General features: G+C 41.3%; 2 protein-coding genes across 4 annotated transcripts in view; both read right to left on the bottom strand.

Moving 5' to 3' along the window:
- The window catches only part of COX18 (cytochrome c oxidase assembly factor COX18), a 16901-nt gene extending 8496 nt beyond the window's left edge, over positions 1-8405 (bottom strand). Inside the window, exons 1-2 of the mRNA XM_067470119.1 lie at positions 8027-8405; positions 2970-3070 (exon numbers count right to left, since the gene is read on the bottom strand). Of these exons, the coding sequence (XP_067326220.1) occupies positions 2970-3070; positions 8027-8401 (476 nt within the window). The 5' untranslated portion in view covers positions 8402-8405. The remainder of the gene's footprint in view (positions 1-2969; positions 3071-8026) is intronic.
- Positions 8406-15575: 7170 nt separating this feature from the next.
- On the bottom strand, positions 15576-158760 carry ANKRD17 (ankyrin repeat domain 17). 3 transcript variants are annotated; one of them, XM_060781341.2, is made up of 34 exons: positions 158104-158760; positions 91985-92138; positions 91200-91356; positions 88956-89103; positions 86049-86196; positions 79492-79725; positions 77751-77845; positions 75464-75701; positions 73417-73608; positions 73006-73115; positions 68749-68836; positions 65427-65554; positions 63717-63860; positions 62843-62945; positions 57260-58018; positions 54273-54421; positions 52091-52202; positions 51409-51554; positions 49409-49551; positions 48337-48550; positions 47880-48055; positions 47432-47594; positions 45832-45927; positions 41503-41619; positions 37484-37655; positions 35096-35543; positions 30954-31109; positions 29605-29754; positions 26717-28386; positions 25004-25201; positions 23291-23542; positions 22734-22912; positions 19191-19355; positions 15576-17959 (listed from the first exon to the last, which is right to left on the bottom strand). In XM_060781341.2, the coding sequence occupies exons 1-34, from the start codon at positions 158743-158745 to the stop codon at positions 17900-17902; spliced, it is 8106 nt and encodes a 2701-aa protein (XP_060637324.2). In that variant the 5' UTR covers positions 158746-158760; the 3' UTR covers positions 15576-17899. The 3 variants fall into 3 exon arrangements, with proteins under 3 accessions (XP_060637324.2, XP_060637325.2, XP_060637326.2); XM_060781342.2 differs by having other exon boundaries at positions 54273-54418; XM_060781343.2 differs by lacking the exon at positions 158104-158760 and adding an exon at positions 122102-122245.
- Between the last annotated feature and the right edge of the window lie 97923 nt (positions 158761-256683).

The following is a 256683-nucleotide window of genomic DNA, read 5'->3' as shown; positions in this document are numbered from 1 at the left end:
ATGATGATGCACTGTGTTGTTTTTGTATATTATTGTATATGAACACATGTTGTGAACTGGCCTGAGTCCCTCCTTGGAGGTGAGAAGACCGGTATATAAAACTTCTAAATAAATAAATAAATAAAATCGTCTGGAGGCACTTCCTTGGGCCTAGGCGAGCCCAGTGGCCTTCGGAGGAGGTGAGCTGTGAGGGTGGAAGAGGTCCTTGTAAGGAGAGCGGCGGGGGCCGCGGGGGCATAATATTGGAAGAGCGGTAGTCTTAAACGGCGAGTATATCCCTAATTCTGTATTTTATTTTTAAAACTTGGGGGTCATCTTATACCCCCAGTCACCCTGTATGCTGGAAAATACAGTATTAGTCATACTGAAGACTGAAGTGCAAATTTCACCTAGTTTCCTTTATTTAAGTCAAGGGACATCACATCAAATTTAAATCAGAAAACTGTAAGCAAAAGTGTTTTTCGTTTATTGTGCAACAAAGCCTATGAACTTCATGTTTCAAATATTTTTCTTTCATACAGAATAAGCATCTCTTTTCTGGAATTCTAAAATCTCAAATGCTTCAAAATTATCCACATGGGTGGCTGACATAGTGACATTGCTTTCTGATGGTTCAATGTTCACAAACTTTGTCTCATGATTTTTTAAAATTATATAAAACTATGTTCAGGCAATGTGGATAATGTGAATATGAAACATAGGTGTATTTCACGTCTAAATTTGGATCCCATTTCCAAACTATCTTGTTATGAACATATTTCAAAATCTGAAAAGATCAAAAATACTTCCAGTCCCAAGCAGTTTGAATAAACTGGATTGTTGTAGGTTTTTTCGGGCTATATGGCCATGTTCTAAAGGCATTTTGTCGTGACATTTCGCCTGAATCTATGGCAAGCATCTTCAGAGGTAGTGAGGTCTGTTGAAACTAGGAAAAAGGGCTTATATATCTGTGGAATGACCAGGGTGGGACAAAGGACTCTTGTCTGTTGGAGCTAGGTGTGAATGTTTCAGCTGATGACCTTGATTAGCATTTGATTGCCTGGCAGTGCCTGGAGCAATCTTTTGTTGAGAGGTGATTAGATGTCCTTGTTTGTTTTCTCTCTGTTGTTGTGCTGTTCTAATTTTAGAGTTTTTTGTAATACTGGTAGCCAGATTTTGTTCATTTTCATGGTTTCCTCCTTTCTGTTGAAATTGTCCACATGCTTGCAGGCGAAATGTCAGGAGAAAATACCTTTAGAACATGGCCATATAGCCCGAAAAAACCTACAACAACCCAGTGATTCCGGCCATGAAAGCCTTCGACAATACATAGTTTGAATAAAGGCTACTCAGCTTGTAATATCCCTATATTTAACTTCCAAATCACCACACGGTAAAATGATTTCAGATATATTAATTCACTGAAATTAAATTTTGTTTGTTTATTTATTTATTTATTTATTTGTGGTATTTCTATCCCATCTCTTCTCTACCCCTGAAGGACAGCTTACATTTGGCAACAACTTGATGCTGCTACATATAAACAATTACAATAATACAACAATAATTAAAATACATAAAGCATTAATTAAAACAATAATACAGTATCATCAGCTGTGTCACCATTCCAGTCAATGCTGACATTCTTAATTCCATTCTATGTATTGATATACATAGAATGGAATTGGCTACTTAACGTAAGTAGCTAAGAAAGTGTGTTCCTTGGTTTTACTTCTTTAAAATTTAGTATCAAAGAAATAAAATGGAAATAATAGGGATAGGTTCCTACAGCAGAAAAATATTCCAGCAAACGTTTTATCAAAAACTAACAATATGTACATTTGAAATGAAACAACTAGGTCAGGTAAGCCTTGTATATGTGAATAAAAACCACTAGAAAATGTCTTCCAAAATGCATCCAAGGATTGCTTAAAATAGACATTATTTAAAAAGCAGAAGAAAAATGTGAACTTACAAAGATATGATCATAGTGCATACAAAGATTTCACAGAAAACACATAAAGATGGATCCTAGAAATATATCACTAGAGAAGGGGAATCCCAGTTGTATCACCGGGATTGTGGCGCAGCTGGCTGAGTGTCAGTTGCATTAAGATCACTCTGACCAAAAAGGTCATGAGTTCAAAGCCAGCCTGGGTTGGAGTGGGTTTCCAACCAATTGTGTTTAGCCTGTTGTCGACCTTTGCAACCCGAAAGACAGTTGCATCTGTCAAGTAGGAAAATAAGGTATCACCTTAAAGTGTGGGGAGGCTAAATTAACTGATTTATGAGGCTATAAAGAAGACTCCAGCAAAGCATTCCAGCGGGGAAGCATGCGGGGAATGCGGAAGTGATTCATCAGCGTCGCAGATGGACAATGAAAGCGACAGCTCCCCTGGCGGCCAGAAAAAAAGTTAAAAAGCCTCTGTGTATGTCTGTATATGTTCGTATGTCAAAAACCGGCATTGAATGTTTGCCATATATGTGTACACTGTAATCCGCCCTGAGTCCCCTGCGGGGTGAGAAGGGCGGAATATAAAAGCTGTAAATAAATAAATAAATAAATATCAGTATATAGCTATAACTAATCTAAATATTGGGTGCCCCTGGTGACGCAGTGGGTTAAAGTGCTGAGCTGATGAGCTTGTTGACCGAAAGATTGCAGATTCGATTCCAGGGAGCGGCGTGAGCTTCCGCTGTCAGCCCTAGCTTCTGCCAACCTAGCAGTTCGAAAACATGTAAATGTGAGTAGATCAATAGGTACTGCTCCGGCGGGAAGGTATCGATGCTCCATGCAGTCATAACCTTGGAGGTGTCTACGGACAACGCCGGCTCTTTGGCTTAGAAATGGAGATGAGCACCACACTCCAGAGTCAGACATGACTGGACTTAATGTCAGGGGACAACCTTTTTTTAATCTAAATATTAAATACTAAAGAACATTCATAGCGTCTTAGGCTTGATTAGTCATGCTGCTCTAATGCTCTTACCTGGCTAGTTTTTCAGACCAACCTTGTTGCTTTGCACACACTGAAACCTCATAGCGAAGATGCTTGGCTAGGCTTTGAATTTCAGGCTGCAGGTTTTCCAACTAGCTGAAAAGATACAGAAATTGTAGTCAGAAACCTTCTTTCTTCATGTACAGGCAGTCCCTGAATTACAGGCAAGATAGGTTCTGCAGATTTGTTCTTGAGTTGAATTTGTATGTTAAGTTGGAACAGATACATATTTAAAGTTCATATGTATCTGGGTAGCACAAGGAATGTTTAACACCCCTGTGGCATTTGTTTTGCTGTCTATGCCCCTGTTTAGAAGATTTCTTCTCACTTTGAATTAGATTTTGAAAAAAAATGGCTTGTTGTGGAAACAAGGACTGGTGGTAAAGCTTCAGCTGAAACAGCTTTCTTCCATAATAATAATAATAATAATAATACTTTTTTATTATATATTAAAGGCCCTGCTTTCCGTCCCACCATTGTCACAGGTGCGATTGGTGGGGACGAGGGACAGGGCCTTCTCAGTGATTGCTCCCCAGCTATGGAACTCCCTTCCTTGTGAGAACAGGTTGGCCCCCTCCCCCCTGTCCTTTAGAAGGATGGTAAAAACTTGGCTGTGGGACCAAGCTTTCGGGACAGGGCAATGAAGCGACAATGGGAAAGATGACCAGGCCAATTAGATTTGACGCTGATGACTAGGACGGTTTTAAATGGCGTATTTTAATATTTTGATAATTTTTTTTTAATGTTTATGTATTGTACCCAGGCATTGAATGTTTGCTATGTATATGTCGTGCTCCGCTCTGAGTCCCCTTTGGAGTGAGAAGGGCGGAATATAATATAATTGTTTAAAATAATAATAATAATAATAATAATAATAATAAATTATTAGCATAGTACAATATCAGTATTATATATTACTGAAAGTGTTGTAACTCAGCGTGTGTCTTCAGTACCTACTAGTGCTAGTAGGAGGAAACGAGGCTTGGAAGAGCAAGACGCTCAGCAACAGCTGAAGCGCATTAGGGACATTGTTTAACTCTTAAGCAGCCGTTTGCCTCGTTGCTCTGCCTGGGTCTTGACAATATTGCACTATACCATTATATTGTAATATTATTCATATTACATGTAATGTAAATATATAATTATAATATTGTATAATTATTACTAGTATTATATTGTATTACATTACAATATTATAAATATTATATGTATATACAATATAGTATATTATATTATTAGTAAAGACAAGATGGAAATCTCTTCTGCTCCCCTCTGTCCATGGGATCCCATTGAAAGTAATGGTTTTAACTTGCATCACTGTCGCTTGCATCCAGGGCCGTAGCCAGAAAAAATTTTCAGGAGGGGTTGAAATTTTCGGGGGGGGGTTTGAAAATTTGGGGGGGGGGGGTTGAAACCTGCCTTCTAGCTCACGCTGAAGCAAAGAGCACAGCAGGGGGCAGAGCAGCCTTCAATAGCCTGCAGCTCCGCCCCTGTCAACCACCTCCACCAAGTCTGGCCTCCTTAATGAGAGCATTCAATACACACACCCCCAACTTGGTTGCTTCGCTACATCGGATATTGCTGCAAGTAATGATAGTGTGAATAAATTGTCAATATTTAAGGCCTTGCATGGTCTGGGGCCGATGTACCTGAGGGACCGCCTCACCCCCTACCAACCCCAGAGATCCCTCCGTTCTGAGGACCAAGATCTATTGGAAATTCCCAGTGTCAAGACCTTGCGTCTAACAGCAACCAGACGCAGAGCCTTTACAGCAGTGGCACCATCACTCTGGAATACTCTGCCACCTGAAGTCCGTGCCTTGCGGGACTTATCAGCTTTCCGTAGGGCATGTAAGACATATCTGTTTCGACGGGCCTTTGATCTCTGATATTGCTGTTTTTAAATTGTTTTAAATTGTTTTTAAATTGTGTTCGATTTTAGCCTGTTCTTGTAAGCCGCTCCGAGCCCCAGGGGAGTGGCGGCATATAAGTTCGAATAATAAATAAATAAATAAATATTTGCTTGAGATAGTGCTTGTAGTTCTGGAGGGACTCTTAATTTTTTGCATCTCATAGACTTAGCATGGGGATTTGGTTAACCAGTTAAAATTCATGAGTAAACTGGGTTTTTTTTAAAAAAAATCTGAAACATTTCGGGGGGGGGGTTGAACCCCTAAACACCCCCCCCCTCGCTACAGGCCTGCATCCTATGGGCTTTGATGCAGAACCATGGGATCCCATATTAGCAGATGCCAGGGAATGCTCGAGTTCTGCCAAGAAAAGAAAGCCAGTAAAAAGACTGAAATATATATTACTAGCGGTCCCCTGCCACGCATTGCTGTGGCCCAGTTTTGTGATCTGGAAAATAAAGCAATGAGAAAATGTTGGTTTCTAATATATGTAATGTCTTTCTGCTTGTGGGTAAACAGTATTTCTTGCTGTTTCTTTATCAGTGTTGATGTGGAGATTGTCTGGTTTGCCTATTCTGGAACATACAACATATCATTGTCCTTCATCAGGGGTCCCTTACAAATCTTTGATACTGCATCTGTCATATACATATGTGTGTGTGTGCGTGAATGGCTGATTAGTCCTTTGTCAAGAGAGCTTTGATTATGTTTTCTTGCCCTGGTGAAAGGAGTTGGACTGGATGGCCTTAAGACAGCATTTCTCAACCTGGGAAATCAAGACCTCGGGGGCGGGGGGGTCATTGGGGGGGGGGGGGTTTGGAAGGGTCACCAAAGACCACCAGAAAACACAGTATTTTCTGTTGGTCATGAGGGTTCTGTGTGGGATGTCAAGGTCTATTTCCCCCAAACTCCATCTGTGTTTATACAGTATTTGGGCATATTGAGTATTCCTACCAAGTTTGGTCCAGATCCATCATTGCGTGAGTCCACAGTGCTCTCTAGATGTAGATGAACTACAACTCCCAAACTCAAGGTCAATGCCCACCAAACCCTTCTAGTGTTTTCTATTGGCCAGGGGTGTCCTGTGTGCCAAGTCTGGTTCAATTCCATCGTTGGTGGAGTTCAGAATGCTCTTTGATTATAGGTGAACAATAAATCCCAGCAACTACAACTCCCAAATGACAAAATCATAATGTTTTTTTTGAGTGATGGTAACTCCTTGTGTTGTGAGATGTTTTGTTGCCAAATTTGGTGTGATTTCGTTCATTGGTTCTTTTGTTTTTAAGGTACTCATTACGCACAGAGCATTTTTATATATATAGATTACATTACAATATTATAAATATTATATGTATATACAATATACTATATTATATTATATGATTAGTAAAGACAAGATCTCCAGCAACAAGAATGACTGACAACTGGAAAATAGAGGGAGAAAATGTGGAGGCCGCGACAGACTGTATTTCTAGGTGCAAAGATTGCTGCAGATGCAGACTGTGGCCAGGAAATCAGAAGACGCTTACTTCTTGGGAGGAGAGCAATGTCCAGTCTCGATAAAATCGTAAAGAGTAGAGACATCAGACTGGCAACAAAGATTCGCATAGTCAAAGCCATGGTATTCCCTGTAGTCACCTACGGATGTGAAAGCTGGACCTTAGGGAAGGCTGAGCGAAGGAAGATCGATGCTTTTGAACTGTGGTGCTGGAGGAAAGTTCTGAGAGTGCCTTGGACTGCGAGAAGATCCAACCATTCCATCCTCCAGGAAATAAAGCCCGACTGCTCACTGGAGGGAAGGATACTAGAAACAAAGTTGAAGTACTTTGGCCACATCATGAGGAGACAGGAAAGCCTAGAGAAGACAATGTTGCTGGGGAAAGTGGAAGGGAAAAAGAAGAGGGGCCGACCAAGGGCAAGATGGATGGATGGCATCCTTGAAGTGACTGGACTGACCTTGAGGGAGCTGGGGGTGGTGACAGCTGACAGGGAGCTCTGGCGTGGGCTGGTCCATGAGGTCACGAAGAGTCGGAGACAACTGAACGAATGAACAAAAACATGTAATGTAAATATATAATTAGAATTATAATATTGTATTATTATTACTAGTATAAATTGTGGCAAGTTCTTGGAGGGATGGGCATACCAAGCCACCTTGTCTCTCTCCTGAGGAATCTGTACAAGGACCAAGTAGCAACAGTCAGAACTGACCACGGAACAACAGACTGGTTCAAGATTGGGAAAGGCGTACGGCAAGGCTGCATACTCTCACCCAACCTTTTTAACTTGTATGCAGAACACATCATGCGATGTGCGGGGCTTGATGAATGCAAAGCTGGGGTGAAAATTGCTGGAAGAAACATTAACAACCTCAGATATGCAGATGACACCACTCTGATGGCCGAAAGTGAGGAGGAGCTGACAATTATGCTGGGGAAAGTGGAAGGTAAAAGGAAGAGGGGCCGACCAAGGGCAAGATGGATGGATGGCATCCTTGAAGTGACTGGACTGACCTTGAAGGAGCTGGGGGTGGTGACGGCTGACAAGGAGCTCTGGCGTGGTCTGGTCCATGAGGTCACGAAGAGTCGGAGACGACTGAACGAATGAACAACATTATATTGTAATATTATTGGTAATATTACATGTAATGTAAATATATAATTAGAATTATAATATTGTATTATGATTACTAGTATTATATTGTATTACATTACAATATTATAAATATTATATGTATATACAATATACTATATTATATTATATTATTAGTAAAGACAAGATGGAAATGTCTTCTGCTCCCCTCTGTCCATGGGATCCCATTGAAAGTAATGGTTTTAACTTGCATCACTGTCCCTTGCATCCTATGGGCTTTGATGCAGACACCCATGTTAGAAGATGGCAGGGAGTTCTGCCAAGAAAAGAAAGCCAGTAAAAAGACTGAAATATATATTGTTTCGAGGAGTGTGCCCCCCTTAGAGAAAATAACTAGTGTCAAACAGCAGTGTAGAGAGGCACACCGAGTCTCCAATCGCCATCAACATCTACTCCCCCCCCCCCCCCCTCCACAATGTCCCACCAGGTTCCAAGGAGGAAGCACACTGCGCATGCTCAGAGACCCCCGAGGGAGGTTTTGCCCACCTTGGCGAGGACGCGGCTCTGTAAGGCGGCGAGAGGGAGCGTGAGGCCCGTGCGGAGGAGGGCGCTGGCAACCACCACGGTGGCCCACCAGGGGAGCTCCGAGGCGGCCTGCAGCGCAGCCAAGCCGGACTCGGCACAGACGACGGGCGCCGAGGAAGCCAAGGCCTCGTAATACCATCCCCAGGAAGGGGCTTCGAGGCCCCTCTCGCCGCTGCCACCTTCGGGCGCATGCGTACTGAGGGCGCGCGCTCCCAAGCCGAGAGACTGGAAGCCAAGGAGGCGCGAGGGGCCCGGCGTTAGTCCTCGCGACGCCCAAGAAATCGCCCACAACCGCGGTGCAGCGCGAGCCGCCATGTTACTCGTTGCAATGCGCATGCGCCCCGGCCACACTCTGGGGCGGAGTTCTCTTTCTAGTGCAAGCTGCTGCCCATTGTGGACAATTTTAGAGTGCTTAGAGCAGTGTTTCTCAACTTGGGGGGTCGGGTCACCAAACATAGTATTTTCTGTTGATCATGGGCATTCTGTGTGGGAAGTTTGGCCCAATTCTATTGTTGGTGGGGTTCAGAATGCTTTTTGATTGTAAAGGTAAAGGTAGTCCCCTGACATTAAGTCCAGTCATGTCTGACTCTGGGGTGTGGTGCTCATCTCCATTTCTAAGCCGAAGAGCCAGCGTTGTCCGTAGACACCTCCAAGGTCATGTTGGCCGGCATGACTGCATGGAGCGCCGTTACCTTCCCGCCAGATCTACTCACATTTGATCTACTCACATTTGCATGTTTTCGAACTGCTAGGTTGGCAGAAGCTAGGGCTGACAGCGGAAGCTCACGCCGCTCCCCGGAATCGAACCTGCAACCTTTCGATCAACAAGCTCAGCAGCTCAGTGCTTTAACCCACTGCGCCACTGGGGGCTCCTTTTTGATTGTAGGTGAACTATAAATCCCAGCAAGCACAACTCCTAAATGTCAAGGTCTATTTCCCCTAAATCCACCCGTGTTCACATTTGGGCATATTGAGTATTCATGCCAAGTTTGGTCCAGATCCATCATTGAGTCCACAGTGCTCTCTGGATGTAGGTAAACTACAACTCCAAAACTCAAAGTCCATGCCCACCAAACCTTTCCAGTATTTTCTGTTGGTCATGTGAGTTCTGTGTACCAAGTTTGGTTCAATTCAATCATTGGTGGATTCAGAATGCTCTTTGATTGTAGGTGAACTATAAATCCCAGCGAGCACAACTCCTAAATGTCAACGTCTATTTCCCCTAAATCCACCCGTGTTCACATTTGGGCATATTGAGTATTCATGCCAAGTTTGGTCCAGATCCATCATTGTTTGAGTCCACAGTGCTCTCTGGATGTAGGTGAACTACAACTCCAAAACCAAAGGACACTGCCCACCAAACCTTTCCAGTATTTTCTGTTGGTCATGGGAGTCCTGTGTACTAAGTTTGGTTCAATTCAATCATTGGTGAAGTTCAGAATGCTCTTTGATTGTAGATGAACTATAAATCTCAGCAACTACAACTTCCAAATGACAAAATCAATCCTCCCCAACCCCACCAGTATTCAAATTTGGGCATATGGGGTATTTGTGCCAAATTTGGTCCAGTGAATGGAAAATACAGCCTGCATATTAGATATTTACATTATGAGTCATAACTAGCAAAATCACAGTTATGAAGTAACAATGCAAATAATATTATGGTTGGGGGTCAACACAATATGAAGAACTGTATTAAGGGGTCGTCGCATTAGGAAGGTTGAGAAGCACTGGCTTAGAGGTTGTGTATTATTTTATTGCATTTTGGGAGGCATCACATTGCAAAGTTGTAGAGGTGAAAGGGACTGTGGCCTCTTCCACACAGCAGAATAAAAATCCCACATTAATCTGCTTTGAACTGGAATATATGGCAGTGTGGGTTCAGATAACCCAGTTCAGAGCTGATATTGTGGAATTTTCTGCCTTGATATTCTGGGACAGGGGTCATCAAACTTTTTAAATAGAGGGCCAGGTCATAGTCCCTCAAACTGTTGGAGGGCCGAATTATAATTTGAAAAAAAATGAGTGAATTCCTATGCACACTGCACATATTTTATTTGTAGTGCAAAAAACATTTAAAAACAATACAATAATTAAAATGAAGAACAATTTTAACAAATATAAACTTATTAGTATTTCAATGGGAAGCGTGGGCCTGGTTTTGGCTGATGAGATAGGGTTGTTGTTGCGTGCTTTCAAGTCATTTCAGACTTAGGATCCAGCCCTCCAAGGTCATTTACCTGGCCCTCAGGGCCAGGTAAATGACCTTGGAAGGCCGGATCCAGCCCCCGGGCCTTAGTTTGAGGACCCCTGTTCTGGGATATAGGGCTGCGTGGAAGGGTCCTGTGGTGGCCATCTAGTCCAACTCACTTCATCTCCTGAGAGATGGAATGAAAACTGGCAATGGTGCGTGTACTTTGTAAAGCATAGAATCAATGAGTTGGAAGAGACCACGTGGGCCATTTAGCCCAACCCCTGCCATGAGGGGAACAATGGCTTCAAACTACAAGAAAGGAGATTTCATCTGAACATGAGGAAGAACTTCCTGACTGCGAGAGCCGTTCAGCAGTGAAACTCTTCCCCTGGAGTGTGGTGGAGGCTCCTTCTTTGGAAGCTTTTAAACAGAGGCTGAATGGCCATCTGTCAGGGGTGATTTGAATGCAATATTCCTGCTTCTTGGCAGGGGGTTGGACTGGGTGGCCCATGAGGTTTCTTCCAAGTCTATGATTCTATAATGATTCTATGATTTTAGGAGTATCATTCAAGCAGTTGGTGACAAAACGTTCATTCTTTTCCCTGCTGCATGAGGAAGAATCTCTGCCGTCATTATTATTATTATTATTATTATTATTATTATTATTATTAACTTTATTTGTACCCCGCTAGCATCTCCCGAAGGACTCGATGCGGCTTACACAGGCCGAAGCCTCAAAACACAATACAATAGAGAACATAACACAACAATAGCAAAGCAAATCAAAACAATAAGCAAAATAACGACAATGGCAGTACATCAAGACATTATTAAAACTGGTTCGGCCGGCGCACTGGGGTACAAGGGTTAAAAGTGCTGAAATGGCAGGAGGCACGTAGGATTAAAAGTGCGGTGTGCAGCGACAATTAGTTATGCTAAGGTGCTACTAGGACTTGGGGTGGGGATTCCTAGTCTGAGAAGGCACAACGGAACAGCCAGGTTTTTAAATTCCTTCTGAAAACGGCTAGAGTAGGGGCCTGTCTGAGATCTTTTGGGAGGGCGTTCCAAAGTCGGGGGGCCGCCACAGAAAAGGCCCTGTCCCGTGTCCCCACCAAGCGCGCTTGCGACGTGGGTGGGATCACGAGCAGGGCCTCTCCAGATGACCGAAGCGAGCGTGTGGGTTCGTAGATGGTGATGCGGTCACGCAGGTAGGGTGGTCCCAAAGGAGTATAGCCAGCTAAGGAGTATAGTATACTAAGGAGTATAGCCAGCTGCCCCTGTGGCCCAGAGTGGCACTTGGTGTTGGTGGGAGGGGTCCCCAACTGATGACATATGCAGGAGACAAGATGGAACTGTCCCCTGCCCCCCCTTCTTTTCACTCTGGCCCACAGCAGCAGTTGATGTTAGAGGGAGGGGTCCCCAACTGATGACATATACAGGAGACAAGATGGAACTGTCCACTGGCCCCTTCTCTCTTCACTCTGGCTCAGAGCGGGACTTGGTGTTGGGGGGAGGAGTCCCCAACTGATGACATATGCAGGAGACAAGATGGAACTGTCCCCTGTCCCCCCCCTCTTTTCACTCTGGCCCACAGCAGCAGTTGATGTTAGGGGGAGGGGTCCCCAACTGATGACATATGCAGGAGACAAGATGGAACTTTCCCCTGCCCCCCCCCCTCTTTTCACTCTGGCCCACAGCAGCAGTTGATGTTAGGGGGAGGGGTCCCCAACTGATGACATATGCAGGAGACAAGATGGAACTGTCCCCTGCCCCCCCCCCCTTTTCACTCTGGCCCACAGCAGCAGTTGATGTTAGGGGGAGGGGTCCCCAACTGATGATATATGCAGGAGACAAGATGGAACTGTCCCCTGCCCCCCCCTCTTTTCACTCTGGCCCACAGCAGCAGTTGATGTTAGGGGGAGGGGTCCCCAACTGATGACATATGCAGGAGACAAGATGGAACTGTCCCCTGCCCCCCCCCCCTCTTTTCACTCTGGCCCACAGCAGCAGTTGATGTTAGGGGGAGGGGTCCCCAACTGATGACATATGCAGGAGACAAGATGGAACTGTCCACTGGCCCCTTCTCTCTTCACTCTAGCTCAGAGCGGGACTTGGTGTTGGGGGGAGGAGTCCCCAACTGATGACATATGCAGGAGACAAGATGGAACTGTCCCCTGCCCCCCCCCCCTCTTATCACTCTGCCCCAGAGCAGCAGTTGGGGAGAGGGGTCCCCAGCTGATGACATATGCACTACAATTCACTTCTGGTATGGTGTAATAGGAACAGGCCAAGGATGCTACTAATTTTCCTCATGTGATTTTCCCAGGGCAAATCACCTATTCATCTCCATATTAAGTATAGAAAACACTTAAAATGCAGAACACAGTGCATTTCCTGTTTATCATTTGTAGTTAGCAACTCTCTTCTTACAGTTTAGACCAGATCGTACTAAAATCTTTAATCTTGTAATGCAGCAGCAAAGAGATTCCTTTCTCTGTTGAACTTCCAGCCACCAAGCAATGACATTTTTCAAAAGTTTTAAGTCATTTCTGACTTATGATAACTCTATCATGGGTGTTCGTTAGTAAATATTTCTTGAGGTATCTTTTTCTCTGAAGCTAAATGTCACTTACTCAAGATGGGTTTCCATGGCTGAGTGGGGATTCAAGCCCCGGTCTCCAGCATTGTAGTCCTATGCTCAAACCATTCCAAATTAAGAGCCCTTATCTGGAAATCTAAAACGCTCCAAAATTCAAAAAAGAATCCACATTGTTGATAGTGAGTGGTTGGATTAGTGCAGTTTCTGACGGATCTGTGTACCCAAACTTTGTTTCATCAACAAAATTATAGGAAAAATGTTGTCTATACACTCAGACTATGTATATAAGGTGCATATAAAACAATGAATTTTGTCTTTAGACTTGGGTGGCATCTCAAAAGTTATCTCATCATGTACATGCAAGGATTCTAAAATCTGAAAAAAAATCCAAATCAATTCTGGCCCCACGCATTTCAGATGGTCACTCAGCTGCTGCTACACTGGCTCTAAAAACCATTTTTCAAAATTAGTTTCAAGTGAAACATATGAAATATTGATTGAATCCAAGCCTTCATATACTATGCATTTGAGAATAAAACTTTTTCGAAGATTAATTTTTCAGGAAAAATATTTTTAGTCTGGTTTGGTAACAAAATATGAATTAGAGCATTTCATGAAAAATTAACTTTGCCTGGCAATTCAAAAAGCTGTGTTTGCTAGGTTCTTGTGGGTTTTTTCAGGCTATAGGGCCATGTTTTAGAGGCATTTTCTCCTGACATTTCGCCTGCATCTATGGCAAGCATCCTCAGAGGTAGTGAGGTCTGTTGGAATTAGGACAATGGGTTTATATATCTGTGGAATAGCTGGGGTGGGGCAAAGAGCTCTTCTCTGCTGGAGCTAGGTGTGAATGTTTCAACTGACCACCTTCATTAGCATTTGAAGCCCTGGCTGACCCTGGGAAAATCTTTTGTTGAGAGGTGTTAAGATGTGCCTGATTGTTTCCTCTCTGCTGTTTTGCTGTTGTAATTTTAGAGTTTTTTAATACTGGTAGCCAGCTCACACCCAATTAGATGGTTGTACCCTTTGCTCCGAGGATCCCCATCTTGGCAGAAGAAGGATCAGTCTGGATCTAATCTAGCCATACTATAGGGCAGGCATGGATAAACTTCAGTCCTCCAGGAAATGTGGGAATTGACGTCTAAAACACCTGGAGGACTGAACCTTGCTAGAGGGCAACATGTAGCCCGTCTCTTCCCTGCTTTGGCCAGGAACAATCCTCTCTGAAGATGGCCATGTAGCCTTCTTGTATTCTTGAATATTATAACCTGCATTCTCATCTTTAGGCCAACTTTCCTAGGGAGATCAAACTGGCTCCCCGCCTTCTGGCAGAACAACATTCATAAGTTGTTCTGCTTTTGTTCTTGCCCTAATGCAGTGTTTCTCAACCCTCCTAGTGCTGCGACCCCTTAATACAGTTCCTCATGTTGTGGTGACCCCCAACCATAACATTATTTTGCTACTTCATAACTAATTTTGCTCCTGCTATGAATGGTAATGCAATTATCTGATAAGCAGGATGTATTTTCGCTGGATCAAATTTGGCACAAATACCCGATATGCCCAAATTTGAATAGTGGTGGGATTGGGAGGAGGGAGGATTGATCGACCCCCAGGTTGAGAACCACTGCCCTAATGGATATCAGAACAAAACCAGAACAGTTTTACAGTAGTTTGTGTGTGCGTGCGTGCGTGCGTGCATGTGTGTGTGTGTGTGTGTATATATATATATATATATATAGAGAGAGAGAGAGAGAGAGAGAGAGAGAGAGAGAGAGAGTCTTCTAAATCTTTTAAGATAAATTACTGTTTTGAGTTTTTATCATCTTGAGTCCCAGTCCTCAAAAATGGCAGGATAGAAATGAATAAAACATGCCTGGAAGATATTTGACTGAAAATGAGGAACATTTTTTTGAGTCAGGTTTCATGTCCTGGTGTTTTAAAAACCTAATACTGTCTTTATCCCTTTTCAGTTTTGGTAGAAACATATTTTACATTATCAGGGAGTTAATTCCTTGATCTAATTTGTCTTTGTGGACCTTTGTTCAGATAATACTTATTTGAACTCTTAAATTAAGCTACAGAAATTATTGTTTTATATGCTACTTTGCTGGTACAATTTACTTTATGGAAAGTCCTTAATTGTCATTAATTGTTTTTATTATATTATGTAGTGATGTGTTTTAATTCTGTTAAATGTTTATACTGTTTTATATATGCTGTATATTTTGACAGGCATCGAATTTGTGCCTTTGTTTGTAAGCCGCCCTGAGTCCCCCCTCGGGGGTGAGAAGGGCGGGGTATAAGTAACTGCAATAAATAAAATAAATAAATAATTGTCCAAATGAAGACATTGGTCTGAAATGTAATTCTATACATTACTGACTGAGTGGGACATTAAATAAAACAAATCACCACCATTCAGATTTTGTGTCAAATTATCAAAATTAGAATATTGTTATTACATTTATTTATATCCCACTTTACCTCTCCCGCAGGAGACCCAAAGCGGCTTATCATAAAAATAGGCTTGTTATTAATTTTTACTACAGGTAGGATCCTTGTTACAATGAACAGCAACACCTCAGAAGTGAACTCAGTCAAGCATCATTTCCCAGTTATCTTATTTTCTAAATAAATTTTTAAAAAATGATTTGTCTATAAAGATTGCAAGTAGGTAGAAAATAAAAAATTTAAAAATAGAGAAGACCCCAAAGGTCTCAAAAAGAACACGTTCCTTGTTTTTATTGGTCATGTATGCATTACATTTGAAATATAAAAAAGTGTTCCAAAAGTTTCCTAATACAGATTCTCTTATCACCCTCCACCCTGATATTTAGTTTAACAAGCCTTATTCCATAAACAAGACACGGGGCATTCCAACCTGTTCTCCTATCAACAGTTTTGCTTCCAAGTCACCAAAATACACATAAGCTTTAATAAGAAACCACATCCTAAGAAACTTAGCTCAGCTGAACCTACTTGTTGTAATAAATACTAAGCAGCATCTACTCCACCAAAGGATTATTTTAAGGAAGCAAAAAATAATCCTCATTAGCTGTGGAGGGATATAAACTAAGGGGAGTGGTAAATGTTATACAAAATATTTGAACAGCATTATTCTCCACTCATTAAAGTGCTGATAATTGGGTTTTTCTCCTTTCTAACAACTCTTGTTTTGGTTACGCATTCCTTTTTTTACTTCAATTTTTTTCAGTAGGAATAGTGACAACTGAAATGCTATTTTTTAAGGACACCAATAGACAATGGCATGTACACAGACCTTCTGGTATAATTCATAAGCCTTCCAAAATCTTTAAAAGACTGCAGAGTTCTTTGGGAAAATCACTTTTCTTGCTAGTTTTACATGTGACAACAATTCTAGAGCTTCAGTGTTGCAATTGAGGAAAGGAGCTGCTCTAGGAGATCACAGAGGTTTCTTTCCACTAAGTCTCATTTTCAGGCAAATGAGGCTGCGATCCTATCATCAAATACCTGTAAGTCCAAAATGCAAATGGATTTACTATTGGGTTTGATGTATACAAGATTATAATGTAACTCCCTATGGGAAAGGGGTGATTCAAGTGATACTGTAACATTAAACAAATTTTCAGTTCACTTTCTGCCAACTAGCAAAGAAAAGAGACCATGGGCTGTTTGTATCCTAACATGCAATACTAAACATGAGTAATAGATCAGTTTATAAAATTTAAAAATACATATCACACATTCACAGACATATCAGTTATAAGTAGGGCCTTGCGTAAAGATAATGAAGCGCCATTGGCTGGCACGGATGCCTGCAAAATCTGCTCTAGAGCTAGACAGCTTCATTCCTAGGTAGGATTGTTATGTTTCGAGGTGATGAAAATGACCAAATATGTGTTTACACATCTTAAATTGGAATTTTGTAAATCAAAACAACTATGCAGTTTCTTTTTTTGGAACAGATTACTTCCTGGCTTGATTCCCCAGTATCTTCTGAATAATGCTTGGTTTTGGGACACTTCTGTTAGCAAAGTTCTTAGCAGATGCTGCTGCTGGACATGCTCAGTTCATTGTCATGGATACAAAATAACATATGGCAACAATTATGTGACATCAGACCGAAAGCCAAAATAGGCTATGCTTAATTTCACCGTTTCATTCAGAGTTTTATTAACCCACCTTTGCAGAATCTCATTTAGCAAGATCCCCCCAGAGCTGCAAAATCCATTAAAGAACAATGAAATGTACTAATAGCGAGGCAGGAGTGGGGTGGGAGATTAGATTTTGATAGTGCATGAAAGTTGCAGAAATTAGGTTTGTGTTTGTCTTTTGACTTGTTTATAAAATTTGTAAAGGAGCAGCATATCTACTTCTTTAGCTTCATTTTTGTGTTAGGAAATCAAATCAAATACATGAATAGATGTTGAATTCTCTAGTATAAAGCGGTGGGGAAAATCCACAAATAATGCCCATTTTATGTTGTATGTAAAATTACACAAGTAGAAAAAAAGTTATGCTTATTAATAGTTTAATGTATGAAGGAAACATCCAGACTGCTGTATATGAAGGTACATCTGTCACATTAAAGTCTACATAAAGTAGAGCCTCTATACTGACATACTGAAAAGATTTACTTTCTGCTTAGCCATTTCTGTTATGTAAACAATTGTACATTTATCTGCCATTCTAAAACTTCAGGATCAAGTTTACATAATTTTGCTAAATTTCTGTGTATGCCCAGAAGCAGCTTACAGTACTAAAAACCAACCAGCCAAAGAACAGCTTTAACAGAAAGTTTTGTCCAAAATTAAGAATAATCATAAGGGAAAGGAAATGAAACTAAGAGAGGCTAAGTTGAACCATATGATGGTAGGGAACGGGCAGTCACAATGTTCACAGAAAAGGGTCAGTTAGTACGTTCTTCTGCGAAAGCCTACACACTTCAGTCCAGAACAACCGAAGAATGATCAGAGAGCTGAGGAAAAACTGGTTCTTTCGTTTATATTTTTCCTCTAAGCCAGAAGAAAACCTCCTGGCTATGAGAAGTGATCCCTGTTCAGCCAAGCTGGTTCATATGCACACTGTTCATGTGAGGTGTCCACGTTCCAGTCCATACCTAAAGGAAAAGGGAAAAAAAGGGTTTAAGCTCTGCTGTTTCAAACGCACATAACATCTCACTGCAACAAACTCCTATTCTGCTTGGTTCCACATTTAAAAATATGCAGTATGCCTCCATGTAAAGCATCTTGGATGTGCAAATTATTCTGACATTTCCCCATCCCACTCTTGAGACTGCATTATGTACATACACTGCCATCAGCAATGGGCTCAGATAATTTTCAGGGGTAAGCAAACAGAATTTTGATGCCCCCCCAACCAATCATTGAAAAATTATACACACACACACACACACACACACACACACACATATACAGACACACACACTCCTTTGAGGTTCGAAGAGGGCATCGGCGGCGGCAGCTTCCCCCTCTGCTGCTCTGTGCTCCTTCCTCGCCAGGCTGGGCGCCAGGCTTGGGAGCCCAACCTGGCGAGGAAGGCATGGAGCAACGAAGGGGCAAGGAGGAGGGCCTTGGCACCTTCCCCCTCGCCCCTCCGCTGCTCTGTGCTCCTTCCTCACCAGGCCGGGCGCCAGACTTGGGAGCCCAGCCTGGCGAGGAAGGCATGGAGCAACGGAGGGGCAAGGAGGAGGGCCTCGGCAGCTTCCCCCTTGCTCCTCCGCTGCTCTGTGCTCCTTCCTTGCCAGGCTGGGTGCCAGGCTTGGGAGCCCAGCCTGGCGAGGAAGACATGCTCCCTGCATGAGGCCTCTTTTCCTGAGCGCCCGGCAATGCCAGTGCGTGTCCCTCTCCTGGCATTAGGAAGTGTGCGCCCTGCATCGCTCCTCATTCCCCACATACTTCCTAACGCCGGGAGAGGGATGCACGCCGGCATTGTCTCCCTTGGCCTGCGAGGAGAAGAGGAGAGGAAGACAACGTGCATGCACATGTGCACTTGTGAGGGAAGGAGAGAGAGAGAGCTGCCTCTGGGTGTTTTTCAGAGCAGGGGCAACTCAAGAGCGCCCCCCGAGATGCGCTCTCTACGCAAAAGCGTAATTTGCGTACCGCCTTGAGCTGCCCCTGACTGCCATGACAAAAAATCAAAAACTTTTAACAACCTAGGAATAGTACTTCTGTTTTATGAGTCCAAAACATCTGGAGAGCACCAGGCTGCATGCCCTTGCCTTAACGTATCCCCAACATTCTGGCTCCAGGAACTATACAGTAAAGTTCAAGTGTTCACATTCATCAGTCCATCCAATTTGTCTAAAGCAGTAAGATTCTAAGACTTACTGTTTGAGGGCCATTATTCTCTGTAGAATTTGAAACCATCTTTATCAGCGAGTTCCAGGATGGGTCAGCAGCATGAGGTCCATTAAATACAGGACCTCCAGCACCATCTGCAATGGGTGCAACAGGGGGAATCATTGCATTCCCATACACGGAGAAAGGCATGCCCTGACAGAGAAAAAAAAAACAACAAGTAATTCAATATGTATTTTATACAAATATTTATGTCATAGTAACAGAAATTCACTCTGCCTCTATATTAGGAAAATGCAAATTTCCATTCAAGAATTCTAAAACCAGCTTACTCTGGATGGTACAGGGTGCAGCAGCATAACTTCCTTTTTTCAGAACTTAATAAAACCCATTGTATGAATCAGAATTTTTTTTTAAAATGTAGGCGCATACCTAAAGTTTTGAAGATCAAATTAGGTAGGTGACGTCCCCCATTCTCCATACACTGAGTAAACCGATTTCTGGCGTTTGTCATGACTCTTGCCAGCATAGCAGGCGTTATGTTGGCAATTACTTCCTGGATGTTGGTCTTCACATCTTGTAGGGTCCTTGGACGGTTCACATAAACACAGGATTTCAAAAACCCCATAGAAAAAAATCACAAGGGGTCAAATCTCAAGAGCGGGCCAGCCACTCCAAATCCTCCCTAATTGAGATGAGGTGCTCTGGGAAGTGTTCCCTCAAAATAGCCATTGATGCTCTTGAAGTGTGTGCAGTTGCACCATCTTGTTGGAACCAAATGTCCTCTAAGTCCAACCCATCTAGCCGTGGGAAAAAAATTTCCTGTAACATGTTTACATACCGGTCCGAATTCACTGTCACTGCGACTTCATTTTCCTCAAAGAACCAGGGACCAATAATTCCAGCTGAGGAAATTGCACACCACACTGTGATTTTAGGTGAATGCAAAGGCCTTTGATGCAATTTTCGAGGATTGTTGTCAGTCCAGTAGCACATGTTTTGTTTGTTGACGGATCCACACAAATGAAAATGGGCTTCATCACTAAAAAAAAAAAAAAAAAAAAAAAAAAAAAAAAAGCCGTCCCCTGGAACAACTTCAAGAAGAACCTCACACGCGTTCCTCCGAGAATTGAAGTCACGTTCAGAAAGTTCCTGCACAATCACCATCTTGTAAGGATGGAAATGTAGATCATCATGAAGAATTCTCCTAACAGAACGATCGGAAAGTCCAAGGGCAGATGCATGTTTGCGCACAGAATGCCGTGGTGATCTTAACATTGAAACTCTCGCTGCCTCAATGTTCTCAGGTGATCTAATGGGACTCCAGTTCTTCGTCTTGTCGCACTTGCAGTTTGTCTGAATGTAGTGACCCACATCACAATTGATTTCTGGTCCGGGACAGGGGACAATGGGGCTAAATTAATGTGATTCTGAAAGGCGCGCTGGGTTGCAATCACAGAACATTCACTCGAAAAGTAGGCCTCAACGGCAAAAGCACGCTCCTCACTGTTCCAACGCATGATGGCGACTGAATTGTGTCAGGACAAAACTTTATACTCCCGCCTCTTGAACGAGACCACTAGCGCTCCGTTACCTCTTCAACCGACTGAATGGCACGCATTTCAAAAAAGGAAGTTATGCTGCCGCACCCTGTAGATAATTTTTGTTACAATTTCCCTGAGAAATGTTGTTATTGAAGTATACCTGGCAGATATCTGAGTTATTCTAAATCCGGGTAGGCAACTGCACAGGTACAAAGGGCACTTTTATGCCCTGGGACCCTACAGAGCCTGCAAGGACTACCAAAAATTAAAAAAAAACTGTGTAGTTTGTTGTTAAATAGTACATGCAGGTCTTGAAATCTACTGAAAAGGTAGGCTTCTAGGAATAGGAATACACCCTGTTTGGGGATCCGGGAAGTATCAGGGAATGCACACCTTGGGGGCCTACATACACCAAATGCACACTTTTCCAACCCTGTTTTAAATGATCTAATTGTTCACATCACACTTTCCTTTTACCATGCTGCTCTTTAGATTTGCTAGTGGGCAGTTTATGGTATGACTAACACAGACTGTAGTCAGCTATGGAACTTTGCCAGAACAGCCTCCTCCCTGCTGTCTTTCCAGTGGCAGCTAAAACCTTTACTCAGGCAGGCTTATAGAGAAGAAAGTTTGTAAGAATGAGTTGGAAGGGGTGATGTAGGGTACTTGATTTTTTAACTTTTTAATGGATTTTAATTAACCGATTTAATATTATTTTCATCTTTGAATATTGTGGATTTTAAACTGCACTATTTTTTAATGTTAGCTGTTTTGTGTTTCAATCAAGATAAAAGGGTCATATTATTATTTATAATAAGTACTGCAAATGCAAGTGTTGCTTGATTATTTTAGCACTCTTTCCAGATATCTTGGCTTCTACAGAGATGAAGACAAAATGAGGATTGCAACAAGGCCAGCTGGAATATGTATATTTATCTGTTTGAGAGCTGGGTCAGAGAGAGAAAAAACAATATGGCCCACCTAGAAAAGTGGAAAGACTCCAGCAAATGCTCAGGAGGAAAAAAGTGTGGGTTCTTGTGTGGATTAACTGGAACAATATTATGTTTTGTGGCCTGGACTTATACTTACATTAGTTAGTATAAGCGCGATTGGTGGGGACGAGGGATAGGGCTTTCTCGGTAGTGGCCCCTCGACTCTGGAACTCTCTCCCTAAGGACATCAAGCAGGCCCCGTCGCTAGCAATCTTTAGGAGGAGCTTGAAAACATGGATGATCCAGTGTGCCTTTCCAGAATAAGGAAACTCCTAGCATTATGTCCCAATGCACTTTATCAGAGATTTAGTATATCTGCATGCCCACCATCCTCCAAACACCCCACCTGTCATGCCCAGCACTTTTTAATTTTAATTTTAATTATTACATTTGGCCTGGCCATTGTTTTTAACTGCGTTACTGCGTGTTGTTAATGTTATTGCTTGTTTTGTTTTATTTTGCTGTATTGTTGTTGTTGTTGTTTATTGTTGAATTTTGGGCTCGGCCTCGTGTAAGCTGCACCGAGTCCTTCAGGAGATGGTAGCGGGGTACAAATAAAGGTATTATTATTATTATTATTATTATTATTATTATTATTTCCTTCTGCTATTCCATCTTTAAAAGCAAGCCTTGACTTTTTCATTTTTTGAAATGAACAAAATGTTATACAACTGAAAGTTTATCAAAAGAATTAAGAAATATAAATTGACATTCTGAGGCTGAAAAATAAAAAAGTTGGAAAGAAAAAGGGCCACTCCCATTTCAAATGCTTGTCAAAAGGGTAATCTAATCAAGGAATTAGGTCAAATGCCCCTTCTGTTTGTACCAAAACCTGCGCAGAGCAACAATATGCTGCTCATATGAATCAGAATCTGACTCGTATATGACCTTGGTATAAACACAAAATATGCATAGTTATCTACATCAAACAGCCAGAAAGAAATCACGATGTTGCACATGTCCTTCCCCAATGACAGTATATGAAAGAGTTTTTAAAGAAGCGTATTTAAAGATTGTTTTCAGCAAAGCATCATTACCCCAACTTTAGGGAAGTCCATATATCCTGCGGGAACGTGTTGATGGAATGTACCAGAAGGAGTTACAATTCCTGTGCTGTCTCTCTCCATTGCTTGATGTTGTGAAAATACACCTGGATCAGACATTGGCCTGTGAATCATATGATTTCCCATTCCACTGTGACACCAATCTACTTTATCTAGCAAGAAAGAAGTGGGTATATACATTAGTAGCTCATTTTTACCTAAATTATTCAGATGTGGCAGGGAAAAGTTATTGCTCGACAGATAATACCAATGTTTGGCACAACGATCTGGGATGTAAACAAGTGAGACCCAAATTGGTTTTGCTTCAGTTGTTTGTAATGCACCGCAATGTAATATTAGTTGTTAAAATAATAATTCAAATATTTAACTTTTAATAAATTAACAACGAACAATGATGGTGCTACAGAACAAATACAAGTCTTGCCATTCCTATGCCTTAGCTGGCCTCTTGCCATTCCAATCATGGGCTTAACTGCCCTCTAACAAAGCAGCAGAGGATGATATATAAATGTGTACAAGGCAATACCTACCACCTTGATTTCCCCCTATTCCTTCGAAAGACCATATACCACTGTGACCGACTGGAGTGGCTAAGTTGCTCCCTATAACAGAGGGTGTTGTTGTTCCAGTTTGCCTGATACGTGCAGAACGCTCAGTTCCAATGGGGACAGGGACCTTTCTGTCCTGAGACACGCTGTTGGGCTTTTCTGACCCGAGCGAAACAGCCGAAGGTGTTGGAGATGGTGCTCTAACTCCTGCAGATACTGGCTGAGCAGGGGGCTCTAGAGAAAAAGAAATATTCAAACACATTAGAGAAGTTCAACAGTTCTAACATTTCAAGAAAGCAGGCTTCCACCGCAATCTTAGAACTTAGAACAGGAGACTGAACCTCATTGGCTGCTTTTTTTTTTTTTGTCGTGTCAGGAGCGACTTGAGAAACTGCAAGTCGCTTCTGGTGTGAGAGAATTGGCTGTCTGCAAGGACGTTGCCCAGGGGACGCCCAGATGATTTGATGTTTTTATCATCCTTGTGGGAAGCTTCTCTCATGTCCCCGCATGAGGAGCTGGAGCTGATAGAGGGAGCTCATTCACCTCTCCCCGGATTTGAACCTGCGACCTGTCCTGCCGGCACAGGGGTTTAACCCACTGCACCACCAGGGGCTGCTATGTCATAACTAACATCCACCTAACCATATTCTACCCACCAATCTAAATGCTGGGCCAGTTATTTCAGGTATTCACAATTGACTTTCTAAATGTACAATGGAAATAACGATTGGAAGGATCTTTTTGGCAGAGTGCATCACAAGCACAGTTGTCAGGATTCTCATTCCTAAGGAAAAAAAATGAGAGTAATCTGCCACCAAACCAAACTGTATTTTCTATGCAGATTAAATTAAATCGTTTTAATAGTGCAGTATCAGACAGGCTACATCAGGGGTCCACAAACTTTTTAAACAGAGGGCCAGGTCACAGTCCCTCAAACTGTTGGAGGGCCGGATTATAATTTGAAAAAAAAAACATGAATTCCTATGCACAGTATACGTATCTTATTTGTAGTGCAAAATACTCTTATAAACAATACAATCATTAAAATGAAGAACCATTTTAACAAATATAAGCTTATTAGTATTTAAATGGGGAAGTGTGGGCCTGCTTTTGGCTGATGAGATAGGATTGTTGTTGTTGTTGTTGTTGTGTGCTTTCAAGTAGTTTCATATGACTTGGCATATGACTGGATTGACGATTTGGCATATTGTAATGATGTAATGATGATGTTTTTATTGTACTAAGTTGTACTATTTTAATATGTTTTGACCTGTAATTGCTGTTTTATATGATTGTATTTGATATGCACTGTAAACCGACCTGAGTCCCTCGCCGAGGTTGAGAAGGCCGGTATAGAAATCCTCTAAATAAATAAATAATAAATTTCAGACTTAGGTTGACCGTGAGCGTGGGCCGGGTAAACGACCTTGGAGAGCCGTATCCGGCCCCCAGGCCTTAGTTTGAGGACCCCTGGGCTATACTATTAAGCTCTAGTGGATATATTGGAGGCATGACTTGTAACCATTTCAGGATAAAAAAATATTCCAATCAAAGCAAAGTAGAGGCAATGAGAAAGAAGTCGTTCTCCCCTTCTGTATGGCAACACATCCGGAGATTTAATATAATATTGGACTACCCAGAGTTACAATACTTCAACAAAACCAGGTTTTGTTTTGTTTTTGACTAACAACTCACCATTTGATGCAGAGGAACATGGAGGCAATAGGTTGAGTGGGGAGAAATGCTGTCTGTTAAAATTAGCAGCTGCCGGTGCTCCTCCAAGAGGTGCTCCTGGTGCATACACTTGACCACTTGAAATATTTGAGGCAAAATTGCCCAAATGCGTAGAAGAAGGTGTTACAGAACCATATGGCGAATCCATGCTGACAATACCTATCAAATGATTTGCAAAATATTAGTCCTACCAATAATGATATAAGTCTACCTTCTAGTTCCATTCAAATTAAACTCATCAGACCAATGGGTCTGCCAGAAGTGTTGGCTTGCCAGCTTTCAAATTATGTGTCAATTCATTAATAATAATAATAATAATAATAATAATAATAATAATAATAATAATTTATTTATACCCCGCCACCATCTCCCCAAGGGGACTTGGGGCGGCTTACATGAGGCCAAGCCCAACAACACATCAGTAAAAACAAAACAGCAAGCAAATAAAACAGTATAATTAATATAACTCATATATAAACAATAACACACAGAATTTAAAACTTTATGGTCGGGCCAGATGTAATAAATTAATTTTTTTAAAATAAACACTGGGCATGAACAAAGGTAGGATGTATCTAAGCAGGAGGGTTTTAAAAGATAATGTAGGGAGACCAACCCAACAGGTAGTAAAGTGCTTCTGAGGACAATTGCAGAGAATTAATCAGAGCAGGGCATTGTTTCCTTATTCAGGGAAGGCACACTGGAACAGCCACGTTTTCAGGCTCCTCCTAAAGACTGCCAATGTGTTTATTCTAGCTGGTGCTAACAACTGCACTTAGGCCCTAGTTGCAAGTACATCAAAACAGGATACCTATCCAAAATTATATTGTGGGTTCCTTTATGTCTTCACAATCTCAAGATCAACTAGAAGTGGTTGAGAATACCGTGAGTATTTAGCAATCAGTTTCTGCGTCAACTAAAAAAAGCTTTTCTTTGTGTACTTTTCTGACTTGGCATAAATTGTACAAAAATCGACAAAACAGATCCAATGAAAGCAAGGATCTTGTCATTTTACTAATCCAAACATGCAAAATAATGAGATAATTTGTCATCCTTCCATTTTTTTTTTTTGTCGTGTCAGGAGCGACTTGAGAAACTGCAAGTCACTTCTGGTGTGAGAGAATTGGCCGTCTGCAAGGACGTTGCCCAGGGGACGCCCGGATGATTGGATGTTTTTATCATCCTTGTGGGAGGCTTCTCTCATGTCCCCGCACGAGGAGCTGGAGCTGATAGAGGGAGCTCATCCGCCTCTCCCCGGATTCAAACCTGTGACCTGTCGGTCTTCAGTCCTGCCGGCACAGGGGTTTAACCCACTGCGCCACTGGGCTCAATGACACTGAGTTATAATTTCTGTATTGATATTCAACTAGTTTACATTTGTACAGAGCAGATCCAGTTGTTGTTGAGGAGACATATGAACTGTGAGAAGGAAATATGAAATATCTTGATATTCCGTGCTCCAGCTAAACCTTTCTTCCATGAAAAAGGTTCCTACTGCACAGAGAGAATATTTTTATTCCACCCCAAAGGTTTCCAATAATTGGGAAACAATATTCAGGAAGATTAGGGGGTGTTATACTAACCTGATTGCTTGGTGTCAAGTACGCATAAAGATACATATATTGAATTGTGTGATAATATTGTAAAATAAGAAAAGAAAATGCAAATATTCACCTGAGGAATTTGGAGCTGGTCTCTGCAGCGGGGGCCTAAAACCTGGAGCTTTGGAAGTATCTAATTGGTGTATTGTATCTGGGTTTGGCAGAAATGAAGACTTTCCAGGTATAATGGACTCTGGAGCTGTCTGAGATGACAAGACAGACCCACCCCAGAAGGCATGAGCAGAAGCAGGGTTGTTTTCAAACAGTGTGCTGAAGGGTCCAAATGGTAAAGCAGCACTGAAGTTGGTGGCCATAGACTTGTTTGGTGGGTGGACTGAATTTTGAGAAGCACTTTGTGTACTTAAGGTAGAAGGAAGTTGCACTGATGAAGGAACACTATGGGGTCTTTTTATGTGATTGACATTAAGGACAGCAACGGAAGAATTCTGGACAGGAGTGGAATTCTTGTGCACGGGATTTGTTCCATGGGAAGGCAGCCGGATAGCGGGGCTTTCCATTTTAACTGGAGGAGGTTGCTGAGGAGCTCCCACTGACGCCTGAGGCAAAATATAGTTTGCTGGGGAATTCGCGGGTGCATTAGCGGGAGCAACTGCTGGGGCAGAAGAACTCACTGCTACTAAGTTTGGAGGCACAACCATTCGAGGATCTTGTGATGGAACCTGAGGCTGCTGTAGAGGTGGCCTTGCTTCTTGAGAAACAGACCTGAGAGGCTGCGGCTGAGGAGGATGCTCCGAAGAAACACTAACAGAGCCACTGCTTGATTGCCTGTTGCTGGCCAAATTTGCTGCTTCAGCTGCTGGAGGGCTCCTCACTTCCTGATCAGAGGAAGGCACCCCTTTACTTGGAGAACCTGTCACACATTCTGAAGGACTGCTTCTAGAAGCTCTCACTGGCTGGGCTGGTGGAGAAGGGGAGGAAGTGGACGACACGGGATAGTGCTCTTTGGCAGTAGGAAAGGGATATGTGGCATTGGTAGGTGTTGTGCTATTGTTGCTTGCTGTGGTTGCTATTGTGGTCGTGGTGGTGCTGGATGTCTTAACCACAGTGACAAACAGCTGCCTTCGAACTGAAGGTGAGCTGGGGCTGCCACTTGCAGAAGAAACAGGCACAGTAGACACAGCTGAACTTGTGGTAGCTGTTGGACTGGAAGTTGAAGAACCCACTGAATTCACCTGAGAACCACTGCTGTTCTGATTGTTATGGCGAGGCACCGTGTGAGGCTTAGGTGAGTTGGTTGCTCTTGCAGGGCTCAGAGGTCGAACAGGGAAGGGGCCCCAAGTGGACTGGGCTGGTGGGAAAGTTCCTCCAAAATGAGTCATAGGCAATCTTGGAGGACGGATCTGTTGGAAAGTCTGAGCAGCAAGCAAAGCATGTGCAAACTGGGGAGGAGGATATGCTAATGGCAGAGAGACTGGAAACCCAGGCCGCACATTATTCACAGGGTTCTTGACTGTTTTGTGAGTAGATGCGGAAGAAACAGCAGGCACAGAAAGTGCTGTGGAAATCTGAGGCGATGACGAGATTGCTACCGTGGTTGCCTTGCTTCCAGCTACAGAATTGTGAGCAACTGCAGTGGCGGTATGTACCGGCATCCCCGTCTTGGGGTAGGCTGCAGAATTTTTCAAACGATTCTTTGGAATGAGCTCATCAATTTCCTTATCGGGATCCTTAATCAAAGCATTTATGAGCTGTGTTGCTTGTCTTGTTGATTCAGTGCCTCCCCTATTAACAAAATTGAATAAACACATGAGGACCTGACCACTGTTTGCCCATTTACAGATATATTGGCATTTTTTCATATAATAAGAAAATGTACAAAATGGATAAACTTTGAAGATATGAAATTTGACAGCTTTACAGGATTGTATTTGTAGAATAATAGCTTTTTCCAACAGCAATAATCCACAAGTCTGGAATCAAAACAGGGCCAGTGTGAAACAAGCAAAGAAATATCAGCATACTCAGGTGAATCTTGAAATATCCAGAAGTACAAACTGAAATAATAATAATAAACTTTATTTATACCCCGCCACCATCTCCCCAATGGGGACTCGGAGTGGCTTACATGAGGCCAAGCCCAAACAACAAAATTACAATAAAATAAGACTGAAAACGCAAACTGAAAATGCAAACAAAGCACATTATCATAATAACACAAAACATATGAATAAATAACGATATAAAATTACAATAAAACAATCACAATTACAGTGGGCAGGCTACATGTAATGATTAAAAGAAAGACTCATTAAAATTGGTTAAAAACTCAGGCGAGATAAAAGAGAAACACATTGTTTGCAGAGGAGGACTCATTATAGCGGGGATTGTGGGATCAAACTTTCCCACGGGGGGGGGGGGGGGAGGGATGTGTACTCCAATGACAGAAACGTTGAGGCTAAACAATAGTGCGGGATTGAATACCTACTCGCCAAAGGCACAGTGGAAGAGCCAAGTTTTGAGGTTCTTTTTAAAGGTTTCTAGGGTAGGGGCTTTCCTAATTTCTCCCGGTAATGAGTTCCAGAGTCGGGGAGCCACAGAGGAAAAGGCTCTCTCCCTTGTACTTACCAGGCGGGCTTGTGAAAGAAGGAAAAAAAGGAGGAAAAAAGCACGGAGAACTGAGAATGCCCAGTAGCTTTCAAGAACTGCAAAATGTTATTGTCAACTGGAAAAGCAGGCAACTCAGAGAGACATTATTGGTCTGTGTGGGTCTCATATAGTGTCCCGGAAGAATACAAGATCAGTTAGTTAATCCACTAGTAGGAGCTCCTTGATACATCTATTCTGCTAGCTAAAGACCAATAATATACTACATTTAATTGCAGCTATTGCGCATAGCTATAAAAAAAACATTCTGAAATCTGTCTCATATGATGTTTGTTTAGTAACAGTTCCAAGTTAGTTCATATTACTAAAATAAAAAAACCCCTGAATTTGTATTACCTTATTGTTATGATTCTGTCCCCTGTTTTGTCCTTTTGCTTATCAATGTCTATGTGCGCTCCAGTGAATTCTCTGATAGCATTAATATTACAACCACCTCTTCCAATTACTCTGGAAATAACAGTCGATGGAACAGAGACCTTCTTTGATCTAAAAAAAGATATGCATACCAAGTAAAATTGTTTCAGTAAACTTGAAGTTTGGCAGAAGTTAGTAAAGAGTGAGGCTAGGTACATAAATCATGTTGAACAGCAGACTCCCATATCAAGAAGCTTTTTACAGGTAAGTAAACTCACAGAATCACAAAGGTTGGCCATATTTACAAGGGGTATTTTTTAAGTAAGGTCTGTTTTGTTGTAGACACTAGCAGTTCGCGCACATACCGCAACGAGCGTGTGTGTCATGTACTGGCATGCCTCGGGAACAACTGTGCTCAGTTTCCGCTCTGTAGCTAACCTGTACGGTTCTGTTCTGTGCTTTAAAAATGTTTAAGACTATTAACTCACCCGCCGTATGTGAGGTTCTCTCAGTGATACGGTTTTTGTCAGCAAGGAACCTGCCTGCTGCAGAAATTCATCAACAGATTTGTGAAGTGTACGGTGATACTGTTATGAGTGAAAGCAAAGTGCGTAAGTGGGTACGACAATTCAAAGATGGCCGTGACAACATCCATGATGAGGACCGCTCCGGTCACCTTTCTTTGATTACAGACGATTTGGTGGCTTCAGTTGAAGCGAGGATTTGTGAAGAGGGTATTTTAAAATTGGTTCAGAGGTATGATAAGTGTTTGAACAAACTTGGCAACTATGTCGAAAAATAGAGTGAAGTATGTACTTTCCGAAAATAAATAAATTTTTTTGAAATAAACTTTCTTTGTGTACTTATGTTCCAACGGGCCTTACTTAAAAAATACCCCTCGTATTTAGTGGGCCAAAAAGCTACATTCTTGTACATTCTAAGAGATTGTCCTTTTCAGCTAGTTTGTAAGTGAAAAGAAAGGCTGCAGCTATACATGAGACTAGGAATTGAGATGTCAGGGTCAGACTTAGAAAGCCATGGATGAAACTAAGTAATGAAGCACTTTAAAAATGGAAAAAGCTGACAAGACAGAGTAAAAACACAAGCATGGGAAGGACATTCGCCTTCCGCTTGTCTGGTGCTGCCCTAGAAAAAGCTTTGATAGTAATCCATGGCTTATAAGCATAGATATCTGTACATAAAACAATGCAAACAATTACCAGATAAATATGACTTTTGGCAGCAAGATAAAACAACACTAATGTAAAACATTTGAAATGGACTGCCATTGAGGAAAATGAAATTTATCATAGTCACAGAATTTCACTTGCCTTCTTACAACCTCCTTCCACCCTTCTTCCCTCTTCTGACCACGTTTAGGGCTGGCTAAAGTGATTTTTCCATTAGGAGAGGAGAGTGGCGATGGACAAGATTTTGTGCAAGTAGATAAGGAATTATTAGTGACTTCTGTAATAACGTCTGACAACCTTTCACAAGGAAGGGAGTGGGTGGGGGGAAAAAGAAAGAATTGCATGTTAACACAGTGCTTATAAGATCAAAATGCAAGACAAAAGCAGGCACTTCCCCACAGTCTATTAAGTGGCAGTTAAACATCAGAACACTGGAATGGATTCAGTGGACCAAACTCTGCTCAAGCAGGGAGCTTTGAGATGGTAGAACAGAAGCTTTCTGAAGCTCTAGGTGCTCTTACTGCCTATTACAGGGAAAACCAGCTGATCCCCAACCCTTCTAAAACACAGACATGTGCCTTTCATCTCAAGAACAGAGAAGCATCCCGAGCTCTGAGGATCACCTAGGAAGGAATCCCACTGGAGCATTGTAGCGCACCCAAATACCTGGGAGTCACTCTGGACCGTGCTCTTACCTACCAGAAGCACTGCCTGAACATCAAGCAAAAAGTGGTCGCTAGAAACAATATCATACGAAAGCTGACTGGCACAACCTGGGGTTCACAACCAGATACAGTGAAGACATCTGCCCTTGCGCTGTGCTACTCTGCTGCTGAGTATGCATGCCCAGTGTGGAATACATCTCACCACACTAAAATAGTGGATGTGGCTCTTAATGAGACATGCCGCATTATCACGGGGTGCCTGCACCCTACACCACTGGAGAAATTACACTGCTTAGCCGGTATTGCACCACCTGACATCCGCCGGGAAGTAGCAGCCAATAGTGAAAGGATCAAGGCAGAGACATCTCCAGCTCATCCCCTATTTGGGTATCAGCCAGCACGTCAACGACTTAAATCTAGACATAGTTTTCTAGGATCTACAGAGACACTCGCTGGAACACCTCAGCAAGCAAGAGTCCAAAAGTGGCAGGCTCAAACCCAGAACCTCAACCAATGGCTGATACCCAATGAGAGACTTCCCCCTGGGCACACAGAGGACTGGGCGACTTGGAAGGCGCTGAACAAACTGCGCTCTGGCACCACAAGATGCAGAGCCAACCTTCAGAAATGGGGCTACAAAGTGGAATCCTTGACATGTGAGTGTGGAGAGGAGCAAACCACTGACCACCTGCTGCAATGCAACCTGAGCCCTGCCACATGCACAATGGAGGACCTTCTTGCAGCAACACCAGAAGCACTCCAAGTGGCCAGATACTGGTCAAAGGACATTTAATCAACTACCAAACTCTCAAATTTTGTATTTGTCTGTTTGTTTGCTTTGTTCTGTTAGAAATGTAATATAATTGTCTGGTTGCCCTGACACGACAAATAAACAAATAAATAAGTGGACCAAATCCAACAGGAATACCTGGAGTTGACCCCATAAAATAAATTAGAGTTTATAGTAATAAATAGCTTCACTCCCAATGATTGTATCGTGTCTGTCGAGGGAAGACTAATGATAGATTTAGCCGTATGCTTTTTAGAATGCAGCTACGGAAATGAATAGGTGTAGCTTAAGTCTGATTGATTTCACCAACTATTATCACTAACCCTGAATCCAAGCAATTACATTTCCCTCAGGCTCAAAAGTTAAATAAACTATTAACATGAAAGATACAATTTAATATTACTTGTTTAGAGAGAAAAAATCAAGTGTGCCATGTTTACACTTAATTAATCTTAATTTAGTGTGATTAATTGACTTAATTTGACATTAAGTTCTGAAAAAATGCACTAAATGATTACTGAAATTGCCAAACTAACCTAAATTGACAGCTTATTGGGGGGAAACCCATATTTTCCTTTAAATTTTCTTGCAAATTATTCACATATCTCACTACCTCTGAAGATGCTTGCCATAGATGCAGGCGAAACGTCAGGAGAGAATGCCTCTAGACCATGGCCATATAGCCCGAAAAAACCTACAACAATCCAGTATTCACATATCTACCATATTTCACCATGTAATAGTCACACTCCCCACTCTGGCCTCCAAAATTGTATTTTGAAGCTCCCTTTATCCAGGGAAGGGGGCGTATCTGCTCCTTTTCTAGCTACAGGGCTTCACTTGTCTGCTGGTCAAGTGAAGTCTTGTAGTTGGATTTTTTTTTCACCACATAATAGTCACACCCTTGTTCTTTGGCAAAAAAGGATAAAAAATATTACTATTATGCAATGAAATACAGTAATCAATAAAAAGCAATACATGATAAAGAGGATAAAAGCCTTAAGGGTTTCCTAAGAGATCAGAATGTCTTTTGAACTCTTTCAGACAGATTGGTTTACAATTCCCATCATCCTCAGTCAGCATGGCCAATGGCATCTTATGTATACAAGAAACACACAGAGACATCACAATGAGAAGACCAAAAATCTTTGGAATGCAACTGGAAGTGGAATGACCTCCCAGACAATATGACAGTGGTATTTTTGTACGATCTGGTGTAGCAATCTCTGCAACCTCTCTCACAGAAGTGAACAACATTGAAATTCTATCTGCAGAACTCGACAGCTGCGGTGTATCATCACTCTATAACAACCTGGGGATGATTTCTATTTTATGTCCCCAACCAATTGCCACAATCATCAAGCTCATTTTATTGTGGGAGGTTTCAATAGCCATAGCTGCGTCTGGGGCTACGATGAAGATGATAGGAATGGTGAAGCAGTTCTAATATGGGTCGACAACAGTAAAATGAGCCTTCTCCATGAAAGTAAATTACCACCATCATTTAATAGTGGCCGATGGAAGCATGGTTATAACCCTGACCTGATTTTTGTAAATGACAGCATAGTCCACCAATGCATTAAAAGGGTATTAAACCCAATACCGGGATTGTGGCGCAGCTGGCTGAGTGTCAGCTGCATTAAGATCACTCTGACCAAAAGGTCATGAGTTCGAAGCCAGCCTGGGTTGGAGTGGGTTTCCAACCAATTGTGTGTAGCCTGTTGTCAACCTTTGCAACCCAAAAGACAGTTGCATCTGTCAAGTAGGAAAAATAGGTACCACCTTAAAGTGTGAGGAGGCTAAATTAACTAATTTACGAGGCCATAAAGAAGACTCCAGCAGAGCATTCCAGCGGGGAAGCATGCGGGGAATGCGGAACTACTTCATCAGCGTCGCAGATGGACGATGAAAGCGACAGCTCTCCTGGCGGCCAGAAAAAGTTAAATAGCCTCTGTGTATGTCTGTATATGTTTGTATGTCAAAATTGGCATTGAATGTTTGCCATATACGTGTACACTGTAATCCACCCTGAGTCCCCTGCGGGGTGAGAAGAGCAGAATATAAAAGCTGTAAATAAATGAATAAATAAATACCTAATACTCAACACAGACCAATATGCTGCCAAGCAAATGCAGCTGTAAGACCACAAAATATTCCTTTCCGCAGAAGATATAATTTCAATAAAACTAACTGGACGAAGTTTACAGAGAACTTGGAAGCAGCTATTTCTGATATAGAACCGTCTATAGAAGGCTATGACCTTTTTGTAGAAGCTGTGGAAAGATCCTCGAGGCTCTCAATCCCTAGAGGCACAAGCTATCTACCAGGCCTAAATGAAGAATCGTAAAACCAACTACAAGAATATCTCAGACTATTTCAAGAGAATCCATACAGCAACGAGACTACAGACGCAGACCAAAAATTATCTACAGCTATAGCTAATGCTAAAAAAGGCCACTGGATAGAACTGCTTGAGAATCTTGATATGTCTAAGAGTAGCCAAAGAGCCTGGCAATTGCTGAGATGCGTGGATAGTGACCTTCTGCTCAACTGTGGACATGCAAATGTAACACCAGACCAGTTAATTCGGAATGGGAAAACCAACTGCAGCAAAGTAAAGGTGACAATCAACAGGGTGTTGATTTTCTATTGCCCGTTTTTGGTCAAAAGATATTTAGATGCTTGTGCTCCTTCTATTTTTATCAGTTTTATACTAATGTATGCAATGCTTTTGATATGAAATAAACAAATAATGGCCCATGGGGCTTATAGATCACGTTATTGTGAAGGCTGTGTTAAATGAGGAAAGGAAAGCCTTAGACCCTTACTTGACTGACGATTTGCCAGAAACAGCTTTCCGCTCTTCTTTCGGGAAGGTGACTAGTACTGAGGGCTGCTTCTTGTTGCTCTGAGCATTGGGGGCCATTGTAGAAGATTGGCTGTCACTTTTGTGGCTGCTGTTACTGTTGCTGCTTTCATCACTACAGCTGGAAATCCTCATGTTGTCGCTATCACCACTCTCACTGGTACTGCTGCTTTTTGATTCACCATTCATTTTCTCGGGTTGAGGGTAGGAGATTGGGAGTTGCTCATCAAAAATAATCTGAACAGAATCTTGGTTGATTTTGTTTTTCCGGCTTTTCCTCTTGGAGCTGCTAGTGGTGACAGTATTGATTCTTTTCCCATGGGAACCTGCCAAAGTTGTCCATGTCGCAGATATACCTATGGTGGTGATGGTGGTAGCACTGGGTGGTTCTGTGAGGACCTCTGCTTCATCTATTTGAGAAAAATATTTCTATTATATTACTGGTCCACACAAACCTACAGGAGTCACTTAAGGAGTAGTGGCATCCCATAAACTTAAATCATATGTCAATATCTATTTGTAGGATACACAGGGCATAAAAGCATGCAGTTCTGTTCCACCTCTAACAGCAGTGTATTTTAACAGGAACATGATACACAAACATCAAAACAAACAGTACACTTGGCTTCAGAGACTGATAGTGAAGGCCTAATTTACCAGGCTTTGCAAACAACTCACATTATATAAAAAACCCTCATCTGGGGAAAAGGGATTATTTGCAAAAGGGTGATGACAGACTTCTTTGAGCAGGTATGTTACCATGTATTCACATTATGAAATCTGGCGAGCTAGAGACTGAGACGAATTATATATCTCCTATGTAAATTCTCAAGTTGATCTCAGAAGTGGTGATTAGTATATTTTCTAGGACAAAAAGTGTAACATAAGTGGCAGTAAAAATAATTTCTCTGCTGCCAAAATAAATTAGATGATGACTTACACACATATATAATAACTGGATTTGTGTTATGGCCAAATTATTATTATTTAGGTTATTTTAAGTTTTCTATTATCGTTTTTCAGATAACATGATAATAAGGAAGTGGGATATTAGAAATTATATGTATCTTGTAGTGAAATGGCAACAATATTTAATCTATATAAATAAAAATGTAATGTTCGTTTCTGGTATTCAAGCTGGGAAAATTGACACCAAATTTGGACACAAGACACCTAACAACCCAATGTATGTCCTTCACTAAAAAAAATGATTTTGTCATTTGGGAGTTGTAGTTGCTGGGATTTATAGTTCACCTACAATCAAAGAGCATTCTGAACCCCACCAACGATGGAACTGAACCAAACTTGGCACATAGTTCTCCCATGACCAACAGAAAATGCTAAAAGGGTTTGGTGGGCAGTGTCCTTTGGTTTTGGAGTTGTAGTTCACCTACATCCAGAGATCACTATGGACTCAAACAATGATGGATCTGGACCAAACTCTACACGAATACTCAATATGCCCAAATGTGAACACTGGTGGAGTTTGGGGAAAATAGAATCTTGACATTTGGGAGTTGTAGTTGCTGGGATTTATAGTTCACCTACAATCACAGAGCATTCCGAACCCCACCAATGATAGAATTGGGCCAAACCACACAGAACCCCCATGTGGGCCACAGCAACACGTGGCAGGGGACGGCTAGTTTTGTAATAATGGCTGTTGTTCCTTCTGGAAATCTCAATAACTATTTGGAACTGAGAAAGGCAAATTGCTAATTTCATTAGTTATGACATTTACTTTGCAAGAATACCTCAGTTAACAAAGCCTCTATGAAAGAAGCTTATTTTTACAATGTTTTTAATGTCTACCTAGTCTTCCATTTCCTCTTTGTACTCTGTCTAGCTAAGATTTTTAGCAGTATCAGCCCTGGGAGAATAGTGAAAAAGATCTAAAAATACGCCAAGTTTTAGTGTTGGGTTGCAGAAACAATGTTCATAGTAAACAATCCTTTGAAGCCTGAGAGGAGAAAGAGCAGATTCTGTTCTAGCCAATGCAAAACTGTATGCCTCCTGACAACAGGAAAGGTAAACTGAACCTTTTTTTGGAATGTCTTAGTCGGCATCCATGAACAGCAGAACAGGCATAAAAGGTGATTAATGACCAGTTTAAAGATAATTTTGTTTAAGAGCAAAACACAGTTGCTGAGGATGGAAGACTAGAAATGTTTGTGCCCTGCAACTCACTCTGAGTCTGGGTTGTTGTAGGTTTTTCAGGTTGTATGGCCATGTTCTAGAAGCATTCTCTCCTATGGCCATACAACCCAAAAAACCTACAACAACCCAGTGATTCCGGCCATGAAAGCCTTCGACAATACATTAGTCTACAGCATACAAGCCTAATTCTTACCTTCAGCTTTCAGTTTTTCCTTTTCTTGAGCAGCTTGTAGTTCAAAATTTTCTTTATTTTTTGCCTCTATTTCTTCCAGCTTCCTCCTCTGTTCTTCCTTTTTCTTTCTTCTCTTCTCCTTTCTTTTCTCTCTTTTTGCAGCAAGAGCCAGCCTTCTACTTTCTTCCCGTAGCTGCAAGTTAAGATCAATAAAAGACAATCAAAAGTGGCTACGAAACAGCAACTTTTATAGGTAAGTCCGTTCCTGACTGGGCCTTTCATTAAACTAAGAATAATCAATCCAAGTTACTGATTATATGAACATTCAGTGTTTTTGTTGTGTGATTTATATGATTTGTATTTTATTGATTGTTTATTGATGTTGTGTTATTGATGTTTATTTGATGTACTTTGGCCTCGGCATCATGTAAGCCGCACCGAGTCCCTTGGGGAGATGGTAGCGGGGTACAAATAAAGTTTATTATTATAATATTATTATCATGTTATTGCTGTTGGTTTTGACGCCAGTTTTATATTTCATTTAATGTTGTTTATGTTGTTTTAAATTGCTGTTGATGCACTTTGATGTGCTATGCTTTAACTTTGTTATTGGGCTTGGCCTCATGTAAGCCGTCCCGAGTTCCTTTGGGGAGATGGGAGTCGGGATATGAAAATAAAGTTATTATTATTATTATTATTTTCTAAGACTATTTAGATTAATATATTTTAGGCAACACTGCCTACCAGAAAAGAGGTGTGATCTATTGGCTCACATATCTTATGTGATTTGCTAAATATTTTCTTATTCAGTAGGACTACAGGAGGGGGAAGTTCAGAATTGGGTTTCTTTGCAGATCTCTCTGCATATGTGTTGCCTTTGGCAACTTGAAAAACAAGTGATTTAAAACAGAAATGACAAATTATTATGCATTCCCTTTCTTAGTAATTTCAGGGGCATTTCCTCTTGGTAGGAAGCACAATCCTTTTTTAAACATTTCCAAAGGGCTTGGTGTCTAATAGCTTCTAGATGAAGCCTAGGAAAGTTCCTTTCCCAAGATAAATACAGTCATGGGAACATCAATGATGGAAAATATCCAACTATGAAACAAAAGTACAGAAGCAAATTGGAAAGGAAAATTGGTCTTAAAATGTCTAAGCCTGAAATTGGAAATTTGCAGACGTTCTCATAATGCAAAATGCTGACTGGTTTTGTCCTGCTCTAATAGGTATGTATTTTCATCAGGGTGCAAAGAATGCGCCACTCTAAAATTAGTGATAACAGAAAATCAATGTTCACATTATCCAGTTATTTGGAGTCGGACAGTTCTTAAAAAGCAGTTCATCTCAAATGGAGGCAGAATAAGTGTCCTAATTTAACAGCTACAGAAAACAAGTATGACAAAAAGCAATATCAGTCTAAGAGAAAACTACACTTGAAATTATGTTCTGAAATGTTCCATATTTGGATGTCTGGTTAAATATAACAATTTGGGTAGCTGCTTCATCTCAAAGTATACTAAGCCCCTTGGTCACAAAATAAACAGAGCTTACTGGAAATTAGTTGTTCTCCTTCATGCTCACCAATGCTTTGTCTGGGTTTTTGTTTGTTTCCATTTGTATGAGATTCAGTGCTTATCCAAACTGTTTGGAGTTACTGAAACAAACCCTGGCTAGACAGAATTAGCAATACAAACCAATTTCCTGGTAGCACAACCAAGTATTTTTCCATGCTGCTGCCTAGGCCATAACACTGGTCCTAAGGAAAGAACTTGGCCCTAAACCAGAGAGGCAGCAGCAGCTAGCTTAGTCACAACTTTACTGAGAGTCCAGGGTTTTAACAACTACTCAGAACAAGAAGTGGCTTCTGATCTATCAAAAAAAAAAATAGAACATTCATTGGGTAAGAATTTTGTTTCTGTTTCAAACAAGAAGCCATCCATGGAAATGTCATATTAAAAAAACAGTATACTCCTAAGAAGAGCATAAATCCTCCTTTCTGAAATACCTTGGTAGCCAGTGAGTGCTAATTCTAAAAGATTGTGGAGGAAATCCTTTGGTCAAAAGCAGATTCTTCTAAGATGAAGATGTTAGCTGTGAATTGGATCCTGTTTCAGGAAACAATTTTTTCACTCAATACCAACACTGGCACTCCAATTATGGTTATGCCTATGCTATTCACCAGAAGGTCCTTTGAAGAAGAAGAAGAAGAACAACTTTATTTTTCTACCCCGCCTCCATCTCCCCGAAGGGACTTGGGGCGGCTGACATAGGGCCAACAAGCCCAAGGCAACATACAATAAAAAACAGAACAATAACATGTTGAAGTAGCATAAAAACAGCATAAACAATAATAAACAGGCATCAAAAGCAACAACAGACTCATTTTTGGAGGGGAGGGAGGGGGCCAATATAGGAATCTCATTAAAGGATAGGGTGGTCAATAAAGTGGATAGAAACGTATAGCGACATAGGAATAATAGCATAGAAATAGAGCAACTAAACAGGATCAGTTCAGCTTAACTTAAAAATGTAGTAATGAAATACAGGAATTTGGATTCAGGTCATGATTCATGTCGTGATTCAGATCATCTGTCGCAGGAGTCATCAATCGAATGCACAACGAAACATCCATGTCTTTAATTCCTTATGGAATGTGGGTAAGGAGGGTGCTAGCCTAATCTCCCTGGGGAGGGGGTTCCAGAGATGAGGGGCCACCACTGAGAATGCCCTTTCTCTCGTCCTCACCAGCCGTGCCTGAGACTGGGGCGGGAGCGAGAGAAGAGCATTCCCGGAAGATCTTAAGGAGTGCGTGGGCTCATAGGGGAGGATGCAGTCACAAAGATAGGCAGGTCCTGAACCATTTAGAGCTTTATAAGTTATAACCTGCACCTTGAATTGGAACTGGAAACTTATCGGTAGCCAGTGGAGCTGTTTAAACAGGGGGGTTGACCACTCCCTGTAACTTGCTCCAATTAACAATTTGGCTGCCAACCTTTGCACCAGATGTAGTTTCTGAACCTTCTTCAAGGGCAGTCCTACGTAGAGTGCATTACAGTAGTCCAATCTTGAGGTAACTAAGGCGTGGACCACCATGGTCAAGTCAGACTTCTCGAGGTACGGTCGCAGCTGGCGCACAAGTTTTTAACTGTGCAAAGGCACTCCCGGTCACCGCCAACACCTGAGCATCAAGCGTCAGCGCCGAGTCCAGGAGGACCCCCAAACTGCAGATCTGTGTCTTCAAGGGGCGTGTAACCCTGTCAAATACAGAACGACTGACCTGGAGGTCCTCTGTCTTGTCAGGATTCAATTTCAACCTGTTGGCCCTCATCCAGCCCATCACAGCAGTCAGGCACTGGTCCAGGACCCGAGAGGCTTCCTTGGATTTTGGTAGAGTTGTGTGTCATCTGCGTAGAGATGACAATGGATGGCCTCGCCCAGTGGTTTCATGTAGATATTAAAATCCATGGGGGAAATAATAGAACCTTGCAGAACCCCACAGGTCAAAGACCAGGGGTCCGAGCAGGTATCCCCCAACTTCACCAACTGGGTGAGGCCCTCCAGAAAGGAATGGAGCCACTGCAATGAAGTACCCCCAAGACCCATTCCGGAGAGCCATCCCAGAAGGATACCATGATCGTTGGTATCGAAAGCCACTGAGATGTCAAAAAGAACCAACAAGGTCACACTCCCTCTGTCAAGTTCTCTGCGGAGGTCATCCACTAAGGTAACCAAAGTCATCTCGGTGCCATGACCAGGCCTGAAACCAGACTGAGATGGGTCCAGAAAATCGGTTTCATACAGGAATCCCTGGAGCTGAGAAGCAACCACTTGCTCCAGAACCTTGCCCAAAAAGGGGAGATTTGAGATTGGCCAATAGTTGTTCAATATTGATGAACCAAGAGACACCTTTGTTAAAAGCAAAAGGGCCATGCCATAGGAGATACTTTTCGGATAATGATTACATGATTTCTTAACCCAAGGCTTCTATAATTTTCATTTTTAACCCAGACATAATTTTTTATCAAAAAGTTATTTCTTACCTTCTCTAAATCCAACTCCTCTAAAAGAATGCTTGCATTTTTATTTGCTTCAGCAGCCTGTCTGTCTTTGGCTTGAACAATTGATTCTATACAAAGATGGCACTTCTTCAACATTTCCTAAAATAACAAAATGTTTTAGAAATCATATTTTTGAATGAACATGACTATAATCAAAGATTTAAATGTATCACTTGGCTCTTTTGACATTGAGAGAAAGACAGTTTTACTATAAGGTTTTGTGGACTCCAGTCCACTTCATTGAGTGATGCCTCTGTGTGTTATGATGGAGTCACAAGTTCAATCTCAACGATGAAGGTACTTTTAATAGCTATGATGACAAATAGTGTTTCAACATGTGTGATGGGCTAAGAACCCATTTCTGAGCATACTGCACATATGAAAATTCTAGTTAACATTGGAGCTACAAAGTAAGATTCACATGTGTGCTTTATTACAACACTTTTAGTGGACTTCAACCTGTACTGATGCATGAGACACAGAACTTTTTTCTCTGTTCATATGTTCAACCATCACTGAGATAGAACTATTGTTACTCCGGGTTGTTGTAGTTTTTTTCGGGCTATATGGCCATGTTCTAGAGGCATTCTCTCCTGACGTTTCGCCTGCATCTATGGCAAGCATCCTCAGAGGTAGTGAGGTCTGTTGGAACTACAAAAAATTGGGTTTATATATCTGTGGAATGACCAGGGTGGGACAAACAATCAAACAAGGTGGTCAGTTGAAACATTCACACCTAGCTCCAGCAGACAAGAGTTCTTTGTCCCACCCTGGTCATTCCACAGATACATAAACCCAGTTTTTCCTAGTTCCAACTGACCTCACTACCTCTGAGGATGCTTGCCATAGATGCAGGCGAAACGTCTGGAGAGAATGCCTCTAGAACATGGCCACATAGCTCAAAAAACCCTACAACAACCCAGTGATTCCGGCCATGAAAGCCTTTGACAATATATTGTTACTCCATCACCACACCCACATATCTTGCATTTCTATTACAGTACTCCTCATCTGGATGTGTGTATATACATATGTGTGTGTGTCCTCAAAGAAGCTTGACTCTATACACCTGATTAAGTGACATGGTGTCCATGAAACATTATATTGCAAATTTTGCTTTCTCCATTAATTTGAAATGTATCATGTATCCTTTAATGCTGAAACAGATTAATATGGCTTTGAATAGTACATTAACACAACCAATTGAACAAGTAACAGACTTAAGCACCCTTCAATGAAATTATATAGAACTAGCTGTGCCCTGCCACGCGTTGCTGTGGCCTATAGTAAAACTTATCAAAGTTGAGGTAGATATCTGGACTATTATGAAAGAGAGGTCCCTACCTATTCCTTCCCCCTTTTCCTCCCCCTTTCTCTCTTTTCTTCCTTCTCTACCTCTTTCTTTCTTTCCTTCTTTCACTACTTGGTTTCATCCTTCTCTCTTTCCTTCATTCCCTCCCCCTTTCTTCCTTTGCCTTTCTTCCCTCCCTGTTTGCTTTCTTCTTTCACTTTTTATTTCCTTTTATTTCACCACCATCATAACAATAACAATAATGCAATGCATTGCCTCCGGGACCTGACACCTCTCCCATTCCCCCTAAAAGGGTCTCAGAGGAACAATAGCATAATAATAATAATAGAAATAACAACCTTTACCCGCCACGTGTTGCTGTGGCCAATCTTCCCTCTTTCTCTCCTTCTTTCCCTCCCTCCCTCCCTCCCTCCCTCCCTCCTTCCTTCCTTCCTTCCTTCCTTCCTTCCTTCCCATCTTATCTTCTCCTCTTCTTTCTCTATCTCTTTCCTTCCTTCCCCCTTTTTCTTTCTCTTCTGCTGTCTCTCTTTTCTTTCCTTCCATCTTTCCTTTTCTTTCCTTTTCTTCTTCCTCTAACTTTCCTTCCTTCCCCCTTTTTCTTTACCTCCCTTTCTCTTTCTTCCTTCTTTCCTTCCTTCCTGTCTTTCCTAGATTTTGACAGGGCGGGAAGGGGCAGGGTGGGGTTTGGAGGTGGCGTGAAGTAAAAGGAGGTAAGATTGGGGCAGGGGAGTGATGGAGCGTGGGGTTGCATGTGTGTGTGCGGCAGCGGGGGGAGTAATGGAGCGTGGGGTTGCGTGTGTGTGTGCGGCGGCGGGGGGAGTGGGGTTGCGTGTGTGTTTGCGGCGGCGGGGGGAGTGATGGAGCGTGGGGTTGCGTGTGTGTGTGCGGCAGGGGATGTGTGTGCGGGAAGTGGCGTGGCGGGGCCTGGAGTGGGCATGGTTTCCGCAGAGGGAACGTTGGCCGGAAGGCCATGTGTGCGCGCCAGGGAACTTGCAGCTGGGCGCCAATGCGCATGCTCAGTTGTTTTGCCGTTTTGTGAGTGTGTTGTTGTGTTGTTTTTCATTTTGAGTAGATATGTTTGTACCTTGTGGGTTGTGTTATGGGCACGGGGATTTTAGTTAAGTTTCGTTGGGGGATTTTTGAGTTTTGTTGTTTTGCCGTTTTGTGAGTGTGTTGTTGTGTTGTTTTTCATTTTGAGTAGATATGTTTGTACCTTGTGGGTTGTGTTATGGGCACGGGGATTTTGGTTAAGTTTCATTGGGGTTTTTTTTAGTTTTGTTGTTTTGTCATTTTGTGAGTGTGTTGTTGTGTTGTTTTTCATTTTGAGTAGATATGTTTGTACCTTGTGGGTTGTGTTATGGGCATGGGAATTTTGGTTGAGTTTCGTTGGGGGGTTTTTGAGTTTTGTTTCCTCGTTGGATGCCCCTAACAAATTTATATATATAGATGATGTGAGCTCTTTATGATTCCAAATGTAGCAGGTAGGAGTTCAAACATCCATAAACTGGATTCCAAGACATCTGGTATTAGTAGATGATAAACTGCTAATAATTGTAGGTTCATTGTGTAAGGGGAAATGTGTGTGTGGCAACGGGAAAAACAAACAAGACAGCACATAAGGCGAAGTTTCTACATTAGAGTGTTGAGGGGGGTTATACTTTTAGGAGGGGTTATACTGGACTTGGGAAGGAGGTGGGAAAGTATTGTGATCAAAGGCTTCAAGATATAACACAGAGGTCCTCAAACTAAGGCCTGGGGGCCGGATACAGTCCTCCAAGGTCATTTACCCGGCCTTCGCTCAGGGTCAACCTGTCTGAAACAACTTGAAAGCACATAACAACAACAGCAATCCTATCTCATCATCCAAAAGCAGGCCCACACTTCCCATTAAAATACTAATAAGTGTATATTTGAAAAATGTTCTTCATACACCTCACTGCCCCCTCCCTCCAACAGCCAGCAAGGAGGTGAAAAGGAGGCCAGGAGACTTCAGATCCTCCAGAGTGCACCAACTCTACACACCAACTCTCCCCATGGGCAGCTGCACTTCGTTACCCTTCCCCATCCTCAGTCTACTGGCAAGTGATAGCTCGCACCTAACTTATGACATCACAACTGATAAACTTTATGTTCCTCCGGACTTCTACGAAACTGATCAGTAGCCTACTACCATCAACAGATAAGACGCTCCCAGCACCCGCCCCAAGGACCTCATATCACATTTACCCCAAGAAGGCCCAGGATTTTTTTTACCCTCCCCATTTTGTACTCAATCTGTACCTAAATAAGTTTGTGTCTGTTGGGATGTGGGGGGAGCAGGGAGGGTATAAAAAGAAGGGCTGAAACGCTATGGAGAGAGAGTTGGGGAGGGAGGGGGGAGAGACATTGTTAATTGCAGCAATAATATGTTTCATGCTTATGTTTATGTTTGATGTTTTTATAGTTTTAACAGTTTTTATCTGCAGTTATATGCTATTGATTTAGATATGTGATATTTTTATATATATGTGAGGCATTGAATTTGCTATGTTGTAAACTGCTTTGAGTCCCACCCAGGGGTGAGAAAAGAGGTATAAAAATGTAGTTAATAAATAATAAATAAATAATTTTTTTGCACTACAAATGTGCAGTGTGCATAGGAATTCATTTTTTCTTCTTCTTCAAATTATAATCCGGCCCTCCAACAGTTTGAGGGACTGTGACCTGGCCTTCTGTTTAAAAAGTTTGAGGACCCCTGATATAACTCAACAGGATTTAAGATGTGTTTTTTAAAAAAGGTTTTAATTGGTTTAAAAATAATGATGAGCTGCAAATGCAACTCAACTGTTCTGTTTTTGATATTCATTTGAAGCCACTGTCAATGAACTAGTAACACCTAACCTATTTAAAGTTGAGAACTGCAGGATTTTAATAAACAGCTATAGAGATTTCATAAATGTACAATAAAACATGGGTTCTCTGAACCTTTACTAAAGAATGAGGAACCAAATGATTCTTACCTTGTCAGTAACTGTTGCTATATATCTCATACATTCTGAATCTGATGGGAATTGATTTACCTCTTTTACAAGATAGCGTACAACCTTCACATGACCCTAAGAATTAAGTTTCCAGCATTAGTCCCTTTCAAATGAAGACAGATTGCACATTTATATTCATCCATGATAAGTACCAGACCTATAAGTAAATTGACCAAAAGGACCTCCTAGTCAATCAGCTGCAATGCTGATTTCCCCAAAGATCCCCAATTAGTACAGAAGCATGTCAATAAAGCAGATCTGTACATCTGGGGAAGATCCACTGTTATCCTTTTTGGGTAAGTCATTCTGTGGGAAACTGAGTGAGCCCAAAGATTTTCACTCGATTTGGTGATTTCATAACTCAATGCAGAATTAACTGTTAGTAGTGAAGCCAGTTTCCACACTTACACTGTCTTACACTGATAGTCCATTTGCTGAGTGCTTGTGAAAGCATTTTTTTGCAGTCCAAAAAGTATGTCTAGGATTGCACTTGGAATTTCCTGTCTGTAAAGCAGGTGTTTTACTACAAAAAACACTGGTCCCTAGAATCTGAACTGTCCAATCATTATATTATCATTATGTTGCCTCTAGAAGACAAGTATCTATGAATATAACGATATTTTACATTATTTAAATCTGTAACATAACATTCTTACATGGGCTTCATGTGGGGAACAATATCACAAAGTTAGAATAAAATCATATAAAATAATAATAATAATAATAATAATAATAATAATAATACTTTATTTATACCCCGCTCCATCTCCCCCAGGGGGACTCGGTGTGACTTACATGAAGCCATGCCCATCAGTACTGTACACACAATATAACACAAAAGCATAACAAAATCAGAAAGTAAAATACATAAAATGCACAACCAATATAATAAGCAACACAATATAAAATCAAACATTAAAACACGAAAGATTTCACTGGGCAGGGCAAAATTCAAAGATAAAATTTTAAAACACTGGGAGATAGGACAATGTAAACTATCGGGGAGGAGGATCCGAGGATGAGGAATGATTTAATTGCATATCTGCTCAATTAGTCTCACTGGTCTCATGAGTTATTAACATGGAAGCCTAGGAAATGGCAAACATTCTTTGTTCTGTTTGTTTGAAGCATAATTTTGTTGCAATACATCAAAACCATGTACTTCTTCAGGACTGTAATTCTATAATTAGTTACATGCCATTAAGCCCTACTAAACCTCATGGAATTTATTTCTGAATAGTCTGGAATGAAAATACATAGTAAGTCTACTTGGAATTTAAAATGTCTTTATTTATGATGATTCTTCTGATTTTATAGACAAAGATTTTAATATGAAGACATAAACAGATCAAAGTAGTCAATTATTGCAAAACAGAATTGGATCTGATTAAGAAAACAACTACTGATTTCATTTAGCGACCTTCCTCCATTTTTCTTATCCTGTATACTTTTAAAATTTTGAATCAAACAAGTTCCGCCACACGACACTAGCAAAAGATCAACAAATTAGTTCTCTGTAACTCAAGCAACCATGAATTTTCAGAAATAAGAAAAGAGATGAACCAAGTTTCCATTCTACCTTTCTAAAGGCTGCCATGAGTGGTGTTATTTTTCTGTTATCGGCCGCGTCGACATCTGCTCCTGCTTGTACCAGCAACTGGACAACATCTAAATGACCGCCATTTGCAGCAAGCCATAATGGAGTATTTCCTTTTTTATTACGAACATCAATGTGAGCTCCTCTACAAAAGGAAACAAGCTTGATCAAAGAAATGGACACATACGTTAAGATGCTATCGATTCTCAGAAGCTAAAAATCTGTCAAAATCCATTCTCCAGAGAAGGGTGGGTTATAAATTAAATAAATAAATATTCTAGATGTAAGGAATGATTTTAATTGAAGGACAAAAGGATGACATTAGCAGCTTTCCTTCTCTCTTAGCAGTTTATTCTGCTAAGAAATGTGTAACCCAAACCCTTTGCAGAAATATGAAACTGTATTTTGTAAAGAAGCACATATATGTTACCTGCTAATAAGAAGCTCACAGAATTTGTAGTGGCCTTTGTCTGCTGCAATGGTTAAAGCTGTGTCTCTTGACGAAGGAACTGGAGGGGCATTCACATCAGCACCTTTGTCTAGAAGAACCCTGCCTACTTCAGCATATCCACCAGAGGCAGCTTCCATTAATGGTGTCAGGCCAGTCTAGAAAAAGAACAACATTAAAGACGCTTTCTCAGTTGAAATATGAGGTTCAGTGTATTGCTGTCCCATCAGCTCAGAAAACAGTCCCATTGTAAACATAAAAAGGAAAGAAAAGAAAAGAACAAATAAGTATCTCTGACTCCATTCCAAACATCCCAAAAGATACATCACACCCCAAATCTGAACTCATCAAATTCTTAAGACCAGTTGTGTTCAAAAGCACTCTGGGGAATTTCAAAAGTGTAAAAAGTACAAATAAAGGTAAGAGGAAGATTCCTCACCTTAGCTCTGTGCTCAACATTCGCCTTTCTATCAAGAAGAAGGCTAACCACTTCCGTTCTTCCTTGGAAGCAGGCCAGCGTCAAGGCAGTATTCCTATTAGTCTCTATTTGTGCATTAATATCCGAACCCATATCCAAGAGCAGCTTGACAGCAGCTGTATGGCCATTCATGGCCGCCAACATTAATGGAGAAATACCCAGCTTGCTCCCAGTTCTGAAAACAAATAAACATGCACTACATATTAATTTTGTAATTAATTACCCCCACTTTTTGTTGTGTGCCTCCAAATAGTTTTCAATTTATGGCAACCTTAAGGCAACTCTATCAAGTTTTTCTTGGCAAGATTTGCTCAAAGTGTGTTTGCTTTGCCTTCTTAGGCGGCCCGGGGGGGGGGGGGGGGGAGTGAATGTCAAATATGAGCCTATGAGTGCAACCATCTTATCTACCAACAGACCAAATGATGGTGGATTCAGAGACTATATGCCTGCACTGGCAATTATACAAAGGGAGAATTTGAAAAGTAACAAACAACAGTATTAAAAAAATAAAGTTAAATTTCTGAAGGATCAAATAGAATAAAATCCAAGAAATTAGTAAATGTCAATATCTGTCATGCATTCAATTTTAAGCAACTGATCATTTAAGAATCTTACGTTATGCATTCCTAAGAAAACTGGGACACAAACTCATTGGCCATATAGAAAGCAGACAGTGACCAACCTCTTACCAAAGAATGTTTTTTAATTAGGCAAAAGGTGAATGTGTTTATTAGGGTAAGAGATTATTTGGCATATTCATTGTTAACCCCCCACCTTCCCCCAACAACCACATGTTTAGAACTGAGGTATTATGTCAAGGGAGGAATAAATGTAAATTTCAGAGAAAGGACTTGAGCCTGAAACAACTGGCTCATACATTCTAACGCCAAAACAATCACAAACTATAAGGGGGAAAGTTGGTTGGCAATAGCAAGAAAAGATACATCACACCCCAACTATTTTAGCTGAATGAACAAGCAGCTTTCTTTAGGATATAGAAATAATACAGCAGAAGTATAAAAACAGAACTTGCCGTGAATTGATTTCTGCACCAGCATTCAGCAGTATTTTGATGATGTTCACATAACCACCAGAAGCAGCTAAACTTAGAGGTGTGTAGTCAGAAACATTTCTATGCTCTTTGTTTGCACCTCGAGCTAGGAGAAGCTCCACAACCTGAATTATATATATATAAAGTTACTACAAGAAATGCCTGTCTTCTAGTCCTAAATACATCATGTGCACCTCCAATGCTAACCCCAAGTTAGTTAGACTAGAAAGGAATGCTTATTTCCATTTCATATAGTTGTTCCCACATCTACATAGGTAACACAGACCATTTTGTATATGTTATATTATCTGTAACATAGTTACAGATAATGCTATGAAGTGCAAGTTTTATCATGATAACAATATAACATCCATAACATACAGAGAGATGTCTCACAATATTGCAAAATCTAAAAAAAACCCTCAATATGATTTGGCCTGGAGACTGAAAAACAGGTATCTTTAAAAAATAAAATAAAACTTTATTTATATACTGCTTCATTTTCCCGAGTGATGTTTTATTATTATATTATTATTATTATTATTATTATTATTATTATTGGAAGCAGTTATGACTAATAATAATAATAATAATAATAATAATAATAAAGTAATAACATAAATATTGGGTTGTTGTAGTTTTTTTCGGGCTGTATGGCCATGGTTTGGAGGCATTCTCTCCTGACGTTTCGCCTGCATCTATGGCAAGCATTCTCAGAGGTAGTGAGGTCTGTTGGAACTAGGAAAAAGGGTTTATATATCTGTGGAATGACCAGGGTGAGACAAAGGACTCTTGTCTGCTGGAGCTAGGTGTGAATGTTTCAACTGACCACCTCGATTAGCATACAATGGGCTGACTGTGCCTGGGGCAAACTTTTGTTGAGAGGAAGCAGGCAGGGACATCTAATTACCTCTCAACCAAAGTTTGCTCCAGGCACAGTCAGCCCATTGTATGCTAATCAAGGTGGTCAGTTGAAACATTCACACCTAGCTCCAGCAGACAAGAGTCCTTTGTCTCACCCTGTTCATTCCACAGATATATAAACCCCTTTTCCTAGTTCCAACAGACCTCCTCTATGGAGGATGCTTGCCATAGATGCAGGCAAAACATCAGGAGAGAATGCCTCTAGACCATGGCCATACAGCCCGAAAAAACCTACAACAGCCCAGTGATTCCGGCCATGAAAGCCTTCAACAAAACATAAATATTACTTAAACATCTTCAGCCATCTGTAATAAATGATACTGAATTCCATTTGTTCAAATGGAGTTCAGTAGACTTTTCCCTTAGTCTGCAGACTTTTCCCTTAATCTCCTAAAATATGCCTTGACAAGCAACCACAGATTGCAACACATTAGTTTTTAGCTGTTAAACATCATCTTTCTTCATCTTGAGCCATGTCTCTGCATTCTCATGGGTTTTGTTGGGACTCTTTTTAGTCCTACCGTCCATGCTATATAATAGTACAAGTCTATTTTTATGGTTATAAAATACCACCAGAACCAACATCAGCAGCACTATGCATGTCAATATTAGCTGATGGAGTAGGGAAGACGGATGCACACACCTACAGTAGTCATGTCCAACTGTGGGTTTCCCATAGTCATCTTATTGGTCACTGCTGAAACAGGTCTTTGTTTTGATCTAACACAGCTCATGATCTTAAATTAAGTTAACAAACCATTGCTAAGCATTAGAAGTCTACTGGTGATGTATCATTTTAGCATCCTGTTCCAACTGGTCCTATATATACAAAAAGGACTATCCTAAATTCTCAAATCCTAAATGTGGAGCTTACTTTATTGAACTAAGATACCACACAGTTCTATCATCGACTGTATCCACAGAAAGACTTTTCCTTGAAATAGACTGATCAAACTCTCAAGTATCTTCTTTAGAATGAAGGATCAAAGCAGTAAATCGACTTTTATGATGAAGGTTTTATTTTCAGCTACTATGCCAAAGTCATACTTATTCCTTACCTCCTGTCTACCCCCAGAACAAGCTAAAGATAATGGTGTGTCCTTAGTTCTCTCAGACTGAGCTTCAATATCTGCACCGTTGTCCAATAAGATTTCAACAACACCAACATGACCAGCGGTTGCAGCCAAAATAAGAGGAGTAAACCCTGGAAAAAAGGCAATATTAAATGTTTATTTATTTATTTGTTTACTTTATTTGTATACCGCAGTTTCTCAGCCCTAAGGCGACTCAACGCGGTTAACAACAGGAGCAAAAATTCAATGCTAGCATCATACAAACCATTTAAAAACAATTAACACAATAATATACTAAGTAATTACACATCAGTAAACAACTCATTAGCATCTCATAACTAGAATCATGAAAACAATGTTTGTTTTTTGGGTTTTTTTAAAAATAACAACTCTGTCTCAAAAATTACTATCAACAGAAAAGATAAGAAATCTAATTACAGCACCCAGGATATGAAGTTATATAATAACTTGTGTACATAGTTAACAGCTCAGGAAACATGGAAAGTTTTCACAGAACAGATTTACTTACTGGTTAAAAATTTTTGCTTGCTTTTTTTTTTTAAACAGCCATGGGAGACACCCTTAAATTTACTGCTCAGAGAGTACATAAATATACAACTCACAGAAAACTGGAATGAGTACTCATACTTAACCAGCAGGCACACACCTTTTTTGTCCCTGTGTTCTATATTTGCGCCTCTTTCCAGAAGTGTTTGTACCAGCTCTTCATGTCCACCAGCACAAGCGAGAGTCAATGCAGTGTCATGGTTACTTTCAGTCTAGAAAATATATCATTAATATTCTCAATTACAAATCAAGATTGCTTGTAGCCTATAAGAAAATATATGTCATATATATAACTACAAACTTCATTATACTTGAGATTCAAATTGTTTATAATGAATGGCATGACCAATTAGTGGAACCAACACGGTCTCCACTGGAAAATCTTATTCTCTGCTGCTTTCTTCTGCCCCCAAAGCCACCAGAAATGCCCAGGAGTACATAAGAATAGATAGTTCAAAACTGTTCATTTCTATTTTCAACCGGTTTTCCTTTCCATATACACATGAAAAGCCGTGGTTTATTCTTAGAGTGAATAAATACATCAGGAACTGAAGAAGCTGTATGGTCGCAGTTTCCTGTTCTAACCTTGTTTTGGTTCAAATCATATAATGGGAGACAATGTTTTGTTGAAAATAGGAATTAAGAGTCATGTGAAGAAATCGAAAGAACGCAAGGTCTTGGGCCACAACTGTTCACAGCACAAAATGATTACTAGTTTTTCACCTCGACTTGCCCACTGTCTTCAAGATTACTAACAGCAGAAAAAAATGCCAAATCCTTCTTTGGTTTACTTTAGCACTGTGGCATCCAGAAATTACTTTGCTTAGAACTTGCTGTTCTTTATCAACAGCAAAGTCTTTAAAAACTGATTTCTTTAACAAGACACACATTCCATTTTTGTGGAATTAAAAAATGTTCTGAATTGATTTATGTTTTCTCCCTCATTCATCAAAGATCATAAGGAAATTAGGACATGTATAAAAGTGTAAACAGAAGTTGTTGGAAATGTCAGGACCAGGAGAGCAGTTTTTTCCACATGTGGAGGACTTGTAAAGAAGCCCAAAAATACTGGAAAGTGATACACGAGGAGTCCCAAAAACTACTTGGAATTACATTTGGAAGAAAACCAGAATACTATCTCCTAGGCATTACAGACTCTGACATAAATTTAGTTCATAACAAAGATATTCTATTCACATACATCTCCAGGGCGGCAATAATTTTGTATGTGAAGTCTTGGAAACTAAATAAAACTCCAGATAGGGAAGATTGGATAAGCAAATTAAGAGAAATCAGAGACATGGACAAATTAACTTTCTTTTGAAGTCGAATTCGGGAAGCCCAATAAGGAGGACGGACTGGACACTGTTTGATGTGTATGAAAAAGAAAAGAACTAGAAAGATAACTTTTAGAGGTGCTCTGAACCATCTATCTATCTATCTATCTATCTATCTATCTATCTATCTATCTATCTATCTATCTATCTATTCCTCTGTTTAGATCTTTAATAAAACTAGGAAGGTATAGATAAAATATAATAGCCAAAGCACAGAATGGAAGTCAATGGACAGATTATTGTTGTTGTTGTTATATTTCTTTCTCCTTCTTCTTGAACGTTTGTCAACATCACTCTCGATTTATGCAGGCCCGTAGCCAGGATTTTGTTTCGGGGGGGGGGGGGGGAGCTGAGTCTGAGTGAAAGAGGGTCTTCCCTAGCAAACCTTTTGTATTGTTACCCCAATACCCCCATGCATATGGGATATATTGAGCATGGTGATCACATCATGATATGAATAAACATAACAGTTTAAATAATGTACCAGTAAGGCCTTCTCGTGGACCACCATAAGAATTTCGGGGGGGGGGGTGGGGCTGAAGCCCCCCAAGCCCCCCCCCCCCCCCCAGCTACATGCCTGGATTTATGACAATTTCATTTTCTCACTACTTTCTGACTTTTCTATAAAACGAATGTTCTCCTACTTTCCATATAACCCCCTCCTCCCTTTTTTTCTTTCTTTTTCTCTTTTACTATTGTTGATATACTAATAAAACATATTTTTAAAAGATCATATATAGAGAGAGAAAAAGAGAGAGAGAGAGCGCTACATGTATTTTACAAACCAACATACATCTAGTAATAAGCCAAAGACATATCACATAAAATCAAAGGAATTATGTGTTCGAGTTCAAAGATAAACAGAAACTTAGTGTTTTTGTTCTGCAGCTTTAAAAAAATTCCAAACATCTTCCACAGAAGTTAGAAGTTTGACTTTGGGCTCACCTGTGCATCAATATCTATGGCAGGGTATACTGGAAGCATGGCTGAAGGAGAAATGATGGGACTTGGTGCTGGCGTCTGAGGCTGAGAAACTGATGTTGCAATGTTGTGGGTGGGGGGGTTCGACACTGCAGATGCTCTTCCACTCACTGCTATTGAAGAAAATAACTGTGCTTATTAAAAGTAGAGTTAGCTGCAGTTTAGGAAAGTCCTCACATTTTTGTAAAATATTGTACTAAAAAACATCTGAAACAGTTTGTTAGGATACAAACTATATCCAAGATGAGGTATCCATTCTCCTTCCTTCTGGGGTTAAAAATGAAGCTAAAATGATTCAACTGCATGGGAAGATGGCTACATTACACCCAGATGAAAACAATTTGCAATTCAGTTTATATGAATTTGATTGCTGTTGGAATTTACTGCCACATTTAATATGATATATTGATAAACGGAAATTCTGAAATAAAATAGAGACAGGAATCATCATAAGACTATTGGGATCCTTTAAGTAGCAAAAAAAATTGTTCAGGATGGTCAGAACAAAAAAGCTATCCAGACTTTCACAAAGATTGCTACTGTCACCAAACAATAAGACAAAAAAAAATCTCCATGCTCTGCCTGGGTATGTACATCAGGATATGCAACTCATAGGAATTCCTTAATTTGGGAAGGTGTATTCAAAAAATCTAAGCCAATATCCAGATAATGATATATTGATATAACTTTGTTAAATTTTATACTGGAGCTCCAATATACTTCTCTACCACAAAAAGTTATGGGGAAGGAGGAGAGGGTGGAGAGCAAATTCTAGGAATTTATCTAGATCCACCATCACCTCAGGAAAGAAAAAAAGCTCTCATTATAAGTACCTTATTTAAGAGCCCTGAACTTAATTGCCTTTCGCAGGCTGAATAAAAAATGTTGCATTAGCAAGCTGTGGTCTGCAATGCCTTGTATACTTTAATGATGGCCAAGTAGTTTTTACAGTACGTTATATTGCATATAATGAGTAGATAGAGCAGCTAAAATGAGGTGGAGAAGTAGTAGAGCATCCATGTAGGAAGGGTTTGCCAAACTTCTACTGAAACCAACAAATTTGCTCTGCAAACATCTGGGCTAAAAAAATGGGGTATAAGACATGCTCCACAAATGAACGAAACTAATTTTAGTGGGGGGGAAATCAACCACTTTTCTCTGCTTGTTACGACAAACAGAAAGTATCAATCAAATCTGTATGATGAAAAGTTATTTTTAAAAAATAAACAAACAAAGGGTTGTTGTAGGTTTTCCGGGCTATATGGCCATGTTCTAGAGGCATTTTCTCCTGACGTTTCGCCTGCATCTATGGCAAGCATCCTCAGAGGTAGTGAGGATGCTTGCCATAGATGCAGGCGAAACGCCAGGAGAAAATGCCTCTAGAACATGGCCATATAGCCCAGAAAACCTACAACAACCCAGTGATTCCGGCCATGAAAGCCTTCGACAATACATTAAATAAACAAAGTCGTAAATAGTCCAATATATCCTAGTGGACACTTGCCGGAGATTGAACAATCCTATGTATGCTGTGACAAGTTTGTGGCCTATTCCTTCAAGCAAAATAAAAGAAAAATCCCTTGATTTTGGGATTTTATGAGGCATTCCAATTTAAATATCGATTCCACATCAAGCCTATCTATGCCAAAAGCGCACTGGATGGAAAGCAACCCCCCTTCTCTCAGAGTGCAAGATATGTGCACTGGAATTAGTGAATCAGTTATGATAGTTTCAGACTCATTCCGTTGAGGTGCATTGGTTTTTTTATTTAGTTTTTTTTTCAAAAAGAAGAAATTTATATTTCTTGCGCAAATTCTCTTCCCAGTTTTTTGTAGCATAATTCAGATGTATTTGATCAATACATTATTCCTCATGTATTTAGAAACTTGAAAAAGTGCTCCAACCAAAAATACTAACAAAATAATTTAAAAAAAAAATAAATTCATGGAGCTCAATCCAAAGTAAAGGATAGGTAAAGGTTTTCCCCTGACATTAAGTCCAGTCGTGTCTGACTCTGGGGGTTGGTGCTCATCTCCATTTCTAAGCCGAAGAGCCGGAGTTGTCCATAGACACCTCCTAGGTCATGTGGTCGGCATGATTGCATTGAGCACCGTTAAGTAAAGGACGTAATACTATTATCCATGCAAAAACATCTCCCTTGGGGCAAAATAATCACCACCTATATTTTCATGTCATGACTGCCAACCTCTTCCTTTGCCTATCTGCTGGAGACACCAATATTCTGTCCCAGTTCTATTAAAGTGCTGTTCTATTTCACACTATTATTCAGGCGAAGCAGAATGCCATTTCCCAAAATACTAGCCTGTTTTAATAACCTTGTAGGCAATACTGCAATGCAAATGAGAATTTCAGCTTCTGTTCTATTGCTGATGTTTGTTAATTTAAAACGGGAAAACATGTCAAAATAACCCAGCATCTGTGCAGTGAAACAACAGTAAAGATGTATTGTCAAAGGCTTTCATGGCCGGAATCACTGGGTTGTTGTAAGTTTTTTCGGGCTATATGGCCATGGTCTAGAGCAGTGGTTCTCAACCTGGGGTCCCCAGATGTTTTTGGCCTACAACTCCCAGAAATCCCAGCCAGTTTACCAGCTGTTAGGATCTCTGGGAGTTGAAGGCCAAAAACATCCGAGGACCCCAGATTGAGAACCACCGGTCTAGAGGCATTCTCTCCTGATGTTTCGCCTGCATCTATGGCAAGCACCCAGGTCATTCCACAGATATATAAACCCCTTTTCCTAGTTCCAACAGACCTCACTACCTCTGAGGATGCTTGCCATAGAAGAAGGTGAAACATCAGGAGAGAATGCCTCTAGACCATAGCCATACAGCCCGAAAAAACCTACAACAACCCAACAGTAAAGATACTGGCATACTCAAGCTGCCTTCCAGCATTAGACATAGTACCTGTACAAAATGAATTATACACACCTGCCATGATGTCATCCAAAGTGTCATTGAGGGTCTGGGCAGGGCTGGCTACCATTAATCCTTGCTGTGCGTCTGTCAAAATTCCTTGTCCCAGCCCTGTAAGTTGTGCTTGGCCCAGTACTGGTTGTCCAACTATAACACCTTGTAGTTCAGTAAGATTTGCAATAGACCCTGGCGGTAAGGAGCTTGCGGACAGAGGCAAGGCCTGGGGCATTGTAAGAGGCTGAATTGGAGCAAAGCCCATCTGGGCAGCAGTTTGCTGGGGATCGTCTTTGAGTAAGTATGGGTCCACCTGTTGCAAGCGTGCATAGTCTCCCTCAGTAAGCTGCTCCCCCACACCAACAGGAGTTAGTAGTCCCAAATGCTGACAAGACTGTTGCTGTTGCTGCTGCTGCTGCAGTTGAATTCGCTGTGCTTTCACCTCCAGGTATTGCTTTTTTAGCTGCTGCTGGGTTTTCAGCTGTAACTCCCGCTCTACTTTCTGCAGCTCCTCCAGAATTTTTTGCTTCTTCTGAATTTGTTCCTCTCTAGTTTTGTTCAGTTCCTCGATCTTCTCCTTGGTGAGCTGGTCAGCATGTGCCAATTCCAAAGACTGCAGCTGGGCATTCTTTTCTATGGCTTCCTTTATTCTTTGCTCCAGCTCTGTCAGCTTGCCCTGAGCCTCCTCAACAATGCTTTCTGGAGACTGGTTGGCAATGTAACCTTGTACGTCTGGGCTGGCTGGTTGCAAATGGCTGCTGGACTTTTGTTTGGAAGTGGCTGTGCGAAAGAGAAACACCCTCAGAACCAAATGGAAGTGAACATGAACAATATCCTCATTAAAGAACTACTGGTCAATCTATATAAATAAAAATGTAATGGTAGTTTGTGGGATTAACAGAACTCAAAAACCACTGGACGAATTGACACCAAATTTGGACACAAGACACCTAACAACCCAATCTATGTCCTTCACTAAAAAAAAATTGATTTTGTCATTTGGGAGTAGTAGTTGCTGGGATTTATAGTTCACCTACAATCAAAGAGCATTCTGAACTCAACCAATGATGGAATTGAATCAAACTTGGCACACAGGACTCCCATAACCAACAGAAAACACTAGAAAGGTTTGGTGGGCATTGATGTTGAGTTTGGCAGTTGTCGTTCACCTACATCCAGAGAACACTGTGGACACAAACAATGATGGATCTGGACCAAACTCTACACAAATACTCAATATGCCCAAATGTGAACGCTGGTGGAGTTTGGGGAAAATAGATTCTTGACATTTGGGAATTGCAGTTCCTAGGATTTATAGTTCACCTAGAATCACAGAGCATTCTGAACCCCACCAACAATGGAATTGGGCCAAACCTCCCACACAGAACCCCCATGACCACCAAAGTGGGCCACAGCAACGCGTGGCAGGGGACGGCTAGTAAAGCATAAAGGCACTGAGGCACCCATAGTAAAGAGGTCTATGGTGAAGAGTCAAACCTATTTTTCTGTTTGTACATTATTGATGAATTAGATCATAAATCTAAACAGCTTAGTCAGCACATATTTACTATATAGAGTACTGATGCTGTTGGCTATGCATAATGACTACATATACTACAAGATGTTTTTTATAAATAACTTCACTTGGAAAGTAACTCACAGCAAAGTTCAGACATGTTTACCTAAAAGGAAGTTGAACTGTGTGTAATAAATCTTACTTCTAGGTAAGAAAGCTTCAGCCTAAACATCTTAAGTTGAAAATAGAGTTGCAGAGATCTCAGAGACTTCATTATATCACCAAGCAAACGGAGAGGACAGTACAGGTTGCAACCAGAGGTGGGAGGTCACTTTCTTATCCTGACATTGTCCTTAAAAATATTTATTGATGGGTACAGAAACAAATTTAGGAAATTCAGATAATATTTTAAAATTTTAACTATTACATCTGGCCCGACCATAGGTTTTTAAATCTCTCTGTGTTACTGTCTATATGTGAGTTATATTAATTGTATTGTTTTATTGCTTATTGTTTGTTGTTCTTATTGATGTGTTGTTGGGCTTGGCCTCATGTAAGCCGCTCCGAGTCCCCTCGGGGAGATGGTGGTGGGGTATAAATAAAGTTGTTATTCAGTTCTTGTGGGTTTTTTCGGGCTATATGGCCATGTTCTAGAGGCATTTCTCCTGACGTTTCGCCTGCATCTATGGCAGGCTTCCTCAGAGGTCTGCTGGAGCTGGGAAAAAAGGGGTTTATATATCTGTGGACTGACCAGGGTGAGACAAAAAGCTTTTGTAAGTTGGGCTAGGTGTGAATCTTTTCAACTGACCACCTTGATTAGCATACAATGGGCTGACTGTGCCTGGAGCAAACTCTTAATGAAAGGTGCTTAGATGTCCCTGTCTGTTTTTCTCTCTGCTGTTTTAATTTTAGAATTTTTTAATACTGGTAGCCAGATTTTGTTCATTTTCATGGTTTCTTCCTTTCTGTTGAAATTGTCCACATGTTTGTGGATTTCAATGGCTTCTCTGTGTAGTCTGACATGGTGGTTGTGAGAGTGGTCCAGCATTTTTGTGTTCTCAAATAAAATGCTGTGTCCAGGTTGGTTCATCAGGTGCTCTGCTATGGCTGATTTCTCTGGTTGGAGTAGTCTGCAGTGCCTTTCATGTTCCTGGATTCTTGTTTGGGCGCTGCGTTTGGTGGTCCCTATGTAGACTTGTCCACAGCTGCATGGTATACGGTAGACTCCTGCAGAGGTGAGAGGATCCCTCTTGTCCTTTGCTGAACGTAGCATTTGTTGGATTTTCTTGGTGGGTTTGTAGATTGTTTGTATGTTGTGTTTCCTCATCAGCTTTCCTATGCGATCAGTGGTTCCCTTGATGTATGGCAGGAACACTTTTCCTCTGGGTGGATCTTCATCTTTACTCTTGTGGCTTGTTCTTGGTCTTTCAGCTCTTCTGATGTCTGAGGTGGAATATCCATTGGCCTGTAGAGCCCAGTTGAGGTGGTTCAGTTCATCTTGGAGGAGGTGGGGTTCACAGATTCTTTTTGCATGGTCTGCCAAGGCTTTAATGGTGCTTCTTTTTTGACTTGGGTGATGGTTGGAGTTTTTATGTAGAGATCTATCTGTATGTGTGGGTTTTCTGTAAACGGTGTGACCCAATTGTTGATCTGGTTTACGGATGACTAGGACATCTAGAAAAGGCAATCTTCCTTCCTTTTCTTTTTCCATGGTGAACTGGATGTTTGGGTGGATGCTGTTAAGATGTTCCAGGAACCTGTTGAGTTCTTCTTCTCCATGGCTCCAAATGGTGAAAGTGTCATCCACATATCTGAACCATATAGTGGGCTTTTTGGTTGCTGTTTCAAGTTGTTATTGTTGTTATTATTATTATTATTATTATTATTATTATTATTATTATTATATTTGTGCAAAACTATTTAGTTATAACAATAACATACCATACTGTGGATGCTTATGTCCCTATGAGGCTGAGGCAGTAGAAATTGTGGGGCACATTTTACTGTATTGCTTTTTCAAACAAGACCTTCAATGACGTTTTCATTAATCCAATTTTACAAAAAAATTACCTGGGAGACTTGAAAGTTTATATTGATTATCCTTTGGCTGACCAATCTTCTGACATTACTGCCAAGGTTGCTAACTTCTGTGGAGTAGCAATAACTTGCTTGTGCAATGATATTGACACAGTTTTAAAAGGTTTTATTACACTATGTAACAAAAATTGGAAAAAATCTGTTGCTGATTTGAAAGTGTTATTTCCTGTTTAACTGTGTTGTGCTTACTTTGAAAGTAGTTGGTAGTTGGTATACTCTATAAACAGCCTCAGCCCAATTTACCTGTCCGAACGCATCTCCTCCTATGAACAATTACGGAGATTAAGCTCCTCCGGGGAGGCCCTGCTCTCCGTTCCGCCATTGTGACAGGCAATCGTGGTGGGAATGAGAGAGAGGGCCTTCTCGGTGATTGCCCCCCGGCTATGGAACTCCCTTCCTGGTGGGATCAGGTTGGTCCCCTCTCTCCTGTCCTTTAGAAGGATGGTAAAAACTTGGCTGTGGGACCAAGCTTTCGGGACAGGATAATAAAGCAGCAATAGGAAAGATGACCAGGCCAATTAGATTTGACACTGATGACTAGGATGGTTTTAAAAGGTGTCTTTTAATATTGAGATAAATGCCTTTAAATGTTATGTATGTGTGTATGAAATTTTTGTCCCAGCATTGAATATTTGCCGTAGATATGCTGTGCTCCGCCCTGAGTCCCTTCGGGGTGAGAAGGGCGGAATATAAATGTTTTTAATAAATAATAAATATAAACTTTGTTTTGTGGCTGCCACAAACTATGTTGAATTGGTTGAGACTCGGTGAGATTTTCATTAAAAATATAGCAAAATGTGTTGCAAGATACTGCTCAAAAACAAAGTTTTTGCAATTTAATAAACCTTTTCCATGTTTTGATGATCGAACCAATTATGAAATGACATTTATAAGGAACAAAAACTGTGTTCCGGAGTGTTACTTTATTTTAGCTTTTTAAATTGTTCTTTAAACATACAAATATGCAATACTGTTTTAACTCTCATACTTAATGCTGTCTCTCATCTCTGCTTTTAAAAGCTGTATTTTAATGTCTGAATGTTTGTTTTATGTACATTTTACGGTTTGTCTTAATGCTGGTCACTGACCGAACTAAAAATATTTACTTCACTTCTTCACTTCACTTCACTTTATTTCTTAATTAGTCATTCTCCACCAAGGTGCTCCGAGCGACTTACAACTGAAAATAGCATTTCACAATATAAAAACATTCAACATAAAAACATTCAACATAAAAACATTCAACAGTGACTATTTGGCAAATTAGATCTGATTACTTAAATATTAATTCATTCCTTTCAAAATAAGCCAATTAACTTCCTCATCTTTCATACTGAAGTAGTTAAAACCCCTATCTTATTGTATTTATAAAAACTATGATTTAATAATAAGTTATTTTGGAAAGTGACATTCAGTACTCAATACTGAAGGGGAAAAAATCTGGGAAAAAGGGCTCTCAGCGACCACAAGTATTTTGTATATAAGATCTGGTTGTGATCTTGTTCACTTGACTTTACTAACAAATAGGCAAAGTTTTCAGTCTTTACTTAAAGCCAAATATTTGCTAATAAATATTACTTTCTGCCCAAGAAAAAAACCCAAGTGATCCTTAACAAAAATGTAATGATTTCACTGTAGGTATTTCTACATACAATGTTTGTAAACATGTGTGTGTGTGTGTGTGTGTGTATATATATATCTTCTGTCTTGATCAGCAGGTTGTGTAGATGGCACCTTCTGTCCTTCTGAGAACGTTCTACTCACTAAACAAGTTTTAAAAATGACTTTTCAATGTATGAAATAGTTTTTTCACAGCCTTCAATTTCTTCTACCATGACACAGCTACGAGTTTAACAAAAAATCTATAATGATGCAATCTAGAAAGGCCTACACAATAGCCAAACCCTGCAAAAAAAAAATCCAGGATAAAAAATTATTTGTTGAACAGAAATATTCTGTACCGATGCAATAATCTACGTGTTATAACTGACCTTTATTTCTGATGGGAAGGGTTGTGGCGACATTAGCTGGGGGCTTATCAGGCTCTTGGGGTGGGACAACCATGGGAAGTGCCTGAACGGGAACGCGAGGAGCCTAAAAATGGGATATTACAATTAAAATACATGAAGCAAACAAACTGATATGAACTGTATAAATATGTATGCAATTCATAAGACAAAATCATTAGCTGTAATTACAATTTTAGATGATAGAGAATTTCAGCCCTAGGGTTTTCAGCAGTGACAGAAGCATTTTAATATCGTAATGGAAACTATAAAACGGTAAGAAGACATACATTGTCCCAGTTAACAAACTAGACAAAAATTCTGTCCTAGTCAAGACTTCCCTAGAATAGTTTTTCTGCAGAACCAGGTAGCAAGACTTTCAAATATGAAGACTCTCTGGATGCGTGTCCCAGTCGAGCTAAATTCCACAGTGAAATCACTTTAAAATCATCCAAATAAACCACGATATATTTTATGAATTTAACATGTGGCTTTTTATATACTACAGCATTTTATTAACAGCGGCATGTCATGACCCTTTTTGAAGTGGACTGTGGCATGACATTCTGCAATAATTGCTGAATTGAACACTATTTGTGTCTTAATATTTGCACTAAAATGTGCGATGTAAGGCCAGAAAGTTATTTTTGTTCTTTACAATATGTTCTGTCTACTTGATCTTTATGAAACAAAATGCATTTAAATTCAATTTTAACAGTTTTGGATTTAAGATGTGGTCTACAACACCGCTTACTACAAAGTCAGTTTCCAGATTAAAGTCAGTTATTTTACAAAAAAAAAACCAGTAATGAAATGGAATATATAACACAATCCAAAATGCTTTCTATTTAAATCTTACCCGATTTAAATCATGAGAGGGAGGAGTCAGCTGGGTAGACTCAGGTGGAGGAGCAGAAAGTAAGTTGTTTGGGTAGTCCAACAGGTAACAAACCACACTTGTATGACCACCTTTAGCAGCTTCTATTAGCATGGTGGAGCCATCCTATTGGGAAACAGGTATCATTAAGAATATTTATTCATTTATATTGTGCCCTCTAAAGATTTCAAGGTTCAGTTCTTGTGGGTTTTTTCAGGCTATATGGCCATGTTCTAGAGGCCTTTCTCCTGACGTTTCGCCTGCATCTATGGCAAGCATCCTCACCTCTGAGGATGCTTGCCATAGATGCAGGCGAAACGTCAGGAGAAATGCCTCTAGAACATGGCCATATAGCCCGAAAAAACCCACAAGAACTGAGTGATTCCAGCCATGAAAGCCTTCGACGATTTCAAGGTTGTATACAATAAAGGCAATGTAACTAATTTAAAACAATAAAAATAATAATATTTAAAGTAACACTAAGAGATTTACTATCATTTTCTATTTTGGAATATTCCATCAAAACACAAACACACAAAATTAGTATGTTCTTTGATACCCAGTGTTTTATAAAATATTTTAAAAGATTACTAATTTTAAAAAGTTATTATCCAGTATTAAAATGACTTTTAATGCTTCATTACTCCACTGATGTTTGTTCCTCCCCTCACCACTTCATATGACTTGCAGCCTGTTACAAGTTCCCTTGGCTGCAGGCAACTAACAGAATGGTAGCAGGCACATTAAATCTAAAACTATATTATTGGATGAGATTAGATTTATATGAGCAAGGTCCTTTACACAACAGTAGCATACAAAATTTATGTCTGAAAAAGTACTATCATATACAGGGTGAGGCAGAATAACTTCCTTTTTTAAAATGTGCGCCATTCAGACAGTTGAAGATGTAGCGGAGCACTAGTTGTCTCGTTCGAGAGGCGGGAGGATAAAGTTTTGTCCTGACACAGTTCAGTCGCCATCATGCGTTGGAACAGTGAGGAGCATCCTTTTGCCGCTGAGGCCTACTTTTTGAGCGGATTTGGAGTGGCCGGCCCGGTCTCCAGATTTGGCCCCTTGTGATTTTTTTCTATGGGGTTTTTTGAAATCCCGTGTTTATGTGAACCGTCCAAGGACCCTACAAGATTTGAAGACCAACATCCAGGAAAAAATTGCCAACATAACTCCTGCTATGCTGGCAAGAGTCATGAGAAACGCCAGAAATCGGTTTACTCAGTGTATGGAGAATGGGGGACATCACCTACCTAATTTGATCTTCAAAACAACGTAAAACAAAACTTTAGGTATGCGCCTACATTATAAAAAAATTCTGATTCATACAATGGGTTTTACTAAGTTTTGAAAAAAGGAAGTTATGCTGCCTCACCCTGAATATGAGGCATGGGCAAACTTCGGCCTTGCAGATGTTTTGGACTTCGACAATTTCTAACCATTGGTAAGCTACTCTCCTGGTACTTCTTTGAGGGAAAGCTACCATCTCCATTTTCTCATCCAGGCATTCAAAAAGTCCAGTGGAAAGAACAGGGTATTGGTGCTTACATTGACCCATGGAGAAACTGAGCTAAACTTCTTGAATGTACACAGTAAATAATATAATGCTTTGTGCTCTGTTTCTCAATGCCCAACAATAGCTACTCAATACAGAATAAGATTAGAGAAAACACTACTACATACTTTCAGTCTGTGAGTAGGATCAGCGCCATGTGCCAACAACAATTCCACTACTGCCAAGTGCCCTCCAGCACAAGCAAGCGATAGAACTGTATGATCATTATTAGCTGTTGTCCTGTTCACATTTGCTCCTGTTAAAGAATAAAAAAGATGAGAATTAATTCTTATTCTTAATTGAACTATTGCCACTGGCCTTCTCCTATTAATGAGAGAACTACCGGGATTGTGGTGCAGCTGGCTGAGTGTCAGCTGCATTAAGGCCCGTCGCAAACTAGGTTCCTGCTGGAGAAAACCTTGCTAGCAAGTCCCTGACGTCATGAGCCTGCGCCTCTCTCCCCGCCCCTTTCTCCGCCCCTTTCTCTTTGCGAGCGTGGTTTTTCCTTTGCTAGGGCAGCATTGCCCGCATTTTCTCTCAGTTGAATTCTGCCAACTGAGAGAAAATGCGGGCAATGCTGCCTGAGCAAAGGAAAAACCACGCTCGCATGGAGAAAGGGGCAGAGAAAGGGGCGGGGAGAGAGGCGGAGTCTCGTGACGTCAGGGACATGCTAGCAAGGTTTTCTCTCGCAGGAACAGAGTTTGCGACGGGTCTTAGATCACTCTGACCAAAAGGTCATGAGTTCGAAGCCAGCCCAGGTTGGAGTGGGTTTCCAACCAATTGTGTAGCCTGTTGTCAACCTTTGCAACCCGAAAAACAGTTGCATCTGTCAAGTAGGAAAATTAGGTACCACCTTAAAGTGTGGGGAGGCTAAATTAACTAATTTATGAGGCCATAAAGAAGACTCCAGCAAAGCATTCCAGCGGGGAAGCATGTGGGGAATGCGGAAGTGCTTCATCAACGTTGCAGATGGACGATGAAAGCGACAGCTCCCCTGGCAGCCAGAAAAAGTTAAATAGCCTCTGTGTATGTCTGTATATTTTTGTATGTCAAAAATTGGCATTGAATGCCATATATGTGTACACTGTAATCCGCCCTGAGTCCCCTGCAGGGTGAGAAGGGCGGAATATAAAAGCTGTAAATAATAAATAATAATAATACAAGCCTCTGTCTGTCTCTGAGATGAGACAATCCCTTCTACTACAGAGGTAATGACTGACAGTGGAGAGAGGCCTTCAACTATCCTACTACCTGAATAATGATCAGGGAAAGGAGAACTAAGAAAATTCACAAAGACTGTGAGAAAAATGCACAGATCACAATATGATAACTCTGCTCTTTTGCACAAGGCAGGTCAGAAACCACAGGTGGGGAATTCCTCCAAAAGAAAGAATGGCTCAAATCTGCATAGGTTTTCTCTTTCTCTAGAACTGACCACAGAAATCATGTCTATTACAAAAGGAAACTATTTCCTTTATTCTTAAGTACATCTCAGGTATTCATAGGTCGTGAAGTTGTTCTTTTATCTCCCCTCTACTTGAACATATAACCCTGAGCCCAATTAAGGATACAGTGATAAACACAGTACTAAAAACCTGTGCTGGATGGGGTTACACTCCCCTTGAAGGCCCAGGTTCGCAGCTTGGGGGTCCTCCTGGACTCATCACTGAGCCTGGAATCCCAGGTTGCAGCGGTGGCCAGGGGAGCGTTTGCACAATTAAAACTTGTGCGCCAGCTGCGCCCGTACCTTGGGAAGTCAGACTTGGCCACGGTGGTCCACGCTCTCGTTACTGCAACACACTCTATGTGGGGTTGCCTTTGAAGACTGCTCCGAAGCTTCAAATAGTCCAACGAGAGGCAGCCAGGTTAATAACTGGGGTGGCATACAGGGAGCATACAACTCCCATATTACGCCAGCTCCACTGGCTGCCAGTTTGCTACCGGGCACAATTCAAAGTGCTGGCTTTGGCTTATAAAGCCCTAAACAGCCTCGGCCCAAATGACCTGTCCGAACGCATCTCTCCCTATGAACCATCGCGGAGATTAAGATCCTCCGGGGATGCCCTGCTTTCCGTCTCGCCATTGTCACAGGCATGATTGGTGGGGATGAGAGACAGGGCCTTCTCGGTGATTGCTCCTGGCGAGATCAGGTCAACCCCTTGTGGGACCAAGCTTTCGGGACAGGGCAAAAAAGCACCAATAGGAAAGATTACCAGGCTAATTAGACTTGACGTGAATGACTAGGACAGTTTTAAATGGTGTATTTTAGTATTTTGATAAATGTTTTTAATGTTTATGTATATATATAAGAATTTGTGTCCTGGCATTGAATGTTTGCCGTATATATGCTGTGCTTCGCCCTGAGTCCCCTTCGAGGTGAGAAGGGCGGAATATAAATGTTTTAAATAAAACAAACAAACAAATAACAGTTCAAGTCCAGCAAAATTAGCTGAATCAAGCAAGCAAAATAAGGCATATTTCATAAACAAATAAATAAATAAATAAATAAATAAATACCCACAGTATTCTACTCATTTAGCTGTATTCAAGGCCTTAACATTCTGAATAGAATCCAAAATCATACATTCAGGATGATTGCAACAATCATATACATAGCTAAAATGGTTGACTTGTTTTTTTTTTAAGCAGTAAACCTCAATTCTCTACCAGCCACACATAAATTCCCTTCAGTTTTGAGAATGGATTGGTGAATACTGGGCATGGAGAAGGGAAAGCTAATTGTTTCCTATGGCTAGTTCATGGCTATTTCTGATTTAAACCTCATGGTTTAAATACTTGTGAACCTCATGGGTTCACAAGCACTAGCTGATCTGCCCTCTGGACTTTGGTTGTTGAAAGAGTGTATGTTTCCTTCTATAACAATGGTTTTCAATTTAATATATTTTCACATCTGGATTCCTGATGTACTATGAAGAGCATACATAGAATCACCCATACTCCATGAATGTACCTACGTGTAAGCATCAAGATTGACGATAAGAGTTCAAATGCAATCTATTTCATAGTCATTCTATGTGTTGTTCTACATTGGTTTACATACTCCATAAAGAAGAGTATCAGTGTGACAGCAAGAACTGCTTCATCGTAAGCCTAAACTAAACACGGCAGCATTTGCAAATGATCTGAGAAAAAGTATTTTCTGTGCTATATAAATTGAACCCATTTCTGGAAACCTTGTGTTTCTCTGTATTATAATATGCTAACTAACATGCAATTTGACATGTCAGTCCCTTCTTAATTTTAAGAGATGTCAATCCTGTATAGCCCCCAAACTGCTTCATTTTCCGACAAAAGGGTGCTTCAATAAATGTGTTTGATTCAATTCAGAAACAAACATATGAAGATCAATCAAAACATATTTTGATACAAACAAACCTTAAACAAACATAAAAACTGTAAGAAAAGTAAACATTCTTTACAAAAACCTACCTTTACTAATTAAGAACTGAACAGTGCAGACATGACCTGCTCTAGCAGCTTTCATAAGAGGCGTTCTTCCTCCTTCAGATTCATGTTCCTAGAAAAGATATGAGAGGTGGAGGGAAGGAAGAGACCAAAAACATCTTTAAATAAGGAAGCCTTAATTATTATTAAAGTAGTTTTTATCCAAGCAATATTGTAAAGGTTTGATGCATGCACACATCATGCCCTCCCTTCAATAATGTCATCGCAGCATAAATGGCTCTTCCCCTCCCCACTTTATATTCAGAAATCTGTGAGGTAGGTCAGGCTGGAAGTGGGTGACTGGTCCAAGCAATCCTAGAGAATTTCATCACTCGGAGTTGACCTAAGGTATATTTCTTTGTTGTAGAATAAATGCAATTTGACACCACTTTTAACTGCCATAGCTCACTGCAATGGAATCGTGGGAGTTGTACTTTTAAAGGTTTTTAGCTTTCTCTTCCAAAGAGTACAAATCCTAGAATTCCACAGGATTGAGACATGGCACTTACAGTGGTGTCAAACTGCATCAATTCCACAGTGTAGATGCAAACTGAAATGTGGATCTCCCAAGTCTTCAGGCCAAGACTCCAAACAGTGTTTTTCAAATTATTATTATCATTATCATTATTATTATCATCATCATCAGAAACGCAACAAGATGAGTCCACAGCAGGCACTCTGCTGGCTGTTGTATTGGATCTCACGTCGGACACTTCCCAAGTGTCTAGGACTATGTGATGTATCGGCGAATAATACGTGCAGATCCCAGTAAGGTGGCCTTCTGCAGCTGGCAGATAGTAATTTTGTCAGCGCCGATTGTGTTTAAGTGCATGCCAAGGTCTTTAGGCACTGCACCCAGTGTGCTGATCACCACTGGGACCACCTTGACTGGCTTGTGCCACAGTCTTTGCAGTTAGATCTTTAAATCCACATATCGTGTCAGCTTTTCCAGTTGTTTCTCTTCAATCCTGATGTCACCTGGGATTGCAATATCGACAATCCATGCTTTGTTTTTTAACACGATTGTGAGGTCAGGAGTATTGTGCTCCAAAACTCTGTCTGTCTGAATTCAGAAGTCCCAGAGGAGTTTGATGTGCTCATTTTCTGTAACTTTTTCCAGCTTGTGATCCCACCAGTTCTTTGTCACAGGCAGATGGTATTTGTGGCACAAGTTCCAATGAATCATCTGAGCAACAGTGTTATGCCTCTGCTTGTAGTCTGTGCGATCTTCTTGCATCAGCTGAGGATGTGATCTATTGTTTCATCTGCTTCCTTGCAGAGTCTACACTTGGGATCTGTCGTTGACTTTTCAATTCTGGCTTTGATGGCATTTGTTCTAATGGCTTAATATTATTATTGTTGTTGTTGTTGTTGTTGTTGTTGAATTCAATTGACTGTGCATTGTGATCTTGCGTTAATGATTCCCAGACAATCACAAGTGAACAATTCTATGCATTCAAAAAGAAATCCACCAACTGTACAACAGAATAATCAAAAATATATAGCCCAAACGAGGAAATTTAACATGGATGAGAAACTGGGTGGAGGACGGGAGGACTTCCCAAGGCAATTTAACTAACAGGAAATCATCTCTTAACTAACATTCTGAGGATGTAGGATGGCAGTTAAATGAAGTGTTGCAACAATAAATGACTACCCACTAGAAAAATGCAAAGATCAGGGGTCCTCAAACTAAGGTCCGGGGGCCGGATGCGGCCCTCCAAGGTCATTTACCCAGCCCTCAATCAGGGTCAACTTAAGTCTGAAATGACTTGAAAACACACAATAACAACAATCCTATCTCATCAGCCAAAAGCAGGCCCACACTTCCCATTGAAATAATAAATTCATATTTGTTTAAATTGTTCTTCATTTTAATTATTGTATTGTTTTGAAGTGCTTTTTGCAATACAAATAAGATGTGTGCAGTGTGCATAGGAATTCATTCATATTTTTTTTCAAATTATAATCTGGCCCTCCAACAGTTTGCAGGCCTGTGACCTAGCCCTCTGTTTAAAACGTTTGAGGACCCCTGGCATAGATGATTATTATTATAGTGAAGATTTTCTTTATTTATATCCTGGGACTCAAGGTGGATAACAATCCCACATTTAGTCAAGTTTAAAAAGTACAATACAAAAGTTAAAACTGTGTGGTAAAATCAGATTGAAATACAATAAATATGCTTGAAATAGCATTTAAAACTCATTTCTCCCCCTCTTCAAATCCCATCCACAGCCTCTCCAAAGCATGCCCCTTATCCTTCCTCAAATACCTGCTGGCAGAAGGTCTTGAGCTTGACCTTCTAGATTACGACAGAAACAAAATTTTAGATACAGTGCCAGACTTGGGAGTTTCTTAGTTATTGCTGGCCAAAATACTTGGAATAATTCAGCTGTACAATGGCTAAGCCAAGAAGAGGAGGGATAAATGAACATTTAAAGCCAGCAGAATCTTGTGGACGCTTGTAAATTGAACAGTCAGTCATAATACTGCTCAGAAGGGAGGAAAACTTGTTCCTTGATGGTGCTCTGCACCTGATATATGACAAGAACACTTTTCAACACAGAACAGGTGAGCCAAAGCTTATGTAGAGAATATATTCTAATCTGCACAGCAATTCAGGAGCTGAAGATCAAATCTGTTAATATCTGTTAAAATCTGTTAAAATCACAAAGATATCTATTTATTTAAGCTTCTGCTGAGGAAGCCCAGTCGTGTGGCTGCAAGGAACACTCAAATACGGTTACAACAGCTCCATTGGCTGCCAGGCTGTTCCCAGGCAAATTTCAAAAATGCTGGTCATGACCTATATGGCTCAGGTTCAGGCTTTTAGGCAGATTATATCTCCCAGTATGAAAGGGCCTAAAATCCTCAGGAGAGGCCCTGCTCTTTGTCCCACCATCATAGCAAATATAAGGGGTGGGATGTAAGGAAGGGCCTTCTTGGTGGCTGCCCCTAGGCTTGGGAACCCTCTGCCTATAGAGGCTGGAATGGTACATCAGAAATAACTCTTCCTGAAATACCTTCTTCAAAAACCTTTTTATTCAGGCAGGCTTTTGAAGAAGTAAGTTGTTAAGAGCAAGCCAGGGGATTGTTTGTGGCATTTTAATTATTTTAACTGTTTTACGTATTTTAATGTTTTTAATAAAGTATTTTAAGTGATTTTAATTGTGTTGCTGTGAGTTTTCTGAGCTGTATGGCCATGTTCCAAAAGCATTCTCTTCTGATATTTGGCCCACACCTATGGCAGGCATTCTCAGAGGATGTGATGTCTGTTGGAAACTAGGCAAGGGAGGTTTATATATCTGAATTTTTTTTCTGTTGTGTCAGGAGCGACTTGCGAAACTGCAAGTCGCTTCTGGTATGAGAGAATTGGCCATCTGCAAGGACATTGCCCAGGGGATGATTTGATGTTTTTATCATCATCCTTGTGGGAAGCTTCTCTCATGTCCCCGCATGAAGAGCTGGAGCTGATAGAGGGAGCTCATCTGGCTCTCCCCGGATTCGAATGTCCAGGGTGGGAAAAAGAACTCTTGTCTGTTGGAGGCAGATGTGAATGTTGCAACTGGCCAGCTTGATTAGCATTTAATACCCTTGCAGCTTTAAAGCCTGGCAGGTTCTTGACTGGAGGGATCCTTTGTTGGAAGGTATTAGCTGGCCCTGATTGTTTCCTGTCTGGAATTCCCCTGTTTTCTGAGTGTTGTACTTTATTTGCTGTCCTGATTTTAGATTGTAACTAATTTGTATGTTTAATCCTATTTTAATATTTATATGTCGTTGATTTTAAATTACGAACATTTTTAATGTTGTAAGCTGCTATGTGTCTCAATTGAAGAGATAAAGGTGGGATGTTATTATCATTATCATTATATCATTTTCTTTATCTCAGATCATGACAATGATGTGGAAAGGTCTGGATCTTTTCTCAGTGGAGAAATTCACCCTCAAACCCCTTTTATTTAGGACAGCTTGCCTAACTGGTTTTCTTCCAGTCAGCTAAAAGCTTCCCAAACCTTTCCTTTTTTGTTTTTTAAATTTATGCTAATGCTCTGTTCTAAAACTCTATTTTCTGCTATTAGCTACAATTACTGGTCCACGTTGTTTAGTGAATTTAATTTGATTTTACAATTAGGATATTTTGTAAGTTGTGAATACATAACCCATATTGAAATACATCAAGGTAAAATGGTTACTTCTTAAATGGATGGCAAACAGATACGGGAAAGTGAGCTAGCTTACCAGATCAGCATCTGCTTGAAGCAACACATCTGCTACATCTGTATGGCCATTCTCACAGGCATATGTCAGTGCTGTGTCTCCTGTAGCTGTTGTTGCATGCACATTTGCTCCTGAAACAGAATGAAATATAGTAAGTTTAGAAAATATGCAAGACTCCAATGCTGTTTTGCAAGATTGAACTGCATTTCAAAATATTTTAAGTATTAAAATACTGAATTACAGTTTGTTGTTACTACTTCACACATATTTACAATGATGCAAATTCCATGATACTATATATAAGGGCACGTCTAATAGATTAATTATTTCAGTAAGCCAGTATAGAATATAACCTCATGACATTGAAACTTCAGTAGTTTTATGGGGTGTGTAACCACAAACAACACATGCATACAGAGGGCAATTCCGTACCTGCAGCTAATAAATATTTCACTAGCTCCAGATGACCCTCCTGAGCAGCTTCCATTAAGGGTGTAGAACAACCAAGTTCTATATCAGCTCCTGCTTTAATGAGGAAATCAGCAACCTCCAAAAAGCCCCCACAGCATGCTAAAGTTAAGGCAGTTTCTTGCGTCTCTTCTGTCTGCGCATTGATGTTGGCTCCTTCAAGAAAGAAATATATCAAGACGAATTAAATTTTGATATAGCATTATGAGATATTTCAACATTACTTGTATACAATTTCTCAAACCAATAGAGCCAGCCCAGTTATTTACTAGTTCTATTTACAAGGTAGCACTATACAAGCCTAACAGCCCAAGAGTCTGTCAAACATACCTCTTAAAAGAAGAAAAAGTTAGTACCCTTCTGATTGACAAGAGATTTTCTAATCAGTGTATTTTTCTTTACAAGAAGAATAGTTGTGTTAATCTGTTGAAGCATAAAAATAAAAAACTGGGGACTACTGTGGTATCACAGAAATTGACTGGACAGATACATTTCAGCAGAATAAAAGATTGTGCTGAAATGTATCTGTTGGTCTCAAAGGTGCACCTAAATCCATTCTTCCTCTTCCTCTTTTAATTTTTGTGATAATTAATTAAAATTTTGAATATTAAGAATGTAATCATATTCAGCACATAATCCATAACAGTGCTTTTTACATGTGGAACAGTGGGGGTTTTTTTAATACACCAACTACCATATACTATAAATAACATAATATGTATAAGCAAAAAAATCTACCATGAAAATATTATTATTATTATTATTATTATTATTATTATTATTATTATTATTAAAGGAATTTACATCTCGCCTTTCCCCACTTAAGGAAAGGTGGCTTACTGTAGGTAAAAACATGCATAATAAAAGTTAGCTCCAAAATTTTGGAAAGATATACACGAGGAAACCCAATGAATTTTTAATAAAAAATTCCCAAGGAAACTGGAATATTACCTATTGGGAATTACAGATAAAGACATAAATCTGAACTCAAATGAGGTTATTTTGTTTACTTATGTAATGATGGCCACCAGGATTGTATATGCAAAATTATGGAAGCAAAATGCAATACCAGAGAAGATTAATTGGTTAAAAAAGATAATTGAAATTAAAAACATGGATATATTAACTTTTTTATTAAGAAAGAATACAGGAAACCCGGCTAAGCAAACAAGTTGGACATCAATTGAAGTTTATATAGAAAAGAAATATAAGGAGTTGTAAGTCATAAAGGGGGAGCATATATACAAAATCGACAATGTGAGCAGAATTAGAAGGAAGCCCCTTTTTATCTCTTTTTAAACTTTTTTTCCCTTTTTCTTTTCTCTCATTTTTTCCTTTTCTCCATTTTTTTCTGAGAGGTGGCAATTTTTGGTTTTTTGGATTTTCACATTTTATTGTACTCTTTTTATCTTATTTTCCTACTTTTCTATCTTCTTCCAATATATTCCTCCATTTTCCATGTAATTATATAAACGGTTAATAAAAATGTATGTATATATATATATATAAAAAGTTAAAACATTTAAAACCACATATTACTAGTTGCTGCCACACGTCCTAAAACATCCATTAAACTATAATAAAACATTAAAACCACCTCTAAATACACCATACAGGCCAGGGTCTTCCTTTTTTTGTATTTTTTATTGTATAATACATAGAAACATACCATCTCTGAAATTAACATTCAAAATACCAGTATTTTCCCCAATCCCACCCCCACCCCCCACCCCCACCTCCAACAGAGAGGGCACTGCTCCAATTTCCCCTTGGAGGGCATTCCAAAGGAGGGGTGCCACTTCCAAAAATGACGCCGCTATGGAGATTTTAACCTGAGTGAATTACGGAACTTAGTCAACACCAGCCTTTCTCCACTAGATCTAAGAGTTCTCGCTGGAGTGTATCGTGGGAACCGCTGTGACAAGGAGTCTGGGCTGATGCTGTGAAGGGCAAATACCTTCAACACTGTTAGTAGCATAGATGATGAAAGCATGAATACTTTTGTAGTTACCTTGACCTAGAAGTAATGCTACCATCTCCTCATGACCTTCCCGGGCTGCCTCCATCAGTGGAGTATAGCCTTCATCATTTACTTCTTCCAGATTAGCCCCTCGCTCAATCAATAAGGCGGCCAGCTCCACATGCCCACCACAGGCCGCCAAAGTTAATGGAGATTCAAAAGAGTCAGCAGGCATGTTCACTTGAGCACCACTATCAAGAAGTAACCTGGCAACTTCCACATGGCCATCCTAAAAAGCAAAGATAATACATTAAAAACTACACCGATGCAGGATAAAGCCCCTTCACACTTTTATTTAGTATCACGAAGGGAAGTGCTATACAAAACATGTCACAGCACTCTAGGCAGAAAGTATTTATTTATTTATTTACGACATTTATATGCCGCCCTTCTCACCCTGAAGGGGACTCAGAGTGGCTTACAAGGTATATATTACATACAATATACAATATCAGCATTAAACATTGCTATATTGCACCATACCACTATATCATAATATTATTAGTAATATTACATGTAATATAAATATATACTTATAATATCATATTATTATTATATTGCATTACATTATAATATTATAAATATTATATGTATATACAATATTATATTATATTACATTACATTACATTATATTATATTACTAGCTGTACCCGCCACGCATTGCTGTGGCCAACCTTCCCTCTTTCTCTCCTTCTTTCCCTCCTTCCTTCACTCCCTCTTTCCTTCCTGTCTTTTCTTTTCTTCTTCCTTCTCTCTTTCCTTTCTTCCCCCTTTTCTTTCTCTTCTGCTGTCTCTCTTTTCTTCCTTCTCTTTACTTCTTTCCTTCCCCCCCTCTTTCTCTACATCTTCCCCCTTCCTTCACTCCCTCCTTCCTTCCTTCTTTCCCTTTTTTCTCCCCTTCTCTCCTTCCTTCCTTCTCGAACTTTCCTTCCTTCCCCCTTTTTCTTTCTCTCCTTTCTTCCTTCTCTATCTCTTTCCTTCCTTCCTTCTCCCTTTCCTTCTTTCTTTCCCTCCCTCTTGCTTTCTTTTCTTTCTTTTTTTCTCCCCTTCCCTCCCTTTTTCTTCCCTTTTTTCTGTATTGTCATTTAGCTTTTCGTCATTTAGCTTTTTGGGGCTTTTTAAGTCCCTTCTGCTGTGTTTTTCAGTGTTTTTTTTTTTTTTGAGTGAAGGACATACATTGGTCTGATAGGTGTCTTGTGTCCAAATTTGGTGTCAATTCCCCCAGTGCTTTCTGAGTTCTGTTAATCCCACAAACGAACATTACACTTTTATTTATATAGATTAGAATAGCACAGGAGGCAAGGTGGAACTGTCCCCTGCCCCCCTCTCTCTTCACTCCGGCTCAGGGCGACAGTTGGTGCTGGGGAGAAGGGTTTTTTGCCAATTTAAATTAAGTAGTAGTTTTTTGCCAATTTAAATTGCCCAAACTTGCAGAAAGCTATCAAAAATGTGAAAAACCCACTTTTAAATCATCACTTATAGTTCAGCAAGGAAACAGAACTCACAATGCATATATCCCCCCGCCTTATACTGTATGTACTCAAATGCTCACTTTTTTTTGGCTGAATTACCTCGCCAAAATGAGGGTGCACATTAGATTCACACAGTACAATAATCATAGTGCTTAGTCAAACCAAAAGAGTAGACTGCTTCAAAGACACCTGGAGCTCCTATTTGAAGGGTGTCACCTCAAATGTAATGGCCACAGCTCAATGTTATGCAACACTGGGCTTTGTAGTTTGGTGAGACACTCGCATTCTTTGGCAGAGAAAGCTCAAGACCATGTAAAACTACATGATTTCATAACAGTGAGTCAGGACAGTTAAAGTGGAATCATTTAATAGCATAGATGCACACCAAGGTTTCCCTTTTTATTACTAGAAGCTTTGGTATTCCAACACTTTTGTTTTTTAAGAAGGAATTATAAACACGCAGAAACTGTAATGTACATCTTTTTTGGCCAAATTGCCAAGAGTGTACTTTTGCCACTGAGCATTCAGGGTTTTGAAAACTGAGGTGTGTAGTAGATTCAATGGCGCATTAGACTCGAGTAAATATATGATCTGTTTGGTTATGTACGCTCAGAAAAGTTTTCTACTCAGTGGGCAAAACTGATAATTGTGTTTTGAAGGTATTTTACAATATTAGTTCCATATCACAGTTTCATTTCCTTTTTACAGGTCTTTATCATTTAAAAGTTATTCATTCATAACATGAATCTGTTGTGAAACAGAGAGTCACACTAATTCTTGAACCCCAAACAATTGATGCCTCTTACCATGCATGCCTCCATTAATGCAGTATGCATTTCATCTGTTTTATGCTCCTGGTCCGCACCTGCTTCCAACAAAAATCTCACCATTTCTAAATGCCCTAAAATAACAATAAAAACAATAACAATAGACTATATTAGAAACTAGGTTCATAATCTCTTCAATGTATTAATGTGCATAAGATTACCAAAACCAGGGGTCTTAAAACTTTTTAAACAGAGGGCCGGGTCACAGTCCCTCAAACTGTTGGAGGGCCGGATTATAATTTGAAAAAAAAAAAAAAACATGAATGAATTCCTATGCATACTGCACATATCTTATTTGTAGTGCAAAAAACACTTTAAAAGAATACAATAATTAAAATGAAGAACAATTTTATCAAATATAAACTTATTAGTATTTCAGTGGGAAGTGTGGACCTGCTTTTGTCTTTTTTTTTTTTTTTTTGTCGTGTCAGGAGTGACTCCTGGTTTGAGAGAATTGGCCGTCTGCAAGGACGTTGCCCAGGGGATGCCTGGATGATTTGATGCTTTTATCATCCTTGTGGGAGGCTTCTCTCATGTCCCCGCATGAGGAGCTGGAGCTGATAGAGGGAGCTCATCCGCCTCTCCCCGGATTCGAACCTGCGACCCGTCGGTCTTCAGTCCTGCCAGAACAGGGGTTTAACCCACTGTGCCACTGGCTGATAAGATAGAATTGCTGTTGTTGTTGTGTGCTTTCAAGCCATTTCAGACTTAGGTTGACCCTGAGTGAGGGCTGGGTAAATGACCTTGTAGGGCCGCATCCAGCTCCGGGGTCTTAGTTTGAGGACCCCTGACCTAAACAGTAGGAAAATCCTCCTGATGATAATAACTGTTTCCTGAAATTTTTAAACAGAATCTGAACCGCTCATCAGGAATGCTTTGGTAGAAGGTTGGACTAGATGGGCTTTGCAGTCTCTTCCAACTTTACAAGTCTGTGAACAAACTCCTAAAAGGATTCCCAAAATTTATAGGATCCTTTTAGTTACTTGGTTAGTATCAAGAATTAAGTCTTTTTCTATTTAAACAGAAAAGTTGAGTAGAATTGCTGATGTTAATTCAAACTCTACATATAGCATTAGAGCATTCTTTAAAGATTAGAAAAGAAAATGTTTGGGATTTCAAATCTAAAGCACAAAACCTCTACCATGAAAATAGGCAAACATTCTCAGGAAAAACAAAGGAAAACAATATGGTGTTGACCCTTTAAAGTTGCTACATCTTTAAAACAAGACAGCAGAAGAAAAAGTCCTATAAAATCATAAGCTATTTTCTTTTCACATCATTCAATATAGGGTGTTGTTGTAATAGGCAATTTGTTCTAAACTTTCTCACTGCTTCAATCTGTTTCCATCTTTTGCAAATGCCAAATTCCATTCCCCAGCAGAAAGGAACTGAACTATAGTACAAACACTGAACACCAACTGTGCCCTAATAAAAATATTTGCATACAATACAATATTCCTTGCACTTTATCTTTCAGCCTGTTCCAGCACTGAATGGTTATACTCAGCTATTCTCCACAGAGAATAAGAATCTTGACGAAAATCAAATACAGATAGGGCTGCACTTCAATGCACTCAAATTACATAGGATAGAAATAAAACAATATCTTCGTTTCTTTCTAAATAAAATAAGAAGTCCTAATAATTGCAATGTGCATGGAACAGTACTGATTTTTTTTTTGGTAAAACACTATAGTGGAAAGATTTCAATATTGTTTTACCTTTGTAGCAAGCCAGCGTAAGTGCACTCTCCTTAAATTCATTGGAATGTGTATTGATCCCAGCTCCATTTTCTAGCAGGACTCTGGCAACTTCCACATGTCCAGCACTCCCTGCCTCCATAAGGGGAGTGTGGCCATTTTCATTGTGGTCCTCAATACTAGCACCAGATTCCAACAGGGCCTTCACAACATCAACATAGCCTCCAGCACAAGCATACGTGAGTGCTGTGTTGCCTAGTTCCAGGAAAGAAAAAGAGCAAGTTTTACTTGGAGATCTAAACATCAATCATTTAGAGTATTTCAGTGGTCAAAACACTGTTGCCTTCCATGTTATTTTGGACTTCAACTCCCAGAATTCCTGACCAACAAGCTGACTGCAGCTTCTGGGACTTGGAGTTTCAAATATCTGGAGGGCCAAAAGTTTGACAGCCATGTACCATCAGATCCTCATTAGAACTCACTGATTGGCCTAAGAAAATTCACTAACTGGAAATCTTCATCTACAATATCCCATGATATAGAGCAGGATAGAAGTTTAATAACCACCACTACCATCATTTGTAGGTTTTAATATGTTAGTTTTTTCTCCCAGAAAGAATAACAACATTCTGTGGAGATAAAATACTTTCAAAGCAATTCCAAATTGACATCTGAATCAAGTTGCCATAAAAAAGCACTTTATTTGTCGTGTCAGGACAACCAGTCAATCGTATTACATTTCTAACAAAACAAAACAAACAGACAAAACACAAAATTTGCAAGCTTGGTAGTTGATTAAATGTCCTTTGACCACTATCTGGCCACTTGGAGTGCTTCTGGTGTTGCTGCAAGAAGGTCCTCCATTGTGCATGTGGCAGGGCTCAGGTTGCATTGCAGCAGGTGGTCAGTGGTCTGCTCTTCTCCGCACTCGCATGTTGTAGATTGCACTTTGTGGCCCCATTTCTTGAGGTTGGCTCTGCATCTCGTGGTGCCAGAGCGCAGTCTGTTCAGCGCCTTCCAAGTCGCCCAGTCTTCTGTGTGCCCAGGGGGGAGTCTCTCATTTGGTATCAGCCATTGATTCAGGTTCTGGGTTTGAGTCTGCCACTTTTGGACTCTCACTTGCTGAGGTGTTCCAGCGAGTGTCTCTGTAGATCTTAGAAAGCTATTTCTAGATTTAAGTCGTTGACGTGCTGGTTGGTACCCAAAAGGTGGGTGGCTGTACCTTCTCTCCATTCAAGAGGAGTATCATATTCTTGCTGTCAGAGCCAAAATTATTAGACAAGCTACAAACTTTACAAATGGAAGGATGTCTTCAATATGTAAAAAGGACTTTAACAGTATTTATGAACACATATATATTGTATTCATGTTGTATTCAACACACATGCATTTCCTCGTTCAAGTAAAAATGAACAATTAAAATAAAGAGTAGTGTAGTTTTCTTATTTTTCTTCAATGTTTGTCCTGTTTGATGGCGGGGTCCGCTTTACTGGTTTGTTGGCGCCATTTCACCCGGTTGTGCACCTGGTCAGGGTATATGCCAGCAAGCTTCAGACCCTTGTGCATTGTGTCCAGCCAGTCTATGGTTTCTTGCCAGGCACTTCTAAATCAAGAGCAATCGTGCAAATGAACTCGTCTTCACCTCGGAGAGTATGAACATACAATCCGAGTCATAGAATCATAGAATCAAAGAGTTGGAAGAGACCTCATGGGCCATCCAGTCCAACCCCCTGCCAAGAAGCAGGAATATTGCATTCAAATCACCCCTGACAGATGGCCATCAAGCCTCTGCTTAAAAGCTTCCAAAGAAGGAGCCTCCACCACACTCCGGGGCAGAGAGTTCCACTGCTGAACGGCTCTCACAGTCAGGAAGTTCTTCCTAATGTTCAGATGGAATCTCTTCTCTTGTAGTTTGAAGCCATTGTTCCGCGTCCTAGTCTCCAAGGAAGCAGAAAACAAGCTTGCTCCCTCCTCCCTGTGGCTTCCTCTCACATATTTATACATGGCTATCATATCTCCTCTCAGCCTTCTCTTCTTCAGGCTAAACATGCCCAGTTCCCTAAGCCGCTCCTCATAGGGCTTGTTCTCCAGACCCTTGATCATTTTAGTCACCCTCCTCTGGACACATTCCAGCTTGTCAATATCTCTCTTGAATTGTGGTGCCCAGAATTGGACACAATATTCCAGATGTGGTCTAACCAAAGCAGAATAGAGGGGTAGCATTACTTCCTTAGATCTAGATACTATGCTCCTATTGATGCAGGCCAAAATCCCATTGGCTTTTTTTGCCGCCACATCACATTGTTGGCTCATGTTTAACTTGTTGTCCACGAGGACTCCAAGATCTTTTTCACACGTACTGCTCTCGAGCCAGGCATTGTCCCCCATTCTGTATCTTTGCATTTCATTTTTTCTGCCAAAGTGGAGTATCTTGCATTTGTCACTGTTGAACTTCATTTTGTTAGTTTTGGCCCATCTCTCTAATCTGTCAAGATCGTTTTGAGTTCTGCTCCTGTCCTCTGGACTATTGGCTATCCCTCCCAATTTGGTGTTGTCTGCAAACTTGATGATCATGCCTTCTAGCCCTTCATCTAAGTCATTAATAAAGATGTTGAACAGGACCGGGCCCAGGACAGAACCCTGCGGCACTCCGCTCGTCACTTCTTTCCAAGATGAAGAGGAAGCATTAGTGAGCACTCTCTGTGTTCGTCCACTTAACCAATTACAGATCCACCTCACTGTAGTTTTGCCTAGCCCACATTGGACTAGTTTCCTTGCCAGAAGGTCATGGGGGACCTTGTCGAAGGCCTTACTGAAATCCAAGTACGCTACATCCACGGCATTCCCCGCATCTACCCAGCTTGTAGCTCTATCGAAGAAAGAGATCAGATTAGTCTGGCATGACTTGTTTTTGATAAATCCATGTTGACTATTAGCGATGACTGCATTTGTTTCTAAGTGTTTGCAGACCGCTTCCTTAACAATCTTTTCCAAAATCTTGCCCGGTATCGACGTGAGGCTGACTGGACGGTAGTTGTTTGGGTCATCCTTTTTTCCCTTCTTGAAGATTGGGACCACATTGGCCCTCCTCCAATCTGCTGGAACTTCTCCCGTTCTCCAAGAACTCTCAAAGATGGTTGCCAATGGTTCCGAAATGACTTCCGCTAGTTCCTTCAATACTCTGGGGTGTAGTTGATCTGGCCCTGGGGACTTGAACTCATTAAGAGCGGCCAGGTATTCCTGGACGACTTCTTTCCCAATTTGGGGTTGGATGTCCTCCAAACCCTCATCCACTCCATCTTGCTGAGGTTGAAGACTCTCTTTTTGTGAGAAGACCGAGGCAAAGAAGGCATTAAGTAGTTCTGCCTTTTCCCTATCCCCTGTCAGCATTGCCCCATCTTCTCCACGAAGAGGTCCTATCGCCTCCTTATTTTTCCTTTTTCTACTGACATAAGAATAGAAGCCCTTTTTATTGTTTTTAATGTCCCTGGCAAGTCTGAGCTCGTTTTTTGCTTTAGCCTTGCGGACCTTTTCCCTACAGGTGTTGGCTATTTGTTTGAATTCTTCTTTGGTGATTTCTCCCTTTTTCCACTTCTTGTGCATGTCTCTTTTGTGTCTTAGCACAGTTAGAAGTTCTTTGGACATCCATTCTGGTTTCTTTGCACTTGTCCTATTTTTTCTCTTTGTTGGCACGGTTTGGAATTGCGCCTTGAGTATTTCACTCTTGAGAAATTCCCATCTATCCGTAACTCCCTTGTCTTTTAGTATCTGTGTCCACTGAATGCTGCTCAGCGTTTCCTTCATTTTTTGGAAATCAGCTCTCCTAAAGTCCAAAATGCGGGTTTGACTTGTCTTAGTTTTGGCCTTCCTTTGTACCTCAAATTGCAGGAGCACATGGTCACTTGCCCCTAAGGATCCTACCACTTCGACCGCATCGATCAGGTCCTCCGCATTTGTTAGGATGAGATCAAGAGTAGCCAATCCCCTTGTTGCCTCTTCTACCTTCTGGACCATGAAATTGTCTGCAAGGCAAGCAAGGAATTTGTTGGACCTTGTACTCTTGGCTGAGTTTGTTTTCCAGCAAATATCGGGATAGTTGAAATTGCCCATGACTACTACATCTCTTTTCTGTGCCTGTTTGGTCAACTGTTGGCAGAAGACTTCATCAAGTTCTTCCTCCTGGCTTGGGGGTCTGTAGTAGACGCCTACAACGACATCTTTTTGAGTCCCAGTTCCCTTGATTCTTATCCAGATGATTTCAAGCTGGTTTCCCAGAGTCATGATTCTTGTAGTTCATCTGCAACTGGAGCAATGCCAAAACATTGCTGGATGCCATCGTTGCAGATGTGGTCAAGGTGTGTTTCACAAGCTGTAAATTGTAGCATCCTCATCTCCATAACACCGAGGCAGCATTCTATTTCCTTTATTGCCAGCCAAAATTCGACTCCATATATTGCAGCAGGCCTTATGACAGTTTGATAGATTTTTGATTTTAGATGACCAGACATATTCTTGTCGCAGAGTACACTTGCTACCGAGTGCCATTTCATCCAAGCCACATTAATCTGTGTAGTTATTTTGTCAACGTTGGGTCTTGCGAAGCCTCTGAGGATGTTGTTGTTGTTGTTGTTGTTATTAGGACAACGATTTTCTGGTTGAGTCTGGTGGTTTCGTTGGAGGGTGGGGGGGGGGGGGGTAAAGTGTTTTTTAAGACAATGGGAATGTTTCGAATAGATCTGTTGTTGGGGAAACAGGCAGCAATTCTCAGGAGAATCAGTCAGGAAAGGAATGTGGAGGAGACAGGAGGGTTACATATAACTCAGATTTACAGATCAAAAGAGATAATGCGAAACAGAAACAAATCCAGCAGTTCCCAGAAACTGAAAGATAAACAAAGGGAACACAGGTGTGATGCCATGGGCAAGCTGGAATATACTTAAAGAATTGGAGTCAATGTTCGGTGGGGAAATCAACGTTGGATTTTCATGTGTCAAGTTGTCTTATCTTGGGAGCTCCGAGTTAGGAGTTCTCTTCTGTTTCCCTGTTTAATTTCCATGCCTCCTGTGTTTTAAGTTTCAAGCTTTGGGGATTATAGTCAAATTCAAGTATATCAAGCCTTTGGATTATGGTCATGTTCATGCTTGCAAGCTTTTGGATATAATTTTAATTTAAGTGCAACAAACCTTGGATTACAGTTTCTTGCTTTTGCCTTAAGTGATTTTTGGAATTCCTGTTCAGAGTTGGTCATTGCTTTTGGTAAGCTTCTGGAAATTTAACTCATGGATATATTTTGAAACTGTTTTTATATTATACACCCTTTTATTAATAAACTTACTATTCTTGCTCATTGCTGTGGTGTTTGGGTGAAAAAGGGATCAAGTCTGTGGCTGGGCTGCAAGAGTCAAAAAGGTTGTCATCTGAAGTTATTGTCAATCCGAGATACTTAAAAGGTGATGACTTTTGGGAAATCCACCCATTTGCCTAGATGGTACCTCGTTGGTCATCAGGTACTCCGTCTTTTTGGCATTGAGGTGAAGACCATGCTTGCACTTGACATTCAAGTTCTTCCCTGTCCTCAGAAGCAAGCATTACATTGTCAGCATACAGCAAAACCCAAGGTGTCGGTTTCTGCAAGTCTCTAGTAACTGCATTCATTATAACAACAAAAAGGAGGGGAGAGAGAGCTGAGCTCTGATGCACACCGACAGTGATGGGGAACTCTGATGATGTGCCAGCACCAGTTCTTTGGGAACGACTTGTTGTCGTAATGTGTACCAAATAACTTCATGAGGGACGCGATCAAATACTTTCTCCAAACCAAGGAATGAAACCTGAAGTGGCTTTCGTTTCTCACTGTGTGTGTGTGTTTTTTTTACAAAGAGTCAAGTGGCATGAATTGCATCAATGGTAAAGAAATTGGAGATGAAACCACATCGGTTGATAGTTAAATGGGACATTTCACGAATTCTGTGCTCATAGTACGGGATAGCAGTCAGATCGGCCGGTCAGTTATACAGTCCGCATGGCTGCCTTTGTTCTTCCAGACTGGTATAGTTGTGCTTTGCTGCCAATCCACAGGTGTCTTTTTCTCGGCAACAATCTGAACAATTGTGCCAACAAGCCAGAAGATGCCAGCATTTCGATTTCTACATACTATAGTACTATATATATATTTTTACTGCTTTGGTGATGGATATCCATGTCACTATTTGCACGTTACATAGTTTTATTAACGCAGAGTAACAACTAGTAGCCCTGCAAATTGTTCTATGCCTGCTATACCTTACTACGCACACATCCAAATCAGGGAGATTTGTATATTCGATTCTCTTACTGTTTTGTTGTTCTCATTTCCTTTTGTGATACACCACCCAGTTGTCTCTTCCACTCTAATGTCCACTAACCTCTGCCAATATTTTAAAGATCAGACATAAAGTTTACATTGATGTTTCCAGTTGGTTTAAGATCACATTTGTTTGCAAACATGAATCTCCCCGATGAGAAATATGGAATTTGTGGTACTGAATCCAAAGGTTGCTCTGAATTCTTACTACGTTTAATCGGAGCACATTTATTACCTGTTGAAGACTGTGCATTGACATCAGCACCATGAGCTAGCAGCAACTTGACAATTTTCACATGCCCTCCATTAGCAGCAGCCATTAAAGGTGTTATATCTCCTTTGACACCTCTGTCTTCAACGTTTGCATGCATTGCCAAGAGAACCTGTGGACAAAGAGAACAAATAACTGGTAATTAAGCTGAGCCATGACCAAGTTACTCATTAGGAGGTCCCAATTTTTCACCATAGGATTGAATGAGGAGAATATCTTTTTCTCATAATGCATGTGCTAATTGGATTACTTAGTACCAAGATTGTTATCAGTAAACACTTTAGGGCAGTGGTTCTCAACCTGTGGGTCCCCAGGTGTTTTGGCCTACAACTCCCAGAAATCCCAGTCACTTTACCAGTTGAAGGCCAAAACATCTGGGGACCCACAGGTTGAGAACCACTGCTTTAGGGGTATCTAGTGTTACCTATCTCATACCTGCAACTTTCTCGATTTAATTTACCTAAAGTTTATACTGCAATAAATTAGGTAATCATACAGTTTTTTGTTGTTTCAGATCAATTGTATAATTATGCAGATGTAATCCTGGCACACTTCCTACGTACTGTAAAACAAACACAAACACATTTTGCGAATAACTGCAGTTACCATTAGTAAATGTATCACATAGTTTTTCAAGCAACATTATTCAACACCAATAGTGTACATATAAGTTCCATAATTTCTAGCGAGAAGAAGGGCCCCATAGTACAGCTTCCTGCTGACTGCGTCGAATCCCTTTCCCTTCCGGTCAGACGAGGTCGACGATTGTCGGCCTGAAGACTGTGCCGCCTTAACAACGACAGAATATGGATCTGGATGATACTTCAGCCACTCCAGGCCTTTGTCATCTGTGCAATACCAGGCCTCGATTCTTTTAGAGGTAGGAGGTATCGACGATGGTGTCTTCCAGGAAGCTTGAATCACATCAAGCAAGTAAGGAAGAAATGGAAGAAGAGAGCCCAGCGGAGCTTCTGACTGGACCCTTTTGAACACCGGGTTGGTAACCGCCTTTGACATCTGCTTGATTTCAAGTCCCAGGGTGTCTGCCATGCGAACCATCTGGTCTGCAAATGCCCGAACATTATCAGTCGGTGAAGGAGGGTCGACGTTGTAGGCACTGTGGGTTGGAGACCAGTCGAGTCCGAGCAACAAGACCGAACCAGAGTGGACCGACTCTGGTGCCTCTGGAGCATCTTTGTCCTGGTCTTCATCCTCAGACTAAAAAGGTGAAGAAGAGGACAGTCTTAGTAGAGGCTGAGGAGGAGGAGGATGTCGAGGAGAAGATGGTGGCGGCTACTTCGACGCCAAGGCCTGAGCTGCTTGAGCCAAACAGCCGGCCTGCCTTTCTTTTTCTGGCGTGGAAGTGACCAGAAAGAGCTCCTGTCTAACAGAGGTCTAAGCAGGGGGAGGCTGCTGGGCGACCTGAACTACAGTATCGACCGACTGTACTGAGATTCCGGGAGCTCCTGAAGAGCAGGCTCGGCAGGGTCCTCCGCTGGAGAAGGTTGCGACGGGCACAACGGTTGAGCTGGGGGAACCAGAGAAGAACGGCCTGAGGAGGTGGCCGAGGAGGCAGTCGTGGTCCTCTTCAAGGGTGTTGAAGAAGTGGACCGAGGAAGAGCTTTTTACTTTGCTGGCGGTTGAGGCGAAGATGGCCCCAAGAACGACTTCCCAGGAGTAGGCGGGACCGGAGCGGAGGTAGGCGCCGTTTCTGCTCAGTGAGATTCCTCATACACCCTCTTAAAGGCAATCCTCACTGCTGTGGAAGATTGTGGGGTTGCAACCGTCGACCAAGTGGAGTGAGCCAACGCTACTGAACTTGTGGTTGAGGATTGTTGGGTTTACATCATCTCCCTTGTGAGAGCGCACAGCTGCTTAGATTGCCTCATCTGCCTAGAGGATTTTGACATTCCCGAAGTCGTTGACCGAGGCTTTGCTGGCTGTTTTGCTGCCGCTGAAGTTGGGGGCTCAGAAGATGAAGGTCCCACCGAAGTCAAAGGAGCCAAAGTTTGCTGGTAGAGAAGATACCGAAGGCGAGCAGCCCTATTCTACCTAGTTTGAGCCGTCAACGATTGACAATGGCAGAAGGAAGAGGTGATGTGGGTTCCGCTGAGACAAAGAAGGCACTTCGAGTGTTTATCAGTAAGGAATCTTCTTATAACACTGAGATCAGTGTTTGAACCGCGTTGTCGACATAGTGAGGAAGTTCCGATGAGAGCTTTACAGTGGAAAAAGAGTAATTGCAGAGCTTGCGCGCGGGCGCCTTTTATGCCTTACGAGGGGACTGGACAGGGTTACTGCCAAAGCTTGCAGTTTTAAACTTGGGAAGTTTCCATGGGGCAGGCGCAGACACTTCACATGTGTGCATTCATGTAAGCTGCCCCGAGTCCCCTTGGGGAGATGGTGGTGGGGTATAAATAAAGTTTATTATTATCATTATCATCATCATCATCATCATCATCACTATTATTCACAGAGTCCACGAAGAAAAATTGTTGTTGTGTAATGTTGAAATGTGTAGCCAGAAACAACATACCTAATAGTTATAACACAAATTACCAATTGCAGAAACTACAAATAGTTGACCTCATGAGGCTTTATTTTAAAATCTGTTTTAAATTTGATTTTTAAGATTTTTTGTGGAACCTCTACAACACTTTTGTGGAACCCTAGGGCTCTGGGGAGCCCAGCTTGGGAAATGCTGCTCTAATAAATTCCATTAATTCAATGAGTCAACTCTATGAGACTAGCATCTGGATTTAGGACATAATCATTTAGAGATGAAATCAAATTAAAATGGACTTCAACTGAAAAAAAGGTTGTAAATCTGGAATAGTCAAAGGTTCAGTGTAAGAAAATAACGAGACAAACCTGGGCAAGTTCATAGTACCCAGCAGAGCAGGCTAAACAAAGAAGACTTTCTCCTTCTTCAGTGTGCTCATTCACACTTCGCCCTTCAATAAGCAACTTTCGCACAGCATTCACATCTCCCTCTGAGCAAGCTTCTGCTAGGCTGCGGCTATGGACAGAAAGAGGAAATTATGGTTAGAACTCATGCATCCATTGTCAAATAAGGCCATTAGGCTCTCATCATATTTAGGCACTTGGATCTAGAGCAGGGGTCCTCAAACTACGACCCGGGGGCCAAATACGGCCCTCCAAGGTTATTTATCCAGCTCTTGCTCAGAGTCAACCTACGTCTGAAATGACTTGAAAGCACACAACAACAACAATCCTATCTTATCAGCCAAAAGCAGGCCCACACTTCCCAATAAAATACTAATAAGTTTATATTTGTTAAAATTGTTCTAAAGTATTTTTTGCACTACAAATAAGATACGTGCACTGTGCATAGGACTTCATTTTTTTTTCAAATTATATTCTGGCCCTCCAACAGTTTGAGGGACTATGACCTGGCCCTCTGTTTAAAAGGTTTGTGGACCCCTGATCTAGAGCAATACAACAGTCAGGTGCTTAAAATATACACACACATGAAAATTACTGCATCATTTTGTGGCCTTTGAAAAGTACTTTATTCATGTGATTATAAAATAAAGGTTGTAAAAGGATCATCATAATTCCTAACTGTCTTTCAAAATGGCAATGCAACCAGAGTCTTAGAAAGGAAAAACTCAGTGCCAAGTATGGATGTATGTTATAGCTCTTATGGGGCTATACCAGGCATGGGTAAACTTTGACTCTCCGGGTGCTTTGGACTTCAACTCCCACAATTGCTAACAGCCTAACAGCTGTCAGGAATTGTGAAAATTGAAGTCAAAAACACCCGGAGGGCCAAAGTTTGCCCATGCCTGGGCTATACAATCCATCATTTAATTGTGGTTGCAGGTAAACAGTTATGAAACTGCACTACTGTGGGAGACCCATGTTCTAATCCCACTGATTACTATAATAAGGTGAATTCTACTACTGCCTCTGCATGTTCTAGCTGAATATATTATTCACTCAATGTCAATATCCATAAAAGCACATTCTGAGTTATACAAAATGAGTCAGTTGTGCTCTACTTGAAGCCGAGGAGAAGGAGTAATAGCATCCATCAGGAAAATCTGGATTCACGTTTGGCATCTCATAGAACACTCTTAACCATTAAGTTGCCATTACAGACATGCTACATCTTCAATCCTATGGTCTATATCTAGTGCTAATGTCTCAATTCCGATGTCTCCAGACATTGCTTAGTTATAAAACACTTATCCCAATAGGCTTACTGTCAGTGAGGGCATGTTTAAATCATATCCTAAATGCATATCAAATAGGTTTGTTAAATCAGCAAGGAGATTTACTAGGAGGAAGGTCTGAGGTGCCACTTTGTAATGTCATACCAATGCTACTAATTTAATACTTCAGAGCTGCCAGAGTAAACAGTACAAAAGTGATTCCCTATCCTTGTGACATTCTCTGGACATGATTTAAAAGAGGAGGAAGGGAAGAACTGGGTGAAAAGCTAACAGCCACATAATTCTGAGAATGCTGCATACTGACTAATGTTTTCTTTCTGTAGTTACTATAGGAATAATCTTGAAGGTGGGATTGTTGTGTAATTCTTTATACATTTAGTGGGGGCTGAATGTTATTGTTGCTTTGTTTATTCTTTTAATATGGTGAGTGTTGTGTTGCTGCTGAATGAATCTGAAATAGAGCACTGGTTTAGGACCCTGAAAGCAGTGGCACCTTAATTTGAAGAATCTGCCTTGTCAGTACATAAAAATACAATACAACATATTCAGCCTGCCTAGGACAAGGTAAAATGCAGCCTTGAAATCATATTTGAGACCCAAGAATGTTTTTTAACACTCCACTTCCCCCATATGCAAGACACAAGAGGATAAGATATTGCGCAGTTTGTGACATCAAACAATACTTGACTACCAAGTTATGGCAAGACTTCTAACTTCTTCTGAGATATAAGCTCATTCCAATGTGCACTAATTTCCCACTTTGGGATCCATACATACCAAATAATTTAAATAAGAAATGCCGTATTTTAAAATCTGAATTGATGATAGTTTAGTATAAAATGGCTTTAGTGCAGCAAAATCATAAATAGCATCTATCAACACTTCCAAAACTTGCTTTCAAAAAATAAACACTCACTTGTCCATCTGCCCTGCACTTGCTGTGCTTTCAGCTCTCATCCGGGTAAGTGCAGCAGCAGCTTCATCCAACGCACAGCTGACCGAAGAAGTCAGTCTGCGAAGCACCTCAGGATCTGCAAAGGCTTTCCCATCGGCTGTGGATAATTTACCTATTCCTTTTTGGATGAGGGGATAAAGAATATTGCAAAGGGAAAGAAGAAGAAAAAAAACTTAAAACTGTACAATATACTAAAAAACACACCTAGCATATGTCTTGATTATGTAATTTCCAATCATAACATCAGTTTAAATTGTAATATAACCTTTTGAATTATGAGAAAAAGCATCAGAGATATTAGCAGGGGAAAATGTCTTAGATAAAAGTCAGTAATCTTTGTATGGAACAATATAAACCTGTTTGAAGATGTTCTTTACAAGTTAAAATAGGCTCCCTTTATTAAAACCTGAATAATCTAAAAAACTTTTCAAAAATGAACTCTTAACAGGTGCCTAAAGCTTTGCAAAGACAGCACTAAATAAATGGGGCACCATCAAGACCATCTATCTCATACCTTATTTGTAAGGGCTACCTAAAACACACCATCCTCCTCATGTGATAAAATGTTCCCTCTGGGGCAGGGTAGGGAGGGTAAATTTTAGCCAATTTTTGAAGTTTCAAATTGTTTTACAGCACAGGAGTGAGTTGGATCTTAGGACATTTATGGTTGAAGATTTCGCCAACAGATGCCACTTTCTCAAAAAAAATTGCTCTTCAAAATCAGAGTATGAATTCGTAATCTTTACCTGCAGCTTCCAGTAAAGCTTCTAACCTAGCTTGGGTTTCTGGGTCTACTGTTCTTAAATCAGCACCATCAGCAGTACTTGACAGCAGTAATTTTGAAGCCGTCTCTAGCATTGGATTTTCCAGGTCATCCTGATCCAAAATAAAGGATTCCACCTAGAAGAAGAGAATGTTTTTTAAATAAAGACTCACACTGTGATAATGTCATAAGAAGTTCATGTTGTATAAATATTTTACTTTATAAATATTTACAAATGCATCATATATGATCTGTATTATAATCCATGTCAGCCGACTTCCAAAACAACCACATGAAAACCATGAAATACAGGGTGAGGGAGCATAACTTCCTTTTTTAAAATGTGCACCATTCCGTCAGTTGAAGACATAGTGGAGTGCTAGTGGTCTCGTTCAAGAGGCAGGACACAGTTCAGTCACCATCATAAGTTGGAACAGTGAGGAGCGTGCTTTTGCCGTTGAGGCCTACTTTTCAAGCGGATTTGGAGTGGCCGGACCGCTCTCCAGATTTGGCCCCTTGTGATTTTTTTCCTATGGGTTTTTTTGAAATCCTGTGTTTATGTGAACCGTCCAAGGACCCGACAAGATTGGAAGACCAACATCCAGGAAGAAATTGCCAACATAACGCTTGCTATGCTGGCAAGAGTTATGACAAACGCCAGAAATCGGTTTATTCAGTGTATGGAGAATGGGGGCGGAAGCAGAGAGAGGCGACCTTGCTGCCATCAACAAAACTCAAACTTAAAAACTTAATATGGACACGCCACTCGTTTTACCTACCCATGCCCCCCACCCTAAACCTATTTTAAGGAATTAATCAATTTTTAATCTTTTAACTTCTTTATCTTGTAGTTGCTCAATTATTTAGGAGTGGGTCGACAGGCCAGTAGGCCATGATGCCTTGTATTCATATATGATTTTACTGTATGTGTATGTTTTGTATGTTTTTCATGTTTTGATATGGTCAAAATTGACTAAACTAATCAATAAAGAAATGTTGTTGTTGAGAATGGGGGACCGTCACCTACCTAATCTGATCTTCAAAACTACGTAAAACAAAACTTTAGGTATGCGCCTACATTATACATTTTTTTTTCTGATTCATACAATGGGTTTTATTAAGTTTTGAAAAAAGGAAGTTATGCTGCCTCGCCTTGTATAAGGATTAAAGCTTATTTCTCACTTCTAAAGTTGCTCCATTTCTTCTTTTTGTTTCAATTTAGAAACAATGTTATCCATTACTTCTCCTATGGCATAATTCTCTCTCCTCTCTAGCACACCTCTAGAGATTTATATGTTTTATAATGTTTTAATGTATTTAATTTTGATTTTAATTTTAATGTAGTTTAACTGTATATTGTTGTGAAGGCACTGAATTATTGCTTATCTGTAAGACACCTTAAGTTCCCTCCGGGGTAGAGAAAGGCGGGATATAATTGTAGTAAATAAATGTATAAAGTAATCAAGAACCCTGATCAAACTTTTTACAAAGTTGTACTGAGGCCACTAAGTCATGACTGTTTTATAAAACTGTTATCAAATACATATCCAAAGTTGATTGCTTCTCCTTCACTATGCATGCCTTTGACAATGGTGCATAAGCCTGCTTTCTGTAGGCCGAAAGCAGTATAAACATTGCACAAATTCCTCAGAGCTATTCAGGCAGTACTTGAGCAATCAATTAAAAGGGCAAAGGAAATTATAGAGTATTTTTTAGCTGCAGTTGAACAAATGTGACACAGAAGTGGTTCATATTAAGACTCATTGGATAGAAACTGTGTTCATTTTGACTTCACACATAAATCATCAGTTTATTTAAAGAATAAGACAAAGAGAAGCTCAGAAATCTTTCCTACACAAGACTTCCACATTGCTTGAAAGACAAGGATATGTAGAGAAAACAGACTCAGAAGCACAATTTAGACTCAATCAGCTGAGAGAGCTAAGGGACTATCCAAAGGGCATGCCTTATTTCTCATTTAAGAAAAAAATTAACAGACTACTCAGGCCCGTAGCCAGGATTTCGTTTCGGGGGGGGGGGGGGGGGGCTGAATTTTTTTCGGGGGGGTTTGGGGCGGGGCTGAGTTTCGGGGGGGGGGGCTGAGTCTGAGTGAAAGAGGGTCTAGCCTAGCAAACCTTTTGTATCATTACCCCAATACCCCCATGCATATGGGATATATTGAGTATGGTGATCAGATCATGATATGAATAAACATAACAGTTTAAATAATGCACCAATAAGGCCTTTTCGCGAACCACCATGAAAATTTCCGGGGGGGGGGGGGCTGAAGCCCCCCCCCCCCCCGGCTACATGCCTGAGACTACTACAATCTCCAGAATTTGCTTGAACACAAAGCACAAGCTCCCTATAAACCTTTTTCTGAAACTAAAAGGCAGCATTTTTCTCGCATGGCTGGCAGTTATGGTTTATTTTCCATTTCCCTGACTATCCTTGTCAAAATACTCTCCAGTTTCTAAACAAGTGTTCAAAAATAACCACAAGTTTTTTTTTTTAAAAAAAATCAACAATGACATTCCATTAAACAAAGGTTTTATAAAATTGTTTTAAAGTACACAAATAATGAAATGTATTTTTAAAAGATATAAGCTTTAGCAAACACTGCTGGTTAACAAAAAAGAGAGTTCTGTTTTAAAACAGCACTAAAAATTACATCGAAATGGAAATGCCAGAATAATTGCTTCTGCTAGGACAGAAATACTTGTCTGCAGCATTCATAATAGAGAGGGCAACTCTTGTATAAGCAAGACGCACAATAGCGACAATCAGCTTATTCCAGATCTCTAGCTGACCAAAGCCTAGAATGCCGATAGTTTGTGCCATTTATTTATTTCCTTCCTTTGCAAGTAATTAAGGAAAATTAGTTTCAGAAGTTTGTTTCAAGTCTGCACAGTGAGAAGGGTCCTCTCATGAGACAAACATTTTAACAAACCAACATAATAATCCATACCATTATCGGTCAGGCCTCCTCTTAGATACTCACTTACACACATACAACACACTACTCTCTCCCATATAGAGACAAGTTTTCAAAGAAAATTAAGAGATTACATAAGACACTAGGTCATCCAGAAAATTTTTATTCAAGTCTAAAAACAAAAAGTTGGACTTCTGCTTATTTAATTCTGCATAAGCACTGCTGAGCTTGTTGACTGAAAGGTCGCAGGTTCGAATCCGGGGAGCGGCGTGAGCTTCCGCTGTCAGCCCCAGCTTCTGCTAACCTAGCAGAAAACATGCAAATGTGAGTAGATCAATAGGTACCACTCCAACAGGAAGGTAATAGCGCTCCATGCAGTCATGCCAGTCTCATGACCTTGAAGATGTCTACGGACAATGCTGGCTCTTCGGCTTAGAAATGGAGATGAGCACCACACCCCAGAGTCGGACACGACTGGACTTAATGTCGGGGAAAACCTTTAAGGACTACTAATCAGAGCGTTCAAGGGTCAGGGCTTCCCAGTTCTCGGTGTCCATGCCAGAGTTTTTGAGGTGGCTTTAAGCCCATCTTTAAATCTCTTTTCCTGTCCACAAACATTCTGTTTTCCATTCTTGAGTTCAGAGTAGAGTAACTGTTTTGGGAGATGGTGATCGGGCATTTGGCCAACGTGGCCAGTCCAGTGGAGTTGGTGGCAGAAGAGCACTGCTTCAATCCCAGTGGTCTTTGCTTCTTCCAGCACGCTGACATTTGTCCGCCTGTCTTCCCAAGAGATTTGCTGAATTTTTCAAAAGCAGTGCTGATGGAATCGCTCCAGGAGTTGCGTATGATGTCTGTAGACACTCCACATTTCAGACGTATAGCAGGTTCGGAGGACAATGGCTTTATAAACAACACCTTGGTGTCCCTATGAAAGTCCCAGTCCTCAAACACTTTCTGCTTAATTTGGAAGAATGCTGCGCTCGCAGAGCTCAGGCGGTGTTGCATTTCAGTGTCAATGTTGACTTTTGTGGAGAGGTGGCTGCCAAGATAGCAGAAATGTTCAACATATTCTAATGTTACACCATTAGGTTGTATTTCTGGCATTGCAGGCGGATTGGCTGGTGACTGCTGGAAGAGCACTTTGGTTTTCTCAAGGTTCAATGACAGGCTGAGCTTCTTGTATGCTTCTGCCAAGGTGTTTAGTGGCTTGTAGGTCTTCTTCTGAATATGCACAGACGACATTATCATCAGCCTATTGAAGTACTGTAACAGATGTTGTTGTGACCTTGGTTTTGGCTTTCAGTTTGCTGAGGTTAAATAGCTTGCCACCTGTCCAATAGATGATTTCCACTCCTGTGGATAACTTCCAGTCAACAAGATGAAGTATCATAGCGATGAAGATAGAAAATAAGGCTAGGGCAATAACACATCCCTGTTTGACAACTGATTCCACCTTAAATGGGTCACTTTGACTGTTGCCATCATGTCATCGTAGAGGAGCCACAGGATGTTCATAAATTTGTCAGGGCACCCAATTTTTTGGAGGATGGTCCAGAGAGCACTGGTCTCTATATATCATATCCGACCATATGTGTTAGCAAGAACACTGAACAAGGTCTTGGAATCAGTGTTCTTGTTCATATTATGTTCTGTATCTAGAACATCCATTTAAGTGTAGTATATCAGATACTTCCCCTTCTTTCTCCACAATATTCTCTCTTCCTTGAACTTTATCTTGCCTATACTTCCACTGTTTTTTGCAGTTTCTCAAGTCGCTCCAGACATAACAGAAAACAAACTAACTGTTTTTAAAAACTTTTCTCATCTAGTTCTCTTGAGATTTCAATGCCTTGATATTGTAACAGCTATTATTACTGCCACGAAGAATCCAAATACTCTGATATTATGAACTACTATATCACATCAACACTTCCAAGATAAGATGCATCCTTGCCTGCCCAAACCAGAAACGTAAACACAGGACTGCCACCCAATTCATCAACTGCAAAAACGCAGCAGAAAAAAAGAGGATTATCTGTATGTGTGTGTGTGTGTGAAAAACTATGTGGTAAAACAGAAGGAAGAAAGCAAAGACAGATGGAACATTCAGGAGTTTCTCTCTCACATCTATGACAAGGCAAAAGCTTGAAAACATCAAACATGCATACAGTATAGTTCTTTAGGAAACAAAACTAAACCAAGAGTCACAAAGAATACAGGACTACATGGCTTAATATCCTATGGGGTTCTCAACATCCTTTGTGAGGCAAAATAATCTCAAAATGGGAATGCAACATACATTTTTTCTATTACCTTCTAACCAATGGATGTACACAGTAGACGGGGTTTAATGAGCCATTATAGCATTGTTAACGTTTGGACTGGGACTTGGTGGACTAACATTTGGGTCACTTTGTCATGAAACTTACTGAATCTCTCTCTCACAGTGATCTCTCTCAGCATGACCTTACCAATGAGAATAAAGCAGAAAAGAGAAGAACCACATATCATTTTGAGCTGACTGAAGGAAATGAGTGTTACATGTGCAAAAAAGCAGAGAGTAGAAGTAGTGTTGGATATAAGTGATCTAGATCAGGGGTCCTCAAACTAAGGCCCGGGGACCGGATATGGCCCTCCAAGGTCATTTACCCGGCCCTCGCTCAAGGTCAACCTAAGTCTGAAATGACTTGAAAGCACACAACAACAACAACAACAACAGCAACAACAACCCTATCTCAGACAAAAACAGGCCCACACTTCCCATTGAAATACTAATAAGTTTATATTTGTTAATGTTCTTCATTTTAATTATTGTATTGTTTATAAGATATGTGCAGTTTGCATAGGAATTTATTCTTTTTTTTTCAAATTATAATCCGGCTCTCCAACAGTTTGAGGGACTGTGACCTGGCCCTCTGTTTAAAAAGTTTGTGAACCCCTGATCTAGATAAACAAGACAATAGTGAAAGGTTTGGTATCACTGGGTTGTTGTAGGTTTTTTCGGACTATATGCCCATGTTCTAGAGGCATTCTCTCCTGACGTTTCGCCTGCATCTATGGCAAGCATCCTCAGAGGTTGTGAGGTCCTCACAACCTCTGAGGATGTTGCCATAAATGCAGGTGAAACATCAGGAAAGAATGCCTCTAGAATATGGTCATATAGCCCCAAAAAACCTACAACAACCCAGTGATTCCGGCCATGAAAGCCTTCGACACCATAAGTCACAAGACACAAAACAACAATCCCACTGTTGGTGGTTACTGTGCTCTCATGCACTACCGAGTGATACAAGTTATCCTCAATACAGTTTTAGTCTTGCTACCATGAGCTTAGTTGCCTGACCTCATGCTAGCTAGAAAGTAATTGATCACATAATGGTCTCTCCTGGGGTGTTTCCCCTAGTTTACTTTCTACGGAAGGTTCAAATGAGACAGAGATGCTGGGATGCACAGGGAAAAGAAGAGCAGCTCTACTTCACTTCTACCAGTGAATAGTTATTTTTCTGTGTTTTTTCCATGTTTTTTCTTCCCTTTGTGGCAAATTTTCCATTATAGAGGCAATGCCAATGACTGCATTTACTTTCTTACTTGTAACAAAAACTCACAAATAACCGCTGAAGTATCTTTAATACAGTGGTTCTCAACCTGTGGGTCCCCAGATGTTTCGGCCTTCAACTCCGAGAAATCCTAAAAGCTGGTAAACTGGCTTGGATTTCTGGGTGTTGTAGGCCAAACACCTGGGGACACACAGGTTGAGAACCACTGCTTTAATAGCACTTTCACACTAATAGGATGCATACATGCACATTCCAAGGGCATGGTGGGATAATTCATGTTTACAAATGAGATGCCAAGCATCAAAGAATGATTCAGATATGCCAACAGAACAGACGCACATCTAAAACTGTGCCTACGAACAACAGCTGACATTACACATATTCTAGGCTACACATTTATAGCCAATATGTGACTGTGTTACACATATACAGCTAACACCAATGGAAAATTTAAATTTGTATTCACAAACATTCGCTCGGTGACATTACATCATCTAATCTAATGGCTTGGAGGGATTTTAGACAGGCATAATCATAGAGGTATCGAGTGTCTCATATTTGGCCCTCCAGAAAAAAAATTAAGAGAAACTACTACATTTTGACTTGCACTATCTTTTTATGGAACAAGCATCACTGCATGATTATGGCAAATCATAACTGGACTTCCCAAAAACCTCTTACCAATTTCCATCATTAAAAATCCCAAGCCTATTTAACAGTCATGGGGGAAGATAAATTCTTTTATAGATTAGTTATTAGCTGAGCAACGGGTGGGGGGGGGGGACTGTAAGAACAAAGAGGTTGTTCTCACTTTTTGTGTGTGTCAGGAGCAACTTGAGAAATTCTCTGGTGTGAGAGAACTGGCCGTCTAGAACAGTGGTTCTCAACCTGGGGTCCCCAGATGTTTTTTGCCTTCAACTCCCAGAAATCCTAACAGCTGGTAAACTGGCTGAGATTTCTGGGAGTCGCAGGCCAAAAACATCTGGGGACCCCAGGTTGAGAACCACTGGTCTAGAAGGACGTTGCCCAAGAGACGCCCTGATGTTTCTGATGTTTTATTTATTTTATTTACTTATTTCTTATATTCATACTTTTTATATATATACGTTTTACCATCCTTGTGGGAGGCTTTTCTCATGTACATGAATGGAGAGCTGGAGCTGACAGAGGGAACTCATCCACGCTCTGCCCGGATTTGAACCTGTGACCTGTCGGTCTTCAGCCCTGCCGGCACTGCGCCACCGGGAGCTCCTGTTCTCACAATGAAAAGAAGATGTAGCGTGCATCCCAAAAAATACAGATTATTATAAATCTCTGGATCCTTCAACACAACTCTAAGTTGGCCATGCTTGAGAACCTAAAGATTCCTAGAGAAAAAATATAATTTGAATAAAATCCACAAAAACGAAGGACACAAATATGGAGGGCTGACTGCACAGCCATATGCCAAGAAGGACTTTCATGCACACCTATTTTCAATACACACTCATAAAGTCTGATTCAATAGTGACTAATCAGAAAGTCGCTCTTGAGGTCACGGAATCTAAATCTTGGGTGGGCCTTTGCAGGAAAACTGAAAGAAGATAAAGATTCTTTCTCCTAAATAATATTTTTCTAGAAAAAAATCAGCATATAAGAAGATTTCCATATCAAAATATAAGAAAAACTTTACTTCAAAATTCTTCTTAAATAAATATGCTTTTAACTTCTACTTATATATCCAATCTAAGCATGCATACCAAAAGTAATAGGTTAGCTGCCTCTAGACCAGTTATACAAATGTTATGTCAGTGAAGGATCTTGTTCTGCTTACATTCACTAACAAGAGAGGGTAACATATTACCTCTGAACCATGATTTAAATAGAAAGAATATGTGCTGTATATAGCTTGAGAAACACAACTATCATTTAAAAAGTTAATAGCATTTTAGTCTGCAGAAATCTGAAGATATTACAGTAAATACAATACGAATGTGGTTTACTAAGAAAGATATACCTTTATGAATTATGTATGCCTTAAGTATTTAAATTAACTAGAAGCTACCTGCTCATGATTCATCTCAGACTGAGAAGCAATTGACTATACAGTCTAAAAACAATTTGAGAAAACATCATTTCAGATTTGTTAAACTAGTGCAATTACATGTAGCTTTTGTCCTACTAATACACCTCTTTCATATTCAACTTCAATATTCTTTTCAAACTTTCTCAACTCAAAAATTATTTCCCTGAATGTGCAACCTAATAAATGTCCATATACTAAAATACAAATCTGAAATGGGCATGTTAATAAAAAGCTAATAGAAGTCAAAACTAGAACTTGCAGGTACACACCACTTAGGCAAAAACACAGAATACAATGATCTATTTTTCTGTATTTAGGCCATAACATGACGCCCATTTTCCTGTATATAATGCAAAGCATGATGTCCATAAAAGGTTAAAGCATTCTTGTGTAATGATATCACCTGTACTTGAACAATATTGTATCTCTTGACTGTTAACTATTTTTGTACGATTTCCAAAACTGGAGTTTCACAATAAAGAACTTGTCTTTGGATCATAAACATGATGTTTTTCCCCTGGTGATCAGGGGGCATTTTTTAAATAAATCTGCTAAATTTTATTGTATCTGCAATTTAAAATGCATATTGGACTCTGCATTTTTAAAAGGAATGTTCATGGTTTTTGCACATTACCAATTTTTATTGCAAAGATATGCTATAAAAATCCACATATGGTGAAGTGGATTAGAAAAAGCCAAATGGATATTGTTATGAAGATGTCTGGCTTAATCCTACAATTGACAGCTGTTAGGAGTGTTAAAGATGCAGTATAATTTACAGCCAAAACAGATAACCCATAAGCAACGGGCTCAGACATGGGAAAATTACTTTTTCAACCTAATAGGAAAAAAATAAAAATCTTGAGGTAATACACTCTTCATCATCCCCGCTACCAACAAAACAACACCCAGTCCTGGTGATGTTTTTAAGTGTAAAATGCAATTGACAATAGTATCAACACTCTAGAAAATATTGTATTGATCTGTCACAGGATGATTTCACTATACAGGTCTCTGTCCTAATTACATCTAAGGGGACAATCTAGTTGAAACATGTATTCCAGAAAAGAGATTTATTTCTAGCAGAAATTGATTTTATACATTCACTAGCTGTCCCCTGCCACGCGTTGCTGTGGCCCGGTCTGGTGATCTGGAAAATAAGGTAATGAGAAAGTGTTGGTTTCTAATATATATAATTCCTTTATGCTTGTGAGTAAACAGAATTTCTTGTTGTTTCTTTGTCAGTGTTGATGTGGAGAGTGTCTGGTTTGCCTACTCTGGAATATGCAACATATCAGAGTCCTTCTTTAAGGGTCTCTTTCAAATCTATGATACTATATCTTTGTGTGTGTGTGAGAATCATATCTATCTATCTATATTTATGACTGGATGGCTCTTTGTCAGGAGGGCTCTGATTACATTTTCTTGCCCTGGTGAAGAGAGTTGGACTGGATGGCCTTAAGTATTTTCTGTTGGTCATGTGGGTTCTGTGTGGGAAGTTTGCCCCATTTCTGTCATTTGTGGGTTTCAGAATGCTCTTTAATTGTAGTGAACTATAAATCCCAGTAACTACAAATCCCAAATGTTAAGGTCTATTTCCTCCAAACTCCATCTGTGTTCATATTTGGGCATATGGAATATTTGTGTCAAGTTTGGTCCAAATCCATCATTGCTTGAGTCCACAGTGCTCTCTTGATGTAGGTGAACTACAACTCCCAAACTTAAGGTCAATGCCCACCAAACCCTTCCAGTGTGTTCTGTTGGTCATGGAAGTCCTGTATGCCATGTTTGGTTGAATTCCATCATTGGTGGAGTTCAGAATGCTCTTTGATTGTAGGTGAACTATAAATCCCAGCAACTATAACTCCCAAATGTCAAGGTCTATTTCCCTTAAAGTGCATCTGTGTTCATATTTGGGCATTGGAATATTCGTGCCAAGTTTGGTCCAGATCCATCATTGTTTGAGTCCACAGTGATCTCTGGATCTCTGGTGAACTACAACTGCAAAATAAAAGGACACTGCCCACCAAACCCTTCCAGTTTTTTCTGTTGGTCATGGGAGCCCTGTGTGCTAAGTTTGGCCCAATTCCATCATTGGTGGAGTTCAGAATGCTCTTTGATTGTAGGTAAACTATAAATCCCAGCAACGACAATTCCCAAATGACAAAATTAATTTTTTTGAGTGGAGGACATAAATTGGACTGTTAGGTGTCTTGTGTCCAAATTTGGTGTCAATTCCCCTTTTGGTTTTTGAGTTCTGATGGTAGCACGAACTAACATTACATTTTTATTTATATAGATTTTTGCTACTTCTTGAATCTCAGCTATGTTCAAGAATATTTTGCATACAATATCCACCACAGAAGTTGAGGAATATGTGGCTTTCCAGATGTTTCTGCACCGCACACAATCGCATCATTTATACAGCATAGTCAATGGTGAGAGATGATAAATAACATCTGGCAAGCAATACATTCTCTTACCAATTCATCATGCAAGTCCAGGAAGAAGGGAAATGCGAATTTGAGGTGAGATGCTATTAATATGTTTATAAGCACTACGTTCTCCAATAAATGTAAACTTCAATAAGGTCAATACACTGAGAGTCAAAACACCATGAGATGAAGATTCTGTGGGTTTGCCTGTTCAGGTAGATGCTGGGTAAGGCCATTTAAAATGTGTGCTTGCCTTTGTTAAAGGATCAAGGTTACATTTTGGGGTTACTTTTAATCTAGCTTTGTGAGAAGGCCTTTCATCAAATTAGGCTGATATTCTGGTTGTAATATGACTTCTTCAGGACAGAGATAACTAGGCCACAGTTGCATGCTTTTGGTGCCTGTGAGGAATAGAATGTAAAATTTTCAGCTTTTTTGAAGTCACAGAGGAATAATGTTTCCCCTTCTTTTTCTCCAAGAAAAAAATAAACCTTTTTTTAAAAAAACAACTATTGTGACCACTCATTACACTGGCCTACACAATTTTGATGCCACAAATGTTAGCCCTGTTTCTAAGTATATTTGATCTGCTTATTCCAAAAAATGGCATCTTTTCCTTTATTTATCTGCTCACCCATAGAAAACTATGATAACCAAATTTTAAAAACTAGGGCTGATGCTGTCTATCCAATTCACTTTTCTGAATCAGTGCTTCAAATAGGAATAGGCCTAAAACAAAGACACAAATAATTTTTTTGTTGGATTGTGTTATACAACGAAAATCTGTTACTTTCAGAACATAAGTACAGTTTCTACAGAAAATAATTACCAACCAAATGGCTTGGGAGGGGGACGGGAGGATAAATTGAGTTATGTGAAATCATAAAATGTAAACTGGAACACATTAACTGTAAGAATGAAATGATAAAACCCAAAATAACTATATTTAGTCCTTCCAAAATCATGAATTTTCTAACTGGCTAAAGAGTGCCTATCATTTGTATTGAGTATCCCACACTGCAAGTATGAATCAGAAAGAGTCCTGTTATATATGTTTATTTTATTAATGTATAAAATATTTACTAGTCTGAAAAAGAAATTTTTTGGAGATTGAATTGTTTATATTGCCTTTTACATAAAAGCTTTTCACCTATGGCAAGATAACTCTGACATCTACTTATTTATAACTTCATTTTCTGGATTTTATCCATATCCAGATTCTCTTGTATTATTATTATACACACAATATTTTAAGCGTATCTTTATTTTAAATTACTCACTGATCTGAAAAAGAAGTATTTTTTTTACTTGATCTGTCATGATTGACCTGGGGTAGTGGTAAGAGAATGAGAATGAATGTGTTAAAGGACAGGGGTGTTGTACCTCCTCCTCATTAGAAAAGAAATTACCATGGTCAGGAAAGAAGAAGCAGTAACTTCTAAATTAATGTTTCTGCATTTCACCCCATACAGTATAGATAAAAATATTTTATTTATTTGACATAGAATCACAGAATCATAGAGTTGGAGGAGATCTTGTGGACCATCCAGTCGAACCCCCTGCCAAGAAGCAGGAAAAACATATTCAAAGCACCTCTGACAGATAGCCATCCAGCCTTTGTTTCAAAGCCTCCAAAGAAGGAGCCTCCACCACACTCTGGGGCAGAGAGTTTCACTGTTGAACAGCTCTTGCAGTCAGGAAGTTCTTCCTAATGTTCAGGTGGAATCTCATTTCCTGGAGTTTGAAGCTGTTGTTCTGCATCCTAGTCTCCAGGGCAGCAGAAAACAAGCCTGTTTGCTCCTCCCTATTACTTTCCCTCACATATTTATACATTGCTATCATGTCTCCTCTCAGTCTTATCTTCTGCAGGCTAAACATGCACAGCTCTTTAAGCCACTCCTCATAGGGCTTGTTCTCCAGACCCTTGATCATTTTAGTTGTCCTCCTCTGGACACATTCCAGCTTGTCAACATCTTCCTAAAATTGTTGTGCCCAGAATTGGACACAGTATTCCAAGATTCTGGCAACCAGACTGATTGACAACTGGGAAATAGAGGCAGAAAACGTGGAGGAAGTGACAGACTTTGTATTTCTAGGTGCAATACAGATGCAGACTGCAGCCAGGAAATCAGAAGACGCTAACTTCTTGGGAGGAGAGCAATGACCAATCTCAATAAAATTGTGAAGAGTAGACACATCACACTGGCAACAAAGATCCGCATAGTTAAACCAATGGCATTCCCCGTGGTAACCTATGGATGCGAGAGCTGGACCATAAGGAAGGCTGAGTGAAGGAAGATAGATGCTTTTGAACTGTGGTGTAGGAGGAAAATTTTGAGAGTGCCTTGGACCACGAGAAGATAAAACCAGTCCATACTCCAGGAAATAAATCCTGACCGCTCACAGGAGGGAAGGATATTAGAGGCAAAGATGAAGTACTTTGGCCATATAATGAGAAGACAGGAAAGCTTGGAGAAGACAATGATGCTGGGGAAAATGGAAGGAAAAAGGAAGAGGTGCCAACCAAGGGCAAGATGGATGGATGGTATTCTTGAAGTGATTGGCTTGACTTTTAAGGAACTGGGATGGTCATGGCCTACAGGGAGCTCTGGAATGGGCCTGGAAGTGATTGAATTAATAAACAACAATTCCAAGTGTGGTCCAACTGAGGCAGAATAGAGGAGTGTTTATTTATTTATTATTGATTTAAAAAACTTTTATATTGTGCCCTTCTCACCTTGAAGAGGACTCAGAGCAGAGCACAAAATATATGCAGCAAGATTCAATGTTGGAACATAAAATAAACTATAAATATACATAAACACTAAAATCAATTATCTCCACTTTAAAATCAATTATTTAAAACCATATCTGTAGGGGTAGCATGAACAATGAACGGTTTTTATTGATTAGCCAGTTGGCGTTATCAAAAACAGACAATGCAAACACAACATACAGCATACATCTAGTCCTCTTAAAATAAAATACAAGTATTTGTCAGTTTGAAACCATTGTAGCTTAGCCATAGATATATGCATCAACTAACCTCATCTCCCCAAGACTGCACCCCAATTTGATCTACGAACTCCAATAGGGGTAGCATGAATTCCCTGCATCTAGACACTACACTCCTATTTATGCAGGCCAAAATCTCATTTAGAGGGAGACAGATAGCAGAGAAATCTTAAATGCAGATAAGCCCAGTATTAGATTAGATCAGGTATTTCTTTTTTCTAACAAAATCATGCAGAAGACTTTGCCCTTCTGTATAATTGGCTGAAAATATATCATCTAACCAAAGAGCTTGCTCATTCCAAGTAAGCATATATTCAAGAAGAGATCACTGACAATTTTTTACATCAAGAGAGCAAACTCAAGGAAAAAGTTGTAGTATGCCACAGATATTAGAAATGCTAAAATGCAAAGCATCACACCAGCACCTGTGTGTTGAGTATTACAAGTACAGCTGGTTTGCTAGCTTCTTCCTAAAGAGCCAAAGTGCTTCAGGGCCACGTCATGCAACACCTCCCATATAAACCTCCTTATGTATTAAGATCCAAGGAGGTCTTCCTTCTCATTCTAGCTGTAAATATACTATTCCTCTACAAAACACAAGGTCTTATCTGAAGTAGCATTCCAACTTTGGAAGACTATCACACCAAGGGTACATATTATGTCATCATTGTACTTTTTTGGTACCAAGTTAAAATCTTTTCTGATTTTGATCTACATCTTTTAAAAAATAAAATAGATAAAATGATAGTTATAGTTCTGATAAAAAGGATAGCATCTGAACAGCTGGAATTTTTTACAGCTTTCTTTGCAAAACAGTATGTCCTTTGGGATTGCAGATGGGCCCAACTGCCTCATTCTCTCCCAGAATACATCAAAAAAAGAGACACCACAACTGCCAATCTCAAGAAAATCGGTTTTATCCTTTAAATCCTTCACAACATATTCTAGAAAGTACCGGGATATCAAGATATGGGTTCTAATGGTCCTGATTTAGTCACATATCAAATGCTCATGGATTTTTTTTTGGGGGGGGGGGGGAGATTTTACAATATTTCTGGCCTTTTTAAAATGAACCCCAGTTTAAATAAAACACATGTCTCTACACTGGTTTTGCAAGCAAGAACAGACATCTATCTTCAATAGGATGATTCCTGTACAGGAAAGGAAGCCCAGATACAAAATTAAAATTGTGTTATTATGTTATTAGTAAGCTATTACAAACAGGAGATTTTCTCAAAGAATCAAGACAGCTTGGAAAACAGATAGGAAGATTGAAAAGTTATTCAAATGAAAACCAAGCTGAAAAATAAAATTGCTTTGCAACAATGATAGAAAGTGCAACTACCTTCCTACTCCAAAAAGATAAATCATATAAACTGTCAAATAGAAAGCAGAAATTCGAAGACAGCGAGTGTTTAATGAAAATTTTCTTTTATCAACCCAAAAATAAACTGATAAAATATAAGGTAGACTGCAAGATCTGTATATTTAGTAGGTCAGGCAAGTTCTGCTGACCCTTTATTCATACCATCCCGTACTGTTGCTGACTATTCTTTTTCATCTCCCCGCAGCAATGGCAGCTTCTATACACATATCATGTTAAAGAAAGCAAAGTGATACCCTCTATTGTAGCTTTGCTGCTAGCTCTTAAGAATAGAAGGAAAAATGAGCAGACTATGTGTCTTTTTCTCTCAACACTGTTCATTTAACATGAAGTAAGAGAATGCTATAGAGGTTGTACAGCAACTAATTTGTTCCTAAGAGATAGGAAGGAAAATAAAAAAAGCATAACGTGAATGATTGTAGTGTATATCCTGATTAAGAGACTACTGAGATGACATGTGGAATTTGTCTCTCTGCTAAACTAAAACTGATAGAGACATTGTAAAGGCAATGCTGAAAGGGGAGTCTGTTGTCCGTGATCTTCAATTCCATACACAAACACATTATAGCATCTCTATCCCGACACCTCAGTAGGCAACCACTCCTCTAGATGGCAGAAGCAAACTAAAATAGGGCCCATCTACACTGTAAAATTAATGCCATAACTCAAAGCTATAAAATCATTAGGATTGTAGTTTGGTGTGGCATTGTCAGTCTTTGGCAGAAACCTTGTAAAACTACAAATCCCATGATTCCATAGCACTGAATCACGGCAGTTAAAGTAGTGTCAAACAGCATTACTTCCGTAGATGCACCCAAAGGCATATTCTCAGACTACCATGCAAATGAAAAAAGCTTAAATGAGGAGACTGGCAAATGAAACAGGTTCATGGTGGGCACTTCCCTTTATTGATGGGTGCTATTTCACAGACAAGTTGTCATGCAATTTTACTCCACTTCTGTATGGTAACTCCTAATCAAGGCTAGAATAAATATCAGAAAGTAGAACTGTTCAACATGGATTTTTTTTTCTGAAGAGAGATAAGGTGAATCAAAAGCACAATACTATGTTCTAAACCAGGGGTCCTCAAACTAAGGCCCAAGGGCCAGATATGGCCCTCAAAGGTCATTTACCCGGCCCTCACTCAGGGTCAACCTAAGTCTGAAACAACTTGAAAGCACACAACAACAACAATCTTATCTCATCAGCCAAAAGCAGGCCCACACTTCCCACTGAAATACTAATAAGTTTATATTTGTTAAAATTGTTCTTCATTTTAATTATTGTATTCTTTTAAAGTGTTTTTTGCACTACAAACAAGATATGTGCAGTGTGCATTGGAATTCATTCATATTTTTTTCAAATTATAATCCGGCCCTCCAACAGTTTGAGGGACTGTGACCTGGCCCTCTGTTTAAATAGTTTGAGGACACCTGTTCTAAACAATAGTGTAAAAACACTTGTTTAGGAGAAAAATATAGTTACACTTTTTTCCCTAAAGGAGGATTGTAAGAATTTTTCACAAAAGCCATGAAAACTCAAGCTGCAAATATGTTATGTAACATTGAAACATTAAACAAATACAGAAGTGTGTGTGTGTGTGTGTGTGTGTATACATGTGTGTGTGTGAATGTTTTAACTGTTGATATTTTTGAACAAAGCAAATCACGCAAAACACATCTCTAGGAATGAAGCTTCCTTTTACAAAGGGGTTTTAGCCCATGTTGCTATAAATTTATACCTTTCCCTTCTTCCAATTCAGTGGAAGTGAAAAGTTTCCTAGGGGCACCAGCTTACCCACTAGGTGGAAACTATAGTGATGAATCAACTCCCTATCAGTAGAAATGAAAGGAACAATAGACTTTAGGGCTGATAAAAGGGGTAGAGTTGTTGTCTACATTCAAGTCATTTCCAATTTATGGCAACCTTAGGAGAGCCTATCATGAGGTTTTCTTGACAAGATTTGATCAGAGGCATTTTGTCTTTGTTTTCTTCTGTGTGTCACATACCCAAAGTCATACAGTGGGGTTTATGGATGATTTGGGATTCCAGCCATGGTCACTAGTCATAGTGCAAACTACTATACCACTGGGGAGGGGGGGGGGGGAATTAATGATTTTATTGTATTTGTTTAATTTCATTTTAGTTTTTATATGTTGTGAATTTTCAACAATATGTTTTTTAACATGGTGAAATGCTTTGAGTCCTGAAATAGGAGAAAGTCATGATAGAAATTTGGAAGGAGGACAATCACACCTCAACTTCTGCAAGTATGAGGCCTGCAGATGCAATTCTCAAGTTTGCAAGTGGAATCTATAGTCTGATAAATAGCCTGGAGGAGCTGAATGCAGCATGTAAATCACTAGCCCTTTAATAATACGCAAACTTGGTTCTCATGACAAACTCCACATTGACACTAAAGAAACAAAGGATTCTCTATATATTGTATGAATAAATGTAGCAGGAGCAGCAGCCCTCACACTTTCACAATAGTGAGCCTTGAATTGTAATGTCAAGAGAGAAGTGTTTTGTCCAACTCAGATGGCACCACATTTCCTCATTGAAAAGGTCAATGGGGACTTAAACTATAGGAGGATCACTTTTCATTAGTAAATGCTTCCCTTGCCATCCCATCTTCCTAATAACACTTCATTGCAAAGATTTCATATTTTAAAAAGGTATGCAGACTTCAAGTTGTATTGATTTTGCACTGGTACTCCTCTAGGCCTAAAATGATTCATTCCTACATGTTTAAATCACTGGTCTTCTAAAGAGCAGCTCATTAGGGTCACAAAGATCAAAATTATAGACTTATTAAGTTTAGAAAATAGGAAAAACATGTTATAGAAAAAAAGAATGTGCTCTTTTTAGAAGGCTTGGGATGAAGGAAAGTTGTCCCCCTAAAATTAATGGTCTGGATCACATGCACTTCTCTTTTCATAGTTTAAAAGCTAATAAATTACATATATTTGAAAAAAATAATAAAGAAGGAGCCTAATAAATGCACTTGCAAGAATTATGAGAGCAAATCTGTTCTGGTAAATGATTCTCCTTTTCAAATGGAGTGACTAAAGTGGTGACTATTGACTGTGAAGATGAGTGGAAATTAGGAAAGTCTAGAGACAGAAAACCATGCCAGTCTCTATAGAGGGGAATGTCTATTTGGTTATTCTATTTATCCTTAAAAGAACAAATAGATACCAGATTTTAAAAGGAAGGTTGGGTGAAGGAAGTTCAAATTTCTCTTTTGGATTGGAAAATGTTGCAGTCACTGAAAGAAAACCCTCCTCCAGTTTCAACCAGCAATCTGAAGTCCAAAGGAATAAATATGACAGCCCCTGAAGCAGATGAGGGATAGGATCAGAACAAGAGTACAGTTTCACTTTCTTTGATGGACCTCGTAGGCCAATTTGGAATATAGAAGAAAAAGCATTCAAATCAACATTTCTCTCCAAATGTTTAGCTTTTAATTTCAAATGCTGTGTGAAATAGACATTAAACAATTTTTGGTGTTTATTATAGGTTTCTTGTAGAAATGGAAGACAGGACATGAAAAAATTTAAATTGCCAACAGTGCTAACATCCAAATACTCATCCCACAAAAATAGGTTTAACATGGAGCAGATTGCTTTTTTAGCTATAGTGTATTTAGAAAGTAGCATACTTTTATCTTGTAAAATACAGACTGTTTTAATACATTTCTGGAATTACTCATCCTTACCTAATTAATGTCAGGGCAAATATTTTGCCCATAAACCTGAGGCAGAAAAGATTTCCCAGAACACTGAGAAAAGATCACAAAGATTGTCATTTTTTTATATTGTAAATATATATAGTTAGCATTTTTACTTTATGAGATGTCCCATTTGGAAGCAATACTCCAACTTGTCAAGGATTAATGGGATTACAATGGTTCAACACTTGAGATAATACCATTGATTCAGTGGGTTTACTTTAAATGGGAACAATTGATTTAGACCTTTAAGTATTTTATGGGGCTAGTTATAGGGAACAATCGCCTGCCATGTTTAAGGAGTTCCACCGGCTGCCGTTTATTTTCCAGCCCCAAATCAAGGTACAAGTAATCACCTACAAAGCCCTAAACCAGCGTTTCTCAACCTGGGGGTCGGGACCCCTGGAGGGGTCATGAAGTGGTGTCAGAGGGGTCGCCAAAGACGCAGTATTTTCTGTTGTTCATGGGGGTTCTGTGTGGGAAGTTTGTCCCAATTTTAACTTTGGTGGGGTTCAGAATGCTCTTTGATTCTAGGTGAACTATAAATCCCAGTAACTACAACTCAAGGTCTATTTTCCCCAAACTCCAGCAGAGTTCACATTTGGGCATACTGATTGTCATGCCAAATTTGGTCCAGATCCATTATTGTTTGAGTCCACAGTGCTCTCGGGATGTAGGTGAACTACAACTCCAAAACTCAAGGTCAATGCCCACCAAACCCTTCCAGTATTTTCTGTTGGTCATGGGAATTCTGTGTGCCAAGTTTGGTTCAATTCCATCATTGGTGGAGTTCGGAATGCTCTTTGATTGTAGGTGAACTATAAATCCCAGCAACTACAACTCCCAAATGACAAAATTGATCCCCCACCCAACGCCACCAGTGTTCAAATTTGGGCCTATTGGGTATTTGTGCCAAATTTGGTCCAGTGAATGAAAATACATCCTGCATATCAGATATTTACATTATGCTTCATAACAGTAGCAAAATTACAGTTGTGCGGTTGTCATGAAAATAATTTGCTGATTGGGGGTCACCACAACATGAGGAACTGTATTAAGGGGTCACGGCATTAGGGAGGTTGAGAACCACTGCCCTAAACGGTTTGGAACCCGCCTACCTTCGTGACCATATCTCTCTCCACGTACCAATCTGGGCCCTTAGATCTTCAGGAGAGGCCCTCCTTTCACCCCTACCAATTTCACAAGCTTGTCTCGTGGTCACAAGGGAGAGACCCTTTTCCTCTGTGGCTCCCCGAATTTGGAACTCATTACCTGGAGAGATCAGGAAAGCCCCTTCTCTAGAAACATTCAAAAAGAACCTTAAAACCTGGCTCTTCCGCTGCGCCTTTGGTGAGTAGGTGCACAATATGACACCATTGCACCCCTCAACGCTCTTCCCACTGGAACACACGCCCTCCAAACGGGAAGTTTAGCTTTACAACTATGTATGTTTTTACTAGTTCCCTGCAGATAACTTGCTCCTATTTTTATCTCATTAAAGTTTTGAATTGTTTTTATCCTGTACATGTGGCCAGCCCATTGTTATTGTAGTTGTGCTTATTGGAATGTTATTTTATGACTGTTCTTTTTTTTTCCTTTTTGATGTAATTTGATTATGTTTATTGTTTATGCTCTGGTTTTATTTTGTTGCATTATGTTGTCTGGGCTTGGCCCCATGTAAGCCGCTCCGAGTGCCCATTGGGGAGATGGTGACGGGGTATAAATAAAGATGACGATGATGATAATTATTATTATTATTGTTATGACTTTGTGATGTTAAGATATACTAAGCTGCCATGAGCCATATATAAGCACTAAATTGTAGGATAGAATTCCTACAGACAAAACTAAATAAATCACATGATTAACAAATTAAATTCTCACACCATTGACACATACAGTATTGATAGAAAAGAACAGGTTTATAATGTATTCACTTTTGTAACTCCAAAGTTTTGCATTTTTATTCTTTCAAAACATCACGTAGCACAAATAAAAAGGATATGATGGTAAAAAATATTGTAGGCCTATTAAATGGACATTTGCATAGTTACATTGGTATTCCTGTCCCACATTAATGTATTTCAAATGCCAGCTAAAACATTCATAAAACAGCATACATCAATGTGAAAGGGAAGTATGGTAGAGGCTCCTTCTTTGGAGGCTTTTAAACAGAGGCTGGGTGGCCATCTGTTGGGAGTGCTTTGAATGTGATTTTCCTGCTTCTTGGCAAGGGGTTGGGCTAGATGGCCTAAGAGGTCTCTTCCAACTCTGATTCTAAGTCCCTCATAGCAGACCTCAAATTGCATTTTTGGTACAGTATAAAAGGCACTGCATACAGTTTTCAGCAGGACTTCCTACAACTCTTAAGGCTAGCCCCACTCAAGAAAGCCAACAACCCAGTTACCTTAAGTAGGGAACTGGTGAATATGGAAGTCTTTTACTGTCTGTGGCAATGACCAAAATGCTGTATATTACTTTTTAAAGAGAACCAATAACATTGTTCATTATTCTGATCATCCAAGAGATCTAGTTTGAGAATTCAGAAAGTAAATAGCTGGAAAAAAAAAACATGTGACTACTGGGCCACATGAAAATGTTCTCTGGTTCTTTCCACCTGTGAGCTTCATAATTCTGAATGCCTTCTACTTGTAGCCAAAGCTACCCAACCATTCATATAGGCATAAAAGACTATTCAAGCTGTCACATGCACTACACAGATAGTTTGGATGGGCAAAAAGAAAGAGCACCCCCTCAATCCCCTTCTGTCTTAAATTGCTTTAAGTCTCATGCCCGAGCCTGCTTTAGGCATGCAGAGAAACACATCCCACTCCTATAAATGTTTTTCACATTAGCCATGTCACTCCATGTGCACACTAAGTCCCACTGTTTGGAGCAGCCACCCTGGCAAGGCAGCTCCCCTTTCTCCCATGTACTCACTGATTGTGTCAGTTTCATTGTGACAGCACCAGAAGTAACGTTTTGAGAAATTATTTCGGCTTTAAAAAAAATCCTAACTTGGATTTCTAGTACATAAAGAGTCAACACCCGTGGTATTTGTTTTGCTGTCTGTGTCCCTGTTCACAAGATTTCCCCTTACTTTCTGTTCCTGTGATAATTGAAATCTGAAAAATTTTGGCTTGCTGAAGAAACAAGGATTGGTGATAAAGCTTCAATGGAGATGCCTTTCCCAATTATAACTCTTTCAGGAGAGCATTTCCCTTCCTAAGGGTAGATTTCTCTTACTTCCTGTTATCCCACCCTGTTCTAAACTATGTTGTACGTAAGTCAGATGTTTGTAACTCGAGACTGTCTGTACTTCTCACATTTGCAATGTGTTTCACTCTCCCTCTTTTCCCCCTTATTGCTGGCTCCTCTGTTACTTGCTAGTTGCAGAATGCTCAACGAAGAAGGGTGACATGGGTACTCATCCATGTGACCCTTCCCCTCCCACTGCTAAGAATGAATCACAATAATGAGTAACAGGCAGGAAACCTGTCATATCGCTCTGGAGAGAAGTAAATTATAGTTCTGGTTGTTACAAGCAAAACAAAAAACACCATTCAGCTCCTTATGTGAAAAGTACCGTACATTCTGGGCTATTAGACGACTTTTTAAACCTTGAAAAGTTGGGTTTGTCTTATCTTCCGGATATACCAGAAGACGAATGGCAACGGTAGCGGGGCCAACGCAGCGGAGGCAGCGGAGAACCTCCGCTCACTGCGGCCTGCTTGCCTGACTTCCAGGGCTGCGCAGGCCAGCACTGGCTGCGAAGGCCTGCGCTGACCTCTGCAGCTGGTGAGGGCGCCTGCCCCTGCTGCTTCCGGTGAGGCTTCCAGCCTCTGTATACAGCCTCCAGGAGTAGCGCGGCATGCGCCAGATGCCCCAATTGGGCCCAGGAAGGGAGGCAGTGTGAAATAGGCTACCCTCTGGCCTCCTTCCTCACGCTGCCTCTTTCCTCACTGGGACCAGCTGGGGCCCAATGGAGCGTCTGGCCCGTGCCTCACTGCTCCTGGAGGCTGTACACAGAGGCTCGAAGCCGCGACGGAAACAGCAGGATCAGGCGCACTCACCAGGTCAGTGCAGGCCTCTGCAGGTGTGTACCTTTCCCTCCTCCTCCCTCGCCCCGCAGATGCCTTCCTCGGCGGTAGAGGCAGAAAAGGCGCGAGAGGAAGGAGGGAAAGGTGTGTACTCTCTCCCCAAGGACATCAGACAAGCCCCAACGTTGGCAGTCTTTAGGAAGAGCTTGAAGACCTGGCTGTTCCAGTGTGCCTTTCCAGAATAGGACTCTCCCAGCATCATGTCCCAAACGCACTTTACCAGAGATTTAAGATTGCCTGCACATTGCACCTACCCTAAAACCCTTACATTTTACCTGCCATGTCCAGCACTTTTATTTTATTCATTACATTTGGCCCGGCCCTAGTTTTAAATGTGTCATGATGTATTGTTTTGATGTTTACTGTTATTGCTTTAATGTATTTTGGTTTGTTTTATGAGTTTTATTGTTGTATTTGTTATGCTGTTGTTTAACTGAGGGCCTTGGCCTTTGTAAGCCGCACCGAGTCCTTCGGGAGATGTTAGCGGGGTACAAATAAAGTTAATAATAATAATAATTTCCCTCCTCTCTCGGCCCATGCATGCCTTTACACCAAGGAATGCGCGGACAGGGTGAAAGAGGAGGGGGAGAGGTGCATGCCTTCCTTCTTTTGCCCCATGTGCGGCTTTTCTGCCTCCTCACACCACTGCCACCCATGGCCGCGCAAGGGCCGAGGGAGGAGGAGAGCAAGGCCATGGAAAACCCTGCCACTGGGGCTCCCTCCTCCTCTGTCGTCGCTGCTGCCACCGAGGAAGGCAAGGGGGGAGCACAGAAAGACAGAAGGGGGTTGGACTAGATGGCCTTTGTGGTCTCTTCCAACTCTTTATCAGCATCAATCTCATTATTGTTTTTTATTATTATTGAGAATGGGTGGCTGTCTGTCAGGGGTACTTTGATTGTGCTTCTGCTGCATGAAGGCAGAAGGGGGTTGGACTAGATGGCCTAAGGGGTATCTTCCAACTCTTTATTAGTATTAATGTTGTTGTTGTTGAGGTTGTTGTTATTGAGGCTGGGTGGCCATCTGTCAGGGGTGCTTTGATTGTGCTTTCCCTGTATGAAGGCAGAATGAAGGGGGTTGGACTAGATGGCCTTTAGAGCTCCCTTCCAGCGTTATTATTATTATTATTATTATTCATGTTAACATTAAGGCTGGATGGCCATCTGTCGGGGTGTTTTGATTGTGCTTTCCCTACATGACGGCAGAATGAAGGGGGTTGAACTAGATGGCCTTTAGAGCTCCCTTCCAACTCTATTAATATTAATATTAAGGCTGGATAGCCATTTGTCGAGAATGCTTTGATTGTGCTTCCCCTGCAAGAAGGCAGAATGAAGGGGGTTGGACTAAATGGCCTTTAGAGGTCCCTCCCAACTTTAGGATTCTATGAAAGGAATCTTTGTCGACCACGAGCCAATAGTGGGATGCTGCAGCTGGAAAGGCCAATGCAGTTTTAGGCTGCATCAATAGGAGAAGCTTGAGAGAAGGCAAAAGGAAACTGATATGACACTTTACCTCGGCTGGTTTTTTAATTGCTTTAAATGAGAATTATTTAATGCAACTGTTTATTTTAACTTATTGCCAGCATGATGTAAAGGACCCAGAGTGTAAATAAAATTCAAAGGAGAAAGAGCAACTGTAATGTACAATGTAAGGTACAATGTCCCTCTCATAGGAAGCTGCATGTCATAAGCATTTTAATTAAAATTACCATATTGAATTCAAATCTGATTTTTATTTTTTTTTATTTAGTGTGCACTGGAAGAGGGGTGGTCTTATACAGCGAGTATATCCCAAACTCTATATTTTAACTGGAAAAGTTGAGGGTCGTCTTATACGCCCAGTCGTCTTATATCCCGGAATATATGGCAATTAGTTACCAAAATACTGTGTCAGAAGAAATACATTACCTTCACATTGTAGCAATGACACAGAAGAGAAATACCTGGCCTGTAGGCTTGCAAAGCCAACCAGATCCAATGTCTTGCTCTATGGATTCTGCAGTGGAAGCATATGCAGACTTCCAGAGCACTCTGCCCATAATCCCTAGCCCCCAGGAAAACCACTGAGAGCCACGTACTTAGGTCTGGCAAGCTCTTTGGAAAGCATAGGGTAAAAGGAAAAGGACCAAGCCATCACTTATTTTTTTGCATACATTTTGTCAGTGTACCACAAGTGAGGGAAACCTGATGTCCTTCAGAAGATATCTTTATATTAAAAAACTTATCTGCTTATGTTTGTGCTTGCAAACCTCAAAAAGTGGTCAGTCGATTGACTTAACATTTCAACACAACGTTGCATTCCAATACACATGTGTTTTAATAGTAAAATGAAATTCTGACACAACGTTGCATTTGTACACACGCATGTATTTGGAGTAAAGCTAGCAGTCCTGGAGTGGAATCTGTGATGCCCAAAGTAACTACTCATAGCAAAGTTTTTATTTTACCTCAGCAATATAAGAAATGAAAACTGAGCTCAAGCAACTAATCGTTGTGCAGCTTTCCTTTTACCTCAGCAGTAAATGAAATAACCCATCAAAAAGCAGCTTTCATTTTACCTCAGCAACAGAAGAAATAATAACCAATCAAGTTAGGTTTTTGACTTCAGTACAGTCACAGAAAGGAACCAGCAAACTGCCTTTCAATATTCCTTGTGTAAGGAAACCCTGACTTGCCTTCAAGGTGACTTGAAGATACATATAGAGAGAAAGAGCCAGCATAATGCACTGGTTTGGAGACCAGGATTTAAATTCCTTCTTGGCCATGTCCAAGGCATACTCTTCTGCATCAACGGAAGGTGATGGCAAACAACTTCTGAACAAATTTTGTCAAGAAACCCCTGTGATAGGGTTGCCTTAGGGTCAGCATAAGATGGAAGAGACTTGAAGGCACACAATAATAACAGTCCTGACATATTGGAGAAACAGACTGAAAAGCACTGGTGTAAATTATTGTTTTTATTACCATCATCCATTATAGATCTCTTGATTGAAATTCGAGCAGTCAAAACATTAAATAAATGTAAATAATAAAACCCCAAACAAGATACCAACCACGTAGCCCAGTGGCCACAAACTAAAGTGTTATTCTCATAGATTCCACCTTCTGATATTTATCCTCCAGGAAGAACTTAAACCAGAAAGTCTTCCAAGCTCAACCAGGTCAGAAAGCCCAATGATACTAAAAACTACAAAGAGGCCCAGGAAAGCAAAGAACATTTCACCTCTCTACCATCAATGTCCTGAAAAGTATTTATAAAGACATTACTAGATGATATATCTACTTCTATCAGCTTCAGCAAGAAGGCTGCTAGGAAATGAAGAATTCATCAATGAAGTCTCAGTCTTGTCTCAGGTTTCTAGCACAAGGTATGCAACTCAAATCTGACTGGTTGACTACTGGAAATTATACCCTATTCAAAATATAGAATATATTTTGTTATGGATCCAGTACGGAGACACATTTTTTGATATCTTCAAAAGTTGCTTAGGTTTTCACCATCCTAAATAATTTCCACAACTGTCAACTTCACTGTTCCGTCTTACCTCCAGACTCCTGGAAAACCTTGTTTCTTATTCATGGCATAAGTAGGACATCCCCATTTATCCTCACGTTCTATTAACTGACACCTAATCAACTACTAATTCAAAAGATGCCCCATTCTCTTGTATCTAAATTGCCAAATTCACCCAGGAGCTACTGTTGAACGTACTTAGCAAAAGCTTATCAGTTTTCCTGTCCACCTTAGCAATTCATGTTTCATGTTTTTTGACACTCTTCAAAGGTCCTCAAAATTTACTGAAGCAGGGCCTATTTTAAAGAAACTAGGCTTTATTTGCAAGGCTACACATGTGCACCTGATAGTATGAGTGAACTTTACCACACTCTGCACTTTTTTGTCCAATGCTCCAGCCACCTTCTTGAATCTAGGGCAGGGGTCCTCAAACTTTTTAAACAGAGGGCCAGGTCACAGTCTGTCAAACTGTTGGAGGGCCGGATTATAATTTGGAAAAAAAATGGATTAATTCCTATGCATACTGCACATATCTTATTTGTAGTGCAAAAAACACTTAAAACAATACAATAATTAAAATGAAGAACAATGTTAACAAATATAAACTTATAAGTGTTTCAATGGCAAGTGTGGGCCTGCTTTTGGCTGATGAGAAAGGATTGTTGTTGTTGTGTGCTTTCAAGTCAATCCAGACTTAGGTTGACCCTGAGCGAGGGCCGGGTAAATGACCTTGGAGGGCCGCATCCGGCCCCCGGGCCTTAGTTTGAGGACCCCTGATCTAGGGTATACGTCAAAGTATTCAAATTATTTACAGGGCAACACAATAAGTAGAAGTGCCTTTTGATAATTACACTTAATATATGTGATGCTGCAAAGGCTAACTAGCAACACAGACTCATTTAGGAAAAAGGTTATTAGTCAGAAAAGTTGGCTTTCCATTAACTACTAATATATTAAATGAACTACAGTAAAGCGACTCTTGTCATAATTGTTTTGTCACCTGTGCTTTCTCAACAAGGCATCTTGTATAGGCACTGATATTTCGTACCTAAACAAAATAATAATAATAATATAAAATTTTATTTGTTACCCGTCTCTCCCTATAGCTCGAGGTAGGGTACAACATGGTTAAAACAGACAAATACATACGACAAAATTGAGATGCATTAATCAAAATACACACAACAAAGATCAACACCAATCCAAATAAAATGCAGGTTAAAATTCACAGTTTAAAATTAACTAGGCAGGCCTGCCAGAAGAGATAGGTCTTCAGTTGCATCTTGAATTCAGATAGCTGATTTAGCTGTCAAAGCTCTTCCAGCAGGCCATTCCAGAGTCTTAGGGAGGCCAATGAAAAGGTACTCTGGGTGATGGTTGAAAGTTGGAGTTTGCCTGGATTATACTGGAAATGGCAATCCTGTATGTATCCTGGACCCAAACCATTAGGATTTCTGGGAATTGTTGGCCAAAACAAAGAACAAAAACCAACATTTGTACTTTGCTTGAAAAATAACTGGCAACCAGTGGATTTACTTTAGTATGGGTGCAATATACTCATTCCTAGATGTTCTTGTAACCAGTCCGACTTCCATATTTTGACCTAATTGGAGTTTCCGAACTTGGTACAAATGTAGCCCAATGTATTTTGCACTAGGTCCACAAGAAAGAAGACTTAAACCAGTAGTTCTCAACCTGGGGTCCCCAGATGTTTTTGGCCAACAATTCCCAGAAATCCTAATAGCTGGTAAACTGGCTGGGATTTCTGGGAGTTGTAGGCCAAAAACATCTGGGGACCCAAGGTTGAGAACCACTGACTTAAACTATCTTGATTGATTGCCAGGTTGCCCTGTGCTTTTTTGCTGGTTATTTCATTTTACCCTTTAATACTAAAATTCACATACAATCATTTTACTGTATCAAGATTGTTAACTACTTCAGAATTCCTGTAATTTAAAAATGTGAAATTTAAACTTTATAAATAGGTTACAGTGCTCTACCAAAAACAAGTGTCTCAGTCTCCCCTATGTATGTATGTGGAGGGAGGGGGGCAGGTCTGATTTGATATGCTACTTTAATTACCGATGTATACTTTTTCTATTGTAGGCTAAGAAAAAGTTTCATAAAGTAGCTGCTTCAAGCTATCTTAATGAAAGGAATTTAATGACCATGCCTACCAACTTTTTTGTAAGCAGTGTGCAAAAATCAACTGTAAAATGTAGATTCAATATCTGAAGAATAAACTGCATAATAAAAAAATCTTTCTTATTTTCCTGTTCCACTGCAGGTATTGCTAAAGACCATTCACTAACATAATAAAGATGCACCCATAAGTAAACTTGGAAGAAGTATCACTTCAATTGAAAAGGCAACTGAGCCATTCATATTTTATGACTGGAAATGGAATGGGCTGTTTCTCAGATTCAGTATAAGAAAAGGCTAATAAAAGGCAGGGATTTAAGTAACACAAATTACAGCAGAAGCAGTTTTCATTCTCCAGATCAGAGAAAAGCATAAACTGCTACTGCAGTGTCATCCCCAACCACCACACGCACGCACGCTCTCGCTATCCCCCCCTCATTCCAAGAAAATGTTCATTGATCATGCAGCACTTTATAATGCGCAGGCCTTTATCTCATCCACTGTCTCTTCTCCTCCCAGCTCAGCATTCTTATTACCAGGAATTCAAATAGCTTGAATGCTATACATCTTTTTCTTTTTAAAATTGTGATCTGACCTCCCTCTCCTCAGCTGTCAAATAACCTACAAATCTACAAAAACACAGCAGTGCATATGATGATGGGCCACAACATATTAGCCAAGGCTGGTATATTTATTTTTATGTGTGAATAGTAAACAGGATGAGGCTATGTATTTTTGTGTCTCAGAGCCTTCAAGGCACTTTGCAATTAATTTTTCTCTTAGAGCTGTCTTTTATTTGAATCAATGTCAGTGAGATCATTAAACAATACTGCTCCCTCTAAATTGAAGTACAAAACATGATCTTTCTGGGAAGAATTTACTGTGTAAGAACTAAAATCCAACATGATTACCTGCTGATTTGCAGTCTCACCTTCTAATGAGTTAATCTAAAGGTCACAAGCAGGCTAGCACACTGTGAAATCCTAGGCTGCGCTCTCTCCCCCCGCTTTCCCCCTGCTGCATATTTCACATTCACAATTTATAAACACCGAACTGGAACAACGTTAAATTCTTGACTGTTCTAGCTGCACTGCGAGTCAATCTTGGCACATCACACACGTAACAAGGACTCTCTGACTCGCCTCAATTCACAGCTTCCCTTTTCATGGACTTATTTACTGGCTCTAGCTTCCACTCTGCAATATGTAAAAATACAAACCCTACCTCAAGAATGTCTTCTAAAACATAGGCTTCCATTTCAGCTGCTGTCTCCACCATGTTTTATCAAACTGCCATGATTCTTACTGCACTATGATTAGATCACTGCCAGTAGGAACACTCCTCTGTGTCAGCAAGGGAACAGGAAATGGAATGTTCTATTATAGCCCTCAAGCAGCTTTACTGCTGGAAAAGGAGGACTCTACCAACAGAGCAGGGGTGACTCCCTGATTATACACTCATTAAAGTCACAGCTGTTTCTTTCTGGAACATGCACATAAAAATACAAGCATGTAGAGCTGAACCATTTTCGATGTTCTTTCTGAGAATCTGAACTTTAAATAAAAACTCGTATCAAAAGAACCACGGATTAGTGATTTCTAACTAAATATCAATTTACCAGGCTCAAAGCTTTGGACATGGCACATTGCCTTGAAGAACTTCAACTGACCGGACAAAAGCATACTATTTTACACTAAGTACAATCTGCATTTAGTTAGGTATGTGTGGCAAACCTAGTACCTTGCTCAGTCATAATTGCTAGTGATAGGTATGCTCATGATACTTAAAATGCAAATATGTAAATAATACATTTTTTTTGCAATTTTATTAATGTTCAGATATTTCCACATGTTTAAAGCAAGAACAATCTGACAGATGTATGCAGGAAATACCCAAGTTACAAACACCCAATTTACAAACAACTCATAGTTTACAAACAATTTACAAACAACTCATGAAGACGCAGGTTCGCAGCTTGGGTGTGACCCTGGACTCATTGCTGAGCCTGGAACCCCAGGTTTCGGTGGTGACCAGGGGAGCATTTGCACATCTAAAGCTTGTGCGCCACGGTAGTCCACGCTCTGGTTACATCCCGTTTAGACTACTGCAACGCTCTCTACGTGGGGTTGCCTTTGAAGACAGCGTGGAAGCTCCAACTAGTCCAACGCTCGGCAGCCATGATTTTAACAGGAGCGGAGCGCAGGGAGCATACAACCCCCCTGTTGCGCCAACTCCACTGGCTACCGATCTGCTACCGGGCTGAATTCAAAGTGCTGGCGTTGGCCTTTAAAGCCCTAAACGGTTCCGGCCCAAGCTACCTATCCGACCGCATCTCTGCCTATGAACCCACCAGGACTTTGAGATCTTCCGGGGAGACCCTGCTCTCGATCCCGCCTGCTTCTCAAGCTTGGCTGGCGGGGACGAGATAGGGCCTTCTCGGTGGTGGCTCCTCGGCTGTGGAACGCCCTTCCTACGGACATTAGACTAGCACCATCTCTAATGGTATTCCGCAAAAAAGTGAAGACCTGGCTGTTTGAGCAGGCGTTCCAATAATTAGTGCAATGATTGGTTAATGAACACTGGAATGGAACAATGGATGACGAATCTGGAACATGTTTTTGATGACGAGACGACAGTGAATGGGTATTGTAGTAACTGTTTATTAATTGTGTAATGTGTTAGGTTGTTAACTGTTTCTATACTGTAGCACTGAATTTTTGCTGTTCGTATTTGTTGTGAACCGCTGTGAGTCGCCTTCGGGTTGAGAACAGCGGTATATAAGTAAGGTAAATAAATAAATAAGAATGGGACAACAGGAAGAGAGGGAAATCTACCCCTCTGAAGATATAGAATGGAGGACAATGCCTGGCTCGAGAGCAGTACGTGTGAAAAAGATCTTGGAGTCCTCGTGGACAACAAGTTAAACATGAGCCAACAATGTGATGTGGCGGCAAAAAAAGCCAATGGGATTTTGGCCTTCATCAATAGGAGCATAGTGTCTAGATCTAGGGAAGTCATGCTACCCCTCTATTCCGCTTTGGTTAGACCACACCTGGAATATTGTGTCCAATTCTGGGCACCACAATTGAAAAGAGATATTGACAAGCTGGAATATGTCCAGAGGAGGGCGACTAAAATGATCAAGGGTCTGGAGAACAAGTCCTATGAGGAGCGGCTTAAGGAGCTGGGCATGTTTAGCCTGAAGAAGAGAAGGCTGAGAGGAGATATGATAGCCATGTATAAATATGTGAGAGGAAGCCAGAGGGAGGAGGGAGCAAGCTTGTTTTCTGCTTCCTTGGAGACTAGGACATGGAACAATGGCTTCAAACTACAAGAGAGAAGATTCCATCTGAACATGAGGAAGAACTTCCTGACTGTGAGAGCCCTGGAGTGTGGTGGAGGCTCCTTCTTTGGAAGCCTTTAAACAGAGGCTAGATGGTCATCTGTCAGGGGTGATTTGAATGCAATATTCCTGGCTTCTTGGCAGGGGGATGGACTGGATGGCCCAGGAGTTTTCTTCCAACTCTTTGAGATTCAATGATTCTATGAAGGGAAATTCACTCCTGGAAAAATTATCATGGAAGAAAGGGCCATCCACTGAAGCTTTTTTACCTATTTACATGTTTTTCAATATTCAATTGTCACAGGGATAGAAAGTAAAGTGAAATCTTCTGAACAGGGGCACAGACAGCCAAACAACACCACAGGGATGTTAGTCCTTCCCCATGCTGTCCAAAGCTAGCTAGCTAGCTAGCGATATATATATATATATATATACATACATATATACACACACACACACACACATATATACATACACACACCTCTACACACACACACACACACACACACACACACACACACAAGAGTCACACTTAAAAATGTACCTGTTCCAACTTAAATACAAATTCAGCATAAGAACAAACTTACAGTACCTAACTTGTTAATAACTTGGGGACTGCCTATATTATAAAAGTGCCAGGATGCAACTTACCTAACCTAGCAATAAAGCTACTGATAGAAAAAACACAGCCCCTCAAGGATAAAAGGACTAAGGAACACCCATCTTTCCGAAAAATAACTATGTGAAAGACAAGGAAAAGCAAAGGAATATGAACTCAAGTAATAGAAGAAACAACAATATATGCAACATAAATGTTATACGGAACACAAAGAAAACTTTCTTCTTTTCCTTACATTTTTTTAAAACCAGAGCTTATGTTTGCTAGAGCCGGTGTGGTGGCGAGCCAGCTATGCTTCTGGGTGTGGAGTTGTTGTTGGGCCACTATTTGTGGTAATTTCTTAGCTATTCCCAAAAATCTTACAGTCACAAACACACAGAGTATCCTAGATTTTATAGTTCATCCACACATTAGGCATGAGTAAAACGGGATTAGAAACTGGTAAAACTACCATAAATTTCATAGAAAAGTACTTTCCAAATAACTTCCAAATAATGATTCAGGGTGCATAACAACCTATCAGGAGACACAGTTTTGCCAAATAGTATGTGTAATACATAAAATAGACCCCAGAACAACAAAAACAAGAGCCAGTTCAATTTCTGTATGCTCGCCACAGGTTTAAAAGGACAAACCGAAGACTTAGAAGAGTGCATTAATACAGTACTTCACTGCGCTACAATGGGCATGCAGAAAGAACAGATCTATCAAAGGCAATGTCCCGATAGACTCTAGAGTCAAGCCTATAGAGGGAAACAAAAGTCATGGGTTTTGACCAAATCACTGCCCTGCAGATGGAATCCAAAGGGATCCCCCTAAGGAAGGCTGTAGAAACTGCGAGGGCCCTTGTAGCTCTCGGATGGACCAAGGGAGAGAGTGATGGGCCAGCTGGTAGGAAAGTTCAATAACTGCAACAATCCAATGGGACAACTGCTGCAAAGAAACTGGTGCACCCAGTTTGTCAGAAGCATAGGAGACAGAGAGTCTTGGGGTTTTTCTTGTTGGGTGAGTCCTGTCCCTATAGAACAGGAAGGCCCTTCTAATGCCAAGGAGACATAGACGTTTCTCCAGTGGAGAGCTCGGGTTCTAGAAAAAGGCAGGAAGAATGATGTCCTGGTTGATGTGAAATGACAACATTGCAAGGAAGGTGATATCGGTGTAGGACAGCTCAGTACCGATGGTAAAGCAGGTAAAGTTCATTGATTCAAGGTGCCACCAGTTCAGAGGGGCGGCGGGCCGAGATGATTGCCACAAAGAAGGCCACTTTCCATGAAAGAAGGTGAAGGTCTGTCATGGAAAGAGACTCAAAGGGTGGGCCGAAGATATGTGAGAGGACGGGCTTGAGACTCCATCCCAGGGTGGGCGGCTGGACCAGTGGGTACAGGTTTGCATATCCCTTCAAAAAGGTTTTAATGAGGTGATTTGCAAACAAGGAAGGTTGTCCCTGCTGTTGCATGGACCAAGAGATTGCCGCCAGGAATGACTTTATGGAAGCAAAGACACGGTTTCGCTCTGCTAAGGTAAGTAGGAATTCCAGCACCATTTGTACTCCCAGAAGGTGCAGTGCTGTGATGGTCAATCACAGGCTTAGGACTGGGTTGTTGATCGCGAAATCGGACTCGGATATGGCAATATGGTTTTAAATAATGTTTTAAATGGATTTTAACCTAATGTTTTTATCTACTCTGTTATGTCATGTTGTATTGTGTTTTTGTATGTGTTGGCATTCAATTGTTGCCATTGTAAGCCACCCTGAGTCCCTCTTTGGGGGTTGAGAAGGACGGGGTACAAATGTCTGAAATGAATAAATAAACACACCATTGCCAGAAACGGAGAGACAGTTTCAGGAACCTTCTCGAGCCCATGCTGCCTTGCTTGTTCATATAGTACATCGCAACTGTGTTGTCCATGAGGATTTGAACAGTCTTGTGGGCGACAAGGCAAGCGACTGCTTTGACGGCTCTGAAGATCACCATGAGCTCCAAGTAAACAATGTGGTGAAGCTTCTCATCCTCAGACCAGAGTTCTTGGTTGGTGAGATCATTGGTGTGGGCTGATGGTTGATGAGTTGGTTGTTACTGTGACTGACGGACGTTGCGCACTGGCCTGAGATGTCCACAAGTTCAGAGATCCGAGAATCAGCCTCGGGATCGTCAGGAGTCTTGAGATGTGGTGTCAAGATGGGTTTAAGTGGTCTATGAACCATCTTTGCAATGGCCTGTGCCGCAGCCTGGCAAATGACATGACAAAGACTGTGGACACCATATGCCCGAGCAGAATCTGGACTGATCAAGCCTGTACTCTGCGATGAGAGCAGCAGTTAGCAATCTCTTTCTGGAGAGCCACAAACCTCTCTCCGGACAGCGACACTGTCTGTGAGATGGAGTTGAAAAGGGCTCCAATGAACTTTGTCTTCATGTTGGAGCAAGATGGGTCTTCTCGGCGTTGAGTTGGAGGCTGAGGGAGTCGAGGAGCTGGAGGGTGCAACCCTTGTGAGCCTCTAGGGTTGCTGGGCAGTGGATCACTATCAGCCAGTCATATAAATATGGGAACAGGGTAATGCCTTGCTTCTTGAGGTGGGCCGCCACAACTGCTATGCACTTGGTGAACACCCTCGGAGTGGTGATGAGGCCAAAGGGGAGGATGGTAAACTGGTAAGTCTGTTGTAGGATCCTGAAGGAGAGGAAACATCTGTGACAGCTCTGATAGCTAAATGGAAGTAGGCATCCCGGAGGTCAATGGATGCAAGCCAGTCCCTTCGATGCAGAAGAGGGAGGATTGACAATATTGTGACCATTCTGAACTTTGTCAGTCGTACGTACAAGTTCAGGATTCTGAGGCTGATGATTTAGCAAAGGCCGCCTTCACTTTTTGGGATGGTGAAGTATCTCAAGAAGAAGGCTTGTATGTCCAACTCTAAGGGGTTAGGTTATATGGCCCCTTTTGAGAGTAAAGTGTTGGCCTTCTTGAGGATCTCTGGAGAAGGTTCAGTGTCGAGAACATGACCTGTTGGTGGTAGGTCTTTGAATTCTAAGGCATAACCTTCTTTCACAATGTTCAGCACCCATGTATTGGAGATGACAGATTTCCAGACAGGAGTGAAATGAGAGAGGCAGTAGCCAAACTGGGTCCTGCTGGCGAGAGGGGTGGGAAGCAGGGTGTAAAGGGATCGATGACCTGAAGTGGAGACGATAGTGGAGATGGAAGCAGTATTGTCTGGTATACCATCAAACATGGCATCATGACTGATTGTTGGGAGTTCCTGGAGTGGCCCTGATAACTCTGTGCCCACTGCGTGGCGTGGTTGTTGCACATGGGCAGTAGCGGTGGGCCTGTAGCTTTGTCGGTAGACTTAGTGCCCAAAGGATTGGTGGCTATATCGAAGAAAGCAGTGCTGGTACCAGCAGGTCTTTTTGGCATGCAATTGATGCTGCATGCCACATTTTTCTGAAAGAAAAATGTGTTATCGGTATCTGAATTGAAGAGGCCGAGAGTGTCAAACGGTAAGTCCTCGATAACCTGTCTGGATGAAGTAGAGAGGCCAGAGGAGCGGAGCCAGGCACGGCGGTGGATTGCTGTGGCATGGATGATCATTTTGCCCGCTGTGTCTCCTGTATGCTTGGCCATCTGTATTTGGTGATGCGCAAGATAATTTGCTTATTGCTGAGGTGTTATGAGAATTGCTTGATCCTTGTCGGAGAGCTTGGTGTGGAAGGGCTGAGCTTTCTCCCAAAGTATGTGTTGGTAGGCACCCATGCATGCACCATAGTGAGCAATTCTGAGGAGGGGGAAGGATCCAGAGTACAGCTTCCAGCCCACAGCATTGAAACACATGGCTTCTTGGTCCGAAGGGTGTTTGACTGTTTCCCTGATGACTGAGCAGATTTTACTACAACAGAGTTCGGTTCGGGGGTAGACTCGAGTGTTTCAACCACTCGAGTCCATCATCATCCTTGTGGTACCACGCTTCTATACATTTGGAAGTAGGTGGTATGGATGATGGAGTCTTCCACAAGGCCTGTATGATGTCAAGAATGTAAAACAGAAAAGGCAGGAGGGTCGCTGGAGGAGCCTTGACCTGGACTCTTTTGAAGACTGTGTAGGTCATTGCCTTTGACATTCGTTTAATCTTGAGGCCCGAAGTGTTTTCCATTTGGTCAGTGAAACCCCTGATGTTGTCAGTCGAGGAAGGGGGCCTCTGAGTTTGGTGAGAGGTCTATACCAAGCAACAAGACTCAATTGGAGTGTACCAACTCAGGTATGTCATTGTCCTGGTCAAAGAGGGGATCAAAGGGGTATGTCTAGTGGTGGTGCCACCGATATTTGTGATGGCTGTTGGGGAAACTTGGAAGCCAGTGGATGCTTGGACATGGATACTTGGGTCGTTCTAGCCAGGTGTGCAGTCTGCCTATCCCTCTCTGGCATGGTAGTAGTCAGAGGGAAGAGTTGTTGGAGAGCCTGCGGTTAGTCGATCTGTGGTTGCTGGACTGGAACTCTGACGACTGTGTGTGTTGAGTGGGATGGCAAGTCCTGGATCTCTCCCTCCGATAGCTGTCGCATCTGTGACTCGGGAGAAAATCTGGCAGGCTGAGTCGGTTGGATGGGCGAAGACTTCCTCGACGAGGTGGCTGAGGAGGATGGTTGTTCCCTTGGTGGCATATTGTTGCCATTTTCTATGAAGTTTCCAAAGCAAGCTGTGCAGCGGAAAAAAAAGGTACTGGGGAGTGTGCAACCAGGGCTCCCTTTTATGCCCTGGGAGGAGTGGGAAGGCTTACCGCCAAAATGTGAAAGATTCAGTTAGAAGAAGTTTTCCATTGGAGTCTGCGCAGGTGCAGATACTCCATATGTGTGCATTCACAGAGTCCTTGAAGAAAAAATAATTATAAATTGAATCTTTTTTACATTGTATTTCTTCTTATAGAGTTAAACATTTCAGGTTCCTGAACTTTAAAGAACAAGTGACTATAAGAGATGACTTTGGCTTCACCAGTTTATGAGAAGCAAGCTAAAACAATTCCCAAGGAAAACTGAAGAAACCACCACCGTTAGTAAAACACAGAAATAGGTTTTCTCTTCTAGGCCTCCACAATATCAAAAATTATGAGAATAAAGAACTTATTGTCATAAAGGGGATGGAGAAATCAACCAGGATCAGAAATAAAAATAACACAAGTTCATATACATAATTTTACATAACGGTCTACTTGCTACATAGTTTTTAGAAATAATGTAGGGAGGTAACCTTAGGAACACAATGTCTTAATTTTTTTCATCATCATTCTAAAACAAAATATTCTGCAATCTATTTTTTAATCAAAATTATTCTAGGGGGAGGGGGGGAAGCTTCAGGAAAAAAAGGAAGTCTTTCTTCACCACACCTCATAATGAAAGGCACACTGCTCCTGAACCTTGAGGAGTGTCACCGAAATATCAGGCCAACTGCCGCTGATGGTCTTACCCACCTCTGAGGTGCCTAACAAGGAAATAATGCAAAATTTACAAAAGAACTATACCTTTGTTGGGCAACCAAAATGCACAAAAGGAAAAGGCTAAAAATGTGGATGTTCAACCAAGCATTCCATGAGTAATCTATCAGTGCAATAAGAAAAGATGAAATAGTGCAATGACAAATTGGAATGACTGCGAACTATGATATTGGATTGCGTGGTTTTAAGGTTTTATATGTTTTAATGACAGTCACCCACAAACTATGATTCTAACCATATCTACTACTCAAATCAGCAGAACTCACTTTCCAGTCAAATGTACAGGATGTGTTTTAGTGAGTTGAATGTCATAGCAGAGAGCTAATGATTGTGCACTATATTTCTGTCAAAAGATACAAAAATGTGATCCACATGGCAAATGACTTGTTCAAGTGCCAAATCATTTTTCTGCATTGAATGATCCAGATTGAAAAGCCTAGAATCTATTTTCCTTTCTCTTATTACAGAGAAGATAGTGAAAAGATCTTGATTTCCTATAGCCTCCAATTTTGCCAGGACAAAATTAGATGTCATGTTTTCACATATGTCTCTGGGGAAAAATAACTTCTGGGAGTCACACAAAACTGAGGAATAGAAGTTAAGAGCGGCTGCTAAGCATGAAAACAAGAGCACATATGTGCAAGTATAATCTACAGGTTTGGTACAGTTTTATTTCTGCAAGAAACTACACGGCCTGTAATGCTTCAGAACTGGGCATCCTCAAATGAGAAGTCTTCTCCTCAGTGTCCCTAATGATCAGTGCAAAATTAAAACCAGGAAATGGTTCCTTCCTCTTTTTTCTATTTTTATTAAGCTGGCCTATATTTAGGGGCCTACATGAAAGGTTTACCCCCTCCCCCCGCCACATCTCTTAACTGCAACCTCTAGCAGACTGAACCCAGAGCACAGCTGTGATTTTTTTCTATTATATGCCACCATTCAGTCTTCAAAACAATTTGAAATGGGAAAGCTAAGGGACATCATGTCTGAACTCTATGTCATACTTTATTGTGGGAGTAAACAGGAAGACTACTGCACAGAACATTATATGTAAAATTTGTATATAATATCCTCCCTAGATATAGACCACTATCACTAGAGTCCCACGATTCAGAGCTCCATATTTAAAGCCCTAAATTATACCAAGCAAGAAAATTATCCTTATTTCTCATGTCTCAGGATGAAAGCCTGCCCAGTCATGCTACTCGGCAGAAAACCAATGGAAATTAAAACTAAGGACTTACATATGCAAGGGACAATATTTGCTTTACAGTTACTTGTATTTTGATTTTTATGTTGGGGTTCCCACATTTATCAGTCTTCTGGGTGGCTACTCCCAGACTTTAAAACTTTTTTCCTAAGGAGGCCAGCATGGCCCCACTCTTACTATTCTTTTGTCGGCAAACTATTTTTTTTATGACATCAGGTTTTTAGAAATTGACTGGATTTGACTTTTAATGCTTTGTGGTGTTCCTTTAAAGGCCATTGTGTAGTCTTTTAATCTAGGTTGATATTTTAGTTTATAAATTGCTTTTAAAATAATGTTTATATTTATACTTTTATTGAACAGTCTGTATGGTTTAAACCTGTATTATTTTAAATATGCTGTTAGCATCCTTGAGTTGCATTATTGAGATAAAGAATATAAATGATGATCAATATATACAAATCATTTTTTCTATAGTGCTACTATCGTCAAAGATAAAAGCATCTATGTGTGGAATGTAAGGGACAGAAAAAGTCTGACCACTCACTCTAACAGGAATACTACTAAATGTGTGTGTATGCATTTATAGAAGACAATTATGCTGGGGAAAGTGGAAGGTAAAAGGAAGAGGGGCCGACCAAGGGCAAGATGGATGGATGGCATCCTTGAAGTGACTGGACTGACCTTGAAGGAGCTGGGGATGGTGACGGCCGACAGGGAGCTCTGGCGTGGGCTGGTTCATAAGGTCACGAAGAGTCAGAGACGACTGAACGAATGAACAACAAAATGCATTTATAAGGAAAATGATGGCTGCCCCTCAATTCCCAGGGTCTTTTTGTCATACCACTCACAGTCCGAATTGTCAGAAAAGACAACGGTATTTACCCTTGTCTTAGAAGTAAGCAGGAAAAGAGCACTGTTCTGCAGTTGTGCTTTACTTGAACTCTGCTTCTAGTTGTACAGAACTTCCTTCTCAGGGATGGACCCCTTAGTGTGGAAAAATTCACAGTGCCACCAACATCACAATAGCGTTGAAAGAGTAGCAAAGAGTATGCATCCCATCCAAAATCCTACAGCTGCCTCCTGCAGAATTCTAGGGCTCATAGTTTAGAGGAGGGGTATTTCAAATGCTCAGCCAAAGAGGTCATGGGTGTCACTAAGCTACAAGCTCCAGAATTCTGCAGGAAGTAGTCATAGGATTTCAGCTGGGATGCAAACTTTTGCCTACACTTTCAGCTCTAGTAGTGCAAGTAGCAGTTCAACTTTTCCTACCAGCTCTGGAGATGAAGGTAGTGGCTGCTCACTTTGCAATGGACTCTGGAGGAGACGGATACAAAATAGATGCAATAGGCATCACACCATAATGTGGTAGTATAGGCAAATCCAGACAGCATGATGTAAGCAATGGGCCTTAGGCACAGCTTGCAAGACCATACAAGCCCATTCTAACAAGGTTGCATAGATATGAAGAGAGAGGAGGGCTGTTAGATAATAAGCCCAACCTTTCCTTGCTATGTCCCCACTGTGTTTAAAAGCACACAAAGAGCTTTCACAGCATAAGCAACCACTTATGTGCCAAATCAATGCAACAGAAAAGATATACAAGCAAAATGGAGCAGCTAATTTGTCACAGAAATTAACAGAAAAAAGATATGTATACACATTCCTATTCCTAGGTAAGACCTATACATTCAGGTTCCAAATAAAAATGCTAAAATCAAACTGGCACCTGTAGGTTTCATATTCTATAATACTAATAACAATACATGTACATTCCATCTTTGGTATGACATCAATTTGTGACTGCATATAAAATAATACATTGTCGCATACACAAAAATTCTCACATCACTGCAAATATCAATCCCTGTCCCCATATTAATAGCACCCTTCCTTTATTTTTGTACTGTATGGTCATCCAAGATTAATGGAATGAGACAGGTTCTCTTGCTTCTTGATCAAAGGGAAATCAAGATCATACATGCTCCTATTTAAAATAAAAGATCATGTATGCTCCTTTTCTTTTCAGAGCAGAGACCCCTGGCCAGCAGTTCTCTACAGAGGTCTCCCTAAAGGCCATATGCGGTTCTTGTTTACATCTCTAAGTGAGATTGGTCAGAGTATAATTCAGGAGAAAGCGAAAAAACAAACACATACAAGCTCCCCACCACCATCATAATGGCACAGGACATATTGATGCTAAGTAGCCAGGAAAACCACCAAGTTCACTGCACTGACAGTGATGAAAGGCACATTAATTATCCAGCATGGTTTCCTTAAAGCCTTTGGAAGACAGTTCCGTTTTTTAAAAGACAACAGTTTGGAGAATTAGCCCAATTATTTGTGTTCGTTGAGTTTTCTAACAAAACAATTGTTTAGTGGCTTGACAATATATGTTATCTATCAGCTGAACAAGACCTGCTTTTGTTCACAGATCAAATGCCAAAGTAGAATCCCAAATCAACACACCCAAGGCAGAATGAAACTGTATAGCTATATATCAAAAATTCTCTTACCTCTACAATGACATAAGATCAATTATTTTAACTGTTTAAACTCACTTTACACAGACAGACAACTTTAGTAATATTTGGTTTAGAAAATGAAAACTTGTGGCATATGTTTCCACAGTTTTGGTGCTGTGATTTCTATTTTTTAATATATATATATATATTTGATGCTAATTGCCACCTACTCAACTTTAGCTTATAGCAACCCTATGAATCAGAGTCTTTCAAGAGCCCTAATCTTGCAAAGTCAAGGACTGCATATATAATACAGTAAAATGTATCTTTTAAACTAAGGCTTTCCATGAAGTGTCTTGAAATACTTCCTGGCTGGTTCCACATCTGGCACTTCGAAGGTTATAGTCTTGAAAATAACAGAGTTTTAAAAAGTCAAGTAAATTGCTAGCAACAATGAAAAACATACTATCACAGATTGCAGGATTTTCCCAAGAGGATTTTCAGAGTAACAGCCTAGGGATATTCTGCCTCATCTGCCAGGCCCTTGGCCAGACTTCTTGGCAACAACTGGGGAGGAATGTGGCTGAACAACACTACCAAGCTCAGCTATAATGGTTCAGTAGTTGATCAGACAGTGATTATTATTCCCCCCCTCAACCTTTTTGAGTGAGTGATGCCATGTGACAATCCTGCTTTATTAAAATAAAATAGAAGATATAATGCATTGCTGCTTGCTGTAATCATACACAATCATACACCATGAAGTACCAGACTCAGAAACTGCTTTTAGGATTCAGAGATTGTTGGTACAAAAAGTTAAAAGCTACTTACAGGCTTGATTAAGCAATCATAAACAACAAAAACACACCTTTCAGAATGATGAGCTACGATAACTATATTTTTTATTGTGCATTTGTTTTAAAAAAATAATCAATTTCTCCTTGGACAAGACCAATTGTTTGGTTGTATTGAATTAAAACAAGGCACAACTAAAAAGTATTTGTACAAAAGTTAAAGAAAAAACAATTAAGCAAACAACTCTATTCAAAACAGTTAAAACAGTGTAAAAGCAATGGTTCCCGAACTTTGAACCACTAGATGTTTCGAACTTAGCTTCCAGAATTCCTCACTGTTGGCCAAGCTAGCTAGGACTTGGAGAAGCTGAAGTTCAAAACACCTGCAGCAATGATCAGTTTTTAAAATAAATTTAACACAAAATAAAAAAAAAAGATAAAGGCAAAGCCCTATGAAAGCCCACTCTGGCACATTCCATATATACACATGTATTAGTTGAGAATGGGCTTAGGTGTCAAAATTATGGATATAATATGACCCACAGATAACTGTGGAGAGGGGGATGAAGCAATACTCCCTCAGGGGGTAGCCGTACTTGGCTGAAATCCTTTCCCCATCCAGCCATTCAAAAAGGCCAGAAGTAGTGATAGGGTGGAGAGAGCAGAGGGTCAGTGTTTCTTTTAGGTTCTCCTGCAGCACTCCGCTCGTCACTTCTTTCCAGGATGAAGAGGAAGAATTGGTGAGCACCCTCTGGGTTCATCCATTTAACCAATTACAGATCCACCTAACCGTAGTTTTGCCTAGCCCACATGGGACTAGTTTGTTTGCCAAAAGGTCAAGGGGAACCTTGTTGAAGGCCTTACTGAAATCCAGGTATGCTACATCCACGGCATTCCCCGTATCTACCCAGCTTGTAACTCTATCGAAAAAAGAGATCAGATTAGTCTGGCATGACTTGTTTTCAATAAATCCACGTTGACTATTAGTGATGAACGCATTTGTTTCTAAGTGTTTGCAGACCACTTCCTTAACAATCTTTTCCAGAATCTTGCCTGGTATGCTGCAGTAATCTTCCCAAACACACCTGGGTGTTGACTATAACAAGACTTTGACAAAGACAACACCAATATAAAAGGATAGTTAGTACTACTCCTTATAAAAAAACTGCACAGATCAAGCAAGGGGAACTTTACTCTCCAAGTGAGGTTGGATTGCCATTCTCATCATTCCTGAACAAACACCCTACTGGTTGATGCTAACTATAGGGAGAATTCTACAATATCCAGAGGGCTACAAGTTCCCATCCCTGACACAGAATAACCCAATTCAAATACTTTCTAAGCAGTAGAATGAAACTAAGTATTGTTTTGATTCATGCAAATTAACTAACATCACAAAACTGTCTATGATGGGAACAAGAAAAGGGGAGAGAGGAGAATCAGCTTAACAAATGACTAGAAACTTGCATGGCAGTTTTCTATCACTTTTCTGTTTGAGGAATTTTAAATGTTGCATAGGAAGATACATTACATCCCATGATAGAACAAGAGATCTAAATGAAAGCCAAAAATAATAAGAATTATCAAATGATTTTCCAAAATGTTAAGAAGTGCAACATAAACTCAAAAAAAGTATTATAGAAATAGAGGGGGAAATTATCCAAATGCTTTATGCAATGATCATCATAATGGAAATAATACAAAGACAAGGTTTTTTTGGAAACTTGTCAATAATATAAATACAAGACTTATCAGAATGTCCCAACAGATATCAAAATAAAACACATTGCTAGTTACAACATCTTATGTCATTTCTAAGAACCTGGGAGTGGCATAAAATCATAGAGTTGGAGGACACCAAAGGGGCCGTTCAGTCCAACCCCTGTCATGCAATACAATCAAAACACTCCTGATAGATGGGTATCCAAACTATTAATATTATTTTTGTCGTGTCAGGAGCAACCACTCCTGTTGTGAGAGAATTGGCCGTCTGCAAGGACGTTGCCCAGGGGACACCTGGATGATTTTTTGATGTTTTATCATCCTTGTGGGAGGCTTCTCTCATGTCCCCGCATGAGGAGCTGGAGCTAATAGAGAGAGCTCATCCGCCTCTCCCCGGATTCGAACCTGCGACCTGTCGGTCTTCAGTCCTGCCGGCACAGTGCTTTAACCCAATGCGCCACCGGGGGCTCCAACTCTATTTTAAAACCTCCAAAGAGGAGACTCTACTGTACCTGAAGGTACTGTATTTCTCTGTAAAACAGCTCTTACCATCAATAAGTTCTTCCTGATATTTAGGTGGAATTCTCTTTTCCTGTAATTTGAATCCATTGTTCCATGTCTGTGGAGCAGCAAAAAACAAGGCAGCTCCATCTTTCATATGACATCCTTTCAAATATTTGAAACAGCTATCATTTCACCACATAACCTTCTCTTCTTCAGGCTAAACATACCCAGTTCCTTAAGCTTCTCATCATATGGCATAGTTTCTGTAAGAAAAATGGGAATCATATAGCCCTTCAATATTGTTGACATGAAACTCAGAGAATGGTTTGCTAGTTGCAAAGCTGGCATGGGCGGCTGAATTCTCCAGTCCAGCAACTTCTGAAGAGCAATATAATTCCCTTCCCATTCTATTAACATTACATTCACTCAGAAATACAATCTAATGTAAACTTTACATGGAAGGCTGAGAGGAGATATGATAGCCATGTATAAATATGTGAGAAGAAGCCACAGGGAGGAGGGAGCAAGTTTGTTTTCTGCTTCCCTGGAGACTAGGACGTGAAACAATGGCTTCAAACTACAAGAAAGGAGATTCCATCTGAACATGAGGAAGAACTTCCTGACTGTGAGAGCCGTTCAGCAGTGGAACTCTCTGCCCCAGAGTGTGGTGGAGGCTCCTTCTTTGGAAGCTTTTAAACAGAGGCTGGATGGTCATCTGTCAGGGGTGATTTGAATGCAATATTCCTGCTTCTTGGCAGGGGGTTGGACTGGATGGCCCATGAGGTCTCTTCCAACTCTTTGATTCTATGATCCTATGAATTATAAAACTGTAACCGTCCAAGGAATCAACATTCCAGGAATAGTCTCAGTAATCAACATCCAGCAAAAAATGGAAAATTCAATAGTCTGGGTGACAAATACTAAAAAGAAAGGATCGACTGAATCTGGCCTCTAGAAGTTTTTACCAAATAATCACATTTTTCTGCCCATTCGATGATAAACATCTTACGCAGCTGCTCAATTGGAATCAAGAAAACACATGGCACAGTAAGTGAATAACAACTTGAAAGGCATGCTTATGTAGACAGCCGAAGCAGAAATTAGTTTTCTAATAGCACGTTTGTATGGACAAAAGCAAAGAATAAGAATTGTCTCGACTGGATTACTAGAAAGAAATGAAATACAATATTGTCACTATTTGTGTTCTATTGCACTGCTTTCTTTTGAGTCTGACATGATCATAAAACATATTGTAGTTGTGAAAACCAAGTGAGCCATTTGCGGTCCTCCAGCTGCAACTCTTATTACCCTTAGCTAGCACACTTACTAAAAATACCTGGAGAGTTACACATTAGCAGCTTAGATCATTAGCCAAAAACAAAGCAAAATTTTGTAATATTGCCTGATCAGAAAATATGGCTTTTAGAAGACACTTTATATTTAAGCTAACTGAAATTTCACATGGAAGACAAGGATGAAAATTCTATACTGAAAATGCATAGATAAAAGCAAAGTTGCTTTGGCAGCAAAAATAGCTGAAACGTTGAGGAACTGTGGGCTGACTCATCCTGAATGCCATACTGAATCCATTCTTGGTCCCACTCCTACTATAGACACAACTTTATACCAGCTCCAGTGCAAATACCATATTTCAGTTCAAGATAAAGCTAATTAAAATATCTTCACCTCCATGTTAATGGCCAAACCATTCAGGTTGTGGAAACAAAGTATTGGGGGGGGGGGGGGGGCAACTCAATATATAAATTACAAGAGAGAAAGAGAGACCACAGAAAGAGAGACTTCAGGCATAAACACCAGAATTCAGCCTCCATTCGATCAACAAAGGATCTCAGGGCAGAGTATAATACATATTGCATGTAACTTCTGGGCTTGTCTTTCAAATAATGTATTACTGCAACATTCTCTACTCCATCCTCCCCCATTACACACACACACACACAAACAAATGACACACGCCAATGAACAGCATTTCCAACACACAACAGAGGTGTCCTCCATCCAAGTAACGTGTCACTTCAAAAAGGCCAGGCACTCCACTCTAACCTTTGCAACTTCTAGTCAAATATTAATGAGTGCTTCTGCTGTATATGATCACAAACAAGATGCATGTACTGTAATCCCCAAGGTAGAAACAAGAAGTATGGTCACTACTCTTCTATCATCAGAGGGGTGGGAGTCTGAGGTATGACTGCTAGCTGACCACACAAGTGGCTCCATGCCCTTTCTCTCTTCTTTGTCTGTCTGTGCTCTTCATAAGTCACTGTCACACAGGAGGGGATCTATCCCATTTTCAGCAGATCACAAAGAAGATCCAGTTGCAGGAGAACCATCAGCAGCCATTCTACCTAAGACTCGTGGGCATACTTGATCTAAGGGGGCTTCAGTGTTCTTGGATGTTCTTGAAGATGTAGGTATGCAGCAGATGTAGGTCTTCCTAACATGGTATTATTAGGGCATCACACCTACTATCCTTTTAAGTAGCAAGCCCTTCAAGCTGGACAAGTGAAATGTGCTCTTACAAAGGTAATTATGAAGTCAAGAGGGAAAGGGGTGATTGAGTCCTGCTGGGATGCTACTTATCATGCAAAATGGAAAGAAGGGAAAACAAACTGATGACATGGTCAGTCTGCAGAAGGTTGGAGCCCAGGCAGCTATACAAGGGGGATGTTCCTTTCTGAACCTATCAAAGGATTGTGGCCCAAATTCAAACTTGAACCTTATTCTCTTGTTACATCTTGTTATATCCCGTATAGATTACTGCAACGTACTCTACGTGGGGTTGCCTTTGAAGACTGTTCGGAAACTTCAATGAGTCCAACGGGCGGCAGCTAGATTACTCACCGGAGCATCATACAGGGAGCATACCACCCCCCTGCTATGTCAGCTCCACTGGCTGCCGATCCAGTTCCGAGCACAATTCAAAGTGCTGGTTTTGACCTACAAAACCCTATACGGCTCCAGCCCAGCGTACCTGTCCGAACGTATTTCCTTCTACGTCCCACCTCAGAGTTTAAGATCTTCTGGGGAGGCCCTGCTCTTGGCCCCACCTTTATCACAAGTGAGACTGGTGGGGACAAGGGACAGGGCCTTCTCGGTGGTGGCCCCTTGCCTGTGGAATTCACTCCCCGGGGAAATTAGGTCATCAACATCCCTCCTCTCCTTCAGAAGGAAGTTAAAAACCTGGATATGGGACCAGGCCTTTGGGTAAGTTGGCAGATGGATAAAAGACAATAACGACCAGAGTAGGAAAGGACAATGACAATGCTGGATGGATGATGGATTTATGAATTGGCGAACGTTGACCACAAAATGATTTTATTGCTGCTATTGTATTAATTTGACTGTTTTAACTAGTTATAACTATTGTTGTTATATTATATTTTGTATATTGTATTTTGTGAACTGTTGGGCATCGAATTGTGCCTTTTGTAAGCCGCCCTGAGTCCCCCCTGGGGGTTGAGAAGGGCAGGGTAGAAGCACTCCAAATAAATAAATAAATAAATAAATAAATAAATAAATATTCCTATGGAATTCTGTAGGTACACACAGAATATTGCTGCTAAACATGTAATGGTCCATTATAAGATTGTACTTTCTCCAGATTCATGGTAACTGGGAGAGGGCAGTAAGGCGGAAGCAGGAGAGAAGGCTGCTTATTTCTGTAATGCATGGCTTCCAGGAGAAAGAAAATCACCACAAAAAAGGGCCTGAGTTGCAGCAGCTTGGGCAATCACTTCTGTAATGCCTTCCAGAGCACTTTTACTGTAAAGACACAGTCTATGCCCAAAATCATGTATTTGGGAAATTAGCTGGAAACCAACAACCTACGATCCCATTTGCTTTCGCTCTTTCATATTGATGTTACCACAGGATCCAAACACTAAATAGGATCTGAGCCATTATAAGATATAAAACACAACATATCTAAAGGAAGCTAACTACAGTAAGAAACATGTGTGGGATCCTTTCAATCCAGGTGCACTCGTAGATTCAGCCTTGAGCCTGAAGATCTAGTGCATTTGCTCAACTGAAGCTATTGTGTCAACTGCACCTTTTCCTGGAAAGGTCTGATCAGACCATGGTAACATCCTGTTTGGATTATTGCCATACACTTCTGAGCACCTTTGAAAAGTCTCAGAAACATCAGTTGGCCCAAGCAGCTGTGGCCAGAATATTAAATGAGACTGGCGATTGGGAATATGCAATTCTCTTTTGCAACAGGACTGCTGGTGGCCAATCTATTTTAAAGTTCTGGTGATGATAAAAAGAGCCCTACACAAGTTCAGCCCCAACAATTTGAAGGACAGCACTGTCATATCAACAACTGGTTAGAGTTCCGGATTGTCAAGAAAAACCATTCTCTTTATGCTACTATTTTCTCAGACTTGTCAGTTAGGAACAAAAAAATACCTTCTTGGTGGTCACTCCCAGACTTCAGAACTCTCTTTGGAACTAGAATGGCTTTCTCTTTGCTCTCCTTCCAGCAGCATGTAAATTTACTCTTCTTCCATTCTTGAAGAAACTGACTGTGATGGTATTTTATGCTGTTTTATTTTTTAATATGTTTTAATAAACTGTACATGGTCTTATCTCTGTAGATGGTTATCTTTTATTTACTTATTATTTATTTACTGCATTTTCACCCTGCTCTACCTCAACCCTGAAGGGGACACAGAGCAGCTTCCAGATAAACATATAAACATACAAATACAAATCACAATTGGAGTCCCAGCGACGGAGTGGGTTAAAGTGCTGAGCTGCTGAACTTGTTGACTGAAAGGTCGCAGGTTCGAGCCCAGGGAGTGGAGTAAGCTCCCGCTGTTAGCCCCAACCTAGCAGTTCGAAACCATGCAAATGTGAGTAGATCAATAGGTACTGCTCCAATGGGAAGGTAACGGCGCTTCATGCAGTCATGCCAGCCACATAACCTTGGAGGTGTTTATGGACAATGTCGGCTCTTCGGCTTAGAAATGTAGATCAGCACCAACCCCCAGAGTTGGACAGAACTTGACTTAATGTCAGGGGAAAACCTTTAGCTTTCTTTTTTACCTATTACAATATACATTGAAATAATAAAAAGTCATAAAAACAATGACATATAAATATATTACGTATACTGTTAAACATTGCATGTAGAGCTGAAATCTTAGTCCAGAAGCCATTCCAAATTTTCAATAACTTTTACACATATATTTTAATTGATGTTTTTGTATAACCGTTGTAGTATACATTCTCAGTGCTTCTTATGCTATCTGATGTCAGAGGCCAACAAGGTTCATTCAGAAGTTTCAGATGATCTGAAGTGCTGTGTCCAAATTATTAAACAGAACCAGATATTGGCAAGAAAAGCTTCTTTCTTACAAGGATTACTGCAACCCCAAGTCCATTCCCAGCAACAATCAAAATGTCATACTACTTGGCAAGTTCTACATAGTTAGAGACCAAGTGTTCTGAAGGCTCATTTTTATAACCAAAATCATGTAACCTTCTAGATGTTGCATCTCCCAGCACTTTTCGTTTCTTTAATAACAGAACAAATTTGTTTGAAATATTTATGTAAGCAATTTTCTTGTCTTCATAAGAGGCTAACACAACCTGTGGCCCTTCAGGTGTTTTGGACTTCTGCTTCCATAAGTCCTGACAAGCTAGTTAAAATGGCTAGAGCTTCTGGGAGTTGGAGTACCAAACACCTGGAGGACTACAGGGTTTTCTAACACATCATGCTTCCAACAACTAAGGCTCTGGTTATTTTAAAGTTCCCATACTAATACGTAAGCTGTTCACTGTGGATCTAATGTGGAATATGTGGAATTCCATATGAAAGCAACATAGAAACAAGCCTTCTGTACCTTTTAGAACACTGCTTCTCAAATTGTGGGTCCCAACCCCAAATGGGGGCCCCTTTGCTCAATGTATGGTCCCAAAAAATTGAAAACAGCAAAAGTTTTCTGATTGTCACTTAATGGCTGTTTTAGAGATTTACGCAGAACTGTTGTGCAGTGTTTAAAGTCTGCAGAAAATGGCTCATCTGTGCTTCATAAAAAGGGAAAGCAAACTATTTAGCAAGCTTTGCAAATGCTGATTTGTTATCAGTAAATGTTTGGTTTTTATAACTATTTTATATATCTACATATTCAGGGTCACATAAAAATTCTTCAGACCAAAAGGAGTCATGGGTGGAAAAAATGTTAAAGCCTTGTTCTAGAACACACTTATCATTGTTGTAGACATAAAAACTCACATCTATTATTGAAAATATCTATAAGCTCAAATATTTCTGGACCATTAGCACTTATATTACAATCCTAGATTTTATTTTTATTTTTGTATTAAAATTTGGTTTCAACATAACTTTGAGGATTGTGTAGCATCTTGATATTTTGTTAGGGGTAAGTGGCACACAACCATTCTAAAGAAATCAATGTTTGAATATGATTGGTGATAGCAAATCTTAAAAATACATTGCAACTATGTAAACATATTTTTGAACCTGGCTGTAGAAGGCTGCAGAACAGTGTTTCTCAAGCTTCCTAATGCCGAGACCCCTTATTACAGTTCCTCATGTTGTGGTGGCCCCCAACCATAAAATTATTTTCGATGCTACTTCAGAACTATAATTTTGTTACTGGTATGAACCGTAAAGTAAATATCTGATATGAAGGATGTATTTTCATTCACTGGACACAATTTGGCAAAAATACCCGATATGCTCAAATTTGAATACTGGTGGGGTTGAGGGGGGGGGGGATTGATTTTGTCATTTGGGAGTTGTAGTTGCTGGGATTTAGAGTTAACCTACAATCAAAGAGCATTCTGAACTCCACCAACAAAACAAGGGTTTGGTGGGCACTGACCTTGAGTTTCGTCACTCACCTACATCTAGAGAGCACTGTGGACTCAAACAATGTTGGATCTGGACCGAACCTGGCACGAATACTCAATATGCCCAAATGTGGACACTGTTGCAGTTTGTGGAAAATAGATCTTGACATTTTGGAGTTGAAGTTGCTGGGATTTATAGTTCGCCTACAATCAAAGAGCATTCTAAACTTCATCAGCAATGGAACTAATATTGGCATATAGAACTCCCATGACCAACAGAAAATACTGGAAGGGTTTGGTGGGAATTGACCTTGAGTTCACCTACATCCAGAAAGCAGGAGGAGGGCTTTTGGTGGGAGGATTTGGTGTCTGTTTCCATCAAGGAAGAGGACAGGCGGAGAGATCTTCAGCCTTCTCTGCCAAAGAGATTCCTAACACCATCAGAAATATGTGTTTTCTGATGTCTTTGGTGACCCTCTGAAACTCCCTTCATGACCACTCCCAGGGTCCTGACCCCTAAGTTGAGAAACACTGATGTAGAAGGTTCTTCACAAGTAATAAAATGCTAGACAAAATACCTTGCTCAACCAGACATAAACACTCTGACCAGTCTGTCCTTTGATTTGTACTTTTGATTTACATTTTTAGGGGAATAAATACTTGGATACAATAAAAATGATAGAATGGTCTAAATTTGAGTTTAAGGTAAGCCATTTAACATCACAGTGACCTAAATATACGCCCCAACCACTGCTGCTGAAGAAAGCAGAAGTAGATCAGTTCTATGAGGATCTGTAGGAACTACTGGATAAAACACCAAAAAGAGACATTATTTTCATTACAGGAGAGTGGAATGCTAAGGTGGGTAGTCAAATGACAACTGGGCTCACAAGCAAGCATGGTCTGGGAAAACAAAAGGAAGTGGGGCATAGGCTGATAGAATTTTTCTAGGAAAACTCACTGTGCATAACAAACAGTCTTCCAACAACCTAAAAGATGACTTTATACATGGACTTCATCAGATGGTCAACACTGAAATCAGACTGACTACACCCTTTGCAGCCAATGGGGGTGGACATCCATCCAGCTGGAGAAAACAAGACCGGGAGCTGACTGTAGTTCAGATCACGAACTTCTTATTGCGCAATCAGACTAAAGAGATTAGGGAAAACACACAGATCAGTTAGATATGATCTCACTAATATTCCTAGCGAATATGCAGTGGAGGTGAACAATAGATTTAAGGGACTAGGTTTAACAAATAGAGTCCCAGAAGAACTATGGACAAAAGTCCGCAACATTGTTCAGGAGGCGGCAATGAAGTACGTCCCAAAGAAAAGGAAACAAAGAAGGCAAGATGGTTGTCTGCTGAGACACTGGAAGTAGCCCAAGAAAGAAGGAAAGCAAAAGGAAACAGTGATAAGGGAAGATATGCCCAATTAAATGCACAATTCCAGAGGTTAGCCAGAAGACATAAGGAACTATTTTTCAACAAGAAATGCATGGAAATGGAAGAAGACAATAGAATAAAAAGGACAAAAGACCTTTTCCAGGAAATTAGAAACATTGGAAGTAAATTTCAGGCAAAAATGGGCATGATCAGAAACAAAGATACCAAGGACCTAACAGAAGCTGATCAAGAGAAGGTGGCGGATAATATGGGAAGGATAATAATATTGAGGATAGATCTGACAGTGTGGTAAGTGAATTAGAGCCAGAAATCCTGAGGAGTGAGGTTGAATGGGACTTAGGAAGCATTGCTAATAACAAAGCAGCAGGAGACAACGGGATCCTAGCTGAAATATTTAAAATCTCGAAAGTGGATGCTGTCAAGGTGATGAATGCCATATGCCAGCAAATATGAAAAACACAAGAATGGCCACCAGACTGCAAAAAAAATAAAAAAAAATCAACCTATAATCCCATACCAAAAACGGGAAATGCTAAAAAATGCTCAAACTTTTGTACAGTGGCATTTATTTCACATGCCAGTAAGGTAATGCTCAAAATCCTGAAAGGTAGACTCCAGCAATACATAGAGAGAGAGAGTTGCCAGATGTACAAGCTGGGTTTAGAAAAGGCAGAGGAATGAGAGACCAAATTGCCAATATCTGCTGGATAATGGAGGAAGGTAGGGAGTTTCAGAAAAAGATCTATTTCTGTTTTATTGACTATTCTAAAAGCCTTTAAGTGTGTAGATCATCATAAATTCTGGCAAGTTCTTGGTGGTATGGGGGTACCAAGTCACCTTGTCTGTCTCCTGAGGAATCTGTATAACGACCAAGTAGCAGCAGTCAGAAAAGACCATGGAACAACAGACTGGTTCAAGATTGGGAAAGGAGTACAGCAGGGCTGTATATTCTCACCCTACCTAATCAACTTGTATGCAGAACACATCATGCAATGTGCGGGGCTTGATGAATCCAAGGCTGGGGTTATAATTTCTGGGAAAAACATTAATAACCTTAGATATGCAAATGATACCACTTTGATGGCTGAAAGTGAGGAGGAGCTGAGGAGCCTCCTTGGTAAAAGAAGAAAGTGCAAAAGATGGGTTTCAGTTAAACATAAAAAAATCCAAGATTATGTCAACCAGACTGACTGAAAACTGGCAAATAGAGGGAGAAAATGTGGAGGCAGTGACAGACTTTGTATTTCTATGCACGAAAATTACTGTAGACGCAGACTGCAGGCAGGAAATCAGAAGACGCTTACTTCTTGGGAGGAGAGCAATGACCAATCTCGATAAAATAGTGAAGAGTAGAGACATCACACTGGCAATGAAGATTCACATAGTTAAAGCAATAGTATTTTCCGTAGTAACCTATGGATGTGAGAGCTACACCATAAGGAAGGCTGAAGCGAAGGAAAATAAGGCACTTTTAAACTCTGGTGTTGGAGGAAATTTTTGAGAGTACCTTGGACCATGAGAAGATCAAACCAGTCCATACTCCAGGAAATAAAGCCCGACCACTGACTGGAGGGAAGGATATTAGAGGCAAAGATGAAGTACTTTGTCACCTAACAAGAAGACATGAAAGCTTGGAGATGATAATGATGTTGGGGAAAATGGAGGGAAAAAGGAACAGAGGTCGACCAAGGATGGGTATTATCCTTGAAGTGACTGGCTTGACCTTGATGGAGTTGGGGGTGACCACAGCCGACAGGGAGCTCTGGCGGGGGCAGGTCCATGAGGTCATGAAGAGTCAGAGGCGAGTGAATAAATAAACAACAAAGGGGAATAAATGCACTATAGCTGCACAGAACTACATAGAGCACAAAGCTTCTGCATACAAGATATGGAATGGGAAGGGAAACTGGCTTGTGTTTTGGTATGGGTATTTGGTATTGCAGACTTTCCTTAGGAAAGTCTGCAATAGAAACTGATTTCTAAGAGAGAGATGGTGCTGGAAAGCTGCCAGTTTTCCTTCAGCAAGGAAAGATTAACTGTTTTCTACGCAGGCTGTTGTAAAATGAGATCTGTCATATACCCCTGTCTGCATGAAACTAAACTACCACCAACAGTCAACAGGCACTGCTAAAAGAAATGTGCAGACCCAATTTCCTCCCTTCACCACGAGAGTAAGGATTCTGCCTACTCATTCCACTTGTAGTAAGCTTTCCTCAGTCGGACATCCCTTCCCCAACACTGTCAGCTCAGCTTCGGTTTCAGCATATCTCTAATTTCATTATAATAAACAAGAAAAAGGTGGAGACAATTTCGGTTAGTTTTCTTCTTTGAAAGACATTTAAAATAGCCACTTCAAAGTATTAATAAAGGTTCTGCTGGAAAAAAAAAAGAAATATATAGGGCTAATTTCTTTGTAAATGGGAATATTTCTCTCTTAACTTTTCTTAACTAGTTTTTCTGTGCTCTCAGATTCAGTCCTATCAGATTTTTTTAGAGCTGGCACCACACACGCCTCTATAATTAGTAAAAAAAATGTACCCCTATAACAGGGGTCCTCAAACTAAGGCCCGAGGGCTGAATACGGCCCTCCAAGGTCATTTGCCCGGCCCTTGCTCAGGGTCAATCTAAGTTTGAAATGACTTGAAAGCAAAGAACAACAACAACAACAGCCCTATCTCATCAGCCAAAAGCAGGCCCACACTTCCCATTGAAATATTAATAAGTATATATTTGTTAAGATTGTTCTTCATTTTAATTATTGTATTATTTTTAAGTGTTTCTTGCACTACAAATAAGATGTGTGCAGTGTGCTTTTCTCCAATTATAATCCATCCCTCCAACAGTTTGAGGGACTGTGACCTAGCCCTCTGTTTAAAAAGTTTGTGGACCCCTGCTTTAAGCAATCTAAAGACTCTGTGTTTTAAGGAAATCCAAGGGCCTTTAATCTGAGGCAGCCCCGGCGTCCTGCTGGGCACACAGAATTACCATGCCCTATAGCATGGTAAAAATGGTATGATATTCAGGAAGGCTTTTAAAGAAGAATGTTTTTAAGACCAACACAGGGTATAGTGTTTTAAGGTATACTGATATGTTTCTAATTGTTTTAATGGTTTGAACTGCTTATTTTAATAGCTTACTGTTTAGTTCTATTTTAGTGTTTCTATGTTTCTTATGTTTAAATTGTGTATCACATGATTTTTGGTGTTAGCTTCTTTGGTTCTCTTTTTAGAAAGAAAAAGCAAGATTGAAATGTTTATGATGATAACAATAAGAAGAACAGACTACAGCTCCCACAAGCCCTAGTATAGATAACGAATACCCAAGCTGTGATCCAACATGTACAGGATAATTCAATTTCCATTCCTGCCTACATCAAGAATTTATTGACAATTCATATGCCATGTCTTGCAAACTTCATCCTCACTGAAGGTACATGTAGATCTGCTGGTAGATTTCCACAGTGATCAACAGCAGATCAAAAAGGCTTTGAACTCCCAGCTGTTGCAACAAAATAATCACTAGCTCTAAATTCTTCTGCTCAAATAAAGAAAGCAAAGACTGTCAGCACACCCTACCAGAATGCCTAACACATTTAAATGGCACAAGTCTGAGGGAAGCTGACATAACATAATGAAAGGAAAAGATACTTAGATTACTTTGAAATGTCAAACACTTAAAAGGAAAAGTGTATCATGATGGTGTACTTGCTAATATTGTACTCAGCAGAAGGCACTGCTCTGCAAGAGCAGAAAAAAAAAGAATAAATAAGAGCAATTTTGATTGCTTTGGATTGGAACACTTGCTAGAGGTGTTTTATTTGATGATGTTATACACATTGTTTTTCTTTGCTTTTAGAAAACTGCACTGACAAACTAATCAGAATAACAGTTTAATACAACCTTACCAAATTTCATCTACAGAACTAAAATCAATCCTTCTAAATTCCTTAATCTTGACTGCCTTTATCAACAGAAAAGTTTTATTTTTAAAGATGTGGACAAATTATGTGATTATTCAATGACTCTATGATTAGAGCTCAGATTTATTATAGGATGCTTCTGCCTGATCAGCTTACGTAAAAACCCAAAAATATGACGTATCTGTTAAAAATATAACAAAAACATCTTAAAATATTCTTCAGTTTGATGTTATAACAAAATGTCAGCACAATAGGAAAAAAAGATTTTGAGAACTAAAATGCAAGCAGAATCAATACAAAAACTTCACCTAGAATAGGCAGCCTATCGAATTCTTTCTTAAGGAGAGGTTTGACAATGTTGATGCCAGAATCATAAAGGGCTTGAAAGAAGCTCTCATTCATTTAGGATTATATTTTTCAATCTTTAGCCTCCAGCTTTTGTTGAACTATAATTTCCGGACTCTTACCATTGTCCATGCTGGCCGGAGTTTCTGGCTGACATTGATAAATACCTAGAGATCCAAGTTTGGGAGAAAACTGAAGCATGACATTTTAAGAACCAGCAGTAGCACAACTAAGAACTACCATTATACCCAGAAATAAAGCCTGTGTAAATTAAATAAAATTGATCAAAAAAGGTGGCAGCTAAAGTTGTTGTATGTCTTTCAAAAGCAGGTTCATGCAGGTAGTGTGGTATAAAATAAAACTAGATGTGATATGCCAGTGAGATCTACTTTATTGAGGAACAAGAGCAATTAGTACATCAGCCAATTCTGTATAAAAGCACCACAGGTCAAAGCCACAATTTGGGAGAGGCAGGATGTAGAAATGCTACCAATATACAAGCTAGTCTTTTCAGAATAAAAAGAGAGAAGGCAGCACATTTAAGATTCACTGGCTTATTTCAGCGTGAGCTAGATTTCAACCCAGTACTACAGGCATCTAAAGTAGTGGATTGAAATCCACAAAAGCTCAACCTAAAAGACACCATTCAGTCTTAAAGGTGCTATTAGATTTCTTCCTCCCAACCCTGCATTTTTTTCCTTTTAATCATTTGACTAAAAGCCTTATCACACCACATTATTATAGCGCTATTATTCCACTTAAACTGTCATTGTAGCACAATTTATAAAACTGAAATTTACAGTTTAGGGAGAAATAATTAAAATTTCGGTAAGAGAATTCTTGGGCATCCCTAAATTACAAATCTCTGGATTCCGCAGAATGCTGCCATGACAGTTAAATAGAATAATAGCACTATAACGGTGTAGAATGATAAGGACCTAGCAAAGCTGTCTCTTTGAAAACTGGTCTTTTAATGAGGATAATCTTATCAAAAGCATGAGACTAATCAACAGCACTTTGCCTTGTCTAGGTCAATACTCAAGCTTATTACCATACATTCAAACCATTACTGCCTGGCAAAGCTTCATGACTTTCCCTGCTACCCAACATTAGAGAAAAAAGTTTTCATCCGGATATTGATGATCCCTAACCTTAGTGACATCTTTTCTGTTACTATTGGGAAAGGGCTGTTTTCTGCTTAATGCAGTGTGTAGCACTAAACCTATGAAGACTATTCTCCTGACTCCTCATAAAAGCACTTAATTGTATTAACTAATCATATCTAGAACTCTCCAACTAATTATACGTAGCCTGTCATCATACCTTGATTTAAAAATGCTAATGGTGTTTAGTGCACATATTTCCTTGCTGCCACAACATGTTTATACATGTATAATTCAAGAACACTATATACACTTTTTTGATATGACCCAAAAGTTGATACCCTAATCAAAAAATGGGTCGAGGACCTATTTCTTCCAAGAATAACAATGATGTTTCTTCTAGGACAAATGGAAATGTGCTCAGTTTGGCTAGAACAGAGCCAGGTGAATAAACTTAACTTTAAATTAGGATTAGAAAAAAAGTTTTCAATTAAAGATGCATCAACTTACCTGGATGAAATGGAAACTCAAACCAAGAAGCCTGATTTCAGAGTAAATACGGTTACAATCAGAGTGTAAGATCACAGCTACATGCGTTCTTGTTAGGAACTCAACATACCGAAGATTTTGGAAAACAGATGCTGAGCAGCCAATACCTGGAGTCTATGTTACAGGAATCTACACACTTACCCTACAATGCATTTTCAAACTGCATAACTGCATTGTAGGGTAAGTGTGTAGACTCCTGAAACATAGTCCAATGCAGTTAGACTGAATTATAGGGATCTACACGGTTTTATCTCTCTGTTTTAACAATGCTATTCCCTGCCTCCAGCCACAAGGAGAAGCGGGTTATTATTAGAATCATCGAATACTAGAGTTGGAAGAGACTACATGGGCCATCTAGTTCCTGTCATGCAGGAAAAGCACAACCGATAGTCATCCAGCCTCTGTTTAAAAGCCTCCAAGGAAGGAGCTTCCACCACACTCCGAGGCAGAGTTCCACTGCTGAACAGCTCTTACAGTCAGGAAGTTCTTCATAATGTTCAAGTGGAATCTCCTTTCCTGTAATTTGAACCCATTGCTCTGAGTCCTGCTTCCTCTTCCTTATGACACCCTTTCACATATTTATATATGGCTATCATCTCTCCTCTCAACCTTCTCTTCTGCAGCTAAACATCCCCGCTATTTCAGAGGCTCCTCATAGGGATTCATGGTCTCCAGACCTTTGATCATTTTAGTTGCCCTCCTCTGGAAATCTTCTAGCTTATCAATATCTCTTTTAAATTTTGGTTCCCAGAATTAGACACAAGTGTTCCAGTTGAGGTTTAACCAAGGCAGAATAGAGAGGCGCAATCAGGCCTGTAGCGAGGGGGTGGTTTTAGGGGTTCAACCCCCCCCCGAAATGTTTCAGATTTTTTTAAAAAACCTGGTTTACTCATGAATTTTAACTGGTTAACCAAATCCCCATGCTAAGTCTATGAGACGCAAAAAATTAAGAGTCCCTCCAGAACTGCAAGCACTTTGTTGTTCATTCGTTCAGTCGTCTCCGACTCTACTATCTCAAGCAAATATTGACAATTTATTCACATTGTCATTACTTGCAGCAATAGCCGATGTAGTGAAGCAACCAAGTGGGGTGTGTGTGTGTTGAATGCTCTCATTAAGGAGGCCAGACTTGGTGGAGGTGGTTGACAGGGGTGGAGCTGCAGGCTATTGAAGGTTGCTCCACCCTCTGCTGTGCTCTTTGCTTCAGCGTGAGCTAGGAGGCAGGTTTCAACCCCTCCCCCCCCCCGAAATTTTCAACCCTCCCCAAAATTTTCAACCCCCCCCCCCCGAAATTGTCAGCCCTCCCCCAAAAGTTTTCTGGCTATGGCCCTGGGCGCAATGACTTCCCTTGATCCAGACCAGGAGTCCTCAAACTAAGGCCCAGGGGCCAGATATGGCCCTCCAAGTTCATTTACCCGGCCCTCGCTCAGGGTCAACCTAAGTCTGAAATGACTTGAAAGCACGCAATAACAAGCAGGCCCACACGTCCCATTGAAATACTAGTAAGTTTATATTTGTTAAAATTGTTCTTCATGTTAATTATTGTATTGTTTTTAAGTGTTTTGCACTACAAATAAGATATGTGCAGTGTGAATAGGAATTCATTCATTTTTTTTCCAAATTATAATCTGGCCCTCCAACAGTTTGAGGGACTGTGACCTGGCCCTCTGTTTAAAAAGTTTGAGGACCCCTGACCTAGACACTATACTCCTTTCGATGCAGCCCAAAATCACATTGCTTTTTTAGCTGTTGCTTCACACTATAGGCTCATGTTAAACTTGTTGACCACTAAGACTCAAAGATCTTTTTCTCATGGACTGTTGTCAAGCCAGGCATCACCCATTCCGTATTTTTGCATTTCATTTTTTCTGCCTAAGTGGAGTATCTTACATTTGTCCTTATTCGAATTCATTTTGTTAATTTTGGCCCAGCTCTCTAATCTGTTAAGATCATTTTGAATTCTGATCCTGTCCTCTGGAGTATTACCTATCACTCCTAATTTGGTGTCATCTGCAAACTTGATAAGCCTTACCTAAATCATTAATAAAGATGTTGAACAGTACTGGGCCCTGGACCAAACCCTGCGGCACTCTACTAGACACTTCTTTCCAGGGTGAAGTGGAACTGTTGGTCAGCACCCTTTAGATTCAGTTGCTTGACTAATTACAGATACACCTAACTGTAGCATTGCCTAGCCCACATTTGACTAGTATTAGCTATTCCTTCTAATTTGGTGTCATCTGCAAAACTGATAAGCACACCCTCTTTAATCCACGTTCAATGTTATGCCTGCCTCCTGCATTGCATAGTTTAGGGAGGAGCCTTTAAATGGCTAATCCAGAAAAGCCCTGGCCATTCCAAAACTACAAACCCCAGAATTCTGCAGGAGGCAGTCACAGCATTTAAAGCAGATACTTGTGTGATGAGGCCTCTAGACCAGGCATGGGCAAACTTTGTCCCGCCAGCTGTTTTGGATTTCAACTCCCACAATCCTCAACATGCCTGATCCAGACACTATAGTCCAGGGAACCACAAACCTTTTAAACAGAGGGCCAGATCTCAATCTCTCAAACTGTTTGAGGGCCGGATTATAATTTGAAAAAAACATGAATTCCTATGCTCACAGCACATATCTTATTTGTAATGCAAAAAACACTTAAAAATACAATAATTAAAATGAAGAACAATTTTAACAAATATATTTCAATGGGAAGTGTGGGCCTGTTTTTGGCTGATGAGATAGGATTGTTGTTGTTGTTGTTGTTGTTGTGTGCTTTCAAGTCCTTTCAGATTTAGGTTGACCCTGAGTGAGGGCCGGGTAAATGACCTTGGAGGGCTGTATCTGGCTCCTGGGCCTTAGTTTGAGGACCCCTGCTATAGTCCTTTCGATACAGCCCAAAATCCCACTGGGTTTTTTAGCTGCTGCATAACACTCTTGGCTCAGCTCTGTAAGCACACTCACTTCCATCTACTTTAAATGCCGTGACTGCCTCCTGCAGAATTCTGGCATGTGTAGTTTAGGGAGGGGCCTTTCAACTGCTCATCCAGAGAAGCTCTAAACCACAAACTCCAGAATTCTGCAGGAGGTAGTCACAACATTTAAAGTGGATGAGAGTGGATAAATGCTCAAACATGACCAGGCATGGGCAAACGTCATCCCCTCAGGTGCCCCCAGTGGCACAGTGGGTTAAACCCGTGTGCTAGCAGGACAGGTCGCAGGTTCAAACCCGGGGAGAGCGCGGATGAGCTCCCTCTATCAGCTCCAGCTCCTCATGCGGGGACATGAGAGAAGCCTCCCACAAGGATGATAAAACATCAAAACATCCGGGCGTCCCCTGGGCAAGGTCCTTGCAGACGGCCGATTTTCTCACACCAGAAATGACTTGCAGTTTCTCAAGTTGCTCCTGACATGACAAAAAAAATTCCATCAGGTGTTCAGGACTTCAACTCCCACAATCCCGAGAAACAGCCTAACAGAGCTGAGGTCCCAAATACCTAGTGGTAGGAAGTTTACCCATGCCTGATCTAGACACTAGATTCCTTTTGATGCAGCCCAGAATCCCATTGGCTTTTTTAGCTGCTGCATCACACTGCTGGCTCGAGTTCAACTTGTTGTCCTCGAAGACTCCAAGATAATAATAACAATAATAATGGCAAAGGACCTTTATATCTTAGGGACTGCCTCATTCCTTTTTTCCATCAGTGGTTACCTCAATCCACCCAGGAAAATCTCCTATACATACCGGGCCCTAGGGAGGTACACCTGGAAGCTACAAGGCGTAGAGCCTTTTCGACCTATGCTCCAATTCTGTGGAACTCATTGCCTCCAAATGTTAGAGCAATGTCAGAGTTGCGGCCTTTTGTAAAAGTGCTCAAGACTTGGCTGTTTGGTTGTGCATTTAAGTAATCAGATCTAATTTGCCAAATAGTCGCTATTGAATGTTTTGAATTTTTTTTATATATTGTGAAATGCTATCTTAAATTGTAAGTCGCTCGGAGCACCTTGATGGAGAGTGACTAATCTATACACATAATAAAAGTGAAAATATGTGTATGTGTGCATGTGGCACAGGTGTCCACTTACACAGCCTCCTGCCTCCACAAACAGCTATAACCCACAGTGCTGAAGAGCCACCAAAGCACTCCCTACAAGGACATTGCAGGTTATAGTGAGAACCGTGAACATTTCTCCCAAACCCTGCCAATGTGCTCCCCAAATACCACACTGCCCACCACCCAAGTGAAGGCTTTCATTCAGGGACAATGTTATTCTAGATCAGTGGTTCTCAACCTGGGGTCCCCAGATGTTTTTGGCCTAACAGCTGGTAAACTAAGGCTGGGATTTCTGGGAGTTGTAGGCCAAAAACATCTGGGGACCCCAGGTTGAGAACCACTGTTCTAGATGTTCTGCTTTTCCTCCAGAATGGACATCCCAGAGTTCCTTTCTCTCTCGGTGTGCAATTTGCATGACTCCTCCCACTGCCTTTCCTATGGCACACAACAAACAGGAATTGATCACCAACAGAGCAAGAGTTTGGGGGGAAGTGACCTTGATTTCTTGGAGTTGTAGTTCACCTACATCCAGACAGCACTCTGAACCCAACCAATGGATCTGGATCACACTTGCCACAGATGATGGGATTTGCAGGACCTTCACTCACTTCCTGGGATAAGTGTGACCCCCTCGAATGATGGACCTGGACCACACATGACACAAAGACCCACGACCTACTTTATGTTTTGGGGAAGGATGGACCTTTGATCTCTAATATTGTTGTTTTTAAATTGTGTTAGATTTTAGCCTGTTCTTGTAAGCCGCTCCGAGAGGGAGTAGAGGGCATATAAGTTTGAATTATAAATAAATAAATAAAATGTATTGTTGAAGGCTTTCATGGCCGGAATCACTGGGTTGTTGTAGGTTTTTTTGGGCTGTATGGCCATGGTCCAGAGGCATTCTCTCCTGACGTTTCGCATGCATCTATGGCAAGCATCCTCTGAGGATGCTTGCCATAGATGCAGGCGAAACGTCAGGAGAGAATGCCTCTGGACCATGGCCATATAGCCTGAAAAAACCTACAACAACCCAATAAATAAAATGATGGGATTTGCGGTACCTTCATCCACATCCTGAGGCAACTGAGACCCCCACGAATGACGGACCAAACTTACCACAGAGATTCTCCATGGCATACTTTTTATCCTGGGGAGTTTTGGGAGAGGATGGACAGGGGACAATATCAAAAATTGGCTTTTTTCCTACTAAATCGTGTTACTAAATGGTATTACCTAACACCCCAAAACAAACAATGCCTTTCTCAAATAACGGCTGGCCCCCTTCCTGTCCAGGGACGACCTAGCTACGGTGATCCAGGCTACGGTCATCTCAAGACTGGACTACTGTAATGTCTTCTACATTGGCCTTCCTCTGACGGTGATCCGGAAGCTCAAGTTGGTACAAAATGCAGCTGCTCGGCTTCTTGTGGGAATTCCGATGAGATGCCACCTAACACCAATCTTACTAGAGCTGCATTGGTTACCAATTGAGCAGCTTTCAAAGTGATGGTACTCACCTTTAAGGCCTTGCATGGTCTGGGGCCGATGTATCTGAGGGACCGCCTCACCCCCTACCAACCCCAGAGATCCCTCCATTCTGAGGACTAAGATATGTTGGAAATTCCCAGTGTCAAGACCTTGCATCTAACAGCAACCAGATACAGAGCCTTTACAGCAGTGGCACTATCACTCTGGAATACTCTGCCACCTGAAGTCCCCCTGTTGCGGGACATATCAGCTTTCCGCAGGGCATGTAAGACATGCGTGACCGCATCTCCATCTACGAACCCACACGCTCACTTAGGTCATCTGGAGAGGCCCTGCTCGTGATCCCGCCCGCGTCGCAAGCGCGCTTGGTGGGGACGCGAGACAGGGCCTTTTCTGTGGTGCCCCCCCGACTTTGGAACGCCTTCCCAAAAGATCTTAGACAGGCCCCTACATTGGCAGTCTTCAGGAAGAACTTGAAAACCTGGCTGTTCCGATGTGCCTTTTCAGATTAGGAACCTCAATACCAAGTCCCAGATGCACTTTAATAGAACCACGATCATTGTACACCGCACACTGCACTTATTTTATAACCCTATATTCCTCCCGCAATATCAGCACTTTTAATCCTGTACCCACTACTCTGGCCGGCCCAGTTTTAATAATTGTTTCGATGTATTGTTACTGTTATTGTTTACTCTGCTTAACTGTTTTTAATTTGCTTTATGTATTGTATTGTTGTATTGTGTTCTGAGGCCTCGGCCTATGTAAGCCGCATCGAGTCCCTTGGGAGATGCTAGCGGGGTACAAATAAAGTAATAATAATAATAATAATTGAAGGCCTTGCATGGTCTGGGGCCGATGTACCTGAGGGACTGCCTCACCCCCTACAAACCCCAGAGATCCCTCCCTTCTGAGGACCAAGATTTGTTGGAAATTCCCAGTGTCAAGACCTTGCGTCTAACAGCAACCAGACGCAGAGCCTTTACAACAGTGGCACCATCACTCTGGAATACTCTGCCACCTGAAGTCCCCCTGTTGCGGGACTTATCAGCTTTCCGCAGGGCATGTAAGACATACCTGTTTCGACAGGACTTTGATTTTTGATATTGCTGGTTATAAATTGTGTTAGATTTTAGCCATTCTTGTTAACCGCTCCGAGCTCCTGGGGAGTGGCAACATATAAGTTTGAATAATAACTAAATAAATAAAATAACCTGGACATCACCAGGTACCCAAGCTAGTTATGAAACAAAGTGAAGTGATATAATGCAGTTTCCAAACTCTGTTACATGCCAATGGAGATGTGCGTAGGTTAGGTAACCAGGCCAGGCTCCTCTTCCAGAAAGCAAGAAGCTAACCCTGAAGAGTGGATTACCTCAGACACTTCCTCGTCCTCCTCTTCTTCCTCCTCCTCTTCCTCGTCCTCTTCCTCCTCCTCCTCGTCGTCCTCGTCCTCGTCTTCCTCGTCGTCCTCCTCCTCCTCTTCTTCCTCCTCCTCTTCCTCCTCCTCGCTGCTTTCGCTGCTGCTGCTACTGCTGTTGCCCCCGCCGCCTTCCACTCCGGGAGGCCTGTCTTGCTGCTGCTGCTGGTGCTGCCGTCGGCGTCGAGTCCAGGTCCGCTTCGGCGGCGGCTGAGGGAGAAGAGGCGACAGCGGGCTTGGCTGCTCCTGCTGAGGCGGCTCCTCTCCCTGGACGCGGAGGTCGCAGACGCGTGCCAGCCCCTCCGCGGTGGCCGGGGAGGCGGGCTTCCCTTCCTCCTCCTGCTCAGCCCCGCTGCCCTTCTCCTCCGGGGCCGGGGGAGGGGGAAGCGGCGGGAGCTCCATCGTCACGTCTGCCTCTTTCTCTCTCTCTCTCTTTCCCTCACCGCCGGTCACCTCCAGAGCCGTCGCGCGAGGAAGGCAGGAAGGAGGGAAGTGAGGCTGCGTGACGAAACTCTCGCGAGATTTCCGGGACCCCACGCGACCCGGTTCTCTTTTTTCCCCTCTCTGGCTCTTTCCGTCAGTCCCCTTTCGGCGCATGCGCGGCTGCCGGAAAGGCTCGTGGCCTACCCTGTTGCGCAGGCTCCGCGGATGAAGCTTCCGGGTAGCCGCCCAACGTCATCTTCCCGCGCCGTTATAAGGGGTGTACAAAGGTGAGAGTCCTTCTCGCTGCAGGCTTTCCCTTTCTGCCTGTTTTGTTTTTTTGTTTCCCCTCCATAGGCGGAGGTTTTCTGTTTTTTAAAAGTAAAGAAAGACATTCTCTTCAATGCTGGACTTCTAAATATATATATCTATTGGACTGGATGGCCCATGAGGTCTCTTCCAACCCTTTGATTCTATGATTCACAGAGCATATATATATATATATATATATATATATATATATACATACAAAGGTAAAGGTAGTCCCCTGACATTAAGTCCAGTCATGTTTGACTCTGGGGTGTGGTGCTCATCTCCATTTCTAAGCCGAAGAGCCAGCGTTGTCCATAGACACCTCCAAGGTCACGTGGCCGGCATGACTGCATGGAGCACCGTTACCTTCCCGCCGGAGCGGTACCTATTGATCTACTCACATTTGCATGTTTCAAACTGCTAGGTTGGCAGAAGGTAGGGCTGACAGCGGAAGCTCACGCCGCTCCCCGGAATCGAACCTGCGACCTTTCAATCAACAAGCTCAGCAGCTCAGCACGTTAACCCACTGCGCCACCGGGGGCTCCATATATATCAGGGGTCCTCAAACTTTTTAAACAAAGGGCCGGGTCACAGTTCCTCAAACTGTTGGAGGGCCAGATTATAATTTTAAAAAACATGAATTAATTCTTATGCACACATATCTTATTGGTAGTGCAAAAAACACTTAAAAACAATGCAATAATTAAAATGAAGAACAATTTTAACAAATATAAACTTATTAGTATTTCAGTGGGAAGTGTGGGCCTGCTTTTAGCTGATGAGATAGCATTCTTGTTGTTCTGTGCTTTCAAGTCGTTTCAGAGTTGGGTTGACCCTGAGCGAGGACCGGATAAATGACCTTGGAGGGCCGTATCTGGCCCCCGGGCCTTAGTTTGAGGACCCCTGATATATATACATATACATACATACATATATATATATTGATGTTTTGTTGCCAAATTTGGTGTGATTTCGTTCATTGGTTCTTTTGTTTTTAAGGTACTCATTATGCACAGAGCAGATAGATAGATAGATAGATTATATTGCATATATTCAGAAGTCCAGCATAGAAAAGAATGTCTTTCTTTACTTTAAAAAAAATAGAAAACCTCCGCCTATGCAGGGGAAACAAAACAAAACAAAAAAACAAAGCAGGCAGAAATGGAAAGCCTGCAGCTAGAAGGATTCTCACCTCCAGAGGACAGCAGGAGAATTCAAAACGATCTTGACAGATTAGAGAGATGGGCCAAAACTAATTATAATATATATATATATATATATATATATATATATGTTGTTGTTGTTGTTGTTCATTCGTTCAGTCGTCTCCGACTCTTCGTGACTTCATGGACCAGTCCACGCCAGAGCTCCCTGTCAGCCGTCACCACCCCCAGCTCCTTCAAGGTCAGTCCAGTCACTTCAAGGATGCCATCCATCCATCTTGCCCTTGGTCGGCCCCTCTTCCTTTTACCTTCCACTTTCCCCAGCATAATTGTCTTCTCTAGGCTTTGCTGTCTCCTCATGATGTGGCCAAAGTACTTCAACTTTGTCTCTAGTATCCTTCCCTCCAGTGAGCAGCCGGGCTTTATTTCCTGGAGGATGGACTGGTTGGATCTTCTTGCAGTCCAAGGCACTCTCAGAACTTTCCTCCAGCACCACAGCTCAAAAGCATCGATCTTCCTTCACTTAGCCTTCCCTAAGGTCCAGCTGTCACATCCGTAGGTTACTACAGGGAATACCATGGCTTTGACTAGGCGGATCTTTGTTGCCAGTCTGATGTCTCTACTCTTTATTATTTTATCGAGACTGGACATTGCTCTCCTCCCAAGAAGTAAGCGTCTTCTGATTTCCTGGCCACAGTCTGCATCTGCAGTAATCTTTGCGCCTAGAAATACAAAGTCTGTCACGGCCTCCACGTTTTCTCCCTCTATTTCCCAGTTGTCAATCATTCTTGTTGCCATAATCTTGGTTTTTTTGATGTGTGTATATATATGCTCTGTGATTCCTAGAATCATAGAGTTGGAAGAGACCTCATGGGCCATCCAGTCCATCCCCCTGCCAAGAAGCAGGAATATTGCATTCAAATCACCCCTGACAGATGGCCATCCAGCCTCTGTTTAAAAGCTTCCAAAGAAGGAGCCTCCACCACACTCCGGGGCAAAGAGTTCCACTGCTGAACGGCTCTCACAGTCAGGAAGTTATTCCTCATGTTCAGATGGAATCTCCTCTCTTGTAGTTTGAAGCCATTGTTCCGCGTCCTCGTCTCCAAGGAAGCAGAAAACAAGCTTGCTCCCTCCTCCCTGTGGCTTCCTCTCACATATTTATACATGGCTATCATCTCTCAGCCTTCTCTTCTTCAGGCTAAACATGCCCGGCTCCTTAAGCCGCTCCTCATAGGGCTTGTTCTCCAGACCCTTGATCATTTTAGTCGCCCTCCTCTGGACACATTCCAGCTTGTCAATATCTTGAATTATGGTGCCCAGAATTGGACACAATATTCCAGGTGTGGTCTAACCAAAGCGGAATAGAGGGGTAGCATTACTTCCCTAGATCTAGACACTATGCTCCTATTGATGCAGGCCAAAATCCCATTGGCTTTTTTTTGCTGCCACATCACATTGTTGGCTCATGTTTAACTTGTTGTCCATGAGGACTCCAAGATCTTTTTTACACGTACTGCTCTCGAGCCAGGCATTGTCCCTCATTCTGTATCTTTGCATTTCGTTTTTCCTGCCTTATTTATTTATTTATTTGGAGTGCTTTTACCCCGCCCTTCTCAACCCCCTAGGGGGGACTCAGGGCGGCTTACAAAAGGCACAATTCGATGCCTAACAATTACAACATACAATACACTATACAATACACAAATTTACCATATAATATCACAGTTATAACTAATTAAAACCATCAAACAGTATACTAGCAGCAATAAAACATCTTGTGGTCAGTGTTCACCAAATCCAAGTCCGTAAACCATTTAGCATCGTCATTGTCCTTTCCTACTTTGGTCATTATTGGTTGTCTTTGTCCATCTGCCAGCTTACCCGAACGCTTGGTCCCACATCCAGGTTTTTAGCTTCTTCCTGAAGGAGAGGAGGGATGTTGATGTCCTAATTTCCCCGGGGAGTGAATTCCACAGTGGAGTATCTTGCATTTGTCACTGTTGAACTTCATTTTGTTAGTTTTGGCCCATCTCTCTAATCTGTCAAGATCGTTTTGAATTCTGCTCCGGTCCTCTGGAGGTGAGAATCCTTCTTGCTTCAGGCTTTCCATTTCTGCCTGTTTTGTTTTTGTTTTGTTTTTTGTTTTTTTTGTTTCCCCTGCATAGGCGGAGGTTTTCTCTTTTTTAAAAAAGTAAAGAAAGACATTCTCTTCTATGCTGGACTTCTAAATATATGCAGTATAATCAATCTATCTATATATAAATGCTCTGTGAATAATGAGTACCTTAAAAACAAAAGAACCAATGAACGAAATCACACCAAATTTGGCAACAAAACATCTCACAACACAAGGAGTGACCATCACTCAAAAAACTATGATTTTGTCATTTGGGAGTTGTAGTTGAGTTGCTGGGATTCACAGTTCACCTACAATCAAAGAGCGTTCTGAACTCCAGCAATGGTAGAATTGAACCAAACTTGGCACACAGAACTCCTATGACCATCAGAAAATACTGGAAGGGTTTGGTGGGCATTGACCTTGAGTTTGGGAGTTGTAGTTCACCTAAATGCAGAGAGCACTGTGGACTCAAACAGTGATGGATCTGGACCAAACTGGCCATGAATATTCCATATGCCCAAATATGGACACAGAAGAAGTTTGGGGGAGATAGAGCTTGACATTTGGGGGTTGTAATTGCTGGGATTTATAGTTCACCTACAATCAAAGAGCATTCTGAACCCCACCAAGGACAGAATTGGGGCACACTTCCACACAGAACTCACATGACCAACAGAAAATACTTAAGACCATCCAGTCCAACTCCCTTCACCAGGGCAAGAAAACGTTATCAAAGCCCTCCTGACAAAGAGCCATCCAGCCATAGATATAGATAGATATGTATGATTAACACAGAGAGAGATATAGTATCATAGATTTGAAAGGGACTCCTAAAGAAGGACAATTATATGTTGTGTGTTCCAAAGTAGGCAAACCAGACAATCTCCACATCAACACTGACAAAGAAACAGCAAGAAATACTATTGGGGAAAAAATAGATAAAATTAGTCTGGCATGTCTTGTTTTTGAGAAATCCATGTTGAGTTTTCATAATCACCGCATTCCTTTCTAAGTGATTGTAGACTGCCTCCTTAATGATTTGCTCCAGAATCTTTCCTGATATTGATGCTAGGCTAACTGAATGGTAATTGTTTGGGTCTTTTTTCCCTTCTTGAAGATGGGGACAACATTTCCCCTCCTCCAGTCTGCTGGGACTTCTCCTGTTCTCCAAGAATTCTCAAAAAATATTGGCAGTGGTTCTGAAACAACTTCTATTAATTCCTTCAATTCTCTTGGATGTAGTTCATCTGCCCCTGGAGACTTGAATTTATTTAGAACAGCCAGGTATTCCTGGACTACTTCTTTACCTATTTTAGGTTACATTTTCCCTAGGAAATTCTAGGCTGTATGATTTGGTTTCTGGATGCCCAAGTCCAATTATATACATCCATTGTTGTAATAAAATGTCGTTCCTTATATAAAACTGCAAAATCAAGGTTTATTTTGGGCAGGCATACTCAAACTGTGACCCTCCAGCTGTTTGGGCCTCCCAACTCCCAGAATTTTTGTCCATTGAACAAGCAAGCTAGAACTTCAAGGAGTTGGAGACCCAAACAGCTGGGGGGGGGGGGGGTGCATTTTGAGGATGTCTGCCCAAAATAAGCCTTGATTTTGAAGTTTTGTATAAGGAACAACATTTTATTACACCAATGTATGTATCAAATGGGACGAGCATCCAGAGATTTTGGTCTTCACAAAAGACGTCCTAGAACCAAACAGCAGATAGCAAGGGCTCACTGTATTTATTTGGTGATTATAAAGCAATACTGTTAGCACTTTGTTGTTGTGTTGTTGTCTGTGTTGCTTTATAATCACCGGTGCTAACAGATGATAAGCTGCCAGTGAAGGTCAGAGCAGATACCTTCAACACTACAATTTTACTGATGGGCAACAACGAGTTAGAGGAGGAAAAACTGGCGGTGACTCAGGCCCCTTCCACACAGCTGTATAAAATCCACATTGAGCTTGATTATATGGCAGTGTGGACTCTGATAACCTAGTTCAAATTTATTTATTTATTTACGGCTTTTATATTCCGCCCTTCTCACCCTGCAGGGGACTCAGGGCGGATTTCAGTGTACACATATATGGCAAACATTCAATGCCAATTTTTGACATACAAACATATACAGACATACACAGAGGCTATTTAACTTTTTCTGGCCGCCAGGGGAGCTGTCGCTTTCATCGTCCATCTGCGACGCTGATGAAGTACTTCCACATTCCCCGCATGCTTCCCTGCTGGAATGCTTTTGCTGGAATCTTCTTTATGGCCTCATAAATCAGTTAATTTAGCCTCCCCACACTTTAAGGTGGTACCTAATTTTCCTACTTGACAGATGCAACTGTATTTCAGGTTGCAAAGGTCAACAACAGGCTACACACAATTGGTTGGAAACCCACTCCAACCCGGGCTGGCTTTGAACTCATAACCTTTTGGTCAGAGTGATCTTAATGCAGCTGACACTCAGCCAGCTGCGCCACAATCCCAGTGTGATTATCTGCCTTGATATTCTGGGTTATATGGCTGTGTGGAAGGGTCCTAAGAGAACAATGGAAAGAAGGGTGTGTGGCGTGACAATAAAGAGATAAAGTCAGCAATAAGGAGCTGTGTCAAAGAACTGGGGCACATGATGTGGTCAATGAAATCTATGAGGCAAAAAGAAGATGGGCAAGGTATATAGCACAAACAAAAGACAACCGATGGACATGTCGACTAATGAACTGAATACCAAGAGACCACAAGCGGCCCTTGGGCAGACTCATACTCAATGGTTAAGCTATTTGGCCTGAAATGGAAAAGAAAAGCACAGGATTAAATATTTTGGCAAATGGTAGATTTGCATGAAGTCCAAAGTACTGGATTGATGACAAATCATATAGGATAGGATATAAAGCAGGGGTCCACAAACTTTTCAAACAGAGGGACAGATCTCAGGCTCTCAAACTGTTGGAAGGCTGTATTATAATTTGGAAAAAAAACATAAATGAATTCCTATGCTCACTGCACATATCTGTAGTGCAAAAAACACTTGAAAACAATACAATAATTAAAATGAACAATTTTAATAAACATATTTCAGTGGGAAGTGTGAGCCTGCTGTTGGCTGATGATAGGATTTTTGTTGTTGTTGTGTGCTTTCAAGTTCTTTCAGACTTAGGTTGACCCTGAGCAAGGGCCAGGTAAATGACTTTGGAGGGCCGTATATGGCCTCCGGGCCTTAGTTTGAGGGCCGCTGATATAAAGCAACAGAAGATCTCAGCCTGGCACCAGGAACCCAATGCTTAGAATTGGGACATGCTTGGCAAAGAGGATGTACTGGTTATTTAGGACTGGTGTTTGCCCCATCACCTCACCCATTTTAGGTACCATTCAGGTTGGGTTGGGATGAGGTGGGAGTGCTTACCCCAGTATTAAACTCCACAGATCTCCCTGGGAAATGAGAGAGATAAGTGAGGATGAAGGAAACCAACTGGTTAAGTCAGTATCTTAGCTGCTCCACCCTGAGCTGCTCATGAGCGTGCTGTGGTAAGCTTGTCTATGGCTCAGAGCTGAAGTGAATGCACTGCGATGTTTGTAGGTAAAGAGCAAATTGAGGCATTTCATTTACATTTTTGTCAAGTAAATAACAGTGGCAGGCTGAATCATGGCTTGAAATGTATCTTTCTCCTCATTCTACAGTCCTGGAAAAATCCTGCTTCAGAAGAGAAGAAAGATAAATGCTAGTTACTCTGGGTGAGTCAGTGGCAGATTATAGTAGGGAAGAACAAAACAACCTCCCCAGCTATGACCTCCTGTGTGCCCAGAGCAGTTGCATTTAATTAAAAACACCTGGATCGTTTCAGGTATCAGTCTAATCCAGCATTCATTTTGCAATAGTACCCACATGTGCCATGAAAGCTTATGGGCAGGGTATTTAGAGAGCCAATAATCCATTGGAAGCTGGTATTTAGGACTGTGCTGCCTCTATTGAAATACCATTTAGTCTGGAGGTAACAGACTGTACTCTTATTAAATTATAATTAATCCCTCTTATAAACTTGAAGGACAGAGCAGATATCTTCAACGCTATAGTTTTACTGGCAATGTTATACACATCTGAAACATAGGCAACAACTGAGTTATAGGAGGAAAAACTAGTGGTAACTCAGCAATGGAAAGAAGGATGTGTGGCATGACAATAAGAGATAAAGTCAGCAATAAAGTGCTACATCAAAGAACCGGGGTATGTGGCATGGTCAATGAAATGTGTGAACAAAAAAAGAAGATGGACAGGGCATATAGCATGAACAAAAGACAGCTGATGGACATGTTGACTCATGGACTGGGTACCAAGAGACCACAAGTGGCAGACCTCGTATTCAATGGGACAAACCAGTGGTTAAGCTATGTTGAGATTAACTTCACAATTCAGCAGCATATCAGTTGCACAACTTCAGCGCTTTCCAGTAGCTTCTTCCTGCACAGTATTTTCAGTCAACTGCTTCCACAGCCTGCAGTCACTCTGGAACCTTTTACAGACACTTGAGCACATGCCCGGCCATTGTCAGTTTTACCATTGTCTTCCCCCCAGTCTAGATGATATTACAAACTTACCACAGCATACAGTTATATCTTGTCTTAGCAGATAGGTTCTTTTAATTACATAGAGCCTTCGACGAACAGCATCACAGCACAAGGAGAGATATACACTGTACATGACTTCCTTATATACAATTCTATACAATTACACATAGCAATCTCTGATTGGTTCCCAACTCATTAACCTAACTCAGACCCAGGATTACATCATTCACAATCACCTGGACTAGGCCAGAACACATTCCCCAAATGAAGTTCTATATACAGTTAATGCATGACTCAGCATTTCCAATAGAAGCCCATTAGCAGTGCATGACTCAGCTATATTACATTACAATACATTGTAAAACCTGACAAGCTATTTGGCCAGAAATGGAAAAGAAAAGCACAGGGTTGTATATTTTGGCAAGTGGTAGATTTGCGTGAAGCCCAAAGGAGTGGATCGACGACAAATAGGATAGAATAGGATAAACCTGAATAGGATTTATTTATTGATGTATCTAATCCCTTTTAAAATATATCGATGTTCAGTTTCCAGAGACCCCTGTGCAAGAGGCCATGGTTGCTGCTTCTAAAAAGAGCATCAGCGCCTTTTCTCCATTGCTAATCTGTAATGTTAAGAGTTCCTACACTAGCACTTAGGAAATGTAATGTTTTGTTGCAAAGTCTCCTAAAGCTGAGACTTTTGTTGCAAAGTCTCCCAAAGCTGAGGCTGACTTTGGGAGACTCCCAAAGTCTCCCAAAGCTAATGTATCAATATTTGATATTCACCCGTCTTTACATTCATGTAAAGTTGAAAAGCTAATGTTGAAAAGCATGGACTCTGCTATACTTTTTAAAGATTGTGTAGTGTGTAATGTCAGAATCCGTTAGAAATAATCGTGGGGGAATTATTTTTTGTAATAAGTTTAAAATTGATAAGCTTTCCTTTGGTATTGTAACATATAATTTGAGAACAAAGACAATCCCAAAAGTTACAGTGAACTCTGGTAAAACTACAACATAAACTACAACCAGATATAAATCCTGCTGAAATACCCAGACCAGTTGTCACATGTCAGTGAAAAAGACAACCAGCAAGTTCCCCTGCGAGAATATTTTAAGTTTAGCCTGCCATGATAGAGAAGGTCTATCTCTCTGCTTGCAACGTTCATTATTATTTTATTTATTTGCCTAACTTTCAGTGGTGGGAAGGCGAGTCTGTGAAAAAGGAAGATTTCAGAGATGGTAATATTACAAAAACTTTATCAGGATCAGTAAAACAGTCTCTCCAGGCAAAGACAACATAGGCATAATTCAAGAGTGGAGCACAAAAGGAATTCTATCTCTGGAAATGTGGTATGAGCACATGAACTTCAGCACTGAATTTCAGAAAATATCTCAGGTTCCAAGCTATTTAGCTTACATGGTACACTATAGCATAAATGTCCCTTGAAGTTCTAGTGGTCAATCTGAGTATCGTAAGTGTTTTGGATTTATTTAAATTATATTCTACTTAAATTCAGTACTATTACTTAATATCTGATAAAACTGAATATTAGAATCTTCTGTTCAGAAAGACGGCATGGAATCACAGTTGCTTCTGTATACGTCATGCCTAACAGCCACCGAGCTTCCAATTAGTAATCCCCTTCTGCGCACAGAGTCTTGAATTGCATAATTTGTCATGAGAGTGAGTTCTGAGTGGTACAGTTTATTTGTCCTACATTTGCTTCGGAAATAACGTGAAGGAAAATGCTTAGTTGGAAAAGACTACAATGCTTGGTATAGTGAAATGTGAGGAGTAGTTGAGGAGCCTTCTAATCAAGGTGAAAGAAGAAAGCGCAAAAGCTGGGTTGCAGTTAAACATAAAAAAAACCCCGAGATTATGGCAACAAGAATTACTGACAACTGGGAAATAGAGGGAGAAAACGTGGAGGCCGTGACGGACTTTGTATTTCTAGGTGCAAAGATTACTGCAGGCGCAGACTGCAGCCAGGAAATCAGGAGACACATACTTCTTGGGAGGAGAGCAATGACCAATCTTGATAAAATAGTGAAGAGTAGGGACATCACACTGGCAACAAAAACCTGCATAGTTAAAGCAATGGTATTCCCCATAGTCACCTACGGATGTGAAAGCTGGACCATAGGGAAGGCTGAGCAAAGGAAGATAGATGCTTTTGAACTGTGGTGCTGGAGGAAAGTTTTGAGAGTGCCTTGGACAGCGAGAAGATCCAACCATTCCATACTTCAAGAAATAAAGCCTGACTGCTCATTGGAGGGGAGAATAGTAGAGGCCAAGATGAAGTACTTTGGCCACATCATGAGAAGAAAGGAAAGCTTAGAGAAAACAGTGATGCTGGGGAAAATGGAAGGAAAAAGGAAGAGGGGCCGACCAAGGGCAAGATGGATGGATGGCATCCTTGAAGTGACTGGATTGACCTTGAAGGAGCTGGGGGTGGTGATGACCGACAGGGAGCTCTGGCGTGGACTGGTCCACGAAGTCACGAAGAGTCGGAAACAACTGAACAAATGAACAACAACAATAGTGAAATGCACTTGGAAAAGAGGAAGCTCAGTAGATTCAATGAAGAAAGATACAGCCATGAGTTTGCAATACCTTAATATACCTGTTACTAACAGAATATCTTGGAAGTATCATGGTTACTGTAAGACTATGGTTATTTGCCAGCAATTAAGACCAAATACTGTTAATGTCTCATTATCAGTGATCCCTTGTGGGCGTGTATGATTGTCTTCCAAGTGTAGGATCTTGGTGGTTGGTCCGTAGGTGACTGTAGAGACCTATTCTCGATTTGCATGTTCTTTCACAGAGAGGACATAGGTTTCTAGATGGAAGGTAGTCTAGGTCAGGGTTGACTTGACGTGTCTTCCTCTTGATACGTTTCTCCCTTTCACCTTCCATTCATGCCTCTTTGAATTCCAGAGCACTGTTGATAACAAGTGACCTCCAGTAAGAACACTCAAGGGCCAGGGCTTCCCAGTTCTCGATGTCTATGCCACAGTTTTTAAGGTTGACTTTAAGCCCATCTTTAAATCTCTTTTTCTGACCACCAACATTCTGTTTTCCATTCTTGAGTTGGGAGTATAGTCACTGCTTTGTGAGACAGTGATCGGGCATTTGGACAACATGGATAGTCCAGCGAAATTGATGGCAGAGGATCATCACTTCAATGCTTTTGGGATTTGCTTCTTCCAGAATGCTGACATTTTTCCACCTGTCTTCCCAAAAGATTTGCAGAATTTTTCGGAGGCAACACTAATGAAATCATTCCAAAATTTGAGTGAGACGTCTGTAGACAGTTCACGTTTTACAGGCATATAACAGGATCGGGGGAACAATAGCCTTATAAACAAGCATCTTAGTATCCCTACAAATATCCCAATCCTCAAACACTTTTTGCTTCATTCAGAAAAATTCTGCACTTGCAGGGCTCAGACAATGTCATATTTCAGTGTCAATTTTTGGATTTTGTGGAGAGGTGGCTGCCAAGGTAGAGGAAATGGTCCACATTTTCTAACATTACACCATTAAGCTGTATTTCTGGCATTGCAGAGGAATTGGCTGGTGCCTTCTGAAAGAGCTCTTTGGTTTTCTCAATGTTCAGTGAGAGCCCAAGCTTTTCTTATGCTTCTGCAAAGATGTTTAGAGTGGCTTGTAGGTCTTCTGAATGAGCACAGACTGCATTTTCATCAGCATGTTGGAGTTCTATAACAGATGTTGTGACCTTGGTTTTGGCTTTCATACTGCTGAGGTTAAATAGCTTGCCATCTGTCTGGTAGATGTTAACTTCTAATGCCCAAATCAAATACTGGGTGAGGCAGCATAACTTTTTAAAATGTGTGCCATTCAGTCAGTTGAAGACATAGCAGAGCGCTAGTGGTCTCGTTCAGGAGGTGGGAGTATAAAGTTTTGTCCTGACACAGTTCAGTCGCCATCATGCGTTGGAACAGTGAGGAGTGTGCTTTTGCCGTTGAGGCCTACTTTTCAAGCGGATTTGGAGTGGCCGGCCCGCTCTCCAGATTTGGCCCCTTGGGATTTTTTTCTATAATAATAATAATAATAATAATAATAATAATAATAATAATAACAACAACAACAACAACAACAACAACAGTTTATTTGTACCCCACTACCATTTCCCCAAGGGACTCAGTGCGGTTTACATGAGGCCGAGGCCGAATACAACAATACAAGCAAAACAACAACAGTACAAGCAATTAAATAAAACATGGACAATAAAATATACAACATTATCAATAAGACAACACACAATTAAAAACAGTGGGAAGGCCAAATGTAAAGTTAAAATGGAAATAATGCTGGGACATGGACAAAAGGTGATAGTGGCGTTTGTGGAAGGGCATACGAGCAGATCTAAAAAGTGTAAAGTGCTTTGAAGGACAAAGTACTATGGAATCATTATTCCGGGAAGGCACACTGGAACAACCACGTCTTCAAGCTCCTCCTAAAGACTGCCAAGGTTGGGGCCTGTCTGATGTCTTTAGGGTGTGAGTTCCAGAGTCGAGGGGCCACCACCGAAAAGGCCCTCTCTCTCGTCCCCACCAACCGCGCCTCCGATGCTGGTGGGATCGAGAGCAGGGCCTCCCCGGATGATCGAAGGGATTGTGTGGGTTCATATATAGAGATGCAGTCACGCAGGTAGGCGGGTCCCAAACCGTTCAGGGCTTTGTAGGTAAGAACCTGCACCTTGAATTGGGTCTATGGGGTTTTTTGATATCCCGTGTTTATGTGAACCATCCTAGGACCCTACAAGATTTGGAGACCAACATCCAGGAAGAAATTGCCAACATAACGCCTGCTATGCTGGTAAGAGTCATGACAAACTCCAGAAATCGGTTTACTCAGTGTATGGAGAATGGGGGATGTCACCTACCTAATTTGATCTTCAAAACTACTTAAAAGAAAACTTTAGGTATGCGCCTACATTATATATAAAAAAATCTGATTCATACAATGGGTTTTATTAAGTTTTGAAAAAAGGAAGCTATGCTGCCTCATCCTGTAGATTTATGATGCATGTTCTAGGTATGGCACTTTTACATGGACCAAATGAGTTGGGATGAATGGACTCCATGGGATCCACATGGTGCTCAGGGTCCGTTTGCGACTTAACAAGAACTTCCCTAGCATTTAAAGAAGTTTCTGGAGTTTCCCAGAAGTTGCTGTAGTTGCTCGCATGGCCATCTCGCTTTATCCAGGCTTGGGCAGCCTGGGAATATAAAATGGCACTTAGTGTCCACCTCTTGTCCCCAGCTAAGCAGTGACTGCCGGGCACAAAATTGCTGGTGGTTGTCACTCGTTGCATCCCCTAACGCTGGCCAGAGCAATAACCTGAAATTACTCTTCAGTAATTTCCAAAACCACCTGCTTTATTCTTTGTGGAACTTCTTTACACTTTGTGGAACTTCCTGAGAGTGAGCTGAGCCCACTCACTCAGCTCACTCTCAGAAAAACAACTATTATGTAGTCTTTTTCATGTCACTCCCAGTTTTATGTAACAGCTCCAACCAAAGTGATGTTTAATTGTGTGTATTACCTATAAGACTTTCATGATGCTGTCACATGGCAAGTGAGAAGAAAGTCAGCATGCTACAGAAAGCCTCTCCCTTGTAAACTGGCTACATGCAACTAAGGAGCTTTGAAGCTGGCACTGCATGTTTAGACATGGGACACATTCTGGCTCAGCAAGTGGTTTGTGCCAAAGTGTTTCCTTTAAAGGTTGATGATATCTGTATTAGAAAAAAACATACTAGGTGCTAGCGGGCAACACACCTCTCCAGAATGTGAGACATGCTATCTTCTATTATATTAGAAACTGTGAATTGCACATAGTCCTTCCAATCACTTGCTAAGAGTGCTGGGCTATTTGGTAGATGAGAATCCTTGTATGATACTGGAGAGAACGTCTGAATCCTGGAAAAACTTGATTCACCTTGCCTGATCTTATGGAAATAGCCACACGTCCAACTTTCCAAGGTCAAAAAGGAGGGTGGTTGTGGATATGGAATAGACTTTGTAACTATTATTAGCAATTCTAGACATTATTCTCGTCAAAAGACCAATCTAGAAGACACTAATAACTGCTGGTGACTTTCATCTGATCTGAACCCAGCTCTCCACTGTCCAATCCAATCCTTCATTTTATCCAATACATTTTATCCAATATTATATTTAGTAGTAAAATCTCTATATGTCTAATAGCCCTTCCTATTCTGGGAATAATGGTGTTCAGCAGATAAATAAATGCCATTGGCAACATTGCTGCAATTTTATAAGGAGAAATATGTTAAAATCCATTTTTCTCAGGAGGTCCAGTCCTACTATTAGGTAGAGTGAGGAATCTGTTTCAAGCAGCAGAAATTTGGTATTAAGAAAGTGGTATTAAGAATGGTTATTTACTTACTGTAATTTATTATTGCAAATTTACTGCTAGTGATAATAAGGCCCCATCTACATTGCCATGTAATGCAGGTTCTGAATGTAGTTTAACTGCATCGAACTGCATGAGTCTCTGTGCTGTCGCGCCTGGGGTTATTATTCTCAATAAAGGAGGGATGGACGTGGCATCTTTCCCCCAGGGGATTGCTTCTTGCCCTCCTATAGGAAACTGGAACTCCCAAAAACCCAAAACGCTGTAAATAGCTCAAAATAAGTTTTATTTATCACAAAGTCATTTCTTAAAAGCAATGAGCTGGAAAACTTTAGAGGGGTGAAGGAAAACATACATTACAGTCTCAATTAGGATCTTCCTCTGGTGCCAAAAGAACCGGCTTGAAGACGCTTGGGATCTCCTCAATGTTATCCAGGATGATCTGGACATAAAGCATGAGTCCCAAGGGTAAAAAACCTCAGAACTGGTGCTAAGAGGTAACTTAAATCAGGGTCCTTTAGAATCAAGTCTTTTACTCACGTCCATGTGGTATGAACTCTGATGGCAGAATGAAAAGAAAAAAGGAAGCTCTCCTCTCCTGCAGGAAGAGGTGGAACCAAACAGTACTGATTGACAGCTACAAGCAACCAATCCATACAACTATACATAAGCAGGGTAAAAAGGGGCAGGATTAAGCATGAAACAACAGTTTAAATCTTACAACTAACAGTTCTATACATAGGTGGTGCCACTCGCGCCGTCACAGTCTCCACTACCATATAATGCAGTTCAATGCAGTTAAACCGCATTCTGAAACTGCATTATATGGGGCCTAAGAGGTACTTAAGAATTGTTCTTCATTCTCTGTTAGACTAACATGGTTGTCTTTATGTAGCATGAATCTTAACCTTGGGAATAACTCAGTGTTTACCAGATTGCCAGTTCACTATAATATCTGAAAACTACAGAAATACCTCAAAATCCAAAATTACCTGCATAGGTTGCTTTCTGATGGTTTCATGTATACAAACATTCCCAACAATACTAAAAATGTTGAGTATAAAATTATATTCACACTTTTTGGTATAACGTATCTATGAAACATAACTCTGTTTATAAACCTGATTCCCATCTCCAGAATATCTTAATATATGTGTAAGTATTCCATAATCAGAACAACTCCATTATATGGAGGATTCCTTATCACCAGGCATTTCAGATAAGGGATACTCAACCTATACTAGCTTAAAATTCTCCAATGCCCTTTTTCTTGAGAAGGTCTCCAATACCTTGCTTCGTTTTCCTTAGAGGCTTGAGAAACATTAATCCATTACATCAAAATATTCCTATCTAAAATAGTTTTTAGTTCAGCAGAAATCTCCAGTAAAAGATATTCTGAAATTGCTTGTATTTTCTATATGTTTTGAATTTGTTGGGTGGAGAAACACATCTGTGCCCATGCAAGCACTATAATTCAATCTCATTCTGATTGCTGATGCAAGATAGTAGGGAAAAGACAGTGGGTGCAGTAAAGCAAACAGGAAGTCTGCAAGCTACAATTACTAGGTAAAGACATGCAAGGGTAGTTGCTACCTCTAACATAATTGGAATGGGTTAAAGGGCAACTGAGGATTTACACCACCTGCCTCCTAAGAGGAATATTATGAGCAAAAAGAGAGCTAGACTGACATATTGACAGTCAGAAAATATGTAGTGTCAGAGGCTAACCTTAAGAAATGAGAGACTATTAAAATTTATTTATTTATCGTGTCATCAGCAACCATTGTATTACAATTCTAACAGAGCAAAACAAACACAGAGATTAAAAAGAAAAAGAAAAAAAAGAAGAAGAAAAAGAAGAAGAAAAAACCACACAGATTTTGTAAATTTGGTATTTGGTTAAATGTCCTTTGACCAGTATCTGGCCACTTGGAGTGCCTCTGGGGTTGCCGCAAGAAGGTCCTCCATCGTGCATGTGGCAGGGCTCAGGGTGCATTGCAGCAGGTGGTCAGTGGTTTGTTCTTCTCCACACTCGCATGCCGAGGATTCCACCCTGTAGCCCCATTTCTTAAGATTGGCTCTGCATCTCGTGGTGCCAGAGCGCAATCTGTTCAGCGCCTTCCAAGTCGCCCAGTCTTCTGAGTGCCCAGGGGGGAGTCTCTCATCTGGTATCACCCATGAATTGAGGTTCTGGGTTTGGGCCTGCCACTTTTGGACTCTCGCTTGCTGGGGTGTTCCAGCGAGTGTCTCTGTAGATCTAAGAAAACTATGTCTTGATTTAAGTCGTTGATGTGCTGGCTGATACCCAAACAGGGGATGAGCTGGAGATGTCTCTGCCTTGGTCCTTTCACTATTGGCTGCTACTTCCCGGCGGATGTCAGGTGGTGCAATACCGGCTAAGCAGTGTAATTTTTCCAGTGGTGTGGGGCGCAGACACCCCGTGATAATGCGGCATGTCTCATTAAGAGCCACATCCACTGTTTTAGTGTGATGAGATGTGTTCCACACTGGGCATGCATACTCAGCAGCAGAGTAGCATAGCGCAAGGGCAGATGTCTTCACTGTGTCTGGTTGTGATCCCCAGGTTGTGCCAGTCAGCTTTCGTATGATGTTGTTTCTAGCGCCCACTTTTTGTTTGATGTTCAGGCAGTGCTTCTTGTAGGTCAGAGCACGGTCCAAAGTGACTCCCAGGTATTTGGGTGCACTGCAATGCTCCAGTGGGATTCCTTCCCAGGTAATCCTCAGAGCTCGGGATGCTTGTCTGTTCTTAAGGTGAAAGGCGCATGTCTGGCTTTGAAAGGCAGCAGATCACAGGAGCTGTCTTCATAGACTTGTCAGCAGCCTATGATACTGTGAACCACCGCCTCCTCCTGAGAAAAATGTATAATATCACAAAGGACTACCACCTCACCCGCCTCATAGGAAACCTGCTACAAAACAGGAGCTTTTTTGTTGAGTCCCAGGGCCAGAGAAGCAGATGGCGGAAACAGAAGAACGGCCTGCCTCAGGGGAGCGTGCTTGCTCCATCCATGTTCAACATTTACACAAATGACCAGCCACTGCCAGAAGGGACAGAGAGTGTCATCTATGCTGATGATCGTGCCATTAGTGCTCAAGCAGGGAGCTTTGAGATGGTAGAACAGAAGCTCTCCGAAGCTCTAGGTGCTCTTACTGCCTATTACAGGGAAAACCAGCTGATCCCTAATCCATCTAAAACACAGACTATTAAAATTAGAAGGTCATGATTTATGTTTTGGATGCCATGCCTATATAGGATATCAAAAAGCAAAAGTACACGCAGACTTTAATCACCATTTTATAAGACAAGCCATACTAAGGATTTGGAACAAGTACAAAATTAAATTATGTCCAAAAACCCCGTTATCAGTTTCAATGGAAGAAGCTTTTTACAAGTTTGTTGTTGTTTATTGTTGAGATTAATTTCACAATTCAGCAGCAGATCAGTTGCACAACTTCAGCGCTTTCCAGTAGCTTCTGCACAGTATTTTCAGTCAACTGCTCCCACAAACTGCACTCGAACTCTTTTACAGGCACTTGAGCACATGCCCGGCCATTGTCAGTTTTACTATTGTTTTTCCCCCAGTCTAGATGACACTACAAACTTACCACAGCACACAGTTATATCTTGTCTTAGCAGACAGGTTCTTTTAATCAATTACATAGAGCCTTCGACGAACAGCATCACAGCACAAGGAGGAGAATATACACTCTACATGACTTCCTTATATACAATTCTATACAATTACACATAGCAATCTCTGATTGGTTCCCAACTCATTAACTTAACTCAGACCCAGGATTACATCATTCATAATCACCTGGACTAGGCCAGAACACATTCCCCAAATGATTCCCTATATCAGTATTTCTCAACCTTCCTAATGCCACGACCCCTTAATACAGTTCCTCACAGTGACCCCCAACCATAACATTATTTTCGTTGCTACTTCATAACTAATTTTGCTGCTGTTATGAATTCTAATGTAAATATCTGATATGCAGGATGTATTTTCATTCACTGGACCAAATTTGGCACAAAGACCCAATACACTCAAATTTGAATACTGGTGGGATTGAGGGAGATTGATGTTATCATTTGGGAGTTCTAGTTGCTGGGATATATTAGGGTTCACCTACAATCAAAGAGCATTCTGAACTCCGCCAATGATGGAATTGGACCCAACGTGGCACACAGAACTCCCATGACCAACAGAAAATACTGGAAGGGTTTTGGAGTTGTTCACCTAGATCCAGAGAGCACTGTGGACTCAAACAATGATGGATCTGGACCAAACTTAGCATGAATACTCAATATGCCCAAATGTGAACAGTGGTGGAGATTGGGGGAAATAGACCTTGACATTTGATAGTTGTAGTTTCTCGGATTTATAGTTCACCTACAATCAAAGAGCATTCTGAACCTCACCGACAATAGAATTGGCCCAAACATTCCACACAGAACCCCCATGACCAAAAGAAAATACTGATGGTCTTTCGTGACCCCTCTGACACTCCCTCGTGACCCCTCCAGGGGTCCCGACTCCGAGGTTGAGAACCACTACCCTATATACAGTTAATGCATGACTCAGCATTTCCAATAGAAGCCTATTAGCAGTGCATGACTCAGCTATATTACATTGCAATACATTGTAAAACCTGACACAGCTGCTTCCAACTCTTCGTGACCTCGTGGACCAGCCCACGCCAGAGCTCCCTGTTGGCCGTGGCCACCCCCAGCTCCTTCAGAGTCAAGCCAGTTACTTCAAGGATAGCATCCATCCATCTTGCCCTTGGTCGGCCCCTCTTCCTTTTTCCTTCCATTTTCCCCAGCATAATTGTCTTCTCTAAGCTTTCCTGTCTTCTCAGATTCTAAAATACACACATTTTATTTGAGCCTTGCTTTAAAAAAAATAGTTAATACTCACACACAATTTTACTTCTTTGTATCATTGCCCTGCTATCCTGGCAAGACCCTAGAAAGTTTCCCCAGTGCCACCAGTGTAGTCAATGCGCTTGACTTGTCTGTTCCAGGTTGCTGGCCTTTGTTGCTGTCCTTGTCTTAGTGTTGCCGGGTTTGTTTTGAAAGGAGAGCATTCCTGTCTTCTCATTATGTGGCCAAAGTACTTCATCTTTGCCTCTAATATCCTTCCCTCCAATGAGCAGTCGGGCTTTATTTCCTGAAGTATGGACTGGTTGGATCTTCTCGCAGTCCAAGGTACTCTCAGAATTTTACAAGTTAAATAAGAAGAAAGGAGAACACTGGATTACATACAGAGATTGAATAATACATGAAGATGAAAAATACAGATTTAAAACTCAAGAAGGACTGAAGGATTCAGCACTTCACCTACAGTGGTACAGATATAGGCAACTGAAAGAAAGCTTTGTACTAGACAATTAAAATATAGAATCATAGAATCATAGAATCAAAGAGTTGGAAGAGACCTCATGGGCCATCCAGTCCAACCCCCTGCCAAGAAGCAGGAACATTGCACTCAAATCACCCTTGACAGATGGCCATCCCCTGTTTAAAAGCTTCCAAAGAAGGAGCCTCCACCACACTCCGGGGCAGAGAGTTCCACTGCTGAACGGCTCTCTGTTGTGGTGGACCACTCTCACAACCACCATGTCAGACTACACAGAGAAGCCATTGAAATCCACAAGCATGTAGACAATTTCAACAGAAAGGAAGAAACCATGAAAATGAACAAAATCTGGCTACCAGTATTAAAAAACTCAAAAATTACAACAGCAAAACAACAGAGGGGAAACAAACAGGCACATAAAACCACTCTCAACAAAAGATTCCCCCAGGCACTTCCAAGCCATTGAATGATAATCAAGGTGATCAGCTGAAACATTCACAGCTAGCCCCAGCAGACATAAGTCCTTTGTCTCACCCTGGTCATTCCACAGATATATAAACCCATTTTTCCTACTTCCAACAGACCTCACTACCTCTGAGGATGCTTGCTATAGATGCAGGCGAAACATCAGGAGAAAAATTGCCTCCAGAACATGGCCATATAGCCCGGAAAAACCTACAACAACCCAGTATTGTATTGGTTCATGCATATATACATGTATATGGATTTGTTTCACTGTTTTTATGAATATGTAAACTGAAAATTAAAAAAAAACATATTAATCAGGAAAAAAACCAAGCCACTTTTGAATCTATGTGGCTATTTTGTTGTTTAGTTATCAACATTTCTATTTATTTATGTTCCTGTCTACTTAGATTGTGTGTTGTTTGAATCAGGGATACTGTTTTAGGTACATTTTAAGTACCAGTATTTCTTCTTTGAACAATGCTTATTCTTTGGTCTTTGAATGTACTGATCAAGCTTCAACATTGACTGTTAATCTAGTTTTCATGTTCAAGAATTGAGGTTGCTAAGTATTATACAGTTGGAGTCCCACCAAGTGAAAAATATATGTCAGGCTCCAAAAAAAAAAAAAAAAAGAAAGAAAGAAAGAAAGAAAGAAAAGAAAGAAAATATGTAGTACCAGAGATCTTTCAGTTTATTACCAGAATGGACATTTGGATCCAGGTATCACTTTCATTCAGACTACAACAGTGCGTAGGAAACATACTTTGCCAACAGCAAAGGAGAAACGTGCTATGTTGACAGCAGTACCTCTATGAAAGGAAGACCTAAGGATGGAACTACAATTAGAAAGAGGAACATGGCCTTCTCAAGTAGTAGAGCTTGATGGGAACAGATGTTAGAAGACAGAGCTGTGGGTGCAATGTAGTCTTCCCTCTTGCCCTTCAGCTTGCCATTCTCAGATGCAGTGGAAAACTGTTCCTCTCAATATGGTCAACTCTCCTCATTTGCTGGGGATAGGGGTACAGGATACCTGTGAAGGTTGATTGAGAATACAAGCAGTGATATAGCCATATGTACTTGGACATCTCCATTAGAAAAAAAAACCGTGTTGGAAACCATAAGCAGCTAGAAGGTGGCCCTGCCCATTTTGGGTTGTAGGCGTGCCCACTGCTGGCATGCTGCTTACAACTCCATTGTCTCAAATCCAGTGGCACCTTGTGGCCTCTATGTTGATCAGGTTTTGATCTGGCTTTAAAATCCTTTTCATGTGGTGCAGCCCTATTTTGGGCCTCTGTTTCAAGGGTTGGAGGTCCAATCCTTGAATTGTTTTTTTAAAGTTCAGTTCAATACCCAGAGTGAGTTCACCTCCCTGTTGAGACAGAAGCCACTATTTTGTCTCAATCAGTAATACGACAGATTGGGCATACTGGCACCCCAAATTGGGACAACACCAACACAAAATTCAGGCCAAAATATATTCCTTACATCAATTTAAAGGAATATACACTTCCTCCCAAGTGAAAAGAGCCCTGGGTCATGTCACTGCCAGGGCGTCCAGCCGACATAGCAACCACCAAATGCCCATAGAATTATCCACCTTTTCTGTATTGCACCACCTGACATCTACCGGGAAGTAGCAGCCAATAGTGAAAGGACCAAGGCAGAGACATCCCCAGCTCATCCCCTGTTTGGGTATCAGCCAGCACGTCAACGACTTAAATCTAGAAATAGTTTTCTAAGATCTACAGAGACACTCGCTGGAACACCTCAGCAAGCAAGAGTCCAAAAGTGGCAGGCTCAAACCCAGAACCTCAACCAATGGCTGATACCAAATGAGAGACTCCCACCTGGGCACACAGAGGACTGGGCGACTTGGAAGGCGCTGAACAGACTGCGCTCTGGCACCACGAGATGCAGAGCCAACCTTCAAAAATGGGGCTACAAAGTGGAATCCTCGACATGCGAGTGTGGAGAAGAGCAAACCACTGACCACCTGCTACAATGCAACCTGAGCCCTGCCACATGCACAATAGAGGACCTTCTTGCGGCAACACCAGAAGCACTCCAAGTGGCCAGCTACTGGTCAAAAGACATTTAATCAACTACCAAACGCAAAAATTTTGTATTTTGTCTGTTTGTTTTGTTCTGTAAAAATGTAATATAATTGACTGGTTGCCCTGACACGACAAATAAAAATAAACTTCTCTGTTTTCAGTTTTCTCATTTCCCACATGTTCTGGGAGTAGACCTAGGGCAATGAGTGAATCCCTTGTCCGTGGGAATCCCTTGTCAGTGAATCCCTTGTCAATGAATCATCCCCATAAACTTGCCCACAGTTTACATGTGGTATTGAATTTGCTTCAGAGATAGAGGCCCAAACTTTCAATAGTTCACTTATAGTTCAGGTTAAAACTCAGAGCAGATTCCAAATCACCAGTGAGATTTGGTCATTTCTCTAGAGTGGTAGCCAATGTGTTTACAACCCCCAAATATATTAAATGGTCAATGTATTGTCGAAGGCTTTCATGGCCGGAATCACTGGGTTGTTGTAGGTTTTTTTGGGCTATACGCCCATCTTCTAGAGGCATTTCTCCTGATGTTTCACCTGCATCTATGGCAAGCATCCTCAGAGGCTACCTCTGAGGATGCTTGCCATAGATGCAGGCGAAACGTCAGGAGAAATGCCTCTAGAACAGTGGTTCTCAACCTTGCTAATGCCGTGACCCCTTAATGCAGTTCCCTATGTTGTGGTGACCCCCAACCATAATATTGTTTTCGTTGCTACTTGATATCTGTCATTTTACTACTGTTATAAATCGTAATGTAAATATCTGATATGCAGGATGTATTTTCATTCACTGGACCAAATTGAGCACAAATACCCAATATGCCCAAATGTGAATGCTAGTGGGATTGGGGGGAGGATTGATTTTGTAATGTGGGAGGTGTAGTTGCTGGGATTTATAGTTCACTTACAATCAAAGAGCATTCTGAACTCCACCAGCGATGGATTTAAACCGAACTTGGCACACAGAACTCCCATGACCAACAGAAAATACTGGAAGGGTTTTGTGAGCATTGACATTGAGATTGGGAGTTGTAGTTCACCTATACCCACAGGAGTGCTTTGGATTCATGCAATGATGGATCTGGACCAAACTTGGCACGAATACTGAATATGCCCAAATGTGAACACTGGTGGAGCCTGGGGAAAATAGACCTTGGCATTTGGGAGTTGTAGTTGTTGGGATTTATAGTTCACCTACAATCAAAGAGCATTCCGAACTTGACCAAGAATAGAATTGGGTCAGACTTCCCACACAGAATCCCAATGACCAACAGAAAATAATATGGTTTTCTGATGGTCGTTGGCGACCCCTTTGACAACCCCTCACGGCCCCCTCAGGGGTCCCGACCCCCAGGTTGAGAAACACTGCTCTAGAACATGGCCATATAGCCCGAAAAAACCGACAACAACCTATTAAATGGTCATTGTGAACCTTTTCTGCTGAATGCCTTTCCAGTATCACAGAGGATGGTGACTCTATATAGAATGAGTTCTTGATTTTTGTGCACCAGGTTGATAACAAACTTAGAGCATGGGGTATAAGTCTACATAAATAAATAAAATAATTAATAAAGCATAGAAGGAAATCAGTATCCAGATGAAGGATAGTTCTTAGCACCTGTCAGATGGGCGAAGTTAAGGTGGTGAATCTATTTATGCTATTCATCAAGATCCAGCAGGTGGCAATATTCTACTAGGATGAAACACAAGCAATGCAAACATGGCAGAAGAAATCCAAAAGCTCTATTTAGAAGTCTGAAATCTTTATTATGCCCTTTGGTTTGTCTCACCAAATTGTATACCCCAGAATTCCATAAGATGCAACCATGGCAGTCAAAGTGAAATCATAATGCTTTAGCTATGGGGTGCGAAAGGGCCCTAAATCAGCACAGGTTGATTGCCATATTAGAACCCTTGTCCCTACTGCACTCCTGGCATTGCCCAGGTTACTAGTTGAATATCTATTGTGGGCTAAAATTTATCTACTATGGGCGTAGGTACAAATCAAGTCATTACAGACTGGATTACTGCAATGCACTCTACGTGGGGCTGCCCTTGAAAATGGCCCGGAAATTTCAAATGATCCAACGTGCGGCAGCCAGGTTGTTAACTGGGGCTCCTTACAGGGAGCGGTCAACCCTCCTGTTCAAGGAGCTCCACTGGCTGCCATTCATCTACCTGTCCCAATTCAAGGTGCAGGTGCTTACCTACAAAGCCCTAAATGGTTTGGGACCCGCCTACCTGCGTGACTGCATTTCTGTATATGAACTCACATGATCTCTTCGATCTTCTGGAGAGGCCCTGCTCACGATCCCACCTGCCTTGCAAGTGCGATTGGTGGGGACGAGGGACAGGGCCTTCTCGGTGGTGGCCCCTCGACTTGAACTCACTCCCCAAGGACATCAGGCAAGCCCCAACACTGGCAGTCTTTAGGAGGAGCTTGAAAACATGGTTCTTCCAGTGTGCCTTCCCAGAATAAGGAAACTCCAAGCAATTTGTCCCAAATGCACTTTATTAGAGATCTAGGATGGTCTGCACGCCCCACCTATCTTCAGAATACCTATCCTATTTCACCTGGTCATGCCCAGCATTTTTTAACCATTTTAATTATTACACTTGGCCCTGCCATAGGTTCTTTTAATGCGTCGTGGTGTTATTGTTGATGTTTACTGCTTGTTTATGAGTTTATTTATTGTTGTATTGTTGTTGTTTTACTAATGTATTTGGGCTCGGCCTCTTGTAAGCTGCACTGAGTCCTTCGGGAGATGTTAGTGGGGTACAAATAAAGGATTATTATTATTATTATTATTATTATTATTATTATTATTATGGGGTGCGAAAGGGCCCTAAATCAGCACAGGTTGATAGTCATATTTTTTTTTATTTATTTATTTAGAAGTTTTCTATACCGGCCTTCTCACCTCGACGAGGGACTCAGGTCGGTTTACAGCATGTATAAAATACAATCATATAAAGAACAACAAGTACAAATTCATTGCATATTAGAACCCTTGTCCCTACTGCACTCCTGGCATTGCCTAGGTTGTTGTTGTTGTTGTTCATTCATTCAGTCGTCTCCGACTCTTCGTGACCTCATGGACCAGCCTACGCCAGAGCTCCCTGTTGGCCGTTACCACCCCCAGCTCCCTCAAGGTCAGTCCAGTCACTTCAAGGATGCCATCCATCCATCTTGCCCTTGGTCGGCCCCTCTTCCTTTTGCCTTCCACTTTCCCCAGCATAATTGTCTTCTCTAGGCTTTCCTGTCTCCTCATGATGTGACCAAAGTACTTCAGCTTTGTCTCTAGTATCTTTCCCTCCAGTGAGCAGTCGGGGTTTATTTCCTGGAGGATGGACTGGTTGGATCTTCTCGCAGTCCAAGGCACTCTCAGCACTTTCCTCCAGCACCACAGCTCAAAAGCATCGATCTTCCTTCGCTCAGCCTTCCCTAAGGTCCAGCTCTCACATCCGTAGGTGACTATGGGGAATACCATGGCTTTGACTATGCGGATCTTTGCCTAGGTTACTAGTTGAATATCTATTGTGGGTTAAAATTTATCTACTATGGGCGTAGGTACAAATCAAGTCATTACATTTCTTAAAACACAGAAGCTGTTTTGAACATTGGAGATTATGTGGTAAAAATACTGTAGGATAACCTGACCTGCTATCATATTGACACTTTACTTCGAAAACATGTATTGTATGTGAACATTTAATGAGCGCTATAGATATATTTTTGATGAGTAGGAAAAATAAAATATATAAAGTGTAGAGATGGTAGATTTTGAGGATTCTGATCAAAATGAACGAGTCTGAAAACTGCTTTGTGGAAGGAAGGTGACATCAATGAGAAAATTAAATAGTGTTTCCAATTTATCTAGTTTGTGGAATTTTTAATTCCAATCCCTATATGTTCCCATTGCTCCTTTTAATCCATCTCTTTCTTTTCTTGTATGTATTTAAGTTAGGAGGAAAAAAATGTCATTAATACTTGTATTGTACAACTTTACTCACTTGCAGGGAAGTTTTTTTTTAAGTCCTTTTAACACTTTAACTTCTGAGCAAAACACTCTCTATAATTCAAGTACATGCAGTCATCACTATAGTCCACTTGGTGGTGCCAGACTCTAGTACTCCACTTGAAACCTATGAATCAGGATAGATGGGTTAGATGAGAATTTCATCTGGTCTATGGATTTAGTTAAGAATTTTCCAAAAGTCATAAACTGGATAGAGGGAAAATTGAGATGCAAACAAGAGACAACAAAATGGATATATTTCTGGGTTGTTTTTGGTTTTTTTCAGGCTATATGGCCATGGGTCTAGAGGCATTCTCTCCTGACCTTTCGCCTGCATCTATGGCAAGCATCCTCAGAGGTAGTGAGGTCTATGGAACTAGGAAAAAGGGTTTATATATCTGTGGAATAACCAGGGTGGGACAAAGGACTCTTGTCTGCTGGAGCTAGGTGTGAATGTTTCAACTGACCACCTTGATTAGCATATAATGGCCTGACTATACCAGGGGCAAACTTTTGTTGAGAGGTGATTAGATGTCCCTGCCTGCTTCCTCTCTGTTGTTGTGCTGTTGCAATTTTAGAGGTTTTTTTAAATACTGGTAGCCAGATTTTGTTCATTTTCAATTTTTTATGGTTTCCTCCTTTCTGTTGAAATTGTCCACATGCTTGTATATTTCAGTGGCTTCTATGTGTAGTCTGACATGGTGGTTTCCTCTGGGTGGAAAGTGTTCTTGCCATACATCAAGGGAACCACTGACCACATAGGGAAGCTGATGAGGAAACACAACATACAAACTATCTACCCACCAAGAAAATCCAACAAATGCTACGTTCAGCAAAGGACAAGAGGGATCCTTTCACTTCTGCAGGAGTCTACCGTGTACCATGCAGCTGTGGACAAGTCTACATAGGGACCACCAAATGCAGGATTGCCCAAACACAAATCAAGGAACATGAAAGGCACTGCAGACTACTTCAACCTGAGAAATCAGCCGTAGCAGAGCACCTGATGAACCAACCTGGACACAGCATTTTATTTGAGAACACAGAAATGCTGGACCACTCTCACAACCACCATGTCAGACTACACAGAGAAGCCATTGAAATCCACAAGCATGTGGACAATTTCAACAGAAAGGAGGAAACAATGAAAATGAACAAAATCTGGCTACCAGTATTAAAAAACTCTAAAATTGCAACAGCACAACAACAGAGAGGAAGCAGGCAGGGACATCTAATTACCTCTCAACAAAGGTTTGCTCCAGGGACAGTCAGGCCATTGTATGCTAACCAAGGTGGTCAGTTGAAACATTCACACCTAGCTCCAGCAGACAAGAGTCCTTTGTCTCGCCCTGGTCATTCCACAGATATATAAACCCTTTTTCCTAGTTCTAACAGACCTCACTACCTCTGAGGATGCTGGCCATAGATGCAGGCGAAACGTCAGGAGAGAATGCCTCTAGACCATGGCCATATAGCCCGAAAAAAACTACAACAACCCACTGAAATCAAATAGATATTTAGTACTGCCTTTTCATGGCGTTCTATTCGCATTTTAGCATCCTCACTAAACTGTGGTTCCACTGCATTCTTGGTTATTCTCTTGCCACAACTGTATCTTTTTATGCCCCTTACCTGCCAAGCAATGGGTTATGGGGAGAGGTTTCTGCACTTAGTCATGCAATTATTTTCCCCTTAGTCATGCAATTGAGTTACAAAATTCATATTCAGTGTGCTGGTTGTAAAGCTGTGGGTAGCCAGAGCCTGGCTTATAGTAAGCTTCAGGGAAGAAGAAAGGCAGAATAAATTAGAAGGGAATGGAGCATGTCCCACACGTGTAGTAATAAAATATGAGAACACGTGAGTTATAGCAGGAGTTACATGAATTTTGTTTTGTTTTGTTTTCTAAAACCACTTCGGAGATGGAAAAATAACACTATGTAACAAAATTTGAAAAAAAAATCTGATCCTGATTTGAAAGTGTTATTTTCTGTTTGATCGTGTGGTAGTTGGTCTTGGCCTATAAAACCCTATACGGCTCCGGCCCAGCTTACTTATACGAACATATCTCTCTCTACGTTCCACCTTGCAATTTAAGATCTACTGGGGAGGCCCTGCTCTCGGTCCCACCGGTGTCACAAACGCGTCTGGTGGGGACGAGGGACAGGGCCTTCTCAGTGGTGCCCCCCCTTGTGGAATTCGCTCCCCAGTGAGATTAGATCAGCGTCCTCCCTCCTCATTTTAGGAAAAAACTAAAGTTGTGGTTTTGGAGCCAGGCTTTCGGTGAGTGGACATAGCAGCACTTAGACACTGAACCAAACCACAGGATTATGACAATTGGAAACGGATATGTGATTCTGATTAGGCGACTATGTTAGTATATGAGTATGTGATTTTAATTAATGTTATTGTTAATTTTCTGTGTATTTGATTTTATGTTGTTGTATTGATATTTTGGCATTGAATTGTTGCCCATGTAAGCCGCCCTGAGTCTCCCCTCACGGGTGAGAAGGGCGGAGTAGAAACGATGTAAATAAATAATAGTTACTTTGAAAGTAGTTGTTGTACTCCTGAAACTTCATTTTGTGGCTGCCACAAACTATGTTGAATTGTTTGAGACTCGATGAGATTTTCATTGAAAAACTATAGCAAAATATGCTGCAGGATGTCCTGCAAATACACTTTTTTTTTTGGAGTTTAATAAACCTTTTCTGTATTTTTATGATAGAACCAATTAGAAAAAATGACATTTATAACCCAAGAACAAAAAAATCATGTTTCAAGGAAAACTCTCTGCAAAATAAAAGATAACATGGGAATAGAGTTCTCTAGGTTGGTCTCTCTCTTTTCTGCTTTCTCCAAGTTTATGAAAATTGAAAATACTCTCAGAAAAATAAAACAAACTTCCAAGCCTTGATTTGAGTAATGGTGACTGGTGCTATCCCATCTTCTCTTCTTCTGTCCCTGCCAGCCAGAGATACGCCAGCAATGGGTGACTGTTCCTTTACTTTCATCAGTCTCAAACTCAGCAACACAGGACGTTGCATAACTGGGTGCAGAAATATTACAACATTGACATTTTATTTTAGATTCATAGTCCTCATTCTGAAAGAAAAAAAAAGGTGAAAGAGCCATCACATGTGGAAATGGTGAATCACACATTTGAACACATTATATATCATAGTGAATATTTTGATGCTATCATCATATGCAATGAATGTTCGGAAGTGGTGGCAGATGGTCACAACAGGAAGATCATTTTAAAAATGCGAATGAATAATTGTTAGACCATTGCCACGTCATCCTTTCACAAAGAGAAGCAAGAAATTATTTATTTTTATTAAAAAATAAAAATTATTGAAAGCAGAAGTGATTACATTGCAAAACCCAAATGTACCTGTCTGCGTCTGTTGCAACCCAGAAGCAGGAAACGAGACCATTAGATAACCATCCGCCACACTTGACTGTGGGAAAAACAATCCCTTTTGATTGATGAAAAATGGTTACAAAATAGAAGAAAATGCAAAGTCAAAAAGCCACAGTAAAATTCAGCAGTCAAGAATATAAATGAACTAGATCAAAATTCCAAAAGCCACACTGTGAAAACCTGGAACCTGTTAGCAATTCACTAACCGTACTTGGAATACTAGAAGCTTCTTGGGATGTAGACCACAAGATACGGGTAATCTGCCAAGGTAATGCCTCAGTCTAAACGATGCCTGATCTAATGAGACAACCCGGCGAGAGGCACTTAAAACTGAAGAAACTGTTTCGTGACACACCTCCAGGCTTTGAAGCTTGTGTTTCCCTTTCCCTTAATCTGCTTGACCTTCACAGACTCTGCGATTCACTCCTGTTTTTCCAAATTTGTCTTTTTCTATCCTCATTAAGGAAGCCAGGTGTTAACTCCACTGGAGAGCTATCACTGCTTGGCTCTGCAACATTTTCATCAGAATGTGTAGTTTCACTTTCCAAGCCACTGACCTCAGTATCAACATCTTCCTTACCATCAGGGGAAAATACACGTTCAGTAGCATCAGGAAATACAATCAGAGAATCAGGTTCAGGTTCAGCAATCAGAGAATCAGGTTCAGGTTCACACGCAGGCTGAACCCCAACAGCGTCTATAATTATAACAATAACAGCAACTATTATTATGAATATTATCATTATCATCATTATGTCCACTTAAAAGTCTGAATCAAGTCCACAAAAATCACAAAAATTTACTATTTTTAAAAAGATTTTATTTACATACAATAACAACTTACAGTGTAAACAAAACACAAAAGAGTGAACATTTTACAAACACATAACCCCACCACCAAGGCCTGAACAAGTATCCTTTCCTTCACCCTGTATTTATAAATCAACCATTAATCAAATGTCATATCCAAAATTCCTGACCAACTATTATTATTATTATTATTATTATTATTATTATTATTATTATTATTTATTGTGTGATTTATGCGAGGCTGGTCCAGGCCTCCAAATAGACTTTTACCTTTAGAATGAAATAAAGCATCAATTGTTTATATATCCTTCTTTTAGTAAAAGGTAAAGGTTGTCCCCTGACATTAAGTCCAGTCGTGTCCGACTCTTGGGGTTGGTGCTCATCTCCATTTCTAAGCCAAAGAGCCGGCGTTGTCCATAGACACCTCCAAGGTCATGTGACTGGCATGACTGCATGGAGCGCCGTAACCTTCCAGTCGGAGCGGTACCTATTGATCTATTCACATTTGCATGTTTTCAGTGGAAGCTCACGCAACTCCCTGGATTCAAACCTGCAACCTTTCGGTCAACAAGCTCAGCAGCCAGAGGCGGCTCAACCCATATGCAAAGTAAGCATTTGCGGTATAGTTGATTTTGCCCCAGGGCGCTCTTGAGGCACTCTTGGGAGAAAATAGACCTTGACATGCGAGTTGGAGTTACTGGGATGTATAATTCACCTACAATCAAAGAGCATTCTGAACTCCACCAGTGATGGAACTGGCACACAGAACTCCCACGACGAACAGAAAATATATATCAGTGATTGGTTGGGGGGGGGGGGGGGGCGCCAAAATACTGTTTGCTTACTGTTGAAAATTACCTAGGGCTGCCTCTGTCAGCAGCTCAGTGGTTTAACCCACTGCGCCACCGGAGGCTCGATCCTTCTTTTATATACAATTTTTTTTGTTGTATACATATTATCTAGTTCATTGTGTACAATATAGTACAATAGATTAACATTCTAAATGTGAAATCCCCATGTTGGAATTTTCTTTTCTTCCAAGAAGTTTTTGACAGGTTTCCAATCTTTCTTGAATATTGAAGGGTCTTTCATCTGTAGATATCTTGTTAAAATGTCAATTTCCAGTATCTTATCTACTTTTAGTATCCATTCCTCCATTTTTTGTTTTTCTTCTAGTTTCCATGTCCGCACATACACAATTCTTGCTGTAGTTGTCATCAGAATGTAAAGTCTATCATATGTCTTCAAAAATGACCTATGTGCAGGCATGTAGCCGGGGGGGGGGGGGGGGGGGGGGCCTCGGGGGGCTTCAGCCCCCCCCCCCCCCGAAATTTTCATGGTGGTTCGTGAAAAGGCCTTATTGGTGCATTATTTAAACTGTTATGTTTATTCATATCATGATCTGATCACCATACTCAATATATCCCATATGCATGGGGGTATTGGGGTAATGATACAAAAGGTTTGCTAGGCTAGACCCTTTTTCACTCAGACTCAGCCCCCCCCCCCGAAATCCCCCCTGAAAAAAATTCAGCCCCCCCCCCCCCCCCGAAACGAAATCCTGGCTACGGGCCTGCCTATGTGTTATTCCTAGTGAGAATCCAGAGGCATTCTTACTAGGCATAACAGATAAAATTTGTGGACTTTGAAATTAAAATGTCAAATCATCATTTAAATTAACATAGTGAATTATCAAGATTATCTAATTGGAATGTCTATTGGTGACACTAGTAAGAGGATCAATCTTTTGTCAGTACTGAGTAAACAAAACAAGAAAGGAAATTCCCATTCAGATAATTTGAGATTTCAGTCTTCATAGATTTTCCCTTATTTGGAAAGGATGACTGCACAAAGCCTGTCTTACCGAGAGAATCCACCTGGCTGATACCTTTCCCTTGCAATCTGTAATTACAGTGAGAAATAAATTATGTTCTATTTCCACAATATTATATAAATCTGCTAGCTTAAGGAGGGCATAAACTGTCACAGGGAAGACATTTATATCCTGTACCTAGTTTTTTAAAAAAAATCACCTTCTAAATTTCCATATTTGTTCCAGTAAAAATGCTCTAATCAATCATTTGATTTGAGTTTCTGGTGGATGGAGTAATGTGTCTTGTGCTGGTACAGCTGTACCAGAAGCTAACACTTTATTTGCTTTGTGTTAAGTGTTTGCTTGCAGCCCAAGGCTTGGGATTCTGCAGAAGGGTAGCTTCCTGTTAAAGTTTGCAGTTATAGGGCAGGCCCCCTGTTCATCATCATTAAGTTTGGTTCTGCCCCCTGTTCAGGACAATTGAGAAGGGAAGGGAGCCATTTTCAGTCAGTCTCAGCAAGGAAAGTCAATGTACAGGACGTGTACAGACTTTCTCCTGTACAAAGGCTTCAAACCTTAAGACTTCCTGGAGGAGAACAGTTTTAAGAGCAAAAGGATTCCCAAAGATTCCCAGGGAAACAGCCCTAAAGCTCTGCGGAATTTCATAGGGAAAAACAGTTTTGAACATCTAAGAATTCCAGCCAAAGTGACTACAGGCCTACTGGTAGGTCCACTTGGTGCTTTGAGATGCAGTTCAACCCGGTAATGGATCCCACATCAGTTAAGTTTAGGTTCACAGTTAGCCTGGGAGAAGTTTGGAAAGGGATTTTCCTTTAGAGTAAAGTAACAGTTAGAAGCCACCAGTTGCACAAAAGCCTGGAAGCATTTGTTTAACTTTTTGAGGACAAAGGAAGTTCCTGTTGATTGTTCACCAATAAAGACTTTGTTATATTTCACAAGCCCTCCAAAGACTGTTTATGGTGAAAATCCTTAAGAATTTCTCTTCGGGCCCCCTGGCTTCCCTCTGGGCTAAAGTTGCATGTCCTGTTTTAAAAGCAATTTATTTCAAGCCCAGCGCACGACAGAACATGTCTAATTAATATAACATTGAAGTCATTCAGTAAATGCACACAGTGGTGCTATTTATTTGTCGTGTCAGGAGCGACTTGAGAAACTGCAAGTCGCTTCTGGTGTGACAGAATTGGCCGCCTGCAAGGACGTTGCCCAGGAGATGCCCAGATGATTTGATGTTTTTATCATCCTTGTGGGAGGCTTCTCTCATGTCCCCGCATGAGGAGCTGGAGCTGATAGAGGGAGCTCATCCGCCTCTCCCCGGATTCGAACCTGCGACCTGTCGGTCTTCAGTTCTGCTGGCACAAGGGTTTAACCCACTGTGCCACCGGGGGCTCCATGCATAGGAGTATAAACCATTAATGAATTATCTTTCATTTGGGAGTAATTTAGCTAAGAGTTGCCACACTTCTAGCCAAGGTCTTAGGGAACTACTGTGCTTCTTCGGCTATACAGGTAGGGAGACAAATCTCAGGGGATGAGAATAAGGAAGAAGTTCAGTTTTTGAATATGAGGTTGCTTTAATTCACAGACACTCACCTCCACCCATTCCCAGCAGCCACAAAAGCTCTCTGACTCATTACAAAGATTGATGCACCAAAAAGCCAAGAGTGGTAAGAAGAGAACAAGGAGTAAAAGAATGAGAACCTTATGAAATGCAGGGAAGGAGCGTCTTCTCGTGCTCCTCTCCATTGCCAGCTCTGAGTTCCATGGAGCTCATCACATTTTATTTATTTATTTATTTACTTACCTTATTTATATACCGCTTTTCTCAGCCCTCAGGCGACTCAAAGCGGTGAACAACACCAATACAAAACATCACAAGACAAGTATAGGGCAATTAAAGACAATTGTAACATAAATCATTAAACATCAGTATAACAATCATTAGCGCCTCAACAGTAAAATCAGAATCCAGTCTCATAATCCATTATTCCGTATTCCTATGTTCAATTACACTGTTTAATCAAATGCTTGTTCGAACAGCCAGGTCTTCACTTTCCTCCGAAACGCCAGCAGGGAGGGGGCCGATCTGATATCTGCAGGCAGGGCGTTCCACAGCCAAGGGGCCACCACTGAGAAGGCCCTGTCTCTCGTCCCCGCCAAGCGCGCCTGTGATGCAGGCGGGACAGAGAGCAGGGCTTCCCCAGATGATCTTAGTGTCCTAGTTGATTCATAGGAGGAGATGCGTTCGGAGAGGTAAGTAGGGCCAGAACCGTTTAGGGCTTTATAGGCTAACGCCAGCACTTTGAATTGTGCCCGGTAGCAAACTGGCAGCCAGTGGAGCTGGTGCAACAGAGGAGTAGTATGCTCCCTGAGTGCCGCTCCTGTTAGCAACCTGGCTGCCGAACGCTGGACCATTTGAAACTTCCGAGCAGTCTTCAAAGGCAACCCCACGTAGAGAGCATTGCAGTAGTCTATACGGGATGTAACCAGAGCGTGGACTATCGTGGCACATGACTTTGTGAGGCTCCATTGTGGCAGCATTGCAACAGTGTTGTGTACATCTGACTCCTCGTTGAAGAAGGGAAGAGGAGCTCAAGAGGAATCAGGGACATATGGGGAAACTATGTGGAAAGAAAGACCATGGACCCTGACGGCAGGGAATAGAGTCTAACTGCTACCTCCACCTCCCTACGATTTCCTCTTTGACCCTCACTTTACCCCTACCTGTCTGATAAGGTCCTAAGTCCTTGAAAACTAGAATCGTCACAGCCAACTGCCTTCTTTGAAAGGAACAAATTTCAAATTAAACCACTATATGCACGTGTTCCAAAGAGAACTTGGAAAGGATTTTTAAAGGAGAAAATACAGTTCTTAGACTCTGCAGGCAGCAACCTCTCCAAGCACTTCTTCACATGACCCCAGGGCTGTGCCATTTTGCTGGCAGAGAATCACGGCACCCCGCCACCCTCCCTCCTTTTCCCATCATATGGTGGGGACAGGACATTTCCCCGAGGAGCTATCCAAAAAACACTTTTCTCCCCGTGATGGAGGAGGAAGCCTCTTACGATGCTTCCACTTTGGAAGGAATATGGGCAGGGGCGTTTCAACCCATAATAATAATAATAATAATAATAATAATAATAATAATAACAACAACAACAACAACAACACTTTATTTCTACCCCACTACCATCTCTCCAAGGGACTCGGTGCGGCTTACATGAGGCCGAGCCCAAACACAACAATACAAGCAATAATAACAACAATACAAGCAATTAAAACACATAGACAATAAGATAAACAACATTATCAATCACACAACACATAATTAAAAACAGTGGGAAGACCAAATGTTAAGTTAAAATTGGAAATAATGCTGGGACATGAACGGAAGGTGATGCTGGTGTTTGTGGAAGGGCATACGAGCAGACTTAAAGAAATGTGAAGTGCTTTGGAGGACAAAGTGCTATGGGGTCATTATTCAGGGAAGGCACACTGGAACAGCCACGTCTTCAAGTTCCTCCTGAAGACTGCCAAAGTTGAAGCCTGTCTGATGTCTTTAGGGAGTGAGTTCCAGAGTCGAGGGGCCACCACCGAAAAGGCCCTCTCTCTCGTCCCCACCAATCGCGCCTGCGATGCTGGTGGGATCAAGAGCAGGGCCTCCCCGGATGATGCAAAGTAAGCATTCGCAGTATAGTTGATTTTGCCCAGGGGTGCTTTTAAGGCGCTGTTGGGGAAAAATAGACCTTGACATATGCGAGTTGTAGTTACTGGGATGTATAGTTCACCTAAAATCAAAGAGCATTCTGAACTCCACCAATGATGGAATTGAACCAAATATGGCACACAGAACTCCCATGACGAACAGAAAATATATATCAGTGATTGGTTGGGGGGGAGGGGGGACCGCGCCAAAATACTTTTTGCTTACCATTGAAAATTACCTAGGGCCGCCTCTGTGGGTGAGACCTGCCAAGCATCATCTGATAATATTCAGCAGGCCCCGTCCAGGCATGGACAAAACTGCAAAAATAAGGCTGAAATAGTCCCATGTGAAGAGGTCCATAGAAATAGTAGTGTCAGGATGTTATTGTGACCTATGTACCAGGATATGTTACTTGCCTTCCGAGATCCCATGTACAAGAGCATTCTCGGAAAGTATGTAAGTTCAATGTGTGTGGGAACTTGGGAACAAAGCATTCACTCAGAAGTAACTTTATATGCTCAATGTTCTAACATCTTTATTTACCTGTCAAAAGAGGATCAAGCTAATTGGTACATGAGGTTACAAATCTGTCAGGATGAAATGATATGTAAATAAATGTAAGATAGTTGTCAGGCTTCGATTTTGTCAGCATCAGAATGTTCACGTTACCACCAAGTTCATATATCAGTAAGCCCGGGACTTTCTGGGCTCCTTTCAAAGCCAAACCAAACTCAGAAAATAGAATTTTCTTTCAGGTGTTACACAAAGGGATATTCGTGTGATCAGCGAGCAGGAGAGTTGCACAAGTGGCCACAGCCCTGAGGTTATGTGGCTTCCGTTGAACCTGGCCCTGACGTACATCCTTCAGGTATAGACTTCTGAACTGTCTCCATGAACTCATATGTCTACCTGGAACATCCTTGAATTGTAATAACTCAAGCTTATACTGGAAGCGAGAAAGCCCGAACTGTATTAATAATAGCATCTAGGAATGGAAGTAAATTACGTTGTCCACTCACAAAATGCTGAACAGATAACTCACATTAGATTTTTAAGGGTTCAATATAGGGCTCACATAATTGTTTTTAAGATTGGGAGGTCAACATTAGCAACAAGGCCATTCTTAATTTCACTCCCTTCTAAACCAATTTTAATAAAATAATTAAAACATTATATTAAAATCATTAGCAGCAGCATCCCATCATCCAGCAATGAGTAGAAATCTGTCTACTATGAAAGTGTGTGAAAGGATAAATGAAGTATAGTCAGCCTTCCACATATCCAGGTTTGATTATTCAAAGATTTCATGAATATGTTCCCCATATTCCCTCCACCGTGCCTCTATGGCAGTGATTCTCAACCTTCCTAATACCACAACCCCTTAATACAGTTCATCACGTTGTGGTGACCCCCAACCATAAAATTATTTTTGTTGCTACTTCATAATTGTAATTTTGCAACTGTTATGAATCGTAATGTAAATATTTGATATGTAGGATATATTTTCATTCACTGGACCAAATTTGGCACAAATACCCGATACACCCAAATTTAAATACTGGTGAGGTTGCGGGAGGGGGGTGGGAGGGTGGGTTGATTTTTGTCATTTGAGAGTGGTAGTTGCTGGTATTTATAGTTAACCTACAATCAAAGAGCATTCTGAACTCCACCAGTGAACTGATTGAGCCCTGCATCTAGAGAACCCTGTGACCCCCACCAATGATAGATCTGAACCAAACTGGGCACGAAGACCCAACATGGCCAACTGTGAACACAGGTGGGGTTTGGGGGTGATTGACATTGGCTCTGGGAGTTGTAATTCACCCATATCCAAAGAGCACTGAACCCAGCTGACAACGGATGTGGACTAAACATGGCACACAGACCCGACATGGCCAAGTGGGATTTTTTTGGGGGGGGGGGGTCACCCATGATTTTTGAAGTTGTAGTTCACCCACATCCTTCTGCATTTTCTAATGGTAGCATTAATAAAAATCAAAAGGAAAGACTGACTTTTTTCTAATAAATAGCATTACAAATTACCTAAGCTGCTTCTGTTGCTGTCCTCCTCATGATGCTGCTGGGCCACTAATAGATGCTCTTCTGCCTGCCTTGAATTTGTGTGCCACAAACTCAATCCAGCCTGCCACACTCTCCCTCACCCACACATGCACACTACGGTCATGCGCCAAGCACGCCTGCTCTCCCTTCCCCACTTGGAGTCTCACAAACAGCCCTCCCCTTGGCTTAGAGGCCAGCTGAAAGGCCGGCCAATCACAGCAGGACGGCCAATCACATACAAGAGTATGTTAATTAGTATGCTAATCAAGGTGGTCAGTTGAAACATTCACACCCAGCTCCAGCAGACAAGAGTCCTTTGTCTCACCCTGGTCATTCCACAGATATATAAACCCTTTTTCCTAGTTCCAACAGACCTCACTACCTCTGAGGATGCTTGCCATAGATGCAGGCGAAACGTCAGGAGAGAATGCCTCTAGACCATGGCCATACAGCCCAAAAAAAACCTACAACAACCCATGGTGGAGTTGTGTAGAATCTCAAAAATATTGGAAAGGTATTCATGAAGAAATGCAAATAATATTTAATAAAAAAAAATCCCAAGAAAAGCAGAATACTATCTATTGGGAATTGTAGATACTGACATTAAATTAGACTCTAATGAGGACATCCTGTTTATGTATTTGACAACGGCCGCTAGAATTGTCTTTGCGAAACTCTGGAAGCAGAAAGAAATACCAGAGAAACTCCACTGGATAAAGAAGATGAATGAAATTAAGGACATGGACACGTTAACTTTTTTTTTATTAAAAAAGAACACAGGCAATCCAGCCAAACAGACAAATTCATAGAATCATAGCATCAAAGAGTTGGAAGAGACCTTATGGGCCATCCAGTCCAACCCCCTGCCAAGAAGCAGGAATATTGCATTCAAATCACCCCTGACAGATGGCCATCCAGCCTCTGTTTAAAAGCTTCCAAAGAAGGAGCCTCCACCACACTCCGGGGCAGAGAGTTCCACTGCTGAACGGCTCTCACAGTCAGGAAGTTCTTCCTCATGTTCAGATGGAATCTCCTCTCTTGTAGTTTGAAGCCATTGTTCCGCATCCTAGTCTCCAAGGAAGCAGAAAACAAGCTTGCTCCCTCCTCCCTGTGGCTTCCTCTCACATATTTATACATGGCTATCGTATCCCCTCTCAGCCTTCTCTTCTTCAGGCTAAACATGCCCAGCTCCTTAAGCCGCTCCTCATAGGGCTTGTTCTCCAGACCTTTTATCATTTTAGTCGCTCTCCTCTGGACACATTCCAGCTTGTCAATATCTCTCTTGAATTGTGGTGCCCAGAATTGGACACAATATTCCAGATGTGGTCTAACCAAAGCAGAATAGAGGGGTAGCATTACTTCCCTAGATCTAGACACTATGCTCCTATTGATGCAGGCCAAAATCCCATTGGCTCTTTTTGCCGCCACATCACATTGTTGGCTCATGTTTAACTTGTTGTCCACGAGGACTCCAAGATCTTTTTCACACGTACTGGTCAATAATTGATGATTATATTGAAACAAGATACAAAGACGTATAACTGTACTGAGGACATATTGAAAGCATAAATTGAAACATACATACAAAAGAAGATATGGTACGGGCAGAATCAGAAGGAAGTCCAAATCCCAATTTTTGATTTTTGATTTTTGATTTTTTTTAGCTCTTCTTCTCTTTTTTTCTCTCTCTTCACGGGTGTTAATGCTTTGGTACTTTCCTACTTTTCTATCTTCTTGAATTATTTCCCCACTTTCGCTGTAACTATAAAAACCCAATAAAAATCTATTTTAAAAAAACCTACAACAACCCAGTGATTCCGGCCATGAAAGCCTTTGACAATACAGAAATCTAATGCCTCATCAGATGACAAATCCCAGAATTATACAGGATGCAACCATGGCAGTTCAAGTAGAACCACAGCACTATAGTTGTTAGAGGTGTGAAAAATTTTGTTTTTAATTAGTAAGTGTGTTCTATAAACGTACCAAGTTTAATACCAATATCTCTAACAATTAGGGGGAAAGGTGACTCTGAAGTTTCCCCTTTGGCAAAATCAATTAATGACAATGTAAAATTAATGGAAAAGTAGTCAACTCATTATAGTTATGAAACAGATCCCGTCCAATTTCGGAAACGCTTTAGAAACTATTTTCCTCCACCCCCTCATTTTGTAATGAGTAGAAACATTTTTTTCATTGATCGCACAGGCCTAATAATTGTGGGTAAGAAAGGGCCTTATACCAGAAGCCCCTTTTCCATGGATTCTGTGGAAAAAGAAAATACATTATCTCCATATAGCCCAGTGTTTCTCAACCTGGGGGTCGGGACCCCTGAGGGGGTCACGAGGGGGAGTCAAAGGGGTCGCCAAAGATAATCAGAAAACACAGTATTTTCTGCTAGTCATGGGGATTCCATGTGGGAAGTTTGACCCAATTCTATCATTGGTGGAGTTCAGAATGTTCTTTGATTGTAGTGAATTATAAATCACAACAACTAAAACTCCCAAATGTCAAGGTCTATTTTCCCCAGACTCCACCAGTGTTCACACTTGGGCATATTGAGTATTTGTGCCATGTTTGGTCCAGATCCATCATTGTGTGAGTCCACAGTGCTCTCTGAATATAGGTGAACTACAGCTCTCAAACTCAAGGTCAATGCCCACCAAACCCTTCCAGTGTTTTCTGTTAGCATGGGAGTTCTGTGTGCCCAATTTGATTCAATTCCATCACTGGTGGAGTTCAGAATGCCCTTTGATTATAGGAAAACTATAAATCCAAGCAACTACAACTTCCAAATGACAAACTCAACTACACCAGTATTCATATTTGGGTGTATTGAGTATTTGTGCCAAATTTGTTCCAGTGAATGAAAATACATCCTGCATATCGGATATTTACATTATGATTTATAACAGTTGTAAAATGATTGTTATGAAGTAGCAAAGAAAACAATGTTATGGTTGGGGGTCACCACAACATGAGGGACTATATTAAGGGGTCACGACATTAGGACGGCTGAGAACCACTGATATAGACTGAAAAAACAGACTACAAAACCCAAAGGTCTACTGTAAAACTACAATTTTGTTTTGAAAATGCTACTAAAACAGAAGGGTAGAACAGACATTTCCTCTTATATATTGATTTTGGCAGAAATCAAATGCCAAGGGCCAACTATGCTGGTTTAGGTTTATTCATAATGAAAAGGTGGGGGAACTCCATGTGACAGGGTGTGAGAAACAGGTCACTAGGACATTAAATGTTAAATGGCTTTTGTTGATACCCACCCTGTAAATTCCATCCACCTGAATCTTCACCTACCCATCAAGAGTAAAGTCGGGGAATGGGGAGGAAGAAATAGAGAAGCATTGACTTCCTGGTGTCATTTAGCTTCAAATAAACTGTCAAAACCAAAAATAAGAGTATTGTTTGTTTATCTTGTCATCGTTTTTGAGAATGTTTGATTAAGTCCACTTCGTATCTGGCCAATCTTTTTTACTTGTATAAATACTTGTCACGTGCACGGTCCTTGAGATTAGCTGAAAGGAGATAGTCTGATGTGAATGTTTGCTTATGCTTAGAAATAGAAAATGTATTTCAACAGCTCTTATCGATAATAGGAATGAGGATGGAGAATAAACTAGAAGCTCAGAAATTGACATTTAACAAAGGAGTGAACCTGTTTGTCTGGTTCATAATTGCACTAGAGGCAACGGCAGTGCTTACTGCTACTGTGAGTTTTCTGCCTATTGGACCCCATTGGCATGACTGCACCATCACACATTTGTGCTCCCTCTCACGTATACTACTCCATTTTGTAATCCCAGCTGGCTTCCAGATAGATACATGAATGAGAATAGAGGTAAACACATGAACAAAGCTAGGCAAATTGGGATTTATTTATTTATTTGTTTATTTATTTACAGCTTTTATATTCCGCCCTTCTCACCCCGCAGGGGACTCAGGGCGGATCACAGTGTACACATATATGGCAAACATTCAATGCCAATTTTTGACATACAAACATATACAGACATACACAGAGGCTATTTAACTTTTTCTGGCCGCCAGGGGAGCTGTCGCTTTCATCGTCCATCTGCGACGCTGATGAAGTACTTCCGCATTCCCCACATGCTTCCCCGCTGGAATGCTTTGCTGGAGTCTTCTTTATGGCCTCATAAATCAGTTAATTTAGCCTCCCCACACTTTAAGGTGGTACCTAATTTTCCTACTTGACAGATGCAACTGTCTTTCGGGTTGCAAAGGTCGACAACAGGCTACACAATTGGTTGGAAACCCACTCCAACCCGGGCTGGCTTCGAACTCATGACCTTTTGGTCAGAGTGATCTTAATGCAGCTGACACTCAGCCAGCTGCGCCACAATCCCGGTGCGATTTCAATCCAGTCGTTCCGTTCTTCCTTTCCTTGTCATATGGGAAGCCATATTTCATGGGTACGAGTCTACTATGCAGATGGGTTGCCACATCAAAGCTTCTCAGCAACAACACACACACACAAAAACATCAGCACAGGCCTTGTCTTACTCAACTGCTGAGTACTCCTGCCCTGTTTGGCATAGGTCTGCCCATGCAAAGCAGGTGAACATAGCATTGAATGAAACATGCAGAATAATCACAGGATGTCTTAAACCTACACCTGTTGATAAACTACAAGCTAGTTTGCATCCCCCCCCCCCCGATGTGCGACAAGAAGTTGCTGCTAAATGTTAGAGAAATAAGATTGAACACTGTGAAAGCCACCCACTACATGGCTACCAGCCTGCTCCCAGTAGACTCAAATCAAGGAAAAGTTTTATGAGCACTAACACTCCTCTTGCCGTCCCTCCAGCAACAGCAAGGGTATCTCTCTGGGCAGCTAAACCAGGAAACCCCAACTGGATGGCCCTCCACGAGGATCTTCCTCCAGGGGCAAATCAAGAATGGGCAACTTGGAAGTCCCTGAACAGACTCAGAAGTGGAGTGGGCAGAACAAAAGACAACCTGGCAAAATGGCACTACCTAAAACAATCCCACACCTTGTGTGACTGTGAAGCGGAACAGACAACTCCGCATCTGTATGCTTGTCCACTATGCCCTGCCTCATGTACAGAAGAAGAATTGTTGAAGGCTACAGACAATGCCATTGCTGTTGCCCGTTTTTGGTCAAAAGATATTTAGCCACCTGCACTCCTTCTATTTTTATTGGTTTTATATTAATTTATGCAAAAACACCTCCAGAAACATATAGACATGCTTATTCCTCCTCTGGACATACTGGAAACAAATACATCCAACATATGCATGTGTTAGAGGAATCATGGTGTCTCTGAAGTTGCTGAATTGGTGCTTGATCAGTCGACTCTAATCTAGCAAAAGGTCTTAAGACAAGGCCTGTGCAACATGCAGTACAGACTTAGGACCCTATCAGACTCTTTGTCTGGCTTCGGCAAGGAAAGAGAGGGGTAGCCGGATGACTTTGTTGCCCTTTGTGTATCTCCCTCTCAGCAATGCTATCCACATCACACTTGGGAAGCATTGCCCTTCTGTAGAGGACTCGTGGTGGCTCCACTGGAGCCAACACAACATGGGAAGCTTCCTGTGTTGTGGGGAAAGCCTCCAACAACACCTTCACTCAGGTTGGAGGTGGGGCCTCTGGCGTAAGTCACACAACATTATATGATGTCCGCCATGGGGCTCCATCCCCAAAACAGGGTGGAAGCATCCCAGGACACTAAATTTACCCTTCCTTGAGGCCCTTAGCAGGCAACAAGGAAGGATGAAGCCATTGCCACAGTGAAGGCAAATGACCCAGAAATGTTGACTACTACTCTATGGCCAATGACTCCGTAGCCACATTATTGCAAAATGTGTACTTGCAGACTTCCCTTTTCATTTTCAGCAACCTCAGGAAGGTGAGTAATCAAACCTCAATTGCCTCTGGTATGCAAGGTGACCTCATGTTTAGGATAGACAAACCAGCAATCAACTGATCTACTTAGACATTCAAATTACAAATAACTAAAAATTACTGTGCTTTTTTCTGCACTAACTTCTCAAATCTTTTAATGGTACTCCTTTTACTCCATTCTATGGACTTATGAAATTCAAAACTATGGAGCAGCATTTAACTCTAGTGGCCCATGAAACTATACACTCTAGAGCAAGGGTGCTCAATAGGCCTGGGTAACAACGGAAAAATTTGTTTCTAATATCGTTTCGTTTTTAGGGTGCCTCAGCATTTGGTATTTACGAAAAAGTTTGGTATTTACGAAATTTCGTTAATATTTACAAAACGTTTTGTTAAGATGGTGCCCGCGGTTGCGCATGCGCAAAGCATCAACGAATTTTTTTTCAATTTTTTTTCAATTTCTTTTAATTTAATTATTAATTTTTTTAATAATAAAAAATAATATTTGGCAGAAAATGCTTGCCAAAAAGAGCCACAGGGCAAACAGACTGAGCCTCCCCGCTGCTCCCAGCTCCGTCCCACCCTCCTGAGTCCTGCGGGCTCTCTCTCTCTCTCTTTCTCTCTCCACCAAGAGGAGGGAAAGGAGAAGAAAGAAAAGAGGAAGGGAAAGGAGGGAAGGCAGGCACTCACTCTGGCGGGCCCTCAAGCGCTGCCGCCGATTCGGGCCCGGCTCCTCCGAAGCACACCCACCGCAAAGGTGAGGAAGGAGGGACAGGGCCGCCTTCCCCGCTGAGGGTCGCTCGCCCTCCTCGCTCACTTGCTCAGCCGGCGCCTTCCCCGCCCTCTCCTCCTCCTCCTCCTCCTCCTCCTCCTCCTCCTCCTCCTCCTCCTCTTTCAGGCTCTGACTGGCTAAGGAGAGGAGAGAGAGGAGAGCCAGCCTAATAATCCTCAGCAGGAGGCACTGCGGGCCCAATCAGGAGAACCCACAGGACAATCAGCTCCGTGGGTTCTTCTGATTGGCTCCCGGAGCTCCCACCAAGCATCTAGCCATCTTACGTATTTCCGAAATGGACGGAAATACGAAAATATTTGGCGCATGCTGTTTCGATTTTGAAAATACACTTCCGGGTTTGGAAAAAAGTTTGATATCGTTTCGTATATGGGAAATTAACAGGGGAAAAAACGATATACAAAATTAACGAACGAAACCGCCCAGCCCTAGTGCTCAACTTTTTAAGCAGAGGGCCAGGACATAGTCCCTCAAAAACTGTTGGAGGGCCGGATTATAATTTGAAAAAAAATTGAATGAATTCCTATGCACACTGCACATATCTTATTTGTAGTGCAAAAAACACTTTACAGTGGTTCTCAACCTGGGGTCCCCAGATGTTTTTGGCCTACAACTCCCAGAAATCCCAGCCAGTTTACCAGCTGTTAGGATTTCTTGGAGTTGTAGGCCAAAAACATCTGGGGACCCCAAGTTGAGAACCACTGCTTTAAAACAATACAATAATTAAAATGAAGAACAATTTTATCAAATATAAACTTATTAGTATTTCAATAGGAAGTGTGGGCCTGGTTTTGGCTGATGAGATACGATTGTTGTTGTTGTTGTGTGCTTTCAAGTCGTTTCAGACTTAGGTTGACCCTGAGCAAGGGCCGGGTAAATGACCTTGGAGGGCCATATCTGGCCCCCGGGCCTTAGTTTGAGGACCCCTGTTCTAGAGTTCCATAGGATAGAACCATGGCAGTTAAAATTGAATCATAGGCACATCTACACTAACCACTTAGTTTGGTGTGAAGATGGATCAGCCTCACAGTGGTAAGATTCGATCTATGCTGCCCTACAATCCAGTTTCTGAATCCAGACTATTGGCTTTGAACTGGATTATATGAGTCATATAATCCAGTTCAAAGAAGATAAACTGGATTCAGAAACTGGATTATATAGCAGTGTAAGTGGGGCATGAGTGCCACAAAGAGCACCCATTGGCACAATGAACACCTTTGATGTTTGGTTGTGATGGCAAACCTCTCTATCTTGTGTGTTTCCCGAAGAAACCACAACAAAGACAATACAATAGCAATTAATATATATAGAAAAGGTGTGCAAGATAAGGCTGTGGAGACATGCATTATCTCAATAATTGTATCGTATTTCCAACTTGGAGAGTATTATGTTGTACTTGCTTGGTTCCACAACCCTGTTTTTCTTTTCTTTTTTCTTTCCTTAATTAATTTTTTATTAACAACAAAAGAAATACTATATACATAAAAAGAGGTGGAACAATATAGTGAAAGAAAAGTAGGAAATAAAGATGTATAAGTCTTAACAAAAACTACTTCATTCTTTTATTTTAGCCAGATTCTTTACAGCAATTCAACTTGGTCTCCTCTTTTTTTCTAAACACCTAATATTTTTATTGCATTTATATTCATTTCATTACAAAAACAATCTCTATATGTCAAGACCCAGAAGCCTTAATGACGCCAAACACGATGTAAAAGGTCCAAACACAGATTTATTTGTTACAAAAAAAGCTTGGAGACACTTACTTCAGTGTCTCAACTAAGAACTAAGAGTTTGTAGCAAACGCAAAGCGAAAAAAGCAATTTAAATATAATCCGGATTATTCTGGCATATAATCCGGTATAACAGAAACATGTAGCAATCCGCTTGAAATTCACAGTGTCCAAAGAGCATACAAAAACAATTTGGTAATGAGCAAAAACAGTGTTCAAAGGCAGTCCATAGTCCAAACACGTTCCAAGCAAGTTGAGATAGTCCAAAACACGTAGCCGTTGCCAAACACGATCCGGAGTCAAAAACGGGAGAGTAGAAGTCGTCACTTACGGAGTTTCAAGAAGAAAACACAGGAACACGGAGATCTGTAGTCCAAGGACCCAAACTCGAGAATTGTGGCAGTAACAAAGAATCACACACGAAAAGACACTTTGCCTTCTGCAAAGACCCATTGAAACAATACCCACTTTTATCCTAAAGTTCCTCATCAGAAGATGCGGTGCTCCCCACCCTTTCATCATTGCTCTCAGCTGCCCCATTCCCTGCAGCTGAACCCAGACCCCCATCCCTCCACCTTAGACTTAGATCTTACCAAGTGCTCCCTGGTTGCTTCTGTAAACCTCTCAAAGTCATCGCTGGAGGTAGGCTGGGTACAGATATCCCTAATCTCCTGTACACGGGTCCAATCAAGCTCATCCTCCCCCCCCCCCCCCCATGTCACTCCCAGTCCCATCACTCCCTTCAAAGCCCATGAAGTCTTCATCCTCTGTAGAAGCGCTAAGTATATCACGGACACGCTTCCTTTGAATCTCCTCGTCAGATTCTTGTTTGCGAGTAGCCCGCTTGACTCCCCTGCTTTCCTCCCCATCCCCCATTTCACAGTCGGAGAAACCCTTGAAGGTTTCGGAATCAGTCGGGGCCATGATTATCTTTCTAATACGCTTTTGCTGCTGCTCCTCTTCCAACACCTGCGCAGCCCTCTTCTCCCTCCTACCAGTAGTAGCAACATTACCATCACGCTGTACTACAACACTATAATTCATATAATTACTTTTTTTCCCTTTCCCCAGTTGTGCTATCCCATCTCCGGGAGTTCTTCTTTTCTTTATACTCCCACCAGAACCTCATTTCCTCTGGTGGGGATTGGCTCCCACCCTCTTTCCTTAATGTTTCCTCAATAAATATTTTCCATATATTTTCAAAATCATTATCCTTCCTTAGGCCTTTTTAAACTTTTAAATTGCATGTTAATTTGTCATTTATTGCTAATTTCGAGCAGGCATTCGGAACCCCGGAATAGTCAAGCTTGAGATGGAGAATGACCCAGGAACGGCCAAGACGATGAAACGGATGAGGATTGGATTGAGAGGATATAGTTCTTTTTAAATTGTTATTGCACTGTCTTTTTTGTCTAAATGCACTTAATTGTTTTTGCTTTTGTATTGTATTGATGGCATCGAATTGTGCCGATATGTAGACTGCCCTGAGTCACCTGCGGGCTGATATGGGTGGGATATAAGTGATGTAAATAAATAAATAAATAAATAAATTTCGAAATTTCCTTGTACCATTCTTCTATCTTAATTTCCACCTCTCCTTTCCAATATTTTGCTATTAGTAGCCTTGCAGCCGTTAACAACATTGTTATCAGATTCTTTTCATCACTTTATCTCTCCTGAAGGAGATTCTCCTATAAAACCCCTGACTCATCTACAAGATGCAAACCAAGGAATCAAAATCTCCCTACACTATGAAGAAGGAACTTTTGAAAGTTGTATGAGTTGGCCAGATTGAACATGCTCCCAATTAAGAATTTGCAACTCAATTAATAGGACCTTGAAGGCCTTTTGAAGAAGGCCAAGGAAAGAGAAATCTCCCACCCAGATGTGAGTGACTGCAACTAACTTGCATGATATATTTTTAAGTCTGCTCCAATCTCTGCTGCTGAAATACTCATAAACAGAAACTAGATTGGAAGGAGATTGCAATTGCAAACCGTGCCAACAAAGAGAAAAAATAGGACAAGTGCAAAGAAGCCAGAATGGATATCCAAAGAACTTCTAACTGTGTTAAGACACAAAAGAGACATGCACAAGAAGTGGAAAAAGGGAGAAATTACCAAAAAAGAATAAAAACAAATAGCCAACACCTGTAGGGAAAAGGTCTGCAAGGCTAAAGCACAAAACGAGCTCAGGCTTGCCAGGGACATTAAAAACAATAAAAGGGCTTCTTTTCTTATGTCAGTAGAAAAAGGATAAACAAGGAGAAGATAGGGCCTCTTCGAGGAGAAAATGGGGCAATGCTGACAGGGGATAGGGGAAAAGGCAGAACTACTTAAGGCCCGTCGCAAACTAGGTTCCTGCTGGAGAAAACCTTGCTAGCAAGTCCCTGACGTCATGAGCCTGCGCCTCTCTCCCCGCCCCTTTCTCCGCCCCTTTCTCTTTGCGAGCGTGGTTTTTCCTTTGCTCGGGCAGCATTGCCCGCATTTTCTCTCAGTTGAATTCTGCCAACTGAGAGAAAATGCGGGCAATGCTGCCCGAGCAAAGGAAAAACCACGCTCGCATGGAGAAAGGGGCAGAGAAAGGGGCGGGGAGAGAGGCGGAGTCTCGTGACATCAGGGACATGCTAGCAAGGTTTTCTCTCGCAGGAACAGAGTTTGCGATGGGTCTTATACCTTCTTTGCTTTGGTCTTATCACAAAAAGAAAGTCATCTTCAACCTCAGCAAGATGGAGTGGATGAGGGATTAGAGGACATCCAACCCCAAATTGGGAAACAAGTCGTCCAGGAATACCTGGCCGCTATAAATGAGTTCAAGTCCCCAGGGCCAGATCAACTACACCCAAGAGTACTGAAGGGACTACTAGAAGTCATTTTGGAACCATTGTCAATCATCTTTTAGAGTTCTTGAAGAACAGGAGAAGTTCCAGCAGATTGGAGGAAGGCCAATGTGGTCCCAATCTTCAAGAAGGGAAAAAAGGATGACCCAAACAACTACCGTCCGGTCAGCCTCACGTCGATACCAGGCAAGATTCTGGAAAAGATTATTAAGGAAGTGGTCTGCAAACACTTAGAAACAAATGCGATCATCTATGATTCTATGAGATGGATAATTTACATCTTAAAATATCCATCTCCTGGCTATTTCAGAAGCAAACACAATATATTTTGGACTTGAGACTTTGATTGTTAAATAATTAAAAGAAGGAAAATAAACACTGTTTCTGAATGCTGGATTTTGATCAAAGTGCTTTATAGCACACCATAAAACATCCATAAAAAGGCTACTACTAGGAAATCTTCTAAAGTGGACGAGCTGGAAATCCCATTAGTGAAAGTAAAAGTGGTTGTTACTGAGATATCTACCGATATGTATAAATAGATAACAGTCTGATCTTAGAACAGAAGATTGAACAGAAATTGGAGGTGTTATGATCATTCATATCACCAGGCTTCTGAGATTATTTATTTACTTGTATTTATATACCACTTTCCTCACCCCTGGGGGATAAGAGTTTCAGGACAATGATGGATCTGAACCAACCTTGGCACAAATTCTTAATATGCCCAAATGTGAACACTGGTGGAGTTTGGGAAAAACAGACCTTGACATTTGGGAGTTATAATTGCTGGGATTTATAGTTCACCTACAATCAGATAGTATTCTGAACCCCACCAACGAGATAATTGGGTCAAACTTCCCACACAGAACCCCCACGACCAACAGAAAATACTGTGTTTTCTGATGGTCTTTGGCGACCCCCTCTGACACCTCCTCGCGACGCCCCCCCCCCCAGGGGTCCCGACCCCCATGTTGAGAAACACTGCTCTAAACGGCCTCGGCCCAAATTACCTGTCCGAACACATCTCTCCCTATGAACCATTGCAGAGATTAAAATCCTCCGGGGAGGCCCTGCTTTCCGTCCCACCATTGTTACAGGCACAGTTGGTGGGGACAAGAGACAGGGCCTTCTTGGTGATTGCTCCCTGGCTATGGAACTCACTCCCTGGTGAAATCAGGTTGGCCCCCTCTCTCCTGTCCTTTAGAAGGATAGTAAAAACTTGGCTGTGGGACCAAGCTTTCAGGACAGGGCAATAAAGCAGCAATAGGAAAGATTACCAGGCTAGTTAGATTTGACGTGGATGACTAGGACGGTTTTAAATGGTGTATTTTAATATTTTGATAAATGTTTTTAATGTTTATGTATGTATATGAGAATTTGTGTCCCGGCATTGAATGTTTGCCGTATAAATGCTGTGCTCCGCCCTGAGTCCCCTTCGGGATGAGAAGGGAGGAATATAAATGTTTTAAATAAATAAATAACAGTTCAAGTCCAGCAAAATTAGCTGAATCAAGCAAGCAAAATAAGGCATATTTCAGTTTCCAGTAGGTTGCTTTCAGTTCCGTTTAAGTTGCGACTCACTATATTACGTACCCTTCTAAATATAGTTGGATGTCAGCACCCGGTATAACTGAACAGTGGCCATGCTTTCTGCAGTTTATGGGAGTTGTAATCTGTCCAAGTCCATAAGGCTAAGGGAAACTGCCAGTGAGTGCTGCAGACTATATTTTAGATGAAGCCAATAGCAATCACCTTTGAGAGTTTTCTCCAAGAAAACCCTATGGAATTCATGGGGTTGCCATAAGTGGACCACAGACATTGAGCTCAGAAAACCTCCAGACATCCTACAGAGGGGAACAATAAAACTGATTCAAAGGGACATCTAAAAAAGCAGGATGATTCCCATTCTCACTCCTCATTTGGAATCTGTGCCCCAGATTTCTAGTACTCATATAAATCACTAGCCGTCCCCTGCCACGCGTTGCTGTGGCCCAGTTGGTTGGTTTCTAATATATGCAATGTTTTGATGTATGTGGATTACCAGTATTTCTGGTTGTTTCTTTGTCAGTGTTGATGTAGAGATTGTCTGGTTTGCCTACTCTGGAACATGCACATATTATTGTCCTTCTTTAAGGGTCCCTTTCAAATCTATGATACTATATCTCTCTCTGTGTGTGTGAATCATATAAATCCATATCTATGGCTGGATGGCTCTTTGTCAGGAGAGCTTTATTTACTTTTTCTTGCCCCGGTGAAGGGAATGGGACTGGGTGGCCTTAAGTATTTTCTGTTGGTCATGGGGGTTCTGTGTGGGAAGTTTAGCCAAGTTTGATTGTAGGTGAACTATAAATCCCAGTAACTACAACTCCCAAATGTCAAGGTCTATTTTCCCCAAATTCCATCTGTGTTCATATTTGGCCAAGTTTGGTCCAGATCCATCATTGTTTGGGTCCACAGGATGTAGGTGAACTACAACTCACAAACTCAAGGTCAATGCTTACTAGGGCTGTCCAACCACGGAAAAATTTGTTTCTAAACTCGATTCGTTTTTAGGGGGGTTTTGCGTTTCGTTATTTAAAAGAATTCCGAAATTTTTCTTTTAAAAAATTCGATATTTACGAAATTTCGGAAATGACGAAACAATTTCGAAACAATAACGAATCGATTCGTTAATGGCAGACGCGATTGCACAATACGCTAAAAACCCCTCCAAATGGGACAGGGGGAACTTCTGAAGCATCCCTCTCCCTCTGTTGTTGACTGTTGGTGTGATAATTTTTTTTAAATCACTGATAAAACAAACAAGGACTATAAAACTTGCACCAGACATACGGAAATAATAACGAAATAATAACGAAACAATTTCAAAACAATTACGAAACAATTTCGAAACAATTACGAAACGAATTGGAAAAATTCGTTTCGTTTTTTAGTTGCTCCTGAATGGTTCAATATCGCTTCGTTATAAAAAAATAACGAATTAATAACGAATTACGAAATTAACGAACGAAACCGCCCAGCCCTAATGCTTACTACTGAAGGGAGTTGGATTGGATGGCCTTAAGTATTTTCTGTTGATCATGGGGGTTCTGTGTGGGAAGTTTGGCCCAATTCTGTCATTTGTGGGGTTCAGAATGCTCTTTGATTGTAGGTGAACTGTGAATCCCAGTAACTACAACTCCCAAATGTCAAGGTCTATTTCCCCCAAACTCCATCTGTGTTCATATTTGGGCATATGGAATATTTGTGCCAAGTTTAGTCCAGATCCATCATTGTTTGAGTCCACAGGGCTCTCTGGATGTAAGTGAACTACAACTCCCAAACTGAAGGTCAATGCTCATCAAACCCTTCTAGTGTTTACTGTTGGTCATGGGAGTGCTGTCTGCCCGGGCTGGTTCAATTCTACCATGCTATTTGATTGTAGGTGAACTATAAATCCCAGCAACTACAACTCCCAAATGTCAAGGTCTATTTCCCCCAAACTCCATCTGTGTTCATATCTGGGCATATGGAATATTCGTGCCAAGTTTGGTCCAGATCCATCATTGTTTGAGTCCACAGTGCTCTCTGGATGTAGGTGAACTACAACTCCAAACTCAAGGTCAATGCCCACCAAACCCTTCCAATATTTTCTGTTGGTCATGGGAGTTTTGTGTGCCAAGTTTGGTTCAATTCCATCGTTGATGGAGTTCAGAATGCTCTTTGATTGGAGGTGAACTATAAATCCCAACAACTACAACTCCCAAATGTCAAGGTCTATTTCCCCCAAACTCCATCTGTGTTCATATCTGGGCATATGGAATATCCGTGCCAAGTTTGGTCCAGATCCATCATTGTTTGAGTCCACAGTGCTCTCTGGATGTAGGTGAACTACAACTCCAAACTCAAGGTCAATGCCCACCAAACCCTTCCAGTATTTTCTGTTGGTCAGGGGAGTTCTGTGTGCCAAGTTTAGTTCAATTCCATCGTTGATGGAGTTCAGAATGCTCTTTGATTGGAGGTGAACTATAAATCCCAGCAACTACAACTCCCAAATGTCAAGGTCTATTTTCCCCAAACTCCATCTGTGTTCATATCTGGGCATATGGAATATTCGTGCCAAGTTTGGTCCAGATCCATCATTGTTTGAGTCCACAGTGCTCTCTGGATGTAGGTGAACTACAACTCCAAACTCAAGGTCAATGCCCACCAAACCCTTCCAGTATTTTCTGTTGGTCATGGGAGTTCTGTGTGCCAAGTTTGGTTCAATTCCATCCTTGATGGAGTTCAGAATGCTCTTTGATTGGAGGTGAACTATAAATCCCAGCAACTACAACTCCCAAATGACAAAATCATAATTTTTGAGTGATGGTCACTCCTTGTGTTGTGATACATTTTGTTGCCAAATTTGGTGTGATTTCGTTCATTGGTTCTTTTGCTTTTAAGGTACTCATTATTCACAGAGCATTTATACATATAGATTTGGGAAGAATATGGACTAGTCAGATCTATATTAAAATGACAGCTTTCCCCTACAATCCTTATATCCATAATGCCTGTGCCAAAATTGCATGCTTAGTCCAACTGGTTTCTAGTCAAAATATCCCGGTTCAAATCTACTCAATGATAATTATTCAGTTCCAGTTGTAAAGATCACCTTAATGTGACTAAGGAGAAGCCTTACACGCGATGGAACAATTTCTTCATCGTGCCAATTTCCGTCTCTTTGCATCATGTACTTCTCTGTTTCCTGAGTGTGTAGCATGCTCATGCAAGCTGCTCTCTATCAGAAAGAAAGAAAAAACACTCATCAGATAGAGGGTCAGAAATGTCCTTGGGGCCGGGAGAATGATGTGACTGGGTTAACTTTTGTCACACTTCTGTTTCATAAGAGCTGAGAAAAGTAAAGAACGGGAGTTACTCATAGCATCTTCAAAGCTTCATGGGGTTCATCCAGATTATGGAGAAGAAATTGGGCAAAAATGTCTCACCTGTGCAGGGCGTTGAGATGGCGAGACATCGTGCTGATCTATGTGGTTGGGTTGGTAGCCATGTTGCAATGTACTCAGTGAAAATACACTTGTAGCCTAAGGACAACTTTGCTCATACCTTCTCACGGCTTAATGAGTGTTGATCCATATGTTCAACCAGAGGTCATTAAGTGCTGGGATACTTACTGGTGAGAAATTGGGTTGTAAACGTATGTGTCTGAATTAGTCCTTTAAATTGCAAACCTGTATGAAAGGTTATGGTGCCTTCTGGAAGTAAGGATTTTCTATCATAGGGTTGTTGTAGGTTTTTTCGGGCTATATGGCCATGTTCTAGAGGCATTATCTCCTGACGTTTCACCTGCATCTATGGCAAGCATCCTCAGAAGTAGTGAGGTCTATCATATTTTCTATCATATTTCCACATATTCTGTACCACTCCAAGGTAGACGTGGTCACAAATGTTATGTTTTTTCATGGTGCAAAAAAACCAACAACACTAGAACGATCACTGCGAAAACAGCAAAGTCTCTTTTTGTTTCAAGGTCTTCCATCCCTAATTCATATCTTTAAAAAGTAAAGGTTTTCCCCTTACATGAAGTCCAGTTGTGTCCGACTCTGGGGTGTGATGCTCATCTCCATTTCTAAGCCGAACAGCCGGCGTTGTCTGTAGACACCTCCAAGGTCATGTGGCCAGCATGACTGCATGGAGCGCCATTACCTTCCCTATTGATCTACTCACATTTGCATGTGTTCAAACTGCTAGGTTGGCAGAAGCTGGGGCTGACAGTGGAAGCTTACAACACTCCCTGGATTCGAACTTGCGACCTTTCGGTCAACAAGTTTAGCAGCTCAGTGGTTTAACCCACTGCGCCACCGGGGACTCCAGTTCATATCTTTAGTTTGACAGAAAAGAAGAAATATAAAAGAAGACATAGGAAGAAACCATGAAAATGAACAAAATCTGGCTACCAGTATTAAAAAACTCAAAAATTACAACAGCAAAACAACAGAGAGTAAACAATCAGGCACATCAAATCACCTCTCAAAGAAAGATTCCCCCAGGCACTTCCAAGCCATTAAATGCTAATCAAGGTGGTCAGTTGAAACATTCACACCCAGCTCCAGCAGACAAAAGTCCTTTGTCCCACCTTGGTCTTTCCACAGATGTATAAACCCATTTTCCTACTTCCAACAGACCTGACTACCTCTGAGGACGCTTGCCATAGATGCAGGCGAAACGTCAGGAGAAAATGCCTCTAGAACATGGCCATATAGCCCGGAAAACCTACAACAACCCAGTGATTCCGGCCATGAAAGCCTTCGACAACAAAGAGATATTTTATTCATTTCAACCATATTTCTCACATTTTGCTGCAATTCTATCTTGGGCCTCATTTATGCTGCTCTATAATGCAGTTCCATAATGTAATTTAACTGCATTGAACTGCATTATATGGCAGTGTAGACTCATATAATGTAGTTCAGTTCTGTTAAGGTGCATTATGAAACTGCATTATAGGGCAGTGTGGATGATAAGCAATATGTGGTGACTATAATAATTGTGGGAGGCGAGAGAAAATACACTGCCAGCATTTTTTCATATGGAGAAGTACAGAAGAGAAAAGTGTCATTTTTTTTGGGAAGAATTTAGGACAAGTTGGCTATTATTCAGTGATTAATTTTTTTAAAAAGAGCTTGATAAAACACTCTTCTTAAAGACACACATTGAAACTATTAATTTGTTCATAGTGTTTTTTCATTGTGTGCCTTCAAGTTGTTTCCAACTTATGGTGACACAAAGGTGAATCTATTATAGGATTCTCTTGGAAGAATTTGTTCAGAGAGGATTTGCCCGGCCTTTGAGGCTGAGAGTGTGTGACTTGTCTATTGAGTTTCAATAGTAGAGAGGTTCAAACCCTTGTCTCCAGAGTTGTATGTAATCCATAATCCCGACCACTACACCACCTTGGCTCTGTCATTATGATGACAGAGCCCTCCTCTCGGTCCCACTACCTTCTCAAGTGCGGTTGATGGGGACGAGAGAGAGGGCCTTCTCATAGAATCATAGAATCAAAGAGTTGGAAGAGACCTCATGGGCCATCCAGTCCAATCCCCTGCCAAGAAGCAGGAATATTGCATTCAAAGCACCCCTGACAGATGGCCATCCAGCCTCTGTTTAAAAGCTTCCAAAGGAGGAGCCTCCACCACACTCTGGGGCAGAGGGTTCCACTGCTGAATGGCTCTCACAGTCAGGAAGTTCTTCCTCATGTTCAGATGGAATCTCCTCTCTTGTAGTTTGAAGCCATTGCTCCGCATCCTGGTCTCCAGGGAAGCAGAAAACAAGCTTGCTCCCTCCTCCCTGTGGCTTCCTCTCACATATTTATACATGGCTATTATATCCCCTCTCAGCCTTCTCTTCTTCAGGCTAAACATGCCCAACTCCTTAAGCCACTCCTCATAGGGCTTGTTCTCCAGACCCTTTATCATTTTAGTCCCTCTCCTCTGGACACATTCCAGCTTGTCAGTATCTCTCTTGAATTGTGGTGCCCAGAATAGGACACAATATTCCAGGTGTAGTTTAACCAAAGCAGAATAGAGGGGTAGCATTACTTCCCTAGATCTAGACACTATGCTCCTATTGATGCAGGCCAAAATCCCATTGGCTTTTTTTGCCGCCACATCACATTGTTGGCTCATGTTTAACTTGTTGTCCACGAGGACTCCAAGATCTTTTTCACACATACTGCTCTCGAGCCAGGCATTGTCCCCCATTCTGTATCTTTGCATTTCGTTTTTTCTGCCAAAGTGGAGTATCTTGCATTTGTCACTGTTGAACTTCATTTTGTTAGCTTTGGCCCATCTCTCTAATCTGTCAAGATCGTTTTGAATCCTGCTCCTGTCCTCTGGAGTATTGGCTCTCCCTCCCAATTTGGTGTCGTCTGCAAACTTGATGATCCTGCCTTCTAACCCTTCATCTAAGTCATTAATAAATTCTCAGTGGTGCCCCCCCCCCCCCCCGCCGCCTCTGGAACGCCCTTCCAAGGAAAATAAGACAGGCCCCATCCCTCCCCTCCTTTCGTAAGAGCTTGAAGACCTGGTGGTTTCAACAAGCCCTTGAAAATGACCAGTTCTAACTCAGCCCTACACATTGTTCTTATTCTTCCTACCAGTTACCCAGATTCTTTCCTCTAATCGGTCCCAGAATGAACAGCCACAGACCCGTACCTAATATTATTGTTGCCTGCCATAGCATTGCGATTAATTCCCGGCCCCCTAGAATTTTTGGGCTTGCACAAATCTTGGACCGGCCTTTTACATTTTTTAATTGCCTTGATCAGGCAGGATTACTTTTAATATATGTGTGTTATGGCGACAATGTTTATGCTTATATTTTGTTTTGTTAATCTTATGGTTATGTTTTTTTTTTTACTTTGTATGTTTTGTGATGTTACCTGGGAACCGCTCTGAGTCCCCTCGGGGAGATGGAGCAGTATGTAAATAAAGTTATTATTATTATTATTATTATTATTATTATTATTATTATTATTATTTATATATCAATTAAACTATATGCTGTTTTCTTAACTGATGGAATGTGTGTTTAGGAGGGCTTAGAACAGTGGTTCTCAACCTTCCTAATGCCGCAACCCCTTAATACAGTTGTGTTATGTTGTGGTGACCCCCAACCATAACATTATTATCGCTGTTACTTCACAACTGTAATTTTGCTCCTGTTATGAATCATCTTGTAAATACCCGATATGCAGGATGTATTTTCATTCATTTGGCACAAATACTCAATATGCCCAAATTCGAATACTGGTGGGGTTGAGGGGAGGATTGATTTTGTCATTTGAGAGTTGTAGTTGCTGGGATTTATAGTTCACCTACAATATCAAAGAGCATTGTGAACTCCACCAGTGATGGAACTTTGGACACAGAGCTCCCATGACCAACAGAAAATACTAGAAGGGTTTGGTGGGTATTGACCTTGGGTTTTAGAGTTGTAGTTCACCTACATCCAGAGAGCACTGATGCATCTGGACCAAACTTGGCACGAATACTCAATATGCCCAAATGTGGACACCGGTGGGGTTTGGGGAAAATAGACCTTGACATTTGGGAGTTGTAGTTGCTGGGATTTATAGTTCACCTATAATCAAACAGCATTCTGAACTCCACCAATGATAGAATTGGGCCAAACTTCCCACACAGAACCCCAATGACCACCAAAAAATACTGTGTTTTATCATTGCCTTTGGCGACCCCTTTGACACCCCCTCGTGACCCCCCCAGGGGTCCCGACCCCCAGGTTGAGAAACACTGGCTTAGAAAAAGAATGCAGATTTAGCCATTCAGAGGGACAGTATAAAGAAACAAATTGTGGCCATGGTGCTGGTTGAGGAGATATTAAACTCCCACCCTGTAATTTACTTATCTTAATTCTTATCCTTGAACATATATTTCCTGCTTATCAGCATGGCCCTTGGACACAATACAGTAAACAGGAGTGTTACATACACACTATTTCTCTGAAAGGTAAGTTATTATGGTTCGATGACCTTCACAAGGGGTGCTGTCTGCAAATATATAATATATATATTGGACCTGCCCATCATGCAGTTATTACCAGACTAAATCCAAAACTAGGGTGCATCTACACTGGAATTAATGCAGTCTGCCACCACTAACTGAATGCTATGGAATTAGTGGGAGCTGTAGTTTTCGAAGGCATTTGGCCTTCCCTGCCAAAGAGTACTGGTGCCTCACCAACTTACAAATCATAGGATTCCATAACAATGAGCCATGGTAGCTTTTTGTGTGTGTGTGTGTGGTGTCAGGAGTGACTTGAGAAACTGCAAGTCACTTCTGGTGTGAGGGAATTGGCTGTCTGCAAGGACGTTGCCCAGGGGATGCCCGGATGATTTGATGTTTTTATCATCCTTGTGGGAGGCTTCTCTCATGTCCCCGCATAAGGAGCTGGGGCTGATAGAGGGAGCTCATCCGCCTCTCCCCTGATTCGAACCTGGGACCTGTCAGTCTTCAGTCCTGTCGGCACAAGGGTTTAACCCACTGCGCCTCCAGGGGCTCCGCGGCATGGTAGCTAAAGTAGTGTAAAACTGCTTTAATTCTACATTGTAAATACAGCCTTCGTTTCCATTACTGTAGACTTATTGAATTAACTGCTGAAGAGTAAATGAACACTTATGTAAATCAGTGTGTACAGCCAGGGCCGTAGCCAGAAAAAAATTTCGGGGAGGGTTGACAATTTCGGGGGGGGGGGGGGGGAGTTGAAAATTTCGGGGAGGGTTGAAAATTTTGGGGGGGAGGGGTTGAAACCTGCCTCCTAGCTCACGCTGAAGCAAAGAGCACGGGGTGGGGGGGGGGCAGAGCAGCCTTCAATAGCCTGCAGCTCTGCCCCTGTCAACCACCTCCACCAAGTCTGGCCTCCTTAATGAGAGCATTCAACATACACACCCCCAACTTGGTTGCTTCACTACATCGGCTATTGCTGCAAGTAATGACAGTGTGAATAAATTGTCAATATTTGCTTGAGATAGTGCTTACAGTTCTGGAGGGACTCTTAATTTTTTGCATCTCATAGACTTAGCATGAGCATTTGGTTAACCAGTTAAAATTCATGAGTAAACCAGGTTTTTTTAAAAAAATCTGAAACATTTCGGGGGGGGGGTTGAACCCCTAAAACCACCCCCTCGCTACAGGCCTGGGTACAGCCTATTTAAGGTTAGCAGTAAGATTTAGGTCTTTGCTGTTTGCGAACATGGTTGAATGATGAAAAGTCAAGCTTGTAAGAGCTAACCATCAAGAGACCTTTCACACTATACGTTCAGAGCTTTTTAATTCCATTTTAACTCCCATGGTGACATTGTATCAAATCCTGGAATTTTTTGTTTCTATCTATCTATCTATCTATCTATCTATCTATCTATCTATCTATAAAAGCTGTGTTCGTTTTGAGTGACATCATAATTCAAAAACTGCTGGACTAATTGCAATCAAATTTGGTCACAAGACACCTACTAACCCAAGGAGTGACCATCACTCAAAAAATTTGATTTTGTCCTTTGGGAGTTGTAGTTGCTGGGATTTATAGTTAACCTATTCATTATTATTTATTTAAAAGTTTTGTATACCAGCCTTCTCACCTCCTTTGAGGGACTCAGACCAGTTTCCAACCATAATATCACATACAATCAATAAAACATCATAATACATATTACAGTAAAGCATTAAAACAGCAATTACAATCGATAACTATAATGGTCAGTCGTCACGCTAAAATCGTTGCTCATCATCCTCCATCCATATCTCAGGGTGTTGACTCACTCGTCGAATGCCTGTCTCCATAACCAAGTCTTCACCTGTTTCCTAAATGTCAGGATAGACAGGGCGGTTCTGATCTCCAGTGGGAGAGAGTTCCAGAGTCGAGGGGCCACCACCGAGAAGGCCCTGTCCCTCGTCCCCACCAGACGCGCTTGCGAGGCTGGTGGGACCGAGAGCAGGGCCTCTCCAGAAGATCTTAATAATCTTGATGGTTCATAGGGGAGAATATGTTCAGAGAGGTAAACAGGGAGTCGTTTAGGGCTTTATAGGTTAACACCAGCACTTTGAATTGTGCTCAGAAGCTAATTGGCAGCCAGTGGAGCTGGTGTAACTGCAGAGTGGTGTGCTCCCTGTACCCAGCACCCATTAGTAGTCTGGCTGCCGAGAGTTGGACTAGCTGCAGCTTCCGGGCAGTCTTCAGAGGCAGTTACTGGGATGTATAGTTCACCTACAATCAAAGAGCATGCTAAACTCCACCAATGATGGAATTGAACCAAACTTGGCACACAGAAGAGTTTGGTGGGCATTGACCTTGAGTTTGGGAGTTGTAGTTCACCTCCATCCAGAGAGCACTGTGGACTCAACATTGAAGGATCTAGACCAAACTTGGCACGAATACTCCATATGCCCAAATATGAACACAGATGGAGTTTGGGGAAAATAGACCTTGACATTTGGGAGCTGTGGTTACTTTATTTTCCAGATCACAAGACTGGGCCGCAAGAACGCGTGGCAGGGTAGGTATATAGAATTTTCTCCAAGGACACATTAGTGCTTCACCAAACTACAAATCCCAGGATTCCAAACAGTGTTTCCATGGCAATTAAAGTACTATAATGACATGGTGTATTTACCAAGAACTCTTATTTTGTTCTAGCTCTGTAACAGCTGTAATTGCAATTCTTCATGGTCAGTACTTTGCTCCTAACACTAGGAAATTGTATAGGTTGGCTTAAAAATGTCATAGAGGCTATTCACACTGCAGTTATAGCAGCTTGACACCACTTTAACTGCCATATGTCCATCCTATGGAATCCTGGGATTTGTAGTTAGTGGTGGCAACAAAGCTCATAAAATGAGATATCCAAAATTCCATAGCATTGACCTTGGTCAATTACATGCTATATAATTTATTTATTCATTTATTTATTTATTTACTTTGCTTGTATACCGCAGTTTCTCAGCCCGTAGGCGACTCAACGCGGTTCACAACAAGAACAAAAAGTCAAACCTAACAACACACAATATTTAAAAACCATCAACAGCATAATATACAAAACAATGACACATCAATAAACAACACATCAACGTCTCGCAACTAGAATCGTGATCCAATTCGTCATCCGTAATTCCGTTTTCCTATATTCATCGTATTCATTGCGCTGTTTATCCGAACACCTGTTCAAATAGCCAGGTTTTTAGTTTTCTTCGAAACACCATTAACGAAGGGGCTGATCTAATGTCCATGGGAAGGGCGTTCCACAGCCGAGGGGCCACCACAGAGAAGGCCCTGTCCCTCGTCCTTGCCAGCTGTGCCTGTGATGCAGGCGGGATCGAGAGCAGGGCCTCCCCAGAAGATCTTAGAGTTCTGGTGGGTTCATAGGCAGAGATACGTTCGGATAGGTAGCTTGGGCCATTAACTGCTATAATTCTGTGGTGTGGATACAGCCAAAAGATACCTTAAAAATAACCTTTTAAAATGTAACCATGCAGATGAGGCTGTAAACCGCAGATGAGATTCATGTGACCCTCTATTGCTGGTTGGCCTGTGATTCCCAGCATTTTTCACCATTACCTAGGGCTGCAGTCAAACTAAATGTGAAAGGCAGCATGGTTCCCTTTCCAACTGTAGGCAAATTGTAACCCTCCTGATTCAGCTTCACTTCTTTGCAGCATGGAAATGCATGTCTGAGTCACGCTGGGAGGAGCTGTCCTTCCTGGGGATGTCCCTCTTTGTGGTATCGCTTGTTGTGCACTTCCCATTTCACATCCTGTACTGAAAATCCTTTTCCTGATCTACCAGCTCTCAGCCTTGCTTCTTGGGATGACACTTGCTTTTCATTCTCCTCACTTCACTTAGCAATTTGATTGCCAGATGACTCAACAAACAGCAGCGCTTACTTCAAAGTCAAGATTCTGGCTCTAATCTTATAAGGCTGCGGCAATCCCTGAGTCTTGTAGTGCAGGCTCAGTTTAAAAAGTATTTCCTGATGTGCTACAATAAATATTTTTATGAATCAGTAACTAGCCGTCCCCCGCCACACATTGCTGTGGCCCAGGCTGTGTATATGTATTTTCATAGAATCATAGAGTTGGAAGAAACCTCATGGGACATCCAGTCCAACCCCCTGCCAAGAAGCAGGAAAATTGCATTCAAAGCACCCCCAACAGATGGCCATCCAGCCTCTGCTTAAAAGCCTTCAAAGAAGGAACCTCCATCACACTCCAAGGCAAAGAGTTCCACTGCTGAACAGCTCTCACATTCAGGAAGTTCTTCCTAATGTTCAGATGGAAACTCCTTTTTTGTAGTTTGAAGCTACTGTTCTGCATCCTAGTCTCCAGGGCAGCAGAGAACAAGCTTGCTCCCTCCTCCCTATGACTTCCTCTCACATATTTATACATGGCTATCATATCTCTTCTCAACTTTCTCTTCTTCAAGCTAAACATGCCCAGTTCTTTCAACCGCTCCTCATAGGGCTTGTTCTCCAGACCTTTTTGTGTGTGCACTGTATATGTGTGCTTTAAGATGGTTGAACAGAAGCTCTCCGAAGCTCTAGGTGCCCTTACTGCCTATTACAGGGAAAACCAGCTGATCCCTAATCCATCTAAAACACAGATGTGCTTTTCACCTTAAGAACAGACAAGCATTCAATTTCAATTTGGGAACAAATTGAAATTGAATCCAGACAAGACAGAGGTCCTCCTGATCAGTCGAAAGGCCGGACAGGGGATAGGGTTACAACCTGTGCTGGATGGGGTTACACTCCCCCTGAAGACGCAGGTTCGCAGTTTGGGAGTGATCCTGGACTCATCTCTGAGCCTGGAACCCCAGGTCTCAGTGGTGGCCAGGAGAGCTTTTGCGCAATTAAAACTTGTGCGCCAGCTGCGTCCGTTTCTTGGGAAGTCTGACTTGGCCATGGTGGTCCACGCTCTGGTTACATCCCGTATAGACTACTGCAACGCTCTCTATGTGGGGTTGCCTTTGATGACTGTTTGGAAGCTCCAAATGGTCCAACGGGCGGCAGCCAGGTTGCTAACAGGAGGGAGCATACAACTCCTCTGTTGCGCCAGCTCCACTGGCTGCCAATTTGCTACCGAGCACAATTCAAATTGCTGGCTTTAGCCTATAAAGCCCTAAATGGTTCTGGCCCTGCTTACCTGTCCGAACGTATCTCTCCTTACGAACTCTCTAGGAATTTAAGATCTTCTGGGGAGGCCCTGCTCTCAGCCCTGCCATCTTTACAGGTTCGATTGGTGGGGATGAGGGATAGGGCCTTCTCAGCGGTGTCCCCTCGGTTGTGGAATGCCCTCCCCAGGGACATTAGACCAGCCCCCACCCTCTTAACATTTCGCAAAAAAGTTAAAACCTGGCTATATGAGCAGGCCTTCCCAAACGCAGTGTAGCTATTAAACTCTGATCTCGGAAGGGTTGGACAACGTGACTGGATAATGACTGGTAATGAAATGCGGAGGACTTATGGTTTTTATTGTGTTACTGATGTTAATTGTAATGCATTTTTACCTGTATTAAATGTTTTTAATGTTTAAATTATTTTTGTACTGTTGTGGGCATCGAATTGTGTTGTTTTGTTAACCGGCATGAGTTGCCCTCGGGCTGAGAATGGTAAATAAATAAATAAATAAATAAATAAGTGTCCGACGTGTGATCCAATTCAACAGACAGCAGAGTGTCTGCTGTTGACTCATCTTGTTGTGTTTCAAATAATAATAATAATAATAATAATAATAATAATAATAGTAATTTTATTTCTTTCCTGCCTCTCCTCACAGCTTGAGGCTGATTACAACATTGCTAAAACACATAATCAAACATATATTATTAAAATACACAAAACAAAAGTTAGACATAAAATGGAAAATAATAATAATGATATCTATGGCTTTGCATATCCACACAAAGTCTAGGAATGTACCCCCTGCCCACTGCCCACAGTAGTTGCACTGTCTTGGAAAAAAATGTGAAATGAGATGTTTTCTGATTGTGTGTGCACCATTGATTTATATTTGACACACCAGTATTTGATTTGAGAAACTGTGTGTCTGAGTGTAATATGGATGCAGATTAATTTTTTAAAACGGTAGCACTGTGCCAGCTGACAGTCTGAAACAGTGGAAGAAACTCTCTGCACTCTATTTGCTCACCGCAGGAATGCCTTTTGTTTGTTGTGGCGGAAATCCCAACTTGCGCCAGTGACTGTGTCCAAAGCCCTGACAAGGAATGAGCAGGCGAGAAGCCAAATCTCTGTTGAAGTTAACAAGAGGTTATGCGGAAGACTTCCTGATGCTTGGGTTTTCCTGTAAGTGATCAGAAAGGGAATTGCCCGAGGATCTATATTATGAAGTAAGGCCTGGGTACAGGTGCCAAGGAGTGTAAAATGAGTTGAGAATACTACAGAAAAAAACAACACAGAACATTGGGAGAAGTGACGAAACATTTATATGGCAGAATACTCCAGACCTTCATCATTTCTTTCTTTCTTTTGTTCTGAGATACTGTGATATTTATTCAGCTGCCTAAGTAGGGAATTTTTTTTTACTAGAAAGTGACTTCTACCTTGTTATTGTTTCCTTCATATTGTTATATTGTTATTGTCATGTTGATATATTATCTTCATATTGTTATATTGTTAGCCATGAGTTCACAAATGTTGTTGTTCATTCGTTCAGTCATCTCCGACTCTTCGTGACCTCATGGACCAGCCCACGCCAGAGCTCTCTGTCGGCCATCACCACCCCCAGCTCCTTCAAAGTCAGTCCAGTCACTTCAAGGATGCCATCCATCCATCTTGCCCTTGGTCGGCCTCTCTTCCTTTTGCCTTCCACTTTCCCCAGCATAATTGTCTTCTCTAGGCTTTGCTGTCTCCTCATGATGCAGCCAAAGTACTTCAGCTTTGTCTCTAGTATCCTTCCCTCCAATGAGCAGTTGGGCTTTATTTCCTGGAGGATGGACTGGTTGGATCTTCTCGCAGTCACAAATGTAGAGCATTGAAATTGCCAAATGCATTCCTTGAAAAAGGACAGGACACAAAAAGTCTCTTTCTCAATCTCTCTCTCTCTCTCTCTCTCTCTCTCTCACACACACACACACACACACACACACACAATTGACTAATGCTTCCTATTAACTGATAATATCAATCACAATTAGATATTCTGGCAATGGTTTCAGAGGTGTACAGCAAATCTTCTGTGGTAATTTTCTACACTCATCATTCCATATTCATGGATTCTGTGATCATGGTGTCAACCATCCACAAGTTGGAAATGTTCGTTGAAAATCCAGAAGCATACCTTTATTTTATTTATTTATTTATTTATTTATTTACAGTATTTATACTCTGCCCTTCTCACCCTGCAGGGGACTCACGGCGGATTACAGTGTACACATATACAGCAAACATTCAATGCCAGATTGACATACAACATATACAGACATACACAGAGGCTATTTAACTTTTTCTGGCTGCCAGGGGAGCTGTTGCTTTCATCGTCCATCTGCGACACTGATGAAGTACTTCTGCATTCCCCGCATGCTTTGCTGGAGTGCTTTTTGCTGGAGTCTTTTTTATGGCCTCATAAATTAGTTAATTTAGCCTCTCCACACAAGGTGGTACCTAATTTTCCTACTTGACAGATGCAATTGTCTTTCGGGTTGCAAAGTTCGACAACAGGCTACACAAATGGTTGGAAACCCACTCCATCCCGGGCTGGCTTCGAACTCATGACCTTTTGGTCAGAGTGATCTTAATGCAGCTGACACTCAGCCAGCTGCGCCACAATTTATATAAGAGACAGCATTTTATTGCACCCTTGTATAAAATGAGGCTTCCACAAATTTTGTTAATCTTTGGGGTTTGTGGAACCAAACAACATCAGATACTAAGGACCTTATCACAAAGGCCCATGGATTTTCCACACATTGTGTATGGGTGTGTGTGTGTGTGGAGAATCCATTGCTCCACATCCTGCGTTGCCTGCCTTACCTTGACCCCCATCCCAAGGCTTGGAGTGTGTGTGTGTATGTGTGGTGGGGGTGGGGTGGGGTTGCTGTTGGTTCTGGGAGGCTCAAGGGAGGCTGCAGAGACAGTGGCAATTGCCATTCATTTGGCCCTCCATTCCCTACGAACTATGACTTCCTTGGGGTAGAACTATGCATTTCTTTAGGGGTGGGGCGTTGTTGTGTTCAATAACAAGATCACCACCGAAAACTTTGAGATTTGCACAGTGTTGCTTTCTGGTGTCCCTTAATCATTCATACAGTTTTGAATCACTTTATATTGAAGTACAGTCGACAGAACCACTCTCAACTAAATTCATGGGACAGAATTCATGAGAAATTGCTTTCTTAAAAAAGGAATTCCTGAGAATATATGCCTTAGAAATACGATTTCTAACATATGGTTTATTACATATTATTATATTTGTTGGCTTGGTTTCTGAGCCTAACAAATGCTCCCACAAGCCTTGCATCAATTTTTGCAACTGTTTGGATGTTTCCCAATATTCAAAGGAATCCACGTAGCATTAGACAGGAAATTTAGCTAGTTTCAGTAGAGGTCACTGTCCAGCCAAAGCATGCATGACATTAATCAAGTAAATGCTCCTTCCATGCTGGTTTAATCAATCCATTCTCATTAAATAGTCACTACCTCAGATCCTAATTTTAAACAAGATCAAAACTATGGCATACAGAGTGGTGGTGCGCATGATTCTTTTGCCTCTGACATGGTCCTGATCATGATCACAAGTCCTTGAGTTATTAACTGGAATTGGGGAATTTACATTTACATCAGTATTGCTTCCCGTGCCATTACTGCTCAAGCAGGGAGCTTTGAGATGGTTGAACAGAAGCTATCCGAAGATCTAGGTGCTCTTACTGCCTATTACATGGAAAACCAGCTGATCCCTAATCCATTTAAAACACAGACATATGCTTTTCAACTTAAGAACAGACAAGCATCCCGAGCTCTGAGGATTACCTGGGAAGGAATACCACTGGAGCATTGCAGCGCACCCAAATACTTGAGTGTTACTCTGGACTGTGCTCTAACCTACAAGAAGCACTGCCTGAATATTAGGCAAAAAGTGGGCGCTAGAAATAATATCATACGAAAGCTGACTGGCACACCCTGGAGATCACAACCAGACACAGTGAAGACATCTGCCCTTGCACTCTGCTACTCTGCTGCTGACTACACATGCCCAGTGTGGAACACATCTCACCACGCTAAAACAGTAGATGTGGCTCTTAATGAGACATGCCGCATTATCACGGGGTGTCTGTACCCTACACCACTGGAGAAATTACACTGTTTAGCTGGTATTGCACCACCTGACATCTCCCGGGAAGTAGCAACCAATAGTGAAAGGACCAAGGCAGTGACATCTCCAGCCCATCCTCTGGGGTGTTGTTGTGTTCAGCATGTCAACGACTTAAATCAAGAAATAGTTTTTTAAGATCTACAGAGACACTCACTGGAACACCTCAGCACGCGAGAGTCCAAAAGTGGCAGGCTCAAACCCAGAACTTCAATCAATGGCTGACACCAAATGAGAGACTCCCCCCTGGGCACACAGAAAACTGGGAGACTTGGAAGGCGCTGAACAGACTGCGCTCTGGCATCACAAGATGCAGAGCCAACCTTAAGAAAAGGGGCTACAAAATGGAATCCACGACATGCGAGTGTGGAGAAGAGCAAACCACTGACCACCTGCTGCAATGCAACCTGAGCCCTGCCACATGTACAACGGAGGACCTCCTTTCAGCAACACCAGAAGCACTCCAAGTGGCCAGATACTGATCAAAGGACATTTAATAGAATATCAAGTCTGCAAATTTTGTGTTTTGTTTGTTTGTCTGTTTTTTTAAATGCAATGCAACTGTTTTGGTTTGCTCCTGACACGATAAATAAATAACATATTGCTTTCCTGTTAAAGTTTGTTGTAGTAATTTGAGTGTTGAACTGTGGACAGAAAAAGAGAATCTCTAGACAGAAAAATCGAGCCTTTCATTCAGCTCTAGAGATATGCCAGATTGACGTATTCCAAAATATGGAACAGATGTCTTGCAAGCAATAGCTTTAGAATAAAGTAAGATGGGAAAGTTGGATATGAATTTGCTGAATCATCTTTCGTCTTCCTGCATTTTTGCAACCAGATGCAGGCTGAAAGCACGAGTGTCCCTCAGAGTTCTAGACCACATGCGTCATGTGTGCATTTGTGTACAATGGGCCTGTGCAATGATTTCCCCTTTGGGAAATCACTTCACATCCTGTGTATGAGGAGCATAGCAGATTAACCAGGCAGGAGGTCATGCAGATATCACTAAACCCTTTATCCCATCCTTGTATTGGAAAGATAAGATAATGGGATTCACTAGCAAGTTTAGCAACCGGAATGATATTCTAATAAAAAAAAAGTTTAGATAAACTACAAGTAAAAAAGTCCCGCTAGAATGAAGCTACCATCACAATCTTCCTAAAGACATCACAGCCTTCCTAAAGATTGAAACTGTGAATCTCTTTAATACTATGTTGTTGTTGTTCATTTGTTCAGTCATCTCCGACTCTTCGTGACCTCATGGACCAGCCCACGCCAGAGCTCCCTGTCGGCCGTCACCACTCCCAGCTCCTTCAAGGTCAGTCCAGTCACTTCAAGGATGCCATCCATCCATCTTGCCCTTGGTCGGCCCCTCTTCCTTTTTCCTTCCACTTTCCCCAGCATTTAATACTATACAGAGCCATATTCTACTCTAAAACTCATAGAATCACAAAGTTGGAAGAAATCACGAGGGCCATCCAGTCCATTCTTTGCCATGCAAAAGCACAAAACCAAAGCACTCCAAACAGATGGCCATCCATCCTCTGTTTGAAATCCTAAACCATACTGAAAGGCATAGTATTCCATTGCCAAACAGCTTTTACTGACCTGATGTTTTTCATTATCTTTAAGTGAACTATCTTTTCCTGCAGTTTATGAATCCATTGCTGCATATTCTAATCTTTAAGGCCCCTTCCACACAGCTGAATAAAATCCCACATTATCTGCTTTGAACTGGAACATATGGCAGTCTGGAGTTAGATAACCCAGTTCTAAGCAGATATTATGGGATTTTCTGCCTTGATATTCTGGGTATATGGCTGTGTGGAAGGGCCCTAGAGCAGCAGATGCCACATTTGCTTCCAGATATTTAAACATGGCTATCACACACCATAGTATTCCCCTGAATCACCTACGGATGTGAGAGCTGGACCATAGGGAAGGCTGAGTGAAGGAAGATAGATGCTTTTGAACTGTGGTGCTGGAGGAAAGTTCTGAGAGTGCCTTGGACCACGAGAAGGTCCAACCAGTCCATACTTCAGGAAATAGAGCCCGACTGCTCATTGGAGGGAAGGATATTAGAAGCAAAGACGAAATATTTTGGACACACAATGAGAAGACAGGAAAGCTTAGAGAAGACAATGATGCTGGGGAAAATGGAAGGAAAAAAGAAGAAGGACCAACCAAGGGCAAGATGGATAGATGGCATCCTTGAAGTGACTGGATTGACCTTGAAGGAGCTGGGGGTGGTGATGGCCAACAGGGAGCTCTGGCGTGGGCTGGTCCATGAGGTCACGAAGAGTTAGAAACGACTGGACGAATGAACAACACAACAACAACTTCACACCCCCTCTCATCCTTCTTTTCTCCGAGTTAAACATATCCAGCTCCCTAACCTTCTATTATTTTGATAATCCGTTTCTGAACATGTTCCACTTTGTCTTCAATTGTGATGCCTAGAACTGGACAGAGTATTGCGGGTGGGTTCTGACCAAAGCAGAATACAGTGGGAGAATTACTACCTACATACCATTGGATTTTGTAGCAGCTGCACAACACTGTTGATCTTTGTTCAACTTGTGGTCTATGCATGGGAGTTGTCGTATATGCGGGAGTAGTCTTATATGGCGGGAGTCATCTTATAGAGCAGGTGCTGAAACTTCCAATCTGGATTGGAGAATCTGTGGTTGCTGCATATTGTGGGGGAAGCTCAAAAATGGCAGTGGTCACGTCCCTGCCGTATGCAGCGTCTGTAATAAAGCATTAAGGGCGACACTGTACAAGTACAGTAGAAGAAAATCCATTCATCAGGATTCGTGGACTTAATGTGGTCTCGATGGTGAGGTGAAGGGGTGCCTCACCAGGAAGGTGTAAGTGAAGAGCAGAGCAAGCTGCAGGCGTCTGGGGTGCCCGGTGTATGGAAAAAAGAGATAGAGTGGCTCTGGACCCAGGAAAACCCAACTCTTTTACCTGTCTGGCCCGCCCTTGTATCCTATTATCGTACCTCCTCCCCTGCCTCTCAGATCTCGCTCCTGAAGACTGCAGTTAAGCAGTGCAGGTGTGCATGTGCGAGATCTGAGAGGCAGAGAAGGAGGTACAGTAATAGGAAAATTACCATATTGAAATAAAATCTGATGCTTTTTAAATTTTTATTTGGTGGGCATTGGAAGAGGGGTAGTCTTATACGGCGAGTATATCCCAAACTCTATATTTTAACTGGAAAAGTTGGGGGTCGTCTTATATGCCCAGTCGTCTTATATGCCGGAATATATGGTAATGTAATCTATATAAATAAAAATGTAATGTTCGTTTGTGGGGTTAACATAACTCAAAAACCACTGGACGAATTGCAGCCAAATTTGGCCGCAAGACACCTATTAACCCAAGGAGTGACCATCACTCTAAAAAATTAGATTTTTTTTTCATTTGGGAGTTGTAGTTGATCGGATTTATAGTACACCTACAATCAAAGAGCATTCTGAACTCCACCAATGATGGAATTGAACCAAATGTTACACACAGGACTGTCATGCTCAACAGAAAATACTGGAAGAGTTTGGTAGGCATTGACCTTGAGTTTGGGAGTTGTAGTTCACCTTCAGAGGGCACTGTGGACTCAAACAATGATGTATCTGGACCAAACTATGAACATAGATGGAGTTTGGGGAAAATAGACTTTGACATTTGGGAGTAGTAGTTGCTGGGATTTCTAGTTCACCTACAATCAAAGAGCATTCTGAACTCCACCAATGACTGAATTGGGGCAAACTTCCCATACAGAACTCCCAAGACCAACAGAAAATACTTAAGACCATCCAGTCCAACTCCCTTCACCTGGGCAAGAAAACGTAATCAGATACTGTTTACTCACAAGCATAAAGAAATTACATATATTGTGTTTATTGTAATTTTACATCGTTATGCATTCATATGTTTTATGTAATTATGATGTTATTGTTTATTGTTTGCGTTTTTGGTTTTATTTTCCTGTAATTTGTTGTTTGGGCTTGGCCTCATCATGTAAGCCGCCCCGAGTCCCCATTGCGGAAATGGTGGCGGGGTATAAATAAAGATTATTATTATTATTATTATTATTATTATTATTATTATTATTATATTAAAAATCAACACTTTCTCATTACTTTATTTTCCAGATTACAAGACTGGGCCACAGAGGGGATAGCTAGTATAATATATCATATATAAACATTTCTTGGGAAGTTGGGATGCCATAAGAAACTTTTGTTCCAAAAAGGGCTCCACAGCTGAAAAGGTTAGAGAACCCCTGCCTGAAAGAATAGCACTTGCAAAGGTCCTGAACTGTTAAAGGCATCAAATACGGTGAGTTGAACCAGAAATTGACAACTACAATGCTTTATACAGGAACACATGGTGCCTGACACAAAATGTTACAGGATTCTCCTGATCAGGTTATCAACCACGGATACCTATTGTCAAAACTTCCCTCTGCTTCTTCCTTATTTCTCTGGCCCTGGTCAGCCAGCATTTTTTGGCTACGCGGCATGTTTATATATTCTGAGTAAGCTGTTTTCTGGGTTTTTCCCTCTCTAGATTTTTTTTTTCGGCTAAAGGATTTTCGTGCTTCTGCAAACATTGGGATTTCCCTGTGTCTGCTGAGACACCATAGAAGGTGTTATTTTGGCCACATGTGAAGAATGAGTTCATTATTAGTGCGTATAATGATGTGCGTATAATGTGCGTATAATGACCCTCTCTCTGGGTCATAACCTAACAATTGTATTTGGACATGACAGTCTTCACAAGATCATTTTCAAGATAAAAACATCACAGATGATTTTATTCAAAACATTAAAAGACTGCCCTTTGTTTAAAAAATTCTGCAGTGGTTTGCAATCAAAATATAATAATAATCAAAAGAAAGTCCCTAAGCATTTGGGCATTCTCCTTTTTTAGTTGTGATTTGTCCACCACTTCTGAAGTCGGCATGCTGCCTTTGGGTGCAATAGGAAGAGTGCTTTTTCCCCCTCCACATTGAGGCCCAGGGCACTTTTATCCTCAAAGCAAAATGTCCAGCCTTGAGAAACAGGATTCCCATAATCCCAGTGTCTGGAGCCTCTTCTCTGGTTCTCAGGGTATGGGGGAGGAATTTCGGGGTGAGAGCCCTGCCTTGAAAGGTGTGTATGTATGTGTTAATTTAGAGCACTACTTCTTAAACTATGAGTCCCGACTCAAAACGGGGTCCCCTTAGATCAGGGGTCCACAAACTTTTTAAACAGAGGGTCAGGTCACAGTCCCTCAAACTATTGGAGGACCAGATCATAATTTTATAGAATCATAGAATCAGAATCAAAGAGTTGGAAGAGACCTCATGGGCTATCCAGTCCAACCCCCTGCCAAGAAGCAGGAATATTGCATTCAAATCACCCATGACAGATGGCCATCCAGCCTCTGTTTAAAAGTCTCCAAAGTAGGAGCCTCCACCACACTCCGGGGCAGAGAGTTCCACTGCTGAATGGCTCTCACAGTCAGGAAGTTCTTCCTCATGTTCAGATGGAATCTCCTTTCTTGTACTTTGAAGCCATTGTTCCGCGTCCTAGTCTCCAGGGAAGCAGAAAACAAGCTTGCTGCCTCCTCCCTGTGGCTTCTTCTCACATATTTATACATGGCTATCATATCTCCTTTCAGCCTTCTTCAGGCTAAACATGCCCAGCTCCTTAAGCCGCTCCTCATAGGGCTTGTTCTCCAGACCCTTGATCATTTTAGTCGCCCTCCTCTGGACACATTCCAGCTTGTCAATATCTCTCTTGAATTGTGGTGCCCAGAATTGGACACAATATTCCAGATGTGGTCTAACCAAAGCAGAATAGAGGGGTAGCATGACTTCCCTAGATCTAGACACGATGCTCCTATTGATGCGCTCAAGGGCCAGGGCTTCCCAGTGTCTATGCCGGAGTTTTTAAGGTTGGCTTTGAGGCCATCTTTAAATCTCTTTTCCTGTCCACCAAGATTCCATTTTCCGTTCTTAAGTTCAGAGTAGAGCAACTGCTTTGGGAGGCAGTGGTCAGGCATCCGGACAACGTGGCCGGCCCAGCGGAGTTGATGTTGGAGGACCATCGCTTCAATGCTGGTGGTCTTTGCTTCTTCCAGCACACTGACATTTGTCCGCTTGTCTTCCTAGGAGATTTGTTTGCTTATCGTTGCTAATCTCCTGGATACGGTAAGTACCACACAATTAAACAGGAAATAACAGCAGAAACAGTTTTTTTTTCCAAGTTTTGTTACATAGTGTTATCAGTAAATGTTTGATTATATTAGTTTTACATGACTATCTACAAGGGGTCATATAAAAAAATATTGGGCAGAAAGGGGGGGGGGAGTCATGAGTGTGAAAAGTTTAAAAAGTCCTAATTTATGCCACTGCTATGCTGAATTATTTTCTTATCAATCATTCACTCCAAATATTCTGATCCTAACATTTGCAAGACAAGTTTTCCCAGTTTGAGAGAAGTTCCAAGATGAAATGTTGTCTGTGGTTGGTGAAACTTTATAGAATCATAGAATCATAGAATCAAAGAGTTGGAAGAGACCTCATGGGCCATCCAGTCCAACCCCCTGCCAAGAAGGGGGTTGCATTCGAATCACCCCTGAGAGATGGCCATCCAGTCTCTGTTTAAAAGCCTCCAAAGTAGGAGCCTCCACCACACTCCGGGGCAGAGAGTTACACTGCTGAACGGCTCTCACAGTCGGGAAGTTCTTCCTCATGTTCAGATGGAATCTCCTCTCTTGTAGTTTGAAGCCATTGTTCCGCGTCCTAGTCTCCAAGGAAGCAGAAAACAAGCTTGCTGCCTCCTCCCTGTGGCTTCCTCTCACATATTTATACATGGCTATCATATCTCCTCTCAGCCTTCTCTTCTTCAGGCTAAACATGCACAGCTCCTTAAGTCGCTCCTCATAGGGCTTGTTCTCCAGACCCTTGATCATTTTAGTCGCCCTCCTCTGGACACATTCCAGCTTGTCAATATCTCTCTTGAATTGTGGTACCCAGAATTGGACACAATATTCCAGGTGTGGTCTAACCAGAGCATAATAGAGCAGTAGCATGACTTCCCTAGACCTAGACACTATGCTCCTATTAATGCAGGCCAAAATCCCATTGGCTTTTTTAGCCGCCACATCACATTGTTGGCTCATGTTTAACTTGTTGTCCACGAGGACTCCAAGATCTTTTTCACACGTACTGCTCTCGAGCCAGGCATCCCCCATTCTATATCTTTGCATTTCGTTTTTCCTGCCAAAGTGGAGTATCTTGCATTTGTCACTGTTGAACTTCATTTTGTTAGTTTTGGCCCATCTCTCTAATCTGTCAAGATCGTTTTGAATCCTGCTCCTGTCCTCTGGAGTATTGGCTATCCCTCCCAATTTGGTGTCGTCTGCAAACTTGATGATCCTGCCTTCTAACCCTTCATCTAAGTCATTAATAAAGATGTTGAACAGGACCGGGCCCAGGACAGAACCCTGCGGCACTCCACTCATCACTTCTTTCCAGGATGAAGAGGAAGCATTGGTAAGCACCCTCTGGGTTCGTCCATTTAACCAATTACAGATCCACCTTACCGTAGTTTTGCCTAGCCCACATTGGACTAGTTTGTTTGCCAGAAGGTCATGGGGGACCTTGTCGAAGGCCTTACTGAAATCCAGGTACGCTACATCCACGGCATTCCCCGCATCTACCCAGCTTGTAACTCTATCGAAAAAAGAGATCAGATTAGTCTGGCATGACTTGTTTTTGATAAATCCATGTTGACTATTAGCAATGACCGCATTTGTTTCTAAGTGTTTGCAGACCACATTTCTGAGTTGAAATGTTGTCTGTGGTTGGTGAAACTTTATAGAATTTAGAAAGAATCTTCCATATTTCTTTCACAGAACTCTAGTGTCACACTGAAGGACACAGAGATTCCTAGACAGAACACCTTTCTTGGAAACTCTAGGTCCTCCAGAGAAGGTCAATCTGGTAGAGACCTAAGATTGCTTTTAACACATTCTAAAGAATGTGACAGTGCATTTTTTCTGGAGACTGACTACAACTCTTGAAACAAGCCAACTCTTAACTCAAGCTTGATGAGTCACGAGTTAAAACATTCTAGAATTTCCAGTCTGCCCTTCAAAAATTTAAAAACACTTAAAGATTAAGTTATTTGCTGTTGATTTTTATTGCTCATTCTCTGCTCACCAGGGTTCCTTCAATCCCAACCATAAATATAGCACGGAACACTTTTCATGTGTTAATCTAAGATTTTTTAAATAAAAAAACCTATTAATTCTATTGTTGCATGATTAATAGGAATTTTTTTTAGAGAGGAAGTTATTTGTAATGTATCAGGCTAGTGGAGTTTGATTGTTGGAGGAATATGTTGTAACTTTGAAGAAAAAGAAGAAGAAGAAGAAACAGGAGAGGCATTAATTCAACAAGGGAAGGGTTTAATGGCCTGGAGGAAATTATCATTATTATACGTGGTCCATGACACAGAGGTTAGTAAGAATCTCTGAAACTAGTATCTTTTTTTCTTTAAAATTAGGAAATACTTTCGAAATTATCTCTTTGTGTCTCTTAAGACAGTGGTTCTCAACTTTCCTAATGCCATGACCCCTTAATACAGTTCCTCATGTTGTGGTGACCCCCAACCATAAAATTATTCTCGTTGCTACTTCATAACTGTAATTGTAATGTAAATATCTGATATGCAGAATATATTTTCATTCACTGGACCAAATTTGGCACAAATACCCCATACGCCCAAATTTGAATACTGGTGGGGTTGGAGGGGATTGATTTTGTCATTTGGGTGTTGTAGTTGCTGGGATTTATAGTTAACCTACAATTGAAAAGCATGCTGAACTCCACCAATGATAGAATTGGGCCAAAGCCCTGAACGGTTTGGGACCACCCTACCTGCGTGACCGCATCTCCATCTACGAACCCACACGCTCGCTCCAGTCATCTGGGGAGGCCCTGCTCGTGATCCCACCCACGTCGCAAGCGCGCTTGGTGGGGACACGGGACAGGGCCTTTTCTGTGGCGGCCCCCCGACTTTGGAATGCCCTTCCAAAAGATCTTCAACAAGCCCCTTCTTTGGCAGCTTTCAGAAAGAACCTAAAAACTTGGCTGTTCCGACGTGCCTTCTCAGATTAGGAATCCCCCACCCCAAGTCCTAGAAGCACTTTAGTACAATTAATATTACTGCACACCACACTATTTTAATCCTATGCTCCTCCTGCCACTCCAGCACTTTTAACCCTGTACCCCATGGCGCTGGCCGGCCCAGTTTTAAAGTGTCTCGATGTATTGTTACTGTTGTTGTTATTTGCTTAACTATTTGATTTGCTTTGTTTACTATTGTTGTGTTATGTTTTTTACTGTATTGTGTTCTGAGGCTTCGGCCTGTGTAAGCCGCATCGAGTCCTTCGGGAGATGCTAGCGGGGTACAAATAAAGTTAATAATAATAATAATAATAATAATAATAAATTTCCCACACAGAACCCCCATGACCAAGAAAAAACACTGAAAGAGGTTTGGTGGGCATTGACCTTGAGTTTTGGAGTTGTAGTTCACCTAAATCCAAAGAGGACTGTGGACTCAAACAATGATGGATCTGGACCTAACTTGGCATGAATACTCAATATGCCCAAATGTAAACACTGGTGGAGTTTGAGGACAATAGACATTGACATTTGGGAGTTGTAGTTTCTGGGATTTATAGTTCACTTATAATCAAAGAGCATTCTGAACTTCACCAAGGATATAATTGGGCCAAACTTCCCACACTGAACCCCCATGACCAACAGAAAATACTGTGTTTTCTGATGGTCTTTGGCGACCCCTCTGACACCCCCTTCGCGACCCCCTCAGGGGTCCCGACCCCCAGGTTGAGAAACGCTGTCTTAAGATAAGAAATCCATAGAACTACACACACCCCCTATTCTTTTATATATTTTTCCCAGCAGTATAAGTATCATTATACATTTTGTAAAGTCATAATTTTCCACTAAATCACTTATACCTACAACACACTCATTAAAACTAATTCCCCCAACCCCTCCACTTAAAATCAATAATCATAAAATAAAAAAAATAAATAAAGTTAAAATAGATATATATAAAAGATGGCAGTTCTAGAACCTTTATAATCCAGTTTTCTTTTAAAGGTAGTTCTTTATTTTTTCTATTTTTGCACATAAAGTATTCTTGCTGCTATAATCTAACTTGAAATTCATATTTGTTGCTTGTCCATTTGGAAGCCCCAGTGAAAATTAAGTTAGATTCTGATTTTAAAGATTTTTATAATATTTTGTTTCTTTCTTAAATATTATTTTGCCTTGTCACATGTCTACTACATATACTACAACAATTCTTTATTTAGTCAATTTTGACCATATCAAAACATGCAAAACATACTAAAAAGCACCTAGATGTGTTTCACATTTCAAAGTTTTTTTTGTGCCCTTACACATCTTCAACAGTTTGATGGGAATCATTCCTTGGAAATTCTCTTTCAGATCAAAGTTAATATGTCTTTTAGTTCCTTTGACCACATTTTCTTCCATCATTCCAGCTCAAGATTCTGTCCATAATTTTCTGCCCACTGAATCATTAGTCAATCAATAGGAATCAATAGGAATCAATAGGAGCATAGTGTCTAGATCTAAGGAAGTAATGCTACCCCTCTATTCTGCTTTGGTTAGACCACATCTGGAATACTGTGTCCAATTCTGGGCACCACAATTCAAGAGAGATATTGACAAGCTGGAATGTGTCCAGAGGAGGGCGACTAAAATGATCAAGGGTCTGGAGAACAAGCCCTATGAGGAGCGGCTTAGGGAACTGGGCATGTTTAGCCTGAAGAAGAGAAGGCTGAGAGGAGATATGATAGCCATGTATAAATATGTGAGAGGAAGCCACAGGGAGGAGGGAGCAAGCTTGTTTTCTGCTTCCTTGGAGATTAGGACGCGGAACAATGGCTTCAAACTACAAGAGAGGAGATTCCATCTGAACATTAGGAAGAACTTCCTGACTGTGAGAGCCGTTCAGCAGTGGAACTCTCTGCCCCGGAGTGTGGTGGAGGCTCCTTCTTTGGAAGCTTTTAAGCAGAGGCTGGATGGCCATTTGTCAGGGGTGATTTGAATGCAATATTCCTGCTTCTTGGCAGGGGGTTGGACTGGATGGCCCATGAGGTCTCTTCCAACTCTTTGATTCTATGATTCTATGATTCATTCATTTGCTTATTCTTCTTCTAATTCCACTTTCAATAAGAATCCATACGTTTTTCCAATTAAGTGGACATCTTCTGTACATACATTGATTTAAAATTCTATGAAAGCTTCTGGTTTCCTATGTTAGCCTTGATTTTTTTAAATTATGCAACAAACTCAGGGAAGATAAATTTGTTTGTTTTCTTGAATGGTGCTTTCTAATACGTCATGTTACACAACTTTGTTTAATAAAGGAGTGAAAACCTACACCTCTTGGCTGGTTAAGAGCTGCCTGGAAGGTCTACTTGATCTGTTGAGTAATATAACCAATGGCTCTCTTGAACAGGAGGTCTTCCCGGACAACCTAAAAGAGGCAAGGGTTCGTCCCTTGCTAAAGAAGCCTAGCTTGGATCCCATGACCCTTGCCAATTATCGTCCTGTCTCTAACCTTCCATTCTTAGGTAAGATGATAGAACGGGCTGTACTGGGACAATTGCAACAATTTTTGGATGACACAGCCAACCTGGACCCTTTCCAGTCAGGTTTCCGCCCTGGCCATGGGACGGAGACAGTCCTGGTTGCCATTACAGATGAACTTCGTCGCCAGTCTGATAGCGGCAGATCAGCACTACTGGTACTTCTCAACCTTACCACAACATTTGACACAGTTGACTATGAACTAATGATTCACCGTCTTGCCATGTCCGGAGTTCACAGTCAGGCCCTCAGTTGGTTCAACTCATTTCTCCGAAACCGGAGCCAATGCGTGGAGTATATGGATCAAGTCTCTGAAAGGTCTCCCCTCCTATGTGGGGTACCCCAAGGTGCAATTCTCTCCCCTCTTCTTTTCAACATCTATGTTAGACCTCTTGCTAGTTTGGCTCGGAGTTTCAGCCTAGACTGGTATCAATATGTGGACGACACCCAACTCCTGCGTTTGTAGCCTGGAGCAACGTCAATACCAGACAATTTCACCTTATGTCTGGAGGCTCTGTCGAACTAGCTACATGCTAGTAGACTGAAGGTGAACCCGGCGAAGACTGAGATTCTCTGGCATGGCCGCTCGATTGGTCTGACCCATTTGCTACCCACCTTCGATGGTGCTGCCCTATCTCCGCCTACCGTTAAGAGCTTCGGTGTCGTTTTGGATTCACTGCTGACAATGGAAGCTCAGGTCACTGCTGCCAGCAAACAGGCCTTTTTCCATCTACGACAAGCGAGGCAATTGGCACCCTATCTATCTGATGAGGCTCTGGCAACAGTCATCCATGCCACGGTCATGTCCAGGCTGGACTATTGCAACGCCCTGTATGTTGGCCTTCCGATGTCTACGACCCGAAAGCTCCGTATTGTTCAGAATGCGGCAGCCAGACTACTCACAAGAACAGCCATGAAATGCCATATAACACCAGTGTTGCGGCATTTGCATTGGCTTCCAACTGATTGCCGTGGTCTATATAAGATGCTAGTCCTGACCCTTAAAATTCTTTACGGCCAGGGTCCATCGTATCTTAGGGACCGTCTCTCATTTTCCCATCATCGGACCATCCCAACGTGACTTACTTTATATACCGGGTCCTAGAGAAGTGCACTTGGAAAGGACCAGACGCAGAGCTTTTTCTATTTCTGCCCCTGCCTTATGGAATTCCTTGCCACCCTATATGAGAGCCATGCGTGAGTTAGGGCCTTTTACCCTAGCACTTAAGACCTGGCTTTTTACTAGAGCTTTTGATCTATGTTAACTTTATCAATATCTGTATGTATGTATTTCTATCCTTTGCAATTTAGATTGTAAATCGCCTAGAGCATCTTGGATGGAGGGCGATTAATTAGTAATTAAATGATGATGATGATGATGATGATGATGATGATGACGACGACTAAATGGAACTACTAAAACAATAGAGTTGTTGTCCATGGTTCTGAACTCTTTTGGGAGGTAAGACCCTGTCCCATAAAGTGCAGACTAAAATCCATAGCAGATTTATCACATCATTGACGTGGGAAACCATCATCTACCACTCTGGTTTTTTCTTATTTGTTTTTGTACCCTTCTCCCAAGCATTCAATGAGATCCCCAGACTATATAAAAACTGAGCAGAAACATGGCATTTTTTTTCTGAAAACTAAAAAAAATCTTCATGCTAAGTGCTTAAAATTGGCATGTGATGATCACTGGGAACAGAGCATCATTAAAATGTGTTAAAATGAATCGCTTGAGGCGATAGATGTCTATTGGTAACCATGGCTCATATGTACTGTTACATATTATGCATACCAGATATATGAGTGCGGTAGAAATGTTCTTGATGCATATAGAAGAGAGTTGGGTGTGGACCCTGGCAGCGAATTTCGAGCCTGCTTTGTAATCTCTATATCATTGATTACAAATCATCATCAATATCATCATCACCACTGTACTACCCCATATACTGCTTATCAGTTTGGCAGTGAGAAATGACCACTCCTTGACAAGGAATTTCTACACTCATACATCCCCAAATATACAAAAATACTTTGTGAATTAAAAGTGGACAAGTGATAAAAAGTTCTAAACAAGTTAACAAAGTTCATTATTCAGTAGCTTCAGGAGTGTTGTTGTTCATTCGTTCAGTTGTCTCCGACTCTTCGTGACCTCACGGACCAGCCCACGCCAGAGCTCCCTGTCGGCCGTCACTACCCCCAGCTCCTTCAAGGTCTGTCCAGTCACTTCAAGGATGCCATCCATCCATCTTGCCCTTGGTCCGCCCCTCTTCCTTTTACCTTCCACTTTCCCCAGCTTCAGGAGTAGATGAACATTTATGACTGGGGTGGGAGTGAGAAGGAAAGTAACGTGACAAAGTGAATTGATCTCATTAAGACACTAAGGTACACAATCATAGAATCATAGAATCAAAGAGTTGGAAGAGACCTCATGGGCCATCCAGTCCAATCCCCTGCCAAGAAGCAGGAATATTGCCTTCAAATCACCCCTGACAGATGGCCATCCAGCCTCTGCTTAAAAGCTTCCAAAGAAGGAGCCTCCACCACACTCCGGGGCAGAGAGTTCCACTGCTGAACGGCTCTCACAGTCAGGAAGTTCTTCCTAATGTTCAGATGGAATCTCCTCTCTTGTAGTTTGAAGCCATTGTTCCGCGTCCTAGTCTCCAAGGAAGCAGAAAACAAGCTTGCTCCCTCCTCCCTGTGGCTTCCTCTCACATATTTATACATGGCTATCATATCTCCTCTCAGCCTTCTCTTCTTCAGGCTAAACATGCCCAGTTCCCTAAGCCGCTCCTCATAGGGCTTGTTCTCCAGACCCTTGATCATTTTAGTCGCCCTCCTCTGGACACATTCCAGCTTGTCAATATCTCTCTTGAATTGTGGTGCCCAGGGGAAGAAGAATTACGTTGAAGCTATGAAAATTAATAAAAAATCCTACCTTGCAAAGAAATACATGGCGAGGTTTCAACAGGGAGAAAACTTTAAAATGACTACATGTAATATAGATTCATGGTTTAAATTACTGTATTCACAGCTGACAACATACGTATGTTCTCCCTAGGCATCTTCTAGGTGCTCCAGTGTGATGCTATGGTATTCCTGGAACAGATCTTCTCCATTTCAATAGGATTTGCTATTATCAAGTTTGCAGACAACACCAAATTGGGAGGGATAGCCAATACTCCAGAAGACAGGAGCAGAATTCAATACAATCTTAACAGATTAGAGAGATGATTGGGCAAAACTAACAAAATGAAGTTCAACAGGGGCAAATGAAAGACACTCAGGGCAACCAGTTAATATTTAGTTTGCAAACATCAAAAAACACCATATCTTCCCTAGGAGCTTTTCCTGGAGTCAGTGTGGAACTCAACTGCTTGCATTCAAAAATGATATAGCAGACCACACTAAAAGTGAAGGTAAACCAGGAAGTGGATATTCTTAAGTTGTCTAACTTTCTACACTGATACAGATGGCTGAGAAATGTTGGTGGCACACTTGGCACCGGGATTGTGGCACAGCTGGCTGAGTGTCAGCTGCATTAAGATCACTCTGACCAAAAGGTCATGAGTTCGAAGCTAGCCCGGGTTGGAGTGGGTTTCCAACCAATTGTGTGTAGCCTGTTGTCGACCTTTGCAACCTGAAAAACAGTTGCATCTGTCAAGTAGGAAAATTAGGTACCACCTTAAAGTGTGGGGAGGCTAAATTAACTGATTTATGAGGCCATAAAGAAGACTCCAGCAAAGCATTCCAGCGGGGAAGCATGCGGGGAATGCAGAAGTGCTTCATCAGTGTCGCAGATGGATGATGAAAGCGACAGCTCCCCTGGCGGCCAGAAAAAGTTAAATAGCCTCTGTGCATGTCTGTATATGTTTGTATGTCAAAAATTGGCATTGAATGTTTGCCATATATGTGTACACTGTAATCCGCCCTGAGTCCCCTGCGGGGTGAGAACGGTGGAATATAGCCAGACCAATTCCATGAGAACGCCACCCACCTCCAGAAGAACATTTTGTTACATAGTGTATTCAACAGGATAACCCGATTGAATTTTCAGAGGGGCAAAACTGCATTGTATCATACAGCATCTATCGTTGTTGTTCATTCGTTCAGTCGTCTCCGACTCTTCGTGACCTCATGGACCAGCCCACGCCAGAGCTCCCTGTCGGCCGTTACCACCCACAGCTCCTTCAAGATCAGTCCAGTCACTTCAAGGATGCCATCCATCCATCTTGCCCTTGGTCAGCCCCTCTTCCTTTTGCCTTCCACTTTCCCCAGCATAATTGTCTTTTCTAGGCTTTCCTGTCTCCTCATGATGTGGCCAAAGTACTTCAACTTTGTCTCTAGTATCCTTCCTTCCAATGAGCAGTCGGGCTTTATTTCCTGGAGGATGGACTGGTTGGATCTTCTCGCAGTCCAAGGCACTCTCAGAACTTTCCTCCAACACCACAGCTCAAAAGCATCTTCCTTCGCTCAGCCTTCCCTAAGGTCCAGCTCTCACATCCGTAGGTTACTACAGGGAATACCATGGCTTTGACTAGGCGGATCTTTGTTGCCAGTCTGATGTCTCTACTCTTTACTATTTTATCAAGACTGGACATTGCTCTCCTCCCAAGAAGTAAGCGTCTTCTGATTTCCTGGCTACAGTCTGCATCTGCAGTAATCTATCACTTGATAATATTTTAATTTTCTCTTTGTTTTAAATCTGGTCCTATTTTTTAAAATTATTTTTCAACAATATTTCTGTCTGACATACAAAGAGGGATGAAACAAATGTTTATACACACACACACACATGTATGCATTCGTACAATAGGGAAAATTGCAGTAGAAGAATTGCAAATTATTAAGTGTTTTAAGTGCTTGGTTTAAGAACGGTTATGTGAATTAATGATTCATGTAATATAATAAATTTGATAGTGCTTCAGCCGGAGGTAATAGATATGAGTAAACAAGATATTGTGCAAGTGCCAGGTAGATGTTATTAGGCAATACATGATTTCCTGTGCCAATGGCTCTAACAAAGAGATCCTGTTGAATAACACTATGTAACAAAATTTCCAAAATTTTCTGTTCCTGTATTGTTGAAGGCTTTCATGGTCGGAATCACTGGGTTGTTGTAGGTTTTTCCGGGCTATATGACCATGTTCTGGAGGCAATTTTTCTCCTGATGCTTCGCCTGCATCTATGGCAAGCATCCTCAGAGGTAGTGAGGTCTGTTGCAAGTAGGAAAAATGGGTTTATATATCTGTGGAATGACCAGATCTGCTGGGGCTAGCTGTGAATGTTTCAGCTGATCACCTTGATTAGCATTCAATGGCTTGGAAGGGTCTGGGGGGAATCTTTTGTTGAGAGTGATTTTATGTGCCTGTTTGTTTCTGCTCTGTTGTTTTGCTGTTGCAATTTTTGAGTTTTTAAATACTGGTAGCCAGATTTTGTTCATTTTCATGGTTTCTTCCTTTCTGGCACTTCCAAGCCATTGAATGCTAATCAAGGTGATCAGCTGAAACATTCACACCTAGCCCCAGCAGACAAAAGTCCTTTGTCTCACCCTGGTCATTCCACAGATATATAAACCCATTTTTCCTACTTCCTCACTACCTCTGAGGATGCTTGCCATAGATGTAGGCGAAACGTCAGAAGAAACATTGCCTCCAGAACATGGCCATATAGCCCGGAAAAACCTACAACAACCCAGTTTCTGTTCCTGGTTTGAAAGTGTTATTTTCTGTTTCATTGTGCAGTGCTTACTCTCAAAGTAGTTGTTCTACTCCAGAAACGTTGTTTTTGCAGCTGCCACAAACTGTGTTGAATTAGTTGAGACTTTAAGAGATATTAATTGAAAAATTATAGCAAAATGTGCTGCAGAATATCCCACAAAAACAAAGTTTTTGCAGTTTAATAAACGTTTTCCAAGTTTTTATGATAGACTGAATTAGGAAATGACATTTATAACCCAGGAACAAAAATCACGTTACATAGTGTAATACATTAGAAACAGCTTTAAAACAAGGAGTGGTTACACAACATCAAGGGGAAAAACACAAGGACTAAGTATGCCCATTAATCTCGAGAGCCATACACTTTTCAGAATCCTTCACCTCCAGGCGAAAACAACAAGGGAAAGCCCCTAACACAGTATAATACCTTTGACAAAAAGGGGATTACGCCCTAGGCAGGGCTGCATACCAAGGGAACTTTTTAAAAAAATACCCCCACAATGCTACAAGTTTCAGAAGGAGGAAATAAGTATATAATTTTTCTTCTTCTCCATTATGTAGCAATAGATTGTTCAGATTTGGGGCTGTCCGCTTTCCTGACACATCTCCAGAATCACGTGAATTGCTTGTAGTCAGCCTGGCTTTGTTGCTTCCATATCATTCAAAGGGAAGTCAGAACTTTCTGGGTGGAGTAAAGTCAAATCAGGGTCATTACAATTCAAAAAAAGTCTCTTATGTGTCATGTAGGAATCATACTGAAGGGTAACATACAACATGCAAGCTGCACTGGTTTCTTCATCAGGCAAAGATGTCAAAAATCATAGAGGAGAAGGAAAGTGATAATGTCAAAATCACAGACCTAACTTTGGGCTCAGATGTTACTCCTGGTGATCTGGAAGCATAGTCAAGTGGTAACCTGGACAATTATTATTATTATTTATTTAAAAGTTTTGTATACCGACCTTCTCACCTCTCTTGAGGGACTCAGACCGGTTTCCAACCATAATATCACATACAATAAACGACTCCTGTTTACCTCTCCGAACGTATTCTCCCTTACGAACCATCAAGACCACTAAGATCGTCTGGAGGGGCCCTGCTCTCGGTCCCTCCACCTTCACAGGCACGGCTGGTGGGGACGAGGGACAGGGTCTTCTCGACGGTGGCCCCTCGACTCTGGAACTCCCTGCCATTAGAGATCAGAACTGCCCCCTCCCTTATGACGTTTAGGAAACTAACAAAGACCTGGTTGTGGAACGCGGCATTTGACAACTGATTTAATTCTTTGCCCACATGAAAGGAGGATGATGAATGGTATTGTGATGGTGTCGGATGATTTGGCTCTTTTAACTGTGATGATAATGTTTTAACGTGTATAGTGCTGATATTTTAACCGTGTAATGAAGTGGCATTGTGTTGTTATTGTATATTCTTTGTATGTTAACACATGTTGTGAACCGGTCCGAATCCCTCTTTGAAGGTGAGAGGGTCGGTATATAAAACCTCGAAATAAATAATAAATAAATAAATACAATCAATAAAACATCATAATACATATTACAGTAAAACATTAAAACAGCAATTACAATCAATAACTATAATGGTCAGTCGTCATACTCAAATCGTTGCTCATCATCCTCCATCCATATCTCAGGGTGTTGGCTCACTCGTCAAATGCCTGTCTCCATAACCAAGTCTTCACCTGATTCCTAAATTCAGGATAGACGGGGCGGTTCTGATCTCCAGTGGGAGAGAGTTCCAGAGTTGAGGGGCCACCACCGAGAAGGCCCTGTCCCTCGTCCCCACCAGATGCGCTTGCGAGGCCGGTGGGACTGAGAGCAGGGCCTCTCCAGACGATCTTTTTTTTTCCATTTTAAATTTTTATTAATTTTCAACACACAATATGCATAAAAAACCAAAAAAAACACACCATGAAGACATAGATAAAACAACCATGACCAATAATAAACGTTTACAACACACCAATACCCACAAAAAAAGACCCCAAAAAAACCACCACAACAACACCCTACACCGTGACCTCCATTCTTCTTACTTTACCCTTTAAACAGCTTGGCTTTCTTTCTCTCCTTTTCCATTTCCATATCATGTCTTCCCTTAATTATTTGGAGAGAAAGTGTATATTTTATTTTGTCTATCTCTCTTAATTCGTTCAACTTTGCCACTCTTTATTCTCTATGTATTCCTGTAGTACCGTCCAATCTGTTGGGTTTACTGCATGTCCATTATGTTGCCTTAACCAGTATGTAAGCTCATCCATATTTTTAATGTCCATTATTTTCCCGATCCAGTCTCCTTTGTTAGGTATTTCCTCCTGTTTCCATACTTTAGCATACACCATTCTTGCAGCTGTAGAAAGGAAAGTAAAGAGTTTTTCCTTATTTTGGTCTTTAAAAAAAACTACTTCCCACATTCCCAAGAGGTATACCTCTGGCCTTAGTGGGATCTCTACTTTTAAGATTTTTTTACATTCTAGATGTATCATTTTCCAATATTTCTTTGCCTTATCACATGACCACCACATATGGTAATAGGATCCCTCATGGGCTTTACATTTCCAGCAATTGTTGTTCATTTGTTTATACATTCTTCCCAATTTTTGTGGTGTCATATACCACCTATGCATCATTTTTAGCCAATTTTCTTGTAAGTCTGATGCATATGTATATTTTAGCCTTTTACTCCATATTGCTTCCCATTCTTTTAACATAATAGTTCTTCCAATGTTCTTAGCCCATTGGATCATTGGATCTTTTATTACGTCTCTCTCTGTCGCCCAAATTATTAACTTATTATAAATCTTCGTAATTACCTTTTTCTCACTCATCAATTTTTTTCCCCAAAATCCATCTTTGTCTCCAAAGCCCATTTTCTTATCTGTATTATATGCTTCTTTAATTTGAGCATATTGAAACCATGATACATTTCTGAAATTAATTGCAATTTCTTCTTGTTTCTTCAGTACATATGTGCCTCCCTTTTTATCCATCATATCACCATATTTCGGCCAAACATTCCATCCTAATAAACGTCTTTGATTCGCTTCTATGGGCGATACCCATAATGGAGTCTTTTCGAATAAGTATTTCTTATATTTTCTCCACACCTTCATCAATGATGATCGAACAAAGTGGTTCCCAAAGTTTTTTTTCTTTTTTTGCGCCATCATACCATAAATAGTTGTACCACCCTTTTCTCAGATCAAACCCCTCTAAAGTCAAAGTTTAATTTTTAGTTAAATTGCTCCAATCTCTAATCCATACCAGCGCTGCCGCTTCATAGTATAACCTCAAGTCCGGTAATCCGAATCCGCCTTTATCCTTGAGTGTCATCATTGTTATCCATTTAATTCTCGGTTTTTTATTATTCCATATATAATATATTCCAGACGATCTTAATAATCTTGATGGTTCATAGGGGAGAATACGTTCGGAGAGGTAAACAGGGCCGGAGTAGTTTAGGGCTTTACAGGTTAATACCAGCACTTTGAATTGTGCTTGGAAGCTAATTGGCAGCCAGTGGAGCTGGTGTAACAGCGGTGTGCTCCCTGTACCCAGGACCCCTTAGTAGTCTGGCTGCTGAGCGTTGGACTAGCTGCAGCTTCCGGGCAGTCTTCAAAGGCAACCCCACATATAGAACGTTGCAGTAGTCTAAACGGGATGTAACCAAAGCGTGGACCACCGTGCCCAAGTCAGACTTCCCAAGGTACGAGCGCAGCTGGCGCACAAGTTTTAATTGTGCGAAAGCTCCCCTGACCACCGCCGAAACAATGAGCAATAAAATAGAGGAAAAATTGCAATACAATTAACAGCAGAAAAGTAACTTCCCATGAGATCCAGGCTGCCTCTGCACTTTGCGAAGTCAACTGTCCCTTTCTCAGACAGAAAACAGTGAATTTCTCAAGAAGTCTCTGATGGGTCAAGAGCACATTGGGAACATACAGTCCAGCTGTTAAGTAAATAAAGAACACAGTAAAACAATTATTTATTCTGAGCAATCAAAATGACCCAGAAATATTCCAACATTCAGATTCTCCAGAACTATTTATCATCATCATCGTCATCATCATCATCATCATCATCATCATCATCATATTTAATTACTTATTAATCGCCCTCCATTCAAGAATGCTCTAGGCGATTTACAGCTAAATTGTAAAAGATAAAATACATACATACAGAATTTAAAAATTAACAGAGATCAAATGCTCTATTTATTTATTTATTTATTTATTTAAAAGTTTTGTGGTTCTCACCTCTCTTGAGGGACTCAGACCGGTTTCCAACCATAATATCACATACAATCAATAAAACATCATAATACATATTGCAGTAAAACATTAAAACAGCAATTACAATCAATAACTATAATGGTCAGTCGTCATACTAAAATCGTTGCTCATCATCCTCCATCCATATCTCAGGGTGTTGGCTCACTCATCGAATGCCTGTCTCCATAACCAAGTCTTCACCTGTTTCCTAAATGTCAGGATAGGAGGGGTGGTTCTGATCTCCAGTGGGAGAGAGTTCCAGAGTTGAGGGGCCACCACCGAGAAGGCCCTGTCCCTCGTCCCCACCGGACGCGCTTGCGAGGCCGGTGGGACCGAGAGCAGGGCCTCTCCAGACGATCTTAATAATCTTGATGGTTCATCGGGGAGAATACGTTCGGAGAGGTAAACAGGGCTGGAGTCGTTTAGGGCTTTATAGGTTAACACCAGCATTTTGAATTGTGCTCGGAAGCTAATTGGCAGCCAGTGGAGCTGGTGTAACAGCGGAGTGGTGTGCTGCCTGTACCCAACACCCGTTAGTAGTCTGGTTGCTGAGCGTTGGACTAGCTGCAGCTTCCGGGCAGTCTTCAGAGGCAACCCCATGTAGAGAGCGTTGCAGTAGTCTAAACGGGATGTAACCAAAGCGTGGACCACCGTGGCCAAGTCAGACTTCCCAAGGTACGGGCGCAGCTGGCGCACAAGTTTTAATTGTGCGAAAGCTCCCCTGACCACCGCCGAAACAATGAGCAATAAAATAGAGGAAAAATTGCAATACAATTAACAACAGAAAAGTAACTTCCCGTGAGATCCAGGCTGCCCCTGCACTTTGCAAAGTCAACTGTCCCTTTCTTAGACAGAAAACAGTGAATTTCTCAAGAAGTCTCTGATGGGTCAAGAGCATATTGGGAACATATAGTCCAGCTGTTAAGTAAATAAAGAACACAGTAAAACAATGATTTATTCTGAGCAATCAAAATGACCCAAAAATATTCCAACATTCAGATTCTCCAGAACTATTTCTCAATCTAAAAATGAAAAAGAAGTAGAGGCAGGTAGAAATGGGAAAGTCCCAGAATTAGCCTAGAAAATACAGCTAGATTCAGGTCACAGAATAGAAACTACATGCATCATTAGAGGATAGGTAAAGGTAAAGGTTGTCCCCTGACATTAAGTCCAGTCATGTCTGACTCTGGGGTGTGGTGCTCATCTCCATTTCTAAGCCGAAGAGCCAGCGTTGTCCATAGACACCTCCAAGGTCATGTGGCCAACATGACCGCATGGAGCGCCATTAGAGGATATGCAAGTATAATTAGCAATTCATACTGGGATAAACAGCTAGAGGCTGGTTTCCATTTTTGAAAACATACCCTTTGAACTGTGCCATGAAACAGGTTGGTAATCAGGTGTTGTAAGAGAAGGCAATGAATTTCATTGTGCAGATAATACGTATTTATGTATGAAGCAAAAGAAAATATATTAGCAAATATTAATAATTTAATATTAGAATTTAAAACATTAATAATTTGGAAAAATCAGCTAAGTATTCAGTTAATTGATCTAAGGGCATATCTGCATTATAGAATGAATGCACCTTGACATCATTTAACCTTCCACTGATTAATAATAATAATAATAATAATAATAATAATGTTGTTCATTCGTTCAGTCGTCTCCGACTCTTCGTGACCTCATGGACCAGCCCACGCCAGAGCTCCCTGTCGGCCATCACCACCCCCAGCTCCTTCAAGGTCAGTCCAGTCACTTCAAGGGTGCCATCCATCCATCTTGCCCTTGGTCGGCCCCTCTTCCTTTTGCCTTCCACTTTCCCCAGCATAATTGTCTTCTCTAGGCTTTGCTGTCTCCTCATGATGTGGCCAAAGTACTTCAACTTTGTCTCTAGTATCCTTCCCTCCAGTGAGCAGTCGGGCTTTATTTCCTGGAGGATGGACTGGTTGGATCTTCTCGCAGTCCAAGGCACTCTCAGAACTTTCCTTCAACACCACAGTTCAAAAGCATCTATCTTCCTTCGCTCAGCCTTCCCTAAGGTCCAGCTCTGACATCCGTAGGTTACTACAGGGAATACCATGGCTTTGACTAGGTGGATCTTTGTTGCCAGTGTGATGTCTCTACTCTTTACTATTTTATCGAGACTGGACATTGCTCTCCTCCCAAGAAGTAAGCGTCTTCTGATTTCCTGGCCGCAGTCTGCATCTGCAGTGATCTTTGCACCTAGAAATACAAAGTCTGTCACGGCCTCCACATTTTCTCCCTCTATTTTCCAGATGTCAATCATTCTTGTTGCCATAATCTTGGTTTTTTTGATGTTTAGATGCAACCCAGCTTTTGCGCTTTCTTCTTTCAATAATAATAATAATAATAATTATTATTATTATTATTATTATTATTTATTTGTACCCCGCTACCATCTCCCCAAGGGACTCGGTGCGGCTTACATGAGGCCAAGCCCAAACACAACAATACAAGCAATAATCACAACAATACAAGCAATTAAAATAAAACATAGACAATAAACATATAACATTATCAATAAGACAACATGCAATTAAAAACTATGGGAAGGCCAAATGTAAACAATTAAAATTGGAAATAGTGCTGAGGCATGGATGAAAAGATGATAGTGGCATTTGTGGAAGACATACGAGCAGACCTAAAAATATAAAGTGCTTTGAAGGGACAAAGTGCTATGGGATCACACTGGAACAACCACGTCTTCAAGCTCCTCCTAAAGACCGCCAGGGTTGGGGCCTGCCTGATGTCCTTAGGGAGTGAGTCCCAGAGTTGAGGGGCCACCACCGAAAAGGCCCTCTGTCTCATCCCCACCAATCGCGCCTGCGATGCTGGTGGGATCGAGAGCAGGGCCTCCCCAGATGATGCAAAGTAAGCATTCACAGTATAGCTGATTTTGCCCAGGGGCGCTCTTCCTACTATTCCAAACACTTGACCTGTTCAGTGGGATGAAGTTTCTAGTCGAAAAAAGTCACTCATTCATTGTTCATATACACCTTATACAAATAATCTGAAAGTAATTTTACACATCTTAAATGTGCATGAAACAAAGTTTGTCTACACTGAATATTCAAAAAGCAAAGAGGTCATTATCTCAGCCACATGTGTGGAATTTGAGATTTTGCAGTATTTGAGATCTTGGAATTCCAGATAAGTGATGCTCAACCTGTGTCTGATATTTCTTTGGCAATCTGCCATCCAAACACTAACCAGGGCATTCTTATCTTCCATGATCAGACAGGATCTTTTGGGGTATTTTATTTATTTATTTATTTGACTTGTATACCGCCACTCCCAATTTGGCTCAGAGCGGTTTACAGCAGTAGATTAAAACAATACAACCAACTTTAAAATACAATAAAAAACGAGAACAGACATAGTTCCGAGTTATTCACCCATCGGAAGCTTGTCGGAAAAGAAAGGTTTTACAGGCTTTCCGAAAAGCAAGTAGCTCTCAGATGGTTCAGATTTCAACTGGCAAGGCATTCCATAAATAAGGGGCCACAATCGAGAAGGCTCTCTGTCTAGTAGAGGACAGATGATAAGTCTGGATGTTGGGGACTTCAAGCAAATTTTGGTCTTCGGATTGAAGTAATCTCTGGGGTTGGTAGGGGGATAAGCGGGCCCTCAGGTACGCCGGCCCCAGACCATATAAGGCCTTAAAGGTTAGTACCAGCAGCTTGAAAGTAATCCGGTACTCAATCGGAAGCCAGTGCAGCTGTTGTAGAATTGGGGTGATACGACACCTCGCCGGCACCCCGGCAAGAAGACGAGCCGCCGCATTTTGCACCAGCTTCAGTTTCTGGATCACTGACAAAGGAAGGCCAATGTAGAGGGCATTATAGTAGTCAATCCTCGAGATGACCATCGCCTGGATCACCGTAGCCAGGTCGTTCCTAGATAGGTAGGGAGCCAGTCGCCTAGCCTGACGTAGGTGGAAAAACGCAGATCTGCTCACAGCAGAGACCTGAGCCTCCATTGTGAGCAGAGGGTCCAATAAGACACCAAGGCTTTTTACAGAAGGTGACGGACATAGTGTCTCGCCATCCAGGGTAGGCAGCTGGATCTCTCTCCCACCCGGACGGCCCAGCCAAAGGATCTCCGTCTTCGCTGGATTAACCCTCAACCTGCTGGCACGCAACCATCCAGTAACGGCCTCAAGGCACTGATTGAAATTTTCAGGTACAGAGTCCAGCTGGCAATATAGTAGTGATATAGTTGGAATATGGTGATATAGTAGGAATAAAAACTACTGTGGATGCATGGAGGGTCTCCAAGAAAGGTAAAATACATTTTGCTGCTATGCTCACTCACATCCTGGATTACTAGTAAAAGTGTCATTAATACTTTGATATTTTTAAAGAGACATGGGAAGCATGCTTATTGGTGCCAATTAGTTTTTGTTTGGTTTTGTATTTGGCGGAACAAGATCGCCAGATAAGATTCCAGACTCAGAAGTCTTTTCCCATTTTGATGATGTCAAGCAAGGTAACAGCTACTGAAAGCCAAAAAGCAACACACCCAAGATCAAAATTAAGGAGTGCCCAGCTCCAAGGATGTAAAGGCTGACACACCCTTCTATGCATATCACGTTTTTTCACTTACGGCATGGGAGGCCAGCTCAATGTCTCTGTGATACCGGGATGAGGAAAAGATGGAAAGGCACGAGAATGCATTAGTTGTATATTGCAGAGGTAGATCACTATGGAGAGCAAGGGGTTACATTAGTGCTTCAGGAGACTTTGAAGGGCCAAGCCACAACCCCATTCACTCCATCTAAAAATAATTTTAGATTCTCCAAAACACAGCCTAGGAAACCTCAGAAGCATTTTTGTCACAATTAAAAAAACATAAATGTTTCACCCTTTGGGCCAGAAGCATCTTTTAAACATCACAAAAATGCCCACTATAACCTCCCAAAGATGCTTTTGGGGCATTTGGGAGCAAAATAATTTTGGGTATTTCAAGGGTGACATGCAGTTTGCAAGACACACTTTCTCCATCCCTTGTCTACTATCATAGAATCATAGAGTTGGAAGAGACTTCATGGGCCATCCAGTCCAACCCCCTGTCAAGAAGCAGGAAAATTGCATTCAAATCACCCCTGACAGATGGCCATCCAGCCTCTGTTTAAAAGCCTCCAAAGAAGGAGCCTCCACCACACTCCGAGGCAGAGAGTTCCACTGTTGAACGGCTCTCACAGTCAGGAAGTTCTTCCTAATATTCAGATGGAATCTCCTTTCTTGTAGTTTGAAGCCATTGTTCCGTGTCCTAGTCTCCAGGGAAGCAGAAAACAAGCTTGTTCCCTCCTCCCTGTGGCTTCCTCTGACATATTTATACATCGCTATCATATCTCCTCTCAGTCTTCTCTTCTTCAGGCTAAACATGCCCAGCTCCTTAACCCGCTCCTCATAGGGCTTGTTCTCCAGACCCTTTATCATTTTAGTCGCCCTTCTCTGGACACATTCCAGCTTGTCAATATCTCTCTTGAATTGTGGTGCCCAAAATTGGACACAATGTTCCATGTGTGGTCTAACCAAAGCAGAATAGAGAGGTAGCATTACTTCCCTGGACCTAGACACTATGCTCCTATTGATGCAGGCCAACATCCCATTGGCTTTTTTTTGCCGCCACATCACATTGTTGGCTCATGTTTAACTTGTTGTCCACGAGGACTCCAAGATCTTTTTCACACGTACTGCTCTTGAGCCAGGCGTCCCCCATTCTTTATCTTTGCATTTCGGGGTTTTTGCCTAAGTGGAGTATCTTGCATTTGTCCCTGTTGAACTTCATTTTGTTAGTTTTGGCCCATCTCTCTAATCTGTCAGGATTGTTTTGAACTCTGCTCCTGTCCTCTGGAGTATTGGCTATCCCTCCCAATTTGGTGTCGTCTGCAAACTTGATGATCATGCCTTCTAACCCTTCATCTAAGTCATTAATAAAGATGTTGAACTTGACTATTATATAGCAGACAAGGGCAACTATGGTTCTCCAAATATTGTATATCAGTTCCCATAGTACCTTACCACTGACTGTAAGTTTGGCGTTCTTTGTAGCAAGTGATAAGACTGTGACTTGCAGGTAGGGAGCTTTATAAAGATCACTAGCTTTATAGAGATCCCTAGCAGGTGGCATTTAGGTGCATGAGAGACATCTAACCTTTGCAAGAGAAAATGATTAGTTGGGATGTTTCACAGCAGATTCACAGAGATGGATAAATACTGCCTTATAATGCAGTTTCAGAATGCATTTTAACAGCATTGAACTGGATTATATAAGCCTATACTACCTTATAACATCACAGGTTGCGAACCAATGATAAAAGGTACAGTAGAGTCTCTTAAGGACGGCTGAGCAAAGGAAGATAGATGCTCTTGAACTGCGGTATTGGAGGAAAGTTCTGAGAGTGCCTTGGACCACGAAAAGATCCAACCAGTCCATACTTCAAGAAATAAAGCCCACTTCTCATTGGAGGGAAGGATATAAGAGGCCAAGATGAAGTACTTTGGCCACATCATGAGAAGACAGGAAGCTTAGAGAAGACAATGATGTCAGCTGCATTAAGTGTCAGCCGCATTAAGATCACTCTGACCAAAGGTCATGAGTTCGGAGCCAGCCCGGGTTATAGTGGGTTTCCAACCAATTGTGTAGCCTGTTGTCGACCTTTGCAACCAGAAAGACAGTTGCATCTGTCAACTAGGAAAATTAGGTACCACCCTTAAAGTGTGGGGAGGCTAAATTAACTAATGTATGAGGCCATTAAAAAAGACTCCAGCAAAGCACTCCAGCAAAAAAAGCATGCGGGGAATGCGGAAGTACTCCATAAGTGTCACAGTTGGACGATGAAAAGCGACAGCTCCCCTGGCGGCCAGAAAAAGTTAAATAGCCTCTGTGTATTGTCTGTATATGTTGTATGTCAAAATTGGCATTGAATGTTTGCCAAATATGTGTACACTGTAATCCGCCCTGAGTCCCCTGCGTGGTGAGAAGGGCGGAATATAAATGCTGCAAATAAATAAATAAATAATAAAATGATGCTGGGGAAAATGGAAGGAAAAAAGAAGAGGGGCCGACCAAGGGCAAGATGGATGGATGGTATCCTTGAAGTGATTGGCTTGACCTTGAAGGTGCTGCGCAGGCCCGTAGCCAGGATTTCATTTCGGGGGGGGGGGGGGCTAAAAAATTTTCAGGGGGGGGGTTGGGGGGGGCTGAGTTTTGGGGGGGGCTGAGTCTGAGTGAAAGAGGGTCTAGCCTAGCAAACCTTTTGCATCATTACCCCAATACCCCCATACATATGGGATATATTGAGAATGGTGATCAAATCATGATATTAATAAACATAACAGTTTAAATAATGCACCAGGAAGGCCTTTTCGCGAACCACCATGAGAATTTCGGGGGGGGGGGGCTGAAGCCCCCCGAGCCCCCCCCCCCTGGCTACATGCCTGGTGCTGCGGGTGGCCACGGCCAAAGGGAGCTCTGGCGTGGCTGGTCCATGAGGTCACGAAGAGTCGGAAGTGACTGAACGAATGAACAACAAAGAGTCTCACTTATCCAACCTTCACTCATCCAACGTTCTGTATTATCCAATGCAGTCTGCCTCCCGCCTAGATCCACAGCTGTTTCAATACATTGCAATGTTTTGGTGCTAAATTCATAAATACAGTAATTACTATATAATGTTACCATGTATTGAACTGCTTTTTCTGTTGATTTGTTGTAAAACAGGATGTTTTGGTACTTAATTTGCAAAATCATAACATAATTTGATGGTTAATAGGCTTTTCCTTAATCCCTTCTTATTATCCCACATTTTTGCTTATCCAACATTCTCCCCACCCATTTATTTTGGATAAGCATAATGCAGT

This window comes from Anolis sagrei, chromosome 6, assembly GCF_037176765.1.
Source record: "Anolis sagrei isolate rAnoSag1 chromosome 6, rAnoSag1.mat, whole genome shotgun sequence".
Taxonomy (NCBI): Eukaryota; Metazoa; Chordata; class Lepidosauria; order Squamata; family Dactyloidae; genus Anolis; species Anolis sagrei.
The sequence above is the reverse complement of the archived record's forward strand: the minus strand, read 5'-3'. Positions and strand labels throughout refer to the sequence as shown.

Bases quoted from the DNA above. Each gene is read 5' to 3' on its own strand.
- ANKRD17 (XM_060781341.2), bottom strand. From the start codon at position 158,745: ATGCGCCGAAAGGGGACTGACGGAAAGAGCCAGAGAGGGGAAAAAAGA. The intron at 73,609-75,463 runs GTAACTACAAAA...TCTTTCTTGAAG, and splicing joins AGCATTACTTCTAGGTCAAG to GAGCCAACATCAATGCGCAG. The intron at 31,110-35,095 runs GTAAGGGTCTAA...TCCTTGTGAAAG, and splicing joins TCTGGCAAATCGTCAGTCAA to GTTGTCAGACGTTATTACAG.